The sequence below is a fragment of the Elaeis guineensis genome, chromosome 16, assembly GCF_000442705.2.
Source record: "Elaeis guineensis isolate ETL-2024a chromosome 16, EG11, whole genome shotgun sequence".
Taxonomy (NCBI): Eukaryota; Viridiplantae; Streptophyta; class Magnoliopsida; order Arecales; family Arecaceae; genus Elaeis; species Elaeis guineensis.
In genome coordinates this window covers 46,725,379-47,013,736 of record NC_026008.2, presented here as the reverse complement: position 1 = coordinate 47,013,736, position 288,358 = coordinate 46,725,379, and the positions used below count along the sequence as shown (strand labels likewise).

Below are 288,358 nucleotides of genomic sequence, written 5' to 3'. Positions count from 1 at the left end.
TTATTAGCAACAAAAAATTATTTTCATCATCAAAAATTCTCACCAAAAAAAATTTCACTAAAAAAATTTCTCTCCAAAAAAAAAATATTTGCAATGAAAAATAAATTTCATCGTTAATAATACTATTAGCAACAAAAATTTAATTTTTATCATCAATAATTTTCACCAAAAAAATTTCTCCACTAAAAAATTTTCTCTCTAAAAGAATTTCCTCTTAAAAAAATTTATTTACAATGAAAAAGTAAAATTTCATCATTAATAATGCTGTTAGTAATAAAAATTTAATTTTTGTCACCAATAATTTCCATCAAAAAAAATTTCTCACTAAAAATTTTTTTCTATAAAAAATTTTTTTCCAAAAAAATTATTGGCAATAAAAAATTCATCACTAATAAATTTGTTAGCAATAAAAATTTTATTTTCATTGCCAATAATTTTTGCCAAAAAAAATTTTACTAAAAAAAATTTTTCGCTAAAAAATTTTACAAAAAAAATTATTGGCAATGAAAATAAAAAATTTAGTCATTAATAAATTTATTAGCAACATAAATTTTATTTTATCACCAATAATTTTTGGAAAAAAAAAATTTAAAGAGTATTTGTGAGGAAAATTTATTTTATGTCGCTAATAATTAACTATATTTTTAATTATAATTTCATAAAAAATTAATTTTAGATTTTTCTTACCAAAAAATTTCCATCTAAAAAATTTAACAACAAAAAATGACATTAAAAGAATATTCATGATGAAAAATAAAATTTATTTTTTCTAATCAAAAAAATTTTGATCTAAAATTTGACAGAATAATCAATTTGGCAGAATAATTCAAATCATATTGATCTTATAGAATCAAATCAAAAGGGAAAGAAATGATAAAATCAAGCCAAGATTTCAATGATCAAGGATCAACTATGATTTTAATAATTGAAAAAATCTATCAAGAGAATCAATCATAATCAGTAGTATGAGTTTGGCAATTAAGAAAATCTATCAAGAAAATCGATCACAACCGACGGTACTATTTTTTTGAATATTTTCTTCTGATTTCTCTTCTCTTATTATATATATATTTCTATTATATACCACTATCTACAAAAAAAGTAAGAAAGCAAGAGTTTTAGACTTAAGAGCTTTTCTTTTGTGTGAGATTTAGGTATATTGAGATTTTGGATTTGAGAGATAACCATTATTTTTTATTTATTTTATTATAGTGAAATTCTTTTACTCTGTCCTCGCCCATAGAATAGGCACACTGCCGAACCATAACTTATCAATGTCATTTTTCCTCTCTCTTTACTTCTCATATCTTTCATCACAATATATATTTCACCTTGCATGGGATTTTGTCCCAGGCTCTTTTCAACAAATTGATGGCAAACAATTAAATTGATCGTCTACACTATGATAAGCACATGAAAGCATGAAGTTAGCCATATCACAGCCTCAATATATGTTTGATTTTAACTGGAGCCACTAACAATTGCTAAAGTGAGAATTCATACATATCAAAAGAACTACAATCAAATATATAAATAAAGTTGCTGAACATACTGTCTGATTATTCTGCCAACGTTGGATCCTCCCAACTTTAATTGGACGAGCTGCATTTTTAATTGGACGGTATTGTATAGTGTTGGTATATTTGGTATTTTTTTTCTGATAAACGTGACCAAACTTTTATAAGGAAGACCAAATATAACGATTTTTTTCTTAATTACCTGCATCTTCCATCTGGTTTCTAAATGAATAGTTAAGAAGCCCATGATTACTAATGATCATATTATTTGGATCTGATTGTCTTAGTCATATGATGTAAGATGTATCCATCTGTTCTGACATCCTAGAGCATCAAAACATAAAGGTATGATGAGACATAAAGGTGGAGACGGAGGGGCAGATTTATCCCGTATTGGTTTCTTTCTAACAAAGATCATCAATGACTGCTCAAAAATTTTATTGATAATTATTATTTTTATTTTTTGAGAACTTATTATTGAATAACTTATTTTTATATTCTAACTTTCTGTATGAGATTCTTAAAAAAAATTTTGAACCTGAATTTTATAGAAAATTAGAATCAAAATCAAAAATTTTGTAGAGGATTAGAAGTAAAATTTTTATTTTTTATTTTTGGTTCAATCAAACAAACAAACAAAAAAAAAAATTTGATAAAAGGCGGACTGTTCTTCCCACCATGCCCTCCTTCTCTTTCCACAGCCGTCCGGCAAGCATCGGACCGCAACCGGAACAAGCTGGAGTGCCATCTATAGTGCTCCTTCCTTGTATGCTTAAATCTATATACACACGATGGTTAAACATATTGCAGAATGGATCCACGTACTTTCAGATCTTATATCGTGGGGCACATATGCAGTCACAGGCTTCTCACCACAGATTTATGGTCCTACAGGCTTGTTCCTTTCTTGCTTCTGTTATTATACTTTCCTCCTTTTTTGCTTCACTTTTGAATTGTGCATGACTCCAAGGCTTTCTTTCTTGTACAGACTTTATTTACAATGATGTAGATTATACATTTCTACCAAAAAAATAAAAAAAGAATCACTTTTGACTCACACATCCACTATTCTGCAGCGGAGAGAATCACAAGCAACTGATCTAAAATAACAAATTGCGCACAACAGGAGATTCGGATTAAGAACAATAAATGGCCGCAAGGAATTAACCCTTCAAAACTTGCGTCCCTGAATCAAAATAACGGTACTGAAACAAATTTCCTCAACCTTTTTTTTTTTTTTTTCCCGTAACAATCAAGCCAAGAATCTACATAAGTGATGTAACTAGCCTCATTATTACACAATGGCATTGGCCGCACTCGCAATCCTAGGCCACAAATCAGCACATTCCTTCCCAATAGGACCTGTGATGGCAGAACCTGCAAAGCCACAATACAACCGTTCAGCTAAATATAATTCTGATAAAAAATGATATTTACAGAAGAATCAGTACAGTGACAAACGAGAGATCAGGTTAGCCTTTAGAACAAGGACGCACACACACAACGCACACAAAGCACTATAATTAAATGAGATCAATTTTTCACCTTTCATCTCTCCCTTTGGATTGACAATAACTCCAGCATTATCTACAAGATTGGCAATCAAATAAAATATCAGATATGGGTTGGATTCGGATACTGGTTTCTTGATCAATCAGATCCAGATCCAAATATTTAGTACATAAAGTGTTTTTCTTTAAGGTAAAAAGTTTCTAAATCCAAATATTTAGTATATTAAAGGTGTTTTATTTCTAAGGTAAAAAGTTTGCTAAAATAAATTGTAATATCTAGGATTAGCATCCAACCATCGGAGCATAATGCTTCTATTTAATTTATATGAAATGTTGTTTTTACTTATTGTAAATTATTAAGGTCATTACATGACTATTAGATTAGGTAAAAATATAAGTTTTTTTTTTCCTATCCATTCCAAAAACTCCTCAGCATTTGGGGATATAAATCTAATTCAGATTGATTTTCTTGATTGGACTAGCCCAGTCTATATCTGGTTGGTTTTCTATTTTTAGATTGGTGTGCATCTAAAAGTATAGCTTAAAAGCTAACAGAGGATGTTTGGCTACTGTTTAACTGATACCGCGTTGTTTAAAAGAAAAGAGAGAAAGCTTTAAATGGGATACGGCGTGAGACTACACCCCATGCCCCCCTCCTCCCATCTCTTTTCCTCTCTTTTTTTTAAAATTCATTTTCACAAACCCGTGCCCCTCTCTCCAAACCCACGCCTCCTCTTTTTTTCTCTCCTGTTCTTCTCTATCTTCGGCCATCATCCTCATCTCTTCCAAAACACCATCCATCCTCGTGGCCTCCGTCTTCTGATCACTTTCTACTGATCACCATCCTCGTGGCCTTCGTCTTCTGATCACTTTCTACTTTTTTTAAATGCATGCCTCATCTTTTTTCTCCTTTTTTTTTCCTCTCCGGCCACCATCCTCGTCTCATCTGAACCCTCCCTGCCCCACGAGCGCTGTCTCCTCTCCTCCCAAACCAATGTTCTCTTTTGAGTCCCAAAAACCTCTATCGGCTACCATCCTCGTCTCCTCCCAAACCCTCATTTCGGCCGCCATCCTCCTCTCCTCCCAAACCCAACCCCTCCATCCTCCTCTTTCCCCCAAATTCATGACCGGCCCTCCTCACCTCCCAAGCCCCCTACACATCAGCCCTCTTCCTCCCCTCCCAACCCCATCCATTGGCCCTCCTCTCCTCTCAAAAATCCCATCCGCCCGGCATCATCTTCTTCTTTCTCTCTTTCTCTATCTCTTCTGTTTTACCTGAGGTATGATGGGTTTGCTGCTATCTGATTGTAAATTTAGAACCTCTCCATCTTCAATCTAAGCCTGGGCATGTGTCTGTCACATTTCATGAAGAAAAAAAAAAAGAAGGGAGCAAAACCATTAAGCTACGTTCTGGAATAACTTTTTTGGTTATCTCATTCCTCGAATTCGGCATCAAGATTGTTATTACAAGAACTTTCCAAAAACTTTAACCACTGCATCATCCCGCTCTATAAGTTTTTTTAAGGAAATTAATCGTAACTAAAACCTCTAAATTCACCTTTGCCATCCACAAGCTTCATCGTATCATCTCAAGAAAAGCTTCAATTAGAGGAACTATTTCTATTTGGCTATCATTAAAAAAAACTAGTTCCACTTGTCAACCATTACGAACATCCAACATGATTGAAATCGGATGAAATATCATCATATCCACGTCATATTTATTTTATTTGATGAATACAAATACAGATATAGATATTATTCGGATGTAAAAATTCATATCTTTATTTATTCTAATCGTATACGGATACTAAAAATATAAATATAATTATGAATATTACTTAGATAATTAAATTTTATGATTATATAATCAAAGATATTACTAAATAGGTGATAATTCAAGTTAATAATATGTTTATCTAGTTGTGTATTTTTTTAAAAAAATATTATATAAAATTATATAGGTTATATATAAATTTAAATATTTGGAAATGGATCGGATAGTTGTCTATTCATATTAATATTCATTTTTTTATGGATGCAAATACGGATATGGATATTAAAAATTTATATCCATATCAGAATTGATTCAGATACGAAAATAGATCCAAACAGGTAATAGCCATACCATCTTTTAGTGATTTTTTTCTATATATATATATATATATATATATATATTTTCAATGTAATATTTATAGTTTGATTGTTGTCCTAAAAATAACCTTTTCCGGAGAAAAGGATGCAACTGCGCCACCCTTTTTTTTTTTTTTTTTTTATCGGGATAACGAAGTGGCACCGTGACAGCCATTGCTAAAAAGAGTGAGCTTTACCAATAACCAGGATAACGAGTAGAGAGAAAGGGACAGAGTAGGGAGAAAAAAGAGTGAAGAAGAGAGAGACCAAGAGGCAGAAGAGAGAAAAACACTAATTCTTCTCCCTTAAAACAGGGGAGAGCTCATCTCTCCCTTCTCAAAGGACAAGGCTGGCGACCCACGGCAACCCCTCGATGGTGGAGGCTGTGGCAATGACCCACGGCAATGGTGGTCGGCCGGACGGGAAAAAGAAGAAAATGAAGACAGGGGAGGCCCTGTTCAACCAAATCTGACGGTCAGTCGATCCTGATCCAGGCAGCAATGGCAACCTTAGGATGGTGAGAAAGCTGGGAGGAGAGATGAAGCGTCCATTACCTTTGTTTCGGGCGAGGTCTCACGTGCGAGGCTGGGCGTTTACAGGCCGGTCTGACTGCTTTAAAACCGGTTTCTACATTGGGAACGAAGAACAGAGGAAATCCGAGAGCGCGTAGAAGTTCTACTCAAAACGTAGGGCGGCAATGTTTCCATATATTAGGGTTTTTTTTTTCCTTTTCTGGTAGAACGTCCCCTTTCCTTTTTATGTGAAATTTGTCTTTACAAAAAAAAGAGTCCTACTCCTATCATAACTCGCGTTTCCTTGCTCCTTTACTCTATAAATCACACCCTCTCCTCCATCAACAACCTCCACTTCTCTTTTCGAATCACGCCTTCTCTTTCATCAACAAAAACTCGGTGGAGTTCGTGTCCGTAATTTTTCACATCTAAGCATGGTAAATACTCTCTCTCACGCTCTCTTTTATACATCTAATTTGCGCTCTTCTTCCATCTTTTCATATTAATTTTTCCGAATAAATTTTGATATGACACAGGAGAAGATATTGGTGAAGATTTTAACGCCAAGTGATATGAAAAAATTCCTGATACCGAAAGTTGCCGAGCATGAGTTCCCATGCATGTCAAAAAAAGTCAGATTTTCTGATCGGGATGGCGAAGCATGGGAATTCAATATTTATTCTACCACAATAAATGCATAAAAGGCCAACGTATTTACAATACAACACGTCGTTTGCTTTCTGCAGGATGGCCTAAATTTGTAAAACAAAAGGGCCTGCAGCCAGATGATATGATTGTCTTCTACAAATGCTGGAGCCTGGGAAATACGTATTTTTTGATTGATATTCAATACAAAAATCATATATATAGCATTTACACCTCTTTGACTCAAACCGGAGAGAAGAAGGGGGAGACTAATAGAAATACATCCTCTCTGACTCACATAGAAGAGGAAAAGATGGAGAAAAAAAGGATCAAACTGTTTGGTGTCTGGATTGGTTAGAGAAGTTTTTATTTCCTCTAGTATATTAGTCTTTCTTTCGAGTCATGTTGGTAATGCTAGTTCTTCCATTTTAATATTCATGTTAGAAACTAGTTTCGTATAAATAAAGTGATTTTTTTCATGGATCTCCTCTCTCTTTCTCTCTCTTCTATTTTATCTTTTGAAATACAATGAGATGGCTGCTATCTGGTTTTGAACTGGTTAGAACCTCTCTCCAATGCACGCAATAGGAGAGATTATGAAGCAAGCCTTTATATGTGTGCTACATGGTTATTAGTACAAAACAGCAAGAGAGAATTTGCAGCTTTTTCTCCCTAAATTTTCTTAAATTAAATATTTTAATTTGATGTGTTCGCATGAGTTGCCGTACTATTAATTGCAAATTGAATTAGCATTGCTATAATGCTATGTCTTATATTACCATGCAAACTGTAATAAAGTTTGGGCCAAGGAGAATGCTTTTGGATTGCCTCGTTCGTTCCCTATCAAGTTTCCTAATATAATTTTCAGGGATTCGATCAAGCTAGCACCCCAACCAGGCATGAAACCGTTTCCATCCGTCCATAATTCTACTTCACCTCAACCTTCTCATACGTCTGAAACGCAGGGAAACAAGAGAATCCACCCATGCTTATCGAGCTGGTCCTGTGCAAGCTAGTTCTGGTTCGCTTCGCTTTTGAAGACCTATGGTTTCGTAGGCACATTTTAAAGAACCAAAGATCGAACTAGGCATAGAGATTCTGCAAAAGCCATGATCTTTGACCATTGTCCTGATATGATCAGGCTAAATCCTGAGCCATGCGATGACAACTCTACAGGGTTTGAGCCTCCCATTGCAATCACATGCTGCGAGTCTTGAGAGTGGGTTGGTTCCTTCAAGAGCTTAAAAAAAAAAAGAAAATAAAATTAAATAAGAGCAACCATTCCCATGGTTGCAAAGTATGGTTGGGGTGCATTAAGAGACCTTTGACCATTGAATTATATCATCTAGGCAGATTAGCTGACCCCACCACAAGGCGACACGAAAGGCCATGAGAGTTTGGTTTGTTTTTTTTTTTTTTTTTGGTGTTTTTGGTGGAATGATGTGTTCACACACCGTCACCGTCCAAGACATCAAGGGACAATGGTAATGTTCGATACATACATATACATATACATGTATACATATATATATATATACACACACACATATATATATATATATGTATGTATGTATGTATGTATGTGTGTGTATGTATGTATGTGTATGTATAAATATATATATATATATCTATATATATATATAAATAAATATATATATATATATATATGTGTGTGTGTGTGTGTATGTGTGTATATGTATATATATATCTTTGTGTGTGTGTTACGTGGCTCTAAAATTATGAGCCAAGTTTCTTATTTTAACATATAGTATATTTGTCATGATATTAATCTAACAGAATAATTCAAATCATATTGGTTTTATAAATCAAGTCAAGAAGGGAAAAAATAATAGAATCAAGTCAATATTTCAATAATCAAGGGTCAACTATTATTTTAGCAATTGAAAAAATCTGTCAAGAGAACCAATCATAATTAGCAATAAGATTTTGACAATTAAAGAAATCTATCAAAAGAATCAATCATAACCGACAATCCTATTTTTTTGAATATTTCTTTCTAATTTATCTCTCTTTATTATATATATTCCTATTCTACACCACCATCTGCGAAAAAAAGCAAGAGAGTGAGAGTTTTAGACTTGAGAGCTTCTCTTTTGTGTGAGATTTGGGTGTATTAGGATTTTAGATTTGAGAGAAATTAATATTTTTGTACTCTATTTATTATAGTAATTTTTTTTTGCTCTGTCCTCCTCCATGGAGTAGGCACACTGCCGAACCACGTAAATTACTGTATCAGTATAATTTTTCTTCTCTCTTTACTTCTAATATCTTTCATAACAAATTGGTATCAGAGTCAGTTTCATGAGATCCATCGCTATGGCTTCTTCGTCATTTGATATTAAGAAATTAGATAGTACTGACAGATTTAATTTATGGGAAGTTAAGATGCATACAGTCCTAACATAAAAGGGCTTGAAAAAAGCACTGCTAAAAAAAGAGAAGATGGCCAGTAATTTTATAGAAGAGTAGAAGGAGGAGATGGATGATAAAGCTTTGACAGCGATCCACTTATTTCTGTCTGATGGGATTTTGCAAGAGATGCTTTCAGAGAAGGCAGCTACTAGCTTGTGGTTGAAGTTAGAATCTTTGTACATGACAGTCTCTTACTAACAAGTTATATTTGAAGCACCATTTGCATATGCTATGTATGGCTGAAGGTACACCCATAAAAACTCTTGTTGATGATTTTAATTCCATTATTACAGATTTAAAATCTATTGACGTTAAGATTGAAAAGGAAGATGAGGTCCTATTGTTATTGTGTTTTTACCTCCCTCTTATAAGCATTTTAGAGAAATTTTTTTTTCGATAGAGAAACTATATCCTTAGAAGACGTTAAAGCTGCATTATTTTCTAAAGAGCTACTTAAAAAATATGTCTGGGAGTGTTATCGAAAGACAAGATGATGCTTTAGTTGCCAGGGGAAGCTTTAATGATAGGAGTTCAGGTAACAGTAGCCAGAAGCATAAGTCTAAGACAAGAAATAAAAATATGACTTGTCATTACTGCAAAAAAAAAAGGCATATTAAATCTGAATGTTATAAATTAAAAAATAAAGAACAGAATAACAAATAGGGTCAGGGTCAGAAAAAGATTGAAAAACAAGCAGAAACTAATATTGTGGGAGAAGATTCTGATGGTGCTGACTATGTTCTTACTACAACCAGTGATGCTTATTTCAAAAATAATTGACTCTTGAATTCAGTTTGTTCGTTCCATACGTATCCCAATAGAGACTGATTCTCTATCTATGAGACTATGAGCAGTGAAGTTATCCTAATGGGCAACAATGCAATTTGTAAAATTATAGGGATAGGAACGGTTCAAATTAGGATGCATGATGATGAAGTGAGGATTTTGACAGATGTTCGGTATATCCCTGAGATGAAGAAAATCTAGTTTCTTTAGGTACTCTTGATGTTAAAGGGTATAAATATTCATTTGAAGGTGGAGTCATGAAGGTCAGTAGAGGTGCCTTGGTTGCTATGAAAGCAAAGAGACTGTTTTCAAATTTATATATCTTACAGGGTGCTACTGTTATAGGTTCAGTTACAATTTCTATATCTTTCATGTCTGACTCAGAGCTTACCAAGCTATGGCACATGAGACTTGATCATATGAGTGAGAGAGGACTACTCCTTTTAAGTAAGAGAGATCTTCTTTATGGTCAAAGTATAGGAAAGATCGATTTCTGTGAGCATTATATTTTTGGAAAGCAAAAGAGAGTTAGCTTCAATGCAGGAGTTCACAGAATAAAAGCTACTTTAGACTATATTCATTCTGATCTTTGAGGGCCTTCACGTATTTTTTTCATAGGTGGTGCTCGATATATGCTGACTTTTATTGATGATTACTCTAGGAAGACTTGGGTGTTCATACTGAAGCACAAGGGTGAAATGTTCAAAAACTTCAAGCAGTGAAAGGTGATGATAGAAAAGCAGACTGTTAAGAAGATTAAGTGACGTAAAACTGATAATGGGCTAGAATTCTATTCTTTTGAGTTTGATGAATACTATGAGAATGAAGGTATTATTACACACAAAACTATGAGGTACACACCACAGTAAAATAGAATAGCTGAGCATATGAATAGAACTTTATTGGAGAAAGCATGATACATACTTTTGAATGTTGGCTTGTCTAGGCAGTTCTGGACAGAAGTAGTCTCCACTGCATATTATTTAATGAATAGATCTCCTACTTCAGCTATAGAGTTCAAGACTCATGAAGAAGTATGGTTCGATAATCCTCTTATTTATTCTAATTGAGAGTGTTTGGTTGTCCTGCATATACTCATGTTGATGAAGGAAAGCTAGAGCCTAGAGCTAAAAAATATATTTTCTTGGCTATGCATCTGGGATGAAAGGGTTTAGATTATGGTGTCCTAATCTCAAGTCACCAAAATTTATCATTAGTAGAGATGTTATTTTTGATGAGTATGCTATGATTAATCATAGACAGAAAAATATTATTAACTCTGAATCTACACAAATTAAAGGTAACATCAAGCAGATAGAGCTGGGTGCAGTTGATTCTAATCCTTTGTAGGATTTTACTTCTTAGTTTAATTCAGAATAGATGCTAGAAGTTAATTCAGAGTAGACTTCACAACAAGATGAGCCTTACTGCATTGCCAAGCATAAACAGAGGAGGGAGATAAAGCCATCTATCAGGTATAGCCATGTTGCACAGTCTATTCATACTGATTTTGTTGCTTATACTTTGTCTGTAACTCAAGAGAGATAGGTGACACTGGTGAGCCCTCCACATATTCAGAAGCAATTTTTGATATTGATTCTACTAAGTGGTTTGTGGCCATGCATGAAAAGATTGAGTCTCTGCATAAGAATAATACTTGGGACTTGATAAAAGCTCCTGAAGAAAAGAAGATTGTCGATTGCAAGTGGATTTTCAAGAAGAAAGAAGGTGTCTGGAGTAGAAGATGCTAGATACAAAGCATGTTTGGTAGCTAAAGGCTATAGTCAGGTTGCTGGTATTGATTTTAATGATGTCTTCTCTCTAGTAGTCAAGCATAGCTTTATTCATGTGTTACTCTCTTTAGTTGCCATGTATAATTTAGAATTAGAGCAGCTTGATGTTAAGACAGTTTTCTTACATGGAGAATTTAAAGAAATCATTTACATGCATTAGCCTGAAGTTTTTATTATTGAAGGCATGGAGGATCATGTATGCTTGCTTAAGAAATCGCTATACGGATTAAAACAGTCTCCTCGATAATGGTATAAGCGATTTGATTCTTTCATGATAGGTTATGATTATTTCAAGAGCAAATATGATAATTGTGTATACTTTAAAGAGCTTATTGATGGATTCTTTATTTACTTACTGTTGTATGTGGATGATATGCTTATTGCTGCTAAGGATATATTTGAGATTGACAGGTTAAAATCATAGCTTAGCAGTGAGTTTGAGATAAAACATTTAGGAGCAGCCAAAAAATTTTTGGTATGGAGATTCAGTGAGATCGAAAGGCAGGAATGCTTCATTTAACTTAAAAAATATATTGAGAAAATTTTGGAGTGTTTCAATATGAAAGATGCCAAACCGATTAGTACTCCACTTGTTGCCCACTTTAGACTTCCAGCTAGTTTATCTCCGTAGTCAGATAATGAGAAAAATCAAATGTCTGGCATTCCTTCTCTAGCACTGTTAGCAGTCTTATGTATGCCATGATTTGTACTCGTCCAGATATTTCACATACAGTCAATGTTATTAGTAGATATATATCTAATCCTGATAAAGAGTATTGGCTGGCAGTGAAATGAATATTTAGATATTTGTGAGGTACTTCTGATGTTTGCTTAGAGTTTGTAAAACATGGCAGCAGTATAGTTGGTTTTGTTGATTATGATTTTGCATGAGACCTTGATAAGAGGAGATCCATTACAGGTTATGTATTTGCTCTTAGTAGATATACTATTAGTTGGAAAGCTTCTTTACAGCCTATTGTTGCTTTATCGACAACAAAGGCTAGTACATTGCAGTGACATAAGCTATTAAAGAAGTTATTTGAAGGATAGGCTTATTTTGCTAACTCAGTTTGGTACTGATGTCACTACAACAAAACAGATTATTAACGATAAAAAATTTTTATCGCTAATAATCTATTTTCATCATTAATAATTATTAGCGATAAAATATTCATAAATAATTATTCATCATAAATAATCGCATCGTTGATAATATTTTATGATGAAAAAAATATTTCATCTCTAATAAAAGATATTTACGATGAATAATTTTCATCGTTAAAATATTTTCATCAAAAAATTTTAATTGTAAAAAAAGTATTTGCAATGATTTATAACATTGCTAAAAAATAAAATATTAATAGTGATGAAAATTTTTTCATCGCTGTTGGTGTAGAATTCCCATACCCTAGACTCCTAACATAATAGGGTCTCACATCAAGCATCTGATCCAGATCTCATCATCTATGGGTACGATCGAGCCCTCAGAGATAGGCTGGGATTTCATATCTATCATACGGTCCTGAAAATTAAAGTTATAGCTATCTTAATTTTATAATAAAAATTAGGCTGTAAATAAAAAAATAATTAAAAAAATTTATAAAGAGCTTCTGGCTCCCCATCATCCACTCTCTTGACCATCGTTGGTGGGTCCGCTGGTAGATATCGATCCTACCAGAAAGCTCGCCACTCTCAGCATCTCTCTATAATTTAAGAATTAATTAAAAAAATTTTAAATAACTATAAAATTATATGCTAATTAAAAATTTAAAATTACCTACTATGTGCTCCATGTGACGAGCAAACGATCTTGAACCCCCACAATGCAGTACGGTCAATCTCATCCGATTCACAATATTTTGGGCACATCTTCTCTGTACAGTTACTAGTTAAATTAGTAGATAATAAATTTAATTTAAGAATAAATAATTTAATCATTAAACTTAAAAAAAAAGTTTGGATATATAACTTGATATGCTGTATCCTCGTAATGTCGGCATATGACAGTCCAGTCATCTATAGTGATGCTGTCATAGGGCTGCTGCCGCACTGCATCCTCTCCATGATCCTGCACCACATGGTATCAATGTTGATGCATGTGATGACGATAATCTCTGAAATGCAACGATAAATGACTGTCCACGGCTCACCTCACACGATCCTCAAAATCAATGATGTCGAATACATCCTTCCAATAACAAATATTAGAAGAATACTATATAAATTAAATATTCAAAATATAATTTATTTTACTTGTAAGTGGATGTACAAAATCTCTCTCTGAGCTAGTAGAACGTGACGCCAATCGAAGAGCATCACGGGGGCATAGCTGTGGCATATGATGCCCAGCTCAGTCTGCCACGGCTTGCACCATCCCTTAATGGGCCTGGTGTAGTTAGCTGGTATTTCGATCCAGAGACGCTGTCCCAGATGCTCACATCTCCAACACTCTAGAGCGAGGTTCTTCGATGGACCTCGCCCTCGCTTCACTACAGATAAGGACTGACCTGAAACAACAATAAATAAATTATTAGTATTATAGCAATTCAAATAAAAAAATTAAATTTTATTATAAAAGAAGTATAATAATACCACTCGAGCCCGCTTCATTGGGACCCACCTCACTGAGATCCACCTCATTAGGACCTGCCAGTGCAGGATCCTCTGACAATGGAGCCGGTGCGGCAACGAAGATTGGTAAAGGTGCCTCAACCTCCGAGCTAGACTGTGAACGCGAACATCGTCGTCTGTCTCCTGATGCCATATCTGCAATAATTGATATATAAATAAATATAATATTAAATAATAAAAAAAAAATAAATAATATTCTAATGAATACAATTATATTGCATACCATTATTATAAGAGAAGATTGAACGAAGAATATAGATCTACTCATCAATATTTGTATCTTCCACGATGTGTAGATCTACTCATCAATTATATAGCATACCATCCCCACTGGCCCCGGTCCATGCCGCCAGTTCGGCCTGACCCCATCCCCGCAGGCCCCGACCTCATCCCCATCGGCTCGACCCCATCCCCACCAGCCCGACCCGGCCCCATCCCCATCGGCCCCCCGATGGCCCGAGGAAACACCGAAAAAAAAAAAACTTACCGATGGCGGATGTAGGCACCGCCGGCCAGGCCCGACCTGGCCCCATCCCCATCTGCTCGGCCCCATCCCCACCGGCCTGGCTCGGCCCCATCCCCGTCGGCCCCCTGATGGCCCGAGAAAACACCAAAAAAAAAACTTACCAACGGCTGATGCAGGTGCTGCCGGCTCAGCTCGACCCAGCCACATCCCCGCCGGCCCGGCCCCATCCCCACCGATGGCTCGCAAAAATATCAAAAAAAAGAAAAAAAAATTACCGACAGTGGACGTAGGCACCGCCACCCCAGCCCCATCCCCACTGGCCCCTTGGTGGCCCGAGAAAACACCAAAAAAAATATTTACCGACGACGGATGCAGGCACCATCGGCCCGGCCCCATCCCCATCAGCCCCCCGATGGCTCGGGAAAATACCAAAAAATATTTTACCGATGGCGGATGCAGGCATCGCCAGCTCGGCCCGACCCGGCCCCATCCCTGCCGGCATCTCCTCCATCCCCGACGGCCCACCGGTGGCTCGAGAAAACACCAAAAAAAAAGACCTTACCTTACCGACGGATGGCGATGGTGATGGACGACAATGGCGATGGCAGACGGCGGACGATGACGATGGCTGGACGGCGGGGAGAGCAGAGAGGGGAAGGGGGGACCACTTTCGTGCAAAATCGGAGGGGGAGGGGAAGAAAATGGGTTTCAAGATGGGACTTGACAGAACGTGACCTATTAGCGACGAAAATTTTCGTCGCTAATAATTTATTTTCATCGCTAATACTTGCATGAAAAATATTATTTATGACGAAAGAAAAAATTTGGTCGTTAATAATGTTATTAACGACAAAAAAATTTCATCGCTAACAGTTTCCACCAAAAAAATATTTTTCACTAAAAAAGTTTTTTCACCAAAAAAAAAATATTTGTGATGAAAAGCTTTGCATCGTTAATTATGTTATTAGTGAAGAAAAAATATTTTTGTCGCTAAACATTATTGAAAAAGAAAGTTTATATATATATATATATATATATATATATATATGTATGTATGTATGCATGTATGTATGTATGTATGTAGCCAAGTTTGAATCAGATCGGCAGTATTTGGACTCAGATATGATCATATTAAAATTCTGTAATAGAAGTTCTAAATCAATGATTCAAGCCGTTGAATGTGATCTAATATCTCAAAGCTACTTGCACATAAAAAATCATATGATTTCTAATCTTTAACTTACGTATCTATGAGTCAAAAATTGAATAGTCCAAATAAAATTAAATTAGATATATTTTTTTGATCATTTGATGCATAGGTTAGGGATCTTCAAATCATATAATATTTTTGTATACAAGCAGTTTTGAAATAGTAGATTACATCCAATGATTTGGATTATTGATATAAGATTTTTGTTGTTCAGTTTTGATTTAATCAGATCTAAATATGTATATATTGGTTTGAAAGGATAAATACTTTGTAATCCTTACTGACCTCTAAAGATTTCACGATAAGTACCTCAAGTATTCATGCGTGGTCCTTGCCTCTAAAGATCACATCATAGGTACCTCAACGATTCATACGTCATTTTATCATGTTAGAATTCACTTATATTTTAGACCATGATTATGAAGTTATAATATAAGATGGGCAACCAACATAAACGTAAAAAAAAATTTAGAGATATAAGTTTAGTTTTATTTAGGATTGAATGAACAGTATTGTTTGATATTTATATGAGAATGGGTTTAGAAATGGAATCCAAATCTTCTAATAAAAAATTATTTAAACTAGATCACATTATCTAGGATGCATATTAGGTGACTTTATTTTAATTTTCTTATATAATCTATTATTTTCATCGTAAATACATATTATTTATGATATAATATTTTCATCGCAACTAATCTGTTATTTTTAAATTTTTAAAATTTTTAAAATATTAACGATAAAATATTTTCATAGTAAAAAATTATATTAGTGATGAAAATATATTTTTTCGTTGCTAATAATTGAGTTTTTAAAATTTTAAAATTTTTTATTTTTCACATATTAGCGGTGAAAAATTTTTATCATAAATCATTAAGGATTTTGCGACGGATAAGTGAAATTCTGTCACAAATATGATTATTTACGACATAACCTTTTCGTCGCAACTAATCTTTTATTTTTAAATTTTTAAAACTTTTTAAATATTAGCGATGCAAAAGTTTCATCATAAAAATAGGATTATTAGCAATGGAAAATCTATTTTCTGTCACAAAACTCTTGATTATTTACGATGAAAATATTTTCATCACTAATAGTCTAGTTTTTAAAAATTAAAATTTTTTTATTTTTTACATATTAGCGTAAGAAATATTTCTCATAAATAATCAATAATTTTATGATGAAAAATAAAAATTTTATCATAAATATGGGATTATTTATGATGTAACATTTTCATCGTAAATAATTTATATTTTTTAATTTTTTTATTATTAGTGATGAAATATTTTTATCATCAAAATTTTTGAATTAGTGATGCAATCAAATTATTCATCATAAATATGTAAATTATTTATGATGAAAATTATTTCATCACTAATCATGAAGTTTTTAAATTTTAAATTTTTTTTATTTTTTTAAATATTAGTGATGAAAAAGATTCATCGTAAATGATTAGTATTTGGCGATAGAAAATATATTTTTCATCATAAATATTTTATTATCTACGATAAAAATTTTTAAATTTTTAATTTTTTTTAAATATTGTCGATGAAATTTTTACAGTTAATAATTTTTATTTGCGACATAGAAGATATTTTTCATCACAAATAAGGTAATTATTTGTGATAAAAAATTACATCCTAAATAATTTTTAATATTTAAAATTTAAAATTTTTTATTTTTCTTCAAATATTAGTGATAAAAATTTTTATCATAAATAATAGATATTTACGATGGAAAACCTCTTTTCGTCGTAAACACTTGTATTATTTATGATGAAAAACTTTACATCGATAATATTTGAAAATTTAAAATTAAAATAATATTGTATTATTTATGATAAAAATAATCATCACTAATTATATATATTTATGATAAAAAAAATTTTTATCACTAATATTATTTATTTATGATAAAAATATAATATCATCGTAAATAGTTTTTTATTAGCGATGAAAATTTTGAAATGTCATAAATAATTTTATTTATGATAGAAATTTTTTTTGTTGCAAAAAAATTAGTTGCAAAAACTCTCTTTTCTTATAGTATGTGACTGTTGTTCATTATGATAGTCCGAGCGCTATCTATTTGGCTAGAGATCAAATGTTTCACACTACAACAAAACAAGATATTAACGATGAAAAAAATTCATCGCTAATAACTAATTTTTATCACTAATAGTTATTAATGATAAAATTTTCATTGCTAATATATAGTCATAAATAATCACGTCGTTGATAATATTTTACGATAAAAAAAAATTTCATCGTAAATAATTAATATTACTAATAAAAAAATTTTATTGTTAAAAAAAATTATTTTACAAAAAAACTATTCACGATAAAAAATTTTAGTCATAAAATAGATAATTTATGATGAAATTAATTATATAATATGAATTTTATTTGTTACTATTAGATTTAATTAAAATTTGTTATTAAAATCAAATTTAAAAAAGTATTAGCAATGTAAATTTTTTATCATAAATATCATAATTTTTTATGTAAATTTTTATCACTAATAAATATTAAATTAATAGCAATAAAAATATTTTTATCATTATTAATTTAAATAAAAATTTATATAAAAAAAATTTTAAAAAAAATTAGTGATATAAATTTTTTATCGTAAAAATTATTTATGATGAAAATATTTTCATCATTATTAATTTAATTAAAAAATTTTATTAAAATTAAATTTAAAAAAATATTAGTAATATAAATTTTTCATCATAAATATCATTATTTACGATGAAAATATTTTCATCACTATTAATACGTAAATTTTATGTCATAAATATTTCAATTTTTGATGTAAATTTTCATCGATAATAAATTTTTAATTATTTACAACAAAAATGCTTTCATCATTATTAATTTAATATAAAATTTTAATATTTTTAAATTTATTAATAAAAATTATTTACGATTAATTTTTTATCACTAATATATTTTTTGGCGATCAATATTTTATCAAAAATAATTTCATCACTAATAATTTATAGATATTTTTTTAAAATAATTTATGAATATATATATATTTAATTTATATTTATAATATTTTTTATAAATTAAAAATTAAAATAAAAAATTTATATAAAAAATTTATAAATAAATTTTATTATTTTATTATATTAAATTAAAATTATAAGAGATCTAAAATAAAAATAAAAAACTACACAAATAGATCGTCAAGTGTCGGCATCTGCAGAAGGAGAACGGGTTGGAGAAGGGGAGCGCTCGAGCTTGGACCGATTTGCTGCTACCTCATCAGCTGCATCATCTATTCCATCTACACTATCAGCTTCATTATCTAGATATGGAGCTGTTGGTACTCATCGATACATGCAGTCAACTCATCAGCTTGTTGTTCTGTCTGCTTCTGCACCTCCACCAGTCGAGCATCGCAGGCAGCATGGATATCAGCCCTAGACAAATGTGAGGATGAGAAAGTAGTGATTCCATATCCTAGACTCCTAATATAATAGGATCTCGTACCAAGCACCTGATCACAGATCTCATCCTCTGTGGGTGCGGTCGAGCCCTCAGAAGTAGGCTGGGATCTGATGTCTATCATACAATTCTGAAAATTAAAGTTATAGCTATTTTAATTTCATACTAAAAATCAAATTATAAATAAAAAATAATTAAAAAAATTTATAAAGAGCTCCTGGCTTCTCGTTGTCCACTCCCCCTGACCGTCGCTGGTGGGTCCACTGGTAGATATCAATTCTATCAGAAAGCTCACCACTCTCAATATCTCTCTATAATTTAAGAATAATTAATTAAAAAAATTTTAAATAGTTAGAAAATTATATATTAATTAGATATTACTTAGCATCTCTCCACGTGACGAGCGAACGATCTCGAACTCCTATAATGCGGTACGGTCTGTCTCGTCCGATTCGTGGTATTCTGCGCACATCTTCTCTGTACAGTTAGCAGTCAAATTGATAGGTAACAAACTAAATTTAAAAATAAATGATTCAATTATTAAACTCTAAAAAAAAAGTTTGGATGTGTAATCTGATATGCCAGATTCTTGTAATGTTGGCATATGACAGTCCAATCATCTATAGTGATGCTGTCATAGGGCTGCTGCCATGCTGCCTCCACCCCATGATCCTGCATCACATGGTACCAATGCTGATGGATGTAATGGCGATACTTCTTGAAACATAAAGATAAATGAGTATCCACAGCTTGCCGCATGCGATCCTCCTCAAAATCAATACATCCTGCCAATAACAAATATTAGAAAAATATCATGCTAATTAAATATTCACAGTATAATTTATTTCATCAATAATTGAGTGTAGAAAATCTCTCTCTAAGCCGGTACAACATGACGCCAATCGAAAAGTGTCACGGGGGCATAGCTGCAGCATATGATGTCCAGCTCCATCTAGCATGGCTCACACCATCCCTTAATCGGCCTAGTGTAGCTGGGTGGTATGTCGATATAGAGATACTGTCTCAGGTGCTCGCATCTCCAATGCTCTAGAGTGAGGTTCTTCGATGGACCTCGCCCTCGCCGCACTACTGGTGGAGATTGGCCTGAAACAACAATAAATAAATTATTAGTATGATAGCTATCGAAATAAAAAAATTAAATTTTATTATATATAAAATATAATAATATCACTCTAACTCATCTCATTGGGACCTACCAGTGCAGGACCTTTTGGCGACGAAGCTGGTGCGACAGTAGAAATTAGTGAAGGTGCCTCAGCCTTCAGGGTAGACTGCGAACACGAACATCGTCGTCTGTTTTCTGATGCCAAATCTGTAATTCTCGATATATAAATGAATATAATATTAAATAATAATAATAATAAATAAATTATATTTTAATGAATAGAATTATATCACGCACCATTATTGCAAGAGAAGATTGAACAAAGATTGCAAAATAATAACACGAAACCTAATCCCGAGGATCCGATGGTTGAGGCACCTCCACCGATCTCCGTTGCCGTACCGGCTTCACTGTCAGAGGGTCCTGCACCGGTAGGTCTCAGTGAGGCAAGTCCTAGTGAGGTGGATTCCAGTGGTATTAACTATTACACTTTATATATAATAAAATTTGATTCTTTTATTTGGATCATACTAATGATTTATTTATTGTTGTTTCAGGTGAGTCCTCATTGGTGGTGAGGCGAGGGTGAGGTCCATCGAAGAACCTCGCTCTAGAGCGTTGGAGATGCGAGCACCCGGGATAGCATCTCCGGATCGAGATACCGACCGACTACACCAGACCCATTAGGGGATGGTGTGACCCATGGCAGACTGAGCTGAGCATCATATGCCACAGTTATGCCCCCATGATGCTCTTCGATTGGCGTCACATTCTACCGGCTCAGAGAGAGATTTTCTATACCCACTTACAGATAAAATAAATTATATTATAAATATTTAATTTGCATAGTATTCTTCTAATATTTATTATTGGCAGGGTGTATTTGATATCACTGATTTTGAAGAGGATCGTGTAAGGCGAGCCATCAACATTCAGTTATCATTGCTTTTTAAGGACTATCGCCATCACATGCATCAGCATTGGTATCAGGTGGTGCAGGATCATGGGAAGGAGGCAGCACGGTCGCAGCCCTATGACAGCATCACCATAGATGATTGGACTACTATATGCCGGCAGTACGAGGATCCGGTATATCAAGTTACACATCTAAAATTTTTTTTATAGTTTAATGACTTAATCATTTATTCTTAAATTAAATTTTTTATCTACTAATTTTACTGATAATTTTACAGAGATGATGTGCCCAAAATGCAGTGAACCAGGCGAGACAGATCGTGCCCATTGTGGGGGTTCGAGATCGTTTGCTCGTCATATGGAGCATATGATAGGTAATTTTTAATTTTTAATAAGCATATAATTCTCTAGTTATTTAAAATTTTTTAATTAATTTTTAAATTACAGAGAGATGCTGAGAGTGGCAAGCTTTTTGATAGGATCGATATCTACCAGCGGATCCACCAGCGACAGTCGGAGGAGTGGACGACGGGGAGCCAGGAGCTCTTTGTAAATTTTTTTAATTATTTTTTATTTGTAATCTAATTTTTATTATAAAATTAAAATAACTATAATTTTAATTTTTAAGATCGTATGACAGAGATTAGATCCCAGCTTATCCCTGAGGGCTCGACCGCACCCACATATGATGAGATCTGTGATCGGGTGCTCGGTACGAGACCTTGTTATGTTAGAGGTCTAGGGTATGGAATCACTGCTCCCTCATCCTCACGCACATCTAGAGCGGACATCCATTCTGCGTGCGAGGCTCGACTGATGGAGGTATAGAAGCAGGTTGTCGAGGATCGACAGCGAGCTTAGGAGTTGGCTGCACGCATCGATGACTATCAGCGCTTCCAGATCCAGATGATGGAGCGGATGGCACAGATGTAGTAGACGATACAGTCGATGAGGCAGCAGTAGATCGATCCAAGCTCCATCACCGGTTCGAGCTCCATTGAGCGCTCTCCGTCCCCAGCTCGTTCTCCATATACTGATATTTGATGACTTACTGATGTACTTTTTTTTATTTCAAGCATCTTGTAATTTTAATTTAATATAATAAAATAATAAAATTTATTTATTAATTTATTATATAATTTTTTTAATTTATAAAAAATATTATATATATAAATTTAAAATATATATTCATAAATTTTTTTAAAAATATGACCAAATTATTAGCGACGGAATTATTTTTGATGAAATATTCATCGCTAAAAATATTTTACTAACATAATTTAATTTATCAATAAATATATAATTAATAGCGATGAAAAAATATTCATCATAAATAATTTTATTTATGATAAATTTTTTTCATCACTAATATTATTTAATTTTTTTAAATAATTTTTTATTAAATTAATAGCAATGAATTAATTTCGTTGCAAAAATAATTTTTTACGATGAAAATTTTTGTCGCTAAAACTTTAGCAAATAATAGCGACAAAAAAATTTCATCGTAAATATTTTTTTTTAGATTAAATTTTTTCATCAATTTTTTTAACGACGAAAAATATTCATCGCAAACATCTTTTATTAGCGATGAAATTTTTTTTCATCATAAAATATTATCAACGATGGGATTATTTATGATGAAATATTAACGATCAAAATTTCATCGCTAATATTATTAGCGACTGTTGGGTACAAAATACCCCCCAGCTGAAGTTCATGACAGGAGTGACCCTCCGGGGATCCTACCGACTTCCGACCTCCGACGACATCTCTCCGAGCCTCTCTGGCGGCCGAGCCTCCGCAACGCTCTCAAGTTTTGCCGACGGACAAGCCCCCGCCAGCGTCGATCGGATTCTTCGCGACGTCCGGACTCCTACGGGAGCCGGACTTCGCCCCCAACTCTAGTAGCAGGAAGACTTCGCCCGGATTCCTACGGAAGCCGGATCCCGTCCCCGACTCTGGCTGCAGGGAGACTCCGCCCGGACTCCTACGGGAGCCGGACTTCGCCCCGACTTCACTTATAGGTAGACTTCGTCCGGACTCCTACGAGAGCTGGACTTCGCCCCCAACTTCAATTACAGGTAGACTTCGTCCGGACTCCTACGGGAGCCGGATCTCGTCCCCGACTCCGGCTGCAAGGAGACTCCGCTTGGACTCCTACGGGAGCCGGACTTATCCCCGACTTCACTTACAGGTAGACTTCGTCTGGACTCCTACGGGAGCCGGACTTCGCCCCCAACTTCAATTGCAGGTAGACTTCGCCCGGACTCCTACGGGAGCCGGATCTCGTCCCCAACTCCGGCAGCAGGAAGACTTCGCCCGGACTCCTACGGGAGCCGGATCCCGTCCCCGACTCCGGCTGCAGGGAGACTCCGCCCGGACTCCTACGGGAGTCGGACTTCGCCCCGACTTCACTTACAGGTAGACTTCGTCCGGACTCCTACGGGAGCCGGACTTCGCCCCCAACTTCAATTGCAGGTAGACTTCGCCTGGACTCCTACGGGAGCCGGATCTCGTCCCCGACTCCGGCTGCAGGGAGACTCCGCCCGGACTCCTACGGGAGCCGGACTTCGCCCCGACTTCACTTACAGGTATACTTCGTCTGGACTCCTACGGGAGTCAGACTTCGCCCCCAACTTGAATTGCAGATAGACTTCGCCCGGACTCCTACGGGAGCCGGATCTCGTCCCCGACTCCGGCTACAGGGAGACTCCGCCCGGACTCCTACGGGAGCCGGACTCTGCCCACGACTTCACTTGCAGGCAAACTTCATCCGAACTTCTACGGGAGCCAGACTTCGCCCCCGACTTCAATTCCAGGTAGATTCCGTCCGGACTCCTACGAGAGCCTGACTTCGCCCCCAGCTTCAATTGCAGGTAGACTTCGCCCGGACTCCTACGGGAGCCGGACTTCATCCTCAACTCCGACAGCAGGAAGACTTCGCCCGGACTCCTACGGGAGCCGGATCTCGTCCCTGACTCCGGCTGCAGGGAGACTCCGCCCGGACTCCTACGGGAGCCGGACTTCGCCCCGACTTCACTTACAGGTAGACTTCGTCCGGACTCCTACGGGAGCCGGACTTCGCCCCCAACTTTAATTGCAGGTAGACTTCGTCCGGACTCCTACGAGAGCCAGATCTCGTCCCCGACTTCAACTATAGGAAGACTTCGTCCGGACTCCTACGGGAGCCAGACTCCGAGCTCCTACCGCAAACGACCCACTCCGAGTTTTTGCTGCAAATGATCTACTTCAAATTCCTACCATGAGCGGCCCATGCCAGATTCCCACCGTAAGCCTTCACCCCAGCTTCCATTATGGATGAATTCCGTTTGGATGTCCGTTGTAGACAGGCCTTGGCTGAGACTCCTCGACAAATGATCCCCATCCGGGCTTCTATGGAGATCGGACTCCGATCGAACTTCGGCCGACAGGCCTGGACCCCCTAGCAGGCTACAGTAACGGCCACGACTCTGCTCCACTTCCTGCAATAGATTCCGTGCGGCTCTATCACTCCCTGACAGTACACAGTAACGGCCCCGATTCTGCTCCACTTCCTGCGACGGATTCTGCGTGGTTCCATCACTCTCTGGCAGACCACAATAATGGCCACGATCCTGCTCCACTTCCTGCAATGGATACCGCACGGTTCCTCCACCCTCTGGCAAGTCGCGACAACGGACGCCGCTCCACTCCCCGCAATAAACTCCACGTGGCATGTTCCGGTGATGCCCACGATTTCACTCCACTACTCTGTGCTACAAACTCCTCCTGACCCTGTGCAGCCCACTGCCAGATGGTTATAAACATCGCTATCAGTCTGTTGCCCCCTCCGCCTATAAAAGGGGGACCCCAAATATGTTATTCTCTAAGCTCTAATTTTCTATCCCAAAACTCTGCTAAAATTTTCGTTCGAGCACTCCATTCTTGTTGAGGTAGAGAACTGACTTGAGCATCGGAGGGTCTTGCCGGAGCAACCTCAACTCCGATTTAGACTTCTTTTGCAGGTCCCGGCGGCGACCTCGACTCCAGCTTCTCCGACACAGGTAGATTTTTGCACCAACAGCGATGAAAATCGATTATTAGCAATAAAAATTTTTCATCGCTAATAGTCTATTTTGTTGTAGTGAAGATAAAGTCCTATTATTATTGTATTCTTTACCTCCCTCTTATAAGCATTTTAGAGAAACCTTTATTTTTGATAAAAAAAATATATCTTTAGAAGATATTAAAGTTGTATTATTTTCTAAGAAGCTACTTGAAAAGCATATATCTGAGAATGTTACCAAAGGATAGGATGATACTTTAGTTGCTAGGAGAAGGTCTAATGATAGGGGTTCAGGTAACAGTAGCCAGAAGCATAGATCTAAGTCAAGAAATAAAAATATGACTTGTCATTATTGTAGAAAAAGAGGTATATTAAATCTGAATGTTATAAATTAAAAAAATAAGGAACAGAATAACAAATAGGGTCAGGGTCGAAAAAAGATTAAAAAACAGACAGAAGCTAATGTTGTGGGAGAAGATGATGGTGCTGACTATATTCTTGATATAACCAGTGATGCTTATTTTAGAAATAATTGGCTCATGGATTCGGCTTGTTCATTCTACATGTGTCCCAATAGAGATTGATTCTCTACCTATGAGACTGTAAGCAGCGGAATTGTTCTAATAGGCAACAATATAGTTTGTAAAATTGTAGGTATAGGAACAGTTTGAATTAAGATGCATGATGGTGTAGTAAGAACTTTAATAGATGTTCAGAATGTCTCTAAGATAAAAAAAAAAATCTATTTTTTTTAGGTACTCTTGGTGCTAAATGGCACAAGTATTCATCTGAAGATGGAGTTATGAAAGTCAATAGAGGTGCCTTGGTTGCTATGAAAACAAAGAGTGTTTTCAAATTTATATATCTTGCAGGGTGCTACTGTTATAGATTCAGTTGTAGTTTCTACATCTTCCATGTCTGACTCAGAACTTACCAAGTTGTGGCATATGAGACTTGGTTATATGGTTGAGAGAGGACTATTCCTTTTAAGTAAGAGAGGCCTTCTTTGTGGTCAAAGTGTAGGAAGGATGGATTTCTATGAGCATTGTATTCTTGGAAAGCAAAAGAGAGTTAGCTTCAATGCAGGAGTTCACAGAACAAAAGCTACTTTAAACTATATTTATTCTGATCTCTAAAGGCCTTCACGTGTTCCTTCCATAGATGGTACTCGATATATATTGACTTTTATTGATGATTATTTTAGGAAGACTTAGGTGTTCATACTGAAGCACAAGGATGAAGTATTCAAGAACTTCAAGCAGTGAAAAATGATGAAAGAGAAGCAGACTGATAAGAAGATTAAGCGACTCAAAACTGACAATAAGCTAGAATTCTGTTCTTCTGAGTTTGATGAATATTGTAAGAATGAAAACATTATTAGATACAAGATTGTGAGACATACACCACAGCAGAATGAGATAGCTAAGCGTATGAATAGAACTTTATTAGAGAAAGCATGAAGCATACTTTTGAATGCTGACTTGTCTGGACAGTTCTGGACAGAAGCAGTCTCCACTGCATGTTATTTGATAAATAGATCTTCTATTTCAGCTATCAAGTTCAAGACTCCTGAAGAGGTATGGTTCGATAATCCTCCTAATTATTCTAATTTGAGAGTGTTTGGTTATCCTGCATATACTCATGTTGATGATGGAAAGCTAGAGCCTAGAGCTAAAAAATATATTTTTTTTGGCTACATATCTGGGGTGAAAGGGTTTAGATTATGGTGTCCTGATCCCAAGTCATCAAAATTTATTATTAGTAGAGATGTTACTTTTGATGAGTATGCTATGATTAATCCTAGACAAGAAAATATTATTAGCTTTGAATCTACACAAATTAAAGGTAACATCAAGCAGGTGGAGCTAGGAGCAGTTGATTCTAATCCTTTGCAGGACTTTACTCCTGAGTTTAATTTAGAACAGATGCTAGAAGTTAATTCAGAGGAAACTTTACAACAAAATGAGCCTTATTGCATTGCCAAGCATAAACAGAGAAGGAAGAGAAAGCCACCCGCTAGGTATAGCCATGTTGCACAATCTATTCATGCTGATTTTATTGTTTATGCTTTGTCTGTAGCTCAAGAGATAGGTGAGACTAGTGAGCCCTCTACATATTCAAAAGTAATTTTTGATATTGATTCTGCTAAGTGGTTAGTGGCCATGCATGAAGAAATTGAGTCTCTGCATAAGAATAATACTTGGGACTTAATAAAACCACTTGAAGGAAAGAAGATTGTCAGTTGTAAGTGGATTTTCAAGAAGAAAGAAGATATCCCTGGAGTAAAAGATGCTAAATATAAAGCACATTTGATAGCTAAAAGCTATAGTCAGGTTGCTGGTATTGATTTTAATGATGTCTTCTCTCCAGTAGTCAAGCATAGCTCAATTCGTGTGTTACTCTCCTTAGTTGTCATGCATAATTTGGAGTTAGAGCAGCTTGATATTAAGACAGCTTTCTTACATGAGGAATTTGAAGAAACCATTTACATGCATCAGCCTAAAGATTTTGTTATTGAAGGCATGGAGGATCATGTATGCTTGCTCAAGAAATCGCTATATGGATTAAAACAGTCTCCTTGACAATGGTATAAACAATTTGATTCTTTCATGATAGGTGGTTATTTCAAGAGCAAATATGATAATTATGTGTACTTTAAAGAGCTTGTTGACGGATCTTTTATTTATTTATTATTGTATGTGGATGATATGCTTATTGTTGCTAAGGATATGTCTGAGATTGACAGGTTAAAAATTACAGCTTAGTAGTGAGTTTGAGATGAAAGATTTGGAAGCAGCCAAAAAAATTTTTGGTATGAAGATTCATCGAGATCGGAAGATAGGATTACTTCATTTAACTCAAAAGAAGTATATTAAGAAAATTTTGGAGCGTTTCAATATGAAGGATGTCAAACCGGTTAGTACTCCACTTGCTACCCACTTTAGACTTTCAGCTAGTTTATCTCCACAGTTAGATGATGAGAAAGATCAAATATCTGACATTTCTTACTCTAGTACAGTTGGCAGTCTTATATATGCCATGATTTATACTCACCTGGATATTTCATATGCAGCCAGTGTTGTTAGCAGGTATATGTCTAATCTTAATAAAGAGCATTGGCAGGCAGTGAAATAGATATTTAGATATTTGAGAGGTACCTCTAATGTTTGCTTAGAGTTCGAAAGAAATAGCAGCAGTATGGTTGGTTTTGTTGATTTTGATTTTGCATGAGACCTTGATAGGAGGAGATCTATTACAAGTTAAGTATTTGCTCTTAGTGGATGTACTATTAGTTAGAAAGTTTCTTTACAGCCTATTGTTGCTTTATCGACAATAAAAGCTGAGTACGTTACAGTGACAGAAGCTATTAAAGAAGCTAGTTGACTGAGAGGCTTGTTTTGTTAACTTAGTTTGGTACATGATGTGATTGTTGTTCATTGTGATAGTCAAAGCGCTATCCATCTAACTAGTTATCAAATATTTTATAAGAGGACAAAATATATTGATGTGAGGTATCACTTTATTCGTGATATTATTTCACTGGGTGATGTTACTGTGACTAAAATTGGTACTACAGATAATTCAACTGATATGTTGACAAAGTCTCTTCTAATTGCCAAGTTCAAACATTGCTTGGATTTGGTTAGTATTTGCAGTATTTGAGTTTTTTTTCCTTTCAAAAAGTAGTGGAGAAGATAGAGAAGGTTTCTACTATATTTAGAGTAGCTTGACTCAATTTTAAGGCAAGATGGAGATTTGTTATATGGCTCTAAAATTATGAGCCAAATTTTTTATTTAATCATATGGTATATTTGTCATAGTATCAATTTGACAGAATAATTCAAATCATATTGATCTTATAGAATCAAATCAAAAAGAAAAAAAATGATAGAATCAAGCCAAATTTTGAATAATCAAAGGTCAACTATGATTTCAGCAATTGAGAAAATCTGTAAAGAAAATCAGTCATAATCAGCAGTACGATTTTGGCAATTAAGAAAATTTGTTAAGAGAATCGGTCATAACCAGCAGTAATATTTTTTTGAATATTTCCTTCTGATTTCTCTCCTCTTATTATATATATTTTCATTCTACACCATCATCTGCAAAAAAAATAAGAGAGCGAGAGTTTTAGACTTGAGTGCTTTTCTTTTTTGTGAGATTTGAAAGTATTGAAATTTTGGATTTGAGAGATAATCATTATTTTTATACTCTGTTTTATTATAGTGGAATTCCTTTACTTTGTCCTCGCCCGCGAAGTAGGTACACTGCCGAACCATGTAAATTACTGTATCAATATAATTTTTTTCTCTCTTTACTTCTCATATCTTTCATAACAATATATATTTCACCTTGCATGGATTTTTGTCCCAGGCTCTTTTCAACAAATTGATGGCAAACAAATAGATTGATCGTCTATACTATAATAAGCACATGAAAGCATGAAGTTCGCCATATCACAGCCTCAATATATGTTTGATTTTAACTGGAGCCACTAACAATTGCCAAAGTAAGAATTCATACATATCAAAAGAGCAACAATCAAATATATAAATAAAGTTGCTGAACATACTGTCTGATCATTCTGCCGACGTTGGATGCTCCCAACTTTGGCCAGCTGCCTTACGAGGCATTGTTAACTTTTTTTGTTTCAGCTTTATACTCAACTTCACTGGTGTGAAGTGCAGCTTTTGCACTTTCTAAAGCCTCTGGTGTAATAGTTTGTGTATCCCGCTATGTCGTTGTGCCTATAAATATGAAGTTTATAGTCGTGCAAATCTGTTAAGGTAAAACATGAGACATAATTTCTTCCCAGAGAACCAAAATATGAAACAGATATATAAGATAACAAGTATTAATGGTAATACAGAATCTATCATCCACTGATACTTGTCAAGTATTTACATTGAAGAAAAGCCTGCGACATGATTAGTGAAACTCAAATAGATTCATAGTTGATTTGTAATTACTTATGATTATGTCGAATGCACCAATCATGCCCGTCATCCAGGTCTCATTTATTATACTTCAAAATCAACAAAGCAATGAAACCGGGCCTATGCGAACATGGACAATTTGCATGTTTTACATTTTCTCCCCAAAAATATTGTAAATAGTAATTCGATAATGAAGCCAGGGGTTCGCCAAATTCTATTGACAGGTGAAGCTCTAGGGTCATAATTTTGGTGACTTATTAATCTTATCTTGTGGTTGTACCTCTAGATTGAACAGCACATGGCAACTCTCCAGCTTTAGCTTTATGATCGGATGGACTTACAAGACAAGCTGCATCTTTCTTTTTTTTTTTTCATTTTTTTTCTTTTTTTTTTTTTTGGGTGGGGGGTGGGGAGAGGTGTGGTTAAAGGACAAGCTGCATTTTTAGTTGGACGGTATTGTATAGAGTTGGTACATTTGGTTTTTTTTTTTTTTTTCCTTGTAAACGTGACCAAACTTTCACGAGGAGGACCAAATATAATGATTTTTTCCTTAATTACCTACACCTTCCATCTGATTTCTATTGAAATTCTTATAAGATGAATTTTCATTGATTATATATTAATTTTTTATTCTAATTTATTACAAAAATACGGACTAAATTATCTTCTAAATAAATAGTTAAAAAATTTATAATTATTAATGATCATACTATTTGGATCTAATTATCTTAACCATACAATGTAGCAAATATTGATCTAAACTTGATTTAATTAATGAGCTCTACAATGAATGAAGCCATTATCAATACTAAATAAACTAAATCCCAACACCCTAAAACATCAAAGGCAGAAAGATACATAAAGATGAAGACGGAGAAGAAGAGTTATCCCACATTAATTTCTTCTTCTGATCCGGGCTCTCCGTAGATTTCATTGATGATTATTATTTTTATTCTTTAAGGATTCATTATTAAATAATTTAATTTTATATTCTAATTTTCTACATAAAATTTTTTTAAAAAAATTATTATTAAATAATTTATTTTTATATTCTATCCTTCTACATGAAATTCTTAAAAAAAATTTCTTCAATTGATGTCCGAGCCTGAATTTTATAAAAAACTAGAATCACAATCAAAGATTTTGTATGAGATTAAAATCAAAATTTTTATTTTTTTTTTTTGGTTCAATCAAACAAAAAAATAAAAAAGTTTGGTAAAAGACCGGCTGTCTTTCCTATCATGCCCCCCTCTTTCCAAAACCGTCCGGCAAGCGGCGCAGTCCAACGGCAACCAGAACAAGCTGGAGTGTCATCTATAGTGCTCCTTCCTCCTTTGCAATCTACACACGCACACGCGATGGTTAAACATATTTCAGAATGGATCCACATACTTTCAGATCTTATATCGTGGGGCACATATGCAGTCACAGGCTTCTCACCACAGTTTTATGGTCCTACAGGCTTATTCCTTTCTTGCTTCTGTTATTATACTTTCCTCCTTTTTTGCTTCACTTTTGAATTGTGCATGACTCCAAGGCTTTCTTTCTTGTACAGACTTTATTTACAATGATGTAGATTATACATTTCTACCAAAAAAACAAAAAAGAATCACTTTTGACTCACACATCCACTATTCTGCAACGGAGAGAATCACAAGCAACTGATCTAAAATAACAAATTGCGCACAACAGGAGATTCGGATTAAGAACAATAAATGGCCATGAGGAAACATCCCTGAATTAAAACAATGGTACTGAAACAAATTCCCTCAAGCTTTTTTTTTTTTTTTCAATAACAAGCTAGCCTCATTACTACACAATGGCATTAGCCGCACTCGCAATCCTAGGCCACAAATCAGCACATTCCTTCCCAATAGGTCCTGTGATGGCAGAACCTGCAAAGCCACAATACAACCGTTCAGCTAAATATAATTCTGATAAAAAATGATATTTACAAAGGAATCACTACACCGACAAACGAGAGATCAGGTTAGCCTTTAGAACAAGGACACACACACACAACGCACACAGAGCACCACAACTAAATGAGATCAATTTTTCACCTTTCATCTCCCCCTTTGGATTGACAATAACTCCAGCATTATCTACAAGATTGGCATTCAAATAAAATATCAGAAATTTGCTTGCTTTAATATCACAAGAGCATGCAAAACACAACTGGCGCAAGAGCTTGAATGCGAACAGTATTTGATGGTGTTATTTGAGGTAAGATCAATAAACAAAAAATAACCATAAAGGAGTTGTTTCATCATCATACACCTAGTGCATGATGAGAAGTAGCCATGCCTACATAACCACAATTCTTCTATGGTTTCAATAGATCTACATCTGATAATCTCATGTGCCTATATAATCCTCATCAAAGTTCTCGATCAGTAACAAGTGGGGACAACTAGGTCACAGTGGTTGCAGCCACGTTACTGAAAATATAGCTAATGAAACTAAAAGCATGTACCATGATGAATAAAACAATATCTAGATAAAGCTGCTCATATATGCGTGCACCAGTGGACACAAGACACAAGCATGAAATCTTCAAAGTGCTCTCCATCGAATGTTTAAACAGCCAGCGCTCGCATGCTGCTTTAATTTGACATTTACCAGGAGACAGGTAACACAATGCAACAATAGAAAGCATCATGCTGTTTGATACTGGCATAGTTAAATGTATGCTTCTCACTGAGAAATGGCCCAGTAGAGGCCACTCTTCCAGTAGAAGAAGCAACTTTAAAAACATAAGGGGACAATTGCAGAATGTAATGAATTACAAGACATGCTTTTACTGCAGGCTATAAGCAAGATTTTAGAAGTCAAAGATACCATGGTGAAAACTTGAAAACACCACATGATCCCACTTAAATTGCTTTTCAAGTTCCCATAAAACCCACATGTATATACAAGCTGGGTGGGAAACAACATGCATCTAGTGATGATAAGTTTAAATAATAAACAAAAGAGCAAAAGTGCATGTCTGTCTCATGGCCAGTCCCGAAAGGTAATGGCAGCGATGCTGCTGCTCCAGGCGATGGAATATGAGACCGTCATCAGGTGGAGGAACTTCCTGGAAGGATTGAACTTTCAAGAAAAGCCATCAACACCCAAGGACTTTCTATATGACGTTTACTTAGGAATTTACAAACATGATTGGTTTGCTCCAACAAGTTAAAGAGATTTTCACCCAGAAAAATCTCCTTCGTCACACTTGACACTACCCACTCCTTGTAGCAAGAAGCAGTTGGGTAGAAAACAAAACAATATGCCGAATCTATGTTAGTTTTTTTTTTTTAAAGAAAAGAATAGCAGTGTATGTATGTCTCATGGCCAGTCCTGAAAGGTAAAGGCAGCGATGCTGCTGCTCCAGGCGATGGAATATGAGACCGCCATCAGGTGGAGGAACTTTCTGAAAGGATTGAACTTTCTAGAAGAACCATCAACACCCAAGGACTTTCTATGTGACGTTGTCTTAGGAATTTACAAACATGATTGGTTTGCTCCAACAAGTTAAGGAGATTTTCACCCAGAAAAATCTCCTCCGTCGCACTTGACACCAGCCACTCCTTGTAGCAAGCAGTTGGGTAGAAACGAAACCATTGTCTCCTCTATGCTTAGTTTAATCCTTTTAAAAATAATAATAATAATATAATAGCAGTGTATGTGTGTCTCATGGCCAGTCCTGAAAGGTAACGGCAGCAATGCTGCTGCTCCAGGCGATGGAATATGAGACCGCCATCAGGTGGAGGAACTTCCTGGAAGGATTGAACTTTCAAGAAGAACCATCAACACCCAAGGACTTTCTATATGACATTTACTTAGGAATTTACAAACATGATTGGTTTGCTCCAACAAGTTAAAAGAGATTTCACCCAGAAAAATCTCCTTTGTCACACTTGACACTACCCACTCCTTGTAGCAAGAAGCGGTTGGGTAGAAAACAAAACAATATGCCTACTCTATGTTAGTTTATTTTTTAAAAAAAAAAAATTAGCAGCATATGTATGTGTCATGGCCAGTCCTGAAAGGTAACAGCAGCGATGCTGCTGCTCCAGGCGATGGAATATGAGACTGCCATCAGGTGGAGGAACTTCCTGAAAGGATTAAACTTTCTAGAAGAACCATCAACACCCAAGGACTTTCTATGTGACGTTTACTTAGGAATTTACAAACATGATTGGTTTGCTCCAACAAGTTAAGGAGATTTTCTCCTTCGTCACACTTGACACTGGCCACTCCTTTTGGCAAGAACCAGTTGAGTAGAAATGAAACAATTCTCTACTCTATGCTTAGTTTAGTTTTTTAAAATAAAAAAACAAAAGAACAGCAGTGTATGTGTGCCCCATGGCCAGTCCTGAAAGGTAACGGCAGCGGTGCTGCTGCTTCAGACGATGGAATATGAGACCGTCATCAGGTGGAGGAACTTCCTGGAAGGATTGAACTTTCAAGAAGAACCATCAACGCCCAAGGACTTTCTATATGACGTTTACTTAGGAATTTACAAACATGATTGGTTTGCTCCAACAGGTTAAAAAAATTTTCACCCAGAAAAATCTCCTTCGTCACACTTAACACTAGCCACTCCTTGTAGCAAGAGGCAGTTGTGTAGACAACAAAACAACATGTCTACACTATGCTTAGTTTAAACCAAAAACCAAAATAATAGAGGTATATGTATGCCGCATGGCCAGTCCCAACAGGCAATGGCAGTGATGCTGCAACTCCAGGCAATGGTATATGAGACCGCCATCAAGTGGAGGAATTTCATGGAAGGATTGAACTTTCAAGAAGAATCATCAACACCAAAGGACTTTCTATGTGATGTCTACTTAGGAATTACAAACATGATTGGTTTGCTCCAACAGGTTAAGGATATTTTCACCCAGAAAAATCTCCTTCATCACACCTGACACCACCCACTCCTTGTAGCAAGAGGTTGTTAGGTAGAAAACAACATGTCTACTCCGATTCTTAGTTTAAATGTAGAAAACAAAAGAATAAAGGTATATGTATGTCAAATGTCCAGTCCCAAAAGGTAACAGCAACAACATTGCTTCCCCAGGCAATGGAATATGAGACTATTTCTGGGTGGAAATACTTCCTCTTAAGTATTGCACTTTCAAAAGAAACATCAAACATCCAAAGAACATTCACTTACAAATATACAAAACATGATGGGTTTGCTCCAACAATTTAAGGAGATTTTCACAGAGAAAAAAAATATCTCCCATCACCATCACATGGGTCAAAACTCTCAAAAATGGAAAAGGCAAAAAAGATGTAATACAAATTAAAAAAAAAAAAAAAAAAAAAAAAAGACTTCATTGATGTTTTGATGGACATAATAAATGATTTGGCAATACAAGCTAGAAACATTCAAATCCTCAGACAACCAAAGAATAAATAATGTGACAATATCAGCAAAAAAAAATCAACAATTTAGGTAAATCATACAAGCCAATAGAAAATTGTATTGTGTAGGGAAAAACAAATGGTACCATGCTTGAAGCAGTTACAGATAACCATTTTGAGATAAAAAAGTTCCGACCGCAGTTGTTTAGTGGCATTGCTCAGTTAGCCGCGATTAGTACAGATATCATAATCCACACAATAAAAGAAGCGATAGTGGACTAGGTAACTCAGTCTTGCTTGCCACCAAAACTGAAGTATTAACTATCAGATACAATAATCCATCATAAAAAGATCATAAGAAGAGTTTGTAATGAAAAAGATACCTTCAAAGTACATATAAACACCATCCTTTCTACGCCATGGCTTCCGCTGCCTTACAATGACAGCAGGCATGACCTTCTTTCTGAGGTCAGGCTTCCCCTTTTTGACAGTGGCCATCACCATATCCCCAACACAAGCAGAGGGAAGCCGGTTGAGACGGCCCTTAATCCCCTTAACAGAGATTATATAGAGGTTCTTTGCACCTGTGTTGTCTGCACAGTTGACTGTCGCTGCCACTGGGAGACCCAGCGACATCCGGAACTTATTTCCGGCAGAACCTCCTCGTCCTATGAATCGCAACAAGAGGTAAATCAGAGAAACAATGTTAACTCAATTCTAACATATAACAATAATAAATACAAAGAAAAAAAGTTTTTGTTGTTTGAAAACATAAGAGAAATGCAAGATAACAGCTTTCACTGCATAGAACGATAAAAAAAAAGAAAACATAAATCAATAGACACCTAAACGGTCTTTAAGTCAACTAGCCTCTCACGAGCATCTGATAGAATGGTAAAATCTTAAAGATTGAGAAAGCAAATTAAAAACAAATATCAAAGTGCAGAGTTAAGATTTTTCACTGGGTACTTAGAACAAACTGATAAAAAATCAGGATAGGTCTAATAAAGCGTAAACTTTCCAGAAGAAAAATGGAAGACAAAAACTCAAATGAAAAAATGGAATCCGATTGGTTCGATGAAGGAATCAACCTTACAATCGTCCTAAAATTGGACGCATGCATCCAGCTAAGATTAAACTTGTTAAGGCTTCTTCAGCGGTCTCGAACAAAGACAAGAAGGCACTCATCTGAAGGCATCTTTAAGCAGAATAAAAGGATCTAATGCCATGACTGCGATTCATTCGGCTAGATGGATCGGATCATAAAACCCTAATCGAATCATAAGATGGAAGAAAAGGAAATCAAGAAAACCCCGACATGCGCCCCGGGGGGGAGAGAAAGGGGGACGGAATAGAGAGGGAGGAATGGAGGGAGGGAGAGAGGCGTCACCTCGCTTCGACATGTTGGGGAGGACAGGATCTGCGACGCCGGAAGAGGCCGAGTCCGGAGTTTTATAGAGCGCTCTCTAGGGTTTCTCTGGTTACCCGACCCAAATTTACCGTTTTGACCTTACCGTGGGGGAACTTCTATGCGGACGTTTTCATGATAGTCCTTATGCGTACGTGATAACAAGCAGAAAGCAAGCACTTTGGCTGAGAAAGAAGGCCATTGGGGATTTGGTGTCCGAGGAGCAAGGGGCTTCCGTTTTCTATTCCCAATCATACTATTTTCAATATCATTATCTTAGCTAACGAGGCAATCCATTCATCACGCAAGGCTAAAGGAACTCTGTAGCTGCCATTGAATTACGCATGCAGACGACTAATGATAGAGTAAGCTAGGACCATACGAGGCTGCCTAGAAGTGGATTGCTTGGATTAATGATCGTATGAAGAACCCAATTTTCTCCTATTAATTAATGGCTCTCCCACAAGCACCTTTAAATCATTTATGTGATTGCAAGGATGCTCCTTATCCTTACCTCTTTGTACTATCTTCTAAAATGTTAAACTCAGCTCATAGATTGCATTTGGTGTATCATCAGATAATTTTAAAAAATAATCTATTAAATTATCAGTAATATTGATTATTATGTTTGATATATACAGATAATATTGTAATAAAATTATTAAAATTTTTGATTGATATGTTTGGTAATTGATATGACAATCAGATTATCGATAATATGAAATCAAATTTTTAAAATATCTCTAATAATTTTGTCCGAATATTCTTCTTTTTTTTTATGAGAAGTGGTGTGAGTGGTGTTAGTGTGGTTGTAGCACGGAGAACTGGCGTGCAAGGAGAGTGTGGAGAACCACGTGCACTAGGGAGATGGAGAAAGGGCGGATGCGTGTGAAGCCATAGGGATGGTGAGGATGGGTATAGAAAAATCACTGGAGGTGGTGGGGGACAGATGGAAGAGCTACAGCAAGCAAAAAGAGATGAAGAAGTCGCAGTTCAGGGGTGCATGCGAAGGAGGGTGGGGAAAGAGGGGAGGGTTGGACAATAAGATTTATATGATTTTTTTAGAAGATAATTTTGTCTAAAATTTTTATTATAGTATTGTCAAAGAAATGATAATCTGGAGAGCCATTCCTTCCTAAGGCAATCTAGAGTCAAGACAATCTAGATTACCATCCAAAAAATATATCAAATATAGTAATTCAGATTACTACATTAAATTATCAATAATCTGGATAGATTATCAGCTATCAAACATAATCTTAGATTTTGAAATAAAAGATGAACGCTACCTATTACTTTCCCAGCGCACAAAGAATTACTCTTTAGCTTACAATGCAAGCAGTGCATCAACTTATCTCCATCCTCAGTTCACTTCAATCCACATGTTGGCCCTGCAATGGTTCAGAACATTATTGTTTTGCAATATATTCAAAAGATCGAACTGGTCGGTTGCTTCTTTAGCATCCCTCTCAAAGGCATTAGAACCGCTCTTTAAGATGCTCAAACCATTCGAGACATCTTGGGTCATCATGATTCGTGGAAATGGAAGCTATCTTCGTGATGGGTTGTTTAATTTTGATTAAATTAGTATTATGCTTGTAATGATTTAGGATTGTATTCGCAAAAAAAAAAAAAAAAAAAATCAAAAAATTACTGTTTAAATTTTTTGACTCTATATAAATATTCAAAATCGACTCAATATATAACTAATGTGAAACTAAATATACGTTTGCATGTATGCTCACATACTTGTCATGTTTAAGCCATTACGTTCTAAAGATCCAAATTTATATAAATCCAATCACAAATTCTACAATAAGCTTATGGATAATCAAATTAGATTTGTATTATAATATCCTATAATCCATATGGTTCATGAGCCAGATTTATTTATTTTTTTTTAATTTTATAATGACTCCAGACCTTATCCAATAAGATTAGTTAAGAAAATATTATTTAAAATTTTTAATTTGAATTAATATTTAAGATCTACCCAATGTATAAACAATATGTAACTAAACATATGTCCATATGGAGCCCCATAAAGCTCCTACCCGATTCATTTTGTTTCTACTGCCGTTGTTCCAGCTAGTTTCATCTCTTCGTTGAACAAGACAATTCAATGCCTTCGGTACAGGCATGAGATCGGATCGGTGAGCTCCATATAATTTATTCTGGAACAATATTTGCAGGCCGAAGGAATGGGTGGTTGAGCGACTCCAAGATTTGATGCATGGTGGTGCGCCCTAGCAAGGCTGTTGGCAAGCTTATTCTTCAACTGATAGCTTATTTTCTATTGTTTGAATTTCCATTCCAGGTGTTTGAAACCTTTGGCACAAAAAGAAAAACGAAAAAAATGATCTCATCTTCCCCGTGGCTATTTCAGATCTGAATTTCATGAGGATTATAAAGAGACCCAGAGCCTGAACCTTGATCAAATGTTGTAGTTAACCTACCACACTTCTCTGAACAATTTCAGACATCGGAAGGTCTCTCCACAAAAATTAGCAATCCAAACAGCCATCGCATGTACTAAATGAAATTTACTCACCAATTGTAATATGTCCATAAAATTTGAATTTTGAAAGCCAAATAGCATGAAAACTCCGCTAATTTAGAAATAGTGCATAAAGCCTTTGGATTAGATTACACTCACCCTAAAGAACTGTTCTGGGACATCTATGTCCATCATTACATTGCCTAGACAGTTTTTAAATCACAGCAGTGTACATCACAGGAACTCATTATTGACTTACCCTCTTCCACATTGAATTGCAAAATAAACCAAGAAGTTGATCAGTTGACAACATCAACAATCAGTTTCCTTGACTTAAAAACCGACCACTTCAGACGGCGATAGTATGCAGCTTGGAGGAGGGCAAGCGACAGCAGAAAGATCAATTTGAAACCCATCTGCATAAAAAGAAAAATACGAGCATAATGTTCGCCTTGATTAAATGATGGAAAATGAACATAAGAAATGCAAAAGAGCTACAACAAAACCCGGTTACCAGTTTCCTCTCTTCCATTTCAGGTTCTGCTGCCCATGATAAGAATGTCACAACATCCTTCCCCATCTAATCATGACAACAGAAGTAGTAAGTTCTATAACCTATTTCAACTTGCAGCATTACATTTTAGAGAGGCAACTATAAAGAAATATAAACATGAAAAGTTAGGAATGTTACCTGTGATTCAGTTGCCGGAGTGCCATCTTCATACTCGATTGCACCATCAATAAGCATTTTGGGCATTGCAATTGCACCACCAGGAAAGTAAGGATTGTAGTACAGACCGTCTCGAATCTAAAAGCCCAGATAAGCTGGTTAGCATATTCACTTAATTGACAGGCACTGCAGCATTCATTAGAACATTCGAACATTTGCTGAATACAGTAGAGCGCATGGGTGAACAACCCTTTACCATCCATGACTATGCATGACATAGATATAAATATGACAATAATGGAAATAATATTGTTCAGGAAAGAGATAATGCAACTTAGGCACAACAGAAGAAAACAAACAATCAACATTAGGAAACAAAATCATCATCCAAACATTTTCCCATCAAAATGGGATTCGCAATTGGACCACAACTCTAAGCCAACAAATTGGGAGACTCTGGGAATTTCCACCGAAGCTGTCACTGCCAACCTTACACTAACCCCTAAAAAGGTTGTGCTCTTCTTGGTAAAGACGGCCTAGGACATGAGAAGGGCCAATGATGAAACCTAGCAGTTTAATTGGTAGGCAAATAATAGATCAAGTGTAGCAATGGCAACTTAAGCTTAACCAAACAGGGAGCAATTCTCCAAATTTTCCTAGAACTTGAAATGAGAATTGCTCCTCTCATTATGTTTTAGAGAATTGCTCCTCTCATTATGCTAAAAGACAAGAGTTGCACTGAAACTCGGTCCCATGGAACCTAACACTGAATGTGCAAGGAAAACTTAATTTTTGAGCCATACCACCATTTAATTTATCAGATATGCCAAGAATTATCAAAGTGTGACGAGATCTACAATGGGCATCGAAAAAATGTCACAATAATACTTAAAGAACAGATTAAAAAATATTACCGAAACACCTGCAGGAGGATCACGATATCCTGTGAGTAGGGCAAAAACATAGTTTTGCCCATTGTGCCGTGCCTGAAGGAATATGCAGAAGAACATTAGTAGAAGAAGCAGACAAATATTGATGCAAATCTAGGTCCAAATTTTCAGTAATACTACCTTAGTGATAAGGCTTAAGTCTGGAGGATATGCTCCTCCATTGGCAAATCTTGCTGCTTGCTCATTTGGATATGGCTGAGGAAAACGGTCACTTAATTTACCAGGACGTGTAAACACTTCACCTTCATCATTCGGCCCATCAACCACCTCAACCTCAGCTGCCATAGCCTTTGTCTCCTCTTCAGTGTATGCCACACCAACAAGATCTCGATATGAAATCAGAGACATTGAATGGCAGGAAGCACAAACTTGTTGGTAAACTTGGTGACCACGCCGAATTCTGCTCGAGTTCATTATATTTAGTATTGCAATCATTGTACATCCACATTAAAACTACCTACAGCTTTGCATGTTTCATAGTGGATGGACAAAATGTTAGTCATCTAAAATGGACAACTTTTTTTGCAGCCAAGTTACTTAGGTTAGCCATTAAATGATAGCAAGGGATCTCTTCAAAGTTGGTACAGCAGATCTCAAAGCATTACGTCATTGAATACAGGTAATATGTAATTAAATCAGTATAACGAATATAAGAATGTTATAGAAATGAAAAAAATTTTAGTAAATATAGAGATAGCACTCCACTTACGATGCATGGTCATAGGAACTAAGAATGCCTTTATGAGGCCAAGGATAGTTTGGACATGGTAGGCCATGCTCAGCTTCATCGGCAGCAGATGCTATAGTAGCAAAGCTCAATATACCAGAAACACCTGCTCCAAGGAATGCCAATGCTCTTAGTGATTTCACACCAGCGGATCCAACACTTTCTTGATCTTGCTTAAACACATAAGATGGAAGCAAAAACAGGGCCTGCATATAAATGATAGACAGTTGAATGCACAAAGAATGGAAACAATACAATAAAAGCAGCTTGACTAGAAACCACCACCAAAACTAGAAAATAGAACTCCCTTCAACCAGAAGAATACAATAACTGAAAAGGCCATCGGTAATTTTTGTTCTTCTCCTACTGCTCACAGAACAAGTTTCACCTATTTGTGTAATGAAGATCAAGTAGCTCGGTGGAGGAAGGGAATGGGGGAGGAGATGAGATGATTACAGATGATTGAAATTGAGGTCTCTTCCTCAAAAGCTGGTGGATGGCTCTTCCTGCAGCCATTTTAGTCAACTCCTCAAAGAGTGAAGATCAAATAGCTCTGCATATGCAATAAAAGACTGTAAGACAAAAGGCTATGAATTTCCAGCTTGAGGTAAGATCAAGATTTTTCTCTTACTGAAAGCAGTGCACAAAGCAGAGGAGAAGTTGGAACTATACATTAATCTCCAAAAATAATCAAAATTATGGAAAAGACTTGAATTTTCCAAGGTGAGGTGCGCAGGCAAATCTTACCCTGTACTAGGACTGCTATAATATGTGCATCGTTCTCCATTTAGACTAACATCTGTCAGCTAGTTTGTAATCCAAAGCACATGAAAATCTTAATTTTCATCACATTTACAATAAAAATTTCATCAAATATTGCATGCTGAAAAGTCAATTTTAGGTTTAGATATTGTTCTGTCTCTATGCGTTAACGTCTATCGAATCAATACTCGTAGCTTATACTGATGCCACTTTACAGAAAATAATTACATAGTCCAATATGATCCGCTTCAAACAGTCCACTAATTTTTGATATCATAAAACACTGAACAATGACTTTGGACTGAAGCTTTAGGAATAAGGTATGTAAGGGCTGTCAACTGGTTGAGTTTGGGTTGGGGCAAGTTCCAATATAAGAGATCATCCACAGGCTAGCCATGGAATAAGCACACTACAGATATGCTCCCACATTGCACAGCAAGTTCCAAATTGGGCTGGAACAGTCTGTGCCAAGTGCTAACAGTTTCAATTGAGGCAGAACTTGCTTTATCATTGACCATATATTGATATGTGTTGATTAATTAAATATTAATAATCTCTCCATATCATATTGGACCAGATAGGATAATGCGTGTTCTGTGGTTTCTTGATGGTGCGACAGACTCTACTTTGGTGTTCCATATAGAAACCAAAATTCTAGTTCTTAACCCTATATCAAAATATCAACTTAGTTAACTCATTAACCTAAACCTCAATCAGCCCCTTTATATCTACTCGGGCACCAGTATCTCAGCAACACAACATGAATAAGAAATTTTAACAATATCATTGTTCATTCTCAAATTGATTAAAGCTGCTAAACCAGCTCACTCTTAATTTAAACAAATCTTAGAGCTGAAATACAGCAAAAAGGAACTATTTGAGGACTTTTAAAGAATAGGAATTGAAAAATGAATCAAGTCAAGCATTAGACTTGCTCTCCAAATACAGCAAACTATTTTCTCAAATGGCAAGCCGACAATGCAATAGAGTTTGTGCGAATTAGCACTTCTTCAAAACCATTAGAAATAAAGTCTGGATTTTCGGCATCGGAGTAAACTCGCAGTCTTATCCCATCCACCTTAATCTAAAAATTCGATAAAATTTCATGATCACCTAATAATAACGGCTCAACAAATTACTTTTTTTTTTTTTTTTTTTAAAGTACCTTGAACCAAACTAAGATAAAACATCATAAAATATATAGTGCAGAAAAACCAATTTTACGTGACATTTAAGGTGACTGATCTCAAAGATAACTCTAATGGCATTTGGAGCATATCTCAGGACCATCAAAAATCGGAAGCAAAAGGAAAGCATAAAAAAAAAGAATTGTGCGAGATTACTGGAGTGAATCTAATCGCTAAATATACGGGGGAGGACACAGCTATAGTATGCTTCGAACCTACCTGAGAGAGATCGAACGAAGAGGAGAGGGGACGAGAAAGATCGTGGCTTTCACGCGCCCGAAGCAAGATGCCGGGAATGGAGAGAGAGGGCATCCGGATAGAGTCATGGCTAGGGTTTTTGAGATGAATCAAATGGATCGCCTGTCACGAATTGGAATTAGTTTGCACGATGGAAACGGCGCCACGTACCCCTATTCGGCAACGGCCACAATTCAGGCCTTCGTGAGTCGCGACGGAGACACGACGATCCTGGACTGGGCTGGGCCGGCCTGGGGGTTCGCCAATCATGATTCGTTTAGTCCAGTATTTGGGTTTCCATTTGGTGCTTTATTTTTTTTTCTTTTTTTGCACTAGATTTTTTTTTTTTTGAAAAAGAAAATTCTTTGCTACCATGAGAATACGGCATACTTCTGGCCTAGCCAAAGACCCCTTTTTTTTTTCCTTTTTTTTCTTTTCTTTTTTTTTTTTGTTTTTTGCGTGCGTGCGTGTGTGTGTGATTAAAAGGGAAGTATCACCGGTACTTTATTTATAAGAGAATTTTGCACAGTGGGAGCCATAAGTGGGCTTGAGTGGAGGACATGGGCTTTAGTTCTGTTGCCCTTAACCTTTTTTTCCCCTCGCATAACTTGATTGTTATTGCCATTGAGTCTTCACTTGACTGGTGTGATGCTGCACGCTCTTTTGATGAAAGCCCCAAATTGATTTTCTTTAGCAAAAAAAAATTTCATAACTTCTTTTTGTTAGATTAGCTTCACTTCATTCATAGTGCTGATACCAGCTTGATGGTTTCATATCTTGCACATGCAATAAGCAATAATGCTGCACAGATCAATCTGTCTAGATTTTAAAGAGGTAATCACATAATAATCCTTAGGCATTACCCCAGAGTGTCACTCAAATTTTCTTCTTTCTTAATGTCTTAAACAGTTATTTCAGCCTCTCTGTGATAAACTTAATGATTTGTAGTTTTGCCATCCTTCCCAAATCATATTATTCAATGAAGGTTTAATATTATCAGTCTCTTGATTTATGTTCCCTGATGTTAGCTGTGTCTCCCAAACCATTTTAATTCCTCTGGACATAGACTCCAAGGGATGTTGCCAAGCTTCTTCCCAATTGACGGTAGTCTTATTTCCGTGCTCTTCTAGTTGGCGCATCTTCTCTGTCCTTTCTTCCAGCGGCTCTTCTTTTATCGATTTGAGATTCTGAGGCGACTAAATCTTACATCATAATACGTAAGAGCTGCTTCAATTTCATTTAAGGGATATTTGGTTGGGATAATTAAGATCTGAAATAGGAATCAGAATGGATAACTTCAATTTCAACTGTTTAATTGAAGAGAGTCCCATTTTGATTCCTATTCCAGAAAGGAATGGGAATGATCTATTCCTTCTTTCACCGAATCTGGGCTCAGTTCAACGGAATCAAAATCTCACTTCAGTAGAATGAGAAAAAAAAAATCGTCCATCCAACATCGGAGCTCCCATGCTCATACCTCCTTCCAGATGGGCGCCAACGCCTTCACCTCGTCGATGAGGAAGCAGCATGCCTCGAGCGCATCCGCCCGATGCACCGCCAATAATGCCACGAAGATGCTGGTCTTGCCAACGGGGATGGTGCTGAGGTGCTGGGCGATGGCGAGGTAGCGATGGGGTCGGATGGCACAGGTGTCGGAGCATGATGGGGACGTAGGCCTCGTACCGGAGCTCCAGGATGCATTTTCCCTCGAAGGTGTCGCTGGTGGTGCCCTCGAAGGTGGCAATGGCTCCAGCGGCAGGGTCGCGAATATGGTTCACATACCATGCAAGGTCAATCGGCATCGACGATGCCTCTAGGATCTCGATTAGGTCCTTCGCCACCTCTCCTTCTTCCGCCGCCATTAGACATAAATTAATCTCTGATTCTCGACCAAAAGGCAATAGAAATTGGGGATGCCGAACGCCCTCGGGCCAAAAGGCAAAAGCCAAAGGCCCGGCCCCAGCGAAAATGACGAGATTATCCTCAATCCTGTTATTTTGTAGCACCAGTAATTATCCCAAATTTTTAAGAAGATCATTATAATCTATTTTATTTTTTTAAAAAAATTAATTAAATAGCGATAGACCTAGGGACAAGGTGGTATTATTATATTATATATTTGATCTCAAAATATTTAATTTTTATTTAATATTAATTTTAAAAATAATTAATTTTAAAAAATTTTAATTAAAATAAAAATAAAAATTTGAGTTGACTCTAATTCCTATCTTTATATGAACCAAACAACAATAATAGGAATCATCCATTTCGATTGCGATTCCGATCACAAACCAAATACTTCGGATGATTTGGCCATTCCGATTCCGATTCCAATCCATTCCCATTCCAATTTCGATTTCAATTTTGATTCTAATTGCGATCCTTTGGAGGTGTTTGGTTGGGATAATTAAGATCTGGAATAGGAATCGGAATGGATGACTCCAATTCTAACTGTTTGGTTGGAGAGAGTCCTATTCCAGAAAGGAATGAGAATGATCTATTCCTTCTTTCACCGAATCTGGGCTCAGTCCAACGGAATCAAAATCTCACTCTAATGTAATGAGAGAAAAAAAATTGTCCATCCAACACCTGAGCTCCCATGCTCATACCTCCTTCCAGATGGGTGCCGATGCCTTCACCTCGTCGATGAGGAAGCAGCATGCCTCGAGTGTGTTCGCTCGGTGCACCATCGACGCTGCCACGAAGACACTGGCCTTGCCGATGGGGACGATGCCAAGGTGCTAGGTGATGGCGAGGCAGCAGTGGGGTCGGGCGGTGCGAGCGCTGGAGCAAATGGCCTGCAGGCGCCAGAGCACGATGGGGATGTAGGCCTTGTACCGAAGCTCCAGGATGCATTTCCCCTTGAAGGTGTCGCGGGTGGTGCCCTCAAAGGTGGCGATGGCTTCGACGACGGGGTCATGAATGTGGTTCACATACCGTGCGAGGTCAATCGACATCGACGATGCCTCCAGGATCTCGATTAGGTCCTTCGCCACCTCTCCCTCTTCCACCGTCATTAGACATGAATTAATCTCCGATTCTCAACCAAAAGGAAATAGAAATTGGGGATGCCGAATGCCCTCGGGGCCAAAAGGCAAAAGCCAAAGGCCCAGCCCCAGTGACAATGACGAGATTGTCCTCAATCCTGTTATTTTGTAGTACCAATAATTACTCCAAATTTTTAGGAAGATCATTATAATCTATTTTATTTTTTTTTAAAAAAATAATTAAATAGCGATAGATCTAGGGACAATGGTGGTATTATTATATTATATAACTGATCTCAAAATATTTAATTTTTATTAAATATTAATTTTTAAAATAATTAATTTTAAAAAATTTAATTAAAAATAAAAATAAAAATTTGAGTTGACTCTTATTTCTATCTTTATATGAACCAAACAACAATAATAGGAATCATCCATTCTGATTCCGATTCTGATCACAAACTAAATACTTCGGATGATTTGACCATTCCGATTTCGATTCCAATCCATTCCCATTCTGATTCCAATTTCGATTCTAATTGCAAACCAAACACCCCCTAAAGAGGTGTTTGGTTAAGATAATTAAGACCTGTAATAGAAATCAGAATGGATGACTTCAATTTTAACTGTTTGGTTGGAGAGAGTCTATTTCGATTTCCATTCCAGAAAAGAATGGGAATGATCTATTCCTTCCTTCCCCGAATCTGGGCTCAGTCCAATAGAATCAAAATCTCACTCCAGTGGAATGAGGAAAAAACAATCATCCATCCAATACCTGAGCTCCCATGCTCATTCCTCCTTCCAGATGGGCGCCGACGCCTTCACCTCGTCGATGAGGAAGCAACATGCCTCGAGCGCGTCCGCCCGGTGCACTGCCAATGCTGCCAAGAAGATGCTGGCCTCACCGACGGGGATGGTGCCGAGGTGCTGGGCGATGGTGAGGCAGCGATGGGGTCAGGCGGCGCAAGTGCCAGAGCAAATGGCCTGCAGGCACCGGAGCATGGTGGGGACATAGGCCTCATACCAGAGCTCCAGGACGCATTTCCCCTCAAAGGTGTCACGGGTGGTGCCCTCGAAGGTGGCGATGGCTCCAACAGCGGGGTCGCGAACGTGGTTCACATACCGCGTGAGGTCAATCAGCATCGACGATGCCTCCAGGATCTCGATCAGGTCCTTCGCCACCTCTCCCTCTTTCACCGCCATTAAACATAAATTAATCTCTGATTCTCGGCCAAAAAGCAATAGAAATTGGGGATGCCAAACGCCCTCGAGGCAAAAGGCAAAACCCAAAGGCCTAGCCCCAGCAAAAATGACGAGATTGTCCTCAATCCTGTTATTTTGTAGCACCAGTAATTACCCCAAATTTTTAGGAAGATCATTATAATCCATTTTATTTTTAAAAAAATTTAATTAAATAACGATAGACCTAGGAATAATAGTGGTATTATTATATTATATATTTGATCTCAAAATATTTAATTTTTATTTAATATTAATTTTTAAAATAATTAATTTTAAAAAATTTTAATTAAAAATAAAAATTTGAGTTGACTCGGATTTCTACCTTTATATGAACCAAACAAAAATAATGAGAATTATCCATTCCGATTTTGATTCCAATCACAAACCAAACACTTCGGATGATTTGGCCGTTCTGATTCCGATTCTAATCCATTCTCATTTCGATTCCAATTTCGATTCTAATTGCGAATCAAACACCCCCTTAGATCCAGTAAATGAGATAACTTGATTTGCAAGCTTTGAACAAGTTAGCTGAAATTTAATCTTGCTGAGTTATTCTCTTTCTGCATGTGTTACCAATCCTTTTACTGTATTGCTTAGATAAGTATTGAGATGTACTAGGAGGAGATCATCCAGGTCACTCAAGACAGTTTATAACAGTTTTTTTGGTTAAGCTTCTTAAACATCGTTGGCACATTAATGCATCTGAATTATGCATCCATTATGTTCTTCAATAGCTTTTTTCTATGAAATCAGCAGTAATAAGATCGCGAAGGATTATATAACCATCATAGTGATTCAAACCTTGGCATGAATGCATTTACTTCATAAATGATGATCCTGGTCAAAGCTTGTGCCCTAACTCTGGAACAAATGAGAACTTTCATGACTCTTGAAGCAGCAAGAGAACATTGGTGAATATGAAATATTTCTTTTCAGACCTACAAAAGCACTTGGAAGCAAAGGCAATCAACTAGTTCGCAACCTGAACCTTCGTCTCAAGATACCTTCAATGATGGCCTTTGGATTTCTCCCGATCATTTTGATACCATCAGCATTTCCTACATTATGTGATTGGGAGAAAGCACCAGAGCTTCAGACACCTAAAACTGTCGATGAGATTTGAATGAGATGGCCACCTGAAAGTTTGCGAAGGCCATTATACATGCAGTTCTCTGATCCCGTTGCTGAGATTCTAGGAATGCTTTTGCTTCTCTCTCCCAGAAGCTGAAATTAGGAGATGGCAAATTTAATGTCACCATTTTCTGAGTACTAGGGTAAAGCAAAGGGGAGTTTCACCTCTGTTTCTTAGTAAGAGGTTAGAAGTGTAGATCACTCTAAGGGGTTGCAAGGATGAAATATAGCAGGCTCAGGAGAAGGATTCCTTCCCCAACACCTAAAGCCTGCTTTTAGTAAAAAGTCCTCTACCACTCGTTAACTACTAACTTTCCCAGACCCTAATCATAGAAGGGATGGTGATGAGATAGGACCAGATCCAAACTCCCATTGGACAGAAAACAGGTAGTAATTGATTGCTTGCTTACATCCAAATTCCTATTGAAGCCAGACAACCATATACATTCTGGTCATTTTAAATATTTTTTTTTTAAAAAATCCCAGAAAAAAGTCACAACATTAAGCTTCTTCTCCTGAAAAATGCCATCTTATCCTTTACGCAAGAAAACCAAGCTTTTCTCCATTCTTCTTGGCCAAGCGGATCAACCCTTGCCTCTGTTTATTATCAGCACCTATAGTCTTGCAGAACTCTGTGATCACCTGTACACAATATGCCACATACCATCAAAGCTCTTATTCTTCCCTTCATACACCCACTTCAAACATCTGTAAAGCATGCAGTTCCGATGTGCGAATACCTGTGAATGGAGAGCTATGGCCTTGCCTCTCAGCTGATTGAATCGCTTCCTGCCAATGATGTTGCGGGTGAGAACGACCAACGGTGCAAAGAGTCCTTTGCCTTCATTTATGTTCCCCATCCTCGGCCGAGACCTCAGAGGCCTGCCAACGTGAACACACGTCGGGACCGACTTGGTCAGCATTACTCTGTCTTCACCGGCAAGCGAAGTTGCCCAGCTTCCATGGAAGGTGGAGGGCAGGGAGATGGAGGCAGCCATGAAGTGGGGAGAGCAGTGCAGGTTTGATGGAAGAAGAGATGCAAGGGAGGGTGGAGAAGAAGTGGTGGAAAGTAGGACGCAGGGAGAGCCTTTGGTTTGGAGACATGATACGAGCCACACAATGGAAATCTGGATGGATTATTGCTGGTGAGTTTTAGAGGCGTGTATTGGTTGGCTCTTTGCCTTGGAGGATGGGTTTCGGACTTTTACACACTGAAAATGGTTAGTGATGTTTTTGAGTGGCTGCAGTTCCATGGTGTTGGAGAGGATGGCCTACTGTAGAATAGCAACAAAAATGTCGTCAATTTTAATCCACTACAAAGAAATATATAGGAATCTATGTATCAATCAGTGGCATGACAGATTTCAAATTTAAGTAATGCTCTAGAATACATTGATAAGTTACAAGCTTCAGACTGTGAAAGCATCAGATCAATTTCGAAATCACTGGCTCTGATTGAAGCTAGCAACAGATTGGGGTTTACAAACTCCATGATCCATGCTATCAGACTCCACAGTGGGATGTTCTGAATAGGCAACCAAGCTCCTTTTCTCTCACTCATAACCCTAAAATGGCACTAGATTTGTCAGTCAGACCAAACAGATTATCGTCTATTCGCTCGTTCTAGACTGAAGAAGTGGTAGTACAATGATTGACCCGATATAGACCGTGTTCCGTAGACCTCAACTCCTGGGTAGAAATCCCCTTTATGAGATCCAGGTACCGCAATCCGATTTGATTGGCTCTGCTAAGCTTGCTACGGCTTGCCCAACCCATCCAATTTTGAATCGGGTAAAAAAGAAGTTAAACCATTCGCTGCTGTAGGGGGGTTTGGATTGGACATGGAATCCGCCGAGCACACAAGTGGGAGATAAATAAGGAAAGATGCAGGAGGTATAGCAAGTGCGGTACATAAAATGTGTAATTACATCATAATCGCATCTAACTTTGCAAATTATAATCCATTTTTTCAGAAAAACATGTGCAGAATTACATGACTTTCACTGGATTGAAATTTATATGCAGACAGTTTGCACCGAGATTTTTATTTTTTTGAGCAAATACCACTAAGAATATTTTTTTTTTTAATTAGTCAGTCTTGTGGATAAAAGATCTTTGAAGTAGTTCGCACACTAAATCTTCGTCCATCTCAAACTGGCAATGCATGCACTTTCTTTGAACCAAATGTCAAATTCAGATAACCTATTAATCTATCTGGTGCTGGCTGAAAAGCTCTAATGCTCTCATCACTAACCATTTTCAGTGTGTAAAAGTCCGAAAACCCATCCTCCAAGGGTTTTCAAAGGTCTTTTCAACCAGCATCAGATAGATTAATAGGTTATCTGAATTTGACATTTGGTTCAAAGAGAATGCATGCATTGCCAGTTTTAGATGGATGAAGATTTAGTGTGCTTTCCTCTACTACTTCAAAAGTTTTTTATCCACAAGACTGGCTGATTAAAAAAAAAATAAATAAATAAATAAATAAATATATATATATATATATATATATATATATATATATATATATATATATATATATATATATTCTTAGTGATATTTGCTCAAAAAAATAAAAATCTCAGTGCAAACTGTCTGCACATAAATTTCAATCGAGTGAAAGTCATGTAATTCTGCACATGTTTCTCTGAAAAAATGGATTATAATTTGCAAAGTTAGATGCAATTATGATGTAATTACATATTTTATATATTCTAACACTGTGGAGTCTGGTAGCATGAATCATGGAGTTTGTAAACTCCAACCTGTTACTGGCTTCAACTAGGAGCCAGTGATTCCGAAATTGGTCCGACGCTTCCACAGTCTACAGCTTGTAACTTGCCAATGTGTTCTAGAGCGTCAATTAAACTTGGAACCTATCATGCCACTGATTGGTACATGGAGTCCCATGTGTTTCTTTGTAGTGGACCAAAGTTGGTGACATTTTTGTTACTATTCCGTAGTAGACCATCCTCTCCAACATCATGGAACTGCAGCCACTCAAAAACATCACTAACCATTTTCAGTGCGTAAAAGTCCGAAAACCCATCCTTGATAAAATAAATAAAAAACGATTCACCTTGATAAGAAACATAGTGTTGCTTTATGAGTGAGACCTTGGTCACCCAGGCACCTGAAAATGTGAAAGCCATCGGCAATCGCATGCTCCCCATTCCAAATCGAGGTTCTGTGGCTGGAGCTGTGGTCGCCAGATTATGATGTATATATGTAGGAGATCTACAGCACAGCACAGACACATCCACACTTGTTCTTAGAGATGCTTGAATCACTGTAGACAAGCAAGAAAACATGATGGTTGGGAAAATAATAAGGAGATCAACATTATTTTTTGAAGTTTAATTCATAAATCTCCAGATGGACGGCAAATTTCATAACCTATCTGAAGGAAACAATCCAGCAAAATATAAATTGCTAAAAATATTATGCTTCTTTTGCCATTTGAATAGCCTCCATGCGTGCGGGTGTGTGTGTGTGTGTTTGCCTAACATATCCAGAAACATCAATTCTCAAGCTGTTGACACTTTTAGTAAACGACTCCGCAGGATCTTCTTCTTTTTTTTTTTTCCAGATTGTTTTTCAGCAGAGCATTATAAAAGGCCTGATAAGTATGATTTTCTTTTTTCAGGTGTTGAACAGAAATGGGAAAGCCTCCACCTACATAGATTGCATTGAACTCAAATATTTGATCACCGTCCATGATTGAGTCAAAATATGCTTTTAACTGAAAAGAGCACATCTTATCACGTCATGAGGGTGAAAGGATATTTCCTTATTGAATGTACTAGTTTAGCAATAAAAAGAGCATATCACCAGCATATCAGCATAAAACCAATTTAAAAAGTCAAAGTAAATAGTGAATTAAGAAAATAAACAATAGTCAGGAAAAACTTCTATCACATGCCTCCCATGATAAGAAAACAACATAATAGAACTTAAAAAATAAATAAATAAATAATTCAAATGTTATTCAGGCATGCGCTTTTTATCATCCCAAGGTCTCAGCCCCGCTCTCCCTCTTCCTGCTTTCCCTTTAAATGTAGATTTGGTGCAGGGGAGTAGAAAAAGTGCATCAACTGGAAATAAAATTAAAAGAAGACCATTTCAATTTAATAGTTAGATGAGGCCAATCACTGAGGCATAAGGCTGATATGCCTCTCATATGTTCATATGCCCATCCACCATATTACATTTTTCTTCCTGGCTCTGTACTGGCAGTCACCTCTGAAGTCAGCAGGCTTTGCATCATGCACTAGCATGACACATTCATGACCCACATGGCATGCAGCTTATGTGTGTATATGTTACACAGAGAGAGAGAGAGAGAGAGAGAGAGATTCCTTCAACAAAATGCATCTAACAATTAAACTTGCTACCAGCTAACATCATTATTTAGTGAATAAACCTGTGTGGAATTATTATCAGGTAACACATGGAACTACAAACTCCTTGGAATTCCTTTCGAGATCAAGATATTCTTAAGTTAATACTTTTCTGGCAGGTTTTACTTGCACATGAGAGATCATACACGTGATCACGACCTCAGAAATTGGATAAGCCTTACTTTATCAAGTACTCACATAGTCCAAGAGTTATGTGCATTAAAAGAAGGGAAAAAAAGGCGATTACAGCAAAGAATATCTTTTCATAAATACTTCCAAACCATCTTGATCGACAGAATAGCAAGTTTTTATCTTTAAAAAAAAAAAAAAAAAGCATGTTTTTTGAGAGAAACAGAATAGCAATTCAATTACTCAAACTTTACCATACTCTTGTTCACTAATAAGTAATCAATTTCCACATCAATGACAGGTTTATTTTTTTTATTATTATCATCATGAGATTTAACAAAATTATCTTCCTGGGATAAAACAATGTAAGGCTTGTCGGTAAAGCCTTGTTCTAGCTATTTCATGCCTGCTTAATTCACTGATGTTGCCATCAGATTATGATGCATATACACAAACCTCCCAAGACCATTTCCTTCACCATGACACAAAAGCCTTGTGAATTCTACAACAACCTTGCCATCTTTCATCTCAACTAAGTCATCTGAAGCTTATGGCCTTCTTCAAAGCCTTGGAAAAAAACCTGTTTGGAAGGAAGGCAGAACATGGCAACTATGATTTTACTGATCTAGAAAATTCAAGAAATAAAATAAAGAGTACCCAAAAACATTAGACATATCAAAGAAAATAGACAAGAGTACCAAATACTCCTAAGATTTGGTACATAAGTCGGATTCTATTAGTTGTTCTATAAAATCAAAATTCTTGATTTTGGAGAATCCTGCAAGAGCGTACTCATGGTGAGATAAACTAGTACCCTGTCAGACAGAATGGTCCAAATGATGCAGGTCAGCATACTACACATATATAATAATTATCAGGTCCTTGTAAAAAAAATTAAAAAGTTTGTGAAGTTTTCAAGAAAGAACAACAAACTATGCCCCTTCTCTTAGGAAAAGACACAATATTTACATGCAACTAATTTACAAAACATAAAATCCAGATGCTGAAACAAAAGTCAAGAATCTTTCTTTCTGGTTCACAAGACTTGCCTAATGGAGAAAACCTCTATTAGTATCAGCCAGGTAGTGGCATGAGTAAAATTAAACATCAATATGGACAGGGAGAAGGCATTGCAACAACCATCTAAAAGTAATAAGCAAAAACAGCTTCTTCTTTTTTTTTTCTCCCAAAGAAATTGGCAAGAAAGTATAACACATCAGATGGCTGTTAAGCCATATGAAAACCAATATCAAATTAAATTTTGATAATTTTTCAATTGCTGTGAGATTGAAACCATAAAACCAATCAGACCTTTTCGAAACAAAGATTCTCTATTAAAATATCAAAAACTAGACCTTTTACTAACAAAGATTATCTATCAAAAATATAACAAAAAACAAAACTGAGCAGAGTTAACCTTGGCTGGAATTCCAACTCCTCCACTAGGTTGTTGCCGTTGTGATCGTTCTACTGGACTTTCCTCGAACTCTTCTGCCTCTTCCCTGCCAACTCTCCATTCGTCCCTTCCTCCTCCACCTTATCAACCTCTTCCTCGGGATTCATGAAAACAGAAGGCTTCGTTCCATTACAGTAATTTAACTTCCACTCTACCCGAATCCACCCAATTCTTGTAGGACAGCCTATATTCCTGGGCGTTAATCTAACCACTAAGACAAGGAAAAACCCACCATGGAATCATTTACTTCCAAATTCTCGAGAAACGCTAGTTCAAGAACAGCCTCACAAGTCTCTGACTTTGAAATCCTTCCAGAATTTTGATCTAATTAATTTGTTGGTCAAAAGACCAAAATCTAGTTCAGTTTTATCAATCCGGCGTCAAAACATCAAAAATGGAGACGAGTTGAGGACTTAATAAACACACACACACACACACAAAAAAAAAAAAAAAAAAAAAAATCGAATTTTCGAAAAGAAGTCGCTTAAAAGATTGCTAGAAAGCCACAAGAAATAAAGAAAAAAGATAGAGGGTTGGGAAGGAATAGATCGTACATAAGAAGATCTCCTTACATGCAGTCAAAAGATTCCCATTCTTTAAAAATTAGGAAAAGAGACCAAAAAAGGTCGATCGAGAGAGGGAGAGAGAGACTGGGTCGAGGAGACGAGTGGAGGGGTCCAAATCCTCGAGATTGTTTTTGGATTCATCCTACCTGGACGACCACTATCTTCTCTAAGATATGGGGGTTCTACGGGCTCCTTGGAGGAGCGGGAGGGGATGTGATTGAAACCCCGCCAACCGATGCCGCATGGGCGGCGGATGCGTCTGTGGGACCCACAGTTCCAGGGGTTTTGTGGATTTTGCCGAGTTCAAGGGAATTTATGTTAAAACAGAGATTCCATTTGAATAAATATTCGTTACAACGGTGATGCCGTATCAAATTTATAATAAATAAATAAATTAATAAAAATTAAAAAAATAATATAAAATATTATTATAAAAATTGATAAAATATACAACAATCAATAAAATATAAATATTCATATTGAATTATGATAAATTTGATATGATATCATTGTTGTAATAAAATTTTTTTCGATTTCATGCATAATACAAGGGGTTCAATATTTTTGTCACGATGATATCTCAAAGCTGTTAAATTTTGTAAAGAGTACAAGCAGAGACTAATTTTATAGATATCTTGTGATTATTTTGTTATTATTTTTGAAAATTTACATGCATTCAATTTGTATCATCATTCTAATCTAAGCATCCTTCTATATTATCCATTTAGTTTACAAACAATCCAATTGAATAAGACTTCCCACCATTAGTTACCACAAACCGACATTCTTTCATATTCCTAAGAATCTTATCCCTTTTACTGAACATTTTTTTGATACGATAAATCTCAGTATGCGCAAACTTGTAACGTGCTTGACTTTTACGTATAAGCTGCTTACATGAATTTGTGTTGTAAATCTTGTCACTAATCTTGTATGTTGGAAAATACTTTAATGGAATAGTAAGAAACTTTCCCCTTTACCCTCAAATTTTTGATTGTTTTTTATTCAAAATCTTGGATTAGTAGACTTTATGTCCACTAAAATAACTTTCCCACTGATCTTTGAAATGTAATTCTAGTCTCTTGAATAAATAAATGCTCTCTGGCAATTTGTGCAGAAAGCATCTGCAAGACAAACAGCACAATAGAAACATTTCGTTATCTGGCCAATACAATTTCAGCAGATATAAATCCATTCGTCCACGAGTCCACAATCCGCTTCAGATACAAATCCTAATGACAAATGGCTTTGGTGGCTTCACTGCAGAGAAATATATTCTGTTCATTGTGTTGCAACAACTAAGTAACTTGCTATAATCTGGTGTAAGAACAGAAATACCCCTATATGCGAGTATAACCAGACATTCAGGATTTTAGTGCCACCTAGGCCTGGTGGTTCTCGTGTCCTTTCTATTCCTTCTCAAATTGTCTGCAGGATTGATGTATCTTGACCGCCCACAGCGATCACCATAGGTACTCCCATCATCCCCAACAAGCTTAACATCCCTGCCTTGTGTTTCAGAACTCTTATTAAGAACCAACTCCTTAGCTCTCTCAGCTAGCAGTTCTTCTTCCACATGATCCTGTATCAGCCGAGCTGTTTTCTCATCTGCAGCTCCATGCAAATCATCTTGCATGCAGTTCTCTGATGTAGTCAAATGACTACTATCACCCTCACGAATAGAACTGCTTGTGTCCCCACTTTGAAGCACAATACGTCTATTCTCAGGATAAAGCTCAGTCTCCTTGACATCAACAACTATACCAGTTCCCCCTGAATCACTTAGGTAAGTCATGGGAGAGTTCAACTTACTAGGAACTTCAAGAAGCTTGGTCTGCACTGCTAGATTTTCTAATTCCACAACATCTGTTAGCTTGTCTGTTACAGAATGAGCTGTAACAGTGACACATTCATCCAACTTTCCAACAGGATCCACTTCATCATTTATCATAGAACTATCATCCAGTTTTTCTGTGCCCTCAACCCCCCTTGGTTTGTCAGGCTTAATGAAAGCATTTGTCTCACGTTCATCTTCCATGTTGACATACTGAATGGCAGGACCTATAGAACTCTCGGCATCAGAGTCAACAACACTCTCAGCATTTATAGAACTTCCCAAAGATTTTGATTCAAAAATTTTATTCACAAGTGTCTTGTCACTGTCCTCTTCAGCCAAAACATTGAATTCACCATCCAGCAAGTCTGTGGAGTCCTCAGAGGTTCCTATAGCATCATCCCCATTTTCGTGACATCTAGAGCCCCCACCATCTAAATCAACAGCTCCAGCATCCCTCATAGGTATTTCAAGAGGTTTTAGTTCCAAACTTCGAAGTAAATTTGTGATATGTTCTTCAGCCAACCCATTGAATTCACCATCCAGTAGGTCCACGGCGTCCGATGAGGTTCCTATAGCATCATCCTCGTTTTTGTGACCTCTAGAGCCCTCATCATCTAAATCAACAATTGCAGCATCACTCGTAGGTATTTTAAGAGGTTTTAATACTGAACTTCTATTATGAAGCAACTTTGTGATATCTTCTTCAGCCAAACCATCAAATTCACCATCCTGTACGTCTGCTGAATCCTCTGGGATTCCTATAGCATCATCTTCATCAGATGGGCTTGCATCCTCCCATTTTTGTGTGCTCAAGTCCCCGAGAAAAATTGTGGCAGCTTCTTCCTTTGGCTGCAACTCGGCTTCATGAACTGCCAGCAGCTTTTCAATTGCCAGTTTGGCAGCATTTGAGGCCCATCTGTCATCAGGCACAATGAAGCAAAAGCCGATCAATAAATTAGTTTCATTAAAACTAAATCTGATAAAGTCTATCACTGACAAAAAGGAATACAGACACAATGCAACTATTGTTCAAGTGAAAGGCGTGATTATATTTTCATGATTTTTTAATGCTCACTAATAAGAAAAAAAATTATTCAGCTTCTAATTAAACCAGGCTACTCAAATGCAACAAGTTGGTACTACAGTACTGCTTTCTTATAATGTCTTCTTGTATTGGATAATCCTATGTATGAAAGTTGTCACATAATGAGAGAAATTATGGTTAGTGACGGCACATTAAAATTGGTGAATTGTGTAAGCTATGTCAGAAATGCAACTTGAAATTTTGTAACATGTTTGCTGCATCAAAGCATAAAAGGTTCCTCAGTGATATTAACATGCAGAGGTCAAAGCCAATCCTGCATCATGGATATATTTCAACACATGCAGAGAGATGTGTTTTCTCTCCTTGTTTCTGTCTGAAAATTTTGACTAACAGTAAGACCTAGAAAGAGTTATGAGTGAGCGTGCATTTTTGGCTCCATCATATCCTGGACCTACAGGGTCAGAACTTTCCAATTTCTAGGTCTGCATTTATATAATTATATATTCATTTGGGTAGCTCCCACAGATTGAGGTTATTGAAGATGCGAGATACACCGAAATAGTACTTTTGAACCAAGTTTATTGGGCCTAAACAATCTGATACAGGAGATTGAGATCAGTTATTTCTGTCTATTGTTTAGATGGTCAGGATTTGCCTTGTGAGTCAAGCTTTCACATTGCTATAGAGGTAATTCCTAATTAGCATAACAGTAAGGTCGAGGACCATGAAGATAATTTAGCTAAACTATTCCTTGGGATATTCCCTCCTACGATAAAACTGTTAATTCTTTGTTAGCTAAACTCTTATTCTCTTCCTAATGATGTGATGCCCTTGTGACATTTTCCATGTAACAGTTTGACTCCTGACCCATGTTCACAAACAGAGGTGTCATTCCTCATGTTCTCACCATAATTTATCTACTATGAGTGTTCTTTAAAAAATAATAACAAAGGATACTGCATGTCTATTTTTTGAATTAAACTAAATTATATCTTATATATATAATACTTTAAGATACAGCTTTGTTTGTTAGCATGATAGCATATTGCAATAATATAGTGGGATGGGAAGGTGAAAATAATATTCCTACATGCCAAATCCTACAGAAGATAATAGGAATTGACCTATTACCAACAGTTGTATTCTCTGTGAATCTTCATCCATGAGCTAAGTTAACAGATGGAAAATAAAGAATCAAAAAAAGGAAAGCAAAAGAGTTCTCTAACACATCATTGTCAGTGAATGCTTATTCAACAGGTGTGCACAGTTATAAACATGGAGAACAGATTGTAGTACTACCTATCTGAATTTGATTCGAATTCATCAGAGGTCGCACCAATTTGCACTAGTGTGTTTACTGCTGCAGCCATCAGATCATCTGAACAGTACCCTCTGAACTGTGCGATTTCCACTAAAAAATGAATATCTAAACGGACCTGTAGCAGAAGATGGAGAGCATAAGAACTTGAAGAAGCACGTGGTACAAACAAGGAATGACATATTGAGCAAAAATGATCCCAATACATATGAGACAAAATAGACAACATAAATTTCAAAATTATACAAGTAGGAAAACATGCATGTTCTACATAAGACCATGACTACGCATCTTGCAGAGTCATGCCTGTTAATTGAATAGTCTTATGTGTATGTTCATCAAGTTCTTTCTACTAAAAATATGATCGGAAAAGAGCAACTGAGTTAGCCAGTATGCTAATTGGCTGGAAGATCTAAGTTAATCCTATTGCAAGTCCATTCAAAGGTATCATGCTAAAGTTGTCAGACACAATAAAGGAGAGAAAAAAGGTTATTTTACCTGCTCAACAAAGCTGAGCTTTCGTGCATGAGAGCACATCTCAGTATTTTCCCAAAACTCTTGGTTATCAGAAAGCCAAACAATCACAGCCTTCATTAACTCTTTTAGTAGCTTGTCCACCAACCCATCCTTGTCGATGAAGATAGATTTAGACAAATCTTCTAACTTCCTCAGCTGTAGGAACAGTGCCTGGTAATCATTTCTCAGAGATATTAGCAGCAATATCAACACATGGATCAAAAAAAGCTCTCGCTATTAGTAAAGATTCCACAACAGTTCTCCAATGGCAGAAGCTCCATCTCCTTAAATAACAAAGATGGCAAAAATTTACATTGCCATCACACTGAGATACAATTTAAAGATGCATTTTCTGTTTTCTGTTATTAGAATTATAGACCTCAGATTGATTTAATAAAGGGTATAGGCATATAGCTCTGCTGTTATAAGTTAATGTTAGATACACTGATTTACCGACTGGAGAATGAAAAGATCATTGCAGAGCAGAAAGTTATAATATGGAAACAAAACAAGGTCACTTGAGAATCAAATTTCTATCATGGTAAACTCAGTGAACTACCTCTTCAGATGAAACAGTGGAGAGTTTAGTGATTTCACATTAATTTTAAACAAATTCAAACTCATATTTGAAAGAAATGACAAACCTGAAATGCAAATGAAGGCATCTGATCTTGTGTTGAGGTAGGAATCTGTTGACCATTAGCACATGGCTCCAAACTTGTTGATGATTCACGTTTCCCAGTTGACATGACTTCAGACACAAACTGATGGCAGAAATGGCACCATAGTTGTTCTGCAGCTTCTTGAACTGAAAGGATCAAAGTATCAATTTCCTCCTGTGAAAAATGATCAGCATGCTCTAAGAATACCCCATCGTTTGAAGGTCTGGCATCCTTGGAGACGCTAGCAGCAATGACTGGGAAAAGATCGACAAGAGTCAAGGAATTGACTAAAAGAGGGAGTTGTTGCATTAGTTCTTGAGCAGAACTAATTCTCAGAAAACCATTTTCTCCAGCATGTTCTCTATTTGGAATAGCTCTTTGAAGGGCATGCATATACTCATTGAACAGTTCAGCAAGGCCTTGCAGGATCGAACTTTCCATATGAAGATTTACCAATGAAGAAATATCATCCACAATCTCCTGATTATATTCAACAGAACACCATTATCGTCTCATCCAAAATTTCCCTAATGCAGCAGCAGTGAAGATACCAAAATTTTGCACCTAATTCTTTGATCAAATTTGTGCACCAAAAGGAAATAAATAATAATCTTGTTGACTACATAAAGGGGATCTTTGTTCATATAAATACTAAATGAAAAGCAATATGCAACCATGACTAGAAGCCCACAAAGCAACGTAAACTGAACAAATCTGAATAACTCGCAACCTTGGAACCAAGATTTGGAGTATCAGTGCATACATCCTGTATGGGGTCCAGTACCGAGATTGTGAACTATGCTTGGAACAAATTCTGGAATCTAGATGATCATGGTGGAGTGAATTATGCTTGGAACAAATTCTAGATGATTATTGGGAAGCGAACTATGCTTGGAGTAAATTCTGGACGGCTATGGGGAAAAATATGTGGCACTTCATCTAAAGATAATCTGCTATTGTTGTAGTTCGTGAAATTAACCACAATACAGAAAATACTCAAAATAGTATAGTCTGGCCTCATAAATATTTTAGAGAACCACTACTGGTATACTTGTGCAAAACTCAATTTATCTTGGCAATTATAATATATATAAAAAGCACAAGTCAGCATAAACAACAACCATAACTGTCCATCTTTTTCCCAACTATTTTGGTCGATTTTATGGATCATCATGCATCTGGCATTCATATTTAGAACAATGTCTAATTTTATTGCAAGCTTCTCCATGTCCTTGCAACCTCCACCATATCATCTTAGGTTTTCCTCTACATTTTTTTTTCACAACCTTCAACATGAACTGAAGTACCTTCCTTATTGGAACCCTCTCATGTTTTTATTGTACATGTGCATACCATCTCAATTGGTTTTTCATCACTTTGTCTTAAACTTGTGCATAAGATGATCTTCAATCACTCAATAAGATGATTTTTTAATTAACAGGTTAATAGGTTGATGGAAGATTAGCTATATGACAGCATAACAAAATTTTTATCAGCATCAAAGAGAATATGACATATAGAACAAGCAATAAGCTGATAGCTTACATAAATGATCAATCTATAACAGCAAGAAAAACAATATGTGAACAGAAAAGGAGAGAAATAAAACACTAGGCTGATAATATAGATGATGCATCATCTAGGTTTCAGGCTTCATCACATGAACTTAAATTATTTAACACTGCACATGGAACCCATCATGTCAGAACAGTCCTTAAGCCAATAATGTGCATAATGCATCTAATTCAATCATGACCAACAAAACTCTGTTGTTCTTTCAATATGCTGCAAGCTAAGTTTTAATCAAAGACGGGAACCTATTATAAGCTGCACAAGTTCATGACAAACAATTCAAAAAATCCTAGCGCTGACTGAGAGTGAAGCTCTTATTCAAACTGAAATGGCAAATGGTCCACAAAAACTAGGATAAGACATGTCATGGGGCTATGGTCACTCATTTGATGCATTTCTAATGCACATGGAACCATTAAACAGCAAACATGATTGGATGGTTGGAGCTTGATTGGTCAGCAAAAGTGCTTTTGCCACATGGTCAGAAACTCCTAAGCACTTCTATATGTAAAAAAAGTGAGTTCATTTTTAAATTCAAAATTATGGCTAGTATAGCTAATATTAGCAGCCTGCTTTAATGAGTGGCTAATGTATGATCCACAGGTTAGGAGGCTATATGCAATAACTCTTTTCATTTCTCAAAGGTAGATATTGAAATGTGAAAGGCTCTTTCCATATATGCAAACTAGGCATGGGTAAATATCTAACAGCATAGCTATATTTGTGGAGCTTCACTGCTCCCAATGCTCATCCACCACCATGGGACAGATGATTATCTGCTGAAGTCTACCCGACTAAGAGAGACAAAAGATCAAAAGCAGAAATATCTCAGCTACACTTGATGCATGAAATAACAACATTATATGATTCAACTACATTCTTCATTTCTGCATGTTCAAAGTTCAACAAACTAGATACTAAATAATATATAGTTATGTACCATGGAAATCATAACAGATAACCATCATCAAGGATTCCAGAGGACACTGGAAGGACGGAAAGAAAGCCACAAGTCTTATTCAACACCATTAGAGATTTTAAAGACAAGATTTTAACTTGCATCACCATAATCCATGAACTATTATCTAAGAAAGATCGCGCACCTGCATTAGCGTAACAAACTTCCTTCCACTGCTACTAAGTAGGCGGTATTCAATGCCCGTTTGAGATGTTTTGTTCCTTAACTTTCCAGAAAGGAAAAATTTACCAAGGAGCCAAGTATCAGTGGTTGTCCAAATCCTGACAACTTTTTTAAAGTAGTCCATATGCATCAGCAACACCTCTTCCATGCAAGGCCTGATCAATTTCATCAAGTCTGTCTGCAAAAATAAACTCTGAGTTTTCAATGAAGAGCAATGTAAGAAAGCAGTGTTCACAGCATCAACTACCAGAAATAAGCCCCCAGTCAGTTCTGATATAGATCTGATATACTTATCAAATTTACCACCGAACACTTTGATTTCTTCCTTGGCCCACTGTATGAGTTCTGAAGAATATGGAGATGCTTCACCATGCAACATAATGAAGCTTCCTGCTGCTTGAGATATGACAGAAAATACAATCTTTGCAAGTTCCCTCATATATATTCCATGAAGATCTGGTTTTGAGCACTCCAGTTCTTTCACATAATTTGCAAGGCATGAATGGAAATACTTGAACAGTAAAAAATTTGCCCGCTGCTTTTCACCAAGCCTGCAGAGCCCACAGAGTGCCTTTATCATTTCTGGTTGACATACTCTTGGATGTTTAGCTAAACAAGCAAACTGATCAGCTAACCTGTCCCTCCTATCAGATATTGAATACATATATGACATGACCATTGGGGATAGGTCTTCCTTGTGCATCGTTTGCAAGGTTTTGGTTTCCACTTCCAAAACAACTAGAGCTTCTTCTAATTGGTGTTCAGAAAGAAGAATATCCAATGTATCCAGAGTATCATACATATCAGTCCCAAAGATTTTAGGAGATAATGGATCAAGATATTCAGTTCTTTCAGCCTTATTCCTTGTACTGTCAGATAGTATCTCTAAATTGAGGCTGTTCATAAGATCATTGATGAGCTTGCTTTGGGTTGAAACATGATGTTTGAGTTCCATGAGATCACTTTCCACACTTCCAGCTTCTTCAAGTATTCTGCACAAAAAACCTTATTCGACAAGATACGTTGCCAAACACATAAAATTGTACTTCTTGGTTTCATTATAATCTGTAAAAGATGTCATAGCTATAATAATATGACATAGTAAAAAGGCAACAAATTTGCTCTACAAGCGTGACTTAAGCTCCCCACTGTGCATAAACCTTAATAATGGTCTTACACTCTTACCAAAGTTCTACCACTTCCTAACTCCAAATACTCATTTTCATTAAATTCAATATCTTGCACATCAGCAGGGTTACAAACTATAAATTAGATAGTTTGAGGGAACTGAACGACCACCCATTTTCTAATTTTATTACAATCCACAACCATTCTGTTTCTATTCAAAGCAAAATAAAAGATCTCAGAGGTATCTTCCAAAACAAATTTTATACATGATTCAACTCCAAATTATGATATTCTCACCTATTTTCTCTTGTAACTAAATTACTATATGGAATGAACTGGTAAAGTCATCAAAAACAACTCCTGCAGTTGTATATGCTGCATCAGAAGAGTTCTTCTAAGAACAATACCATATGCTTAGATGCATAGGACCAGGACTTCTATACAGAATATCCCACTTAACTATAAGGAAACATCCATTAATTCTCCAGCTTCCCTTCCTTAAGAAATCCTTCTTCATGGTGTTAAAAAAGTAGAGAAGCGGAAAAATAGCAACATCTGTAGCTCGTTTTGCCACCAAAGGAGAACAAACTGCTTTGAGCTTGCTGGCTTTAACGTGTATAGTACATAACTGAATCATCTCTTCTTTTCTCACTTATACATATATAAATACATGAAAAGTCACGCCATGGCACAGGTGCATGTCAACAAAGAAAAACTGACAACTGACAAACTGCATAGAAGAGGGTAGTTCACTTTAAATACATGCCAAATTTTATTAAACGAATGAAGAGGCAGAAAATACTTGATTATTTATCACAGGATACCATGAAGCATAGAGAATAACAAATTATGTTAAAAGGTCCTTTTTCATTGTACTAAGCAAAGCACGTGCAAATAATCATGGAGCATGGGGGGGGAGTTAAAGGATAGCAATCGAATGTTCTATTTATCCCATAATCATCATAGCAGATGATCAACAATCAACCTTGCTTAAATGCATCCAAGGAACTATACACACTATTTTAAATTTAAATCAAATGGCAGCTTCAGTCAACTTATACACCAAAGAAGGAGAAAATCTATGCATCACCAATCATGATCTAGTGATATCATCAAACAAGCACAATAACCTGTCATTATTTTATCAGATATGTGAAGTCTTCATGGTAATTGAGATCCCTTTGGTGGCACAACACTGTCTGTAGCTTATGTGCCAAGAGAACTTTCTAATTCCAAACAAGGATGTTCGCCAGTTCTCTAGTTGAAAACAGTTCCAAGAGCTCACAATGATTAACAATTCAGGGCAAAACCCTTTACAGTGAATACAAGAACAGCTTTTACTGTTCATTGTTTCCTAAACAAACTGAATTTTTTCAATGGGATTGACAAATCAGATCGGCGTCTCTGAAACTATCAAACATTTAAAAACAATGTGGAAATTTGCACAAAAAGTGTCCTTTTTAGGTGAATATTTATATAGCAAAATGACAATAACGGTATTAATTATAGTTGATTGATAGATTCCGAAAAAAATAAAATTTAAGCAAAAAGTATTACCTGATGAAGGCTGGATAATTTGAGTAAACATTTCGTTGAAAATCTTCATCTGATGATTTCTTTAACTCAAGGAGCTCTGAACAAAGGCGCTTTATACCCTAAAAATCAATTGATTAGATGTAAGTGTCAATATTTGCTAGCATGATGGCTCAACCCATTGTAAGACAGCGGATGTCATACCTTGTCTATTGCACAATAAAATTGTTAGGCAAGCAGTGTGGCCATATGGTAGTGAATCTATAACTGACTTACATTAGCTTTATAACTAACATGCTTGAATCTAGAGATCAGACAGTCATTTAAAAGTGATATCACCAGGGGTGTAACCAAGCTGAGCTTGATCGGGCTGAGGTTTGATCAAGCTTGTTTTGAAATTAACTTCAAGTTGGAACTCCGAGATCAAGCTTGATGTGTTTACCATTATTTCAACCTCAATTCAAGTTTAATTTTGAACCAAGCTGAAGACAAGCATGTTAGATCAGCTTAATAATTCTAAATCAAGCCGAAATCACCTAGAGCTTGAATGAAGTTTAGTTCAAGCTGAAATGAAAACTCCATTTTTGATTTCAAGCTTGATCAAGGTTGTCATTTTGGCCAATATCCCGAGATACCGGTTCATATCAGTAAGTAGTAAATATCAAATACTATCATATTGGTCAATATAGACAACATGCTTCAGGATATAGAGGCCCATACGATATCAATAAATCGACTGATATTTCTCAATCTCTATTTTACCATGATCCTTGCCTTAAAATCTAAGACTTTGGTTATCACCATATTTCAACTAAGCAATATCCATTGATTATTGAATTAAATATGATTATGGATTGCTGATAATGGTTGCCAAAGCCATAGTGGGTGAGCGTAGTGGCTGATCATGGGCTGGATATGCAAAATTCAACAAGGGGTAGAGAAGGAAGGGAAGAGATATAAGAAGAAGATGACAAGGAGTTTTGGTGGCTGGAGGAGTAGTGGTGACAAAAGATGAGAAAAATCTTGACAAATGGGACCTGAACAAGATATGGATTGTTAGCATTGGAAACAATAGGCTAGAGGGTGAAAGAAACTAAACAAGAATATCTATTGGGATTCTTATTTCACTGCATTGAGCTCGTAGAGTTCTGCTGTTAATTTCATTTATTAGTGCCTTACCTCAGTTGATCTAATATGCCAATCAATAAAAACATCTTTCAATCTTAGGATGTTGACTGAGATCTCCAGATATCTCAGTTAATTTGAACTTTTTCCAGTATGCCATCTTGGCCGAGCTAAATCAAGATACTGGTCCATCTTGCCATCAGCCACCCATCAAGATGACAGAAATCTTGACGCGCTTGGTTTGAGGTTTGATTCATCTAAATTAACAGTTAATTGATCCAAAGAATAAAAGATGTACCAATTAAAATCTTAATCTAATGATCTATTATATACTATATATATATATATATATATATATATATATATATATATATATATATATATATATATAGTGCGTATATAGTGCGTATATAGTGCATATATATAGTGCACATATAGTGCATATATATGCATATATATCTATATGTATATATATGTATATGTATATATATGTATATGCATCTATATGTATATGTATATGTATATGTACATCTATGTATATGTATATATATATGTGTGTGTGTGTGTGTGTGTGTACATATATATACATATATGTATGTGTATAGATACATATACGTCGACACACATGTGTATACATACATATACGTATACATACATATATATATATATGTATGTATATATATATATGTATATGTATGTATGTATATATATAGTTTAAATATATCCAAGATTTATTGAACCAAGCCTGATTGAGCTAGGTCAATTTTTGACTCAGCTTGAAATTAATTTCTCGAGCTTGGTTTGTTTAGCTTCAAACCAAGCTTGATTCCAGCTCTTCTTGAACCAAGCCCAAGCCGAGCTCAACCTTCTTGTTTCATTTGATGTAACCCCTAGAAGTTACACACAATTGTGATGTAACCACACTAGTACCAAGCTTGTTTAATGAGTGGTACAAAATCTACCTCACCATTGGTATGTACAGAAGAACAAGCCCTCTGAGATAATTCATACTTCCAACACTCCCTCCAAATTAACTTGGCCCCTTCCTTCTCCTTCTCAAACCTCCAGCCTATAATCAATATTTCCTCCTCTCAGGTTGCTGCTAGCCTAGACCGCACATGTCCCTATCTAGCGCTGCTCCTATTTTCAAAGTTGGAATAAAGAACATCGAAGGGAGGAGGGAAAAAGGGGAAAATCACCTTTGTGGTTGAAGCCCCAAGTCTACATATTGTGCAGTCCTGAAACTTCTTAGAGGCATGTCATATCATTCTTTGACAATTTGCAAACCATACAATTGTAGCTTTACAAAGTGGAAGGTTGATTACAAAATTGCAGAATCCCACGTTGATACAAAGATATACAACTCTTTCTCCAAGTGGTGGAATATGCTAATATCTAGTAGGTAAGGTGCATTTATTTGCAAACCATTCAGATGAACCAAACTAACAGTTTAGAAATCCTAGCCCGGCCTTATTACAACTTCACATGCATGCTTGCAGTGCATGCACCCACTGGTGCCTGCTCCCACAGGAAGACACATGCATAGAGAGGGCAGTAATTTAATGGTATCCATGTCAAAAAAAGCTACGAGAGATGAAACGGTACAGAGTGAATTCACATATGCCATGTGTTGGAAAAAAACTGGAATGGATCCGGCCAGTTTTCCGCTATGAACAAACGAATAGCCAAAATTCTTGATCACCTTCTTTATATATCCTTTCATGGCGTGAGTACCAGATAAAGATCCTCCCTTCGTTTCCTTTTTTTTTTAAAAAATATTGAAATGATCCTCTCCTCATATAAGTTGCCCAACAAACAACCCAAAATCTTGAACAAGACAATCACAGATCAACTGATCATATGAAAGAAAGGAAGAAAAGGGCAAAATCATCATATTCTAAACGTCCAAATTCAAGAAAGAAGGAAAAAAGGGGAACATCTTGGTGGTGTAGGAATAGGAGCCCGAATCCCGGCAAGTAAAGAACGTACCTTTCCTGTCATAGAGTGGAGCTCGGACTCGTAGCCGTGATCAGAGCCCGAACCTGACGACCCCTCGGTTTCGACCTCATCAGCCATCGAATCCCCCTCCGTTTCTTGGTCCCTGAAACGGAACCTCCGAGAAGAAGCCATTGGAGGAACAGGAAGGAACGATTCCGCTGGAGATCCGAATAAAGCCTCTTCCGCGGCCTCCAGGGACGAACCCGAGGAAGAATATGGCAAGGGAGAGGGGGATTTGGAGGTTTCGATCGTCGGTTTCTGCCATCAGGGGATACGGGGAGATCGATCGCCTCGGTCGCTCCGCAGGCGCGGACAAATGGAAGGGAACGGAAAAATCCAAGCCCTGATTGGTCGATGCCCCTTTCTTCCCCAGCCGTCGTGGTTTGGGATCCAAGAGGTTGCTTGCTTTCGCCAGCCAAAATAGAAGAAAGAAATAAAGAAAGCCATAGCCGTTGGGCCGGTGAAAGTCGGTTCTGACGGAGGCGACACATATCTGGCGGGAATCGCGGTGCAGCCGCCCAGTCCAAATCGCTATCGAGTTTCCTGACACGTCCTGTCCGGTATGGACAACCTTTATTCCCATTTATCCATTGATACCATACCTAACTACATTGAGGTTCGAGTAGTACCTTTTTTTTGCGGCATTTTCACATCTCTCAAGATACGACGAATTTGTTCCATCCATCCTCAGCGAAACTCACATCACCTTCAAAATATAGGCGAAATGCGATCGAATGATTCAGGAAACAAAAGAAGATCAATCATTCTTTCACGCTAAAGATACAATTCAAATTCTTACGTACATCGGTACGATGGTATCATGCTCGCTATAATATTATTATTTTATTATTACAATACAATAATATTGTATGATAGTAATATATAAATGATGGCCACCTTTTGACAAAGTACTATACTGTTAGTCTAAGAAAAAATTAAAACATATTTTACCGAGCAATGATTGGGGTGAGATGTTCATATTTACCTAAGTTGATGTTTGTTTTTTTAGTACTAATAGTAATGATTATTTTTAATCCAAAATAATTACAGGCAAAAGAGTCGGTCATGATAATTATTGTAATGGACTATAATGATTTTCATATAAAAATTTATTATTATAAAATTATAATTTATTGAAATATTATAAGTGCTTATTTAAAAAAAAAATCTTGATATGAATACGTTAGCTCACAAAATTATATTTTTTTTCTGAAAAATATGATCAATCCATTATATGCACATCCTTTGCCTGCATAACATATCTATTTTACTATAGATTTTTTATATGAATAAAGATATTGTTACTCGGTAGTTTGACATGTTAATGCTACGTCAAGCATGATTAAAATAAATAAGAAAATAGACAGCATCATAAGCTAGTGGCATATCACAACTTATGTACAAATATTGTTATTTTTAATTGAATATATTTATAGGGATTAGTAAAATCATGATCAGCTTTAATATGAATGGATATGATTTTGGTTAACTTTGTTCAAAATATTAGAAGGATTTTTGGATATAATGTAAGTAAATATAGTTTTTGCACGCTTCTTCGTCCTTATCTTGATTCATGAAAGGGATTAGACATGTGTTTTCTTTCTTGATATTCACATTTTTTCTATTGATCTAATACCATATGTCCCTTTATATATATTCTATAGCACTATATATCTCTTTATATAAAAGTTCAAGAAAAAAATGGAAGGGAAAATAACTTTACTTTGAGTGGAGAGTATATTTATCAAATTTGATTAAAATAAATTTAGCATTCGTATCGCATTTGTTGTTGTCAAAATCCGACCAGATTAGGACTATCAGGAGGGCGTTGTTTGATACGCAATGGTAAAATACAATCTGTCTTAGAGTCATGGATATGCACACCAAAAGATGAAAAAGCTCATCAGATTGACTTCGATCGAACTCTCCGATGCTTAAGTCAGATCGAATTTTGAAAAAATAAAAATAATGAGATTATAATAAAGAATTATAGTATAAAATAATATCTTATTCTGATTAGCCTAGTTTTGGATGGCTTTATCTTTTTTCATTTTCGTCTTCTCAATTTCTTATGAGATCAACTTACTCGACCTTCTAATGAGATCAAACTTTTTCGGCCTGCTGATAAGATCGAACTTATTCGATTTTCTGATGAGATCAATTTACTCGGCCTTCTGATGAGGTCGGACTTTTTTGACCTTCTGATGAGGTTGACTTACTCGATTTTTTAATGAGATCGAACTTATTCGATCTTTTGATGAGGTCGACTTACTCGGTCTTCTAATGAAGTCGAACTTACTCAGTCTTCTAATGAGATCGACTTACTTAGTCTTCTGATGAGATTGATTTACTCGACTTTTTGATGAGGTCGAACTTATTTGGCCTTCTAATAAGGTTGACTTACTTGATCTTCTGATGAGCTAGGCTTGTTCGGTCTTCTCGAATTTGTCAGCCTTCTCAGTCTTCTCGATCTTCTCAGCTTCTTCAGCTTTCTCGGCCTTCTCAGTTTTCTCAAATTTGTCAGCTTTCTTGGTCTTCTCAACCTTCTCAGCTTTCTCAGTCTTCTCAGTTTTCTTGGCCTTCTCAGTCTTCTCGAATTTTTGATGACCTGTGGACCTATACCAAGAAAAAAAAAGGATATGATTGATGAGGACTTATGAGCCTCTTATCATGAGAGTTTTGAGGTATGGTAGTCTTTCCCTCTTAGAGTCTATCTTTTTTGAAATCCTTTGGCTCTGTTTATATAGGCATGGAGCAAGAATCAATTATGGTTGGAGGTGAAAATCAAGAGATGAGGTATAACTTCCTTATTATGAGCCATCACCTCTTCTTTTTATTTAGATGTAAATCTGCTATAATCATCCTTCCATTTTTAGATTTTTTTAATAATAAATATGTAACTATTCAGAATTCAAATCTTTATAAAATTACTTTCCATATGTCTATTTATGATAGAGAGGCTGCTTTATATGCCATATCATATACCCCCACTTTCGAGTATGAGCTATTTTCTTTGGCTTAGGTGAAGGAAGTAGTCAATGAGAAGTCAAAATATTTGAAATATCCAAAGTAGAATAAAAATTGAAGTATCCGAAGTAGATCGAAAGTTAAAATATCTGAAGTAGATCAAAAATTAAAGTATCTAAAGTCGACCGAAAGTTGAACCTCGATAGTAAATCTTATCAAGTCAATATTGTCGTCATCGGCCTCTATTCGAATCACTATGGATGAGGAGTACTAGATGGCCATGTGGGGTTTCCAGAGGGTTAGCCTCATCGTTGTTGTTTTTAGCCCACTATGCAGCCATACGAGGTCTTCAGAGGTGTTGGGCATAAAATACCCTCGGCCGAAGTTCTTGGCAGGGTCGACCCTCGCGAGTCTCTTCCGACTTCCGACAACTGTTGGGAAGACTCCGTCCGGGCTCCTACGGGAGCCGGACTCCGTCTACAACTTCTGCAGTAAGGAGGACTTTGTCCGGACTCCTACGGGAGCCGGGCTCCGTCCACGACTCCAAGAAAGACTCCGCCTGGGCTCCTACGGGAGCCGGACTCCGCCCACGACTTCTACCGCAAGGAAGGCTCCATCCGGACTCCTACGGGAGCCGGACTTCGTCACCAACTTCTACTGCAGTTCTTGGCAGGGTCGACCCTCGCGAGTCTCTTCCGACTTTCGACCGACAACTGTTGGGAAGACTCTGCCCGGGCTCCTACGGGAGCCGGACTCCGTCTACGACTTCTGCAGCAAGGAGGACTTCGCCCGGACTCCTACGGGAGCCGGACTCCATCCACGACTCCAAGGAAGACTCCGCTCGGACTCCTACAGGAGCCGGACTCCGTCCACGACTCCAAGGAAGACTCCGCCCGGGCTCCTACGGGAGCCGGACTCCGTCCACGATTCCAAGGAAGACTCCGTCCGGGCTCCTACGGGAGCCGGACTCCGTCCACGACTTCAACCGCAAGGAGGACTCCGCCCGGACTCCTACGGGAGCCGGGATCCGTCGCCAACTTCAACTGCTGGTAAGCTCCGTCCGAACTCCTACGGGACTTCGCATCCGACTTTAATTGCAGGAGGATTTCGCCCGGACTCCTACGGGAGTCAGGCTCTGTCCACGACTCCAAGGAAGACTCCGCCCGGGCTCCTACGGGAGCCGGACTCCGCCCACGACTTCTACCGCAAGGAAGGCTCCGTCCGGACTCCTACGGGAGCCAGACTTCGTCACCAACTTCTACTGCAGTTCTTGGCAGGGTCGACCCTCACGAGTCTCTTCCGACTTCCAACCGACAACTGTTGGGAAGACTCCGCCCGGGCTCCTACGGGAGCCGGACTCCGTCTACGACTTCTGCAGCAAGGAGGACTTCGCCCGGACTCCTACGGAAGCCGGGCTCCGTCCACGACTCCAAAGAAGACTCCGTCCGGACTCCTACGGGAGTCGGACTCCGTCCACGACTCCAAGGAAGACTCCGCCCGGACTCCTATGGGAGCCGGACTCCGTCCACGACTCCAAGGAAGACTCTACCCGGACTCCTACGGGAGTCAGACTCCGTCCACGACTCCAAGGAAGACTCCGCCCGGGCTCCTACGGGAGCCGGACTCCGTCCACGACTTCAACCGCAAGGAGGACTCCGCCCGGACTCCTACGGGAGCTGGGCTCCGTCGCCAACTTCAACTGCTGGTAAGCTCCGTCCGGACTCCTACGGGACTTCGCATCTGACTTTAATTGCAGGAGGACTTCGCCCGGACTCCTACGGGAGCCGGGCTCCGTCCACGACTTCAAGGAAGACTCCGCCCGGGCTCCTACGGGAGCCGGACTCCGTCCACGACTTCAACCGCAAGGAGGACTCCGCCTGGACTCCTACGGGAGCCAGGCTCCGTCGCCAACTTCAACTACTGGTAAGCTCCGTCCGGACTCCTACGGGAGCCGGACTTCACACCTGACTTTAATTGCAGGAGAAATTCGCCCGGACTCCTACGGGAGCCGGGCTCCGTCCACGACTCCAAGGAAGACTCCGCCCGGACTCCTACGGGAGCTGGACTCCTCCTACGACCCCAACTGCAAGTAGACTGCATCCGGACCTCTGCGGGAGTCGGACTCCGTCTTCTATTCTGACTGCAAGAAGACCTCGCTATCAACTCCAACCGAACTTCGGCCGATAAGTCTGGACCCCCTGACAGGGCGTATTAACGGCCACAATTCTGCTCCACTCCCTGCGGTGGATCCTGCGTAGCTCCATTATCCCCTGACAAGCCGTATTAACGGTCACGATTCTGCTCCACTCCCTGCGGCGGATTCTGTACGATTCCACCACTCCCTGACAAGTCACGACAGCGGACGCCGCTTCACTCCCCGTAACTGATTCCACATGGCGAGCCACAGCGATAGCCACGATCCCGCTCCACTACCCTCCGCAATAAATTTTTCCTGACTCTTGGCGGCCCATGACTGGATGATTACAGGCATCACTGTCGATTTGTTGCCCCCTCCGTCTATAAAAGGGGAACTCGAGATACGTTATTCTATAAGCTCTCGTTTTTACCTAAAAATTCTGCTAAAATTTCCGTTTGAGCACTCCATTCTTGTTGAGGCAGAGAACTGACTTGAGCGTCGGAGGATCTTGCCGGAGCAACCCCACCTCCGGTTTAGACTTCTTTTGCAGGTCCCGACGGTGACCGCGACTCCCTCGACTCCAGCTTCTCCGGCGCAAGCGGATTTTTGCACCAACAGGATTGGCGCTAGAGGAAGGAGTTGAACCTTCGCAGTACCCTTGTTCTTAAAGGAGTACTCAACGGGGCCGCCTCCGGCCATCTTCTCCGACACCCGCTCCTCCTTTCCCCCCCCGCTGGGTCCTCGCCCGGTTTCTTCTCACGAAGCATCCTCACAGCTACCCACGGTCTCCGCAGCCATGTCTCGGGCCCCAGTCCCGCCTCTGGTTTCCCGGGTCCTGCATCCTCCGGCAATGGTCGCCGGCATGGAATGGCCGGACAATCGGCCTCTGATGGATCTCGCCAACACCATCTCGGGGGAATCCCGACAGGAAGCAATCAACGTACCACCCGTATCCCCCAAGCGACGGAAGACTGAAGAGCCCATAACCTTCGCTGAAGAAGACGCCCAGGGAGTCCAATTCCCTCATAACGACGCGGTCGTAGTTTCTCTGAATATAGCAAATTACGACGTCCGTCGCATTCTCGTCGACAATGGAAGCTCGGCCGACATCTTGTTCTACGATGCCTTTTCAAGAATGTCCATCCTCGACGGCCATTTGAGATCGATTAGCTCCCCTCTGGTAGGGTTTACCGGTGACGCTGTTCCGACGGAAGGAATGATAGCTTTGACTGTGATCGCAGGTCGACATCCAAGGCAATCCAGGGCTCTGGTGAATTTCTTGGTGGTGAGGGCACCATCAGCCTACAATGCAATTCTCAGCCGACCTGACCTCAATGTTCTCCGAGCCGTCGTGTCAACCTACCATTTAAAGTTAAAATTCCCCACCAGCCAGGGGATCGAAGAGGTCCGGGGAGACCAAGCCCTGGCCAGGCACTGCTACAGCATAGCCTTGCAAGGAGGCGACCAATCTGGCCCCTGTCCTGTTGATGGGTTGGATGCGCGCGACGACCTCGCCGAAGAGAGGGGCACCCCGATTGAGGATCTGATACCAATCCCTTTGAACGACGGAAACGCGGAGCATGTAGCGATGATCGGCTCCAACCTGGAGGGGGAGGTGCGGACGCGTCTCATCGATTTTCTACGAAGGAATGCGGACGTTTTTGCTTGGGTTCCGGCAGATATGCCAGGGATTGACGCGGAAGTCATGGAGCATCGCCTGGCCGTCGATCCAAAGCATCGACCGACGAAAGAAAAAATCCGAAGTCATGTACCGGAGAGGCAGAAGGCGATAGCCGAAGAAGTGGACAAGCTCCTTAAAGCCGGATTCATTAAGGAAGTCAATTATCCTGATTGGATTTCCAACGTTGTCCTGGTCAAAAAAGCAAACGGCAAGTGGAGGATGTGCATAGACTTCAAAAAGCTGAATAAGGCCTGTCCAAAAGACAACTACCCCTTTCCCAGAATCGATCAACTGGTAGACGCGACCTCGGGCCATGAGCTCCTCACCTTCATGGATGCGTTCTCCGGCTACAATCAAATCAGAATGGCACCGGAAGACGAAGAAAAGACCGCTTTCATTACTAATCGTGGCCTTTACTGTTACAGGGTCATGCCTTTCGGCCTAAAAAATGCGGGCGCAACTTACCAACGGTTGGTGAACAAAATCTTCAAGGAGTAGATCAGCCGTAACATGGAGGTCTACGTGGACGATATGCTTGTAAAAAGCAAATCTTTCAGAGATCACGTCACCAACCTCGAGGAGACCTTCGACGCTCTCCGAAAATATAGAATGAAGCTGAACCCAACTAAGTGTGCTTTCGGGGTAACCTCGGGAAGGTTCCTAGGTTTCATGGTGTCGGGGTGTGGGATCGAGGCCAATCCAGAGAAAATTCATGCCATCCAGGAGATGGCCGCCCCAAAGTCGATAAAAGAGGTTCAACGCCTCACGGGGAGGATAGCGGCCCTGAATCGCTTCGTCGCAAGGTCGGCCGAGCGGTGTTTACCCTTCTTTCAAACCCTCAAGCAGCCCAAGAACTTTTGTTGGACCTCTGAGTGCCAACAGGTGTTCGAGGAGCTAAGGAGCTACCTCGTCTCACCCCCGCTGCTGGCAAAGCTGGAGCCTGAGGAAGAACTATTTTTATACCTGGCGGTCTCTCCCATGGCTCTCGCGGTCGTCCTTGTCAAAGAAGAGGCGAAGGTCCAGCGGCCGATCTACTACGTCAGCCGCGCTTTGAGGGACGCCGAGATCAGGTACACCAAATTAAAAAAACTGACTTACGCCTTGTTGATCGCAGTCCGGAGGCTCCAGCCCTATTTTCAAGGACACACCGTGACGCTGCTCACTGATCAACCGATCAAGGCGATCTTGCACCGGACGGACGCCTCTGGGAGGATGGCAAAATGGGCGATCGAGCTCACAGAATTCGACATCAACTATCGACCCAGGCCAGTAGTGAAGGCCCAAATACTGGCAGATTTCATAGTGGAATGTACTATTTCAGAGGAGGCTGAACCTGAACAAAGCGAAATTGACGACTTGAAGTCCCGACCGGACTCCCCCAAAGAAGAAGCGGATTCCTCTGATCACTTTTGGACCCTCTATGTGGACGGGTCTTCCAACATGTCAGGCGCGGGTGCAGGCTTAATCTTGGTTAGTCCGGAGGGAATCATCGCAGAGTACGCTTTGCGTTTTGGGTTCCCCGCGACAAATAATGGAGCAGAATATGAAGCTCTGATTGCAGGATTAAGGGTCGCCAAAGAGCTGGGAATAGACCAGCTCCGGGTCCGCAGCGACTCTCAACTAGTTGTGGGACAGGTCAGCGAAAGTTACGAAGCGCGGGAGGACAGTATGGCCAAATACCTTGAAAGGGTAAAGGAGCTCGTCCCCGCCTTTAGCAGCTTCAACATCAAATAGATCCCAAGGTTGGAAAATACCAGGGCTAACCTTCTCTCCAAGCTGGCAATGCTGGCTCCGGCCGAACTGCCCAAGGGCATCTTTTTTGAAGTTCTAGAGCGTCCGAGTACAGAAGAGTCGCGACCCGTGATGGAGATTGACTACGAGCCCAGCTGGGTCGACCCCCTGATAATCTATCTCAGAGATGGAGTTCTCCCCCAGGATGCGAAAGAAGCTCGGAAGCTCCGGAACCAAGCCTCCCGGTACATCCTTTATGGGGGCAAATTGTACAAGAGATCATACTCCTTGCCCCTCTTAAAATGCCTCCGGCCTTCGGAGACTGACTACGCCTTGTGGGAAGTGCATGAAGGAATCTGCGGAAACCATTTGGGAGCTAGATCTTTATCCCACAAGTTGCTCCGCCAAGGATATTATTGGCCGACAATGCATCATGATTCGATCGATTATGTCAAAAAGTATGATCGATGCCAGAGGTATGCTAACGTCCAGAGACAGCCCGCCACCGAGCTCACGCCCTTGAGTGCCCCATGGCCTTTTGCACAGTGGAGGATGGACATCCTTGGCCCCTTTCCCATGGCGTCTGGGCAAAGGAAGTTCCTCCTTGTAGCGATCGACTACTTCACCAAATGGGTTGAAGCCGAACCACTAGCGAAAATCACAGAAGCAAAAATGCAAGATTTCATCTGGAAGTCGATCGTGTGTAGGTTCGGTCTGTCTAGAACCCTAATCACTGACAATGGACGGCAATTCACGAGAGCAAAATTCATCGAATTCTGTGAAGATCTAAACATCTCCCACAACTTCACATCAGTAGCCCATCCTCAGACGAATGGCGAAGCTGAGGTGACTAATCGAACCCTTTTGCAGGAGATTAAGACAAAGCTCGAAAAAGCGAAGGGAACTTGGACGGACGAACTTTATCATGTGTTGTGGGCGTATCGAACTACCCAGAGGCTACCTACGGGGGAGACTCCCTTTGCTTTAGCCTTCGGTACGGAAGCCGTCATCCCAATCGAGCTTAAACTCCCGTCGGCACGAGTCGTGGCATTCGACGAACACCAAAATTCGCAGAGTCTTAGAGCCAACCTCGACCTGTTGGAAGAAAGACGGGAGATAGCTCAGGTTCGAATGGCAGCCTACAGATAGAAAGTCGCTCGATATTACAACGCCCGGGTCAAAAACAAAGCTTTTAAAGCAGGAGATCTAGTGCTTCGACGAGCCGCTATCTCGCAACCTCAGGATCGGAGGAAACTCGCCCCAAACTGGGAAGGACCGTATGAAGTCAAAGAAGTGGTCCGGTCCGGAACTTATTATCTTAAGGAACTCGGGGGAGCCGACCTTCCGCGACCGTGGAGCTCGAAAAACTTACGGATGTACTACCAATAACTTCATTTTAATTGAAAGTTGCATACCTGTATGTCCTTGGACAATTCAAACAAACTGTATCAGAAACGAAAGGGAAACCTCGTCCTGACAAAATCGAAGGCCCGGTTCCATTTAGATCGGATGGGGGGAGAGGCCCTGCAACGCCCATCTGCGCCCCCACAGCCCTGTTAGGGACAAGAAGAAAACCTCGTCCTAACTTGAGCAAAGTCGAAGACCCGGTTCCATTTAGATCGGATGGGGGGAGAGGCCCTGCAACGCCCATCTGCGCCTCCACAGCCCTGTTAGGGACAGGAGGAAAACCTCGCCCTAACTTGAGCAAAGTCGAAGGCCCGGTTTCATTTAGACCGGATGGGGGGAGAGGCCCTGCAACGCCCATCTGCGCCCCACGCCCTGTTAGGGACAGGAGAAAAACCTCGTCCTAACTTGAGCAAAGTCGAAGGCCCGGTTTCATTTAGACCGGATGGGGGAGAGGTCCTGCAACGCCCATATGCGCCCCCACAGCCCTGTTAGGGACAGGAAGAAAATCTCGCCCTAACTTGAGCAAAGTCGAAGGCCCGATTCCATTTAGACCGGATGGGGGGAGAGGCCCTGCAACGCCTATATGCGCCCCCACAGCCCTGTTAGGGACAGGAGAAAAATCTCGCCCTAACCTGAGCAAAGTCGAAGGCCCGGTTCCATTTAGACCGGATGGGGGGAGAGGCCCTGCAACGCCCATACGCGCCCCCACAGCCCTGCTAAGGACAGGAGGAGAACCTCATCCTAGCTTGAGCAAAGTCGAAGGCCCGGACTCCTACGGGAGCTGAGCTCCGTCTGCGACTTCAACCGCAAGAAGGACTCCGCCCGGACTCCTACGGGAGCCGGACTCCATCGCCAACTTCAACTGCTGGTAAGCTCCGTCCGGACTCCTACGGGACTTCGCATCTGACTTTAATTGCAGGAGGACTTCGCCCGGACTCCTACGGGAGCCGGACTCCATCCACGACTCCAAAGAAGACTCCGCCCTGGCTCCTACGGGAGCCGGACTCTGCCCACGACTTCTACCGCAAGGAAGGCTCCGTCCGGACTCCTACGGGAGCCGGACTTCGTCACCAACTTCAACCGCTGGTAATCTTCGTCCAGACTCCCACAGGAGTCGAACTTTGCCCCGACTTCACCTACGAGAGCCGAACTCCCGTAGCCTCTCTGAGAGCAGAGAAAAAATTCCAAGCAAAAAAGAAAAAGGAAGGCGATGGACCACATCAGCGACGATTGGAAAACAAACAACGCCCAAGGTGCAGAGAACCCTGTCACAGCAGGGATTGGGGCTTTCTTCAGGAATCCCAGCTTTCAAGAAAACTTTCGACGCAAATCCAAGATAGGACAACTTCCTCAGGGTGACAGGAGCTCAGGCCTCCGAGCTCATGCCCTGAGGGGGACACCAAGCCCGAATGGCCCCCAAGCAAGTCTGTGGCAGCTGACGGAAAGAATGGGTCGATACGATGGTAACCGGGCATCTTCGAACGATGCAAAAACCGAAAAGGAGCTCGACAAGCGATAATTCGACACGAATAAAAGAGCCACCGGTGACCTAAGGACGACGTCAAAAAAAAAAAAAAGAGAGAGAGAGAGAAGAAAGAAGAAGAAAAGATGAAGGAAGTTCGGCAGACAACAAGTCGATGCAAAGTGCGGACGAGGTAACAAAATCTTCTTCTCATTTTTCAATTAACAAGACGTACGTTACAAGACCCGGAGGGCCAGAAAAGAATACATTATTACAAGGCTCGAGAACACGGCTTGGAAAGGATACACTGGAGGCCGCTTCAAGCTGCAAACTTCTCTTTCCGTTTCTATCCTTCTCAACCGTATTTTTCGGTGCGTGTGGCGGGCCAATCGTCTCTCGCCCCACCTTGTTTCGCTCCACCTTCGAAGTCCCAACCCCAGGGGGAAAAGGATGGGATAGATTTCAGGGGGCAGTAAGGGCAACGACAGCGGCGACGAAGACCTGTTTCAAGAAGAACCGGAGTCACCTCGGAGGCAGCGGTGGCGCCAGAGATATACGCCGTCACCGAATGCTCCGTAGCAACCACCGTCCAAAGTGTTCCGACAAGGTCGGCATGCGCTACTTCCACCATCCCCGCAACAAGTTTTACTGCCCCACCGTCGACGCCGACCACTTCTGATCCCTCGGCCCCGACGACATCAAGGATCCTGCCACAGCTTGTGATGACAGCTTTGCCCTCCTGACCGGTGCCACCCCGTCTTGCTACTCCGAAATTCTCAGGCAGAACGCCTTTACCGGCGGTCCCCGTTATTAAATCCCTGTTGTTGAAGGAATTCTTCCTCGAGCCCCCTTTGAAGCGACGGGGACCTTCAGCGGCTGCTCGATGACCGGAGAACTCGCAGACCGCTGTTCTCCTCCTTGCCTTCCTCCAAGCCCTTGGCATTCTCTTAAGGATGGCCTCCGGGGTGGAGGACCTGGTGGGGAAACCCCTTAGAGAGGAATCGGGGGGCTGAAGATGGCAGAGAGACGGCAAAGGCCGGCGCGGAGGATGCTCGGAGTTGACAGGGGCACCAGGGGAGTGGCTGAGTAGCTAGGCTCTCAGACGAAGAAAAGGTGCCGTCCTTTAAGAAGAGTAAAGCCCCGAAGAAAGGGTAGGGGTTTAAATAGGCAGCGGATCTTAGCGCAATTATGGTGGCGGGTGTCCCTAGACCAACCGGTGCTTACCACGTGTCCCGCGTATCCCACTCGCCGCTATCGAGGATTGACTGTTCGTAAATTTCTATTACACGATGCTTGGGATCACATCTCGGTGGGAGTTCCGAAAAGACCCTTCGGGTCGCCCTAATCGAAAAAAGGGCTCTAGCATGCGCGCATTAAATGCCGACATATCCAAGGACGGTTGCACCCGGACGCCAGGGGGAGAACTTCGGCTGCGACAACCTCTCTGTACTTCCTTCATTCGAAATTCAAACTCGAAAGTGGGGGGACTGGTGTTGGGCATAAAATACCCTCGGTCGAAGTTCTTGGCAAGGTCGACCCTCGCGAGTCTCTTCCGACTTCCGACAACTGTTGGGAAGACTCCGTCCGGGCTCCTACGGGAGCCGAACTCCGTCTACGACTTCTGCAGCAAGGAGGACTTCGCCCGGACTCCTACGGGAGCCGGGCTCCATCCACGACTCCAAGGAAGACTCCACCCAGGCTCCTACGGGAGCCGGACTCCACCCACGATTTCTACCGCAAGGAAGGCTCCGTCCGGACTCCTACGGGAGCCGGACTTCGTCACTAACTTCTACTGCAGTTCTTGGCAGGGTCGACCCTCGCGAGTCTCTTCCGACTTCCGACCGACAACTGTTGGGAAGACTCCGCCCGGGCTCCTACGGGAGTCGGACTCCGTCTACGACTTCTGCAGCAAGGAGGACTTCGTCTGGACTCCTACGGGAGCTGGGCTCCATCCACGACTCCAAGGAAGACTCCGTCCGGACTCCTACGGGAGCCGGACTCCGTCCACGACTCCAAGGAAGACTCCGCCCGAACTCCTACGGGAGTCGAACTCCATCCACGACTCCAAGGAAGACTCCGTCCGGACTCCTACGGGAGCCGGACTCCGTCCACGACTCCAATGAAGACTCCGCCCGAGCTCCTACGGGAGCCGGACTCCGTCCACGACTTCAACCGCAAGGAGGACTTCGCCCGGACTCCTACAGGAGCCGGGCTTCGTCGCCAACTTCAACTGCTGGTAAGCTCCGTCCGGACTCCTACGGGACTTCGCATCTGACTTTAATTGCAGGAGGACTTCGCCCGGACTCCTACGGGAGCCGGGCTCCGTCCACGACTCTAAGGAAGACTCCGCCCGAGCTCCTACGGGAGTCGGACTCCGCCCACGACTTCTACCGCAAGGAAGGCTCCGTCCGGACTCCTACGAGAGCCGGACTTCATCACCAACTTCTACTGCAGTTCTTGGCAGGGTCGACCCTCGCGAGTCTCTTCCGACTTCCGACCGACAACTGTTGGGAAGACTCCGCTCGGGCTCCTACGGGAGTCGGACTCCATCTATGACTTCTGCAGCAAGGAGGACTTCGCCCGGACTCCTACGAGAGCCGGGCTCCATCCACGACTCCAAGGAAGACTCCGCCCGGACTCCTACGGAAGCCGGACTCCGTCCACAACTCCAAGGAAGACTCCGCCCGGACTCCTACGGGAGCCAGACTCCGTCCACGACTCCAAAGAAGACTCCGCCCGGGCTCCTACGGGAGCCAGACTCCATCCACGACTTCAACCGCAAGGAGGACTCCGCCCGGACTCCTACGGGAGCCGGGCTCCGTCGCCAACTTCAACTGCTGGTAAGCTCCGTCCGGACTCCTACGGGACTTCGCATCTGACTTTAATTGCAGGAGGACTTCGCCCGGACTCCTACGGGCCGGGCTCCGTCCACGACTCCAAGGAAGACTCTGCCCGGGCTCCTACGGGAGCCGGACTCCGTCCACGACTTCAACCGCAAGGAGGACTCTGCCCGGACTCCTACGGGAGCCGGGCTCCGTCGCCAACTTCAACTGCTGGTAAGCTCCGTCCGGACTCCTACGGGAGCCGAACTTCACACCTGACTTTAATTGCAGGAGGAATTCGCCCAGACTCCTACGGGAGCCGGGCTCCATCCACGACTCCAAGGAAGACTCCGCCCGGACTCCTACGGGAGCCGGACTCCTCCTACGACCCCAACTGCAAGTAGACTGCGTCCGGACCTCTGCGGGAGTCGGACTCCATCTTCTATTCCGACCGCAAGAAGACCTCGCTATCAACTCCAACCGAACTTCGGCCGACAAGTCTGGACCCCCTGACAGGACGTATTAACGGCCACGATTCTGCTCCACTCCCTGCGGCGGATCCTGCGTAGCTCCATTATCCCCTGACAAGCCGTATTAACAGCCACGATTCTGCTCCACTCCCTACGGCGGATTCTGTGCGATTCCACCACTCCCTGACAAGTCACGACAGCGGACGCCGCTCCACTCTCCGTAACTGATTCCACGTGGCGAGCCACAGCGATAGCCATGATCCCGCTCCACTACCCTCCGCAATAAATTTTTTCTGACTCTGGACGGCCCATGACCGGACGATTACAGGCGTCACTGTCGATTTGTTGCCCCCTCCGTCTATAAAAGGGGAACCCGAGATACGTTATTCTATAAGCTCTCATTTTTACCTAAAAATTCTGCTAAAATTTTCGTTCGAGCACTCCATTCTTGTTGAGGCAGAGAACTGACTTGAGCGTCGGAGGGTCTTGCCGGAGCAACCCCACCTCCGGTTTAGACTTCTTTTGCAGGTCCCGGCGGCGACCGCGACTCCCTCGACTCCAGTTTCTCCGGCGCAAGCGGATTTTTGCACCAACAAGAGGGTTAGCCCCTTTATAGTCGGTTAGCTAGAGCCAGAGTTCATATCTTTCATTAGGTCGAGTCTCATTGGACTAGATTGAATCATCTCGAGCTGGAGCTTGTATCTTTCATTATGTCGGTGTTCAACTAATCAAGTCAAATCATCCCGAACCAGAGCTCATATCTTTCATCAAGTCAGTGTTCAGCCAAATAAGTCGAATCATCCTGAGTTGAAGCTCGTATCGATCATTAGGTCGGTTCTCATCCAACCAAGTCGAATCATCTCGAGTCAGAGCTCACAGTTGTCGTTAGGTCGGTGCTTAGCTGACTTAGTCAAATAGCAAGTCATAAAGGTCTTTCTCAGTTATCCGAGATCAGCTTCAATTGGATAGCTCTAAGTTCGTTGTAGCTTGATGTGGTTCGGGGTGGATCTTTTGTTACTTTACATTGAATATCATTTCAGTAATAGGAAGATATAAAAGAAATGAAAAATATATCAAAAGTTGGAGAGCCAAAGGTTCAACCCTTGAAAATTCAATTGGGCTAGGACCAGCAGGAGGGCATTGTTTGATCCATGATGGTGAAATACAATCTGTCTTACAGTCACGGATCTACACACCAAAAGATGAAAAAGCTCATCCGATTGACTCTGATCAGGCCCTCGGAAGCTTAAGTCAGATTGGGCTTTGGAAGAACATAAATAATGAGATTATAATAAAGAATTATAGTATAAAATATTACTTTATTTTGGTTGGCCTGATTTTGGATGGTCTTATCTCTTTTCATTTTAGTCTTCTCAGATTTCTGATGAGATCGACTTACTCAACTTTCTGATGAGATCGAATTTTTTCGATCTTTTGATGAGATCAACTTATTAGGTCTTTTAATAAGGTCGCTTACTCGATCTTTTGATGAGGTCGGCTTACTCGATCTTTTGATGAGGTCGACTTACTGGATCTTTTGATAAGATCGAATTTTTTCGACCTTCTGATGAGATTGACTTACTTGACTTTCTGATAAAGTTGACTTACTCAGCCTTCTAATGAGATCAAACTTATTCGGCCTTCGGATAAGGTCGGTTTACTCGATCTTCTGATGAGATTGACTTACTTAGCCTTCTGATGAAGTCAAACTTATTTAGTCTTCTGATGAGGTCGACTTACTCGGCCTTTTGATGAGCTAGCTTGTTTGGCCTTCTCGGACTTGTCGGCCTTTTCGATCTTTTCAGCTTCTTCGATCTTCTCAGCTTTCTCGATCTTCTCAGTTTTCTCAGCCTTTTCAGCTTCCTTAACCTTCTTAGCTTTCTCAGCTTTCTCGTTCTTCTCAGCCTTCTCGAATATTTGATGATCTATGAATCTGTATTAAGAAAAAAAAAGAATATGATGGATGAGAGCTTATTAGCCTCTCACTATGAGAACTTATGAGCCTCTCACTATGAGAGCTTTGAGTTATAGAAGTCTTTTCCTCCTAGAGTCTATTTTTTTCGGAGTCTTTTGGCTTTGTTTATATAGGTGTGAAGCAAGGATCGATTATGGTTGGAGGTAAAAATTAAAGGATGAGATATAACTCCCTCATTAAGAGCCATCATCTCCTCTCTTTATTTAGATGTAAATTTGTCATAATCATCCTTCTATTTTTGGATTCTCTTAATAGCAAATATGTAACTATCCAAAATTCAAATCTTTATAAAATTGCTTATCACGTACCTATTGATATGATCGCGATGCTGTCGTTAGGACATCGTGATTATCAATCAAATTTCGACTTCAATAAAAATTAAAAATATGTAAAAAGTAGTGAGTCGGATCGAATCCACAGAGAAGATAAGATTTTGACTTGAAATCTTTGATTTTATAAAAAAAAAATAAAATTAAAAAAAAAATAATTTAAGTCAAAAAATAAAAATTAAAAGTGCAAAAAATAAATCAGATACTAAGATCTACTAACTAGATCCTAATATTTACTTGCAATAAAAATAAATAATAAAAATTTAAAAAATATAAAAAAAATGATACTAAGATCTACTAATTAGATCCTAGCATCTACATGCAAAAAATAAAAGATAAAAATTTAAAGTATAGAAAAATAAATTTTACATTAATTGAAATTAAAATTCAAGTCTAAAAAATTTAAAATAAATAATAAAATAAAATAAAACTGTAACAAGGATCTGAAGTTGATCAGTCCAGCCTCATCAGAAAGATGGTTGATGACCTCTCCGTCTTCCGTCGTACTTCGTAGAGCGAACTGGCTTTTCTCCTTCTTTTTTTTGGATCCCTAAAGCTATTTATTTTTTTTTCTATTTTTTTCTACACTTTCTACTCAATTTTTCTGCTCTCAAAACTTATCCCGGATCTCCTATTTATAGATGAATTTTTCATAATTTTTTGATAGGAAAAGGAGTCCTAAAATCTTTAAAAATCATATTAATTTCCTTAGAAATATTTCTGACCGTCGGATGGAGCTTGGACAGCTCAAATCTGATAAAAAATCATAGTTTTAATCCTTATCAAAGTCGGATCGAATGTCAGCCGTTGGATCTGGGTTCTGATGAAATTCTGACCGTCGGATCGTGTAATTTAAATCTTTAACACAGTCGGGAGCATTCTCAGCCATCCGATCACTTGATGGATCGCTTCTGGACCGTCGGATCACGCAAAAACCCCTCTTTATAAATCGACAATGGATGCTGATCGTCGGATCTAGTCGGGATAAATTTCAGCCGTTGGATTGCATCCAGAATCCTTATCTCGCTGTGAGCCACGCCTGTGGACCGCGTGAAATTTTTGGTGGACCGCATCCTGGCTCTGTGGACCGACCGACCGGTCCACCGTACACCAAAGGCTATTTTCTTTATTTTTTAAGATATTTTAGCTCCATTTTTGCTTCAATTTTCACCTAAAAAATTAGAAAAAATATGCATTAAATTCTTCAAAAATTTTTCTTCATTTTAGTGCTTAAATTACTCAATTAAATTAACATCTATTTTTTTATAAATATATCTAATTTCATATTTTTTTAAAATCACTTATTTTTTAAGAAAATTCAATAAATTCATGAAATTAAGATTTTTAAGAAGATGTTAGCACCATAAATTATCAAAAATATCTACAATAAATATAAAAATATACTACTTATCACCTATTCATAATAGAGATGCTGATTTATATGCCGTATCAGCATCTATTTATGTAACAATCCTTCTTTGGATAAATCACATGTATATAGCAAATACTAATTACTTATTTGTTGCAAACATCTTTGAACTAATATATAACATAAATACCACACCAAGACTTTATTTGGTGTGGCAACAAGACATGCATGGCCTTTTTTAAAAATAAATAAAAAATATATAAACTAAAAATGGCTATGCATGCCAAATGCCAAGCTAGTTTATGCCATGCGTAACTATTCCAAGGAGAGTACGTAAGCAATTTATGTTTGTTTCTTTTTTGTGAAAAACAAAAATAAAAATTTAAACCCTCAATCCCTCGATCTAAATTTATTCTAGAAACCATGATCAAATGAAAATAAGAATAAGTTGTGGATAAATTTTTAAGCAGATATTTTTGATATTTCAAATTTCTTATTGCTAAACCAAAGACGGTCCAAGAGTATATATCTTGTGAAGATAATCAAACTTATATATGAATCCAAGCAAAGGTCATCTATAATATACAAGTGACTCATTTAACTAAGATAACATATAGGGCGTGTTTGGTTCGCATTTGAATTGGAACCAGAATCAAAATAAGTTGAAATGGGGATAGGATTGGCCATCACCTAAAGTATTTGGTTCATGATTAAAATCAAAATTAAAATTAGAATGAGTTTTAAATATTAAAAGGAAGTAGGAATTGAATTTGGAGTAGATTGAGGCAATCTCATTTCCTCTAGAATGGGAACGAGAATGGAACTTCTTTCAATCAAACGATTGAAATAAAAATAATTTATTTTTATTTTTATTTTAAAATCTAATTTTTCTCAACTAAATATGTCTATAATTATTGTCTCATGCAATTTGCCTTTATTTGCACATGAATATATTGATATTATCTCTACTATGGAAATGCAAACCATCTGGTAGCTTGTCGAATATGATTCCATCGTCAAAAAATTTAAAATTTGGAGCATCTCTCTAGTTCTCCTCCATTGTTCCTTTTCCAATCACATAAAGGCTGCTAAGGGTTGCAAGGGAAACAGGTTTGAAGGGTTTGGACTCAACAATCTCTTAATTTCAAAAAATTATTAGTCGGACCAGATCAACCGTCGAGCAGGTGGATCAGTCCAACCAGAAAGTCAAACACGGACAAAGATGGACGGGGAGGAAAGCCGGGGCGTGTTGCCCTCTGATGAGTGGACTTTGTCCATGTGAAAACTGGCCCTAGCCTGATGGTCCAACACTAATTAATCATCGGGTCCCCAAATCATCAGCAGCGCCTGAGCCGTTGGGAATTTTGGAACGCCGTCCGTCGGATGAGATCTCTCCATCCCTCCCTCCTTCCCTCTCCTCCGATTTCTGAGTTTCGATTCGCCGAACCTCTCATTCTCTATTTCCGCTGCGTTCCCACTCCGAGCGCGTGGTCGGCGGCTGACCAGTCTTTCTTCCCCCACCAAGGAAGGCCGGGAGGCCTCCATACTTGTCTCTCTCCCTCGCCTTCTTCTCGGGGATGGCGGTCGGAGGAGGAGCCCAAAGGCTTCGGACGCGGCGCCTCTCTTTGCTTCTCGTATCGGTTCTCCTCGTCGGCAGCGTCGTTGTTGGAGAGGATCCTTCGTCGTCATCAGGAAGAGGGGAGCGGGACCTCTACGCGTCGAAGCTCTCGGGGATCATCATACCGGGGTTCGCGTCGACGCAGCTGAGGGCTTGGTCGGTTCTTGACTGCCCCTACTCCCCCCTCGACTTCAACCCTCTCGACTCCGTCTGGCTCGACACCACTCGAGTAATTAATTATTAACCCCTCCCTCACTAAAATCATCTTCTTTTTTACCGTTGCTTTCTTTCTACTTGGATTATTGTCTGTTTACTACGCCAGATTGCTGCGGATGCTCGATGGATGCCTTCTTTCTGATAGGGTTTTGATCAAGATCGTTTTTTGGTGGGATGTTTTTTGTTGACTCCCACTCTCTAGTGATTTTTCGTAATTTTTTGTTCTCGTCGAATTCTTATCTGTTTTCTACACTGAGTTTAACTTTTACGCGCGAGATTGTTTCTTTGTCAGGATGTTGTACCCTGCTCCCATTCGGTACCATTATCCTTTTGAGTTGAGTAAACTCCGAGTAAAAAATTCAAAAACAATTATGGATAATCCAAGTGCCAGTTAAACTTGGTCTATACTATAGAAAGTGGTTAGAAACTAAAATTTATAAAATTTTGGTATTTTCTGACTTAATCATCAAGTACAGATCAAAATAGATGATCTTAATAGGATGATTTTATGCTTAACTATGAACCAACAATTAAAACTTAGTATCATATTTTAAGATATATAGATCATGATCCTATGTGTCATATTTTTCCCAACTTGATGCATAATTAGAGACCACCAAAATACATAAATTTTGGTTTCTAGATTCAATGATTTGAATCTTTAGTTTGAATAGCCTACCATTGATTTTAAAATTATTAACTCAAATTTCAAAGAGTTAACTTGAAGTGTGTCGCCCAACTTTTTCCTTTTTCCATTCTTTCTTATGCATACATATATACATACATCTCTTATAGAGAGAGAGCCAAGGTATAATCAGATCAATCAGATTTGGACTTAGATCCGTTCAAATCAAAACTCTATAATAGGTGCCCTACGTCAATGATCCAAGTAGTTGAATGTGATCTACTATTTGAAAACTGCTTGTAAACAAAAAATTATATAATTTGGAGAACCCTTAGTTTATGCATCGAGTAGTCAAAAATTGGACAGCCTAAATAAAATTGAATTAGATATATTTTTTGATCACTTGATACATAGATTAGGGGTTTTCAAATCATATGATTTTTGGTATGCAAGCAGTTTTGAGGTAATAAATCACATCCAACAGCTTGGATCATCGATGTAGGATCCCCATTGTTCAGTTTTGAGTTGACCGGATTTGAGCCCAAATCCGATCAACATTATCCAAGTTTGTCCATATATATATATATATATATATATATATATATATATATATATATATATATATATATATATTAGTTATTGAATTTTTTTTTTCTTTTTATTATGCTGAATCTGGGAATACGGTGGTGTCAATGCTTGACTGATGCATTTCTCATTGTAGGGGTTTGCTCAAGATCATGTCTTGCTACGTGCTAGGTTCCTTTTCTTTTCTTTTCTTTTTTTTGTTTATATAACAGACTGTTTTGTCATTCAGCTTCCTCTTGGTGGCTTTTAGGTCCACCTCCCCTTTCTACTTCGATTCTCATCTTGTTAAGATGTTTTCTTTGCTGCCAATTCCCATCAAATTTTCTTTGTATTTTCTTATAGTCTTCTCTTTTTTTATTTTTATTTTTATTTTTATACCCTTAAATAGGTACTGGCTTTCGAGCTTGGTTTGCTTAAGGTTTTAGTAAGGTATCGTGATCTTTAGTCCCACAACCACCAAATTTTCTTTTAGTTTCATTATGATCTCTCTTTTATTTCTTGTATTGTAGGTGTGCTTGGTGGTGCTTCTGCTTTTCAAAAGCCCTTTTTTACAAAATCTAGATTAATAGAAAACCACTTCCTAATATATTTAACATTTGGCAATCACTTTTTTGTAACTACCTTTATAGATGGACTTACCATATTTGAAAGATATGGAGCAATCTCACTAAAAAAGAAGCTAAAAGTTAACTGTTCTAATTTCTAATGATGTCTTTTTGATTTCTGCTTCTCCTGGAAGCACTTCTTAGACAATTTTTCTGAATGCTTAACTTTTTCAGAAAATACGTTTTTAACTTTAAAAGCTGCAAATGGACTTTCTTAAAGCGATACAAATGTGCCCTGTATTTGGACTGGATTAACTTAAATACTTCATTGGTTTGTCAATGCAGTTGCTCGGTAGTCACACACAACCACATGTCACATGTCAAGAAAGTTTAGCGTCACTATTTTCTCAATACATAAATTCAATCTTTTACATAAGTGACATGTATGAGTTTTTTTTCGCTATCTGTGTTAACCTATCATATAGCTTCAAGTGTTTAGTTCTTATACTTGTAAATTAACTTTTCAGAGGTATTTGTTTCTTATGTAGTCAAGATGATTTTTAGGCCTGTTTATGAGCTGATGATATCATAGAACATGTCAAGATCTGTACCTTAATCATGACTTCTGCAGGTTCTTTCTGCTGTAAATTGTTGGCTTAAGTGCATGTTGCTGGATCCTTACAATCAAACTGATCACCCTGAATGCAAATCAAGGCCTGACAGTGGTCTTTCTGCTATCACTGAACTGGATCCAGGATATATAACAGGTGAATGCTTGCTTTTTTTAGTTGTTGAGCTACTGCTGAAATAGTATTTCTTCAGCTTGCATTTCCTTCACTAAATATGAGGCAGCTCATGCTTCTTTGTGCTTGGTCAACTTTTTGGCTTTCACATTGTTACATGAACGTGTCTCATAATGGATGTTGGTATATCCCTCAGTTCTTTTATTTTTATTTACATTTTTTTTTGTCTTGATAATCTAGGACCTCTTTCTTCCGTTTGGAAAGAATGGCTTAAATGGTGCATTGAATTTGGAATCGAGGCTAATGCAATTATTGCTGTTCCATATGATTGGAGGTTATCAGCATCAAAGCTTGAGGAGCGAGACCTTTACTTTCACAAACTAAAGTTTGTATATTTCAGTTATATTCTTTTGTTTATTTTCCAAAAGAGTTCCTTGCCACTTGCTGCAGTAGTGTTTTCGCTATGTCTATTTGCTTTCAGTAGCACCTCTAATATAAATTTGATTGATGCCTCTATTTCATTTAGACTTTTGCATATCTTACCTTTGGCTCTGGCTGTGTACTAATTTTTAAGGGAAACTTCATTGTTGCGGCCTGCCAATTCAGGCTAGCAAATTTATGTTGGTAGCTCATAATGACCACTGGTTGTGCACTGGCATGGTATGTATTAGACCATGCCAACTGACAGCCAAATCCATAATTAAGAGGAAACTGGAAGATTTTAATTTTAAGGCATGGATTTGAATTAGAATTTGATGATGGATTCTCATATTTGCTTCTGAATTAGTGTATATAATGAAGACTGGAGAGTGATGGCTTGCATTTTTTCCCTTTCCAGTTCATTTTGCATGCTTTTTAGTTTTCCTCCTATCTTGCCTCATATTCTGTTTGAGACAGTTGATTATTTGTACTTTTTAACAGTTCAATTATAATTAGATGTTTCTAATAACCACTTTAATTTTTTATGCTCTTCAACTTGCAGGTTAACTTTTGAAACTGCACTTAAACTTCGTGGGGGCCCCTCTTTGGTGTTTGCTCATTCAATGGGAAACAATGTTTTCCGCTACTTCTTAGAATGGTTAAAACTTGAAATTGCACCAAAGCAGTACATCCAATGGCTTGATGCACACATTCATGCCTATTTTGCTGTTGGTGCGCTCACTTTCCTTTCTTATGTGTTTTCTGCTTGGACACTTGGCTGTCAACCTTATGCTTCTGGTTTGGTGATTTAATTTCAGGAGCTCCTCTTCTTGGTTCTACTGAATCGGTCAAGGCCACTCTATTTGGATTTACATTTGGTCTTCCAGTTGCTGAGGTACATTCATTTGCTCTCCTTAATGCATACCTCAGCTATGTGCCTTTTTCTCCATTTCCTGTGCTAGTAGAATTCCTAGTTGGTGTGCTAGTAGAATTCCTAGACCCTTCATGAGATTGCTCCAGGAGCACTGTGTGTAAAAGGCACAAATGTCAATAGTTGATAATGTTGGCCCAAATAGCTTTCTGGTATTGCTAATGAGTTATAATTTAGCTTTCTGTGGTGGTCTTGCTTCTTGGTGTGGACCTTTCTTTCTTTTCGCTTTTCCTTTCAAAATTAATTGAACTTTTTCAACTTATGCTTGTGCAGACGCACATTATTATAGATTGAATTTCTTTTTTACTTAGCTAATTTCAGAAGCACAAAATTTTAGCAACTCACTTTTTTGACATTTGGTATATGGAGGGGGAAGCTCTCCACTCTCACATAGTATTGAATTTTATCTGTCTGCTATATGCACATGCACAAACACATACTACAGATCTAACATCCTGAATTTGCCGGCCAGTGTTCCATACGACAGGCTTATGTTTCCTTGAGAATGGCACCATACTGTGTGTTATATTCAAATGTTTCATGTGGCACATTAAATGCCCGTTTTTAGTGAACAAGCTAGAGGATAGGGGATCATATCATAACTTTAGCTTTTTGTTAGAAAACAACATCTTATATTTTACTCATTGGGGCAAGCGATTTCTCTGCCATGCCCTTTTGTTGTTCAATGAATGTGCGGAATCGACTTCCTTGTTGGGGATATATGTTGCTTTTACTATTAAAAAATCATCAATTCATGAATTTCAAAATTTCCATAAAAGAAATTTATCAATAAATAATGGACTATGGTGAGGTTGATGGAATTGAAGCATTAAGCTATAATGATTTTATGACTTTGCAATTAGAAGTTTCACTTAATGCCAATATGCCACTCAAATCCATGTCCATATGGTTGATTCTAGGAATGAAGGGAATTCCTTGTTGGCTTGATTAATATCGGACTCAAGTAGGAATGAGGATCCATAAAGCTGACTCTAAAGACTCGTTTGGTTCACAAGAAGAGGAGGGGGGAAGTGTGGTCAACAGGAAAATGATAAAGTGGCTTATGTTTGGTTGAAGGTTTCAAATGAGAGAGATAGGAAACTAGCATTGCCGTGGGAATAAGTTTCCCACCTCCCATAAAAAAATAGAAACCCATGTGGGACATGGGAAACCCACTTTCCCATGGGCTTGGAACTAAGGTAAAATCCTTTATTTTTAGAAATGCCCTTAATCCTAGTGGCTTATGTCCTCTTCTTCTCCATATAGTTAGTTTATTAAGGGCATAAAAAATATTTTATATAACTTTCCCAGTAAAGTTGATGCTCAACCAAACATAAGTTCCTTTGGAAAGTGCACTTCCTATGCTACTTTCTGGTAGTCAATCAAACATGCCAAAACCACTTTCTCAAATACAATGTACCCAGGCATCAGCTTCCCAAAAAACACATTCTAGTGAGGTGAATTCTTTCCATGAACCAAACAAGTCCTAAACAGTTGGGGAAGGGTATGACGGTTAAGGTCATGATTGTTATTGTGAATACATTTATAATGTAGTATTACTTAGAGTTTGCCTGCTCTTACCATGAACTTTGCTGGATGATTGTTCTTGTGAATACATTTATAATGTAATATTACTTAGAGTACGCCTGCTTTTACCAGGAACTTTGCTGGATGATTGTTCTAACATTTTCTCTTTTCTTTCCAAATGCAACAGCCATGTCTTTTACATTTACAGGCACCAAATAGTGCTTAGGCATGTTCATTTTCATATGCTCCATATACTTTTTTTCTCCTTTCTCCCTAATGAAAATTAACAACTTAATTAGTTCTTCTCCCACATTCTTACATAATTCTTATGGAGTCATGTCTGATTGTTGGACCCATATATGTTTTGGTCCTAGGCGAAGGTGCCTGAGTGGCTTCAGAACAACTAGAATAGGGTGCCGAATTGAAGGACATTAGCAGCCTTAGAATCCCAACTGCCAAATTTTTCGAAACAAAGTGTAATCCATTCCCTTGTTACCATAATTTGGACTATTTTGAGGCTTCCACTTTGCACAATGCCTTATTAGCGAGAGGTTCAGCTAATCAATGGGCAGTAGCTAACCTATTGATTTTGCAAGTATACGATCCTGCTATTAAATGACCATTCTGTCCATTCCTCTTCCATTGCATGGTGTGTTTTGATTTGGACGCAACAGGTCATCTTCTAACACTTTCTTCTGGAGTACAACTCCTCTGTTGTTGATGCTCTTCTAAATGGCTACAGTCTTCTACGCACATACTATTGACTTGATCTTAAGGCATTTTGGTCACGCTGCCCTTATTCACAAGTATTTGATAAACCTGTTTTATGTTTTAACTAGTTGTACATTTCATCAGGGAACAGCACGATTGATGTATAATTCATTTGGTTCTTCTTTATGGCTGATGCCATTCTCAAAGCACTGTAAAGCAGATGATGTATACTGGAAACATTTTTTTGGAGAAAGGGAAGGTCATCATCATACTTACCATTGTGATGAAATAGAATTTCAAACAAACTACTCTGGTTGGCCCACAGAGATTATAAATATTGAGCTTCCTTCTATTCGAGGTGTTTTTTTTGATCTCTCTCTTTGTAAGAAGTAATATTAAGCTTTATGTGTAGTCAATTTACTGTTTCAATCTGCAGGCTCAGATGCTTTCCCATCAATCTTGGATGTAGCTCAGGATATGACTTCTAACATGGAATGTGGAAGACCTATTCAATTATCTTTTTCTGCTAGAGAAGTTTCCGACGGCACCTTCTTCAAAGCAATAGAGGACTATGATCCAGATAGCAAAAGACTCCTGTACCAGCTGCAGAAGTGAGTTTGTCATTTTTCATATACCCATTTTATGAACTCATGGGCATGTTGAAATGTTTGTATCTCATGTGCATGGTGATATTATGTTTTGTATCATCTTACTGTGGCAAGTTTTGCTTAGGTCTAGTTCCGCACCTTTGCTCAACCCACTATAGCTAATGCAAAGTTGCTCTTCTCTTTCCTTTTCCGCACACAATCTTGTTCGTGTCTGTTTCTGCTCTTGCAAATGCTAGTGAAGCAGAATTTTTTCACCCTTCATATTGTTGGATGACCATCAAATTGGCTATTGCTGGATTCAGCTGCCACTCTGACCTGCTAGAGTTCTGATATCACTTGTTTGGATCCCAGGTAATGAATGATGATAAAATTAGGTTTGGCATTGCTCTTCAAAATTCTTATATGTCTGAGGCATGTAATGAAAAACCCAAACAATCTTTACATGGTGGACAATCCAAGTATAAGAGCCTTGATAGTTCAAGGCCGTGGATAGATGCCCCAGTTCCCATCTCAAATATTGACGAATTTAACTCTAAATTTTAAGAGAAACATATTATTGAAATTCTGTACAAAGACTACATACCGCAGCTTGAATGTCTGTACCTAGGCCTGAGTTTTGATTGGGAGGAGGCAGTGGTAAAGTCAATTTTGACTGACTGGCATCCCTTACTGCCTTCTTTTGGTGGCTTGTGTCAACACCATATGCCTGCACGCAAATCTTAAATGAGCCAATGTGCCTTTATTCTTCTTCTTTCTTTTCGTTTCTGACGGTTATATTTGAATGATTATGAGAGCTATTTTCCATGAAAAAATTATTGTGTGATTTTCAAACATGTCTGAAAGGCTTTATGTTGAAATTTGTAAACCTCAGGTACTACCAGGATGACCCAGTGCTGAATCCTCTAACACCTTGGGAGAGACCTCCACTAAAGAACATCTTTTGCATATATGGGATTGATTTAAAGACTGAGGTATCACTAGTTTTGTCTGAACAAAGTAGAAGTACTTATTTTCTCCAAGTAAAATTATTATGGACACCTTTCCAGGCTTCCAATTTGATCATCATTATTTTACTGCTAACTCGATGTATTTATAGTGCACACTAATCTTTAACTTTTTGCCTATACAAATAATTCTTTACTTTTATGATTCATTTAAATGCTTATGCATGTGCTGCTATTTCCTTTTTATCTGTCTTGTTATCATTTCCTTTGTACTGGATATCTGCAACTTGCTGCTGGAAAACTGTTGCACTTGATATATCCTGGATTCACTTGCTTTATCTTTATCATTCCAAAGTTAACATAGACTGTCCGCCAGTTACATGTGGTTTCAATTTTATGATGGTGTTTATTGCTGTTACACACTATTATTATGCCCTTAAAACAGATCATGACATCAAATGATACAGTACTTTTATCCTTGATCAATTCAAGATCTCACAAAATAGCTGCAATCTCTAGTTGTCTACTACTTTACAAATGTTTATGTAAGTGTCAAAATTACAGTAGAACTGTACATTCTTTACAGAAAATAATGTCTAGACAATGTGCTCTCACCAAGGATTTCAATACTGTCAGTTCGATGAAGTAGCACTGGTGTTATGTTCTGGTAGAAAAATTGGTACCATTATGGATGCGGGAGACCTGTTCGCTCTTGAACCTGTCTGTACTCACCATGTCGGTTGCCTACTGACAGATTCATACCGACTGTACCTATTGCTTTTTACTCTTCTTGATACTTTCTCAGTTCATCCAGCCTGTACCAATAGCATATCATTCTGGGACAAAACTGGTAGGCTCCATACCATGTTTAAGATTTTGGCTCTCAGCTTCCCTTCGAAAATTGAAAAAGGTTTGCATGGGTTGATGGTAATGCTAGAACATTACTGCAGTCAAAGATACTTTATGGTATAATGAAGAAAAGGACCAGTGAATAACTTGCACAAGGACTTGATTGTTAAGTTCTATATTTGCACTTTTTCAGAATTTGTGATAACCAAGAAAAGTTGCTAATGTAATATATTCGGGTCAGTTTCAATTTATCTGCTTACATCAAAGGATTTAGTGTTTTTTTTTTGTCATCGGCCATTCTTTTATTGATGTTTAAAATTCTGCAGCTATTCAGGATTATTAGTTGATGGATACTCTGTTGTTATATTTTTTGAAACAGGTCGGATACTATTTTGCACCCAGTGGCAAACCATATCCTGATAACTGGATCATAACTGATGTTATTTATGAACATGAAGGAGCCCTGTTTTCAAGGCAAGTGTCAACCTAGATACAACTTATATTTATCTAATAGTAACAGAAATAACATAAATGTAGTACAGTAGTACTAGTTGTAATAGTAAGAACATTACCAGTACTCATCATCTTGACATTTGTGTGCATTGATGTGATACCCATGCTTCTAAATTACTAGGAAATTGGGTCTTTTTATTTGTAAAGTTTGAACTCCTCAATAGAAGGATATATGTTTCTCTATCTCATTTGCTCTTGATGCGAGCTAGGAGGCCTAGCACGATTTTAAAGCGACACAGCAGAACATTGAACTAGTTATGCAAGAAATGAATCTAGGTCTAGAAGCAAGAAAGCTAATATAAATTTTAAAATCTAAAGGTAGTAGAGTAAAGAAGGAATTAAGGGTTAACTGGGGATAATTAATAGCTTACCTGGCTACCTAAGACCCTTGCTATTGCCCGGAATCCATCTCACATTATCGAACTGGACGTCAATCTGCCAAAATCTACCAAGCTCGTCACCATGGATCTCCAGAATAAACCAAGGCACCCCAGAATCCGCTAGAGTTGCATAGAATCCACCATGCAAAAAATTTAAAGAGAAAACCATGAGTTAACATGTACTAAAGAAAATTTTGATGGAGCTGATATGTAAAACTGGGGTACATGGAGGGAGGGGCATTTATAGGCTCTAGGGTCCATTAAATTTTAGGAATGAGTGGATACCATTAGAGCCCGATCAAGAAATCCAAAAACAAGTCCTAAGACCACTAGAACAATTAATCTTACTGAAGGGGCAATTTTTAGAAAAATATTCATTCTGTTGCTGAACACAGTGCCACCAAATTGGGTCAGATGGCAGTTAGTTTGCCATCAGATGGGATTTGATGGTGAATAGGGTGTCATCAGATCCTAGGCTTCAAGTCTGACTTAATTTTGGACACCGGAATTTTGAAGTTGACGCCATCTTAATTCTTCGGACAATGTATGGACTGTCATTGGATCAAGCTGAGTTGCTGGACTGGGTTACTTCAAAGGCCTTCTGGAAGGTTTTTTGCCATCAGATCCTTCTAACTGTAGACTTGCTTCTGACAGCAAACTTTGTGCTGTCACATGACCATTTTTTCCCTGCCTGGGCCTCGGGTGATTCCCAGCTGCATCAGCCTTTTTCTGGTTGGACTTGTCTTTTTGAGGTAGGCTAGAGGATTCCATTGTTAAACAATGAGCCAAGGGATGGAAAAGGAAGTTCCTTGCAGCCGTCAAGTTATTTTAGTTTGTGCAAAGTTCATATTAAGAAGGATTCAAGTCTTTGTTGGACATCCCATGGTACATTGGGACGGGACACCATCCCATGTGTTGGGACAGGACCATCCCGCTATTGTCCTAGTGTCTCTATCGGGACTTGGAACATCCCCTGACCCAAGTGTCAGGATGGATTGGGATAGCATAGCGGTATGTCCCATTTCATGAGGAAATCAAGACAGTCTTGTCCCACGGAATTTAAAACCTTGCATATTAATGATTCGGTTTCTTTTGCTTTATCATCTGCATTGCACTATTAGGGGGTTTTGAATTAAAGGGTGGATTGTTGTATGTCTCATTTTTTGCTAACCAATATAGGTTGTTTTTTGATGGTCATTGAGGAACATGTTTATTTAATACAAACCAAGAAATCTTATTCCAACTGAGTGGAGATCTAGGTAACCTTGTTGATACACTGTCACTAGAATGACACAGTGTTTTGGTGCTTGGACTTCTTTGTTGGTAAGATCAATATCATCCTGTATGTTAGAAGTACCATGATGCTTCAACATGAAGTATAGACCATTTCAACTACTAGATCAACTTATTCTCTTGGACATATTAGTGAAGCTGAGAATCTTTCAGGGTCTTCAACTTGATTATTTTGCATTACAATGTCTGCATAATTCCATTGGAGAGTCTGGTATGGATCGGAAATGATGATAGGTCAGGAGAACATGAAGAATATGATGAATAAGAGACGTGAATACATAAAAAGGTATAAGCAGGATGTTTTAGAATAAGTCAAGGGTTGGACTTAAGCCAATTACATTATAAGCCAGCAACGCAAGTTCAATAAAAAAAGAAAAAAAGGCTTCCAGGTGACAATAACCACAGGTTGTCTTCCCAGTGTAGGGAAGAATGATGTTACGGTACCTGGTATAAGTATTTGCTGAGAATTGTGCTAAGAATGTATGACTATTTCATATGCTCCTTATGCATCTGTGTGTTTTATCAAAAATTATATCCAGTCAGTCTGTGCATATCTTCTATCAGTTATGATGGTACAATCACTTCATTTGAGAGAGAGAGAGAATGGGAGGAAAACCCATCCTTACCGTATTACCCAAGTCCAAATTTTTGAGGATGCACCACCCCATACTCGAATCTAGAACCTCAATTTCCAAGCAGAGGGGTGTGACCATTGGGATAAATGATTAAACCCCAACTCACAAGTGATACTACCATCTTGATTCTTGACTTAATTGTTGCCCAGATATGGAGCCCAAGAGGGAGGGTGAATTGGGTCTTTTTAAAATTTTAAAGATTAGTGTACTAAAATAATGTGCTAAAGTGTTTAAGTGGAGAGGGTTGATTTTCAATAAAAATAAATTGAAACAAATGATAAGATTGCAAGTATAAGGCATAAAGAACAAGTAAAGAGAGGCAAGCACAACAAACACAAAGAATTTATAGTGGTTTGGTGCCAACCTTGCACCTACATCTACTCTCTAAGTCCCTACTTGGAAAATCAATCCACTAAATGGATTCAAAGGATTACACCACGTCGGACACCTCCGACCCTTGCTATCCAAGCAAGAACACTTGTTTTTCGGGTATAAGCCAATCCTCAACAATCCGATTCAAGGTTCGGATCAACCCAATCGAGTTTTGGAACCCCCCAAAACTCAAAAACCCAAATATAATTTCAAAAAAATAGGGTACAGAAAATTCAGCACACAATCCCCTTTAATAGATACAATAAATGCAATGAAAATACAATACTCAAAGGGAAGAAACTTTTGCTGAACACCCTCAAAGAATATCACACTTGATTGCTGCTGGAGAGTGGTTGGTGAAGTGATTAAATGCTTCTTTTCTCTTTTTTAGGGTTGAATGAGCTTTTCTCGGATTTAAAATTGAATGCTTGCAAAACTTTGTGATTTTCCACTTCAAGAGGGCATTTATAGTCATCATTTACCCTTGAGAATGTCTTAGAGTTGGTTTAGAGCCGTTGGAGAGTGTTTAATGCGTATTAAATGCACCAAAAACTGACTGAAAACTAGTCGTTACGAACTCATCCAGAATGGGTCGTCTCAGATGGGTCATCCCACTGTGACTGGGAAGTTCCATAAGACGTCTCATTTGGCCAGACAGAAAGTTCAGCTTCTGTTTTGATCTCAGGGTCTCGGGGGTCATTCCACTACATGCCATAAGCCAAAATGAAACGTGCCGGCTACCCATTGAAAGGGGATGACCCAGATGGGTCGCCTCATTTTGTGCCAACCTAGTTTTTCATGCATTTAAAGTCTAAAACTTACTAGAACACTTCCAAACATTTTCAAATGATTTGAACACTCTCAAAAGTCTTCGAAAACCTCTCCATCTTGCAGAAACTTCAACTTTGGCATGCTAGATGAGGCTTTTTAAACTCAATTTCTTGGACTATCTGAAATATCACAAAAATAATCTCCAAGGACAAGAAACACATTAGTAGTCCCTTCAAATGGTTTGTGATTATCAAAATCAATTCTTAGAGAAACAATCTCTCTTTTTGATGATGATAAAATATTTGAGTGTTCATAAAATATATCTTTAAAGCTCAAAGAATTTGGATTTATGAATTACTAGTAGAATTATGCCAAAGATTCAACATAGAGGATCATGATATACATATTTTCAGCAAACTTTAATGATTTAATTCATTTTGCTGAAACCATTTGTGAAGGTATCAGAATATTTCAAAAAATCATTGTTATTCAATCAAAATCCTCCCCTTTTTTGTATGAATTAGATTATTTTGATCATTTTGAAAAAGATCTCTCTCTTTCTTATATAAAGAGTGTTCAATTTGAAAAATTTTCTTATTGAAGCACAAATGATTCATAAAAGAATTTGTTCTTTTCTTCCTTGTTTTTAGTTATCAGAGCACTAAGTATGAAAGAATGTTTCTTTCTCTTTTTCTTGTTTTGATCTTAAAGCAAGAATGACACCATTTGAACAAAAATCAAAAGAGAAGAAATTGGAGCATTTTGTAAAATCAAAAATGAATGTGTCGAGGCATTTTGGCATTCATGCAAAAATAAAATTATCAGAAATACCAGAATATTCAAGAAAAATAGACGTATCAGAGCAATTTTTCAAATAGTATCAAAGTGAGGATAAAAACAGATGTATCAGAGTAAAAAAAATATGGGCGTATCAGAAGCGTATCAGTGCCAAATACTGTATCAGAGCAAAAAATTTAAAAGAGCATGTAAATGTAAAAAAAATTTAGATAGACGATACACTACTTTCTCCATTATAATATCATTCTCCCTCTTTTTGACATCATCAAAAAAATAGACTAAAGGGAGTAAGATTTTTCATGATTGCATATCAGATATCAATATAATAGTGCATTCATTCAAGTATAATAGGTATTCATCCATTCATTCATCCAAAAAAGAAATGAGCTAAATAAAATGATAAAAACCTCATTCATTAACATCAAAAAGAGAGGTTACAAGGGACATAAAGAGCATAAAGCTTTCATACATCCAATCTACAAGATATAACTAAGTAATCTAATACAAAATGATGAAATCAGTGAGATTGGGCATCGAGCATGAGATCAAGAAAGGTGAGACATGATCAATCTCGTCCTCGATCGAAGGATCTGGATCGAGAGGACGATGTCGGAGGATGGAAAGCAATAGGCTGAACAAAGGCTAGCTCACTAGATGCAGAGGGTCTAGACTGAAGCTGAGTCCTGATAGCAAGCTGGGATAAAATCTCCCTCATAGTAAGTCGGAGCCCATCTAGATCAGCAGATACGAAGTCTCTGGAGTCTCTGATGTCTGTTCGAAGCAGCTCACAAGAGGAACGAAGCTGGCTGTAGAGTCTCTCTATCTCTCGAACCAGGTCATCCATTTACGGTGTAGAAGAAGTCGATGTGCCCACTCCAGCAGAGAGAGAGACTACAACCCGTCTGACCTCCCTCTCTATATTGAAAATCCTACCACTGAATGTGAGAAGGGAACTCTCCACACCCTCCAGTCTAGTACTCAAGTCAGACAAGAGCTCCATCAAAGAGGAAATGTATGGCACAATAGAAGAGTCCAAGGAAGGACCAGAGAAGGCACTTGATGGAGCTTGGTGAAACTACTGTGGCTGCTGCTGTGCCTGCTGTTGGAGAACCTGCTGTAGAATCTGCTGCTGAAACTGATGAGACTCCTGAAGAAGCTGATTCTGAAACCACTGCAGCTGAACAGATAAAATCTCTGTCACTCTCCCAGCAAGCTGTCCCATATCAACATCCTCCAAGCTAAAAGTAGGCACGGTACGGCTCAATGGGGGTACTCTAACCGAGGGTCCTACCTTAGGCTCTGAAACATAGTGAACGACTGGACTCGGTCTGGGCACAGGAGAAGATGGACCCTCCCCCTCAGCATGCTCCTCTCATCATCCTCAATTGCTGCAGCTCGTCCCTTGGTCCAATGGCTATCAACTGTTACAAAACCCATACGTCTAAGAGAGTGGTTGTTGTAGGTGTCAGTATATGACAATCTACAGACAATTTCTTTCTCAAAACTCACTCCAGACTCTCTAAAAATCACAGTGAGAGCTATGCCATATGGCAAGAGAGCCTTGGATCTGTTCAAGGCTTCCCTCATGGCATCGATCATCAAGAAAGGTAGGTTCAGGAGAGTCTCAGAAACTACATGGTGCATCAGATAAATATCTCTATCAGTCATCAAATCATATCTTCCTCCTTTGGAAAAAAAAATCCTAGACACCATGTGGTGGAGCAACCTTATTTTCACACTAAGATCTTTAGCCTCCATCTTCAGGAACCGTTCCACATTACTCTTTCAAGAATAGTTTTAAGTCCAATTTTCTTTTTGGGTAGCTCATCTAGGCAACTACCCTTACAAGGCATCTGAAAGAATCTTCCTAGCCTAGTTGCATTTAAGATAATTTGGATTTCCTTCACAGTAGATCTCAAAACACCATCAGAGAAAACCAAATTTGAATAAAATTTTTTGACCAAATCAATATACACTGGCTCAGACAAACTTAAGAAAGACTTCCACCCTTGCTTAATTAGTTTTTCTTTAATAGAAAAATCATCATGTCTCAAAAATTTAAAGTCTACGTTTCTATCCAAAGCAACCTTCCTTATAGATAGGGAAATCTTACTTGGAGTGATCGGTGGAGATGCTTGGGTCGGCTCATGTGTTGTCTTCTTCCTCCTTTCCTCTGCCGCTAAGGATCTAACCGACTTCTTTGTGGCATTCTCATTTTGGGGGCCATGTCCCAAGAAGAGGATGGATAATGGTCAAGAAGGTGGAGAAAGATGTGGATTGAAGTGAAACTAAGAGAAGAAGATTTTGGAGAGTTTCTCACGGATTTTGTGGGTTAGGGTTTGGAATTTAGGGAAAACAAGAGAGTGAGCCATGAGATCAAAAAATTTGAGGAGAGTGATCCACGGTTTTGTGGGATTTTGGGATTTTTGGGAGATCTAGAATGAGATTCCTAGATTTGGGACGACAGGGAGAGGAAGGGTTTTGGGGTTTGAGACGCTCCAAAAGCCTATTTAATAGAATAGAAAATGGATCGGCTCTTAAGAAATCCGTTTGCCCGATCAATGGGGACGTCCCACATGGGTTGTCCCATCCAGAAAAAGTTCAGGCGATGAGAAAAAGATTTAAAAATGAGAAAAAATTAAAAAAAAAATTTGAAATTGATCATATCGAGTTGAGATGATCATTGGTAGTCCAGATAAATTTTGATATAATTTTTTATTGAGTATTTCAATAAAAAAAAATCCGAGAAAGTATCTGAATAGCACTGATGGATTTTTAATTGACTTGAAAAATTCTCCAAAAATGATAGATGGCTCCCAAGATTAGGATAATGATGTCAAAAAATTTTAGAAGAATTTTGGGAGTGAAATTATGATTGAAATTCAAGCAGAAGGATATAGGATGCCTAATTTTCTTCTAATATCATAAAATTTATTTTTATTTAATGCTTTGGTGAAAATATCAGCTAGTTGTTTTTCAATGTTTATGTATTCAAGTGTTATATCATTATTTTAAACATGTTCTCTTATGAAATGATGTCTAATTTCAATGTATTTTGATCTAGAGTGTTGAATTGGATTTTTGATCGAATTGATGGCACTAGTATTATCACATTTTATGGAGATGTTTTTAAGTTCAATACTAAAATCTATGAGTTGTTGCTCAATCCACAGGATTTGAGCACAGCAACTTTTAGCTGCAAAGTATTCGGCTTCGACCGTAGACAATGCCACTGAATTTTGCTTTTTGCTGAACCAAGAGATTAAGTTTACTCCTAGAAATTGGCAAGTTCCACTAGTATTTTTTCTATCTAGTTTATATCCAGTAAAGTCTGAATCTGAGTAACCTATTAAGTCCATAGAAGATTGTTTTAAAAATCAAAGACCTAGGTTTTGTGTTCTTTTTAAATATTTAAAAATTCTCTTAATAGTATTTAAGTGAGATTCCTTAAGATTAGATTGATATCTAGCACACATGCATACACTGAACATTATATCAGATCTACTAGCAGTCAGATACAATAGAAAGTCTATCATGCCTCTATAGAGCTTTGAATCAATATTTTTACCATGCTCATCTTTATCTAATTTACAAGAATGGGTCATAGGTGAACTTACAATTTTTGAGCTCTCCATTCCAAATTTCTTTAATAATTCTCTTGTGTACTTACTTTGGGTGATGGAGATCCCTTTGTTTGTTTAATCTGGAGTCCGAAGAAGAAATTGAGTTCTCCCATCATGCTCATCTCCAACTCCCCCTGCATGAGCTTGACAAACGCTTGGCACAAATTTTTATTAGTAGATCCAAATATAATGTCATCAACATATATCTGTATAACTAGAACTTCTTTGTCTTTTCTTTTTATACAAAGAGTAGTATCAACTTTTTCTCTTGAAAAATCATTTTCTAATAGAAACTTAATCTTTCATACTATTCCCTAGGAGCCTGTTTTAATCCATATAAAGCTTTGTTTAACTTAAACACATGATCTGAAAATTTATAATTTTCAAAATCAGGAGGTTGTTCTATATATACTTCTTCAGCGATATAACCATTAAGAAAAGCACTCTTAACATCTATTTAAAACAATTTAAAGTTCATAAAACAAGCAAAAGCAAGTAGCATTCTTATTGCTTCTAGTCTAGCAACAGGAGCAAATATTTCATCAAAATCAATTCCTTCTCGTTGATTGTATCCTTTAGCAACTAATCTTGCTTTGTTTCTTATTACATTTACATCTTCATTTAATTTGTTCCTATAAACCCATTTAGTTTCTATTATGGGGTGATTTTTAGGTCTAGCAACTAGTGTCCATACATTGTTTCTTTCAAATTGGTTTAACTCTTTTTGCATGGCAATTATCTAGTTATGGTCTTTTTCAGCTTCATCTATTGTTTTAGATTCTAAATGGGAAACAAAAGCTACATAATTACAAACATCTCTAAGTGAAGATCTAGTTCTTACTCCTTGTACCGGATCACCAATTATTAATTCTTTAGGGTGATTGTGGATATACCTCCATTCTCTTGAAAGATTACCTGTCTTGAGGTTGTTCTTGAATGTTCTGATCATTGATGCTTTCATCCAATTGATCTTTGTTTTGCTCATTTGAGTCATTGAGGGTGAGTTCTTTCATCCCATCTTCTATGATACCTGCATCATCAGCATCCTCTCTTTTTCTTGATGAAAGATCATTAGTTTCATCAAAAACAATATGAATTGACTTTTTAACTACTAGTATTCTTTTATTGAATACTCTAAAGGCTTTGCTAGAAGTGGAATAGCCAAGAAAGATAACTTTATCAGATTTAGCATCAAATTTGCCTAAGCTATCTTTGTCATTATTCAAAACAAAATACCGACAATCAAAAACATAAAAATAACCTATATTAGGTTTTCTACCTTTCTATAATTTATAAAATATTTTCTTTAAAATAGGTCTTATTAAAGCATAGTTTAAAATGTAATATGCTGTGTTAATTGCCTCTGTCCAAAAATATTTTGGGAGTTTGCTTTCATATTGCATGGTACGGGCCATTTCTTCTAGGGTTCTATTTTTTTTTCAACAACTTCATTTTGTTGTGATGTTTTAGGTGCTGAGAAGTTATGATCTATGTCCTTTTCATTACAAAATTTTTCAAAATTTTTGTTTTCAAATTCAGTGCCATAGTCACTTCGAATAGAAATAATTGGTAAACCTTTTTCATTCAAAATCTTTCGGTAAAACTTAGAGAATGCTGAAAATGCTTCATCCTTAGAAGCTAAAAACAAAACCCAAGTGAAATGCGAAAATCATCAATAATTATAAAATCATATCTCTTTCCTCCTAGACTAGTTATCCTTGTAGGACCAAATAAATCCATAGCAAGAGTTCTAAAGGTTTAGAAGTTGAAATAATATTTTTAGATTTAAAGGAAACTCTTGTTTGCTTACCTAATTAAGATGCATCACAAGTTTTGTCTTTGTCAAAATTAATTTTTGGCAAACCAAAAACTAATTTTTTTTAATGATTTTAGAAAGTGTGTGCATACTAATATGTGCAAGCCTACGGTGCCAAAGCCAACTAGTCTCATTAATTTTAGCATTCATGGCCACAAGACATTGCATATTTCGTAAGGATAGATCATCCAAATCAACTATATATACATTGCCATGCCTATATCCAATAAATCTAATGCTAACATCAGTGGGACTAGTTACTATGTATATAGATGATTCAAAAACTACTTTATAACCTTTATCACATTATTGGCTAATACTTAAAAGATTATGCTTAAGATCATCTACAAGTAATACATTTTCAATATAAGTGGAGGGAGTGATACCAATACTACCAATACCGATGATCTTTCCTTTGCCATTATCTTCAAAGGTGACCATCCCTCCATTTTTGGCTTCCAATATGATAAATTGAGATTCATCACCAGTCATGTGTCTTGAGCATCCACTATTGAGATACCACTTTCGTTTTGTTGCTTGGGATGCAAGACAAACCTGCACACATGAAATCAACTTTTAACCTTAGGTACCCAAGCTAACTTGGGTCCTTTGGAGTTAGTCACAATGATTCTTTTTGGAACCCATATTTTCTTAATATTTCTAGTATCAAATTTATTTGATAAACATGAATAAGCTTTATGTCCTACCTTGTCATATCTAAAACAAGTAATATTTGGCAGTTTTCTTGTAGATGCATTGATAAAAATATTTTTCAAAAATTTTTGCTTTCTTAGAGTGTTATAGCCAAGTCCGACTTTATCATATACAGCTTTTTGACTGTTAATGATCATCTGAAGTTTGTTTAAACTTAATGTAAATCTGTCAACTATAGGTTTTAACTTGGTTACCTCTTTCTTTAGTTTTTTATTTTCTTTCACAAGAGTTTTATTTTGACTAAAAAGTTCATCTTTTTCTTTTATTAGAGACTGATTCTTTAGTTGAAATTCTTCATTTTTCTTATCAATTTCTTCTTTTTCCTTAGCTAATGCATGGTTTTTTGATTTCAGATTTTTATTTTTTGTTCTTAATTTTTTTAGGTCATTCAAAAGTTTATGAAAAGTTTCTAATAGTTCATCATAAGTAAATTCACTTTGAGTTTCGAGTGATACCTCATTTTCATGTGCCATAAGGCACACGTTGGCTTCTTCATGAGTTTCTTCATCGGTGGTGGAGTCATCACTGTCACTCCATGTAGCCATCATGGTCTTCTTCTTCTTAAACTTCTTTTGGCTTTTCTTGAGCTGGGGGCATTCTGATCTGAAGTGGTCCGACTTCTTGCATTCATAGTAGATGATGGGCTGTTTCTTTTCTTTTTCTCTGCTCGGCTCCCCCTTGACTGGTGGTCTTTTCTTAGTCCCTTGTCTTTTTCTCCTCATGAAGCGTCTAAATTTTTTAGTAATCAGGGCTAAGTCCTCATCTTCCTCACTATTGTCTGATTTTTCTGTATCTTCTTCTTCCTGAGCTGTCGATTTGAGAGCTATGGTCCTCTTTCTTTTGGTTTCCTCCTCAGTGTGTTGCTTCATGATCAGTTCGTGAGTCACGAGGGATCCAAGCAGCTCCTCCAATGGTAGAGTATTCAAATCCTTGGCCTCTTGGATTGCAGTGACTTTTGCCTCCCATGATCTTGGTAAGGATTTGAGCACTTTTCTCACAAGATCACTATTAGAATAACATTTGCCAAGATTTTTTAAACCATTTATGATGTCAGTGAAACGGGTGAACATTTGAGTTATTGTTTCTTCAGGTTCTATTTTAAACAGTTCATAGTTATGCACAAGCATATTGATCTTAGATTCTTTTACTTGGTTTGTGCCTTCGTGTGTGACTTCCAATCTATCTCAAATCTCTTTAGCTGAGTTGCATGTGGAAATGCGATTAAATTCATTAGCATCCAAAGCACAATATAAAATATTCATGGCTTTAGCATTGAGCTAAGCCATTTTCTTATTAAGTTCATTCCATTCACCTTCTAACTTAGGGAGAGACACACCATCAATCAATTTAGTGGGTGTATGTGGTTCATTTACTATGACACTCCACACGTCATAGTCAAGTGCTTGAATGAAAATTCTCATCCGAGCTTTCCAATAGGTGTAGTTTGACCCATTGAAAAGTGGAGATCGGTTTGTGGATTGCCCCTCAGCTAGGGATGTACCAAATTGGACTGCCATTGATCTTTAGCTCTTGATGGTTAAATCAAGCAAGAACTAGAGCATCGGGCTCTGATACCACTTATTGTCCAAATATGGAGCCCAAGAGGGGGTGAATTGGATTTTTTTAAAATTTTAAAGATTAGTGTACTAAAACAATGTGCTAAAGTGTTTGAGTGGAGAGGGTTGATTTTCAATAAAAATAAATTCAAACACAAATGATAAGATTGCAAGTATAAGGCACAAAGAACAAGTAAAAAGAGGCAAGCACAACAAATACAAAGAATTTATAGTGGTTCGGTGCCAACCTTGCATCTATATCCACTCTCCAAGTCTCTACTTGAAAAATCAATCCACTAAATAGATTCAAAGGATTATACCACGTCGGACACCTCCGACCCTTGCTATCCAAGCAAGAACACTTATTTTTCGGGTACAAACCAACCCTCAATAATCCGATTCAGAGTTCGGATCAACGCAATCGAGTTTTGGAACCCCCCAAAACTCAAAAATCCAAATACAATTTTAGAAAAACAGGGTACAGAAAATTCAGCACACAATCTCTTTTAATAGATACAATAAATGCAATGGAAATACAATACTCGAGGAAAAGAAGCTTTTGCTGAACACCCTCAAAGAATTCCACACTTGATTGCTGCTGGAGAGTGATTGGTGAAGTGATTAAATACTCCTTTTCTCTCTTTTAGGGCTGAATGAGTTTTTCTCGAATTTGAAATTGAATGCTTGCAAAACTTTGTGATTTTTCATTTCAAGAGAGCATTTATAGTCACCATTTATTCTTGAGAATATCTTAGAATTGGTTTAGAGCCGTTGGAGAGTGTTTAATGCGCATTAAATGCACCAAAAATGGACTGAAAACTAGTCGTTACGAACTCGCCCAGAATGGGTCGTCCCACTGTGATTAGGAAGTCCCATGGGATGCCTCATTTAGCCAGACAGAAAGTTTAGCTTTCTGTTTTAGTCTCAGGGTCTCAGGGGTCGCCCCAGGTGGGTCGTCCCACTGCATGAGTCATCCCAAGTGGGTCGTCCCACTGCGTGCCATGAGCTAAAATGAAGCGTGCCGGCTAACCAATGAAAGGGGATGACCCAGATGGGCCATTCCATTTTGTGCCAACCCAATTTTTCATGCATTTAAAATCCGACGAAACTTACCAAAACACTTCTAAACGCTTTCAAATGACTTGGACACTTTCAAAAGCCTTCGAAAACCTCTCCATCTTGCAGAAACTTTAACTTTGACACGCTAAATGAGGTTTTTTAAACTCAATTTCTTAGACTACCTGAAATATCACAAAAATAATCTCCAAGGATAAAAAATACATTAGTAGTCCCCTCAAATAGTTTGTAATCATCAAAATCAATTCTTAGAGCAACATTAATTATTTGTGTCTAATATAGAATAGTTTGTCTTATCAAACTTAATTTTTATACAATATTCTTCATTCTTATTTCTGCCTATCTACCTAGTAGTTTTGAAATTTTTTGGAACTTATCATTTGGATGTAGTGCTTTTATTTTTATTCTTGGTTTAATTTTTTTATATATTCTTATCAGATCTGGTAATTCAGTTAGCGGGAATCCTGGAGCTGTGAGTGGGGATGGAACCGTATGTATGATAACTAATCTACATCCTGTAGCATATGGACGAATTAGGATTTCAGTATAGAAATAGAATATTATCTATGTGGTGCCCAATATTCCCAAATTAGTTGGTGTATATTTATCTGTTATTGAAGGTCTATTTGACAGGTTCCATATAACTCCCTCTCGTGGTGCAAGACCTGGCTTGGTTCCAAGGTAAACATAACAAGAGCTCCACAGGTATGCTAATGATTTCTTAAGCCACATTGAGAAGGTGCACTTGTATCTCGCCATTGCTCTTCTATTTTTAAATGTAGGCTTTGTAAAGCTTTTGCTGACTGGCACTAAACCCCAACAGAGGAATGAATGAGAAGAGGATAGAAAAATTGTAGTTATATAGACGGGGGAAGTGGGATATGGACTTTTCTATATTGATTCAGTTTTTGCTTTTGTTATACTAATGCTTCAAGCCTTCAACAATGCTTGCTAGTTGTAATTTATGATTATTGTTATAACATTCTTGTTGTATGTTGAACACTTCTGTGCATGCATATGGCTGGAAGGCCGATCCAGTTTATTTTATAGTAATTTGAAGGTAGTAAATTCACCCATCAATGAATTAATCAACTGAATAATGAACTTGGAATGAACAGAGGACATTGGTTGAATACACCATTGTCAAATGATTTGGATTTTTGAGGATTCAATCCTTGAGTTTCTACATTCAACATTCCACTGCTTTAACTAAAACATTTGAATTTTTGGACTTTCGAACTTGTGAGGTGAAATATGGAATAAGCTAGTTTATGTCCAAACTCAGGCTAAAACTTTCTAGGAGAAATGTTTGTTTCAGACAAGTATATAAAACATGGCCTAGAATGCTGGAGATGCCCATATCACAGAGTATGGAGCTTGAATTCAACATCACACCTAACTTCTGAAGATGACGGCAAAGTTTTTAAGGCATGCCACTTATACTATGTGAGGCACATATGCATTTAGAATCTTGTGACCTCTACACATTTTATCCTTTAATTTTCCTTCTTGCTTTCATGTTTTCTTATTACCCTATTTCAAGTTTTAAGTATTAGTAACTTATTTGGATTGAAATGAAGTTTCGATTCAAAAGTACAGCTTGGTTTTTTAAAACTCTTTATACTTTTGATAATTTCTTGACAGCATGTTCTTTACCAATGCAATATGCTGTGCTGTTGTGTGAACTTATGCCTGCTATTGGTAGTGCAGGCTGAGCATGATGGATCGGATGTTCAGATAAGCCTGAACGTAGAGCACCATCAGGGTGAAGACATACTCCCAAACATGACAAGGACTCCTCGTGTCAAGTATATAACCTACTATGAAGATTCTGAAAGCATTCCGGGAAGGAGGACAGCAGTTTGGGAACTGGATAAGGGTATACTGGTTGATCTGATCTTTAACTTTGAGGATAAATTGATTGTTTTTATTTTTAGAATTTTATTTTTGGCACCCTGAGGATTTAGAGCCTTCTTAGCATCGTTTGAAGCCCTTATCAGCTGGCCATAAGTTTTAAGTGTCATTAATACAACCTGTTTTGCACCAAAACAATATCGACTCAAATACAGTTACAATATTTGAAATATGTCATTGCTTTCCATATGATTTTTAGTTTGCTTTCTAATCAAAGTGACACATGGACTCTCCTAACCTGGCTATGTTCACATTGTGACTTTCTTATGCTGACATCTCTTTAAAAAAAAAATTCTGAAGGAATTATTACTCTAGTTTACTGGTGAGAAAGAGTTACTGTGAACCCATATTTATTCTGTATGAGATTTACTCTCTAAAATGCCAAAAGTATGAATAATGGAATATAAAATAATTAAATATCCCAGGATTGCTGTTAAGGTGCATCACTTTAGAAGCAAGTTGCTTTGTGTATATTATTTGCCCATGGAAATAAGATTAATAAGGATTCATGACAATCCTGAAAAATGTGTAGACATGTTAATGGCTTGCACTATTTATTACGACACTGCTTTCCAATTAGCATGGATAGGATTAGTGATTCTCAATTATTCCAGAGGTATGATATGTGTATGAAGTTGAATTTACATTATACTCCTTGGTAGAAACTGTTTTGGATGGTGAGGCTACTACTAGAGAGACAACCTTCTGCCAGAAGATGCAAGTTGTGTGTGTTGCCCTGCTTTTGTTCAAATTTTCCTGGTGTGATTTTATGCTTGTATAACCTTATTATGGTTAAATTTTGTTCTTAAAATCTTCAATGTAAATTGGGTCCCTGATTATCATCTTTTTTTTTATAGCAAATCACAGAAATCTTGTTAGATCTCAAGTTTTAATGCGTGAGTTATGGCTTGAAATGTGGCATGATATACATCCTGACGCAACATCAAAATTTGTTAAAAAAGGTATTATTATCCCCATCATGTGTTTTCTGTAATCTTTTTCTCCATTTGGAAATTCTGGAGTTCCTAAAATGGGCATGTGAGCAGCCAGGCGTGGTCCATTGAGGGATGCAGACTGCTACTGGGATTATGGGAAAGCTCGGTGTGCCTGGCCTGAATATTGTGAATACAGGTTATTTTTTTGACTCTTAGTCATTTTTTTGCTATCTGACTTCACTTTCTGTATCAAACATCTCATTCTAGATGCTAATCCACATGGTTATTCAGGTATGCATTTGGTGATGTTCACCTTGGGCAGAGCTGCAGGCTGAAGAATTCTTCTACGGACCTCCTCTTGAATTATCTATAGAGTAAGCTGCTCATTCTTTCAGTTAATTATTGTTGTCAGAAATGCTTCAAAAAAGATCAACTCTTTTAAGGCCTTGCACACTGCAATCATTTTTGCATGCTAATATCCCGTTTCTAATGCATTAACATTGTTGCAACTCATTTTTGCAAGCATCTTGTTCAGTGAGATTAAAATTTTCCGCCCTAATCAATATCTGGTTATGATTGAGCAGGGCAAGATCTTCTCAGGATGGACAGGTTTTTCGGCTTTTCCATTTTTTTTTGCACGTGACTGTTTAACAACACCAGAATAATCACTGAAGAGCAATTGATTCTACTTGGGTCAGAAAAGGAGAAAAATGGGATGTACATTACACAAATTGGCAGCTCACAAATGTATCGGTTGATCTTTTTCATCTCTGAGAACTCTCTTGGCCAATTCTTGGAACTTTAAAGACGTCCCTGCTGGTCTGTTCTTCGGAACTTGAAAGACATCATTGGTTCGCCTCAGCAGCAGGATGGCTAGAGTGAGAATTGCAATATGTTGTACCTGTGGTATAATTGAGCATATTTAAGCATCCACATGTACCATTATTTTCTAACCATAAAATTGTAAGTTTGCTTCATTAAGTGAGCTACTAGTTCGCTACAAACTACCATCTTCTGTATTCTTGTTTTAGTTCTTGCGAGATTCATTTCTGTAGCAGCAGGGAAACTTCTGATGGATTCTTCACCTGGATATCATATGGCTTGGATAATGATGATAGATTAGCCAAGATTAGGTCTCGTAGTGGGTTGCCAAAGTCGCTATGATTTTGAGGAGGCTTTGTTGGGTTGTCTAATTATTACTTTTTAAACCTAAAGCTTTTGACCACCTACCATGGACTAAACATTGGCCTACGTAACTTTTTATCTTTGTGAACTCGACAGTGTAAAGTTTTGGAGTGGCTCTTCGCTAATGGAAAGTGGTGGGAAATGATGTAGATATATAGGAGTTTCCAGCACTGCTGGTGTCTGCAATTTTGCATCAGGGGTATATATTGCATCGATTTGTTGTTTACTCAAGGGAAAGGTGGGGTTGGATTACAAATTGTTGGTGAATTATTTCTTCGAGGCTGTTCGGCAAATTACCTGCTAGAAATTTTTACTGCATCTTGACTCTTGCGTGCCGGCTGATTGCTATTTGACCTCCTTGGCTGACCCAATTTCCAAAGATTTTAGGTCGTCAACCATGCAATCACGGCGTAGCTATGTGCCCGCTACTATTACACGCATGCGCTATTTGCCACGCTGTCCTTGCAACGCGTTCCGGGTTTGTCCACGTCAGGAGCGGTCCAACGTTCTTCCCTTATCTTCTTTGAGCTCGTCTCGATCTCTCTCGTTCTCTCTTATTTCGGAGACAGGAAAAATGGCGGCAGCTCTTGGGGGGCACTCGGCGTTCTTCTTCGCGAGGACCAAGGGATTTAATTCTTCTTCTCCTAAGGTTGGGGTTAGGGTTAGAGTTTGGAGCCCCAGGGCGTTGATACCTGCCAATCAGTGCTCGACGCTAGGGTTCGGGAGGTCCCTGTTGGGCGGTGGCAGGATCGGCATCTCCCAAGCCCCGCTGCCCAATCCCATCCTTCCTACGGCTCCCGTCCAGCCCATCGTTGCCCGTGAGTCTCTCAATCTCTTCCCCATCTTGTGCTGATTTTTTTTTCCTCTCCTTTCTTCAACTCTTTATTGTCCGTGATTAGTTTTTTTTACCCAGTTCTGGGTATTGGAAAATTATAGAATGCTGTATTTTTGCTACTTCTAGCGAACCCAAAATATTTCTCCGAAGAAGACAGGTAAATACTTTTCTCATATTTAGGGAGAAGCATGGGAAACTGAAGGCCATGCTACATGTAATATCCGGTCCATGGGCCTTAAGCTCAACGAAAAAAAAAAAAAATCGGAAGAAGACTCCCGATAGGAGTCTTTTTCTCCGACGAGGCCGCTCGGATTAGGAGTCCTAGCTCCACCGGAGCTCCTAGGGCACTCTATAAATTGGCCTTCCCCCTCCCTAAGATCCTCCACCGGCCTTCCTCGCTCTTCTTCTCCTCGATTTTTTCGATTGAAGCCGCGGCCTCCCCTCTCTTCCCGCCAGTCGCCGGATTTTGTCGGGGAAGAAGTACCCTGTTCCGCCCCTCTCTTTTTTTCGATTTTCCGGCGTCGGCGGTCACCAGCGACCGCCGGCCTTGGTCCCTTCGAGCCTCGGGTGGGTCGCCCTCTGGCCGCCGGCCACTGCCGTGCCGGCTGCGGCCCCTGATCGGCCGACCAAAGGGGGGAGCACACGGTCCCCTGTTTTTGCCCTGAGCCACGGGAAGAAGGAAGAAAAAGAAAAGAAAAAGAAAGAAAAAAAAAAAAAAGGGAGAAGAAGAAGAAGAAGAAGAGAGAGGATTTTTCTCTCTACTCTCTCCCTCCCTCTTTTCCTCCCTCTCCCCTCTTTCTCCCTCTTCTCTCTCCACTTTCTCTCTCTACTTTCTCTCTCTAAAAATTTTCTCTCTCCTCTTTTCTCTCTCTAAGAAAGACTTGTAGATCATGTATTGGGCCATCTTTTTCTCTTCTAGGTATCTATGATCTCGAATCAATTTAGTGCCCGAGTGATCTATCAGACGGGTTACCTAATCAATCATTTTTTTATTATTATTTAATTTTATTAAATTTATAGAATAAAAATTGATCATAATTTAATATTTTAAATATGATTATCTGATTCATTGAAGAAAAACTAAAGATCTAGGACGGTTGATGTAAGTGGATCTTACGCTCTTTATTTATTTTTAAATTTTCATAGTTTTTATGCATATGATCTTTTATTAATGAAATCATATTTTTCATAAAATAAGGATCAGCATATGTGGTATGAAAAAGCATGTTTTATTATGAGCATTGATTTCATAAATATATCTTATGAAAATAGTATGGTTATAAAACATGAATTTTATTATTTTTTTATCTATATATATATGTATGTTTTAAGAAAAATATATAAGGATTTCAAAGGCTCTCAGATAGCTACGAACGAATTTCTTCGGAAAGGTCGACATCCGGAGCTAGCATCCACACGAAACATGACCCTGTCAGTGGGTATAAAGTTGACGCATGAAACAAGAACTTTGTCGATTAAGAAACATGACCTTGTTACGGATATAATAATGACCTTAGCACGAATATCTGGGAGCAATGTTTCAAAATTTGACATGAATACATGATAAGAATGATTTATGATTCATGATTGTGAAATATACATGATTTTATGCATGCATGATTGGTTTATGACTTGTTTTATTATATACTCTATGAAATACTTTATTTTATATTATCTATTATTTTTTAAATATTGCATTATCATGAAAAATTTATGCTGGATCTGATAAGGAAGCGTAAGTTATACTCACTGGACTAGTGTAGCTCATATTCTTTTTATTTTTTTTTTTATACAGAGAAATAGGACTAGGATCGATGAAGAAAATTCAGATTTTGGAGATCTGCGATGCAAGCTTGAAAATTTTGTAGATGAAGTTTAGTTATATGATGATCACGAACTTATAGTAAATAATTATGAATTTTGAGATATGAATTTATATTTATTTTCGAATTTAGAAATAGTCCTATTTATAAATAGTCCTATTTCTCTGTATAAGAAAAGAAGAAAATAAAAAGAATATGTTCTACACTAGTCCAGTAAGTAGAACTTGCGCTTCCTTATCAGATCCAGCATAAATTTTTCATGATAATGCAATATTTAGAAAATAACAGATAATAAAAAATAAAGTATTTCATAAAGTATATAATAAAACAAATCATAAACCAATCATGCATGCATAAAATCAATTATATTTCATAATCATGAATCATAAATCATTCTTATCATGTATTTATGTCAAATTTCGAAATATTGCTCCCAGATATTCGTACTAAGGTCACTATTATACCCGTAACAGGATCATGTTTCTTAATCGATAAAATTCTTGTTTCATGCGCCAACTTTATACCCACTAGCATGGTCATGTTTCGTATGGATACTAGCTTCGGATGTCAACCTCTCCGAAGGGATTCGTTCGTAACTATCCGAGAGCCTTTGAAATTCTTATATATTTTTCTTAAAACATACATGTACATAGATAAAAAAATAATAAAATTCATGTTTCATAATCATGCTATTTTCATAAGATATATTTATGAAATCAATACTCATAATAAAACATGCTTTTTCATACCACATATGCTGATCCTTATTTTATGAAAAATATGATTTCATTAATAAAAGATTGTATGTATGAAAATCATAAAAATTTAAAAATAAATAAGGAGCGTAAGATTCACTTACCTCAATCGTCTTAGATCTTTAGTCTTCCTTAAATGAATCAGATAATCCTATTTAAAATATTAAATAATGATCAATTTTTATTCTATAAATTTAATAAAATTAAATAATAACAGAAAGTGATTGATTGGGTATTAGTCCGATAGATCATTCGGGCACTAAATAGATTCGGGATCATAGGTCTCTAGAAGAGAAAAAGATGGCCCAATACATGATCTACAAGTCTTTCTTAGAGAGAGAAAGGAGGAGAGAGAAAAATTTTAGAGAGAGAAAGTGGAGAGAGAAGAGGGAGAAAGAGGGGAGAGAGAAAAATCATCTTTCTTCTTCTTCTTTTTCTTTTCCCTTTTGTTTTTCTTTTTCTTTTCTTTTTTCTTCCCGTGGCTCACTTGGGCAAAAACAGGGGACGGTGTGGTCCCCCCTTTGGTCGGCCGATCAGGGGCCGCAGCCGGCACGGCGGTGGCCGGCGGCAAGAGGGTGACCCATTCGAGGCTCGGAGGGATCAAGGCCGGCGGTCGGTGGTGACCGCTGATGCTAGAAAATCGAAGAAAAGAGGGGCGAAACAGGGGACTTCTTCCCCGACAAAATTCGGCGACACCAGTCACCGGCAATTGTGCTCACAGGTACGGGAAGAGAGGGAGAGAAGAGAGGAAGAGGAATCGCGCTTACCTCGAGCTCCGATGACCTCTCCGATGAGAAATCGAGACGAACACGATAAAAAGAGGCCGCGGCTTCAATCGAAAAAATCGAGGAGAAGAAGAGCGAGGAAGGCCCGTGGAGGATCTTAGGGAGGGGGAAGGCCAATTTATAGAGTACCCTAGGACCTCCGGTGGTCCTAGGACTCCTACCTAATCCGAGTGGCCTCGTCGGAGAAGAAGACTCCAATCGGGAGTCTTCTTCCTTTTTTTTTTTTTTTTTTTCCGTTGGGCTTCTAGTTGGGCTTAAGGCCCATGGACCGGGTATTACACTACAAGCCAAGACCATGCCATTGGAATTGTTCCCACAATCATATCATTTTAATAGCATAAAGCATAGAGTAGAGGAAGCTAAATCGTTTTATCGTACCCCTTGTCGAAGGCAAAGGCTTGTTCTCAAGATTGAAACTTGTTAAATACTACTGATTGGCCCTCTACCTCGTCTTTCCTACTAAAGACTGTATCTTTATCCAAGAAAAAGGGCATCTTGACTCTCCCTCTTGTATTGTAATAGAAGTTCTTGTTTCTCAATCATTTATTCATCTCCATCGCGATTCAGTTTTGAATTCCGGTGTAATAGAGCTAGTTTTTCTTCCTTTGAAGCAACATCAACTTATAACCTCATGATCTTGACACAACAAACGAGTCATACCATTTGATGAATCCAATACGTCCATTTATCCTCTGGAGGATCTGAACAACAATTTGTTTTTGAGAACGAGGAAGTGAACCATATCATAATCATTTGTATGAATTCCTAGTTACCTGTAATATCTCGACTAGCTAGGACAGGATTTGCTCCTTTTTCTCCTCAAATGTGTTGGTTGAATGTTAAAAGTTCAAAGAGTTTCTGGTGCACTTGAATTGTGGAATGTGAATTCAAAAGCCGCGGACAGTTGTCAATCCTGAAGCAAAAGATTTTTTTTTTCTTCATTCATCTGAACTGAACATAAAAAATCGTGGATCACAAAGGGACTCTGCTCTTTCTCCTCTTAGCCCTTTTTTTTGATGGTCCTATTTTTGTGTCTTCTCTTTTGCTTTTCATTGCGTTGCTGGATATTTTGAATCTTTAAACTAATAGTATTCTACCATTATTTTTCGAAATTTCGCTTGTTATGATTAATACATTCCTGTGCCAATGCAGTTTAAAAGTCTGGAGTTTTTGTGATATTTCCTCAAAATTTTTTTTTAAAAAAGTTTTGTGATATATCAAATATGGAGCCCCGGTTCGTTGGAGCATTGTGACGTATATTTTATTTTTATTGCTTATGGGACAAGTAGAACGGTGTTATGCTAAGAGATAGTGCCCCCTAAGATCACATCAAAATATTATTTTGCTGGTAAGATTTAGTTTTATGTTACTGATATGGTGTCTTATTCACAGATAGAACATATAATTATGTCAGATGTTAGTACTTGTTACCAGGTTAGCTATGGCCAGCTCTCAATCAAACTGCATGCTGGATGCCTTCACTAAGACTTTTCTCGTTCGGATCTCCCAGTTAAATGACTCAAAAAATAGCAGTCAGTTTCAACTAGTCTGATGAGCTTATTTACTAGTATCATAAAAACCTTCATCCAAGTTAGCAACAAATTGACTGTACAATCTGCACCACTTGTGTTTGAGGATTTAACTCGAGACCTTGTGGATTCAGGTCGGGTATGTCCTTTTACTGGAAAGAAGGCGAACAGGGCCAACAAGGTCTCCTTCTCAAACCACAAGACGAAGAAGCTGCAGTTTGTCAATTTACAGTACAAGAGGGTGTGGTGGGAAGCAGGGAAACGCTACCTCAAGCTGCGCCTCTCCACCAAAGCACTCAAGACCATCGAGAAGAACGGGTTGGATGCAGTTGCTAAGAAGGCTGGAATTGACCTCCGAAAAAAGTAAAGCTCATCAGGCCATTTTGGAATTTCCCCTTGTCTGTAACTTTTTTTTTTTTCTTGGGGGGTCTGTGTTTGTTTGGACAAACCTTGGATTTGCATTACAAGGAAAGTTTCCTCCACCTCCTTTTTTTAGTTCCTCTGTAATGGCACAGAATTCATTATCGGCCACAAAAAATGGCAATTCTTACCATGTAAAGATTGCTAGCATATGTCCCAATTGCAATTGAGGAAGCCTCTGCTGCATATGGATCCACCTGATGTTTAGCAAGACAGGATGAATATAACAGCACAAAACAAGCATAAAACAACACCACAGGTTGCACAGGAGCTTTTGTGCCTGTGGGTTCGATCGGCTTTTTAGAACAGAGAAATTTTAATGGATGCACAGGTGGAGATCTTCATTTTATTTCTTTTTAGTTTTTTGTAAGGTGTGGTCCCCTTAAAACAAGTTTCTGCGGTTTAAAACATTGTGCAGCTTTAAGTACATGTGCATTGCACAGCCTCTTTTATTAAGTTTTAATTTTGTTTGATCTTGAGAAATATATTATCAACGGTTCTTGATTTCAAAGGAGTAGCCGAGTTCCAGGTGGCATCTCTTGTCATCATCTTCAAACTGCAATAAAGCCAGAAACCAAAATCAGTCTTATGTAGGTATATTTTGTTCTCAATTACCACAAAGAAGATTTCAGATAATTAACAAAGAAACTAAAACTGAAAGAAGCCAGCAAAGAAGTTAATAATTTTGACAGTTTTATCTGGATACCATTTGATCATATGTACCTTAAGTATCGCTGAGTAGACTCCACGAGCGAGTGAACCAGAGGGAGTAGTCTCATCTTCCAGCGAATGTTCGTAGGGCTCAAGCTGAGGAGCAAAAGTACCAAGCATTCCCTTGCTTTGATCGACTGAAATTTGAAAGGAGAAGGAGCGAGTGTAAGTGAAAAACAAGTGTACACAATTATGGTGAAGCACATGAAGCCATTCTCTAGCTAAGATAAATCAATGTCAGATATCTGGAAGTAATTATAAGTTGCACCCAAAATCATCAACAGATAGGCCAAGGACCAAAAGTTTGTTAGGAGAGGGAACTGCCCATGGTCTGGCCAGCAGTCTTTTGTTTGCCTTTCATATTTGCCAGAATCCTTGAGATTTTCAGGTTTCGACTGTAACATTCAACCAGTTCTATAGCACAGGTGATATCCCTATATAATTAACCCAAAAAGGTGAATGATATACCAATATTGCTGCAGGAAATCAGCAGTTAAATTACCCACATAACATAGAAGGTTATTCTGCACTCCTTATAAGCAACAAGGTTTTTTCCCTTGATCCTTTTTTGTTCTTTTTTTTAGTGAAAGACACGAAAACATAAAAGGCATAATTGAATCTCCTTTCGTGAAATGTTCATCAGATCTCCCTAAAATGGAAAATGAAAAAAAAAAAAAAGCAAACTAAAATGCCAAACAGATAGTAATGGATTAATAATTATTTAGAACTTAAGAATCGAACAGAATGAACTAGGTAATGAACTAATTTGCAGCAAGTTTAGTTGTCAGTCAAGCTTGAACTTTTTCATCAATTACCACCTTTATCCGGTTTTGATAAAAAGTTAGACAACACTTCATGCAAACAGAAAATTACTTGAGTATATATTCATGCTGACAAGTCAAGACTGGTCTGGAAAGTGTATATGTGCTAAATGAAATTAGGGTGCCCAAGTAAGGTCATAGAAGCCAGTTGTTTTTCCACAGCTGCCACTTAGTGGAGGTAAAATTCTAGCATCTTCAAATACATTCTTGTCATGAGCTACTTGCATACTACCAATAGCTCTCATTGAAGAAACTAGTCACGATGCTATAGAAAGAGTGAAAACTCTTCCACTTGCCTCTTGTTTCTCAAACCTTTTGCATTAAATAACAAGGGAATGCAGAATGCCCTGACTTATATAAGACTATAGGGAAATCCTCCTTTGTGACCTTAATTCAGGGCCATAGCTCTCTGCTCTGAGTATGCAACTATAGGAAAACAGATAAGAACTTAAATGACAAGCAAATGTCATGCTAGTCAACATATACTCCTATAATTGGATGGTTGAACCGGATCTTAAAAATAAAAGCAGGTAAGGAAATCAGAAAAAATAAAAACAGTGTTAAAGAGGAAGACTTGAGGAATTTACCCCAATGCAAAGAAACACTTTGGAGCCCGCCACATACAACTAATATTTGACTGATTCATCATGGTAAAAGGTAATTCATAAGTCTCGGTGAACTATTTAAGCAACAAACACAAGAAGGCTAAGCTCTAAGGTGGCAGAGTTGCATCAAACCTGGACTTAATCTCTATATCTGATGTTCATTGCATTTCCTTAATTCTCCAAAAGCCAGACTTCATTAAGTGTTAACCATATGATGGCATATATTTTCAGCTGAATGAATACGAATGTCAAACTTGCTATAAATATGGAGCAGGAAATTTCCAGGTTCTTTCATCGGTTTTTTTTTTTCTCACGAAAAAAAAGGAAAAAATCAATGTAACATACCTTGTCGACCTTTCTTCCACACAGTGTTCAAGTAATTTAAGCCAGAAACAATGTTATGCTTAACACTGAAAGTCAGTTTGAGATGATATTGTGATCCTTCCTTGAGAGTAAATAAAACATGGCTTTGATCCTCTGCTACTGGTAAGGGTATTACAATTTCAGCACAGCCCTCAGACACAATTCCTATGGAGTGGAATGTAACTTCAGGTTCCATTTGGCCTGCAGAAAGGTGACAGTTTTGAATGCAGGGTCATAGCAAAAGTTCAAATTAGCAACTAAAGAAAACAGCTAGACTGACCATTTAATTCTCCCTCAAGACAACCAAGCAGCTTTTCTTTCCACCTCCTCAGACTTTCATCATCCTGCAGGATTCATAGGATTTTAATTGAAGCTAAGATGACACTAAAATTTGTCCTGTAAAAGCAAAAGTCCACTTCATAAAGAAAGGAGGGAAAAGAATCTAAGAGATGCATTAAATATTGATAAATCGGTAACTTTGTTACTCCCTGGTATCATTTGTTCTACTGCCGAGGGACATAAAAGTACAATGATGCAAGAATCTTGGAACCCTCCCCCCCACCCCCCCCCCCCCAACCCAAAAAACAGAGAGAGAATCATACAATATGTGAAAAATTCTACTTCAGCAAGAATAGATTTAAGCCTTTTTTGGTCAATATCAAATCTGCGAATTATGTGATGTAAGGCCAATTGCAAAGCACACTTCAATCATAACAATGTTGAATGCAGGCTCACCCTAACTTGAGAACAACCCTTTTTATCACCACTAATGCTTGATGGAAACTAGGCAAATGAATTTACAGTGACGCACTAGATATATGTGGTAAGATTTTCCTATAGCATTTGAAATAAGCCTGTAGATCTCGTTTTTAATGCACATCTGACAGCGAGTTCATCAAACTGTCCAGATAAAGGTGGTAATATCATAATGCCTGTATTAATTATAACTTCTATGTTAGGAAGATTTAGCTTCATATGATTGTAAAGAGGAATGGTATATCCCTGTTGTCCCATCAAAACAACCATAACATGTTGAGAGACAATACGAGGGAAAAGAAAGAGAGGATGGGAAGGAGGGGTGCAGGAGAAGAACAGATATTAGAGGCTGAAGAAAGGAAAAAACCCTCACATGGCCCTCTCTCACAACATCCTTCATGCATGAGCCTTCTCCCACAACATCTTTCACGTGTATGCTCTCTAATGCAATTCACTTGCAAACTCTCTTAATAATAAATTTTTGTTGGTGCAAATTTCTTAGGTGTTCCCTTTAAAATCTTTAACTAAAATGATTGTTTGAACATGTAAATATCCCTAGATTTGTAACCTGATGGATCCATGGATTGCATCAGCATTCAAAGAATCTAGAACATAAAAGATTACCACTATCAGAGTGTTGGGAAGCTATGGGATCTAATACTAAAAATCTTTTGTTTCTCTATCAGGCATATGCATGCTATCAAACTATGTACATTTAAAATTTTTATGGATTTTTTCCTTTTTTTATTGTTTCGGTAGATATACATTACTAGATTTGCAACCCAAGGGATCCATGGATAGGAATAGGGTTCTAAGACCCTAAATGGCAAGCAACCACTTCTATTTGACATTTTAGGTCATGGTATCAGAGGTGCTTAGCAAAGTGTCAAAAACTGCCAGACCATTCAAAAATGGAGATGCTTGACATACACAACAACCTTGACTTTTGATACTTAAGAATAAAGAAATATTAGTACAGCATAGATCATTCAAGGCAGTTAAGGAAGTATCCAAGAACAACAACAAAAATTGATGATGTCAAGTGGAAGGACCTAAATTTAGAGGCAATGACAATTAAAGTTCGCCGTCTTGGTATGGGACCCTATACCTGTCACATCCCAAATCCGAAACATAATACGGTCATGCTACCGAAGAATGGAGCCCACGATAACATGAAACCAATCAATCATAATCAACTAAAATCCACAAATAAAAAATTCAATTCCATTATTCATCAAATAATTAAAGCAATATTGATTCGGAGCATCTAAATCCAAAAGCAAGTACCAACCCAAATCTCAACATTCGTAAATAAATAAATATAAATCCATGATTATAAAATAAACTAAACTTCTGCTACCAAATTTTCAAGCTTGCTATGCAAATCCCCAAGTTTAAATCTTTCATCGGTCCTAACTTTTTTTCTCTATAAAAGAAAAAAAAATAAAAAGAATATGAGCTACACTAGCCCGATAAGTAGAATCGGTGCTTCCTTATCAGATCAAACATAAGTTTTTCCACAATAATGCAATATTTAGAAAATAACAGATATTATAAAAATAAATATTTCATAAAGCATATAATAAAACAAGTTATAAACCAAATCATGCTTGCATAAATCATGATTATTTCATAAACATGAATCATAAATCATTCTTGTCAGATATTCGTAGCATGTTTCAAAATATTGCTCACAGATATTCATGCTAAGGTCACTATTATACCCGTGATAGAATCATGTTTCTTAATCGACAGAGTTCTTGTTTCATATGTCAACTTTATACCCATTAGCCGGACCATGTTTCGTGTGGATGCTAGCTCCGGATGTCGACCTTTCGAAGGAATTCGTTCATAGCTATCTGAGAGTCTTTGAAATCTGTCTTTTTCTTGAAACATACATATATATAGATGGAAAAACAATAAAATTCATACTTCATAATCATACTATTTTCATGAAACATATTCATAGAATCAATGCTCATAATAAAACATGCTCTTTCATATCACATATGCTGATCCTTATTTTATGAAAAATACGATTTCATCAATAATAATTCTTTGCATAGAAAATATGGTTATTTAAAAATATATAAGAAGTGTAAGATCCACTTAACTTGATTATTTTAGATCTTCAGATTTTTTTAGAAGAATCAGCTAATCCTATTTAAAATATCAAATCATCATCAATTTCTATTCGATGAATATAATAAGATTAAATCATAAGGAAAGAGGACTGTTGATCGGACGTGTCGGACCATACAGACACCAGGGCGATTCAGGATCTCCAAGCTAAGGGTCAGATTTAAGATCAATCAATAAGGCTCATTAATAATGGATTTAAAAGAGACTTGATATGGCCAGATAAGGTTCACACGCAGCACGGATATCAAAGCGACTTCGGATCATCTTGTTGGAGTCAACATGAGTCCCTAGAAGATGAAGGCATGACTTAGTACAGGATTCATAGATCTTCTTAAAGAGAGAAAGTCGGTCATGAGAGAAAAAGTACAGAGAGAAAGTGGAGAGAGAATCTTCTTATCCTTCAGAAGAGGCAATCATGATTGAGATCATCAATGGTTATATCAAGATGACTCAATATGGATTAACTATGATCAGATGCTATCAATTTCGAATAAGGACCGAGCTGGGATCCAACCTATTGCACGATTCTAGATCATCTTATTTTCATCTCAAGTTTGTCCTAGAATCCATGATGCAGTTAGAGAGCGAAAGAAAGAGAGTAGAAAGATCCTAGAAAGAGAAGGAGAGAGAGAAAAAAAAATTTCTCTCTTTTTTTTTCTTTTCTTCTTCTTTCTTTTCTTTTCTTCTTTCTTTTCCTGGTCGAACAGAGGGACAAGAAGGGGGGCTTGGTGGCTCGTGCTCCAACGAGGTGCGGCGGCACGGTCGGAGGTCAGGCAACAGTGATCAACGGTCACAGGACAAGGCGACGATGCACGGGTGGCCGGTGGCAAGGACCAATCAACAGAAAATCATGGAAAAAAAATATCCAAAATCAGGAGATTATTCTTTATGATGTTTTCCGACCAAATCGGTGGCCAACGGTGAGCCCTGGGTTAAGGGGAGAAAGGGAAGAGGGAGAGGAAGAAGGAGAGGGGCTTTACCTCTGCTTCAGTGGCATCTTTGGCATCGATTTCTGACAGGCACAAGCAAAGGGGGTTGCAGCTTCAAAGGAAGGACTGAGGGAGAAGGAAGAGGGAGGAGACCGGTGTTCACCGTAGGTGGCTTTGGAGGAGGGAGGGAAGGTTTTATAGAGTGGAGGGGAGGCCGAATCCTTCTCGGATTCGACTTCCTCTCTGATGAGGTCGCGCGGAAGAAGACTCCCAGCGGGAGTCTTCAATGTTTTCTTTTTTTTTTTTGTTTAGAGCGGGATATCACAATACCGGTATCCTGCTGGTATAGTGTTGATACACCCGGTATAGGCATTGGTTTAGCATATCAAGACTTGGTACATCTCTTGTATTGAGTCTTGGTTCGGTACCAATATGGTACACTAATGCCTAGCATGGGGCTGTATGCACCGATATGCCAAACCTTGATGAGAATACTCTTAGACTTTTTTGGTAGGCTACATAATATATGCCATCAATGATGAACTAAAACTAAAGTTATATGAAAGTAATAAAAAATTTTAAATGGGTTAAAAGTAAAGAACATCGTACCAAAGCAAAATTCTAACAACCACCTTTTAAAACTTATTGACTCACCAAATCTACCTTACTTTCCAATGTAGTACTAAAATCTGATGATATTTAACTTCTACAAATTTGCATGCTGTTCATGACTAACAAAAAGAAAAGGAAGGAATATAAAAACCAAGGGGGTTTTACCTGATCCTTTTTTCACCTTATGTTTGTGGTGATGATCTCTCTTTCTTCCCTTTATAGGCATTGCCTCCAAGTCTCCAATCTTACTAAACTGAGACATGAGGGCAGTCAAGTAAACCATACAATTCTTGTTTATAGATACTGATCCTCCCTATCCATAAAATGAAAAAAAAAAAAAGCTACCAATCTAATTGTTGCAGAAAGTCTTGCCTTTGCTGCATCTTCTCACCCTAAAGATCCATTAGTATAATCCTAAATTCCATCACCACCTTCATGATTTTCGCAAGTTGACAATTGTGAGCTGTCATACAGTGCCTCATGACTGCTTGTTGGATTGTCAAATCAATTACTTCGAGTCATCAAAGTATCATTCTCTATTGATCGCTCAAGAAACCGACAAACTAATCCAGTATACTTATGAAATCAGGGACAAATGGATGCAAATATGATAGACAGTCTTGCTACATGTTCAACAATCCAGTATTATGATGGTTGCGCTCTGTGAATTGCATTGGCAACCATTAAGGGATCTTAAAGAACCTTGGTTGTTACTTCCACATCTTCAGGATGCCCTTCCTGCAAGTTTCGATAGTAAGAAATATTGGATTCAGCTCTCAAAAATATTCAAGAGGATCATTGGTAAAAAATTTCCACTCTCTAGATTAGTCATATTTCAATCCTTTGCATAAAATCTTGGATCAAATTTAATTGTCACTCTATCAGGATATTCCAAATAATGCATGTCCTTTCTTGCTATCTCAATGTGCATCTTGGTAGCATAGTTGCCAGCAAAGGTTCATGATTCTTTACTCTCATAGCTTTAATGTCAATCCAATTTTGATGCACATTTGGAAAGATATAAATTTGCTTCTCAATCCAATATTTGGATGAATCAGGGAGATGGGAAAGATGCTCTAGATATTAACCAAAGGCGAACCGTCAACCCTGATCTCGAATGTAGAGCACACAAGATACACCGGGGAAACAAGATTATTATTATCAAAGCACACTACCTTTAGCCATGTTAAAACATGAAATTGTCTCAGTCCTTGACTATTTTAAAGCCTACTGAGCAACCAAATCTATCTTATTTGGAATGCCTACTATAGTACCTTCTATAAGAACAAAGATCTATTTAGATTTATTAAGAGATGTGTTTAACAACAAAGCCAACCTACCATAAGTGGTACTTTAGCCACATAAAATGATTCAGGTAAAAGCCAGCCAGCAGGTGTTGAACTCTTAAATAAATGACGTGGAATTCCTGTAAGTGAGATCTTGTCAACCCCTAATTGTCTGCCATAAGATCTCATTTCCTATGAATGGCTTCTGAAAGTAAAGAAAAAAGCACCATCTAATATTTATGATCATATGCAGCTTCGATATTTAGAAATTGTTATCATGTCAGTACACATTAATTCAACTCGTCATCATGTGCGGAAAAATAAATAAGCAGAGCTGTTGGAACTTGGATCTCTGTGTATTCTATACCCAAGGACTTCAATCTCAGGGATCAGTACCATGTTGATGGACACCCAGTAGCATATGATCCTCGATATGGGGTGGTGATCCTCAATAAGCCTATGTGTCAATACAAATGAGGAGAAAAAAAGGGAAAAAGGTGTACAGAGCAGTATAGAGTCGGTCCAGCTTAATATGGGCAATATGGGTCTAATTCACCCAATATCGGTGAATACTAACACATGTATGCAAGCTCATGGCTCACGTTGTATGTACTCGCTGATACAAGTGCAGTACATGCATGAGATATCAACCTAACTAGGGTGAACATATCGAAAAACTAATATCAGTCAATGCATTAGATATCCAGAGATTGTTGCTTAACAAGAATTGGAGTTATTAGGGTGACATGTAGAATAAGATAAGGGAAAACATATCAGGTGATTGGAAGCACCTTCATAGGTATGCTCATATTCAATATAACCAAGTAGTCAAAGAAGTATCTCCCAAGGTCATCTTTGCAATGTTAGCAAAAGCACAATTATACCGATTTGTTTACTACAAGATCTATTTAAACAAAGAAAAGGTAAATTTCATTAATGCATAAAATGGCATCATGTGAAGATTTATGCTATTAAGAACCCTAGGTGGCATGAGAGAGAATGATGGTCAAAAGCTATGGCTTTTTTTATCAAGCATGTTGTATATATGTACGTCAAGGAATCTCCCTGAAACTTCTACTCCTCAATGCTGGCTCTGTTTTGAGCTGCTTCCTTTTTGAAGCTGGATGATGTTTGAGGGGAAAAGAATTTTTTTAAACCATAAGAAAAATTTAATACATGTTCTAGATTATATCATTTTTTGGTAGGTAATAAAAAAAGCATCAGGCTTTCAAACTAAGAATATGCCCAAAAGACAATCGCACAGAAGCGGAGATAAATTTCTGCTAGCATTTTCGTTTATTATTAAAAAAAAATCATTTACTAATTAATGCAACATACTAGTTCTTTATGGATTTAAAAACATTGATGAAAGGAAGAACAGTGAAGAAGTGATATATGGAATCTTGACAACCAATATAACTGATCATCAAGACCCTTTTATACCACTCAGACGTGAACTTCTAAGAAGAGAAGTACCATCTGGATGGCATATTGCTACAGCAACAGAAGATATCAGAAATTGCCATCGCCATTTTTTTTTACTTTAACAATAATTATATTCTTTGGTAGGCCAGTCAGCCAGGTCTGTGGCCTTTCTTTCCTAATGTGGTTGGCTCACAGCTAATGTGATATAGCGATTGGGACCACTCAACTTGTATTATCGTGCCACTGTTTATCTAAATAAATTTAGGAAGACTCTGTTGCTCTGTTGACCAATACTCTTCAAAGTAGACACACACACACACACATAAAAAGCCTTCCACAACTCAAGGCATTAAAATCTTTAGTGCATAAAAAAATTTAAAAAAAAAACAAAAAAAAAAAAACAAGCATCAAAGCTAAATAGTTAAAAACACAGTCCTACAGTATCAAATATTAAGTCATTACTTCGAGAAAGAATAAGATATTGAAAAATAACGACTGGGTAATTAGCGGCCACAGGAACCATAGAAGAAAGAAGGAGCCATTTAACAACTAGCATTTCTATCTAAAATATAGAAAGAATAAACTGCAGTAGATCAAATAGTAATGCAACGAAGGCAATTGAGCATACAATTCAAATCAGGCTACACTCAAATAACACATTTCATCATAACCACAATTAGACCACAAGACACAAGAACACCATCTAAGGCCACAATTAAATTTCCAATATAAGAGAACAAATCTTTAGAAATGTACAAAGAGATGGAGACCCACGGGACCAAGATACCGGACATCTCCAAGATTAAACCAACCCAAAATAACCCACCACGTCGCGACCCACAACATCAAAAGCAAACAATGATTCAAAAAAACCAAAAAGATAGATAAAACAAAAATCTAAAATACATCATATATCAAGTTGATTGCAAAAAAGGATCGCATCTTTAGCAGAAAACCCACATCCCAGATCTTCAAGGAGAAAGGGAAGAAATCAAGAATAAAAGAGACAAGATCGCTAGAGAAAGAGAGAGGGAAAAGAAGAGGCCGAAATCAAGACCTTGTCTTTCTCCAGCTGTTCCTTGAGGGAGATCAGAGGCCCGGGAACGAACCCATCGGCTCCAACCTCCTCGTCCTCCTCTCCATCAACTTCCTCCTCATCGATTTCGGCCTTCTTCTCACCAACCAAGGCATCATCGCCGCTCTCCGGCGGAGCTTCAAGGGCGTCCCTAAGAGTTATCGAGGCGGAGGAACTCCCCGCCTCCGCTCTCCTCTCTCCATCCATCGTCGCTAAAACCCTCCTTTCCGATCGAAACCTCGAAGGTCCACGAAACCAAAAGCGAGAGCGAGAGCGAAAGAAAGGAAAGAGTAAGAGTGAAAGTGAGAGAGAGAAAGGAGGTTATTTATAGGTCTTAATGGATTGATAGCGTACATTTTGACAATGGTTTATCGCGGGCGCTTCCATTTGAGTCATGCACAAAGAAAAAGAAAAAAAAGGTTCCGTGGCTAGAGATAGTAGGAAGTTCGTCAAACCGTCCCTTTGACTTAGGAATGCACGTGTCGGATCAGGTGATGGATTATTTTGACCCGCCCTGAATTTGGTCGAACGCGCGCGCTGGCACAAATCTAGCCTTGACGATGATGCCCAGCGCCAGGTCCTGTTAAGATTTGTGCGTAGTTGGAGGACGGCTGGAATCCAGAAGGAAAAGGATATTTTGTGAAATTTACCATTTCATCCGTTCATGACGTACTCCTCGTCACTTAATCTTAGAATATAAGTAGGAATGTGGGAGTAAGATAAGAATCCATGATGTACATGAAACAAAATATAGAACGTAAGAACAACTTAAGAGAGAAGAAAGGGTGAGGAACATAAAAAGTCTCACGGCTCCTACCTGCCATCCACCGTTGCCTACCATCATTATAATCTCCATAACCATCATCGTTGGCCTCCATTATCTTCCACCATTGTAGATTTCTACAACTAATCATCATTAATCTCTGCTACCATCATTATTATCGAAGATCTCCATCATCATCTACTACCATTATTATCAATCTCCATCATGAACTATCATCAATGAAGATCTCCATTATAATTCATTATCATCCATCATTGCCATTGTTAATCTCCATAACCACTCATTATCATGGAGATCTTCATCTCTATCAACCTTAGTACTAATGTTATCGATCTACATTACCATCAAAGATTTTTACCACCATGCTAATGATTTTCATCTACTCATCACTATCAATAATCTCTAATATCATCCACCAACATTGGTCTCCACCACAACTCCCAATCATCAAAAAAATCATCAATGATCTTAAGCACTATATATATGATTAATAGTAGCAACGGATCATCCACTATTGTCCATCATCATTGTCATCAATTTTTAGCACTACGTGGCGCCGTCAAAAATTTTCATCACCATCCATCACTTTAGTTTCCAATCTTCACCCTCTGTCATCATCATCAAAGAACTTCCTTAATGCCCAACACCGCAATCTCCACTATACCATCAATCGCTGTCAATAATATTGGTGGAGATTGCTGTTACACTGGTTTTAAAAGGATAAGTAATGCACATACCAGATCATAGCAGACGTGCATATTTCAAATTAATGACATAAGCATTTTAAAGAGATGATGCATAGGAATCTCATGCCCACATTTTAAAAAGGCAATGTATATATTACAAAATATTAATACAAGTACTTGATAAGATGATTTGCACCTGTTCAATTGCCGGTTTTATAATAGGTGATAAAATTAATTGATGCACAAGTTTCAAATTGATAAGGCATATATCTTAAATAGCTAATGCATAGAAAGTTGATGCACGTCTTAAAAGGCAATGCGTAGGTTACAAACTTTTGACGCATACATTTGAAACAAATGTTCAATTACTGGTGTATACATTTTAAATATAAGATGCACTTATTAGATGACAATTGATGCATACTATGAAATAAGATGAGTTAAAAGCACATTTTAAATAGTTGATGCACATATTTCAAATTGATGACATCTATATCTCAGGTGGTTGGTGCACATGAATGTAACATACATGTTCCAAAAAAAACTGCACATATTATAAAATTTTAATGCACGTATTTGAAATAAGCAGTTTACGCATGCTTAATTGTTGGTGGAGATATCTTGATTCATATATTTTAAACAAGCAATGCACTCATTAGATAAAAGGTAATAGATAAGTTCCAAATTGGTAATGCACATATTTTAAAGGAACAATGCATACATTAAGTAGACAATCTATATACACTTGATTGTTGGTTTTCATGCTTTAGTAGAGAACAAGGGGCACTCGAAAGATTTTAAATACAAGAAGTAAATTTTATAGCAAAATTAAGAATACATGGATCACTGGTTTTGACTGCATCCATCAACATTTATAACGTGTGCATTGCCTTTTTAAAAGTTGGCATTGATTCTCCCGTGTAAGGTGCTTAATATATTTGTGTCATCAATTGAAAGCTCGTGCATCAGCTATAGCCTAATGCATGCATGATGCATCATCTTTTTAAAATATATCTCCATTATTGTCGGATGATTATAGGCAATGGTGAAGACAGCCAGTGATGGTGGATGGTGATGAAGTTAGTAGGTGGTGGAGGGTAGTAGTAGAGACCGTCAATTGTAGAGGTAATGGTGGAAATTTTAAGACCATTCTTATTGACCTGCCATCCTTCACAGGTGCTCTAAATAGAAGTTTATATATAGTAATATTGGAAAGTGCAACTACGAACTCGGCTGCTTTCTCTCGTCTACAGACTACTGCATATGCTCAACGCTTGATGCATTTCTTTATCTTGAAAGTATATCTAAGCCCACTGCTGCAACTTGAATCTAATCTTGCTAGCATATTATTCAAATAAGATTTATAATTTTAAAAAGATCTCTTGAAATTAGATCATTGTTTTCTTTTCCTCTTTCTTTGATTGTTGTTGTTGTTGCTATTATTGTTGTTGTTGTTTTCTTTTCTTTTCTTCTTTTTTTTCAGACTTAGGTAATTGGCTTCGAATGTTACTAGCAACATACTCAAAACTAGTTTTTGGCAAATACCTCTCTAACCATGCACGTTTAAAATCCTGGAAAGAGATGAAAGGAGAATTTGGAAGGACGGAAACAGCTTCTACAGTTCTTTCATCCTTTTTTACCGCCGCACAAGCCATTCATTAGTCACAGGGTAAAAGTTTACCTAAAAACATAGGTCAAGGCACAATAGAAAACAACAGTTAGAAGAACACAAAGTAAAACATAAAAGAGAACTAATTATTAGTTTATTTATTGTTTCATAGATGAAAAACCCAAGGCGCTAATTGATATTTTTCAAATCATTGATGGGAGAATACACATGTACCAAATGTTCCTTTCCACAGGCAAAGTCACACTAGATGTGCCGAGTGCTACCTGTAGTCATTTTGGCAAGTTACATGGTGCCAGGTGCTGATGGTCGTCATGCAACCACATGGTGTCACAGTACCTCTCGAGCCTTACGTCCAGCGGATATACAAATTTAAATTGAGGAGGGAGAAAAAGCATAAGCCTCTGATTCAAATCCGAACCTCATACTTATGATCCAATAACTTCCACTGCATCAACGATTATAGTTACCATGGGTAAAAACCTCTTACACCAGATTGATACCATGCCAAGAGTAAAATGCCAACACCGACCAAAGGAGAGTCAGATATCACGGTAAAAACCAAACAAGCAGCACACATGGTTTAATCACGCCCACCCGGACCTTTTAGAAAAGAGAAAGAGACAAACTTTTGAGCAATGGCAAACTCATTGCACAGTAAAAATGTTGCTGAGATGGAAGACAAGGGGTAAATGGGGCCATATTATTTCTAAAAAGACATCCAGTTTCAACAGTTCCTGTATGCACATGATACAAATGAAGGCACAATCCCCTATGTACCCCACGAAACCAGAAGAGTCTGATACATATCTGGTGTTATCAGAAAAACTGAAAAGTTGATGGAGCCCTGTCAGCCCCTAAATGTTATGTTAGAAAGGTTTTGGATTTATCTGTATTTTTTTCTTTTTTCCATTTTGGTCCCCTTCTAGTTCTAGCACATAAATTTCATCTGTTACAGAAATTAAGACTAAGAACTATTCTCCTTGCACTTCGTTTCTTCTTCACATCTGCCTTTGAAAGTTCCAGGCATGGATGAAAGGGAAGTTGAAGACAAAGGATCAGCGTCCACGTCCATTAGTCCAGTTTCATCCATTCATATCGGCCAGGGAGTGGCTGATCAGTCACTGGATCATAATTATACCTGATGACACATGAAACAAAAACAGAAGTCAAGGAATGTGAACTAAACCAACAGGAACCCAACTTAATGAACCATATCAACTTGCAACTCTAAGATTCTGATCCTCTTCTTAAAACTTCACAACATTGTATTCTATGTTGACATGTTTCATTCAACATTTCACAGAAAGTTGCTTTACTGTATTAGAAAACTAAATATTACTGGATTCAGTAACATGTATCTAACCAAATAAGCTTTACACACAAATCTGCTCTTTTCCACAGTCCTATTGGCTCCTTGAACATGACAGACTTGAGAACTGGAGCTATATGATTTGTAAATTAACATTTCAAAAAGAGTGAATAATGGGAATTATATACTTCTCTGCAAATTGTCTTTGTTGGGGTTGCTCAGCTCCAGCAAAAAATTCTTCCATTTCAAGGGCAGCCAGGGTGTCTCTGCCCGTTGAGTTCCTTGCCCTCCTGCTGTTGGCGGTTGATTTGGTTGGTTTGTTTGTAGAACTGGGGGTCTCTATAGATTCAGGTTCCCTTATCAAATTGCAAGGTGTGGTCTCTCTGGCGTTCCTGCAGCCAAGCATTAGCAGATAAAAAAATCCTCTATATGATTTTTCTTGGAAAAAAAAAAGAATTCTTTCAGAAAAAAATATAAGAATGTCAAAGACAATATTTATATAAACACGCTCTAAAGGCCATCTAAAATTTGGAAACCAGCACAAAATGGTGCAACTCATAGAGACTCGAATACAGCCATATTAGCTGTAGCGATTGGGTTTGATAATACCTGTCAGACAGAGATAAAATTCCAGAATTTATTATTCCAAAAAATGAAAAAGAAAGAACTTCAAATCTTCATTTTTCTCCTACATTGGGAAGCACTCATTTCCCAAACTTTTTCCTTGTTCATACATAACCCGAGAAACCAACCAGGTAATCACCACATATTATAGCCGCATCAACCTTGTGGATAAAAAAATGCACCAATCAACAATTTTTTAATAGAAAAAAATAATAATAATAATAACTATAGTGCAACTATATGAGGTTGACTTCACAATTCTTCTTTGCCATTCAATCCTATTAAGGGCCATGGCCATGTCAAATATATAGTTTAAAAGCACAAACTGATTACTTGTGTCTCTAACCACATCAAACAACCAGATATGGGCCCAACATCAAATGCCCCATTATCCTGATGAATGGCTGTCTGCCAAGTGTGAATGCTATGCTTGACAGCCCAATGATCATGATTAGATGGCTTCAAGGAGAATCTGAATAAAATTTAACGCATGTTGCTGGCACCTGAGAGTTCAGCAATAACTTCACATGATTCAAGTGTCAAAATGGTTGGGCAATAGACACTACAAGTATCACCATCCGCAACACTCAAAAGAGTGTCATAAATCTAAAAGTAGCTCCAGCACTCAGCAAGGACTTCATGATGAAGTTCATCCACTTCTTGTTACTCTTTTCGGGCTCCCTATCACTAGCCATAATTTGTGTATCCACACAAGTTTGTGGCCAGGAATGGTCCCAAGATCACCTTTTTCCTATAGGAAATATAGGAATCCAAAAGGTACACAAAAAAGTAAGCAAAATGCATATCACTTTCAGCTTTGTATACTCAAATTCTAATAAACTTCAAGCAACCTTCTTGCGTCAAGAAACATAACAGAAAAGTAGGAAACACAAAATGACAAAGTGACCCCCACCGTCTAAGGCAGTTCCTCACAACTCAAAATGGTCCTGCTTCAACTATTCATAAGGGAATTCCAAGTCAGTGAAATCATATAAAACCAGTTAAGTTTGTGCATTGAAAAAAAGGGGGAAAGGACGACGAATTCCAAAGTCCAAGAAAAATGATTTGATATAAATAGCTAGCATGAATTTGAGAAAGAGAAAAGACACTGAATTCAGGTGTTGTCATATACGACGAACCCACTTGCAGGAAAAAATGACAATCAAAGAAAGAGATCCCTTCAAAACCCATTTCAAAAGCAGGACAGAGTCTCCCGCATTATTGCAATATTTTCTATTAAGATATGCTTAAAAGAAAATGACTTGGAAACTTTGATTTTAGAAAGAAATTTTTAACATTAAGAAGTCACGGAGGAGAACCACATGTGGAGCCATTTTGAGCATAAAACTAAACTGATCATAAGAATGGCAAAAAGGAAGCGGAAGAAAAGGGGCTTTTAGAGAACCAAAAAGTGATTTGCTTAATAGTCTATTATTTTTTTAAATGCCTTAAAAGAATCAAATAGAGAAAAGACCCAAGAAAAAATAAAATTTGAACTTGCGTAAGAACCCTCTATAAATTCAAGTGGCAATTTAAAAACCCGAATAATAATGATGACTTAAAAATCAAAGAAACGAATCGCTAAAACAGAAAAAATAAACATTTCCACAGCATCTGGCCTTCTCCACTAGAAAAACAACCATCCAAAAGGCCCCGAAAATACGATTTTGAATCGCAATTATCTCACAGAAACGACCCAAAAGACGATAAAATTAGAACGAAGACCAAACCCTAGCGGGAGAAATTTGGAAAGGTTAGAACAAAACCCACCTTCCAGATTCGGGCTCGAGAAAATTATCCCTAGAGGACACTTCGATCTCCGGCGAGGCATCTCCCTTCTTCGAGCAGCAGCTCCTCACCGAGACCGACCCCGCCGAGCCCGAATTCACCGGGCCCTCCGCCAGCTGGCCGCCAGGGGTGGTGCTTCCTTTGGAGCTAGCGTTAGGGCTGGATTTCGGGTTAGCATTCGGTTTCTCCTTGCAGGCCTCCTTAGCCCTAGCGGCGGTGGCGACGAAGGGCTTCTCGAGGCGGCGGCTTCGGAGTTCGAGGTAGGAGGCTGGGTCCGCCGTCGGCTGGAGGCGCTGGAGGGCTAGGGTTTTGGCCCGGGTGCGGACCCCCACAGAAGACTGGTTGGGAACCTCCATGACCGCCACCTCTCCAGTGATCTTGGCCTTTCTCGTGTCCTTCCCCATCACTCAATCTACTCCTCCAGCTACTGAGATGATCCAGCACGGAAAGATGAAGAATGAGAGGAAAGATTGGATTTTGGAGAGGAAACAGCAGCAGAGAAAGAACGAAAAGAAGCGATCTTGGAGAAAAAATGGAGAAGGAACCAAAAAGGGTTTTGGAAGAAGAGATAGAGAGTCGCAGATGGGGGGAAAGAAGACAGGCCGCGAAGAGATGTACAGCGAGCGAGCGAGAGCGAGAGAGAGAGAGAGAGAGAGGTCGAGAGCGACACCCACACGAGGGGGTGGAAAGGGGGAGAATTTATGAGAAAGAGGTCCCTCGGAGAGAGAGATAAGAGGGAAATCTTATGAGAGAGAGAGAGAGAGAGAGAGGAGAATGGTGTTTTATTTGCAGAGGGAGAAAGAACATGGGCTATGAGTGGGTTGTACTTTCCACATGTGAACGATATTTTGGAAAAAGAGAGGCTGAGCTGAGAAATTCACCATTCGTTTGAAAAAACAATGTCCAATTTTTTATTTTTTTAAAGTATGATATAATTTTCAAAAAAAATATAGTAACATGCATCTCGTGACGTATACATGCATACAATTTTTCTTCTTTGTAATTCTTTATTTTTTTAATTTTTAAAAGAGAATACGGGAGTTGAATGGATTTACATACGGACCAAGGATAGCCCACAGTTTCATCTCTAAAAATCAGATATTGCAAACCAAATATAAACCGAAACTCCCGTTAATCATGTATCACAATAAGAATATCCAGCATCTCCATGATATACCAGCGGTGGTTGAGCAGGCAATAGAGTATGAGGGTATAAAATTGGTCCACTCATGTAAACTTTCATGGAACATACATTTCCTTTTTCTATTTTGTATATCAGTATATATCCTCAAAAATTATAGCTATATTATGTAGCCTTTATTTTCAAAGATAATTGCTTTTTATTATGTGATGTCGGGGCTATGTATAGCTTTGCTAAGTGGTATTTTAGAATGAAACATTTGATAAGTCTAGCTCAGCTGTCCACAATGTCCTTTTTAATAGAAATCTTGCTTATAAGCATTGATATGTAATTTCTAATATTTCACCTAATTTCAAACTAAAGTATTTGTAGAAGTTGATCATGTAAGTCAAGATATATTGTGCTTCTAGAGTCTCTCATCAAATATTTGTGAAGACAACATTATCAACTTGAGTTCACAAAGTCTAGTGGCATCATCAATTATAAAGTGATCTTGTTATTCTGGTTTAGCTTATAATTTGAACTGCCAATATATCCTATATATCCATTGCTGAAGTCTCTCCTTATGAAGCTATGCATAGGATTCAATATTGCTATATGAAGATCCAATATCTTCTTAATAATCAACTATTTATAGGTTACTTTTGTCCGTGGAAACATCGCAATCTAACATACATTAATTCCAAATTAATAACACCTATGAATCCTTTTATCATTCCTTGCTTGAATTGCCAAAAATATCTTAGTTAGAGAATGGCAGCATTTGGTGTAGTTTCATGGCATTGGTAGCAAGTGTGAAAAGCATGTGATTTATGGAGTAAATTATAGCTACTGTCTTCATACACAATTTACTTGCATATTTCATGAGTATTCTAATTTTTTAAAAAATAACTTATTTCTTAATCTCAAGTAATTCCAACATGTTTTCATGTTAGATTTGGAGATCATCCTAATCTATATGGCTTTAAGTAGTTTTGACATTGATGAATGAGATTATTTTTTATCCTAGATTCAAGCTACCATGAACTAATGTCACTAGGATGGCCATATCTCACTATAAGTGATCCACATAACAATATGGTGATTATTTTTATAGGTGGGTTCTTCAGATGTTGTACATGTTTTACTTAATCTTCTTCTTTTACTATTCCCTATGCGTATTATAGAAGTTTGAGTCATTTGATTTGAAATGTGTTAACTCATTTAGAGTAGAGTGTACAATAAACAATATAGCATATAAAAAATATTCTAAGTGTTGATCATAAGAGGATGGTGAACACAAATTAAGAGGATGATGCAATATTCAAATATTTTATTAAATTGATTGAAGCTTTACTAATGTCAAACATTTGAGGTAATATTTTTCAACTTTCAAATATTGGATTTCCTTTTGATAGGAGGATGCAACAAATCACAACAATGCGTGAATTGATACAATTTGAATTTCTAGGATCATTCAATTTTATAAATACTTTGGCCTTTCTAATGGTTAGGAGAATATTATGATTTTTTAGTTAAATTATTTGAATAATGTTATCTTCAAAATTTCTAATAACAAAGCTTTTTTCTCTAATTTTTTTTGGAATAAATAACATACAAGGTCTATGTGCCCAAATGCCTAAGAAATCTTTGCCCCTCGAGACTGTCTTAGCCCCCACTTTCTTTCCCAAGAGGCCAAATGTCATGCAGAGAACTTTGTCTCCCCCAAATTAAAAATATCAGACGTATCCAATCATCATACTGAACCCAAATATATTGGATAACACCTAATGCTTACGCTAATGGTAAACTTGCTTATTGGTTGATAATAGCCCGTCTAAGAGTGCGTGCACGTGGAAGTGGGAATAAAATTTTGCCGGGAAAAAAAAAAAAATCATCCACTTTGATGTGGAAGAAAAGAATATATAATTTAGTAGGAGGAAAAAAAAAAAATGACGTGATTCGAGAGGCAAAATAGTCATTTTCCCTCAGAAAGCGTGGAACGTGGATATTCCCTTTGGATTCTTTTCCCAAGCTTCCCGCTAAAATTTGACCGCACCATTCATCCTCCCAACGGGTAGAATTCCCGCCGAGTTTGAAACGGTCCAACAACGGCTCTCCATTAAACTCGCGTAAATCTCGGCTTCGTTTATTTGGAGGACTCGATCAAATAAAATGAAAATATCAAACAACAACCATCAATATTATTGCGGCCAATCGCCTCGTCGTCCGATCACCGAGAAACGTGCACCTGCAAAAAAAAATCCGCACTGATCGGAGGCGGCTCCGGCGGGGACCCTCCGACGGTCAAGTCAGAGAGGTGACTGGGCAACAGATTGGCGCGCCAGGAAGGGGGGAGCATGACAAAGACAAGAGCTCAACGATCGAGAGTCACTGGGTCGGCCAGGCGCTCTTCCCGCCGGGAAGAAGCCTCCCCGCCCCCACCGGCAGCGGAGCCTAGCTCTCCGCGCCCAGCAGTGACCACGGAGGCCCAGATTGCGGCCATTGTGCGGCAGATGACCGTACTAACCGACGCAGTCAAGAGCCTCCAGCAACAACCGGCGGCCCGACCTATGCCTTCCAGGAGCAGCCGCCGACGGCCGCGCCGACCCCTGTCGCCTCCATGCGAGCGCTCCCACGGAGAGGAGGAGGGACGATCACGGCGCGACGACCGACGGTCCCAGCGGCCCTCTCCTTCCCCGTTGGAACGGGCAAGGAAGGAGAAGCGGCCGCGCACACCGTCGGCTTCTCTTTCAGAATCTTCCGGAGGCTCCACCCCTGGGGTCTCCTAGCATCGACGAGCGGACGACTACGAGCGACGGTTCGAGGAAATCGACCGCCGACTCGCCCAATTGCAGACGGACGGCCAGAAGTCTTTGAACGACGTCGACTTCCAGACCGCCCAACCTCTCTCCCGACTGGTCCTCGACGAGCCGATTCCCAGTCGGTTCAAAATGCCGAACGTGGAGCCATACGACGGCTCCACCGACCCAATCGACCATCTGAAAAGCTACAAAGCTCTCATGGCGATTCAAGGGGCAACCGACGCTCTCCTTTGCATCGGCTTCCCCGCCACACTCCGCAAGGCTGCCAGGGCTTGGTACTCCGGTCTTCGATCGGGCAGTATCCATTCCTTTGCGCAGCTCGAGCACTCGTTCGTGGTCCATTTCAGCACTAGCCGAAAGCCACCGCGAACGTCGGACAGCCTTTTCTCCCTTAAGCAAGGGAAAAACGAGACGCTCCGACACTTCGTGGCGCGGTTCAACGCGGCCACGTTCGAGGTTCGGGACCTCAACGAAGACATGGCAGTTTCAGCCATGAAGCGGGGCCTGAGGTCGTCCCGATTTACTTATTCTCTGGACAAGACCCTCCCCCGAACATATGCGGAGCTACTGGAGCGCGCATACAAGTATATGCGCGCGGACGAAGGAGCGTCCGACCGACGCTTGGTCGAGCCCAGAGGCCCGAAGGAGAAGCGGAGGAAAGGTCGGGAACCCGCCGAACCAAGCAGGCTCCCGACAGATAGTCGGGTCTCGCCACCCCGATGAATCCAAAAGTCACCCTGACGATGGAGTCCGAGACTGACGCATCGCAGGTATGACTCCTACAGCCCTCTCCCCGCTCCTCGTGCGCAGATCCTGATAGAGATCAAAGGAGCGGAGAATCTACGATGGCCTCGGCCTCTGAAGGCAAAAGGCTCCGACCAACATAGCCGATCGTCGATCGCCGAATCAACGGCTCGATCATCGATCGCCGAAACCGACGGCCTCGACCTCTGAAGGCAAAAGGCTCCGACCAACATGGCCGATCGTCGATCGCCGAATCAACGGCTCGATCATCGATCGCCGAAATCGACGGCCTCGGCCTCTGAAGGCAAAAGGCTCCGACCAACATGGCCGATCGTCGATCGCCGAATCAACGGCTCGATCATCGATCGCCGAAATCGACGGCCTCGACCTCTGAAGGCAAAAGGCTCCGACCAACATGGCCGACCGACCGACTGGCCGACCCCGACGGCCGACCCCGACTGGCCGACCCTGACTGGCCGACCCCGACTGGCCGACCCTGACTGGCCGACCGACCGACTGGCCGACCCTGACTGGCCGACCGACCGACTGGCCGACCCCGACGGACGACTGGCCGACTCCGACTGGCCGACCGACCGACTGGCCGACTCCGACTGGCCGACCGACCGACTGGCCGACTCCGACCGACCGACTGGCCGACTCCGGCCAGGAAGTCTGATGGCCGACCCCGACGGCCGACCCCGACTGGCCGACCCTGACTGGCCGACCGACCGACTGGCCGACCCCGACGGCCGACCCTGACTGGCCGACCGACTGGCCGACCCTGACTGGCCGACCGACCGACTGGCCGACCCCGACGGACGACTGGCCGACTCCGACTGGCCGACCGACCGACTGGCCGACTCCGACTGGCCGACCGACCGACTGGCCGACCGACCGACTGGCCGACTCCGACCGACCGACTGGCCGACTCCGGCCAGGAAGTCTGATGGCCGACTCTCGCAACATGATGCTCGCCGACCAATGGGGGGGCCCGACACCACTCAGCTGGCTACCGACTTTGGGTAGGTCGGCTCCTCCAACCACCGTACAGCCGCCAGACGTTGTCAGCTCTGACACGGACATGCGGCGCAGTTACCTAGGGACATGGTCCCGCCGAGAGCCGGGTCAACCCTGGTGATTGGACGACCACACGGCGACATGACGTTTTTACGGCGGCTCTGATAGTCCACAGTGAGTTGACAGTTCCTCACTTGTCCGCGCCATTAATGATGGCGCCATACCTAGCTCCACTATATATACCGGGGAAGGCAACAGTGCAAAGGATCGATCCGCCCGTCTCTCCCACATACGCAGGCTCGCTCCTCTCCCCCTCTCTCTCTTTCTCAGAGCTCTCTGTCTGCATTTCACTGTTGCCCAGTCACCTCTCTGACTTGACCGTCGGAGGGTCCCCGCCGGAGCCGCCTCCGGTCAGTGCGGACTTTCTTTTGCAGGTGCACGCTTCCCGGCGATCGGGCGATGAGGCGATTGGCCGCAACAAATATACGAAACGAAAACATAGAATAAATCCTCTAATCTATGAATGTTGGAACCTCAATATTGGAGGGCTAAGTCAGTATAAATTGGTTCAATTAAGCACAGAATAACCGTTACTAGGAAACAATTTATCTCAGCGTACAAACAAAATATTCACTTGATATGTATTTTATCATTGTTTATCATGATTTTATATTCCTGTAACTTTTTTCATGTTATGAAAATTTAGAATACATTCGAGATCTTAATGATATGCTAAACCAAAAACACTTGATATATTTAAATAGCTTAATATGTACAATTCTTTTTAGCAATAGTTTCACTGATATGCTTGAGGCTTTTGTTAACTGGAAATAAACAACAGGGATATACGGCTGAGCTTAGCTTGTCATTTGCCGGTCTTAACACAAAGTTCGTGATTTGCTTTCTTTTCTTTCCAGACAAGTTTAAATGTGCTTAGTATGAGCCAAACTTGATCTCTTGACCAACAAGAAATCCTGACTTATAAAATAATAAAAATAAATTATAATTTTTTTTTTGAGATTTACGTCTATTATATTTATATCCAATAATTTGTAAAATTTATATTTATATCTATATAAATTAACAGTATTAATTAATCTATCTATATAATATAAAAATATGAAAATACTCCAGAGGTCCCTCTCATCCTTTTTAAAATATTTTCAACAAAGCTTGTCTATCAAATCCGAAAAAACTCATCATCTTCTTGTAATTTATATGCATTTATATAGGCTATGTTTTTTTCTATCTCTCTTCTTCCTCTCTTCTCTCAACGTCTAACATTGTGTAGCAACTGATAATATCTCTTCATCACTGATAGAGCTCTATCCTACCTTTGGCCTATAGCAACAAGGAATCCATCCTCAGGTCCTGCACCACGTACACCTGCTTTGAAGCCCAAGTAAGCACCATACGAATCCCTACTGTGCGAGTTCCTCATGTTGAGGGTGATGTAACACAAGAGGATCAATGCCTCAGTCTAGACCAGATCTCCCAAAATACACCAGCTGGACAAGGTGCTTGGCCCCTCCGACTTCAATGATGATCTTGGAATGCTCGATGCAAAGAAAATTTTCCTTGATGCAAACTTGGTCAGGGCAATTACCGCATTCCTTGACATGATAGTTTTCCTCTCATCCAGTAGCCACACCAACGGCCTGATGATCCTCATCTCCATTGTCCGAATGGTTCTAGACAGGCATCCGACAGTCGTGATACTGGGAATCAGAAGCTCATGATGCCTTTGTCAGTGATCTGGAGGAGTTGGTCGACAACTACCTTGACGACCGATGAGGTGGTCCTTGAAGGTGGAGCGATGGAGGTCAGGGTTGTGCTCGACAATGCGAGTGATCTCTATGAGGGCCATGACAGAGTGGTAGTGCATGTCATCGGAGCCCTTCTTGAGAAGGATGGCGAAGCAGAGGAGGACATGGGACTCGATAATGCTTTTACAGATAGCCGAGTTGTTCTTGTCCAACTGCCACAATGCCTTTGCCGCCATGGCCTTCATCTCGGCCTTGGTGGCTGGGTCCTCTGCCTCCCTCTTCTTTGTCCCGAATCCGGAGGACAAGTGGAGCTTCCAGGAAGAGACGATGCTATTCGTAGCTGCGGTGACATGTTTGGAGGATTTGGAAGAGCCTATGGTGGATTAACCCTCCTCAACCTCTATATCCTCGGTCAGAGGATGGTAAGGGCTTGCTGGCAATGGCATAGTCGATGATGAGGGTCAAGTGAAAATAGTGGTGTGGCGTAATAGCATTTGAGGTGAGGAGGAAGGGTTGGCAGAAAAAGAGAGAAAAGAGGCAGAGCCATTCGAGGACGTCAGAGATGGAGCGAGCGCAGGAGAAGAGATGGAAGATGGCAGGTAGGTGACGTGGGAGTAATGATAGTCGGGATAGCGATCGGACTAGTTCAAAAAATAGAGGTGGAGGAATAAAGTAGAGGGCGGGGCGACGGTGGGGTTGGGGCGGTGGTGAAGGGTTTGCAGCACGAAGGGTTCAGCGTGGAGAGGTTAGATTTGATGGAAGAAATATATTTTTTTTAATCATTTATCCAACATTAGTTTGGTTATTTTAAAAAATTATAATAATGTGACAATAAGACTTTCGTTAATATTAACAAATTATTTAACGACATAGATTAGACCGTAGGATTGATCATGAAGATAAAAATATAAGTTTTAAAAATTATTGGATGTATCTATAATTTTGATTTATTTTAAAAAAAATTATAATTTATTTAAATAATTATAAATATTTTATGTGGTATATGGTTTAGGATATAACTGTGGATAAAGTTAAGAAACAGTAAAAGCAAACAAGAGGGCACGGGCTTCGTAGCCGTCCTCGATTCCCTCATGATGAGCCGGACGGCCTGTGTACTTGCGGCCAAGGCGCCATTTTTCTAATTTAAACGGCTACCTAGCTTCTAGGTGTGATACAACTGGGATCCATTGTTTCAAACGTTTCCAAATAGGTTTTTTTAACCTATCTGCCGAAGGATTACCGTCTATGTTAATGAGTGGATGGCAGAGACAGCCACAAAAGAAAAGTAGGAATGGAGTTTGAACCATATGGATCTTTGAGTAAATTACAGCAAATCAAATGTATGATACAAGCTATGCTGATTTATGCCTCTTTATCTGCAATAAAGTGTTATTGGAACAAAACTTCAAACACGGCTCTTCATCGCAGTACGGATGCTACTACCTAGTTGTTACCTATATGTACTCGAGCTTTTAGCTAAAGTTGCTAGGGACTTCTATAGCAATTTGGGCAAGCCCCATGCATAAGAGAGAGAGAGAGAGAGAGAGAGGACCACATGAGTTGTGAGAATCATGCAAACGTGTATTTAATTTTGAATAAATTATAAATATTTTTATTATTATATAAAATTAAATAATTTATATAATATCTTTTGATCAATTTGAGATGTTGGATCGTAACTAGTATATTTTTTTAAAAAATAATTAAAAAATTATAAACATATAAAATAAAAGATGATCTTTCAAATTTATCTAAAAAAATTAGCAATCAATGGCATGGAACAACATTAACAAGTCATGTAATGTAAGTCGTATAATAATGTCATGGCAAGAAGCAATTATAAGTTGATAAAATAAAAGATATTAATTATAATTATCATCGCAGAAAAAAAAATATCCATCACAATTCTGACTGTATGGAAGAAAGTGAAAGATTTTGATATAGAATTACTATAGTACGGCTAATGAACATAAGACACCAAAAAGCATCAAAGAGTTACTAAAAAATACTTCCTGTATAATATCCTCGACATGGGCAGTGTATTATTGCCAAATTATCTAGTTTCTATCATGCTCTTAAAACACTTAAGAAACCAAAAGACTGGTGTCCAAATATTCTATTTTAAATCACAACCCTTGCTTCTAAATATAAAAAGATTTCAACTTGACCAAAAACATGGCTAGAAATAATTTGATTTATTTGTTTTCACATATCCATGATTTAACTTATGTGAAATTTGAACCTCTTATCCTTCAAGGCAAATTCTATAACAATAATCCCATTCAAAAACTCTTTTCCTTTTCCTTTTCCAAAAAGAATTCTCACCCAATTTCATCTATATTTTTTTTTTTGTAAAAAAAAAAAAGGTAGAAGATGCGGGCGACATAAAAAGAGAAAAAGGAACAAGTAGAAAGAGTGATTTTGAAAATGAATGAAGAGATTACCTCCTCAATCTCCAAATTCTGAAGAAAAAGATAAGAAAAGAAAAAGAAAATGAATGCATGGATTTAGAGGAAAGAGCAAGATATTAGAAGGAAGAGAGTGAGGAAGGGGTCTCAAGGGCTTTATACCCATTAAATTTACTGAGAAAGAAGTGCCTATGGTGAGCTTCTTGTTGAGAAGGAAGAAGCACTAATAATCTATAGACTTGCTATAAACAAATAATACATAGGACGAGTCCAATGTCATCGGTAAAATAAAATGTCTTGGAAGAAGCTCTCATACTACTTTAGGGCACAAAATAATGGCCATTAAAGATGGACACATTCGCTACTGGTTACACATATATAGTAATTTTTAGGGTTGAAAAAATGGATAGCATACTGATTGGATAGATACAAATTACATTTGTTGATATCCACAAAAGATTTTCAAATAGAATAGTTGCTAAGTTCATTGAACAAGCCTCAACTCATATAACTAACCTAATTAATAACAAAAAAAAAAAAAATTCATTGGCACTTCTTTGGTGAATATATATATATATATATATATATATATATATATATATATATATATATATATATATATATATATATATATATGAAGAGAGAGATCAATAAAGAACGGGATCCTTTGTAGTACTCAAAAAGTACCGCAAGATGCTGTACATATTTTGGGACGTCCATTAAAAAAGAGACGGTTATATAATATTTATCTAAATTGTTCAAATACTTCTAAGATTTATCCATCTATCTTTTGATAAATGTCTTCGAAGTATATACAGTATTCTGCAGTATTTTTTAAATACCGCAGAGGATCTGTTCCTGATCAGTAGACAGATAGATGGATGGATATACACATACATATATATACAATTCGATGAAACTTCAAAGTTTATTACATTAATTTGCATTGATTACTGTGTCAATAGCTTTTTTCTTCAACAACAAAATTTTTGATGAAGCATGGAGCATAACTCTTGTATCTGAAATATGAAAAATTGTGTTGGACAAACTGAAAATAAAAAAAACATATAAATTCATAGGACAAATCATGAACAAGCTAGTTTCTCTTTCTCCGCTTCTTTTGTTTCTTTTTCTTCCTCTTGTAACAATGATAATCTCAGCAAGAGATGTTGTGAAACAGAGTTTTTCTTCAACTAATTATTCACGAAGTTTATGAATTGTTGTGCAGCCATGGAAAGGTACTGCTGGTATTGAAAGCAAGAGTTGAGCCTTTGATTGCTCATACACCGCACCTCATATTATTTTTTACTGACAATTTAAAAAATCTCACAACTTAAATACTATTTTCATCTTTATAAGGAGACCATATTGCCAAACTATTCATATATCGAGGGATAAAAATATTTTTATATATGATTTAGTTTGGTATCCTGACTTGCAAATGCTCAATATGCACAGTGCTACACAATTTATGGTCATTAGTTTTCAATGTTTATCAAACATTATCATTTTCCTTCATTTCTATTTATGATCATAAGCATATTGGTTGATGCTTTTAAATTATGTAATCTGAATCCTTTTGAATGTCAAGAGATATGCAACATTTAAATCCACAATCTCATGAAGCAACTGAATCATGCCACTTTGTGGATTCCAGCATCTCTTTCCAAGGAACATCATTTTTGTGTCATACGCGGTTGTTTCATTCTTGCCATTCTCCATATAGAGATGCACGAAGTCTGGGTATAACAAAAGGTTGGTCAATTTGTTAGACTCTTGATCCAAATCTGCCCTACCACACTTCTCCGGGTTATAAGAATAATGGTCTGCACTATAATCGCAACCCTAAATTTGGTCCTTTTTTTCAAAAAAGAGCTTATTTTCCGGATCTGCTGTGTCCCTTGGATCTAAAATTTTGATTCAAGCTGGTCTAAAACGTTTCGGACTTAAGCGGGCCGGGTGGGCTCCGTGAACAAATCGATAGAGAATTCTTTGTGCACCGCGGGCGACCAGTCCACCGTCGGCGAAAAACCAAGATCTGTCCGGACACGTCTCTGAGGCTGACTTGTACGTCGCTTCTAGAAGATTCTCCCCCTCTCTGGATCCCGTGACGCGCCTCTTTTATTAACGGCTCCAAGAACCGCGGCCGGGCCTCTATCTCGTTCCCGGTGGACAACCCAAAAAGGCAAAAAAAAAAAAAAAAAAGAGCTCTCCTTTTTCGTTCCTAATTTATTCGCGTTCTTCTGTTTTTCTCTGGCGTAATCGAAGGTAATCCCGTCCGCAGCTCCGCCCCTCCTTTTCTTCTATCGAAGTAATTCGAAAATTTTCCCTTCACCCGTATTAATTCTAAACCCAATGTAGATCGGGTTGTTTTCAGGTATTTTGTTGATCCAAAGGGACATTTTAGGGCTGAGAATTTATGTTTCTGTTTGACGATGTATGATTCTGATTAGCTTCTTCTGTAGAAAAGGATTCTTCGCCACGAAGGGAAATTTCATACGTTTCACTGTAAAATAATCGGTTTTTTTTTTAATCCAATCTCTGGTCTCCACTACTGCAAAATAAGTTTTTATTTTTCTGCTAAAAAAATGAAATTTTGAATCAAATTTTAGGGGATCTGTTGAAACATCTCGCCGCGCGCCGCATTCTAGTTGAAATATGGAAAGGTTTCGTTCGGGTGATTTCTTTTGTCTTTTTTTAGCAATGCTGTTGTGCATATAATTTTTGTTGTTGCCGTGAATAAAAGGATGGCAGGTTGCCAAAGGATTAGCCTTAGATTTTCTTGAAGATTAATTCCTAATCAGAGTTTTTCCCCGGTAAAAGGTGTCTTTTTGAGGTGTTTCTTCCTCTTTGTATTGCTTTTCTCCTTCTTAACGTTTCCCGCTTCAACATATATATACATTTTTTTTTCGTTAAAAAAAAAAAACTTTTATCTTCGAAGTCTCAATCTCATGAATGGTCAATGCTGTTAATAGGCCGTGGTATATCTATTTCTCCAGCGGAAGAGTTGAAAGAGTCGGGTAATTGCGACGATGGCCGAGGTAGATATATTTTATTTTTTTTAGACAAAATTTCCTGATTTTGAAGTTTGTGATGATCGTCCATGTGGGACTGATCGGATGTACCGTTTTGTCTTCTTAGGATGGTCACAGAGTCACCCTGAATGTGTATGATCTCAGCCAAGGACTAGCTCGCCAGCTTTCGGTGACATTGCTAGGCAAGGCCATTGAGGCCATATGGTAAGCTCCTTTCCCTGCAGATACCATCATACTCTTTTGCTCCATCTACAAATTTAGATGTAACTGTAGAATGGTCAATCGCAGTTTGTGAATTTTTCATGTGTTGCCATTATAGCATTCTGGGTTTTCATGATAATTGCAAAGAGTTCATAGAACCTACAAATTCTCAGAATCTACCACTACAAATTTCCATTATGGTAAAACTGCTTATCCAAAGACAGAGAGCTCTCTCTTGCTTTGCGTCATCATAATTTATACATACAAATTACAATGCTTTTTTAAACATTTTTTTTTAACGCACAACAATGACGGTGCTCTGGAGTAATCAAGGGAGAACATTAATTATGACGACTTTAGCCCACTCTTAGAACATAACCGTAGGATGTATTTCACCCCAAAAGTTTATCAAGGAGGTAATAACACCACATGTGTTAGCTTCTATTACCCATTAGCTTGTCATTGTTCACTTCATGCTGATTTTCTTAAACTTCTGAGAAACACACTTCAGGGATTTAGTAATTTTCATGATATTGTAATTATCTTGAAATGATCACATGAAATTCTCTAAATCCTGTCAAACCAATGCTAACATCCATGGTTAGGTCATATGATCTCCAAAATTGCTTATTTGAATGAAGTCTAGATATCTTGTTCATTCTCCTCCTTCCTTCCCTGCTCCAAATACTTGTCATTGCAAGTATTTGATTATCCATTCACATCCTCGGTACTTGCATTATTAGAAGCTAACACATCATCCGGTTTGATTTTTTTTTTTTTTAATGTGCAAACCATGTGGCTGAAGGGCCACATTAGGATACTCAACATGACTTTCCCTCTTTCTTTTTCTCTCTTCTCTGTGGTTTTGGGTGTTTGAGAAGGTGTTGTTTCCTGTAGATTGGACCACTTCATCAACAGTTGTGAGGACATGAATTTTATTTGAACTATAAACATATCTTGTATTTCCCATGATTTGTACAGCATTGACCACAAACTATTTTCTCAAAGGTCACATTGTGTGTATTATCAGTTTATATATTATGTTCCATATGATGTACTCTTTTCATCTATGTATATATGAACTGAAATAAGAGTTAACTGATGATTATACCACTGAATGGCTAGGAAGATGGTTAGTGAGCTGTTAGTTTAGGCAAGCTAGATATTGTTTCTGTATAGTTAGTGCCCTTCTCGTAGCAGTTCACAATTTGGTGGAAGAAAGCCAGCTTGTCTGAAGTCTGACAGACTAGGCAATTTTTCTGATTCCATGTCATAGTCTAGCTGTCATGTCACTGCCTTGATCCAGGCCAATTGCAATAAGAGACATCTATTTGGTTAGCCTCTGATTGGTTATTGTTTCCAATGCTGCATGGATTTGCTAGTGTGGGTTTTGCTGCTTTGGTATGGGGGAACAGATGCTTCATACTCATAACATAGTTCCATGACATGACTTTGTAAAGTTGGTTATGATTCCTATGCATAATATTGGCTAGCAAACAAATCAAGTATTTGCTATATATTTGCCTATGCATAATTTCAATAAGCTAACAAAGCAGGTTATATAGTTTTAAAGACATGTTCATAAAGATTTTTGGGGGAAGAACTTTGCCCCTTTCAACATACCAAGTCTGTGTTCTATTTTTTTTTGCAATTAAGTTGTTCCTTCATTCTCACCAAAAATTTATTATATTTTGTTTGATTTAAGGGTGCAGCCTCTTGCATTGCAAAGAAAAAGTAATGAGTCAGAAGGAGCCTCTGTAATATAATGTCTTGCAAGTACTATCATATTGTAGCCTACTTTCTGCTGTTCTCTACTTGTGCTGTTCCTTCAGATAGCCATCAAGTCTATAAATGTCGAATGATGCATGCCATGTGCTATTGCTCTTGCATTTGTAAATTATGTTGTATATGCATAAGGGACTTGACTTTAATCTTGAGTGTATGAGGAGCGGAGTGAAACTTATCTTCTTCAATGTGTAAGATGACTGTCAGAATTGCAAGTACAAATCTGTGTTTCCAGGAAGTTAGACTGCCAAACTTCTAATGATATCCCGATCATAAGGGAATAAACTTGAACTTTTGTGCATTTTAGTTGTATCGACTTTTCTTTTTCATCATTCACTGGTGTCTGTTTTTATTTTTTATTATTTTTTTTAAATTATCCTTCCTCTTTATAATCCCTCTCCAATGAATTTAAATTTACCTGATTGCTGTCTCTGGAAAAGAACCTTTTCTCAATTTTCTATATACATAGATCTGAATGGGCAATTCTCATCCCTGATTGCTTTTACAACTTGTGAACAACAACAGGCATACAGGAGTGGTGGTATACGGAAATGAATATTATTTCGGGGGAGGTATTCAGTGTGATCCTGCTGGAATGACGCCTTATGGTACACCCCTCCGGGTGATTGAGCTTGGGGTAACTCATGTGCCTAAGGAAGTATTTGAGGAATATTTGCGAGAGATCGGCCCACGTTACACTGCTGAGACCTATAAACTTCTCAGCCACAACTGCAACAATTTCAGCAATGAGGTTGCTCAGTTTCTGGTTGGGACTACCATCCCAGACTATATCCTCAATCTTCCAAATGAAGTTATGAACAGTCCAATGGGTCCTCTAATATGTAAGAGCATTTCTTTGGCTTCACAGAAATCCATTGCCTTAGGATGGTTTCTCATTATTCTCAGTGCTTTATTGTCCATGTGCAGTACCCATGATTCAACAGTTGGAATCGACATTGAGAGCTGGTGCAGTTCCTCAAGCTCCTCAGTTCACACCTGCTGCTGCCATGGCTCAGCCTTCTGGACCTAAGATTGTCATTTCAAGCCCAGGCAGTTGTGCAAACCCTGTGAAGTTGGAGGACCAGATGGCAGATTCCAAGGGCACATCAGTTACCACTTCTCCTGAACCAAGGGAAGTCCCTCCTGCACAACAGGAGAAGAAACCTTCTGCCAGTGACCTCCTTGGGGATGCTCGGAGTAAGGTGCAGGAAGAGATTACCAAAGAGTTTGCAGCGATCATGGCTACTGGAACACTCCGGGCAAGTGAAGCAGCGGCACTTGCCACAAGGAGAGTGATGGAGAGGCATGGACGCTTAAATATGCCTATGCAACAGAGTTGAAGAGAAGATGCGTAGATTGGATATGTCTCTCATAGGATAAACTAATATCTGACCATTCTTATGGGGCCATCTGCCTTTTTGCTTGTATAACTGCAAACTGTATCCAACAACAGAATCAATTCAATACTGTGATAAAAGTACTGCCAATGTTCAATGAAGACTTCAGTTAATTAAATCACATATAGCTTCTCTAAGCATTTCTTTTCTTCACCTCTCTTCCAAGAATTAACATCCTTTCATGTGTAGGCCTATAATCATTTCAAAATCTTACACTTGCTATGCTGGTACATTGATCTTGTAAATGATGTTTCTAAACTTGTATTAGGGAACTTAGCTTGCTTGCTTGAGCAGCAAATCAGCACCATAACATGTATCTTCTTACCAATTGCTTTGTAGAGTTTATCTTTGATGGACCATCTATTCTTAATTTCTTATATATTTTTTTCATCCATGTCCGTAGTTCATGTAGCTTATTTGTTTCATTACTAGGGTTAGTTCTGACTTGATATGCACTATGGTCTTTTTGTCACATTGTGATTCCATAGGTGGAATACTATAGAAAATAGTGCTTTCTCTGAAAGGATGTCAAAATAATAATGTTAAGGAACCAAGAGTTGATATGGAATTTAGAGATGAGAATGTGGCATATGCCTTCTATAAGAGGTATGCATATAAATATCAGATTAGTATTCGGAGAAGGAATAAAGCAGGTGTTGTTGTATTCAGAAGCTTTTCTTGCTATAAAGAAGGTCAATGTAGAAGAAGAAAATCCATACATATTCCACTAAAGTACCAATGCCTGGATGAAAGAACTGGTTGCTTAGGTCAATGACAATAGAACTTTATAACAAGTGTGTCATTTGGGTGTCTCCTTTCGAGTCTGAACAAAATCATCAGACTGCTACACCATGGAAGCGTCATCAGCTGAGATCAAGAGGGCATTATCAGATGCACAAAAATCTATAGGTGACTAGGCAGATACAGTAGGTATAGAATCAAAAGAAATATTTGATTTCATGGCTAAAAATGTTTGAGGGCGTCCACAATTTTGTTTTCTTCCGGATGACTATATGAACCATCCGAGGGCCAGGTATATGCATGGATTTGGCGTTAGGAGATGCTGGGACTGTTTTGCACTAACGTCCACAGTCCACACCATGTAATCAAACAGGAAGATGTCTGTTTTCCAGCAGGACGGTGTCCGAGCCCATTGGACCATGCGATCATCTAGCGGCCCGCGGGACATCGGACCTTCCCTGCGCCCCCAGCGTCCGCAGTCCACCCCACGTCTCTCTATCATCCGTACATCGAAATCACCACCGTTCGTTCGTGGGTCGCAATCTCCGAGCGGCACACCGATTCAACGATCACAATCCCACAATGCTTTACCGTCGGCTTGTACGAACGCAACGTTAAAAGGCCGATTGCTTTACTTCGATCCTCACCAAATCGCAGCCGTCGGATAGGGCCTTCCGTTACCCCCACACTTTCTCGACGTTTAAGCAGTAGTGTGAAAGCAGTTCTCCGCGAGTCAAAGCCGAGACGTCGATCGTCCTGCATTGCGCGGGCTACATCCAACAAGAAAATGACACGTGGGCAACATGATTGATGGTGCTCCCAGAAATTGACTTGGACAATCAGGTTTCCCTTAAAAAAAAAAAGAAAAACGATCAGGTTTTTCATACGCGCCATTTTATGATTGGCTTTGGTACGATGTTTGGTGTTCGGCATGATATTTTAAAATTATAAGATCAAAGGCCATACCAGAGCTCCATCGCCCCAGGCTCGACGCTTCCGAGCCTCCCAGCTTCGGCTCCGAACAAAAACTTCGATCTCCGGCGTCCCCACGTAACGGAACACACTCGAAACCATCATTCCGTTATCATGTCAACAAACGTCGTTGTCAGACGGCGTTTGTTTAATGATTAATTAAATATAATGAAATTTTATGAAAGGAGGACAAAGAAATATGTCCTTTAAAATCATCTTCCAAATAAAAAAATAAGGCTAAAACAAGTATAATTCTCTAAAAACTGAATCTGTAACGGACGTTAGTCATGTAGACTGCTACCTAAGTGTTCGATAACGGATGGCTCTGCAGACGTTATGACGGCTGTTATGTTGGACGTAGGTTTTGTCCGGAGGCACCGGATGTTCTCGAACCTGGAGATTTGGTGCTCACGCCGAAGGTTCGAAACCCGAGCCAGAGATCTGGACGCCCATTTCTTGTTTCTCTCTGCACGGAGGCGGTGAGAGAAACAGAGAGAGAAGGAGAACGTTACCCTTCTGTCCGTTGTCCCGTTAAAGATCGAGCTGTTCGGCCTCTCTGGGGCTTGCTTCTCGTCTCCTTTCTCGCCCACGTCGGGAATTCCTCCAGGGTTTTAATTTAGTTCTTCTTCTTTCTCGTTTATGTTCTCGGTCTTGGAGGGAATCACGCAAGAACGTTTGAGATTTGGGGAATTTTGGATTGATTTCGAGCAAAGGTACGTCTTTTGAGCTCGATTTCATGGGAAAAATTCTTTCTTTTCGCTTTAATTCGAAGTGAATTGCTCCCTCGGAATTGGGACGGGTTTTGAGATATGGCGATCAGGCCGCGGAGGATACCAAGATCGATAATGTAGGCAGTGATCGTCTCGTGTCTGGTTGATCCGAGGGTCTTTATTTGGATCCAATCACTTCTTTTAATTTTCTTCGGAATGTTTTAGTTTTCTTTTGAATCTTTGGACGGACTTTCATGTTTCTCTTCCAGTTTTCATCATTTCTAGACTTCCTTGCAGTCTGCTGAGGAATGATGCTGTAACGGGAGTGGACTTGCGCGTTTTGCTTTGATAGTGGATCGGAGTTTGACATGGCGCAGAGTAACTGGGAAGCGGATAAGATGTCAGTATATAATAATAGATTTTTTTTCTTATTTTTTCTCTTAGATTTCATTTAGTTTTCGTACTGGAGCTATTGCACAGCTTATTCTTCATCTTTTCTCCATGCCGTCGCAGGCTTGATGTTTATATTTATGATTATCTGGTGAAACGAAATCTACAAACGACAGCGAAAGCTTTTATGGCCGAGGGAAAGGTTGCTGCTGATCCAGTAGGTAAGAGAGCCCCTATTTCTAGTGATTTTCTTGTTATTCCATGTATTCCTATCCTTTTATTACTAAAATTGGGAAAAGGGACATAGGATAGATGCATGTATATTTCCTGTCAATGAACAGATTATTTGTTTCTACATTCTCTTTTACTAAGGTAGGTTGCTTCAATCTTTTATTATTATTATTATTATTATTAATGTATTGTTATATACTAAGCATTTCTTTCTTTTCTTTTCTTTTGTGACATAAAAGATGGATTGGAACCACCAGACATTTCATTAAGGAATTTGTTATGTGATGAGCAACAAGTGTGAGCAGCATCCAGTAATTCTATGCCTAAACATACTGTATGAGAAGAAAAGGATTAACCACTAGTGACAAGCATGTTTCCCCCTGACTCCTCGAGCAAATTTATGACTAAGCTACATGAAAAGAAAGTGTCTAATGACTAGCGACAAAAAGGAATTTTTGATGTACAGAATAAATCTATTGCTATATCTATGGTGCAAAAAGAAAGGGATTAGTTTCTAGTGACAAACACTTTTCTTTCTGCCAACATCTAGAGTGGTTCCATGACTAAAACTACAGCATTAATAGAAAGGGATTAAGCATCAGTGGCAAATAGATTTTTCCCTAACATTTGGAGAAAATCCATGGCTAAAGCTACAATATTTAAAAAAAAGAAATTAATCACTAGCGACAAATAGTTATTTTTTTTCTAATATTCAGAACAATTCTATGACCAAAACTGCCGAATGAAAGAAAAGGGGTTAATCACCAGAAACAAATAGTGCCCCCCCTCCCCCCCCCCACAAAAAAAAGAAAGAAATGTCCTGCGTATGAAAGGAAAGAAATTAATCACAAGTAATGAAGTAAGCATTAGTGGCAAATAGATTTTTCCCTAACATTTTGGAGAAAATCTATGGCTAAAGCTACAATTTTTGAAAAAAAGAAATTAATCACTAACGACAAATAGTTATTTTATTTTTTTTTCTAATATTCAGAACAATTCTATGACCAAAACTGCCATATGCAAGAAAAGGGGTTAATCACCAAAAACAAATAGCGCCGCCACGCCCTCGCCCCCCCCCCCCCCCCCCCCCACCCCACACACAAACAACTACAGGATGGGAAAAAGGATTAATCACAAACGACAGTTGTGTTATTTCCTTTTTCCATTTTTTATTTCACTTTTATGTCTTCTGTATTAAGAAGAAAATCCTTGCACTTGTGATAAATGTCCCTGTTTGCCACATTTATCAAACTACTATTTGATGCAAAAAAAATTATACCACATGCTCATATTTTGGAAGATTTTTATTAATTTGGGTCCAAATTATTCATCCATGCGGCTGTCATCTGTTCATTTCCTAAATGCAATCAAAATGTGATTCTGAAATTTTTGGTTCTGGGTATTCAGTGTCAAAATGTAATTTACTTTGATTTGTTATGAGCAATATCCACCCCCCACCCAGCCACCCACCCACAAAAAAAAAAAAAAAAAAAAAGGAAAAAAAAAGAAAAAAGAATTCTCCATGTTTCTTTATTAAGAATGAGGTACTGGCATTAAATGCTGCATGTGATGAATGTCTAAATGCGACACATATTTATTGATGTATAACACATCCATATTTTGTTCAGAACTTTACCAACGTGGGTCCAAAAATTGAAGTTAATCCATCCATAGAATTATTATCTGTTCTTCTCCTAAATCCACTCAACATGTGATTCTGACATTTCTGGTTCTAAGGTCTCATTGTCCTTGTCTTCACAATTTTTTTGATGATAGTTTCTTCTAATGCAACAATTCATTCATGTTTGTTGATTTTGATGAGAAATTCTTATACCTTCATTAAAAAAAAAAAAAAAAAAAATCTTAAGGCGGCCATGTGACCTATAATTTGACTGACAGCAATTGATGCTCCGGGAGGTTTTCTCTTTGAATGGTGGTCTGTTTTTTGGGATATCTTCATTGCAAGGACTAATGAAAAGCATTCTGAGGTTGCTGCAGCTTATATAGAGGTGGGGTTGCAGAGACAAAACCTTAATTATTTCTCATTAAGTCATTATATTTCTTCTTGTGATTGTAATGTAGTCTTTCCAATTAAACCTGTCTTCTCTTTTTGGCTGACAGGCGCAACAAATAAAGGCGAGAGAACACCAACAACAGTTACAGATGCAGCAATTGCAACTCATGCAGCAGCGACATGCTCATATGCAGAGAAATAATGCTAATCACCCTTCTCTTAGTGGTCCCATAAATGCGATAAATTCTGATGGAATTCTCGGTTCCCCAACTGCCAGTGTCTTAGCTGCAAGGATGTATGAAGAACGTTTAAAGAATCCACATTCAATGGAGTCTGAGGTGTCCCCTCAGCTTCTCGATGCTAGCAGGATGGCCCTTCTTAAGTCAGCAGGGAACCATCCAGGGTAATATCTTCTCTTAGAAACTCCTTTTGTTCAGGAACTCCTCTTGGCTACCTGGATAAACATTCTATTGCTCTTTAACCACAACAGGCAGTTAATCCAAAGCAATCCAGGCAATGTATCTGCAACGCTGCAGCAAATTCAGGCACGAACCCAACAGACAAGTGTAAGTGGTCACTCTCTTTCATTACTTTGTTCTTCCTCCATCTCTTTTGATGCAAACACATATTGCAATTTTGGTTGATTATGGAACTTTGCCTCCTATGTTTCTAACTATATCAGGACATTAAAAGTGAGGCTAACTTGGGTATGGCTCAAAGATCTTTGCCGATGGATCCATCCTCAGTATATGGACAGGGTATTATCCAGTCAAAATCTGGATTAAGTGGGGCCGGTAAGTATAGATATGGAGATTGAATCAGATCTCATTTTTGGTGATTTTTTCTATTAAGGGTGGTGGTTGCTTGTTTTTGGAGTTCACTATGAAAACAATTGCTTGAAGAATTTAGCTTATGTTGTCTGAGTTATTCTCTACCAGATAATGGTCATCGTTTCAGCAGATGCAGAGTAGGTGCTTAAAAATTTTTGTTAACGCTTCAATATTGCGAAGCTTTTATGCCAAGAAATCAGAAGATCATTTGTGTTTTTTTTTTTTTTTATGCTGTTGTAGCTTCTTGCGAGATACTTTTGCTCTAATTTAAGACTGACAGTTGATGTAACCACTTTTTGATGTTTTCGGTTCTGTGAGGCCTTGATATTCTTTTACTGCCTTTTGCTTAATTTTCTTATCTTTTCTTTGAGCCAACGATACATCGATGGACTGTAAATTGCCTTACGAAGAAACATGACTTCTAGATAAGTTTGGGGAGCTTGTTTGTTGTTTGCTCACGCTAAAGTTCCAACATATATCGTCTCTTTACTATAAGCAGCACTCTTTTGGGGCAAGAAAAGTCTAATACAGATTGTTGACTCAAGCGGAAGATGATTCGGTTGTTTCTTATGGAGGATAGCTTGAATCTTTATTATGCTAGGAAGGAGGGGGGGGGGGGTTGTTGACAGTGTTTTTTCAATTAATAAATTCCAAATATTAAATACAAAGTGAGATATTCTGTAATATTTCCGTTTATGGAGATCACATCAGTCTTACATGGATAGTTCTAGTACTTAAGAATTGTTAATGATATATAGGCATCTTGCCCTATTCTAACTATATACTAAGTTTTCTTAACACCAAAGCAACCTGAAGTTGATACATGACTTAAAACTTCTTTCTGGTCCAGTGCTTAAACTTGAGCTAATTTATGTTGCCTATGAATGGTTAATTTAGGGGAAACTTAAGACCTGGAATTATTTAGTCTAAGTAGACAGTTTTTTGTTTTACCAGAAATATGCTTTTTGGTTCTTATGTTGCTGACTTTATATTTCATATTGTGGTCTGTGCATGACATGGTAAAATATTGTGTATATTAGGCTTATTTTTTCTAATTTTTCTGTGTCACTGGTGGTGGTAAATTCTTCCTATAGAAGTGGATTCAAATGCAGGTTTGGGTGGTTTGGATGCTTATAGTGCGAACTGTAACAAACTGATAATTCCATGATTCAACCAATCCTTGTTTTTCTTCTTCGCTTTGATATATTGCTTTGTCAAAAATAGTGGAATATAAATGGTGTAAAAAATTTTCGGAAGATTATATAGGCTTTAACTCCGTTGATCCTGTTGACTGTTCATCTCTTCAGGATTGAACCAAGGCGTCAGTGGTCTTCCATTGAAGGGCTGGCCTTTGACTGTAAGCTTCATATAGAAAATTACTTATCTTTCACAATTGGTTGGATATAGTTCTGTTAACGTTATGTGATTTTTTTTTTTTTTTTAATTTCAGGGGCTTGATCAACTACGTCCAAACATAGGCCCACAAATGCAGAAGCCTTTTTTATCTACACAATCTCAGTTTCAGCTTATGTCACAGCAGCAACAACAACAATTCTTGGCACAAGCCCAGGCTCAAGGAAATCTTGGTAGCTCTCCCAACTATGGAGATTTGGATCCTAGAAGATTTAGGGCCTTACCTAGGGGTGGCTTGAATGTGAAAGATGTTCAACCCACTGGAACTGATGGATCAATAGGTTCCCCACTTCAGTCAAATTCACCAAAGGTTAGACAGGATCAAGCTGAATATGTTATGAAGGTCGGTTTCTTTATGGCTGCATTCTTGATGAACTGCTCTTTTTTTTTTTTTTTTCCTGATGCAAATCATCTGGTTATATATTTAAAAATTGTTGGAATCATCAGTTGCTCGAAGAAATTAAGAACTTGTTCATCAATGCAAATAGAAAACAATTTTGTCCATGCAACTTAAAAACAACTGGATAATTTCAGAGATGTCTTAAATGTTCATTATGCTGCAGTGTACTGGTAGCTCTTTTAGTTATGCTTTTCTTTGAGCTTTTCCTAATTTCTGTCTTTATACTTATGCATATAACAATTTGTAACATTTCAACTCTGATGTACCTAATGTCATGGTCAATGCACACCCACAACAGAAGCTTGAGGCTAGAAAATCTGTGGGATCTGATAGTGGGCCTGGTGGTTTTGTTCCAAGGAATTTAATCTGTTGTAACTAGAAGAGGGACAAAAGGTGTGATCATGGTACACCACTGGAAGATGTGACAGCATACCTTAGGATTGATGGTGATAACTAGTTCATTTAAAAAGAGCTCTCAGATTGAGTTAGAGGAAAAGATAACATTGTTTTTTTCTCATCAAATTGTGTTTTCTCGTCATCAATGGTTTTCAAGAAACTTGATAACCATCAAAGTATTGTTGGTTATGTGGGAGGATGTGACTTTAATGCAAGTCTTGGTATAATACAGTGCTTTAAAGGCTAGCTGCGGTCAAGGGTCTGTATGCCATATATGTGGTATGATGGCACTTATAGAGTTGGGTATTTTTTAAAAAATTGGAAATAAATAAAATGTATCAAAAAGTACCAACATTTGATAATAATAACAGTGGTTAGCACTCAACACGTAATAACCTACATTAGTCCACATGAGAGTTGGCTGCATATGTGGCTGTCCAGGGGTAATTGACTGCTTTCGACCTATATATGGCTTGATTGCATTGAATAACTGCACATAAGGAATCCAGCATGCTTACCGGACCACATCCACATATCTGGCTGCAAATTACCGATTTTTCATATAGAAGTGTTTTCTCATATGACTTTAAATCGCACATCCTTTGCATGGCTGCAGGACTGAAATCCTCATGTATCACATTATCGTAGATCAAATATTGGTTTGATATTTGTTGACTAGGTTAAAGGGGTCTCTCATGTTCTGCAAGGGATATTGAAAGAAATTCCAACTATATCTGTCAGTGTTAAAATAAACTCTTCTTTGTATGGTCCATATTCCTCCCCCCAATTGATGCTACAAATGGCTACTCGCTAGACCAGGTGATGAGACTCATAATATGGGTTTTGGTAACTTGTCCAACCTTTAACTGCTACTAATACATGCTGCTAGTTAAGTTCATACATGGCGGGACAACAAAAGTTCAAAATGATATAGCAGATATGTTGCAAATAGTGATGCAAAAACTATCTAAACCAATGGCCCAAGCACCAGAAACAACATCAAATTTATGGTTATCTGAAAGATGGAATTTCAACTAAAGGATTGGTCAATTGAAGCTGCCCATACCATGTGGAAATGTGTGAATCATGTTTTGAATACAAGGGGTCTCAGATTGGACTATTTTTCTGTGAATACTTAAGTTAAACCTGTAGTTAAATAATATTTATTTATTTTATTTATTTGATTTAGTTTTCATTATTTGTTGTTTGCTTTTTTTTTTTTTGGAGGTTTTCCCTCATGCCAACCTAACCTCCATAATAGTTACACCCCAAGATTAAGGCCAACTGAGTGCATCCATGGAGTGATATATCAATTTAAATAGCTATGTATTGGGAAGTCTCTCTCTCTCTCTCTCCCCCCCTTTCTCTCTCCTCCCCCCTCTCTTTCTCACGCACACACTCACAGACACATGCACACACACTTGTTCTTAGCGCACATGGCACCCTGAATAACGAGCTTGATTGAGGACGTTACCCCTGCAATTAAGTGGTATAGAAATGTGTAATGTGGCTTCATTACTTTCCATTGGAAGAGTCATGCACTGCCTTTCATCCTGTGGAATTTTCTAGAAAATGCTGGTTATTACCCTTGTATGATCTTTTAGATGGTGTCAACATCCTGTTTTCTTGATAATTGCTTGCATCTCTGATTTGATTTTAATGTAGTTGAAGGCAGCCCAGATGCAGCACTCCTCTGCTCAACAATCACAGGAACAACTCCAGCAGCAGCAACAGTTGCAACAGGTACTACGAGGAAATTTACTTTGCCAGCTTCCTGCTGGTTTTTGTTTTTCCAATTTCTGAATTAATCATTGATGAGAAGTATCTTTTCCGTCCGAACCAACTTAGTGGGTTTTCAGTTCTGACAGTTGTTTATTAAGAATATCCAGAGTAATAGGAAAAGGAAACAGCCTTCTTCATCAGGAGCTGCGAACAGTACTGGAACAGGCAACACGGTTGGCCCTTCTCCCAACTCCCCTCCATCAACTCCCTCAACCCATAATACTGGTGAAGGAGTGGCAATGGCTGGAAATATACATCATGTCAACAATATGCCAAAAAGTTTGATGATGTATGGTACAGATGGAACAGGACTTGCCTCAGCTTCAAATCAGATGGTATTATAGTAACTTTTCTTCTTCAGGCTTTTTAATGTGAAATGGAGTGGTGGTGCTCAAAATTCCATGTGGCTTGATATTACTTGTACACTAAATAACAGGATGATCTGGAACATTTTGGAGATGTTGCTTCTTTGGATGATAATGTAGAATCGTTTTTATCGCATGATGATGGAGATGCTAGAGATATATTTGCTGCACTAAAAAGAAGTCCTGCAGAGCCCAATCCGGGGTCTTCAAAGGGTAATTATGGTACTTGCATTCCACTAGGAATTTGTGTAGAAAATCTATAAACATGGGTGAACTTTCTGTCTAGGTTTTACATTCAGTGAGGTTAGCTCTATCCGCATAAGCAACAACAAAGTTGTCTGCTGCCACTTTTCTTCAGATGGGAAGTTGCTGGCAAGTGCTGGGCATGAAAAGAAGGTATTCTGTATGGTTTTTTTGTAATGGTGTTTCTGGAAGTGTCAATTTTGACATGAGTACTGACCATCTGATTCGAGAATGCCTAAACCATGGTTTTCATCTTGGCAGATGTAGCAGTTCATATTGGTTATAGAAGTCCGCTGATATGATATATGTGCCATATATAATAACGTACACACATGTAGATGTATGATCAATCGATCGATCTCTGACCTTGTTATCTTGGCAGATCCTGAGATATTGGCTTGTACCTTGTTGATATATCAAGAGAAAACTTCCAATCCTTTTTTTACTATCTCGAACAAACACACAACATATATGTATGTATATGATCTCTAACCTTATTATATTGGCAGATCCTGAGATTTTAGCTGGTGCACTATCAATATATTAAATGAAATCTCCAAATCTTTATATCTCAAGCACTAGCACTCCCCATCCCCCAAAATACACACAAAAGAAAAAAGCCAAATGAAAAACACATGCATGCACGTGCAAGATATCTAATCGTATTATGTTGACTGATCCTGAGATTTTCATTGGTACAATGTCAATAACTCTAGATATCAAGTTAAACTGTCTGATCTGTCTTTATTAATCTTGAATAAGTTTTGTGATTCAGAAATATCAAAAACAATGTCTTGAAACAGTTATTTATTTTGGCTGCGAATTCATAATATCAAGGTGGTTTTTTAAATTTCCCTCCCTTCTTATCTGAGATGAACTGAGATCTTGGTTCACTCAAGCATGAGCCACCTTCCTGAGTAGCCAATATTTCATCTTTCAACAACCTTGGCCTTCATTTAAGGTTCAAGAACAATTGGTAGCAAATAAATGGAAGTAACATGTTTTATCACTGTAAAGCTTGTATTACTATCATAATACTTAGTAGTTAATCATTGACTGTGATATGAAACTTGTAAATAAGGATGTATTAATGGAATGTACCATGTTTTAATTGTAAGTTATGGAAGGGCATTCAGGGAATAGAAATGGGAAATAAAGTGCTTTTGGCTCTTTAAACGACAGTACAAATAAATCATTTTTGTCACGTATTTATAATGATGACAATAATATATGATTGAAGAGGCTTGGTAACTCAGATGTAAAAATGTTCTATAATTTTATACTCTGATTTTCATTATTTTGATGGCATATGCTTGTGCCAGGTGATGATTGACCTGCCAGTTGCCTAGTTGCATGAATATTTTCCTGTGGAATATCCTGCCTGAAGCTTGTACTGTTTTTCATTATCAATCTGGTAGGTTTGTGTTTGCTTATCAATTTGTATTTTATTCTGCAGGCTATTCTCTGGAACATGGATACTTATCAGACTGAGAGCACTCCTGAAGAACACACTTCAATTATTACAGATGTTCGTTTTAGGCCAAACTCATCTCAGCTGGCAACATCTTCTTTTGATAGGACTGTGCGACTGTGGAATGCAGAAGATGTATGATCTCAACTTTTGCAACTTTAGAAGAAATGCATTTAATAATCAAGTGTAGCTTGTTATATCTGCATTCATTTCTCTATTTTTTTTTCTTTTGTTTTAATACATTGAAGCCAACCCACATGCTATGTCTTTTGTCCTAAACTTTACAGATCGCTGTTATTGTCTTGTTTTATTTCCAGATATAACCTTCAATTCACCAGCATGAGTAATAGGCGAGTAGTCCTAATTGTCTTGTAGAATTCACCTTTGTTAGTTGTTTCTTCTAATTATTTAGCTTGTATGTGCAGTAATCTAATTGTATCGGTTGGTTTTGCTCACCATAATCATGCAGCTTTGGTAGGGAATGATATGAATGTCCTATCTCGTGAATACCCCTCATGAATACCCCTTCTTTTAACCCTTTCGGAGCAAGAATTTACTATAGCTCGAGCATTTGTCTGATGTTACCAACCACAGAAGAGGCTCTTTCAATACTCAAGCTTAAAAACATTTGAAAGTATATTATCATCTAAGTATTGGAACAGGTTTTGTGAAAATGAGCTAATAAAGAAGCAATCAGATATTTCTGTACAAAAAGGACAGAAGATTATTTCCTAGCCAAAAAGTCACTATAATTGTGGCTTTTCAGATAGTGGACCAATGAACTTCTTTCCAAATGCTGGCCTGTACTTTCTCTGTCTATTTATCTCTCTCTCTCTCTCTTTCCATGGTTGATGCAAAATCAATCTTTACAGATTTCAGCAAGAGCTGTGAGAAGAACTGGTCCGACTATTTTTAAGATGATAGGTAATATTGACTGATAACAAGTAGACAAATGTATTCATATGTGTGGATGCATGAGTATAAATGAAGCATTGAAGTTGGCAGTGTGAATTGGACAGTGCATTTCGAACAATACTTAAGGGATCTAGATGGTACATTTCCTACAATATTTAAGCTGATAATAATTATGAAGCATTCAAGTTACAAATCAAGGATGCACAGAAGATGCATGAGTATAAATGAAGCATTGAAGTTATCAGTGTGAATTGGACAGTGCATTTCCTACAATACTAAAGTGATATAGATGGTACATCTCCTGCAATACTTAAGCTGATAATAATTATGAAGCATTCAAGTTAAAAATCAAGGGTGCAGAGAAGATCCACTCAATTTTTTTAAAAATATAAAATAGGCTTTCTAGATCTGAAATATGACGTGCAAACTTTGTTTAAGAGTGCATTATAGAGGCTAAGTTAGGCAACTATGAAATACACTGATCCATTGGACAGGTGACTTCTATGAACGGGCTGATTAGCAAGATGGTTCATAGGCTGGTTGCTCTAATGGACAAATGCAGGATACAAACATGGGTACTTGATGATATCATTTGCTTCACTTTAATTCGTGTGCGGAGAAGCCTTTTAGTGAGACCATTGTGTTGAGGATGTTGAAGAACTCTCATCATTAATTAGTCAATTGTTGTAATAATTACGTATCTAGCTTAAAATAGTCTTGGCTCAAATTATGCACTGCTCATTTCCCTTTCTCATCCGTAAGCTTTAATGTTGTTCTCTAATCTTGCTATTGTGGCTTTGATTCTTTCTGTGCTTTGTTTGAGATGGCAAATAAAAATGGCATCGCGATCATCAGCTGGTCCCTTTTGTCTTTCATTTGAGCCACCTATAATTGTTTCTTCCATCCGAGGGAACCTTATCAACAACCTGTCTGACTGCCTGCTTGGTAAATCTTGATCAGATAACTGCACTGAAAACCCAAACTTTATTTACTGCAGACGGGTACCTTGTGCTTTTGACTGTAAAGTTCTGGGTTTCTCTCTAAGCCACTTTTTTTTTACATGATATCATATTAGAGGTCTTAATGTTATTGATCTCTGCAGATTGATAATTGGAGGTTTTATTAAAAGATATCTCTTATTTCTTATGACTTTCCCTGCTAGTTTGAAATGCTTGTTGGGTATCCAACTTTCTGATAATGACATGCTTACAACACAATTTTGTGGCTTGTTTTGCAGCCTAGTTATTGTTTGCATACATTCAGTGGACACAACTCCCAAGTGACGTCTCTTGATTTTCATCCAAAGAAGACAGATCTCCTGTGCTCTTGTGATAGCAATGGTGAAATTCGATTCTGGAGTGTCGACCAGTTTTCATGCTCACGTGTTTCTAAGGTTACTTTTCATGATGATGCTCTCATCTATTCACCTTTGGTTGTATTTAATTGTGCTCATGTCTTAATTCTTTATTGTTGGTCAAACAGGGTGGTACAGTGCAAGTTAGGTTTCAGCCTAACATCGGACAGTATTTAGCAGCAGCAGCGGAGAATGTGGTGTCTATTTTTGATGTTGAGACAGACAGAAAGATATACACATTGCAGGTTGTTCAGTATACATCAATAACATCTATCACAAGCTTTTCCTCTTTTGGGGAAAAAAACGAGTGAATTAATTAAAAGTTTGCCATTCAGTAAAATTCACAAATCATTTTTTTAAAAATCCCCTTTCATTTTATATATCCAGAGACATACCAAGGAGGTACAATCTATTTGCTGTGACAATAGTGGGGAGCTTCTAGCATCTGTTAGTCAGGATTGTGTGAAGGTGTGGTCATTATCAAGAGGAGACTGCATTCATGAGCTAAACTCAAATGGAAACAAGTTTCATTCATGTGTTTTTCATCCAAACTATCCAGATATTTTGGTTATCGGGGGGTATCAGGTAATTGTGATTTATTTTTAACTTCATTGATAAAGATAAGGTGATATGCACTTCTCTTATGTATGTCTAAAATAGAGGTTCTACTTATGCTGAGCTGTCTATTCGCTATGTCGACGCTTGTATTAATAATGTCATTAATGCAGTTCTTTATTTTGGATAATAAGTAGTGCTTTTGTATCTATTCTATTTATCTATTTATACCTCCATTAGCCATGCGGGTGCCCATATTGATGATGTCATTAGTATGGTTCATTATTTTGGATAATAAATAGGCCTCTTAGAGTTGATACAAGATGAAGATAGACTTATAATTATCGCTTATTAACATATATCTGGTATAAGTGAATATTATATTGTCTCTTCCTTCAATGATAAGTGAGTATAAATCATTGATAGACAATAGAGTATCTTACTATTGTCAAACTTAAGTATCAATTATACTTCTATATATATTTTTTTATTATCAATTATACTTATGTAGTTGATATGAGTATAATTGATCCTTGAGAATATTATTTAGCCAAAATATGTAAGTATTGTACTTGTTTAAATTGACATTACTATATTGATTTTGTGAGGACTCGCGCATGTATTTAGTCTCACATCCATTATTTACTGGAAAGATTTTGGGTATTTATACAAAGTCAAGAAATCAAAATAACATTTTTCAACTAGTGTTTTTGGGTGAGGTCACAGATTGTTACTAATGGTATCTGAGCCAACCTCACCCATAGCCCATGCGGACTAGAAGATATTGTAGCACGGGTTTATAGGGGCTAGCCATGAGCCAATCGTAGTGTTCATGAATACATTTGCATTAATTTGGACCCTCAGTTTAGCAAGGACACTAAGGCTTAAATAGGGGGAGTATGTGAGGATCCGTGCGGGTGTGTATTTAGTCTTACATCGGTTATTTGCTGGAAAGATCTTAGGTATTTATACAAAGCCAAAGAACCAAAATAATAACTTCCGGCTAGTCTTTTTGGATAAGGTCCTAGATTGTTATAAAGTGAGATATTCGATGGGAGTCTTTTTGCTCAGTTATCATCAAACTTCATTGCTTAATATGCAACCAAGTCTGAAACCGGATTAGATACGGTTCGGATACTAGTATATATCTTTATCCATATTTGTTTTATTTGATGAATACATATATGGATATTAGTCGGATGTAAAAATTCATATCCATATTTATTTTAAACGGATGTGGATACAAATTGGATGCTAGAGGTATGGATATAAATATGGATATAAGTTAGATAACAAAATTTTACGACCATAGAATTGAGGATGTTACTAAATGGATGGTAAATCAAATTAATAGCACGTTATGAGATTATATATTTCTCTTAAAATTTCAAAAGTGCGATATAAAATTAAATAAGATTATAAATAGAATTAGATATTCGGATACAGATCATATAATTGTCTATCCATATCCATATCTATTTTTCTTTGATGGATATGGTATGAATATGGATATTAATCGGATGCTTAAATTTTTAGCCATATCTAAATAGATTCGGATATGAAAATGGATCTGGATGGATATTGTTTGCTCCACTTTCACCCCTATGTGCAACAAAAATTTGACTATCAAAACCTTCTATTTATTATAATTTGCTATGTTATTATTATTGCATTTCAAGAAGAACGGGAAAAAGGGAAAAAATCCTGCGGATCATGTAGGGTTGGTATTAGCAACGTCAGTGTTAATAACGAGAGTTTTCCCATGAAGACTGAGTTATGCAGACTTTTCATTTTGCTGTGTAGATATTGGTATTAATGAAGTGGGTATTAATGACGGGAGCTACTGCTTAGCCATCATTAAAGTTAATTGTCTAATGTGCAATAGAATTCTATTGAAGTCTTTTATTTATCATAATTATATATTGCTATACTGGATTTCAAGAATAGTTGGAAGGAGAAAAAATCATTCGTTATGCATAATGCAGGTTATGTACAAGTATTATCTATAACTGCCATGTATGTATAAATTAATCATGATAGGAATGCTCTAATTGCTTTAAAATATAGCCTCCATCCGGTGATTTTGGCTGCTCCATTGTGCTCTTCTTGTGGGTGACAAGCTTATGACTTCTGCCAACCTAAAGAAAATAAGGACCATTTATTTTGTTCCTCCTGTTGGAATTTGATCTGATCTTTTATTCTTCTAATTCTATTTTTGTATAATTGGTTTAGAAGTGTCAGATAATATTTAGAATAAAAAAAGACTATCAATATATTTGGTTATTTTGATACTTGTATGTATTGAAGATTTCTTCTCTCTTCCATTATGAAACATTTTTATTTTGCTGCTGTCCAGTGCCATGACATTTTGCTTTTTCATCTAGAACTAAGGCAAATCTTGGAAGCTCATGAAGCAGCCAACTTTGTTTTTCCTTTTCCTCTTGTTCTTTGATGGTTAGCAGTGCTACCTGTCATACTTGAGAAATCTGATAAATCATTTTTGTGGTTCTATTTTGCTGGTTGGCAATCTACTTTGTTTGAATTTTACTTGATTATGTGCTTTTGCTAATTTTTGTTATGTATTCTTTCAATTCTTGCAGTCCTTGTTGCTGTGGAATGTGATGGAGAACCAAACCTTGTCGGTCGCGGCACACGAAGGTCTGATTGCAGCATTGGCACAGTCACAAGCCACAGGAATGGTGGCCTCTGCTAGCCATGACAACTCTGTTAAGCTGTGGAAGTAAGCAGGGGCATGTTTTGGCCTCACAATGCAGCTGTTCTCTTACAAATTTTCAATAAAAGGAAGAAATAATGTCCTATGCTTGGTTGGTTCGTTGGTTGGTTGTTTGAAATCAATAAAAGTCGAGGTGTCTCTGAAAGTGAGTTGTGGAGGATGTATGTATGTGAAAGGATGGGTTATCGTGTTTTGGTGGGTGTGGCTGGTATTGGACAGTGGATTAAGGTCTTAGTTGTTTTTTTTTTTTTTTTTTGACATTTTCCATCTTTAATTTATATAATATATAAAAACTATGAACCATGTAATTTATGTTGATTTGGAGAAATAGTGCGGTCTGATGAGGGTGGTAAAACTATCTTCACTCGTTTGTGCAAATCATCTCATAGCAGGTATGAACTTGACAAAATCTATTTGTGGATATGCTCGTCGACAATGTCTGTGCGTGAGGTTCTGTGCCAGAATATTTTTCATCAACGATAAGAACGTATTAAACGTATGTGCAAACGGCATCCACGGTAAGGGACGGTGGTGGGTAATGTTGACTATTAGTATGAAAACAGATGATGGAAAGAAGATGTGTGGGCAGGGAGCCCTTACCGCTAACAATTACGATTTTTTGGAGGCTTAATCATTGAAGCTGATTAGTTTACCTTAATAAATATTATCGTTTGGATGATTATATCTTTAGTACAGGATGTAATGCAGTTCCTCCAACATTTGCTGTACAGGTTGATTTATATGCCGCTGAGACAAATTGGAGTGTTGGAAACTGTTGTTGTTGTTGCAAATTATGCAGTTCCTCCAACATCTGTACAGGTTGATTTATATGCCGCTGAGGCGGATTGGAGTTTTGGACACTGTTGAAGTTTTTCAAATGATGCTCGGAGATATCCTGTTAATGGCTCATGAGCAAGCGGTTGCAATAACTATTTATACAAATAAAATGTAATATTCGTTCAGGACAAATTTTTGTTTAATACCTGTAAAAGTAATTTCCATGAAAGTCAAGATAAAAACTAAGTTGTTAAAATTGTTTATAGGATGGTCTCCTCAGATTTTATCATTTGTCAACTTCAGGTGTTTTTTTGTTTTTAGTCTTTTGTTAGCGTCATTCTAACGTAAATTGTTCGTGAGGCGCTGGGAAAGAACTAGTCTTTGAGTTTTTCGTTTTTTTTTTAAAATCAATGAAACAATAATTTTACCTTCTTTTTCAGTCAGTTTTCATTGATTTTTCGATCTATATCTAAAAAATGAAAATTAAAAAAAATACTGATGACTCCCATAAGGAGCCTACGTTTGCTGTATGTACCCCGGAAATTGCAACGAAGAGACGTTGAAATTGATTGCTCTCTCCTCTTAAAATTTCGTTTTGTTAGAGCTTGATTCTCTTAGTCAAGTCACGACTAAATCCTTGATTTGATTTTTAGATATAAGATATTATTCTTTTTTTTTTCTGTTACAATGATGTTATTCTTTTAAAGATGCCAGTTTATCTTGTTACCCGAGTTCTTGATGGTTAGATTTGGTTTCTTAGGACCGGTTCGGTGTTATTGGTGTTACTTATGCCGATACTTTATTAAAAAAAAAAGAAAAAAAAAAAAAGAAGCGAAAGCTAAAAACTAGAGTTTCTAATATCATGTGAAAGGTCTTCTTTGACTTTCTCATCTCGTAAAAAGCTTCTTCTAAAAGGTTTTTTTTTTTCTCTATCTTTATTTATTTATTTATTTTTTTTCTTGTAGCAGACTAGAAATGCTTTTCAAACAATATTATTAAAAAATTATTTTTAAGAATTTTTTTTTAAATTTATAAAAGCAAATTTTTAAGCAACTGCAATATGATATACCTTCGCTGGACTCCAAAGGCTTAGGGATATTTTGGTAAAAATTGTTAGACAATTTTAATCTGTTATGTTTGGATCATACTTCTATGTTTATGCAAAATTCAATTATAAATAAATCATACATTATATCATCGTGTATCCAATACGATGATCCCATAGCTCGCAGGATGTCTTACCTTCTTCCGTGAGACATCTGGTCTTTTCTTTCCTCATCCTCTTTAACGTAGGTGATCAATGAAATATCGCACACATCTTTTTTAGAGTTGGAGAAAAAGATCAGAGCACCTCTATATTTATATCTACACTTATCTTGTCCCATCAAAGGACTAACTCTAATTAAAGTTAACTTCCAATTTAGATTTGATTAGGAATAGAACTCTTTAATTAATTGAGCTTACTATAATTGATTCAGTACATATGACCAATCCAATAAATTACACCTGATTGAGGAATAATTAGGCCACATTAAGAGTCAAATCCAATATTCTTCCACTTGACCTATATTATCACTTAAAATAACTCATTAATTTTTTTAAATATTTTACTTTAAAAAATAAAATATTTTAATTTTTAAAAAATAATAGTCTTGAATCAAAATTTTAAAAATGATTTGACGAGTACGCACTTATTTTTAAAAATTTACCTAATTATCTATTCCTTGAATGATTCTTTATATTTTGATTAAGCAAAAATTATTAATGCAGATCATGATGATTATATATCTCAGTTAATATACTCTCTTCCATATATCATGACATCAATAATTCTCATTTAATCCAGTTTTATATACTGGAGTATATAGGTTATAAAAAACCATAATACCTATGATCATGATCTTTCTATTATATCATATGAATGACACTTCTGTTTACTTTAATTTTGATAAAAGTCAATTATAATGTATGCAAATAATAATTAAACAGAAGCAATAGCAGTCATTAAGCTATTAAAAGATCTCAAAATAAGTGTCTATTATAAATTAAATATCCTAATGACAAATGTCCATAATTTTTACATGTTCTTTGAAAATTTTGGGCACCAAACTTTTAGTCAAAGAATTAGCTATCATACAAGCAGCACTAATAAAATCAATAGATATTTGATGACTACTAATTCTCTCATTCACAGTAAGATACTAACATCAATGTGCTTGTTTGCATTAGACATCTTGTTACTATGAGAGAAAAAACTACAGCAGAATTGTCACAATAAATTTTCAGCGACTTAAAATAGAATCTATAATCTCGAGTCATGAGACAAATTTTTTCAACCATAAAGCATGTGAGGAAGTCCCATAGCAACTTATATATTTAGCTTCTATAGTAAAGTAGGCAACAATACATTGTTTTGTGCTCTTTCATGAAATTGCTCCACCAACCAACAGGAAGATGAAATTTGTAGTGGACTTCCTACTATCGAAGCAATTAACATAATCTGCAATCGAGTAACTGATTACCTTTAATTGATCAGTCATCCTATAAGTGAGCATATAGTCCTTAGTCTCCTGAAGATAGCGCATCACCTTTTTGATAGCTTTTTATTGGTCCATATCTGGATCACTCTGATATCTACCAAGTATTTTCAAAATAAAACTAATATCAGAACGAGTACATACTTGAGCATATATTAAACTACCCACTATAAATGCATAACGTATATCTCTCATCTAATTTCTCTCAATTTTGTTCTTAGGATACTAAAATTTACTAAATTTATCATCCTTAATAATTGGCATTTCACTTGATGAGCAGCTCGTCATTCTAAACCTTTCTAGGATCCTAGTAATATAAGTCCTTCGAGATAAACCAAGTAACCTTTTACTCCTATTATGATGGATTTTTATACCAAGAATATAAAAAGGATCTTTTATATTTTTCATGTTAAAATAATCAGAAAAAAATCTTTAGTGTCATGCAGGAGACCCAAATCATTGTTGGCTAGTAAAATATTATCCACATATAGAATCAAAAAATATAAACTTACTCTCACTCACCTTCAGATATATATATTGATCAGCAATATTTTTTTAAATCCGAAGAAAGTAATGATATAATTAAACTTTAAGTATCATTGTCTGAAAGCTTGTTTAAGATCATATATGAATTTTTTTAATTTACATATTAGCCTTTTATTTTCTTGCACTGAAAATCCTTCAGGCTGTTTCATATACACGTCTTTCTTTAAATCTTCATTCAAGAATGTAGTCTTGACATCTATTTGGTGTAGCTCTAAATCAAAATAAGCTACTAATATCTGAATGAATCTTTTTTTAAAAAAAAAATATTTTATGATAATCAATATCTTCTTTTTGAGTGAATCCCGTTGCTATAAGTCTAGCCTTTTATCTTTCAATGTTGTCTTTGGAGTTTCGTTTGGTTTTAAAAATCTACTTACAACCAACAGATTTAGATCCTTCAAACAATTCGATAAGTTTTCAGATTTAATTTTTACTCATGAATTTCATCTCATCTTTCATGGCATCTAACTAGAGTTTAGAATTCTTGCTATTCATGATATTTTGAAATGAGACTGGATCATCCTTCATCCCAATATCATAATCACATTCTTGTAGGTAAATAATATAATCATCTGGAATGGCTGATCTTCTAATTCTAGTAGATCTCTATAATACTCCAAATTCAATATCATTATTATGATCATTTTTAATCGGATCAGGTTCATTGAGTGTCTGTTTGAGAAGTAGTATATCAACTATCGTTGATGTTCCATAATCGATCTCAGGTTGAATTGGTTCATGCGGAACATCTTTAGGTGTTACTGTAATAGGAAAAGAGTCTCTTATTTTTTTTAACGCTACATTACATAGTTCACCACTCAGTATTTTCACCATCCCCAATAAACCTAGCTATTATAGTTTCAATAATTCTAGTGGTGTGCGATAGACAATAAAATTTAAAATCTTTTGACCTTTTTGGATACCCTATAAAATAACAATTAACAGTTCTGAAATCTATTTTTTTTTTCTTATGGATTATATAATCGAGCCTCTGTAGGGCAATCCCAAAACATGTAAATGCGCTAAACTTAGTTTTCTACTCATCCATAACTCAAAAGGAGTTTTAGGAATGGCCTTATTAGGTACTCGATTTAGGATATACGTAGTGATTTTCAAGGTTTCTTTCCATAAATTCAAAGATAATGAGGAATTAATAATCATACTCCTCACCATATCTATTAGGGTGTGATTACGCTTTTCAACGACATCATTTTGTTAAAAATTTCATGGCAGAGTATACTACGCTACAATGTTACGCTGTTCAAGAAATTTTACAAAAGATTCAAAATTACGATCAGATTTATCTTATCTACCATAGTATTCACCACCCTTATCAGATCTTACAAACTTAATTTTTCTATCCAATTAATTTTTTACTTTAATTTTGTACACCTTAAATGCTTCCAAAGCTTCAGACTTTTTATGTTACAGAAAAATATAACCATAATATGAGAAATCATCAATAAACATGATGAAATATCTTTGTCCTCCAAAATAAGATAAAAAATAGCTACAAATATCAGTATGTATCAATTCTAAGAGTCTTTAACTTTTAGTGGCATATTTTTTATGATTTTTAATTTATTTTTCTTTAATACAATCTATGCATATACCAAAATCACTAAAATTTAGATTCGATAAAATATTTTTCTTAACCAATCTAATCATCCTTTTTTTTGAAGAACTCTCATTTACAATATCACATTTCATTCCAACATTGATATTCAAAATAAGTAAAAATTATGTAAAAGAAGAATTCAAATTCATTTTATATAATCCATTACATAATGTTTCAGTACCAACCAAAATAATTTTTTTTTATTAATTTAAAACTTGAATTCACAAAAATAAATAAAAAACCTTCTAAGTTAAGCTTTGATAAAGAAATTAAATTTTTAGATACTGAAAAAAATATAAAAGACATCATGTAGATCTAATTAGAATCCAGTATCGATAATAAATCTATAGGTCTTAACTGAAATGATCTTGAATTTTATTTAATTTTTCAAAAAGATTCACTGCTCTCTATCATTTGGCTTCCGATTTGAAAGAAATCTCTGTAATAAATTAGAAATATGAATTACAGTATCTGAATCAATCCACTAGATATTAGAAAGAATATCAATAAAATTGATTTTGAAATAAATAAGTGATAAGAAAATATCTTTTTTTTTGAACCATTTCCTTCTTTTCTCACAATCCTTCTTGATATGTCCCTCCTTGTTATAGAAGAAATATTTTAATTTATGAGAATTTTTTTTTGATGGTTTGTTGGATCCTTTATTTTCTTTCTTCGACTTCTTTTTTTTAGGATGCTCCTATGAAACTACATGAATAACTGGGATCCCTTTCTATTTCAATCTCTCTTCCTCTTGCACACATTAGGAGATGAGTTCATTTATTGACCATGATTCTTTATGTATGTTGTAATAAATTTTAAATTAGATAAACTGAGATGGAAAAGAATTAAGAATAAATTGGATAAGAAAGTTTTCAGATACTATCATTCTTAAATCATTCAATTTTCCAACTATATCACATATTTTCATAATGTACTTTCATACTTCAAAAATTTCATTATATTTCATAGAAATTAATTTGTTCATTAGGATACTAGCTAAGGCTTTATTTAATTTGATAAATTATTATTTCATAGAGAAAAGGTACATAAAGATCAATTCATTATCAAGAACATATCTCCTAATGTCTCTTGCTATACAGCTTTTAATAATCATGAGAGATAATCTATTAGAATACTTTCACTTTTCATATAATTTTTTCTGATCAGAAGAACTAGTGAGAGTAAGTGGATCAGACTGAGGCTTATGAAGAATCAAATCTAAGTTTAGATATTCTAAGACAATAAGAAGTTGCACGTACCAATCAAGATAATTAGATACATTCAGTGTGAGAATGTTAAATAGATGCGACAAGAGTGAAGCATGGATCATAGCTGTAAATAAAAAAATATGCTCATAATTATGATCATAATGTAGATTTCATAACACAATTTTGCTAATAATACTTATTATACAACTATAAAATATTTTTGGACAAAAATCATAGCATATAATAAGTTTTGCAACTAATTTAATCATAAATCTAAACATAATAATCAATGCCAAAACATGCATCACATAAATCATAAATATGAAAATTTTTTTAATCAACAATAATATGAAATATGTAAGCAAGAACAATAATTATGATATAGACATATAAGTTATATTTAAACTATGATTCATCATATTAGTTATACGTTCAGTGGTTTAACTAACTACGATTATAAGAATCCAAGGTTATTCCCACCTTTGGGTATAAAACTCTCTGTCTTTAATTATGCAATTCAAGTTAGTCAACCTATTTCTGTCAATTTTGTATCTAATTATAGTCATCTTTAGGTCAACTGTAATAGATATACCCTTATGTAATTTCAAAATATAATGAGAGAGAAAATCATTAGTCTTCAACGACTCAGTTATCCAAGATCTATAAAGTGCTCTGGACTCTTTGAGACTATGCGAAAACACACTTGAATAATATAATAATGAGTAAAATTATCAAATAAATAATATATAAATTATTTAAATATTCTATCATGCATAGAGAATTGAACCGAAATGTTCTTCAAGTCATTACGAGTCTAATGATTCAAAAATCACTTAAATTGGATGTAAAATAAATAAGTTACAATGATTTTATCAAAATTTTTAATATTAGAGGACTTAACCGTAAATAACAGAAAGAAAAAGGGTTTTTTTTGTAAAATAGCTGCTTCAAAATAAGGTCTGTCAGAAAGCTACAGGGATCTTTCAGTAATAAAGTATTCTTTAGGGGGTTATTTACAAAATAGTTTAAATAAACTACGTTCGGCTCTGATCCGAAATTTAATGAGTTAAATCCAAAATCCGAAAATCTAAGAGGCCATTATGGGATCGGATCCTAATAGATTTGGATCTAGATCCATTTAGGATCAGAAACCCGAATCCCAGCTCTCCCTTCTAGCCTGATTGGAAGAGGAATTTCTCCCTCACCGCATGGGCGGCTGAGAGGCCGCCCCTTGCCACTTCGACTACAAGAGGTGCAAGCAGGGAGGACGATGGACTGGTACCTTTGCCAGAGGGTAGTGGAAGAGCCGCCGCCTCCCACCGCTATAGTAGAAATGCAATTCTCTCATTCGATCCAAAATATCGCGTGCGGCGATGGATCCCCGCTGCCACCACCACTGGAAAGCCATAGTCTCCCCCCTTTGATGCGATCCACTACTATCGCTGACACTACAACAGAACAGGATACTAGCGATACAAAAAATTCATCGCTAATACTAGATTTTCATCGATAATAGTTATTAGTGATGAAATTATTATCGCTGATACTTCATCGCAAATAATAGCATCGTTGATAATTTTTTACGATAAAAATTTTTTTTCATCGCCAATAATTGATATTATCGATCAAAAATTTTTATCGTTACAAAAATTTTTTTTTCGAAAACTATTCGCGATGAAAAATTTTTATCATAAAAAAATAATTTACGATCAATTATTATGTTGCTAATAAAAAAATAATTAAAAAAAATATTTACGATGAAATACTTTCATCGCTATTAATTTAATTAAAATTTTTTATGAAATTCAGATTTATAGAAAAAATATTGATGACATAAAAGCTTCATCGCAAATACAATAATTATCGATGAAATTTTTTGTCACTACTAAATTAGTAATTATTTATGATAAAAATATTTTTATTAATAATAATTTAATATAAAATTTTAATATTTTTTAAATTTATTAAAAAAATTATTTACTATCAATTATTTTCATCGCTAATAAATTTTTTGGTGGCCAAAATTTTATCAAAAATAATTCTGTCGCAAAAAATTTACACATAATCTTTTTAAAATAATTTATGAATATATATTTTTAATTTATATTTATAATATTTTTTATTTATAATTTATAAAATTAAAATAAAAAATTCACACAATAAATTTATAAATAAATTTTATTATTTTATTATATTAAATTAAAATTATAAAAGATCTGAAATAAAAATAAAAAGTAACATAAACAGGCCATCAAGTGTTGGCATCTACAAAAGGAGAACGAGCTGAGAAAGGAGAGCACTTGAAAGAGCTCGAATCGACCTGCTGCTCCCTTATCAGTTGCATCATCCACTCTATCTGTGTCATCCGCTCCATCATTTGGGTTTGGAGCAGCTGGTACTCATCGATGTGTGCAGCTCACTCATCAGCTCGTTGCTCAGTCCACTGTCGATCCTCAGTAGCCTGCCTCTGCATCTTCGCTAGCCGAGCATCATAAGTAGTATGGATGTCAGTCCTGAATGAGCGTGAGGATGAGGGAGCACTGATCCCATGCCCTAGATCCATAACATAATAGGATCTCGTACCAAGCACCTGATCCTAGATCTCGTCATCTATGAGTGCGGTCGAGCCCTCAGGGATAGACTGGGATCTGATGCCTATCATACGATCCTGAAAATTAAATTTATAGCTATTCTAATTTTGTATTAAAAATCAAATTACGAATGAAAAAAATAACTGAAAAAACTTATAAAAAGCTCTTAGCTTCCCATCGTCCACTCTCTTGACCGTCGCTAGTGGGTCTGTTGGTAGATGTCAATCCTATCAAGAAGCTCGTCACTCTCTGCATCTCTCTATAATTTGAGAATAATTAATTAATTTTTTTTAAATAGTTAGAGAGTTAAAATATGCTAATTAAAAATTATTTACCATCTACTCCATATGACGAGCAAACGACCTCGAACCTCCACAATGCGACATGATCTGTCTCACCCGATTGGTGGTATTCTGGGCACATTATCTTTGTACAGTTAGCAGTCAAATTAGTAGGTAACAAACTGAATTTAAGAATAAATGATTCAATCATTAAACTCTAAAAAAAAAAGTTTGGATGTGTAACCTAATATGCCGGATCTTCGTAATGCCAGCATACGAGAGTCCAATCATCCATAGTGATGCTGTCATACGGCCATTGCTGTGCTGCCTCCACCCCATGATCCTGCATCATATGGTATCAGTGCCGATGAATGCGGTGGCGATGCTCTTTGAAATGCAAGCATAAATGAGCATCCACAGCTTGCCACACGCGATCCTCCTCAAAATCAACAATATCAAATACACCCTGCCAATAATAAATTTTAGAAGAATATCGTGCTAATTAAATATTCATAGTATAATTTATTTTATTAGTAACTGGATATAGAAAACTTTTCTTTGAGCCCGTATAATGTGATGCCAATCGAAAAGTGTCATAGAGGCATAGCTACGGCATATGATGCCCAGCTCGATTTGCCACGGCTTGCACTATCTCCTAATAGGTCTGGTGTAGTTGAGTGGTATCTCAATACAGAGATACTGTTCCGGGTGCTCGCATCTCCAACACTCTAGAGTGAGGTTCTTCGATGAATCTCGCCCTTGCCTCACCACCAATAGAGACTAGCCTAAAATAATAATAAATAAATCATTAGTATGATAGCTATCTAAATAAAAAAAAATAAATTTTATTATATAAAAAATATAATAATATCACTCAGATTTGCCTCACTCGGATCTGCCTCACTGGGACCTGTCAGTGCAGAACCCTCTGGCGACTCTACTGGTGTGGCAGTGAAAATAGGTGAAGGCGCCTCAATCTTAGGGGTAGGTTGTGAACGCGAACGTCACCGTCTGTCTTCTAGTGCCATACCTACAATTTTTGATATATAAATGAATATAATATTGAATAATAATAGTAAAAAATAAATTATATTTTAATAAATAAAATTATATCGCATACCATTATTGCAAGAGAAGATTCAACAAAGAATATAGATCTACTCATCAATATTCATATCTTCCTCGATGTGTAAGTCATCCTCCAAATCACAATAATCGACTAATGTATCGTCTTCTATCTCATCATTATTTATGAACTAATCGTCACCCTCTGACTCATCAAGATTAAATACAAAATCAGTTTCAACTTCGTTGGGTGGTAGATCAGCCCTATTCAAAAGAGCTGTTACAAGTTCTTCATCAACAAGAAGCTCGGCTAAAATTTGTTCTTTCTCTTAAAAAGTTTCCTCTTCATGTAAATCTGAATTTTCATCCATCTCTAGTTGGGTTGGTATGTTATATACGCCTCTAGGTATTATTCTTTGTATGACATGCCAATTACCTCAATACTTTAGATCCTTCAAATATATTACTTATTTCGCTTGAGTTGCTAATATGTACGACTCATTCTGGTACCATATTCATGCAAAGTTTACACTGATAAAGTGTAGATCGATATGAATATTGATCTTTTTATTACTAATATCCCACTATTCACACTGAAACAAGAATACAAAATTACTGGACCCATACTTCAGTTTTATGATATCTATCAGTACACCATAATATCAATCTCTTCTTTTCCTTCATATTCTATCATAGCAATTCCACTATTCTGGATCCGTTGTTGCATCTCAAGCTCTCTTGAATGAAATCTCATTCCTCTAATGATACAGAATGCGTAGTGCGTAACCCTTCGATTGGGGTTATATGCTAAATCATACAACTCATTGGTTGCACTTTCTTCTTTATTGAAATACTTATACTTTATCTACACCATAACATAAAAATTATATTGGTTCAAATAATTATTTTTATATGTATTAAAAATAATATATTACTAGTGCAACTTACAAGATCTCCAAATCATTTTGTAAATTTTCTCTTTTGTCGATCATTAGCATCCATATTATTCTCTCTGGATAGTATATTCTTGTGCTCACTGCAACAAGTCATGATTTTTAATTTTACATCGATATAAAAAAATTACTTAGAATATTAAACAGTATGCTAAGATGGTACTTACTCAATAAAATTTTCAATTTTTTCACAATTATTTAGAACGTAAAAGTGTATCTTGGATAGCTTATTCATGTCCATAAATTCATATCTTCTTCCACCAATAGGTCGAACCGTTGGTTTAAATATAGACAGTGTTTGTTCATTGTCACCTTATTCACAGTCTGTGTTACGATTTGTACGATTGAATCTTATTTTGATATCGTCAAGATATATCAAGCAGAACGTGACACAGTCCGTAGCTATATATATTTCCACTATAGACTCTTCAGGTCATATTTTATTGCACACATATTTTTTTAAGATATGTAAGAATCTATAAATAAAAATAAATTTAAATTTTAAAAATATATTTATATTTTGTAACTGATATGACAAAATACATATAATTTCTTTACCTTTTAATAGGATATATCCACCGATAATATACCGGTCCGGCCAAAAGAGCTTCCTTTGGAAGATGAATAGCCAGGTATACCATAATATCAAAAATAATGATGAAATTTTTTTTTCTAACTTATAAAGAATGAGTACGATATCCTTCTCAAACTTCTCAAATAAGTTAATCTTTAATTTTTGATAACACAGTTCTCGATAGAACACTCCCAACTCAATCAATGCAGTTTGAACATCACCATCCAAATAGTCATGCATGACCACAGAAAGTCAGCATTGCATCATCACATGAGAATCATGACTTTTCATACTAGAGATATTACTGTCGTTGTTGCCAACACACCACGATACATTTGAAGCATAAGCATCAAAAAATTTTATAGTTTTGAACCATCCACAAAAACTCTTCTTTTTCTCGCCAAACAGCGAATAATATGCAGGTGACATAAAAAATCTATCACCTTGATGAATTAAATGTAACTCTGATTGAATTTTTATTTTCTGCAAATCAAGATGAGCTTTTGTACTATTTTTTATTTTTTCTGTCGCGGCACTGCTGCCCTCACCCACCTGCACCCCCTCTGTCAGTTCCCCCCACTACCCTCACCGACCCCCCACCGCCCTCATCGATCCCTCGCGACCCCCGCTCCTGCAGTGCCGCCGCTCTCACTTATCCCTCGCGATATAGATGGATCATATTTTTACTGCATCTAATATGTACCTAAAGAATAAATGAGATAATTGTGATGGAATTTTTCACAATAGAATAAAGAACACTATGACAATAATAAAAAAATTAATCCATTTTTGAACTACCCAAACAGGACATTCAAGAGCCGTTCACAGAGTCCATTTTGAGGATCCTATATCGACTCTTAAATGAAAGTCTAAAGTTACATCAATGCACACATTAAATCACTACCATGCATCTCTCTATGGAAATAGAGAGATGTAACCGGATTTGACCCAGATCTCAACTCAGATCTTGATTAGATCCTGATCTGGATCTCAATCCGGATTGAGATCTCGATCTGGATCCCGACCTCGATCCAATTCAAATCATGATCCAGATTCAAACCGAATCTCGATCTGAATTTCGGATCCGACAGTTCATATGCATTAAAAATTTCCTAAAGGATTCAGATAATCCTAGTTAAAACATTAAATCATAATCATAATATTTTATGTGCATTAAATTATCAAAAAATATGTATTAAATTATAACAAGTAAAAAAAATATGTATTAAATTATAACAAAAAATATTTTATTATTAATCAAATAATAAAATATTTGATTAATATTTGATTATTTTATTATTTTTTTTCTCCCTCATTTCTCCCTTCCATTCCTCCCTTCTTGCCCCGACCTACCTTCCTCCATCGATGGCTGACCCACACCCACCCCCCTCCAGTGCGCCACCCACGGCCTCGCCCCACCAGTCGTGCCACCCCCTTCGCCCTCCGACCCCTCGGCCTCGTGTCGGCCCCGACCACCCACCCCCACCCCACGAAACCCCCTCCACCCTCTGTCCCCCCAACACCCTGCAGCCTCCTTCGCCCTTCAGGCACTCGATCCTCCGTGCCATCATCCCCCGAACCCCATAGCACTCGAACCTCCTCTGAGACGCTGCCGTCTCCCCAACCCTCAGCTCCTGCACCCGCACCCATCATCATCGGACGGACCCCTGTGACCCCCCCACTCCTCCCTGCCCCGATGAACCCCATGGCTCCCTCCCAACCCCATCGGCATTGCTCCTTCGCACCCCATGGCCACCCCTTCCCCACGACCGGACCCCCTCCCCGCCCCCTCCACCTTCCCCCCCAACTGGTGGCTCCGTGCTATGGCGGCCATCGGCATGTGCTGGTGGGGGCATCGGATGTCGCTTGCTGGTGGCTTGATCAACCAAAAAAAAAAGGCCGGTGGTGGGCGGAAAGTCAGATAATCCTTATTAAAACATTAAATCATAATCACAATATTTTATATGCATTAAATTATCAAAAAATATGTATTAAATTATAACAAGTAAAAAAAATATGCATTAAATTATAATAAAAAATAATTTATTATTAATCAAATAATAAAATATTTGATTAATATATTATTATATTTTTATTTTTTCATTATTTTTTTTCTCCCTCATTTCTCCCTTTCCTTCCTCCCTTCCTACCCCGACCGACCTTCCTCCATCGATGGCTGACCCACACCCACCCCCCTCCAGTGCGCCACCCACGGCCTCGCCCCATCAGTCGTGACACCCCCTTCGCCCTCTGACCCCCCGGCCTCGTGTCGGCCCCGGCCGCCCACCCCTACCCCACGAAACCCCCTCCACCCTTTGTCCCCCCAGCCCCCTGCAACCCCCTTCACTCTCCAGGCACTCGATCCTCCGTGCCATCGTCCCCTGAACCCCACAGCACCCGAACCTTCTCTGAGACACCGCCGTCCCCCCAACCCTCGGCTCCTGCACTCGCACCCATCATCGTCGGATGGACCCCTGTGAACCCCCCACTCCTCCCTGCCCCGATGAACCCCACGGCTCCCCCCAACCCCATCGGCGTCGCTCCTTCGCACCCCACGGCCCCCGCTTCCCCACGATCGGACCCCCTCCCCGCCCCCTCCATCCTTCCCCCAACTGGTGGCTCCGTGCTATGGCGGCCATCGGCATGTGCTGGTGGGGGCACCGGATGTCGCTCGCCGGTGGCCTGATCAACCAAAAAAAAAAAGCCGGTGGTGGGCGGAAAGCGATGGCAGATTGTACCTGAGGGGGAAGAGGAGTCGTCTGTGACAGTCGGTGGAAGCGACGGTGGAGCCGATCGGTGGAAGCTCGGGAGTGGAGAAAGTCGGGGGGAAATGCGGGAACCCAAAATGCATGCAGAAGGAAGTGACAGCAGAGGGGGGGCTCACTTGCCGGTGGAGAGGGTTTCATGGGAGAGGGAGAGGGTTTCGGGAGAGTGTTTCATGGGAGAACGAGTGGCAGATAGAAGTGACCGGTGGCACATTTATTTTTATGTACTTTTAACGATGCAAATTTTTCATCATCAATAAGATCCGTCAAAAAATTTTCACTAATTTTTTTTTTTAAAAAAATTTTATCCAAAAAATTTATAAAATAAATTATTGACGATGAAAATAAAAATATACGTCATTAATAAGTATATTATTGATGAAAATATGGTTTTCGTCGCTAATAAATATCGTCCAAATTTTTTTTCTCTAACAATTTTTTCTTCAAAAAAATAAAAAAAATTATTTTTAAAATGATTTTGCTGATGAAAATTTTTTCATCATAAAATAATTTTTTTTTCATTAAATTTTTTTTTCATAAAAATTGATGAAAATAATATTTTTAAAATATGGTGGCCAATGAAAAATAAATTTACATCACAAATAAATTTTTTTAAAAAAATTAAAGACTATTTGCAATGAAAATTTGATTTACGATGCTAATAATTTTTTTTTTCAAAATTTTTTAGTCTAAAAAAATCTTCCCAATAATAATTTCATAAAAAAATTAATTTTAAATTTTTCATGCAAAAAAATTTTTCATCCAAAAAATTTAACAAAAAAATGATATTAAAAAAATATTCATGATGAAAAATAAAATTAATTTTTTTTAATCTAATAAATTTATTCTAAAAAAATTTTTCAAGAGAATTTCATCAAAAAAATTAATTTTTTATTAGTCAAAAAAATTTTATATAAATTGTTAATTTATAATTTTTTCTTAAATTTTTTTAAAAAATATATAAAAAATATAATTACGATGAAAAGTTTAATTTATGTCGCTAATAATTGTTATAAGAACAGCTCTTCGACTTCCGCAATGGAATGGACACTATGGGAGATCGATAGCTTTGAGGTCTTTAATCCTCAAGAAGCTCGTCTTCTTCTTGGAGTCCTTGTTCCGAAAATCAGAGTACGAGAATATCGTGGTGATTTTGAAATCATTAAAAAAATTCATCAAGATTGAGATTTAGAGGATAGAACATGGACAGGAAGTTAGAGGTCCAGAAGCTCATATATTGCATGTGACGATCAAGCTTGAGAAATCCAAGAGGAATTGTGTGGACATCAAAAAGTAATTAACCAGAATCAAAGCAGACCTACGGATAGTGTAAGTTATGTTCTAACGCATAAGCTTATAGTTATGCTTTATATTGCTAGGAAGATGAGTGCTTGTATTATTTATTTTCTCATGATTGGAATTTCTATAGAGATATATTTGAGCATCGATCGATGCAAAAAGTATGGTATCTTTCGAGATTGTAGAAGACATGTTAGAATGCGCTATTTAACTATATGATTTCTATATAAAATGAGGCTCCTTTCATACAGTTTAAGACAGACACTCCATCAGAAAGATTCATTAATATCACTAGTAATAGTGATAGCGATGAACAATTAAATTTTACGTCGCAAATAAATATATAGCTCATTTCATTCAAAAGACTTAAATATTTACGATGTAAATTTTTTTCATCATAAAGACTTAATTATTTACGGTGAAAAATTTTCATCACAACTAATAAGCAACTTTTAATTTTTTTAATTTTTAATTTTTTTAAATATTGATGATAAATATCTTTTCATCGTAAATAATTAGGTATTGATGATAATTTTTTTTTCATCAAAATACTTGATTATTTATGATAAAAAAATTTTGTTATAAATAATAAGTAATTTTTGATTTTTTTAAATTTTTAATTTTTTTAAATATTGACGATGAAAATATTTTCATTGTAAATAATTAGTATTTATGATGAAATTTAATTATTTATGATGAAAAATTTTTATTGCACATAATCAGTAATTTTTAAATTTTTTATTTTTTTTCAAATATTGGTGACGATAATATTTGCATTGCAAATAAACTTATTGGCAATGAAAAGAAGATTTTCATTGCTAATATTTAAAATTTAAAATTTAAATAAATAATATATTATTTATGACAAAAATATTCATCGCAAATAATAAGTATTTAAGATTGAAATTTTTTTCATCGCTGATACGCGACTATTTGTGATGAAATTTTTTTTATCATAAATAGTAAATTATTTATGTCGCATATTTTTTTCATCGTAAATAGTATTATTGATGATGAAAATATTTTTGTTGTAAATAATTTCGTCGCAAAAAGGCCATTTTCTTATAGTGCGACATGGCCATTGTTCTATTCACCAGATGGTGCGGATAGATCTTCGCTGTTGATCCCAAAAAATCCTTCTTTTTTATTTTTAAAAAATTAAAAAATTTTAATTTAATTTCTTTGAGCCTTGATTTATTTCAAAAAAATTAAAAATATTATTTTAGTATTTTGAAAATAAACCATAAATTTTTACATGAACATGAAGCATGAAAACGATACTCTAATACCACATATTAGATAATTTTAATTTGTTATGCCTGGATCATGCTCCTATGTTCATGCAAAAATCAAATCATAAATAAATCATATCTTGCGTTATCATGTATCCAATACGATGATCCTGCAGCCCACATGATATTTGGCCTTCTTCCATTGGATGTGTGGTCTTCTCTCACCTCACCTTCTTTCTTAATGTGGACGATTGAAGGAAAATTATACACATCTTTTTTAGAGTTAGAGGAAAAGACTAGAGCACCTCTATATTTAGATCTAGACTTGTGTCGTTCCATCAAAAGATCAACTACACTTAAAGTTAACTTTTAATCTAGATCTGATTAGGAATAGAACTCTTTAATTAATTGGGCTTACTGTAATTGATTCAGCACATGCGACTAACCCAATAAGTTACACCGGACTAAGAAATAATTGGGCCATATTAACAGTCAAATGCAATAGAGACAACTCATGTTGTGTTAATTTCTACCAAAAAAGAGAATAAGGGGGCTAAATGGACATGATTGTGAGATAGTGCTGTGTTAGATCAGTGATCCACGTTGAAGTGAATAATGCGGTGAAAAATTGATGCTTCGAACAGCCATAAGCCTGGTAAATGAGATAGAATCCTGATACTTTTGAGGTTCAACTATTTAATATGATCAGAGGTATATGATGTTCGAAGATAAGTATAATGAACATAAGTATATGATGTTCTAAGGTATATGATCTTGGATATTAATTTATATGGGACCATGAAATCCAAATAATACCTTGCTAACTCTAAAAGATAAGATGGTTGGTTTGAAACCTACAAAAACTAGGAAATTAAGTGGCAATTCAGCTTGTGAGGATATGACTGGTGATTGTGATATGGGCAACAATTAGTTCAAGATTGTTCCAAGTTTGAAAGTTTCAAATCAATAGTGATGAAAGCTGTTAAGGTCCAAATTATGTTAGTGCAGAAGGTCAGCCACAGCAATCATACAGTTTTTTTATGCATGACTTCTCACCCAATAGTAATCATTGCTGCACGTATAGACTGAGTAGTTCGAGCTCTAAAATAATCAAAATTCGCTCCAACTAATAACGATGGTTCTTCTAAAAGCTTTTAGTTTAAAGTCTGAAAATGATCTTTGAATTAGTTTTTGAATTGTGAGAACATGTCCATCATTTACGTAGGACGTGAGCTATCCGATCGAATTATGTCCCCATCAAATAAACACAATCCCAACTTGGTTTAATCTCAAGCCCACCTAGAACTTTGGATAAGATCATAGGACTCAAAAGTGTAATTTTCTTTGGCATGGGTGATCCAAGTTTTCTGAGACAATTTCATGTCACAACAGTCCGGTAAGTCACCATACCATTCCAGGTATTTCCCCAAACGTCACAGAAACCTTTCAAGTAATTTCCATTATAAGCTGCCAACAATCCATAGACCTAACTGACGCTTCTCGAGGAGAATCTATCCAGATTACAACCCAAAATCTCAGCTCTCTTGCGTCCGTTATCCGCTCACGACTCTAATGCTCACCAACTTTTCTAGTCTAATACAATTGACTTGACTTGGTATCAGCTGTCGGAGTTGTTTTTAAGGACCAAAATAATGGAGGTTCATAATGCTTTATTCTCATGGACCCACCTGAACATTTGAGCGGATCAATCCTCCAATTTTTTTTTTTTCCTGCTCTCTGGCTCCCTACAGCTGATCTGATCTCTGATAGCAAACAAGTCTATGAAATGGTCAGTAGATGTCCTTGACAAGTTAGTACTTGGGGAGAAATGTGATATTGCCCAAGTATTTATATATACGAGCCTTCAACGACCCAACAATTGTGTTGGGGTCGCACTCAAGGCCAGTTGCATAATTTTCTGTAGTTCCTGGAGTTCTGGATCGTGTCATGAAGTATGATATCAATCATATATACTATATCATATAAAAGATGGATGGCCGTCTAATAAGATGGTCCATAAGTCATACCATATTATACACGATGTATGTTGTTTGATGGCCATCTATCTTCTAATAGTAGCCATGAAAATTTGTCCACCACTTTATGGTGTAAGAACAATAGTTTAGGTAGAACCTAATATGATTATTTTATGGGCAATTCTTAGTTGACTCCTAGTGATTATAATAAACATTGGCAAGCCACTTGCTCTTAGTTGTTGGGAAAGTAATTTCCTATCAAAAATTTATAAGAGGGTCACCTATGCTGTCCTTTTCATACCGGAGGGAATATGAATGAATAACTTGGCAGAAATTAGCGGAAGACAATGGCTTGCACCACACTAGTTGAAACATTCAAAGAAAGCTATACCAGGCATATCAACAGTGTAATGTTCATCCTAATTTCGCCTCCAAAGTTTCAATTTTTATTTTCTTCTTTTTTGTTGATAGGATGGTGCTCTCAAATTTTAATATGCTTTCTGTAACCATCTTGTTTTGGTGCCTTGCACGGAGCGCACAGTCACCACAAGTAGTGATGGATAACCTGCTTTCCTTTAAGACACGGGAAGCATAGATGCAAAAGCGTTTACTGGATGACAACATCACTTCTGCCAATAAAAACACAAAAAATTAGGATGCTTTGCAACCTCTTAACCATGTATGATGTAGAACTTACAGATTTTTTTTATTGCAATGATACATCTGCCTCCAAAGAGAATGATATTTACAATAAGTACAAATTAACAAGGAGAAAATATGGTTGTTGCACCCTTCTTTTATTGGAAGGAAGTTTTGTGTCTGACTACTGGGAGATATTTTATGCAGTATTTGACTGAATAAACTTTTATGAAATAATGGCCGGCACTTGAATCATTATTTTCCAAGAAAACATATTGAAGATGAGCTATTTCAATCCCATGAATAGCGCTATGAGGTTTCTGTTATGTGTATATGAACAGTTTTTTTGCCACATGGTACAAGGGGATTAGTGCGACTCCTAAATTTTATTGTCAGAAGAATTGATTATCAATCAGCATTATGGGTCCTTTTCCCTTTTTTTTTTTTTTTTTTTTTTTTTTTTTTGGGTAGAACTGCATTATGGGTCCTATGACTGTTGCCTCGAAGCATATTTTTTTTTTTCATATAGTATTGAGTACTTGCTCGAATAGTACCATCACTCATTTGCTGTTTGTACAAAAGAGTGGGTGTTCCGATTCAAGTCAACCTTTGAGATAAGATCAATATGGACTAGAAAAAGGTGAGAATTAGCCTCTTTAATTTTTGAAAAGAAAATAAACAAAATGATATGAATAGAAAAATGGTAAGAATTAGCCACTTTAATTTTCTTAAAAAATTAACAAAATACATTACTTCTGCAGCTTGGCAAGCTTTTGATGTTGTGATCCCTAGAAGACAACACAAAAAAATCTTGACCTCCAACCACTCGGGATGGATGGGTCCCATTAATTTTAGAAAAGGGGTATGAACTCCTAAGGCACCAACCCATGAGTAAGACATCACCATGTTATACCCAATTACCGTTCTTGGTCTTGACCGTTCCTTCTTCCCCTCTGCTTCCTCTCACGCTTCAAATTGTCACCTAACCCCTCTCTCTCTCTCAACTCTCCCCCTCCCATTCTATTCTACTTCTTCTTATTCCTCTTCTTCTCACCTTCTGACCCACCCTCCTGCGGTCCTGTTCCTCTTCTCCTCTTCCCCAGACCCCAAAACCCTTCTCCAGAACCCCAGAAGAAGAGAGGGTGCTCTGCGCCTCCGCTACGGTAGCCATGTCGGAGATCGTGTCAGACGCATGGAAGCGCTACCTCGGGCAGCTTCAAGAACACCCTCTTAGAACAAAGGTCGGATCTTTTTCCCCTTTCCTCCGTAAAGTTTGGTTTTTTCCCTCTTATTTCCTTCTGTTTCCTTCTGAATCTTCACCCTGACTGTTGTTTTTTTAGTTACTATGGGTGGTGAATTCATGAGTTCCTCTGTTATCTTCCTCTTTGATTTGTAGGCAATCACTTCTGGCGTTTTGGCGGGATGCAGCGATGCGATTGCTCAAAAGATCGCTGGGAACAAGAAGCTCCAATTGAGAAGGTTGCTTCTTGTCATGGTATGATGTTCTGATTTTTCAATTTCTTCTTGTGTTCTGGTTCTCTGGGCTTTGATGTTTTGTTAATTGGGGGTAAAGATTGTGCAGATTAGTGATATTAAGTGTCTCAGGTGATTCGATAGAAAGTGTTTAGGATGATCCTTACATGTCGGGAAGGAGCTTGATTAGATCAATTTGGTTACTTGCATTTCGAATGGTTGCGACTTTGTCATTGTTTTCATCCAAGGCCAAGTCCTTAAAATTGGAAGCGCTTTTAGATAATGTTTCAAAGCTTCCATATCTAGTTCTTTCAATCTCCTCCCTCCTTCATTTTGATCCTTCACCTAGATTTCGAAATGACTCCTCACTGCGTTCATCTTTGGTGATCCATGCTGCATTTTCCCGTTGTTTCATACTGTTTTCTTTATCTTACAAATATGAGTTATATTTTGTAGTTTCAAGTTCAGGAAGATTCAAAAGTCATACTTGAGCGTAAAATTCCATAGGAACTCAAATTTTCGAGTTTGTTACTTGGAATCTTTTAGTAATATTAGAATCAAATTCAAGTAATTTCGCATCTAGGGGATGCCTTGATTCATTGGCGCATGTAAAGTGATAGTTTTTGAAAGTGGATCGTTAGATTAAGACTGAAAAAACACTGATATTTAATATGGAGTCTTGTTTTTCTTTAAATATGTTGAATTGTGTTGTTTTTCTTTTAGTTTTTAAAGTACTTGATTTTTTCAACCTCTAGTCATGTACTTAATCAATATGCTGTTCATGTTTCTCCCAAATATTTGATGTTATTAAAAGAGTGAGGTGCATTAGAATTGTTCGAGTATTGCTAGGTTATGCTAAGGCATTCCCCTTTTCTTTCACCTTTTCTTTCATGCTAGAAGGTAGACTTGCCATAGAGAAGTCTCAGGTAAAATAATAATCTGAGGAAGATACAGTCACAAAGTGAAGAGGAACGAGAAAGAGGAATAATGGGTTTTATCATTGCATAAGTTGTTTGAAACAAAAATGTTAGGATCTCATCCAATTTAATATAAAGGTTTTAATGTTTTAGAGCTCCATGCATATGGCCTAACCAAGCAAGAGTTGACCATTATGGTGGACTGGATTAGGTCCAGTGTTTCAGTGGTTTCCCATTGCCTTGAGGTTCATGTGGTATGGCAAAGTCCTTCAGCATTGAAAAGGAAGATCTTATTACTGCAATAGATCATTTGTTTCCTTATAGCGTTTATGTTTTGTCCTTTCCATGAAAGACTTGATTTAACCTATGTGATCTCACTGAATAGATATTTTCTGTCTTTGGTTTCGGGCACAATTCAAGGAGTATTTCTTCTCATAACCAGTGCGAAAATATTTTCAGTGTTGAATATAAAAAGGGCATACTCTGTTCTTATAAAACTAACCCATTCAATGCCTTGCAGCTCTATGGTTTTGCCTATGCTGGACCTTTTGGTCACTTTCTGCACAAGCTTATGGAGATTATTTTCAAGGGCAAGAAAGGAAAGGAGACTGTTGCTAAGAAGGTAACTTTCTGAATGCGCTAATTTTATTTAGCCAGCTAGTTCGCACCAAAAGTTGCATTTCTATTTTGCATATGTTAGTTGTTTGTTTCTAATAATTCTTACATATTTTTATTGTTTGATGGTGATCAACTTGGGCTGATGAATGATCATGATAAACTCGGTCCTTTATAGGTAATATTGGAACAATTGACTGCTTCACCGTGGAACAACATGTTTTTTATGATGTACTATGGTCTCGTCATTGAAGGTATGGACTAATTTGAGTCGCTCTATGTTTAACATTCCATCTTAATTTCTCTTGGTTTTAGTAATTGTTAATTCAATCATATATGGATGCAGAATGGCTATTATAAGTAGTTATATAAATGGCATTAGAAACTGTCCTTTTCATGCCATGTTTGTTTGTATTCCTCCAGTCAACATACAGTTCCACTTCTTTTAGTTTTCTCATTAGATTTTTTTTTCCTATCTTTTAAACTAGATGAAGTTCTAGCATCACTTCTAGACTAGATGAAGTTTTCTCATTAGCATCCTCGCGAGGGAGTAGGCTGCGATACTTATCTGCAGGGATAGGGTAGTGCATAAAGTTCTAGCATCACGGTTTTTTTGTTTTTCCAAAATTAATATAAATAAACTTGAATGATCTAGATTCCATATTGTCAAAATACCATTTTAGGCAGTTCTATGGAGGGATTTTATTGTTGTGGAAAAAAGAAAAGAGCCATTATACCTGGAGAGCTTTCAAGGTACTTAAATCTAAAGATGATCTTTAAAGAATGCGTGTCCTTAGTGGAATATTGATAAATATGCATTCATACTTTTGTTGCTGTCATCTGAGACAGTCCATAACATCCAATATAATGCTAAACTCTTTGCAAACAATTAATATTTGGTTACAACATATATCTGGACATACATGTAGAGGTACTGGATTGTATCAATCAATATACCAGGGATGTAAGTTCCTGAATGTTAATTTCGAGTATCATGTGTTCCAGGATTTCTGGTTGGTCCAAATGCCCTATGTACCTTTCATTCATTTCTGGTGGTAGGCACATTGGTTGAACATAATTATGACTGCACTTACATTTGCTTATTAGAGGGTGGACTGATTATATTGCTTTGTTGTCAAAGCTTCCGAAGTTGATTATATTGAGTAGTTTACATCTGCTTCTGAAAAACTTGCATCATTACTTTTGTCCATTGTAAATGCAGGAAGACCATTTAGTTTAGTGAGGGGCAAGGTCAGGAAGGATTACCCATCTGTTCAGTTGACTGCATGGAAGGTACTACTTAATCTATTCTATGGAACCTTATTTGGGTTTCAACCATGCTCACTGGACCTCTAGTATTCACTGAACTTTATGGACTTTGATTTGCAGTTTTGGCCTATAGTTGCTTGGGTGAACTACCAATATATGCCTCTGCAGTTCCGTGTTCTTTTCCACAGCTTTGTTGCTTCATGCTGGTCTGTTCTTCTTATTCATCTTAAAATACTTGATTTATAATGCATTTTCCAGTTCATCCCCTTTCAGTTATTTTGACATAAATAAATCAATACATAAACGTGTTACATGGTGTTCTGTTTAGCCATACAAATTGTGCTTACTGTACATGCATACATGCACATATGTGCATGAGAGCTTGCGCTTACATGTAACTTTTTACATATGTAAATATATAGGTGGATAGATGCTTTTTGAGTAGAAGATAGACATATTCACAAGTGACATTTTAAGACACAAGCAAATTATCCATATAGGCATGGTCGTGATGACTTCCATGCTTTTTCCTCGTATTCTATTGTTTGTCATGTGTTTGCATATGCCGTGGGACATCTGATTAGTAACTTGATTGTCTCGTTGTTTTTGGTCTTGCATCCATGCTTAACTGAGGTATTGTCAGTAGAATTTTGTGTTTATTGCTTTGTATGTGCCCTTTTTTCTTTTTTGGGTAAACTGAGCTGTACTTTATGAATGTCGATTTTTACTTATGTTCTGCAAATTCATGATTTTAATTGTTAATCTCAAAGAGGTGCTAGGCATATTGATGTTTAATATTTAATCTCGTGTGCTATTTACATTTAGTTTTGATGGTTTGTGATGGAAAGCTGGTGAGATATTAAGAAAAATTTGTAGCTCTAACCAAAGAGCAATCCACCATGTTGAAGGGCATGTGTTGGTCTGAGATAAAAATAAGAGGGAAATCTTCTCAACTTGAAACATATAGACATAAGGCGACATCCTGAATTTGATCAAACAGTCCAATCTAGGGTTTTTAATTGTAACATGTAACTTCATCTGGATACATGTAATGCCAATGGAATTCCTCACATGATCTCAGACTTGTAATTTTCTGATTGGATTCAATGTTGGTTCAATTAATTATGTATATCTATGCTGAACAATGTTATTTCTGTTGGAATTTCAGGGCGGTATTCCTAAATCTAAAAGCACGATCAATTGCTGCTAAGAGGGAATAGTGACCTTATGAGAGAATTGCTATCGGTTGTGTGCTTGCAACCAGCTTCCCTCACCATGCTTCGACCGGTTCCTCAACCCGGGTTAGTGAGAAGTTGAGAACCCTATCATTCACTTATCAGTAAGTTTAGTGGGCTTGTCTTGTTGCTTTGTCCAAATAAAAAAATAGAAAAAAAAAGAAAAAGAAAATCCATGGTCATTTCTGTGCTTTATAGACAATGAAAACAAGTATTGCTTGTTCTGTTGCAGTGTGATATTTGGTTTGTGTATACATATCCGCTTATGACATATGAGCGTATCGCTTTGTTCTGCATTTGACATTTAAATAATCATACATTAATTAAGCGTTGGGCTTGTTTCAAGCGATTTCCTTTTCAATACATTTTCTATAGACATGAATGTTACCAAAGTTTCCACTGTCAAAAATGAGAAAATCAATATGGTGGCACGCAATTATGATACACGGCAAGAATATGAATGTCATGTTCAAAGTACTCAGTCTTAATCTCTCAAGTCTGTATTATTGACTTTGACATCCAGTATTTTCCCTATATTTTTTCCTTTTATAGATAATTTTAAATTATTGAGTGTTTCTATATGATTCTGGTTGAAACAAATTAAAGTTTCTTGAACCATGCTTATTGCATTTTGGCTGTAAATGAGAATAAATGTTTTTTCAAAAAAGAAAAATCTTATTGATTCCCTACCTCGACTATAATTTGATGCTTAAAGAGATACATGCAGCATTAAAATCTGTGCTGGGCAAAGCTTGAACTCGTAGTGCAGTAAAGTTGGTCTGGCTCTCGCTTATCTATCTCTTAGGCATAAAGACTTGCTAATTCACTTAAACTGTGCGTGTTTAAACCCACTTGAAGGGTGCATAGAAGGAGCCAGTCAGCATTCAAGAGCTGCCAAATACTTTCCTTAAAGCGAATCTCACCAACCCACCCGCTTCTATGTCTTCCAGTGTTTATGCTGGAAGAATACCAAAATCAAAGCCCTAAGGCTTGTGTATTGGAACTCTTCTCTAAACCCCTCACCAACGGTGGCATGTCCAATGGTGATTATCTCCAAGTGAACCTTGTCCACAGGATTTCAGATCGGACGGGTGGTGTTACAAACTTAGGGTGGTTTTCGGATCATTGTAGAGCCACAAACTTAGATAGCTTGAAGCATTCTTCCAGACTTTACTGGAGAAATTTTTGACAGGCTATTCGATCCCTCTAATATGCCATGCTATCTCTATGGAAGTCTTCTTGCCCTATCAAGTTTGAATCAGTCTTTCAATGACCATGTCCGATGCCTTCATTAAGAACAGAATCTTGATAGTTTAGTTAATAGGAGTCTAGCATTTTTCTCTGCTTGTCTATGCTGAAACTGTACAAAATTCTGTTGTTAAGCTAAGATTGTAAAAAGGCTACGAATTAAAACTGGTCCTAGTAATCACACGCTTTGACTTAGCAACCAGAGGTTTCTGGTTGAATTAATGTATCATTCTGGTTGAATTAATGTATCATAAAAAATTTGAATCTTGGTGATTACATATAACTTGGATCCCCTTCTCTCTTATTAAGAAGAAAAATGTAGAAAGACTTATTTAAAACCAGGAGACATGAAGATTGGCCTGCAATCAGTATATGATCATTAAGGGCAACGTTTTGAAACCCGCATCATGCCCTTGAAAACCAAAAAGTTTGTACTCCATAAAACTCGTTTCAGTTGCAAAACCAATGTTTTTTCGATGAAAGGAAAACCAATGCTAAAATGTACGTAAGTGCTACTGCCTAACACTGTCATGGTGGTGCTTTTTTGATGAGCCAACGAAGTCTGAGAGTCCTCAAGATCGGTTAAAATAAGGTCAGAGGAATTAAAGTGGAAAAGTTGCACCTTGTCTGGATCTCTGTCTTGCAAGCCTACAGTATTAAAGACGACAAAACAAGTGCTCCTTGTGTATGTAGTCTACGATGCTGGAGGGCTGTTGCCTAATTAAACTACACCTCCCCTTGAAATCTCATCAGGAGCTTCTCTTTTTTCGATACTTTCCAACGTATTCACTACCAATTGACCCAATTGGAAAAAAATATCCTCTCTAGCTTAATCATCACACAAGTCCACGGAATCATCGCTCTCCTGCATCCTTTAAACAGATAAAAACATGCCTCATGTTTCTCTAACCTGGTTCCTTGTCAAGCCATTTGATCCTCACTCTTTCTCCCTAACAAAGACCGACTCCACACCCCACCCCCTCCTCTCCCCCCCCCGAGTAGATCACACTTACATCATGAACAGTTTTTCCACCAAAATAGAAAAAGTTGAATAAAAGAATATATATATATATATATATATATATATAATCCGACATCACATCTTTTTCTATAAATCTCCAAGTTACGGAATGCTTGGAGATCACTCACATGCATCAACGTCTACTCATGAGGACGTGCATGTGCATGGGAGGAACAAACACTCCCTCACCCTTGTCTGTCTGTTTGTCTTCTCTTTTCTTCTGCTCATTTTTCCTCTCTATTTGATTATCTCACAATGAAAAGCCAGAATGTAGGAGGCAAGATGAAACGTGAGAAACACACACAGACACACACCACTCATAGATATATATATATATATATATATATGCTTAACAACAGCCCAAAAAAAAAAAAACAACATGAACTCATCAATTCATCTTACATCAAAAGTGATTGATCTAGTTTCCAAATAAACAAAAAAAAGAAAAGCAAAAAAGAAATCCACTTTCTTCCCTGATTTTTAGGCCCCCCAAGATCTTTTGCTTTTCTTTGGTGCCCTCACGACTCATGCACGCAGGCACAAAGAGAGATGGGGAACTGGGGAGGGAGGGGAGGAAGAGGATTTCCCTTCCACCTTTTCTTCTCTTCCATTCTCTTCTTTTGATAACAATGACAACAAAGAAGAAACGGAGGGACGGTTGGCCTCCACCCGCTCACTCACATCTGGAGCCATCGAGCCAGCTGGGTTGGATTGACGACTCCCGGGACATGGGCCCCCTCCGCCTTCAGCAGGCACGCCACCTCCGCGTACGCCTTCACCGGACCCGGCTCGCCCGCTCGGGCCGGGTCTGGCTTCTTGGTGTCCGCCGGGTCCCACCGCTGTCCGAACAGCGTCCCCTGGGTGAGGAACTCGTGGGCCAGGTACCCGGCTAGGAGCCGGTTCCCGGCCGACGGCGCGCCGCTCTCGACCGGCTCGGCTTTAGCCGCCGGCGGCGCGTCGGAGCCGTCCCGCTCCTTCCGCTTCCTGGACGTCGCCATCACCTGACACGCGTGGCTCGACATCGCGACCCTGGCTCCCGCCACGTCAGATACCGTAACCCAGGGGCACAATGGGCAGAGAAAAAAAATTACGAGGTCAATAATAGATGGATGGAGGATCGAGAGATCGGCCGGATTCCGCCGATCTCGCCGGAAAATAGGTGTACGGACGGGACCGTTGGTCGGAATCCGGCGAGGGGGTAGGAGGGATTTGAGAGGATTAGAAAGAGAAGACGAACGGAATAGAGGAAAGAAAGGGGTGGGGCGGAGGGAAGAGTGGGAAAAAAAGATGAAGGCGTGGGATTTAGGATTTGGGTTTTGGTGGGGAGAGCAGCAGGAGAGACGGTGGAGATATTTATAGTGGGTTGCGTTGGAAGAATGCCCTTCGAATCTCCAGAAATATCTAGATTGCCATAGTGGGAGTGAAGCGAAAATACCGGAACGGGCTTTCCTTGATGGAGTGGGGGTAGTTTCGTATGGTTTTGGAGCAACTGTCATCCGCTTGTTTTATATGCAAAAGATAAAGAAAAAGAAAACAAAAACAAAAAAAATACGAAACGAATATCTTTGAAATTCTTTTCCCCACGGAATTGGCGACAGGGTATTATGGAGGGTATTCCCGTTATTTTAGTCAGGAACCTGTTTGGGTCCAGCGCGATCCAATTTGGACCTGAGTTATTTCGGTCCAGTGCTGCAAAAGTGGGTCCGGTCGGGTTGGGTCTGCAGACTTGTCTCGGATCGTTTCTCTAACATCGCATTTTGGCTGCATCAGCTCAAATGCATGGTTGATTTGGGCGCACGGCGAAACACTTGCTGCAGAACTTTGACTTGCAGTGAAACATACAGCATATATGGTGAGCTGCTACCTTGAGACCTTCAGATTGCTCTAAATGCATGGCTCTCGGTGGATCGATCATAGGACAAGTGATTTCCTCGTTGCATTTATTCTCGTTGGACCTGGCCAGGAATGTGCTATGGGTACAAAATCTAGGATCAATGGATGGATGGTGCATAAATTTAGAAGCATTGGATCCTTTTCATCATCAAACATAGTATTGTTTGCTTATTATCATGGAAAGTCCATAGATGCATTATGTTTTCTTCTTGATGAATTACAATGCTAGTGCTGTAGTGCACGTATTAGGCTTCTTCATCTCGGACATATCTTCTACATCGAAATATAAAAAATGTGATACCTGCAGTATCTATTTCTGTTTGTCCAATAATGAATTTATTTTGAAATTTAGAATCAAATAGTACAAACTCTGCTTACCATGAGGCTACGTGGAAGGGATTGTTTATGTGTTGTACAGCACCAAATCTTTTAAACTAATCAGCATTATTTTGGACATTATACACATGAATCAAAAAAATTAGTTGGTTCATGGAAGTGATCTTCTGTTTGCCATTCGACCTCTTATTAAGGATAACCTAAAGCGTTCCAGATCATCCATATGGATTAGAAAATAAAATATATAAAAATCTAAAAAAATATCCGATGCAAAAGTTGGATGCTTCTATATGATTAATTTATATATTGCCATTCAATCGACCATATTAATAGTCTCTAGCAAATTTTGTAGCAATGGATGGAAATTAGTCTAATAGTTTTTGAAAGCCATCTAACCATTATCAATGAATCGTTTTTGAGTATAATGCAAGTCGCCTTCAAATGTATCGCCACAAGCTACAATCTTTCCAAAACATCATCAGCTCAGTGTAAGGCTAGTTTCGTAATTCCAATTGAAAAAAAAATGGAAAGTCTTAACAAAGAAAGATAAATAACTAAAGCTATCTGCATTAGGAAAGGACCCCACGAGGGAAAGTTACACCATGTAGGTCAAGTGCGGGGCAAAGCAGTAATTTTTGACCCAAAGTTGAAGGCGATGTGGAGGCTGGAGAGGGACGATGGAGAATCTTTGGACGGTTGTGGGCACATCGGATCACGATGTGCCTTCGACGATCTTGAGATCGCCACGTGTATGTATTGATCTAGATGTGGAGTTGGCTCGTGCGCTCTCCCCAACTCGTCGATACAACTTTTTATGCGGGACAATCTTTACCACCCATTAGGATCACATGAATCCATCGCCTTCGCTCGTTCACGCAGTCGCCGTATAACGGTCACTTTCGTGGAAGCCTTCACCGACATACCCATGCAGGCGTTCGGACGATTGGTTTTCCCACGGAATTTCTATCCACGGTCGTTTGATGTTTTCATTAAAAGATAATAACTAAAAGCTAGAAAAATAACCGGAAAAAAGCGTTTGCATAAATTATTTAGATTGAAATACCCAAAGATGCTATCGTCATCATTTTTTTCTATGAAAATTTATTGATTGGACCTGATTTATAATGGACCATGAAAAATTTTAAATGAGATAAAATTACTAAAAAAAAAATCAAAAAACCGTCAAGAATATGGCCTTCTAGAAAACAAGGACCACCAAAATCGTGTTCAATTCTATCAGAATATAATTATCTTTAAATGAACACAATTATTTATACGGAAGTGTTAGTGTAATGCAAAAATCTCAAAAAAAAAAAAAAATCAGCAGATGTTGACTCTTCTACTGTCCTTGTTACCCAAGATTTGTATCAATACAAACTATTAATAAATGAAACATAAGGTTTCTCTTAAAATGGGCGCATGAGATTTTCGTCCAACTTACCATTATTCATATTAATACCATTTTTTGGGTATATATATATATATATATATATATATATATATATATATATATATATATATATATATATATATATATATATATATATTGAGAATAGGTGGAGGAAGTAAGATACCCATTATTTATTTATAAAGGTATAAATGTCTACATTGCCGATGGTTGTGGGTTTCCAAAGGAGCATTTACAGATTCTGGGTTGACTTGCTTTAGGTTTTGTGGTGTAGTGTAACATCATTTAGGTTTTGAGTCGGAAGGCCATGTCATGTGATGGCTAATTGGTGCCAGAGAGTATGACCACTAATGTGATCATTCAACTAGTGTTCCTATGGTAGTCCGTAAATACATACAGAATTTAAATTGATAAGCAATACTTTCCATTAACATAAGAATTTAAATTTACTTGATTGTTGTTGCAGCCAATCCCCCGTCGCTCGATCACCGGAGTCGCACACCTGCAAGAAAAGTTCTCACTGACCGGAGATGCCTCCGATGGAGACCCTCCGACGGTCAAGTCAGAGAGGAGACTAGCAACAGTGAAAAATCAATGGCTCAGCGAGGGAGAGAGAGAGAGAGAGAGAGCTCGAGAGCTTTTCGAGAGCTTGAGAAAGCTTATCCATGCCTGTTGCCTTACCCCATTTTATCGTAGAATGCGGTATGGTCCCGCCATTAATGGTGCAGATAACTGGGGAGTTGTCAAATCATCGGAGGCTGTCAAATCGACATGGGTTGTCAAGTCATTAACTCATGTTCTTAACAGGACAACGTCCCACGACGGTTGTACAACATGTCCTTGGCAGGAGAACAGCCCATAGCGGTTGTACGGCATTTAGACGGGCTGGCCGACTGTATGTCGGTATTCGACTGCCGGATCGTCGGGTGGTGATTCGGAGATACCGTCGGCTGATCTGGTATTTTGTGAAAGTCGGACGTCGGCTGCCACCCCCGACAGTGAGTCGGTGATATGGGTTCGGTCGCTTGGTCAGTCGGGAACAGTATGGGTCTGTTCGACCGGCATACCTTCGGTCGGATATTGTCGGCAGCCATAGTCGACAGTCATTATCGGAGTCGTTGTTGGAGTCATCCGTCGGTGCGGTGGGTAGAGTCGGGCGTCGGTCGGACCGGTCCGAGGGTGAGTCAACGTATAGGGGTCAGTCGGTATATCCCAACAGTTGGCCCCCCACTCCTGAGTCCGATGTCGTGTTGGCCCGCATGAACACGTGGGCGATGGCCTCGGGCGAAAGGAGTGATTTTCCATCACGTCATGCCCCGACTCTTGCAACCATACCAATGGATGATTCGATGTCAGACGTCTCATTGGGAATGCAAACTGCCGTCTCATTGGGAATGCAAACTGCTGTCGGTTAATTAATTATGAGATGCAATTTTTCTACCACGTGTCAGGGGGCTATTGGGCCGGAACCGCTCGCACGGATGGAGGCGATGTGGCTCGATCTGGGGCAGGTGCGTCGAACCGTCGGACCGAAGAAGGGCCCAAGTGCTGCCACGTGTCGACATCCGAAAAATCCTCGTTCGGCGTGCTTTCATCTCGACCGTCGAAGGGCCTTATATATATGCGGCTACTTACATTCAAAACTTTACTTTTTGCTGCAAATCTGTTCCTGACGCTGAGGCCCTGTCGAGTTGTCCCCCAGTTTTTAGGTAGTTGTTTCCATCCTCTTCCTTTGAAAGCTCTTCTCGAAGTTTTTTCCAATCTTGTCTCCTTGCATCCTTTCTCCTTTGGTATTTTTCTTTGTGTTCTCCTTTTTGGGGCTAACGTTATGGCTAGAACCTCTACACGAGGAAGTCAGTCGGGGAACCCGACCGACGATTCCCGATCGATCCCAGAGGTGGAGGTTTTTTCACTTTCAGGAGCAAACGTCGAACGGCTCAGGGAGCAGTACGGTATCCCGAAGCAATTCGAACTCTTCGCCCCTGAGGCTGAGGGTCGGGTTAACAACTTGCCTCTGGGCCAGATGGCCTTTTATGTCGAGGATCTTCGGGCAGGTCTTCGCTTCCTGATTCCGGAGTTCGTCCGAAATATCTTGGATTATTACGGGCTTTGCTCGGCGCAACTGACGTCGAACTCGGTCCGGTTAATAATCAGCTTTGCTCTGTTGTGTCGGTTTTTGTCGATCTTTCTCCGTATCTCTCTCTTTCGGATGTTCTTCATCCTCCGACCCCATCCGAAAGTTCAAGGGTGATGGTTCTTCAATCTCCGGAAGGATCTTTCGTTCATTACCGATCTTCCATCGTCAATCTATGGGTGGAAGAATCAATTTTTCTTTGCTTCTTCTTCACTACCTTGGGGGTTCCCTTCTCGCTGGGGCGACCCTCGGACTCCGCCGAACGAAAATAATCGGGTGAAGGTTGGAGACCGAGAGAACTTTCACTGACTGAAGGATGTGTCGGTGCCGAAGCAGAGGGAGCTCGTCACTGAGCAAGCTCTGTACGATGCCTACCTGAGTTCGGTTTTTTGTCTAGGTACAGTTCGATCTATCGATCGTCTTTTGGTCTTTTCATCCATCTTCGGATTTGTGCTAATCCTTTGTTGAAATTGCAGGCATGCCGTCGAAGTGAGACTGACAGATGCCGACATCCGACAGCATGCGGCGAGGAAGAGACCGGTGCCTGGGGCCGGACCTTCGCGGCCCCCCAAGAGGCCTCAGACATCATCCCCAGCCGACGTTGCGACAGCGACAGCGCAGCCCGACACCGAACGGGCGTCGGGCTTCGAGCCGGTCATCGCCCTGTCGGCACCGGTGGTGCCATCCGAGGCATCGATCGAGGAAGGGGTGGCAGAAGGGGCAGCCGAAGGAGTGTCGGCTCCCCCGCTTATGGAAGAGGTTCGGGCTGAAGCACGTGAGCCTGAACGACCTGCGGTGGCTCCCATCGCACCCTTGGGAGGGACTTAGTCGAGTTCAAATTTTTCGTCCCTCTCCGATCTTCGGGCTTGAGCGACTAATCGGGGGAAGGCTCCGATGGTGCTGGCGGATGACACAAGGTCGGTGGACCGCATCGCATCATCCGACGTTCGGATTCCTGAAGGAGCGTCAGCCCTGGCCAACCACAATTTGGCTAGGAGGTTGTGTCAGGCAACCATTCTCCCGACCAACCGGGAGCTCTTGAAGGGTCGGTCGGTGTCCGACATGCTTTCTTTCTTTTACCCGACCATGATCCAAGTGAGCTCTTCTTCTTTTTCTTTCCTCTTCATTGTTATTTTTATCATTTCATTTTTTTGACGATCGGCCTTTTACTTGCAGCTGATCTACAACATGTTTGAGTTGGAGGTCGGGTACCAGAAGTTCGACGACGTCCGAGCGGCCTGAAAGAATAGGGCTGAAACCGTCAAAGCCGAGAAGGCGACGCTAGTGGACCAGCTGAAGCTGTCGGTCGACCGTGAGGCTAGGCTCGAGGAGGAGATCTTTCGACTCACCAACGGCCTAGCCACCTCGAAGGTCGAGATTCAGTCAACCCGCGAGCAGGTCCAACGCAAGACCCGTTCCGTTCACCGACTGCGGCGTGAGCGGGATGGCTGCATCAGAGAGCTTGAGGCCGAGCGTGAGCAACTTCGGGTTAGTCTGGAGAACCTGGCTAAGGCCGAGGAGAACTTGTCCTCCGCCCAAGCCGACGCCGACATAGCGAAGGCGGAAGTGGAGTCGACCAAAGAGGCGCTGAGCCAGGCGGTGGAGGACTTCCGTGGCTCGGACGAGTACCGGGAGGAGCTTCTCGAGAGCGGCTTCACCTTCTATCGGGTGGGGTATGAGGATGCCTGGGATGCGATTCAAAGTCTGCATCCGGAGCTCGACCTGAGTAGCATCATCCCTCCGGGGTCAGAGGACCAAGCCGCAGAGGAGGAGGCCGACCCAATGCCGGAGGATCCGATGGCTGCGGAGGAGGCCGACCCTGGGCCGGTGGGACAAGCAGCTGAAGGTGAGGTGGCTCTAACCTTCGGTCCCACTCCAACCCGAGTGGGTACGTCGGTCGCTCCCGAACTATCCCTGGTGCAGGAAGTCGATTCCGACAAATAGTTGGAGTGTCCGCCCCGTTATCTTTGTATTCTTTTGTTTTTGTTTTGTCTTTGATATTTGTGATCGGGCTTCGGCCCAATTTTGTAATCGGACTTCGGCCCAATTTTGTAAGTCACTTCAATAAAATCAAAGACTTTTCAAACTTTTTTCCGCAAATGATTCAAAGTGTATGCCTCGTCGAGCCATCCCCGAGAGTATAGGTCGTAGCTCCGACATACCTCGTTAGGACATTCGGTAGGATCTAGCGTAGCCGATCAAAGTAGTCAGTGGGGTGCGCCCCGCTAAGGGCAGAACAAGCCCCGATCGAAGGTCGGCATCCCGACCGTCATACAGATAGCGTAGGATCCGATGGTCGAGAGCCGTATCGATTGTAGGTCGAGTGTCCGCCACCCGAACCTTGGTCGGGCGTGCACGTCGGGTCGGGTGTCAGCCAATCCCCGAACGTAGCTTGTCGACACGATCATCCCGTAGAATCTGATAGTCGAATAGTGTCTGACGTATTCGGATAGGATAACGATGACTGGTCGAATATCCATTGTCCGACCCTTGGTCGGGCATAGCATGTCGACACGATCATTTCGTAGAGTCTGATAGTCGAGTCGTGTCCGACGTATTCGGATAGGATAACGATGACAAATCGAATATTCATTGTCCAACCTTTGGTCAGGCGGATACATCGCGATGCATGATAAATGGTGGCAAGCCGAATATCCTTCGACCGGTCGAGACCAAGTCGGTATGTCGCAAGTCGAATATCCATTGCCCGGACCTTGGTCGGGTGGATACGTCGCGATGCATGATAAATGGTGGCAAACTGAATATCCTTCGATCGGTCGAGACCAGGTCGGTATGTCACAAGTGCGACTGCGATCGTTTTAGTATTTTGCCCTTCTTAATCGAAGCTAAGTCGGCAAGTTAGCCAGTCACGTTGCTCGAGAGTCGACTGTGGAAGGAGTGCGGCTTCAACTTAGAAAGATTTCATCGTCAGCGCTGGCCTTCCATTAGTGTAGACAGAGCGGTTCTCGTAAGAGTCATGTGTCATCGACAATCGAGACGTAGATTCGGCGATCGAGATGTAGATTCGACGTAGATTCGACGATCGAGACGTAGATTTGGAGATCAAGACGTAGATTCCCAATGAGACGTTGGGCCTTTGGTCGGGGCATCGAGGCTCGTACTTCTAGCGAGGGCTGACTCTCGACGGAGAGCTGAACTTTGTAAACTCTGGAGTTTTGAAATTAAATTGTATTCTGAGCAAGGGCATACAGAATTCATTGATGATATAATTTCAAGTTGTCGGCATTCCAAGTCCGAGGAATGGCCGTCCCTTCCAGAGTCTCAAGTCGGTAGGCGTCTGACCTGCAGGTGTCTGCTATCTTGTAGGGTCCTTCCCAGTTTGGGGATAGTTTTTCTTGATCCTGAGGCTTCGAGACTTCCGCCTTCCTTAAAACCAGGTCTCCAGGTCTGAAAGACTTTGGCCTAACTTTAGCGTTGTAGTATCGGGCCACTCTTTATCGGTAGGAAGCCATGCGGAGTTGAGCCTCATGTCGGAGCTCGGGTAGGAGGTCCAAATCAGCTCTCCGACACTCGGAGTTGCCCGATTCATAGTATTTCTCAACTCTAGTCGATGGTAGCCCAATCTCTAGTGGGATCATTGCCTCTGTCTCATAGGCCAAATTGAAAGGAGATTCTCCGGTCGGGACACGGGGTGTCGTTCGGTATGCCCACAGGATCGAGTACAACTCTTTGACCCAGAGGCCTCTGGCTTCATTCAGTCGAGTCTTCAACCCATGCAGAATGGTCTGATTGGTTACTTCGACTTTTTCGTTGGACTGTAGATGCCCGACCGAGGTCAGCTTGTACGTGATATGAAATCTCACACAGAACTCTTTGAAATCATGGTTGTCGAACTGTCGCCTATTGTCGGTGATGATAGTGTGTGGCAGCCCGAATCTAGAGATGATAGACTTCTGGATAAAGTCTTCCATCTTATGCTCTGTGATTTGCGCCAGGGGTTCGACCTCCACCCACTTGGTGAAGTAGTCGATCGCGACAACTATGAACTTTCTTTGGCCAGACGCTGGAGGGAAAGGGCCGAGTATGTCGATCCTCCATTGGTCGAAGGACCATGGGGCGATAATGGAAGTCAGTTGGTTGGCGGGCCGGTGTTGTAAGTTGGCGTACTTTTGATATGGCTCACACCTCCGAACCAAGTCAGCCGCATCTTTCTTCATGGTGGGCCAGTAGTAATCTTACCGTAGGACTTTATAAGCCAAGGATTTGCCCCCCAGGTGACTCCCGCAGATCCCTTCATGCATCTCTCTGAGTGCGTAGTCCGCGTCCGTCGATCCCAGGCACCTTAGCAAGGGAAGGGAGGACGACCTTTTGTAGAGTCATCCGTCCATCATTACATATTGGGAGGCTGTCCACCGAAGTCGCTTGGCTTCCGTGGGATCTTCAGAGCTAGTTCCGTTAGTCAGATATTGAACGATCGGGTCCATCCAGCTGGCTCGATCGTCAGTTGTAGCACCTCCTCAGCCCTGTCGATGCTCGATTGCTCGAGACTCTCCACAAGTGTCCAGCCCAAGGCACCGTAGGCGGACGTCGCAAGCCTGGAGAGTGCGTCGGCTCGAGCATTCTCTGACCTGAGAATGTGGGAGATCTCGAAATACTTGAGGTGTGCCACGAGATCTCTCACCTTCTGAAAATATTTCGCCATGGTCGGATTTCGTACTTCAAATTTGCCTTTGATTTGCCCCACAATTAGCTGGGAGTCGGAGAAGACTCTGAGGCTGTCGATCTCGAGCTCCTTCACCACTCTCAAGCCAGCGAGAAGCATTTCATACTCGGTTTGATTATTGGAAGCTTTGAAGTTGAATCGAAGGGCGTACTCGGTAACTACTCCCTCTGAGTTGGTGAGCAGGAACCCGACCCCACTCCCTTGGGCATTGGAAGCTCCATCTATGTGTAACACCCAGATCGACCCGGGGTCATATTCAGAGGTCGCAGCTTCTTTGGAGCTCCCATCTCTCGATATTTGGTCGGCTATCGGGCATTCCGCGATAAAGTCGGTCAGGACTTGGGCTTTCAAAGCAGGTCGCAGTTGGTACTAGATGTCGAACTCACTCAGCTTCACCGCCCATTTCGTCAGTCATCCTGATGTGTCGGGGCGATGCAGGATCGCCCTCAGGGGCTGGTCGGTGAGGACCACGATGGTGTGCGCTTGAAAATACGGACGGAGTTGTTGTGCTGATATGACCAAGGCAAATATCATCTTCTCCGCTCTTGAGTACCAAGTTTTGGCTCCGCAGAGCACTTTGCTGGTATAATATATGGGCTGGTGAGTTCGGCTCTCATTCTCCCGGATGAGCACGGAACTAACCGCCTCCGAGGCAGTAGCCAAGTAAAGATACAATGTTTCTCCGATCCCTGGCTTTATAAGCAGGGGTGGAAAAGTTAGGTACTTCTTCAAATCTTTGAAGACTTGCCGGCACTCATTCGGCCAAGAGAAGTCCTTTGTCTGCCTCAAGATTTTGAAGAACGGAAGGCATCTCTCAGCCGACTGAGAAATGAATCGGCTGAGCGCGATAATCCTTCCGTTGAGCTGCTGCACTTCCTTTTTGGTGTTCGGGTGTCGCATGTCGATGATCGTCTTTATCTTCTTGGGGTTGGCCTTGATTCTGCGTTGAGAAATGAGAAACCTGAGGAACTTCTCCGAAGTCACCCCGAAGGCGCACTTGGTTGGATTTAACTTCATCCGATGTCATCGAAGAGTGTGAAAGGTTTCCTCCAAGTCTTGGACATGGTTTGAAGCTTGCGCGCTCTTCACCAGCATGTCATCCACGTACACCTCCATGTTGCACCTGATTTGAAATTTGAAGACCTTATTGATGAGGCGTTGGTAGGTAGCTCCGGCATTCTTCAGACCGAAGGGCATCACTCTGTAGCAGTAAAGGCCCTTAGCGGTCACGAAGGCCATATGCTCTTCGTCCTCGGGCACCATCCGAATTTGGTTATATCCGACGAAGGCATCCATGAAGCTGAGCAATCGATGACCAGATGTCGCATTCACCAGTTGGTCGATCTTCGATAGTGGGAAGCTGTCCTTTGGGCAGGTCCAATTCAGATCGGTGTAGTTGATACAGATCTTCCATTTTTTGTTGGCTTTCTTCACCATGATGACGTTGGTGAGCTAGTCGGGATATGTGGTTTCTCTGATGAAGCCCGCCTCGAGTAGCTTGTCCACTTCCTCGTCGATGGCCTTCTGTCTTTCGGAGGCGAAAGACCGTTTCTTCTGTCTCACCGGCTTCGTGCCATGGACGATGTTGAGTCGGTGAGTTATTATTTTCAGAGGGATGCCAGACATATCCGCTGCCGACCAAGCGAATACGTCGGTATTGGCTTTCAGCTGCTTTGTCAGCTACTGTCGCTATGGGTCAGACAACTGCGACCCGACCCAGACGACCTGTTCAGGATTCTTTATCATTAGGATGGAAATCAGTGGTTCAGCCAGCTCACCCTACTCCTCCTCTTCCCGTTGGTCCAGCTTGTCAACCGACAGGGAGTCCTTCAATTCATTGCTTTGAGTAGAGATTTGGAAGCATCGTCGAGTGAGCTGTTGATCCCCATGCATTTTCTCAGCTCCATTTTTAGTCGGGAGTAGACCAGCAAGTGGTATGTCGAGACTATCACTCTGAGAGCATTTAATTCGGGTCTTCCAAGTATGGCGTTGTAGGCCGAAGGTACTTGGATGATCGTGAAGATCATGTGGACGGTGCTTTGTCGTGGTTCGGTCCCAGCTGTCACGGGAAGAGTAATTTCTCCTTCCACTGCGACGGCCTCCCCAGCAAAATCCACTATGGGCGTAGAGACTCTCCTGAGTCGGTCGGTCGCCAGTCGCATTCGGAAGAAGGTCGAGTAAAACAAAATATTAGTGGAGCTTCCATTATCAACAAGAATCCTTTTATATCATAGTTCGTTATTATCGCTGAGACAACAACAGCATCATCATGGGGAGTTTGGATTCTCCGAGCATCCTCATCTATAAAGATGATTACATCGTTCTGGCACGACCTCTTCGTCGACTCTCCTTCAGCAGTCATTCCTCGATCTAGTCATCTGAAGATCATGTTGATGACTCCAGCAGTAGGCTGGTTATTCACTGCCTCTTCAGTCGGTTGGGGTCGTTGGTCGGGAAGGGGCTGAGCCAACGGGTCCCTTCGGTACTTCTCGAGATATCCTCATCGTATGAGGGCCTCTATTTCATCCTTGAGTTGGATGCATTGCTCGATGTTGTGACCGTGGCCCCGATGGAACCGGTAGTATTTTCTCCGATCGAGGCCTTTTGCCTTCAGAGGCGGAGGCCGTCGCAGATATTCCGCTCCTTCGATCTTCATCAGGATCTGCACACGAGGAGCAGAGAGAGGAGTGTAGGAGTCATACCTACGATGCATCGGTCTCGAACTCCACCATCGAGGTGATCTCAGACTCCGTCATCGAGGTGAGATCCGTTTATCAGTGAGGGGCCTGCTGGGTTCAGCAGGAGCCCGATTTTTCTTCCACTTCTCCTTCTGATCCGCGCCCTCGGTCAGGTGTCAGTCGGAAGCTTCTTCGTCCGTGCGCATGTATTTGTACGCGCACTCCAGCAATTCGGCATACGTCCGGGGGAGGGTATTGTCCAAGGAATATATGAATCGGGACCCCCTTAGCCCCCTCTTCATGGCCGAGATAGCCATATCTTCGTTGAGATCCCGGACCTCAAGTGTGGCCGCATTGAATCGGGCCACAAAGTGTCGGAGTATATCATTTTCTCCCTACTTGAGGAAGAAAAGATTGTCCGAGGTTCGTGGTGGCTTCCGACTGGTGCTGAAATGGGTCACGAAAGAATACTCAAGCTGTCCGAAGGAGTGGATACATCCTGAGCGGAGGTCGGAATACCAGGCCCTGGCAGCTTTACAAAGTGTGGCGGGGAAGTCGATGCAGAGGAGGGCATCAGTTGCCCCTTGAATTATCATGAGAGCCTTGTAGCTCTCCAGATGGTCAACTGGGTCGGTGGAGCCGTCGTAAGGCTCCACATGAGGCATCTTGAACCGACTAGGGATCGGTTCGTCGAGGATAAATCGAGAGAGAGGTTGGGTGGTCTGAAAGTCGACGTCGTTCGAAGACTTCTGACCATCTGCTTGGAGCTGGATAAGCCGACGGTCGATTTCTTCGAACTTACATTCGTAGTCATCCAACCGTCGGTGTTGCGAGATCCTAGGGGTCGAACCTCCCGACGAATTTGAAAGTGAGGCGGACGGTGTCCGCGATCGCTTCTCTTTCCTCGCTCGCTCTAGCTGGGATGGAGAGGGACGTCGAGACCGACAGGTGTCATGCTGTGGCCGTCTTCCCCTTTCTCGATGGGAGTGCTGAGATGGCTGCTCTTGAGGAGGAGACGAAAGTTGACGCGGGCGTCGGCGGTTGCTTCTGGATGGTATAGGGTGCGCTGCCGGTTGTTCTGCCGACGGTTGCGACAACTGAGTCGGTTGTTGCTGGAGGTTTTTGACCGCGTCCGTCAGAACGATCATTTACCGCACGATCGCCGTGATCTGCACCTCCATGATTACCATCGAGTGCGGAGAGCTGGGTTTCGCTATGGAAGGTGAAGGAGGGGCCTTTTTTCGACGAAAAGAGTGCCTCACCGATCTGGTAGCTCTCGATCGTTGAGCCCTGATTTTCATCATCTCGAGAGATTTTTTCAAGCTCTATGGAGCTCGCTGTTTTATCTCCGTCGAAAGACCCCCTACCTGGCGTGCCAAATCTGTTGCAGCCAATCCTCACGTCGTCCGATCGTCGGGGTCGCGCACCTGCAAGAAAAGTCCTCACTGACCGGAGATACCTCCAGCGGGGATCCTTCGAGGGTCAAGTCAGAGAGGAGACTAGGCAACAGTGAAAAATCAGTGGCTCAACGGGGGGGAGAGAGAGAGAGCTAGAGAGCTCAAGAGCTTTCGAGAGCTTGAGAAAGCTTACTCATGCCTGTTGCCTTACCCCATTTTATCGTAGAATGCGGTATGGTCCCGTCATTAATGGTGCAGACAACTGGAGAGTTATCAAATCGTCGGAGGCTGTCAAATCGGCGTGGGTTATCCGGTCATTAACCCATGTCTTTAGCAGGATAACGCCCCACGACGGTCGTACAGCATGTCCTTGGCAGGAGAACAGCCCATAGCAGTTGTACGATATTTGGATGGGCTGGCCGACTGTATGTCGGTATTCAGCTGCCAGATCGTCGGGTGGTGACTCGAAGACACCGTCGGCTGATCTGATGCCTTATGAAAGTCGGACGTCGGCTGCCACCCCCGACAGTGAGTCGGTGATATAGGTTCGGCCGCTCGACCAGTCGGAAACAGTATGGGTCTGTTCGATCGGTATATCTTTGATCGGATATTGTTGACAGCCATAGTCGGTAGTCATTATCGGAGTCGTTGTCGGAGTCGTCCGTCGGTGAGGTGGGTAGAGTCGGGCATCGATCGGACCGGTCCGAGGATGAGTCGGCGTACAGGGGTCAGTCGGTATATCCCAACAATTGTTAATCTTTAAAATTATTCTAATTTATTTATTATGACATCATCAAATAAAAAACATCACTAAATAAGGAACAATTATGACGCCTTTGACATGTTTTGCTATCACGCGATAGTGGATTCCTAATGGAGATGGACGGCGGGCTACATTGATACGAAGCACCATTGTTGGGGAAGAGCTCTGATGTGCTAAAGCAAGCTGTAAGACAGGCTGCGTTTTCTTGTGCTGCTGTGAGGATTGGACCACCTCATATTTAGTCTATACCCTAAATTTAAGTAGTTGATTAAGAACTCATCTTCTTTCATTGAAAAGTCATCAGATTCTTCAGTGAAAATTATGTAGTAATAGTGATACAAGCTAATGCCTGGAAATCACATTGAAATAGTTCTCTGCATATTTCATTTGGGCAATTGTTTCTGGCACTATAGAACACTGTATCTCACACCTCATACCAAGTGATATTAGAAGCAAGGTTGTGTTGGGATATACCGACCGGCCCCTTTCACACCGACTCACCTTCGGACCTGCCTGACCGGCGCTCGACTTTACCGACCGCATCAATCGACGACTGCCGACACTGTCCGACCGAGGATATGTCGGTCAGGCGGATCCATTCTGTTTTTGACTAGCCGAACGGCGGAGCCCGACTCTACCGACTCACTGTCGGGCAGGGATGGTGGTCGATATCCGATCCCCGCGATGCGCCGATCTAGCCGACGGTATCCCTGGGTCTTCACCTGACATCCCATGATCAAATACCGACGTATGGTCGGTCGGCTCCTCCAAATACCGTACGACTGCTGAGGGCCACCGTCCTGACAAAGACATGCGGCATAGCCGCCCTGGGACATCGTCCCACCCTGGACATGGGTCAACCCTAGTGATTTGACAGTCCCACGATGATTTGACAGCCCCACGATGATTCTGACAGCCTCCGACGATTTGACAACTCTCCAATTGTCTGCGCCATTAATGATAGGACCACGCCGTGCCCTACTATAAAGTGGGGAAGGTAACAGTGCTGGAGGAGATTCTTTCGAAATCCCTGGACTCTCTCTCTCTCTCGCTGAGTTCTCCTGATTCCTTTTCTATTGTTGCCTAGTCTCCTCTCTGACTTGACCGTCGGAGGGTCTCCGTCGGAGGCACTCCGATCAGTGTGAACTTCTTTTACAGGCGCTCATTTTTCGATGACTAGGTGACGAGGGGATTGGCCGCAACAGGTTTGGCACGCTAGGAAGGGGTCGGAGCGATCACGACCTCCACAGAGTTTGAAAATCCTTTCGAAATGACAAGAACCAGGGCTCAGCGATCGAAGACCATCGGATCGACAAGGCACTCTTCCCGTCGGGAAGAGGCCTCTCCTCCACCTTCCATGGTGGAACCTAGCTCTCCGCATCCCATAGTGACCACGGAGGTGCAGATCACGGCGATCATGCGGCAGATGACCATGCTAACAGATGCAGTCAAGAGCCTTCAACAACAACCGATCCGGTTGCCGCAACCACCGACGGGGCAACCGGTGGCACACCTGATGCCCTCCAGGAGCAGCCACCGACGCCCGCGTTGGTCTCCGTCTCCTCCCCAGGAGCAGCTGTCACAGCACTCTTATCGAGAGGAGGAGAGGCGGTCACGGCATGGTACCCATCTATCCCGACGACCCTCTCCTTCCCAACTGGAATGAGCGAGGAGGGAGAAGCGGCCGCAGACACCGTCTGCCTCCCCCTCAGATTCGTCGGGAGACTCGACCCTCGGGGTCTCTCAGCACCGACGGGCCGACGACTACGAGCGCAGGTTCGAAGAAATCGATCATCGGTTTGCCCAGCTTCAGGTGGACGGACAGAAGTCCTCGAACGACGTCGACTTCCAGACCGCCCAACCTCTCTTTCGACTCATCCTCGACGAGCCGATCCCTAGTCAATTCAAGATGCCCCATGTGGAGCCCAACGACGGCTCCACCGACCCAGTTGACCATTTGGAGAGCTACAAGGCTCTCATGACGATCCAAGGGGCGATCGATGCCCTCCTCTACATCGGCTTCCCCACCACACTTCGCAAAGCTGCCAGGGCCTGGTACTCTGACCTCCGCTCAGGAAGTATTCACTCCTTCGGACAGCTCGAGTACTCTTTCGTGGCCCATTTCAGCACCAGTCGGAAGCCGTTATGAACCTCGGACTGCCTTTTTTCCCTCAAACAGGGAGAAAATGAGATGCTCCGATACTTCATGATGAGATTCAACGTGGCCACGCTTGAGGTTTGGGACCTCAACGAAGACATGACTATCTCAGCCATGAAGAGGGGGCTAAGGGGGTCCCGATTTACGTACTCTTTGGACAAGACCCTCCCCCGAACGTACGTCGAACTGCTGGAGCACGCGTATAAATACATGCACGCAGATGAAGGAGCCTCCGATCGGTGCCTGACCGAGACCAAGGGCTCGAAGGAGAAACGAAGGAAAGGTCGGGCTCTTGCCGAGCTTAGCGGGCCCTCAACCGACAAGCAAGCTTCACCCCAACGACGGAGCCCGAGATCGCCCCGACGATGGAGCCCAAGATCGCCCCGACGATGGAGTTCGAGGCCGATGCGTCGCAGGTATGTCTCCTATACTTTTCTCACTGCTCCTCGTGCACAGATTTTGATAGAGATCGAAGGAGAAGAATATCTGCGATGGCCTCCATCTTTGAAGGCAAAGGGCCTCGACCGGCAAAAATACTGTCGGTTTTATCGGGGCCATGGCCACAACATCGAACAGTGCATCCAACTCAAGGACGAAATCGAGGCCCTCATACGTCGAGGGTATCTCAGAAAATTCCAAAGGAACCCATCGACTCAACCCATCCCCGACTGACGACCCCAACCGACTGAAGAGGCAACGACCAACCAGCCCACGACCGTGGTCATCAACATGATCTCCAAACGACTGGATCCAGGGATGACTGCTGGAGGGGGGTCGATGAAAAAGCTATGCCAAGATGATGTAATTACTTTTACAGATGAAGATGCTCGGAGAATCCAAACTCTCCATGATGACGCTGTTGTTGTCTCGACAAGAATAGCAAATTATGATGTAAGAAGGATCTTTGTTGATAATGAAAGTTTGACTAATATTTTGTTTTACTCGACCTTCTCCCGAATGTGACTGTCGGCTGATCGGCTCAAGAGAGTCCCTACACCCCTGGTAGGTTTTGCTGGAGATGCTGTCACGGTGGAAGGGAAAGTTACTCTTTCCGTGACAGCTGAAATCGAACCACGATAAAGCACAGTCCACTTAACCTTTGCGGTCGTCCAAGTACCTTCGGCCTACAACGCCATGCTTGGAAGGTCCGGACTAAACGCCCTCAGGGCGATAGTCTCGACGTACCACCTGCTGGTTCGGTTCCCGACCAAAAATGGAGTCGGAGAGATGCGCGGGGATCAACAGCTCGCTCGACGATGCTTCCAAATCTCTGTTCAAAGCAATGAATCGAAGGGCTCCCTGACGGTCGACAAGTTGGACTAACGAGAAGAGGAAGAACGGGGTGAACCGGCCGAACGGCTGGTTTCCATCCCGATAGCAGAGAATCCCGAACGAGTGGTCTGGGTTGGATCTCGATTATCCGACCCTGAGCAACGACAGCTAGTAGAGCTGCTGAAGGTCAACGCCGACATGTTTGCTTGGTCGGCAGTGGATATGTCTGGCATCCTCTCGGAGACGATGACTCACTGACTCAACATCGACCCAGGAATGAGGCCGGTGAGGCAGAAGAAGCGGTCTTTTACTTTCGAAAGATAGAAGGCCATCGATGAGGAAGTGGACAAGCTACTCGAGGCGGGCTTCATCAGAGAAACCACGTACCCCGATTGGCTCGCCAATATTGTCATGGTGAAAAAAGCCAATGGGAGGTGGAGGATCTGTATCGACTATACCGACCTAAATCGCACCTGCCCGAAGGACAGCTTTCCACTTCCAAAAATCGACCAGCTGGTAGACGCGACGTTCGGCCATCGACTGCTCAGCTTCATGGATGCCTTTGTCGGATACAATCAGATCCGGATGGCGCCCGAAGATGAGGAGCACACAGCCTTTGTGACCGTCAAGGGCCTTTACTGTTACAGGATAATGCCCTTCGGACTGAAGAATGTCGGAGCCACCTACCAGCGACTTGTCAATAAGGTCTTCAAAGATCAAATCGGGCGCAACATGGAGGTGTACGTGGACGACATGCTGGTGAAGAGCGCACAGACTACTGATCATGTTCGAGATCTTGAAGAAACTTTTTGCACTCTGAGACAACACCAGATGAGACTGAATCCGACTAAGTGTGCCTTCGGGGTGACTTCGGGAAAGTTCCTCGGGTTCCTCATTTCTCAACGAGGAATTGAGGCTAACCCTGAGAAAATAAAGGCAATCATCGACATGCGGCATCCAGGCATCAAAAAAGAGGTACAACAGCTTAACAGAAGGATCATCGCGCTCAGTCGATTCATCTCTCGGTCGGTTGAGAGATGCCTCCCGTTCTTCAAAATCCTGAAGCAGATGAAAGACTTCTCTTGGCCGGACAAATGCCGGCAGGCCTTCGAAGATCTGAAAAGGTACTTGGCCTCCCCGCCACTGCTTGTAAAGCCAGAAGTCAGAGAAATGCTGTACCTCTACTTGGCCACTTCCTTTGAGGCGGTTAGCTCGGTGCTCGTCCGGGAGAATGAGAGCCGAATCCATCAACCCATATACTACACCAGCAAAGTGCTCCACGGTGCTGAAGCTCGGTACTCAAAGATGGAGAAAATGATATTCGCCTTGATCGTGTCCGCATAACAATCCTGTTCGTATTTCTAAGCACACACTGTCGTGGTCCTCACCGACCAGCCCTTGAGGGCGATCTTGCGCCACCCCGACACATCAGGATGATTGGCAAAATGGGTGATGAAGCTGAGTGAGTTCGACATTCAGTACCGACCACGATCAGCCTTGAAAGCCCAGGTTTTGGCCAACTTTATTGTGGAGTGCCCGACAGCTGACCAAGGATCGAAAGCCGGGAGCTCCAAGGAGGCTGCGATTTTCGAACCTGACCCCGGGTGTACCTGGGTGCTGCACATCGACGGAGCTTCCCACGCTCGAGGGAGCGGGGCCGGGTTCCTGTTCACCAACTCGAAGGGAGTGGTCACCGAGTACGTCCTCCGATTCGACTTTAAAGCTTCCAATAATCAAGCCGAGTATGAAGCGCTCCTTGCTGGCTTAAGAATGGCAAAGGAGCTTGGGATCGACAGTCTCAGAGTCTTCTCTGACTCCCAGCTGATCGTAGGGCAAGTTAAAGGCGAATTTGAGGTGCGAGACCCAAACATGGCAAAATATCTCCAGAAGGTGAGAGATCTCATGGCGCACCTCAAGTATTTCGAGATCTCCCACATTTTCAGATCGGAGAATGCTCGGGTCGATGCGCTCTCCAGGCTTGCGACTTCAGCTTACGACGCCTTGGGTCGGATGTTTATGGAGAGCCTCGAGCAGTCGAGCATCGACAGAGCTGAGGAGGTGCTGCAATTGGCGACCGAACCAAGCTGGATGGACCCAATCGTACGGTATCTGGCCAATGAAACCAGCCCTGAAGACCCCGCGGAAGCTAAACGACTCCGATGGGTGGCCTCCCAATACGTGATAATGGATGGCCGACTCTATAAAAGGTCATTCTCCCTTCCCTTGCTCAGGTGCTTGGGACCGACTGATGCGGACTACGCGCTCAGAGAGATACATGAAGGAATTTGCAGAAATCACTTGAGGGGCAAATCCTTGGCCTACAAAGTCCTACAGCAGGGTTACTACTGGCCCACCATGAGAAAGGACGCGACTGAGTTGGTTCGGAGGTGTGAGCCATGCCAGAGTTACGCCAACATACAACACCGACCAGCCAGCCAAATCGCTCCTATTGTCGCCCCGTGGCCCTTCGTCCAGTGGAGAATCGACATACTCGATCCTTTTCCTCTGACATCTGGCCAGAGGAAGTTCATAGTCATCGCAATCAACTACTTCACTAAATGGGTAGAAGCCAAACCTCTAGCGCAGATCACCGAGCGGAAGATGAAAGACTTCGTCCAGAAGTCTATCATCTTCAGGTTCGGGCTACCGCACACCATTATCACCGACAATGGATGATAATTCGACAATCGAGACTTTCGAGAGTTCTATGCGAGATTTTATATCACGCACCGACTGACCTCGATCGGGCACCCACAGTCCAATGACGAGGTCGAGGTGACCAACCGGACTATTCTGCATGGACTAAAGACTCGACCGAATGAAGCCAAAGGCCTCTAGGTCGAGGAGTTGAATTTCGTCCTATGGATGTACCGAACGACACCCCGTATCCCGATCGGAGAATCTCCTTTCAGCTTGGCCTATGGAACGGAGGCGATGATCCCGCTCAAGATCGGGCTACCATCGACTAGAGTCGAGCAGTACCAAGAGCCGGGCAACTCCGAGTGTCGGAGAGCCGACCTGGACCTCCTACCCGAACTTCGGTGCGAGGCTCAACTCCGCATGGCTTCCTACCGACAGAGAGTGGCCCGATACTATAACACTAAGGTTAAGCCGAAGCTTTTCAGGCCCGGGGATCTGGTCTTAAGAAAGGCAGAAGTTTCGAAGCCTCTAGACCAAAGAAAGTTGGCTCCGAACTGGGAAGGACCCTACAAGATAGCGGACACCTACAGGCCGAGAGCTTACCGACTGGAGACCTTAGAAGGAAGCACCATTCTCCAGACTTGAAATGCCGACAATCTGAGATTGTACTATCAGTAAACTCTGTGTGCCCTTGTTCGGAATACAAACTCAGCTTCAAAATTTCGGAGTCTAGAATCTCAGCTCTCCAACTGTGCGTCGGTGCTCGCTAGTAGTACGAGCCCCGACGCCATGACTTGGGTCCAGCATTCTATTGGAAATCTACGGCCCAACCGCCGATGATGCGTTGGACTCTTGCGACGACCGACATATCTACGTTGGTGGAAGGCCGGTGATGGCAATGAAACCCTCCTAAGTTGAAGCCACGCCCCTTTCGCAGCTAGCTCCTGAGCAAGGTGACTGGCTAACTTGCCGACTTGGCTTCGGCCAAGAAAGGCAAAACGCCAACGCGACCAAAGTCGCGTTCGCGACATACCGACTAGGTCACGATCGGTCGAAGGGTATTCGGCTTGCCACCATTTATCGCACGTCGTGACGCATACGCCCGACTAAGAATCGAGCAATAGATGACCGACCTGTCGTCAACTAAATGCGTCAGACACTATTCAACTGTCGGACTCTACAAGATGATCGGGTCAAAGAGCTACGCCCGAAGGACGGACGATGCCTGACTCGACGAATATGCCCGACTTAGGTCTGAGCAACAAGCGCTCGACTTAAGCTCTCGACTGTCAGGTCATACGATAGTCGGGAGGCCGATCTAAAATCAGAGCTCGCTCTGCCTTTACCATGGCGCACGCTGCCGACTATCCCGGCTAGCTATCTGGGATCTTACCGAACATCCTAGCTAGTACGACGGGCCTACGACTTATATGTTCGAAAGTATTTTGGCGAGACATACAAGACACATTCCAGGATACATAAAGACAGAGAAAAAGTTGAAAAGATTTCGATTTCATTCAAACTTGAACTGAGTTTACAAAATTGGGCCGAAGCCCGATTACAAGTACACTAAACAAAAATAAAAATAAAGGATGCTCCGACTACTCGCCGGAGTCGGCTTCCTCTATCGGGAGAAGTCCGGGGGCGATCGGTGTATCCACTCGGGCCGAGGTATCGTCGGGGGTCGGAGCCGCCTCGCCTTCGGCAGCCTGGTCTGCGTCGGCCTCCTCAACGGTAGTGCGATCTCCCGATGATGGGTCGGCCACCTCTCCCGCGGCTTGGCCCTCCGACTTGGGGGGGACGACGCTGCTGAGATCGAGCTCCGGATACAGGCTCTGGACCGCTTTCCGGGCGTCCTCATACCCCACTCGGTACGAGAGAAAGCCGCTCTCCAAAAGTTCCTCCCGGTATTTGTCAGAGCCGCGGAAGTCCTCCACGGCCCGACCTATGGCCTCTCTTGTCGACTCTGCCTCCGCCCTCGCTATGTCTGCATCGGCTTGAGCGGAGGATAAATTTTCTTCGGCCTTGGCAAGGTTCCCCAAACTTATCCGAAGCTGCTTGCGTTCGGCTTTAAGTTCCCTGACAGAGTCGTCCCGCTCGTGATGCAGCCGACGAACAGTGTGGGACTTCCGCTTGGCTTCCTCGCGAGCCGACTGCAGCTCGATCCCCGAGGCGACTAGGGCACCGATAAGGTGGGAGACCTCCTCGGTAAGGTGGGAGATCTCCTCTTCAAGCCGGGCCTCACGGTCGACCGACTACTTCAGCTGGTCGGCCATTACCGCCTTATCGGCCTCGGCAGCTATGGCCTTATCTTTTCAGACCTCCCGGAGATCGTCGAACCTCTGATATCCGACCTCCAGCTCGGACATGTTGTAAATCAGCTGCAAACAACAAGACCGACTGTCAGAAGAGCGAACTTATAGAAAACGACGACGAAAATGAAAAGTAAAGGAGAAAGGCTTACTCGGATCATGGTCGGGTAGAACGAAGAAAGCATGTCGGATACCCACTGATTCTTCATGACCTCATGATCGGCCGGAAGGATAATCGCTTGGCACAACCTCCTGGCCAAGTTGTGGTTGGCCAGGGCCAACGCTCCTTCGGGAAGGGGGCATCGGACGATGCGCCGCGACCGACCGACCCCCTATCATCGCCTGGCACCATCGGGGCCTTCCCTCGTTCGGACACCCAGGCCCTGACATCAAAGATGGAGGGGAGGCTCGAGCCCGATTGGGTCCCCTCGAGGCCACGACAGTAGCCAAAGCAGATTGTTCAGGCTCGCGTGTCTCTACCCGAACCTCGCCAGTCGGCTGTGCGGCTGGCACATCTTCGGCCGCTTCCTCAGCCGCCTGTCCCTCGGATGGGGCCGCTTCCTCGGCCGCCCGTTCCTCGGATGGGGCTTCAGTGGGCACTGTCGGCACTGACAGTGCGATGATCGGCTCCCGATCCGACGCCCGTTCGGAGTCGGGCTCCGCTCCCGCCGCCGTCGGCTTGCTCGGTGGTGTTACCTGAGGCCTCTTGGGAGGCCAAGATGATTCGGCACCGTATGCCGGCCTCTTCTGCGCTGTGTGCTGCCAGACGTCGGCTTCCGTCAACCTCACCCTCGGTAGCATGTCTGCAATTTCAACAAAGGATCAGCACCAAAAAAGAAAGAAAGAAGAGAGAAAAGAAAAACAGACCTAGGCGAGGAACCGAGCTTAGACCGACGTCATACAGGGCTTGCTCGGTGACGAGCTCCCTCTGCTTCGGCACCGAGATGTCCTTCAAACGGTGAAATTCCTCTCAGTCCTCGTCCTCCACCCGACTGTTCTCATTTGGTTGAGTTCGGGGGTCCCCCCAGTGGGAAGGGAACCTCCAAGGAACAAGAGAAGAGACGAAGAAGAACTGGTTCTTCCATTCATGAATTGACGATGGAAGACCAGTGATGAAGGAAAGACCCTTCCGAGGGTTGAAAAACCACCACCCTCGGGCTTTAGGGTGGGGTCAGAGAACAAAGAAGGCTCGAAAGAGGAAAATACGAGGATTGGTCGGCAAAAGCCGACACAGCAAGGCAAAGCTGACTACCAATCGGACCGAGTTCGGCGCCAGCTGCGCCGGACAAAGTCTGTAGTAGTCCAGCACATTCCGGACAAACTCCAGAACCGAAAAGCGAAGACGGCCCGGAGGTCTTCGACGTAGAAAGCCACCTGGCCCGCGGGCGGGTTGTTAACCCGACCATCGGCTCCAGGGGCGAATAACCGAAACTGCTCCGGGATGCAGTACTGCTCCGGGATGTAGTACTACTCCCGGAGCCGATCGACGTTCGGCTCCGAAAGTGAAGAGATCTCCACCTCTGGGGTCGATCGAGAATCGTTAGTCGGGTTCCCCGACCGACTTTCTCGTGGAGAGGTTCTGGCCATGACGCTAGAACCGAAGTCAAAGAATGAGAAGAAGAAGGAAGAACTTTTCAAAGAAGCAAGGAGAAAATGAAAGACAACGACAAAGGCTTCTAAAAAACTTTCTAAGGAAGCGGGGGCAACTACCTGAGACAAGAGACTGCTCGGCCAGGGTCTCAGCAACAGGTTTGCAAAGTAGAATTTGGGATGCAGGTGACCCTGTATATATAGTGCCCCTCGACGGCCGAGATGAGAGCACGTCCAACAAGGATCTCCCAGATTGTGACACGTGGCAGCATCTGGGCCCTCCCTCGGTCCGATGATTCGACGCACCTACCCCAGATCAGGCCACGTCACCTCCATCCGCCCGAACGGATTCGGCCCAATGGCCCCCTGCCACGTGGCGGAGAAACTATGGCAGTTTGCGTTCCCGAAAAGATGGCGAAAACGACGGTTTCTGCTCCCGATGGGACGTCCGACACCGGTGGGATGCCTGACACCCCATAAGACGTCTGGCGTCGGACCAATCATTGGTACGATCGCCAGGGTCGGAGCATGATACGATGGATGTCCACTCCTTTCGCCCGAAGCCGTCGCCCACGCGAAGACGCTGGCCAGCACGACATCCGATTCAGGAGTGGGGGGGGACAACTGTTGGGATATACTGACCGACCCCTTTCACGCTGACTCACCCTCGGGCCTGCCTGACCGGCGCCCGACTTTACCGACCGCACCAATCGACGACTGCCGACACTGTCCGACCGAGGACATGTCAGTCGGGCGGATCCATTCTGTTCTCGACTAGCTGAACGACGAAGCCAGACTCTATCGACTCACTGTCGGGCGGGGATGGTGGCCGATGTTCGATCCCCGCGATACGCCGATCCAGCCGACGGTATCCCTGGGTCTTCACCCGACATCCCACGATCAAATATCGACGTATGGTCGGTTGGCTCCCCCAAATACCGTACAACTGCTGAGGGCCGCCGTCCTGACAAAGGCATGCGGCATAGCCGTCCTGGGATATCGTCCCACCCTGGACATGGGTCAACCCTAGTGATTTGACAGCGCCACAGTGATTTGACATCCCCACGGTGATTCTGATAGCCTCCAACGATTTGACAACTCTCCAATTGTCTGTGCCATTAATGACAGGACCACGCCGTGCCCTACTATAAAGTGAGGAAGGCAACAGTGCTGGAGGAGGTTCTTTCGAAACCCCTGAACTCTCTCTCTCGCTGAGTTCCCCTGATTCCTTTTCTACTGTTGCCTAGTCTCCTCTCTGACTTGACCGTCGGAGGGTCCCCGCCGGAGGCATCTCCGGTCAGTGTGGACTTCTTTTGCAGGCGCTCGTTTTCCGGCGACCAGGCGATGAGGAGATTGGCCGCAACAGGTTGTATCGCAAATAATAAAATTTCAAGTTTTGGATCAAAATTTTTCCTGATTACCACATAGCTTGTTGTTACTCTTGTCAAATTTGACACATATCGCACATTGCCATGAACTTTGATAATTGCCAGCATTTTCTCAACCCTTAATCTAGATTTCAGAGAATCACGAAAGTTTGTGCTTGCTCAGTATCTCCAAAATTGTGACCTTATGACTCTATTTCAGAAATGTGTGCTTATGTGAAAAAGGATTATTCATTTTCACCTTCAATTCAGGAAGTTTTATTTTTCTGAGAGGCTACTATCAATTGCAAACTATAACCCAAAAGCAGATATGAGTGCTGATTTCCATCCTTTCAGTGTCACAGAAGTTAGGATGACAAGACTGAGTCCAACACTACTCTGAAGCATGCAGTGCTTCCAATTTAATGAGTTCCTGCAAGATGAGTCAATATTTCTTAATAATCAGTCAAGTACATAGGTTCCAACCAAACAGAATAATCTCTAACCCTTTTAATGCTCTTCATTCATGGGGTATGCCTTATGTTCCACCAAGTAGGATAGATTACGAGGGTGTCTCAGCACTCTAAGCCAGGATCAAGACTGTATTACATTCGCCAAGAAATCCTCCAATAATAGCACACCATGGAGATTGGCATGTCTTTTCTAGTTGCACCCCTGTGATTGAGATCACCTTAAGCTTTTGACATTCTGCAACCTCAACAACCCGATAGGCCTAATAACATCCTCAAATCATATGACGTCCATCTTGCTTCTCTCATCTTGATAACATTTTCTAAAAATAGTCTAGCAAAGATTCATTCGAAGAAAAATTCTAAACCATATGTTCAAAATTGTGCCAGCAAGCGATGAGATTTGACTTCGAGTTGGATATGACATGGCCTTCATAATTGATCAAGTAAATTTCATCTTGACACTAATCACACATTTTTACCTCAGACATGATCTTCACAATTTTTCATCAAATAAAGGACCTTCATAATTGATCAAGCTTCATGACTTAGAATCCTAACTATGCAATAACAACAGAATTCCTTTTACTGTATTATGTTGATGCATACAATGAATATGATCAAACTTGTCACAGAAAATTTCACAATAAATAAACAAATACAAAACTAGTTTGAACAATGTAGAGATACTTGTCACCAAATTATTTTTTTTTAGAATTTTATTTGAGTAAATTGAAATTCTCTACAATATATCAATGCAAGTTAGAACACCCATCTGGTAAGTATCAGAAATAAAGTGTCATGCCTGGGGTTCAACATGTCAGCCAATGGCAGTCTAAAACTGTGCTTCAAGATTGCAAATATTATTATATCATGTACTTTCCTTTCATCACCGATGAGCAAGACAAATTCACAATGAGAAGAAAGATTATCTGATGCAAATATCAGAAAGTAATCACATACATAACCAATCATGGACAAATGATTATGCTAAAAGATACTTCAGTTGGAGCGAACTTATGGTCGTATAAGCTGAGATTTCTTGAAGAGGGTCTTGATGGATTTTGGCTTCCACCCCACCTAGATCGGCTAGATTGTGGCTTGCGTCCGAAGCCTTTTCTCATATTGCTCAATGGTACGCCGTTGGACTTTTCTACTCCAGAGTCAGACTGTGCTAGGGTTATCCTTTGTCCCTTTATCTTTTCATTATATATGCTGACACTCTATCGTGAGCTATTCTTGTTGCGGTCTGGGGTCCGGTCTTAGATCCCTATCTATCAGCACTTAGAGCTCAACCGATCTCGCATTTTCTTTTCACAGATGATTGTTTGTTGCTAGGCCGGGCTTGTGCTCGGAATGTGATTAGCATCCGAAGGATTTTAGAGGAGCATTGTGCGGCATCGGGCCAAAGAGTCAATCTCCTCAAATCGGCGATGATTTTTAGTTGGAGGACCCCAGCTCAGATGCGGGTCACGATCCAGGATATTTTGGGGACCAGCGAGTATAGCGGGACCCTACTGTATCTTGGAGTTCTGATTATCGGCCGCCGGCTGAGGAAGGCGGAGTGTGTGGATATGGACCCGACAATCAGGGAGTAGCTAGAGGGATGGCAGGGTGGAGCACTGTCTATGTAGGGCATGTCATTTTGGTGAGGTCTGTTTTGACTTCCATTCCTGTGTACTTACTTTCTCATGCGGTTCTCCAGAAAGTCATAGTGACGAGACTGGAGCAGTACTTTCAGAGCTTTCTCTGAGGTTCTCATCCGAGAGGAGGGGGTGGAGTCCACCTGCTTGCTTGGGATATGGTTTGTCAACCCCAATGGAAGGATGGCCTTGACATCCAGTCCTTAGCTGTAAGGAAGGAAGTTTTGCTTGCAAGGCATGCGGCCCGACTTCTACTGGCACCAGACTCCTTATGGTGCTCCATCATGTTGGCCAGGTATGGTCCTCTGACTATTAGGGGTAAGATCTACCCACGACAGACCGCCTGCTTCATTGGCATGAGATCTGTGCTCGTGCCCCTGATGTTTTCCCCCAGACGAGATGGTTGGTGGGAGACGAGCGTACTGTGGGTATACTTCATGATCGTTGGATTGGAGATCTATTGCTCAGCCAGTGGCCGACTTTCATTAGTGTTGAGGTGACAGATGCTATGAGAGTGGTTGATCTTCGCCGCTCAGATGATAGGGGGTGGGATCTGGTGACTGTGCATCAACTATTTGGTGGGCAGTTGGAGATTGGATGCTATCCCTTACGTCTCTTATTTTTGACAGCTTAGACGTTAGGGTTTGGGGCCATTCCTATATTTCGAGGTCGTGACGGCTAATCTCTGCTAGATCTATAGGAGCAAAATGAGGAGACACGGAGAGCTTGGATGGATTTGAAGGATGGGAGTGCATCCGAGGGTGAGTCTGTTTCTCTGTAAAGTGGCCTGGCGTCGGATTCTGACCAGAATCCTCTTACGGGGCCAAGGTATGGATATTCAGCTGGAGTGTCCCAGTTGTCTGACTTAAGAGGAGATCATGGAGCATACTCTCTTCAGTTGCCTAAGGACGACAGCGGTCTGATCTTTGGTTGGGATGAACTTGCGGGTTGCCCAGGTGGAGGACCCCACTTAGGTGTTTTTGAAATTTCTACAGAGCAGCACTGAAGGTGACTAGACCAGGGTGACGAGGGTTCATGTGGCCTATCTGGCTCTTCATATTTGGCTGGCCAAGAACAGCTTTATCTTCGACTCTAGATAGTTTTCGACGAGGATAATCTTTGAGAGAGTATCAATTATGGCAGCAGAGATCATCGATGTGACAGCTAGATCTTCGAAGATCTAGAGTTCCCATCTTGCTCGTGCAGCAACCCATAGGGTGCTTATTTCTTGGGAACCCCCTCCTCTGGTGTACCTGAAAATCAACTTCGATGGGAGTGTCAGAGATAAGTATGGTGGGCCTGGTTTTGTCATTTGTGGGTCTGGCTTTATTTTTATGGCAGTTAGGGGTCACCAACTTCGAGGACCCTCAGTCTCCAAGGCGGAGCTCCGTGCTACTTGGGCAGAGATTATCTATGCCAGGTGATTCTTAGGGATGACTCAGCTTATGGTGGAGGATGATTTGGCCATGGTAGTTGCTTGGCTGCAAAGATGTATTTCTGCTGGAGGCTCCCACCCCCTTTTGCACAATGCCGCGAGATTGCTAGAAGGGTGCAATGCGCTGATAATCAGACATGTCTTCCGTGAGGCAAATTCGACAGCTGACTAGGTGGCGTCTTTTGTAGCAGAGCATACAGAAGAAACTCTCTAGACTGCATTTGGGGTTATCCCAGGACAGTTTTGAGATATTTTATTTTTTGACTCTCTTAGTTATATTCATACAAAATTTGTTTGAATGAACCGTCTTACCCCCCAAAAAAAAGATACTTCAGCCAGAAACAGGAATCCAACTAAAGACTACTTTAGGATACTACAATATCCATTAACAAGTATTCGAACAATTAAATCAGGAGAATTATAGTCAAATGCAAAGATTAGATAAACTTCTAAGAAGAAATACAACCAAGGTAGTTGCCTTCCCTCAGCTAAGCAGCCAAATCAATAACTAAAAATCAATGAAAGAAACGAACAGAGAATCTTTGCTTTTTCAGCCTTATGGATACATGAAAAACCTGAAACAGTAAAAAAATGAACCTACCAGGTGATCGTATATGACATGATCAAGTATAATTCTTTCTCTTGATGACTCATCTTTTTCCTGTTGCATGTAAACATTGGGTCTGCTCCTAAAAGAAGGGGTATAGTTTGTTGTTCTTTATCGAAAGCTTCACAAACTTATGTATTTCTTTCTTTTTCCTCTTTTTTCTACAAGGACCTGATAGAAATTGTATATATGTATAGTGTCTTGACCTGGATCACTTGGACTATTCTACCTGCATAAAGGCACAGGGTGCTAGTTTATCTTAGCACGAGCAGTGTTCTTGTAGGATTCTCCAAAATCAGGAATTTTGATTTTACAGAACAAGTGTTAGAATGCTATATATGTACCAAATCTTAAGAGTATATGGTATTCTCGTCTATTTCCTTTGATATGTTTAAATTTTTTGTGTACTATCTATTTTATATCTTGAATTTTTTAGATCAGTAAAATCGTAGTTGCTTTGTTCTGCCTTCCCTACGAACAGCTTTTTCTTCAAGGCAGTGAAGAGGGCCAAAAGCTTTAGATGACTTAGCTGAGATGAAAGATGGCATTTTTTCATTTGTAGAATTGATTAGGCTTTTGTGTCATAGTGAAGGAGGTTTGTCTATATACATCTGATGGTAACATTGGTGAAACAGTATGACTTAAACATTGCTCAAACAGTATCTCAAGTCACCTCAGTATCACAAATCACTTTGTTTGTAGTCACCTCAGTATCTCAAGTAACATTTGTTACATTGAACAGTCTTGATGTCAGTTATGACTTCTGCCATATGACTGGTGGACGTCTTTCTCTGCTTTGATCCGAAAATGATTTTGGCACCTTCCACATACCACCAGGAAACATTTGGCATGGGCCTGCGGAAAAAAAAAAAAAAAAAAAGTCAAACATTATCTACTGCTTGAAGATTCAAGTCTCTTTTAGCTAATTAATGTTTGATTTTCACATCCAATTGTTAGCTATATAGAACCTAGCCTCTAAATGAATTTACTCCTTTGTCTTCTTTTGTATTTTCACAATCTCTATGCCTATTTACGTAAGGTAAGATTCAACTTAATATTTCACCCATATTCTATTAGCTCTAAGCATTTTCCCACGTCATTTGATGAATAGTATCATTAGTGAAGGAAGTGTTGTGGCTAAAGCCCTCTAAACCCTATCACCCAATAAACGTTCTTCCGCATTATAATTGCTATGCGATGTCAATGTACTTGAGCAGGAACCTTGACCTCAAAGTCAATGTTATAGCTTTCAAAAGTCAAACACAAGATCAACCGCACTATAGAAATCTCATCTCAAGCCAATTCCAAGTACATGAACTGAAAATTTCTTTCCCCTAAATTGAGCAAAATCAACTCCATCAAAATCCAAATCTGTATCTGCTATAAGCCTATATAAAAATGAGAAATAAAAAACCCCAAGAAGCCAATTAAACTAGTTTCAAGAATCAATGCATTATTAAAACATATAAAAAAAAATTCAAAAAAAAAACCCAAAAGGAAATCTGACAATATATTTTTTTTTTTGAGGATAGAATGGAGGAGTAAGATATTCCCCACAATGATTCGTTACTTCATTGATTTAAGTAACTTTAAAAGTGTTTTGCATGAAAAATGAAATCCAACAAGTCCATGATCCACCCGGTGCTCTACTATGACATAGAAAGTCCATGATCCATCTGGCAACCCAGCCCTACCCGCGGCCCTACTACTACGACACCAAGCCCAATCCCTTCTCTCTCGCAGCTACCGTTGTCATCGAGTTCTCCGCTTTTCCCCAGCCCTACTACCTCCACCCCTGCCCCACCTATGGCTGTGCCTGGGGTAGCTCCGGGCTCCCCGACGACGACGTCAAGCCTCGAGAGACCTCTTTCGCTGTTGCCACATTTTTGATTCTTGATGACCAGGTTGCCTCTCTTCCTGTTAGGGTTCTTGTTTTGGTGTTTTAAGATTCTTGATTTCTTGATGTTATTTTAGAATTGAATGGAGACTGATGATTTGATTCTTTCGCATAGTTGATGTTGATGGGAATTATGAGAATTATTATGCTAGAACTTCTGTTGGATCCATGACATTGTGTTTTTTAGCCATCCATTTTATTTTTGGGTTTGGACTAGATCTGGTTGGATGTTGGTCGGATTGATTTGCATTTTTGGGAATTGATGATCAATCATTTGATGTTGTTGATAAAAAAAATAGAAAAAATCAAAAAAATATTAAAGAATTCAAAATGGCTAAAAGATCAAATAATCAAAAAATTCAGCAAAAATAACAGATTAACATTATAAATCTATAAAAAAATGAAATGAAAATCTAAAACTTACCTTTTTACAATGTTTTTCAAGACGTCCCGATCTCTAGTCTTCGCGCAAGCTAGGCAAATGTTTCCAGTTGGAAGGATGGTGGAAGAAGGTATAATTGGGGTAAATTTGAAACGTTTTGGAAAACATTACAAGAGGGTAAGTTTTAGATTGTCATTTCATTTTTTTTATATAGATTTTTTATGTTAATCCATTCTTTTTCCTGAATTTCTTGATTATTTATTCTTTTATTTGTTTTGGATTCTTTAATATTTCTTTGATTTCTTGTCTGGTTGAGTTGTGCAAGTTTGTATAAAAAAAAATGGGAGAGTTTTGAAGTTGGGTGCGTCGTTCCATTAGCCGCGAAGTCTTTAAATAGGACATACCTGTCGGCTGGATGGGCCCGCGGGTATAGCTTGGAGAGCGCACAATCGGAAATCGGTAAAATACAAGAGATAGCGTTGCGTATTATCCACCATAGAATTTGCTCGGTCCAATTGCACTTGGTGCATGCAATACGGAGACGGTCGGTGGCTGCGGACGACTCTTGCCGTACGGCAGATTGCTCATTGTCCCGACGTGTTACCGACTCCTATCACGCTTCCCCACACCGCCTAACCGCCGTCACCTAACCCTCCATCGGTTCTACCCACTCCTATCACGCTTCGCCACACCGCCTAACCGCCGTCGCCTAACCCTCCATCGTTTCTTCGAATGATCTTATTCTGTAGACCGTCCATTTGATTTCCTCTCTGATCTGAACTCCCGGACATGCTCGAGGATTAAGCGAGCCTGTCCTTTTTCCGACTCGCAATCGTTCTGCCGCAATCCGTATGGAGTCAGAAAAAAAAGAAATATTTTTTTGACTGAGTAAAATACTCTTGAGAAACATTTTCAAGCCAACGACGAAGATTAAAAAATCATCTTAGGACGGCCCGGATTTAAAATCACAGTGTTGAGACTACTAGCGACAAAATTAAATAGGGATAGCTTAGTCGGCAGAGCCGGTTGGAGATTAGAGATGGCGCGAGTAGAGCTTGGAGAAAATTCTGATTGGGCTCCTTCAAAAGAGAAGTGCGAGAAATGCGTATCAAATGCTATCATTTGATATATTTTTTTTATAATAAAAATTTAGCTGTTGGCTTTATTCTTTTTTTTTATATTTTTTATAAATAAAAATTTTTTCAAACTCCAACAAGCAAATATTTTTTTCAAACAAAGAATATTTTATTTTATTTATTTTTTTTATAATAATAATCAAATGGAAAAAATTACAGCCAAATATAGGTCTTTTAAGAATAGAGGGCTACGAAGCCGCCTTTGCCGAACTTTGACATCTTTGTTGACAATCATAACCGACAGAATGTTCTGTTGTGGAGTGGGGGGTGGATCGAGGAGAATGAGGTTGTTGTGAGGACATGGTCTTCTAGATCGGCAGAGGATGGTAACAAACTCTATAATTAAAGTGATTCATGGATTAAAAATATAAATTAACATATATTTCTTATGCTTCTTGGACTTCATCGGACGTAAAGAGTGCTAGTATGCTATTTTGTGCATTGTGACGCAGACTGAACCGTTTCACCAACCTTCTCCTGCCAGAAGGAAGAATAACAAGAAAAATAGTCAATTATTAAAGGATGAATAACAAAGCATTTTTCTTATCAAATAGGAGGAATTGGGAGTTCCAAGTCTCCAAGATCATTTCCATCATGAGGCATTCTTTTTTCAAATATCAATATTACGTGTACATATTTTTTTAGACTGCCGATCAAAACCACTCACACACATCTCTGTTCCATGAACACAATTTTTTAAAGCCTTAAATCCATAAAAGAATAGGAATACAGACTTCTCACAGCATCCAAAATCTTTCTGAACCCTCAGATCACGACCGGCACTGCTTCAGACCGTTGGATCGCAACATGGTCCATGAAAAACCTCCGTAGACTGTGAGAAATCGAGGGAAAATGACTGTCAATCCATGGTGGATCGTGAGAAACTGAAGAGAAATGCTCTCTCAGTTCATGTGGATCCCTATGGACCGTCGGTCCATGTGCTACGCATGGACCATGTGGGAAAAATTCATGCGGGCCATGCAGCACGTGCTTATGTGGGCTTGGGCCGCACTCCACGCACGAGCACGCCCGTGCTTCCTCGCGCTCTCGACCCAACCCACCACCGGCCTCTGTCATTTCGAATTTCGTGTCACTTTCAATTGAGTGTATCTTCTTCATTCGGACTCTGTTTGGGATGATATTGGGCTCGTTGGACTCCGTTCGTCATCACAGACCTCGCTGTAGGCTCAGTGTGGATCGAATCTCAAGACATCAAATCCTAACAATTTTCACTCGACATTCGGCCTTCTCCTAACTTTGAGAGCTTCTGGATCTTCTTGCCCCATGTCCTGGGGCAATCACCTGCTGATTATGAACGTACAGACATAGGAGTCGAGCCAGGTCGCTCGATCCCATCTCTTTTGTATGCTGTACTTCTCCTGATCTGAGATCTGCTCGGGATATTATCCTGCAACAATAGGAATCTCACATTGTGATATTATTTCTCATCCTCCTGAGTCTCGCATCTCGTGCCCGATCCACCTCTATCTAGAGCTTTACCTCGCTCTGGACTCCTCCTGGCTCCTGAATCTCCACCTCGCACTGAGCTCTCCGTCAGATAGTAATGTTCTCTCGTCCTCTTTTTTTCCTCCAGAATAACCTTATTGCCGCGCAACATTCTCAGGATTCCTCTACCAGCTATCGTCTTGTAGCTTCTTGAATCCAGTTTATTCAGTAAGATAAGATTCTGTTTGAAATTGGGTATGCGTCGGATCTCCCCCAATTTCTTCACTACATCATCATGTGTCCTCTAGCTGACCGTTCTGATGCCTCTGATTGTATAGCTCGATCCATCCGATAGATAAACAGTGCCCTCATTCTCTAGAGAGTCAAGCCGCTTCTCTTTGTAATATATGTGATAAGTGCATGCAGAATCTAAAATCCATTGTTGGAAAAAAAATAAATACCTTGTCAGATATCTCCAGGACATCACCCTCTGACTCGCTACTGACTGTCGTTGCAGTAGCCATCGTTCGATCCCTGAGTTGAGAGCAATCTCTAACTAGATGCCCCAACTCATCACATCGATAATATCTGGTCTTGCTCAAGTCCCTCATCCTGGACTTAGACCGTCCTCATCGCGATCTCCTATCACTCTATCTATCGCCTTCTACTCCTCTAGAAACCATCAAAGTTGAGTTGCCACCTGAGCTCAAAGCTGAATTTTTTCTCCTGAGAATCTCGTTTTGAAAAATCACCGTAGTAACCTCGTCCATCTTGATGGTGCTTTTTTTCACTAGAAGAGTAGTCATCAAGGACTTATACGAAGGGAGAAGCGATGCTAGCAAGACCAGCGCTCTGGTCTTCTCCTCAACTTTTTTGCCAATATTGAGGAGGTCGGTGAGAATCTTCTGAAAGTAGCTGAGATGCTCCGACACGCTCTGTCTCTCAGTCATCCACAACTGGTAGAACTATCTTCAGACGAAAAGGGTGTTGGTGAGAGACTTCATCATGTACAACTCTTCGAACTTCAACCATAGTATTGTTGGAGAAGTCTCGCTAAGCACATGGATCACCACCTCATCCGCTAGGTACATATGGATGGTACTCACCATCTGTATTTAGAGCCGCCTCCAATCCTGCACCTTTATGGTGATCGACTTCTTCTCGCACAAGAGAACATCGATCAACCATTGTTGGATGAGCACGTCCTTCATTCTTGACTGCCACAAGAAGAAATTGCTCTTTCCATCAAACTTGTTGATCTCAATCTTGATTGATCCTGTCTTCTCTGTCTTCAATCTTGCTCACCACTGCCGCAATCTACGTCTTGGTACCGTCTCATTTTGATATCATTTGTTAGGGATGTCTGGTCAGGATACCACCTCCATAGAATCTTTTTGATACTGCACGTCATAGCAAAAAGAAAAAAGAAATAAAACAGAAATAAGTAAATATGTAGATCAGCTAAAAAAAGTTCATCTCCACGGGGCATGCAAGCTTCACTATAAGAAAAAATAAAAATTATAAGAGGAGATAATATCCTCAATCCTCGTACACCCAATCTTCCTCACAAAAAGCTCTCCCTTATAAAAGTTCTATCTTTAGGAAGATCCTCCTGAACTTCTGAAGCGATCGCTATCCACTATTTGACAGTCTGCTTGGAGCCCTCTGCTCTTGCTCCAGTTGGCACCTCGTCTCTACTGTTGGTTTGAGTCCTCTACCGATCAAAACCACTCATGCACCTTTTTATTCCATGAATAGGGCTTTTTAAAACTTTAAATCCGTGAAAGAATAAAAGCACAGACTCCTCACAGCATCCAAAATCTTCGTGAATCCTCAGATCACGATCGGTACTGCTCCAGACTGTCGGATCATGATATGGTCCAGGAAAAATCCTCATAGACCATGAGAAATAAAAAAAAAAAGCTGTCGGTCCATGATGGACCACGAGAAATAGAGGGAGAATGCCCACTCGGTCCATGCGGGTCCTTGTGGACCGTCGGTCCATACACTATGCATGGACCGCATGAGAAAAATTCACGCAGGCCGCGCAGCACGCGCCCGCATGAGCTTGGGCTGCGCTCGCACACGTGCACCTAGGCCTAAGCCACACTTCGTACACGCGCACGCTCGCATATCTGCATGCTGGGCCGCACGCTCGCAGCCAGGCCATGCGTTGCCGCATATGGCCACGCCACCGTGACCTCCGCCGGCCCGCTGCCAGCTTTCACCGCTTTGGATTTCATACCATTTTTAATTGAGCTTATTTTCTTCGTCCGGATTTCGTTTAGGATGATCTTGGACTCGTTATATTCCGTTCGTCATCGCAGATCTCGCTGTGGGCTCAATATAGACCGAATCTCGAGACATCAAATCCTAACAATTAATATATAACTGTGGCATAATGGCTTCTGAACAAAAGTCGTGAGTAACAAATGATTGAATGAATTGAAGTGATCGATGTGATGCCTCGTTAACACCTGGTTCCTTTTCTCCAAAGTTCGGTTTCCCTCCTTGCTTGTCCATCATACAATGATTTGCGTATCTTGTGGTTAATGTATAACTGCGGCATGATGGCTTCTGAACAGAAGTTGCAAGGAACAAATGATTGAATGAATTGAGGTGCTGCTCTCTGGTGATCGATGTGGTGCATTGCTAACACCTAGATCCTTTTCTCTGAAAAATAAGAAGATAACCGAGCTTGCCTACATATATCTCAAATCCAGGTATACTTGGATCTCCTATATACAGAAACGAGAAACCACTTTATTTTAGATAAATAGCGCACAGCTTGTAATTACTGGCAATAGATTACCAATAGCCTTGATAAAGCAAAGTTGAAAGCACATGTGCCGTAATCTTTTGAGACCCTGACAAGTAATCTGGAAGGAGTTTGAACTGCTTTCAGGTGATCAGATCCAATAAGATCCAATAAGATCTCAAAGATGGAACCGTAAATCAAGAGGTGATAAGCACTACTGTTTCTTATCCAAGCAGCAAGCAGCATCTCATTGAATTTTCTATGACTTGAGAATGAGATGAACCCCTTTGTTCCCTGAAAGATGAAGCAAACTGTTCATGATTAAGCATAATGCACTAATACGAAAGTGTTCAACTGCCTGTCTTGGTACTAAACACCAGAGTGTTAACACATTATATATTACCACTTATATAAAATTACACATGATTCATGTAAATAGTTTGTTTTCTTCAAAAAATATCAAACGCATGGACAATTAACAAAAACTGATGGTCATTGCTTAAAAAAAGCCAAAAGTGCTCTCTGTCTCTCTCTTTCTCTCTCATGGATGCACACACTCACTCGTGAATCAAGTAAAAAACAGCTAGGAGCTGCAACTAGAGATAAAACTTTCAGGAGTACTGCTGAAGATCATCAGTTCCAATCATCTTTCAGTTCACCAGTCCTATGTGGAAACTACAGGCTGGCACAGTGCTCCGTGGGGTGGTGTCAATCAGGGCCCTGGGCATCATTCAGCCAATCAATGACTTCCACATAGGACCCACGAACTGGGTGGTGCCTGGACAGGGCGTTTTGTGTGTGTGGTTTGGGTGGGGGAGGGGGTGTAGGTGGATGAAGAAATGAATTACTGTTAGGATTTGACGCCTCGAGATTCAGCCCACAGCGAGGTTCGCGGCGAAAAATGGAGTCCAACGAGATCAAGATCACCTGAAACGGAGCTCGAATGGAGGAGATACGAACTTTTGAAGTCGGTACAAGACCCGAGGCGGTAGAGGACCGCCGGCGGCCGGCGGCAGCGGCACGGCCGCAGGCGGTGGTGTGCGGGACGCGCGACCCAGGCCCGCGGTCCAGGCAGGTAGATGGCCCAGGCGGGCGTGCGGGCCCGCGCGTGGGTGCGTGCCGGCCCAGGCCCAGGCGCCCTGCCTGGGCCCTTTATCCTGGTCCACCATGGATCGGGCGGTCCACGACTGGACCTGTGGACCGCGTGGACATTTTCCACGCGTTTCTTGCAGTCCACGATACTATTCCATGGACCGGTCACGATCGGAGGGCGTGGGTTGATCTGGTTTTCGATCCAACGGTCCAAAAGATTTTTTGGGTTGATTAAGGAGTCCTAATCATGATCTAAGTCGTGATTAAGGCCTATAAAAGGCCCTGTACATGGAACAGAGGCAGTGTGGTTCAGATTTTACACCGTACGGAGCCGTACGGAACCCAAGAGAAGAGCGAGAGGCATGAGGCCGTCGAGAGAGAAGGAGCAGGGCTCCTGGACAGCAATCAGGGGTTCAGGGGGTCTTTCAAGAGAGAGAGAGCTTTTGTGAGGGAAACTTCTAGTGAGAGAAAATTGGGTGTACAAGGGTTGAGGGTGAGGTCTCCTCTTGTAAAGTTTCTTTTTCATAGTGAAGTTTGCATGCCCCATGGAGGCGAGCCCTTTTGTGGCTGATCCACGTATTTTGATTATTTTTTGTTTTGTTTTCTTCTTTCTTCCTGCTGCATCGCGTGGTACTGAAAAGATCTTGGGAGGTGGTGTCCTGGCCAGACATCCACCCAACAAGTGGTATCAGAGCAAGGTTGGTACAAGGACGTAGATTGCAGTGGTGGTGAGCAAGACTGAAGATGGAGAAGACAGGAACAATCAAAATAGAGATCAACAAGTTTGATGGTAAGAGCAATTTCTCCTTATGGCAGGTAAGGGTGAAGGACGTGCTCATCCAACAGGGGTTGATCGATGCTCTCTTGTGCGATGAGAAGCCGACCACCATGGAGGTGCGGGATTGAAAACTGCTACAGATGCAGGCGGTGAGTACCATCCGCATGTACTTGACGGATGAGGTGGTGATCCATGTGTTGAGCGAGATTTCTCCGATGGTGCTGTGGTCGAAGCTCGAGGAGTTGTACATGGCGAAGTCTCTCACCAACACTCTTTTCCTCTGGGGTTAGTTCTACCAACTGCGGATGACTGAGGGACAGAGCGTGCAGGAGTATCTAAGCCACTTCCAGAAGATCCTCACCGACCTCCTCAGCGTTGGTGAGAATGTTGAGGAGAAGACTAGGGCGCCGATTTTGCTGGCGTCGCTTCCTCCTTCGTACGAGTCCTTGGTGACTGCTCTTCTAGTGGGGAAGAGCACCATCAAGATGGACGAGGTCACCGTGGCGATACTCCAGAACGAGATTCTCAGGAGGGAGAACCCAGCTTCGAGCTCAGGTGACGGTAGCTCAGCTTTGGTGGCTTCTGGAGGAGCAGGAGGCGGTAGACGGAGTGACAGGAGATCGCAACGAGGGCGGTCCAAGTCCAGGAGGGACTTGAGCAAAATCAGGTGTTACCGGTGTGAAAAATTGGGGCATCTAGCCAAAGATTGCCCTCAACTCAAAAATCGAACGGTGGCTGCTATAGCGACGACCGGCAGCGATTCAGATGGAGATGTCCTGGAGATATCTGACGAGGTATCTACTTCTTCCCAGCAGTGGATATTAGATTCTGCATGCCCCTATCATGTATATTGCAAAGAGGAGCAGTTTGACTCCCTGGAGAATAGTGTGGGCACTGTATATCTGCTGGATGGATCGAGCTATGCGATCAGAGATATTGGGACGATCAGTTGGAGGACACATGACGGTGTAGTGAGGAGATTGGGGGAGGTCCAATACATACCCGATTTCAGGCGAAATCTTATTTCACTTAGCAGACTGAATTCAAGAGGCTACAGGACGGTAGCTGGTGGAGGAATCCTGAAGGTGTTACGCGGTGATAGGATTGTGCTGGAGGAGAATAAGGAGAGCAGAGGACATTATTACCTGTCAGGGAGCCCAGTGCGAGGTGGAGCTTCGGGAGCCAGGCGGAGTCCAGAGCGAGGTGGAGCTCAGGAGGCAGATCGGACACGAGACAAGAGACTCAAGAGGATGAGAGGCGATATCGCAAGGTGAGATTCCTATTACCGCAGGACGATGCCCTGAGCAGGTCTCAGGTCAGGAGGAGCACCACATACGATAGAGATGGGATCGAGCAGCCTGGCTCGACTCCCATGTTTGCCCATCCATGATCAGTAGACGATTGCCCCAGGGCATGGGGACGAGGAGATCCAGAAGCTCTCGAAGTTTGGAGGAGGCTGAATATCGAGTTGAGGTGGAGATTGTTAGGATTTGATGCCTTGAGATTCAGCCCACATTGAGCCTACAACGAGGTTTGCGGTGAAAAATGGAGTCCAACGAGATCAAGATCATCCGAAATAAAGCTCGGATGGACGAGATACGAGCTTTTGAAGTCGGCACAAGACCCGAGGTGGTGGAGGACCGTCGGTGGTGGGCTGCAGCGGTGCGGCTGCAGGCGGCGGTGCACGGGATGCGCGATCCAGGTGCGCGGGACGTGCGACCCAGGCCCGCAGCCCAGGCGGGCGGATGGCCCAGTCGGGCGTGCGGCCCAGTCGGGCGTGGGCACGGGCCGGCCCAGGCCCAGGCGCCCTACCTGGGCCCTTTAGCCCGGTCCACCGTGGACCGGGCGGTCCACCGTGGATCGAGTGGTCCACGGCTAGACCTGTGAACCATATGGGCGTTTCCCACCTATTTCTCACGGTCCACGGTACTATTCCGTCGATCGATCGCGATCGGAGGACGTGGGTTGATTTGGTTTTCGATGCAACGATCCAAGGAGTTTTTTGGGTTGATCAAGGAGTCCTAATCATGGTCTAAGTCGTAATTAAGGCCTACAAAAGGCCCTGTACATGGAATAGAGGCATTGTGGTTCGGATTTTATGCTGTACGGAGCCGTACGAAACCTAAGAGAAGAGCGAGAGGCATGAGGCCGCCGAGAGAGAAGGAGCAAGGCTCCTGGACAGCGATCGCCAGTCACTTCAGGGTTCAGGGGGTCTTCTAAGAGAGAGCTTTTGTGAGGGGATTTTCTAGTGAGAGAGAATTGGATGTACAAGGGTTGAGGGTGAGGTCTCCTCTTGTAAATTTTTTTTTTCATAGTGAAGTTTGCATGCCCCGTGGAGACGAGCCCTTTTGTGGCTGATCCACATGTTTTGATTGTTTTTTGTTTTGTTTCTTCTTTCTTTCTACTGCATCGTATGGTACTGAAAAGATCTTGAAAGGTGGTGTCCTGGCCAGACATCCATCCAATAATTACAAAACCTTGCATGACGTAGTTAGGATGGAATGACATGTATCATCAGAGTACCATCGCATATGGATCTTTCTTTGATGGTTTAAAGATATGATAATGAATAACTAGCCAAGAGACTACAATGATGTGACTTTCAGACAAAACAATATATGAAAAATGTCAATCTCAAAGTAAATTTCTTGCAATCAAGGAGAACACGCCTGCAAGAGACCCATTAATATGACCCAATATTTGGAATTGTGAACCAGTACATATTTGGATCAATTGACTTGCAATTCTGCAGCATAATTTTCTTAAAAAAAAAAAAATAGATAAGGACATAACTGAATAACAAATTGTGATAAAATTTAGAGCACATAATTGTGGTTTTGATTTTATTCAGATTATTCGGTTCGTATTTTGACATAAAATCAGCTGTTAATGGTAATTAGATGAAACTCAAGCATGATAACATAAAAGCTATGTCAAATTGTCAAGTGTCACTTAAAGAACATACAAGAAACACCCAAATTAAATGCAACCAAGATGCATGCAACAATATAAGTCCTGATACATCATTGGTCCATCATACTCTGGTCCATACAACTCAATTTTTTTTATATATATATATATATAAAAGTTTGATGCGTGAATAAGATTAGATAAACATCCTTCATCAAAACAAAAACCTAGGGAGCTCTTCTCTCTTCCTCTTTGGCTCCCTCCCTTTCACCCATTTGCTGCTGTGTCTTTTCTCTTATTCTTTCTTCATCAGCATTGCTCTTCTACTCCTTTTCCTTCAAAACATCAGCCAGTGCTCCCAACACTCCTGGAACTCCTCTTTGTCAATGATGTTTGGTGTGTGGATTCCAAGCACACATTTGTGACTGAGTTCTCCCCTTTTCCTTCCCTTCTTTATCGTTCCTGCCTGAATCTTGTCCTCTATTTCTTCCATCACCACAACACAGTTGCATCCCTGCCCACCTATCCATACATCTTGTAATCATTGTTTAGAGGGTTGGAAGGCATGATCTTTGACCTTATTAGAAATCATACGCTGCAATTTCATTTAGATCATTTTATCTAATTAAAGATTTATATAATAATAGTAAAGTAATATACTAATATTAGGAATGGCATTCCGTATTGATATATAAGATTATAGAACAATCTTCCTCAATGTCACATGTCAAATTTTATTTTTTAAATTATATAAATAAAATATAAAAATACAAATAGTATCATAAAAAATAAAAAATATTTTAAATTATTATCTATTTATATAATAATAGTATAGCGATACATGGATATTAGGAGTGGTATTTCGTATTGACATGTAAGATTATAAGATAATCTCCCATAACACCACATGTCAAATTTTATTTTTTATTTTTTAAATAAAAAATAAAAATAAAAATAGTATGATAAAAAATATTTTAAATTATTATAACTCAATTTTATTCTAAAAAAGAGAATCACGGATATTAGAGGTGGTATTCTGCGTTAACACGTAAGATTATAGGATAATCTATATAATAATAATAAAATGATATATGGATATTAGGAGTAACATTCCGTATTGATACATAGGATTATAGATAATCTCCCGCAATATCATATGTCAAATTTTATTTTTTTATTTTTTATATTTTTAAATAAAAATAAAATCATAAATAATATTATAAAAAATAAAGAATATTTTAAATTATTATAACTCAGTTTTATTCTAACAAAAAATCATGGGTATTAGAAGTGATATTTCTATTGACATGTAAGATTATATGATAATCTCTCACAATGCCACGTATCAAATTTTATTTTTTTTATTTTTAAATTTATCTATCTATCTATCTATATCTATATAATCTATATGTATAATAATAGTAAAATGATACACAGATATTAATAGTGGCATTTCGTATTGACACATAAAATTATAGGATAATCTCCTACAATGCCATATGTCAGTTTTATTTTTTATATATTTTTTAAATAAAAATAAAAGCATAAATATTAGATAAAAAATAAAAATATTTTAATTAAAGCGATACATGGATATTAGGGTCAGCATTCCATGTTGACATTATAGGATAATCTTCCACAGTGCCATGTATCAAGTTTTATTTTTTTATTTTTTTATTTTTAAATAAAAAATAAAAGTATAAATGGTATGATAAAAAAATATATTTTTTTTAAAATTATTATAATTTAATTTTATTGTAAAAAGGAAAAGAAAATAAGAAGCAGACAGAGTCACGGTCATTAAAAGCCAGAGCCCTTTGCCCTCCTCCTATCCTATCGCCAACGCTGTTTCTAAAGCTTATGTTCTCCGTATACCCTCTTCAAAAAAATTGAATCTTAGTGATGTCGACCATGGTAGAAAGGTAGAGGAAACTCCTTAGAAGCAAATGACACAATCATCTGGACCTGACACCATAATGCCTGAGTCTGCACCCAAAGATGTCGATGATATTTTCAAGAAGATGAAGAAGACGGGACTTATCCCTAATGTAGTTACCATGCTTGATGAGCTCTATAAAGATAGATTGGTTCAAGAAGCAATGAAGCTATTAGGATTAATGTGTGAGAAAAAAACAATCTCTAAGGTTGTGATTTACACAGCGGTTGTGGAAGGCTTCTGCAAGGCAGTAAAATTTGATGATGCAAAAAGGATTTTCATGAAAGATGTAGAAAAATGGGATATGCCGAATGCTTTTAGTTATGTAGTTTTTATTCAAAGTTTGTGCAAAGGAAAAAAATTAGAGGATTCTATTGGATACCGGGTATTTACCAAACACAACAATCTTCACTAGTTTGGAAGGTCATCTTTGGAAAGAAGAACTCTCAGGGACCCATTTTATCCCATTATGAGATTAATTGGTGAGAGCAACTTTTAATGTAAAAGATCGAGTGCTAGTTTATATGCTATTCTAGAATCAGTTTTATAGCAAGAATCAAAGTAGGCCTAGTGTGCTTCTCGCCCACCTCAACCTTGACCACCTGAATGCCCTGGAGGCATCCAGTCAATCATAGTGCCCCTACCAAGTTGGTGCTTGGGTTAAAGTAGTATTGACACTTGAGACTTGGTTCGGTTACCACCTACACCCGATAAAAGATGTTCAGCCTCAGCATCCAACCCCACCCCCTTTTCTCTCTCCAAGAATCTTGATAGGGCCTGTTATTTGCTGACTTCTAAGTCATGAAATGCAATCCTAAACCTATTATTGGCATTAATTTGCTGTCTTCTTGACTTTGCATGCTTTTATTGGCCACCTCTATTCAAAAAATGTTGTAGTGACATTAATTGGGTTAAACACAAAAACTTCCAGTGCAGCTGATATCTCGAAAGCAGGTCCTGTTGAAGACTCTGGATTTGAATAGCAGGCAGAAGATCATAGGAAACCGAAATTAGAAGTATTTTTTGAATTAAGATTATAAGATAAGGATTCATGCCATGAGAAAAAAAATCACCTGGTGTACATTAAATGACAGCAACAAAGTTTGACTGGCTCTGTAATCTAGAATTTAGCCATTTGAGGATCTATGGCAAATTTGCTTGTTGGGGTAAGTCAATCGACCTCCGATTCAAGTCAACCAACCCCCGACATCCGACTCAACAAAGATCGACCGATTGAACATACAACTCCGACTATGCATCGGCTGACACCGACTCATGGTCGACAAACTGATTGACATTCGGCTACTACCGATCAACAGCAGAACAATTTTCGATCTGAGACCGTCGGCATATCAGAACTACTAATCGGTGATCACTTGGACGTTCTATCGACATACTAATATTGCCGACATATAGTCGGCCAGTCTGCTCAACATGTGGTAATCATTATGAATGGTTATAGAACACGTGTCACGGCAATTAGTGGGAATTAATAACCCACTAACTCTACAATTATGGCTCGATAATTTAGTGTCATAAAAAGTGGATCACGTACTCGACAGTTACATCAGGTTTACTTATAAAAGGAAGATAAGAGAACAGTACTGGTAAGACACTTCTGGCCAGAGCTTTGTTACTCTCGCTACTCAAATCACTACTATTCACCAATTTCCGTTCTGACTTAAGCATCGGAGGATCCTCGTCGGACACAACTCCGATCTGTGAGGATGCTGTTTTGCAGATGCTCATTACTGGCGACAGGCGATAGGGAGTTGACTGCAACAGATTGGCGCGCCAGATAGGGGAGAAAAAATCTGCAATCAATCATGTTGAAAATCAGAGCCCAACATTCGATTGGATCTGCGAGGCACTCTTTCCGTCGGGAAGATGCTCTTTCCCCACCTCTGATAGTAGAGCCCAGCTCTTTGCATCCTGTGGTCACCACGGACGCTCAAATCGCTGCACTCGTGCAGCAGATGAATGTTCTGATGGAGGCTGTCAGAAGCCTCCAACAACAGCAAACTCAGCAGCAAAGCAGCCACCGGCAGAGCAGCCAGTGGCACAGTCGGTGCCATCTAGGCACAACCGCCGCTCTCCACGGTAGTCACCTTCTTCCTCTCTGGAGCGGCCGTCTTGACGCTCCCACCGAGACGGACGACCACATTCCCGACACTCTCACCATGTCACCCACCACTCGCAGCGTTCCCCCTCTCTTTCCCACTTTCACAGTGTTAGGAAGGAGAAACGACTGCGGATGCTTTCTGTTTCTCTCTTAAACTCATCATGAGGTTCCACTCTCGGAGTCTCCCGGCAATGACGGTTAGACAACTATGAATGCAAGTTCCGAGAAATCGAATGCCGACTTGCCCGGCTTCAGGTAGAAGATCAAAAATCTTCTAGCAATTACGACTTCCACACTGCCCAACCGCTCTCTCGGCACATCTTGGACGAGCCGATCCCAACTCGGTTCAAGATGCTGTAAGTGAAGTCATACGATAGCTCCATCGACCTAATCGACCAATTGAAGAGCTATAAAGCTCTCATGATGATTCAGGGGGCAACCGATGCCCTCTTATGCATTGGCTTCCCGACAACTCTTCAAAAAGTTGCTTGGGCCTGGTATTCCGGACTTCAATCGAGAAGCATTGATTTCTTTGAGCAGCTCGAACATTCTTTCATGGCTCACTTCAGCATTAATTGAAGGCCACCACGAACATCTGACAGTCTCTTCTCAGTCAAACAAGGAGAGACTGAAACTTTAAGAGACTTTGTTGCTAGTTTCAACATAGCCACACTTGAGGTCAGAGACCTCAATGAGGACATGACTATATCGGTCATGAAAAGGAGTCTAAGAGGATCTCGGTTCTCTTACTCTTTGGACAAAACTCTCCCCCAAACCTAAGATGAACTTCTCGAACGCACGTATAAGTATATCCACATGGACGAGGCTGCTTCTGACTGATACCAGACAGAAGGTAAAAGTCAGAAAAAGAAACAGAAGAAAGGTGGAGCTCTGATTGAATCAATTCAGCTACCCTTTGATAAGCGAGCTTCATCTCAACGACAGAGTCTGAAGCCAAACTACAGTAGATATGACTCTTATACTCCACTCTCTGCTCTCCATGCACAGATACTCATAGAGATCGAAGGAGCAGAATACCTACGGCACCCTCCACCGATGAAAGCACCTTTGAGGAACCATGATCTGAGGAAGTACTATCGGTTCCATCGTGACCACGATCACGATACCGAACAATGCATCCAGCTCAGGGATGAGATAGAAGCCTTGATTCGATGAGGCTACCTCAAAAAGTACCGAAGGGATCAGTCGACTCAACCTCCTGCTGATCGACGACCTCAGTCGCAAACTGAGGAGGCTATCAATAATCAGCCAACTACAGGGGTGATCAACATGATCTCTAAGCGATCAAATTGGGGGGCAACTTCTGAAGAAGAGTCGGCGAAGAGACGATGACTTAATGATGTAATAACTTTTTTGGAAGAAGATGTTCAGAGAATTCAAACTCTCCATGACGATGCTGTTGTTGTTTCGACAACAATAGCAAATTATGATGTAAAAAAAATCCTTGTAGATAATGAAAGTTTGATTGATATCTTTTTTTACTCGATTTTGTTTCAAATGCGACTACCAACTGATCGACTCAAAAAAATCTCGACGTCATTGTTCCAAATGTGATTGTGGAAGGAGAAATTTCTCTCTCCTTAACCACAGGAACTGAACCACCACAGAGAACTATTTATGTGACATTCATGGTTGTCCAAGTCCCTTCGGCCTATAATGCCATACTCGGATGACCTAGCCTTAATGCACTGAGAGCGGTGGTCTCAACATATCATTTATTGGTCTGATTTTCGACAAGGAATGAAGTCGGAGAAATACGTGGAGACCAACAGTTAGCCCGACGCTGCTTTTTAGTCTTGTTGCTCCTAGATTGATTTTGATGACTATAAAACAGTTTGAAGGGATACAAATATTTTTTATTTGAAAAAGACCTTATGCTCTACAGGGGCAAAATCGTAATTTCATCAAAACTCTGATTTGATAGCATCATCGTGTAGAACAAATGATATGTAATCTATTGGTGAAAGTTTCATGGTTTTTGGACTTATATTTTTGGAGTTATGAAGGTTTGAAGTTCATGAGTCGACTCATGAGTCAACTCATGAAACTATGAGCTGATTGGCACGCAAAGATTAGCCATGGCACGCTGGTTTTCTGGCTTGGCACGACCTGTGAGTCGACTCATGAGTCGACCCACAAGGCATGAGTCGACTCATGAGTCGACTTCTGCTGTTTTGGGCCAAGAAAATCCAGAAACCAAATCTCTGGACTTTGCAACAGAGGTCGACTCATGAGTCGACCCCTGAGGCATGAGTCGACTCATGAGTTGACTCATATGACGGGATTTGCCTGTAACGGCTAGTTTTTGGCCAGTTTTGGTTGCTTTTTAATGCTGCTTTTTGTGCTCTAACGGCTCTTTTTCTGCCTAGTTTGTTTTCCCTTGTCTCTTAAGGCTATAAAAGATTTCAAAAGGTGGAAAATAAAAAGAAGAGAGATCCAAATATCCAAGAGGCATTCAAGTGATTTGAAAAGAGAAAATCAAGAGCATTCAAGAGGGCATTCAAGTGCATTCAAGAGAAGATTTCTCAAGCCAACTTCTCAATCTCATTCAAGAGCTCATTTAAAGCCTTTAAGAAGCCTTCAATCAAAGCTCACCAACTCCTCAAGCTTTTATTCCTTTTCTCATCCATTTTGAGGAAATCAAAGAAGGGCTTCTTCATTTGAGTAAAGCGTATTTATTGTTATATTCGCTCACTTAAGGAGCTATTCTTGTACTTATTTGTGCTCTAAACTGATTTTATCTTGTGAGTAATTATTTTTGTTTTGGAGGGTTTCCAAAACAAGGAAAGGTTGATCCGAACCTGAAATCGGAGTGTATTGGGTCGGCTTGTACCCGAGAAATAAGTGGACTAGCTTGGGATAGCTAGTGTCGGAGTTTTCGACGGTTGTATTCGGGTTGAATACAAAGTATAGTGGATTGGAATTCCCAAGTAGGAGCTTGGAGAGTGGATGTAGGTGCAAGGTTGGCACCGAACCACTATAAATCATTGTGTCTGTGGCATGCTTTATTGTTTCTCTTTAATTCTCCATTATATCCTTGCATTCTTGTTTTAAGTAATTAATCTCAAACTAAAGTCTCTCTCCTCATTCATCAAGCTTTTGATATATAATTTTTACAAGTAATTAGTTAAGCCTAAAATTTTTAAAACCCAATTCACCCCCCCTCTTGGGTTGCATAGCTGGGCAACAAGTGGTATCAGAGCCCGGTGCTCTAGCCCTTCTTTGATCTAACAATCAAAGAGCCAAAGATCTATGGCAACCCACGTCGGCACTTCTCTAGCCGAGGGGCAATCTACCAACCGACCTTCACTTTTCAATGGGTCTAATTACACCTATTGGAAAGCTCGGATGAAGATTTTCATACAAGCACTAGACTATGATATGTGGAGTATCATAGTGAACGGTCCACACACACCCACCAAGATAATAGATGGTGAGGAGTCAACCAAACCCGAAAGAGAATGGGATGAGGTTGATAAGAAATTGGCACAGTTAAATGCTAAAGCTATGAATGTTCTTTATTGTTCACTTGATGCAAATGAATTTAATCGCATTTCTACCTGTGCATCTGCTAAAGAAATATGGGATAGGTTAGAAGTAACCTATGAGGGAACAAATCAAGTAAAGGAGTCTAAAATAAACATGCTTGTACATAAATATGAGTTATTTAAAATGGAGCATGATGAGTCCATAACTGCTATGTTTACTCACTTTACTGACATAATTAATGGTTTGAAGAGTCTTGGCAAATCTTATACTAACAGTGAGCTTGTAAGGAAGATTCTCAGGTCATTGCCAAGAACCTGGGAAGCCAAGGTGACTGCTATCCAAGAAGCAAAGGACTTGAACACTCTACCTCTAGAAGAGCTTCTTGGATCCTTGATGACTCACGAGCTTAGCATGAAGCAACATCAAGAGGATGAAGTCAAAAAGAAGAGAATCATTGCCCTCAAATCCACAGCCTCTCCTGATGAAGAAACTGACGACACAGAAGATGAAGAACAGGATGAAGAAATGGCACTCATCACCCGAAGATTCAAGAAGTTCCTAAGAAAGAGGAAACAGGGGATGAGAAAGAGACCTTTCACAAAAGGGGAACAAAGCAAAGAGAAAGAAAAAGATCAACCCCTTATATGCTATGAGTGCAAGAAGCCGGGGCATTTCAAATCCGAATGTCCACAATTGAAGAAAGGTCCCAAAAAGTTCAAAAAGAAGGCAATGATGGCCACATGGAGTGCGAGCGACGAGTCAAGCTCCGATGAGGAGACCTCAACAGAACAAGCCAACCTGTGCCTTATGGCACACGATAATGAGGTAATTTCTGAAACCCCTAGTGAATTTACTTTTGAAGAATTGCATGAAGCCTTCAATGATTTAATTGATGAATTGAAGAAACTAGGAATGAAAAACAAAGAACTAAAATTGAAAAATCAGTCTTTAGTAAAACAAGCAGAAAATCTTTCAATTGAAAAATCTACTTTGCTTCAAGAGAACCAAAGCCTAAAGAATGATATTAATAAGCTGAAACCTATAGTAGATAAATTCACCTTAAGTTCAAACAAACTAAATATGATTCTTGAAAATCAAAAGGCCGTATATGATAAGGCCGGACTTGGCTATAACCCCTTAAAGAAACAAAAATTTCTGAAAAATATTTATGAAAATTATTCAAGTAACAAGCCTACCAATACTACTTGTTTTAAATGTGGTAGAATAGGACATAAATCTTACACTTGTGCAAACATAACTGTAAAGAAAATATGGGTTCCAAAAGGAACCATCTTGACTAACCAAAAAGGACCCAAGAAAGCTTGGGTACCTAAAACAAAAACTTGATATTTGTTTGCAGGTGTGTCTAGCATCCCATGGAGAAAACAGGAAATGGTATCTGGACAGTGGATGCTTGAGACACATGACTGGTGATGAATCACAATTCATCACGCTTGATGCTAAGGATGGAGGGATGGTCACCTTTGGAGATAATGGCAAAGAAAAGATCATCGGGATAGGTAACATTGGTATCACTCCCTCCAAATATATTGAAAATGTTTTGTTAGTTAAAGGTTTAAAGCATAACTTACTTAGCATTAGTCAATTTTGTGATAAAGGGTATAAAGTAGTTTTTGAATCATCTGTTTGTATTGTGACTAGTCCTATTAATGATGGCATCAAATTTATAGGACATAGACATGGCAATGTTTATATGGTAGATCTAAATGATTTAGCCAAATTAGACATGCAATGCCTAGTATCCTTAAATGCTAAAGTTAATGAGACTAGTTGGCTTTGGCATCGTAGACTTGCTCACATTAGCATGCATTTTCTTTCAAAATTAATTAAGAAAGAATTAGTTCATGGCTTGCCTAAACTGAATTTTGAAAAAGATAGGATTTGTGATGCATGTCAACTAGGTAAGCAAACTAGAGTTTCATTTAAATCCAAAAATATTGTTTCAACTTCTAGACCATTAGAGCTTTTGCATATGGATTTATTTGGACCAACTAGAACCACAAGTCTAGGAGGAAAACGATATGGTTTTGTAATAATAGATGATTATTCACGTTTTACTTGGGTTTTCTTTTTGGCACACAAAGATGAAACTTTTCATATTTTCACTAAATTTCATCGAAAAGTCACTAATGAAAAAGGATTTTCAATTCAAAATATTAGAAGTGACCATGGAACTGAATTTGAAAATCAAGACTTTGAAAAATTTTGTGATGAGAATGGAATCGGCCATAACTTCTCTGCTCCTAGAACACCCCAACAAAATGGGGTAGTTGAAAGGAAAAACAGAACCTTAGAAGAAATGGCCTGTACCATGCTTTGTGAAAGCAACCTTCCAAGATATTTTTGGGCGGAAGCTATTAACACAGCATGTTACATTTTAAATCGTGCTTTGATCAGACAATTTTTAAAGAAAACCCCCTATGAACTTTGGAAAGGAAGAAAACCAAATATTGCATATTTTCATATTTTTGGCTGCCGATGTTTTGTATTAAATAATAGCAAAGAAAGACTTGGTAAATTTGATGCAAAATCAGATGAAGCAATCTTTCTGGGTTACTCCTCTACTAGTAAAGCTTTTAGAGTTTTTAATAAAAGAACTTTAGTAGTTGAGGAATCCATTCATGTTGTCTTTGATGAATCTAACGATCTTCCTTCAAGGAAGAATGAGGGTGTTGATGATGCAGATCCATTAATAGAAGGTATGAAGGAGATCACTCTGAAAGATTCAGCCACTCCAGAGGACAAGGAACAAGAAGACAAACAAGATGAGATAGGTGAGGAAATTCAAGAACAACCTCAAGGTACAAATGACCTACCCAAGGAATGGAGGTATGTTCACAACCACCCTAAGGAGTTAATTATTGGTGATCCTATGCATGGTGTAAAAACTCGCTCTTCACTTAGAGATGTGTTTAATCATTGTGCTTTTGTATCTCATTTTGAACCTAAAACTATTGAAGAAGCTGAAAAAGATCATAATTGAATGCAATGCAAGAGGAACTTAATCAATTTGAAAGAAATAATGTTTGGACTTTGGTTTCAAGACCTAAAAACTGTTCAATAATTGGCACAAAATGGGTCTTTAGAAACAAATTAGATGAGCATGGTAATGTAATTAGAAATAAAGCAAGATTGGTTGCTAAAAGATATAATCAAGAAGAAGGGATTGATTTTGATGAAACCTTTGCACCAGTAGCTAGATTGGAAGCCATTAGACTTCTACTTGCATATGCTTGCTTTATGAAATTCAAATTATTTCAAATGGATGTTAAAAGTGCATGTTTAAATGGATTTATTGCTGAAGAAGTTTATGTAGAACAACCCCCTGGATTTGAAAATCATGCCTTTCCTAATCATGTTTTTAAATTAAATAAGGCTTTATATGGATTAAAACAAGCACCTAGAGCATGGTATGATAGACTAAGCAAATTTTTACTAAATAATGGTTTTTCAAGAGGTAATGTAGATACAACCCTCTTTATCAAAATAAATCAAAATGATATGTTAGTTATACAAATTTATGTTGATGACATAATTTTTGGGTCTACTAATGAATCCCTTTGTCAAGACTTTGCTAAGCTTATGCAGGGGGAGTTCGAGATGAGCATGATGGGAGAACTCACCTTCTTCCTCGGACTCCAGATCAAACAATCAAAAGAGGGAATCTCCATCACCCAAAGCAAGTACACCAAGGAACTACTCAAAAGATTTGGAATGGAGAACTCCAAACCCATTGGCACACCAATGAGTCCCTCATGTAAGCTTGACAAGGACGATGAAGGTAAATGTGTAGACTTAAAATACTATAGAGGTATGATTGGATCATTATTATATTTAACTGCAAGTAGGCCTGATATCATGTTTAGTGTTTGTTTATGTGCTAGATATCAATCTAATCCTAAAGAATCTCATTTGAATGCTGTTAAAAGAATCCTTAGATACTTAAATGGTACTCAAACTTTAGGGTTATGGTACTCTAAGGACTCACAAATAGATTTATTAGGATATTCTGATGCTGACTTTGCTGGATGTAAACTAGATAGAAAAAGCACAAGTGGAACTTGTCAATTTCTTGGAGTTAACCTAATCTCATGGTTTAGCAAGAAACAAAATTCGGTAGCACTGTCTACGGTTGAGGCCGAATACATTGCAGCCGGAAGTTGTTGTGCTCAAATCTTGTGGATTAAGCAACAACTCGAAGACTTTGGAATTAAACTTAATGAAACACCAATAAGATGTGACAACACAAGTGCCATAAATCTATCTAAAAATCCTATTCAACACTCAAGATCCAAACATATTGAAATAAGACATCACTTCATAAGAGAACATGTTCAAAACAAAAATATAATTCTTGAATATGTTTGCACCGAAAATCAATTAGCTGATATCTTTACAAAGGCCCTTAGTAAGGATAGATTCTGTGAAATTAGGAGAAATCTAGGAATTCTTGATCCATTTGCCTGAATTAATTTTCAAATTCCAATGATTTATGGTCAAAATTTCCTAAGAGCTCAATTTCCAACACCTTTCTTGGTTCCAAAAGCTCAAGTTTTTCATTCTAAAAACTCATCTTAGAGCTAAACTCCTTCTCCCCAAATTTCAAATTTTTTTGGAATTTATTCACATTTTTCCTGATTTTCTGAACTTCATGAGTCGACTCATGAGTCGACTCAATGGCAAACTTGTAATTCCCAGCAACTTCCAACGGGCTGAAGGGTTTATATTTTGAATTACTGTTCGTGAGCCGACCCTCACGCTCGTCTTCCTCCTTTCGAAATCCATCCTCCCATCTTCCTTTTGCTCCATTTCCAAGGCTTAAGCTTGTGGAACTCCTCCCGCCTCCTCTCCACCGCAAATCGCCACTCGGGGAAAGGTTCTTTTGTGACCTCTTCCCTTGTTCTTCACGGTTGGAGCGTGCCCTAGCACTCCACCGTCCCTCTCAAATCCACTCATTCTCTCCTCCAAAACCTCAAATCACTCTCTTGTGATCCTTCCTCCACTCTCTCACTTGCTCCTCAAGTCTCCTCGCTTGGTATTGAAGAGGTTATGGCACCAAAAATGAAACCTCCCCAAAGGAGAAAGTCTGTCCGGGAACTTGAAGAAAGTGTCAGAAGGAAAAGGCAAGCGGCACAGTCCTCCTCTGCTCCCGCTCCAGCTTCAGTTCAAGGTCCTTCACAGTCCTCTCAAACTCCCAGTAAGAACCTTCTTTCAGATAGAAAAGTAGAAACCGGGAAAAACATTGACTTCCGGTTCTTTGAAAGTGAGGGATTTTCTTTAGCAAGTAAGATCAAAAATCAGGGATGGAGCTTTTACTGTTCACTCAAAGAAGTCACCTTTGTTGACCTTGTTAGGGAGTTTTATCAGAATCTTATTTATGGAAATGGGTCAGTAACTTCAACTGTGAAAGGGATTGATATCTGTCTGGATCCTGTCATTTTAGGGGAGATTTTACACTTACCTAGTGAAGGTTATGCATACATGGAACTCCCCGTGAAAGAAGAAGGTATAAGTGTTATACTTGGAGGAACCTACCAAGGGAATTTGAATAAACTAGAGGCCAAGATTTTACCTATAGAAATGAGAATCTTACATCAAATGGTCACAAAACTTTTCTTCCCTAGGAGTGGTAGGCACGATCTTCTGTCAGGCAGGGACATATGCATTATGTTTCACATTATCACAGAAACCCCCCTAAACCTCCCAGCACTTATGATAGAGGCCATGAGAGAGACTCTGAACAGATCTAAGGCACATTTGCCTTATGGTATGGCCCTGACTAGAGTTTTCAGGAGGTTTGGAGTTAGTTGTGAGGGGGAGGCTCCCACCAAAATGTCTCATGTTGATACCTTCAACCTACACACCTTGCATCGAATGGGGTTCACAAAAAGTGGTGGTGGTTGGATCAGGGGAGCTGAGGAAAGAACAGAAGAAAGAGCAGAAGAGAGAGCAGAAGAAAGAGCTGAGGATACAGCAGGAGTCAGAGCTGAAGAAGAAGAAGGTCCATCATCTCCTGTTCATGACTTCAGGGCAGCTTCACCAGATATACAGTTCTTTCCGGATCCAGAGGCTGACCCTTCTGAGTTTACCAGGATACCCACACCTGTGCATCAGCCAGAGAGCAGAGCACCTCCGCCAGAGTTCACACTGTCCGATTATCAGATTGAGCGGATTGCACAGCGTATGGTCTCTTTGATGTCGAGTCAGATGAGCAGTACTTCATTTGTACCAGGGGCTACTTCTACTGATCAGACTTTGACTCCCCACATCTCCACAGTATATCAGATGATGGCAGATCAGTCCATGAGGATTCAGCAGCTTGAGGACACTGTACTGAGACTGACTGGCAGAGTTCTCGAGTTACAGGGGCAGGTCTTCGATTTGGCACACCCTCAGCCTCAGGAGTCTACGATTGAGGTCACTGATCTCACTGCAGAGGCCGGCAGACTCAGAGGAGCTCTTGAGGGCGGTTATGAGTTACTGAGGAAGGAGATCAGAGGATCAAGTGAGCAAGCTACTACTCAGTTCACTGCACTTCTCCAGGCTGTCTCCAGGGCACTGACTGTACTTGACTCCATCAGACTTACCCTTTCAGTTCAGTCCCTAGCTTCTCAGCGTTCTCAGCCACCCAGTTCCTCCCGTTCGCCTGCTCGTGCCAGTTCTTCCTCTCGTGCCAGAGGCAGACGGGGTCGAGGACGCATCTCAGATCCAGATCCATCTGCTCCTCATCACATTTCTGATGATTCCGATCATTGACTTATCTTGATCATTTCTAGATCCTAGGTGTTAGTGTTTTGTCCTTTCTAGGATCTGTATTTTTGGGGCCATGTATTGACATGAGCTAGTTGACTTTGTATGATACTTTTTTATGTTACAATCTATGTACTGAAACAATTATGGCTTTACCTTTGGAATGATGATTATCTTACTTTGGTTATATATTCTCTTTTGTGAAATATTGTCTTCTCTTTATGGTATTATCATTTTATGATTGCTGTTAATAGTTGCTTCATTAAGGGGGAGCAAACCCTACAAGAGGAGAAATTAAAGAATGCTTCAGAAAAAGGACTTAACCTTGTTTGATGATGTCAAAAAGGGGGAGAAATTAAACACAAAGAAATCCATCAAAAGCAAACACTACAAATTATGAGAAATTAATACATTGACAATTTTAAGTACAAATGCTAAATATACTGCAAATAAGTACCTTTTAAAATTACTCATACTCTGATTTGCTGTAAACCATTGAATATGCTTTGATAGGCTTTCAAATTCCAAACCCACTCTGATATATTGAATACATTGCTCTAATACTTTGACAATTTTTTTTTACTACTCCGATACATTACTCAATTTTACTCTGATACATTGAAAAACTGTTTTTATTACTCTGATACTTTGCAAAATTTTTCTCTGATATTTTGTAAAATTGTTTTCCCTACACTGATACATTGCAGGATTTTCATTTCTCTTGCTCTGATACATCTTAAACTTAAATGATCTAATACTCTTTCCAAATCAACTATTAAATATGCTTTGGCACACATGACTAGTTTTGAGAATTGAGAAAATTTTTCAAAATACAGTTTGCTCTGATAATAAAATCAAATTTTCTGCTCTAACACCAAAACAATAATTCAATGAGCATATCTTCCAATCTTTAAGCAAATGGACAAACCATTTATGCATACAACCATTTGTATCACATGCCAAAAGAATCATACTCTTTTCAAGCATATGCACCTAAAATACAATCTGTTGAAATTCATGATTCAGAAAAATGCTTTTGTTCAAATGTTTTGTCATCATCAAAAAGGGGAAGATTGTTGCTCCTAGATTGATTTTGATGACTACAAAACAGTTTGAAGGGATACAAATATTTTTTATTTGAAAAAGACCTTATGCTCTACAGGGGCAAAATCATAATTTCATCAAAACTCTGATTTGATAGCATCATCGTGTAGAACAAATGATATGTAATCTATTGGTGAAAGTTTCATGGTTTTTGGACTTATATTTTTGGAGTTATGAAGGTTTGAAGTTCATGAGTCGACTCATGAGTCAACTCATGAAACTATGAGCTGATTGGCACGCAAAGATTAGCCATGGCACGCTGGTTTTCTGGCTTGGCACGACCTGTGAGTCGACTCATGAGTCGACCCACAAGGCATGAGTCGACTCATGAGTCGACTTCTGCTGTTTTGGGCCAAGAAAATCCAGAAACCAAATCTCTGGACTTTGCAACAGAGGTCGACTCATGAGTCGACCCCTGAGGCATGAGTCGACTCATGAGTCGACTCATATGACGGGATTTGCCTGTAACGGCTAGTTTTTGGCCAGTTTTGGTTGCTTTTTAATGCTGCTTTTTGTGCTCTAACGGCTCTTTTTCTGCCTAGTTTGTTTTCCCTTGTCTCTTAAGGCTATAAAAGGTTTCAAAAGGTGGAAAACAAAAAGAAGAGAGATCCAAATATCCAAGAGGCATTCAAGTGATTTGAAAAGAGAAAATCAAGAGCATTCAAGAGGGCATTCAAGTGCATTCAAGAGAAGGTTTCTCAAGCCAACTTCTCAATCTCATTCAAGAGCTCATTTAAAGCCTTCAAGAAGCCTTCAATCAAAGCTCACCAACTCCTCAAGCTTTTATTCCTTTTCTCATCCATTTTGAGGAAATCAAAGAAGGGCTTCTTCATTTGAGTAAAGCGTATTTATTGTTATATTCGCTCATTTAAGGAGCTATTCTTGTACTTATTTGTGCTCTAAACTGATTTTATCTTGTGAGTAATTATTTTTATTTTGGAGGATTTCCAAAACAAGGAAAGGTTGATCCGAACCTGAAATCGGAGTGTATTGGGTCGGCTTGTACCCGAAAAACAAGTGGACTAGCTTGGGATAGCTAGTGTCGGAGTTTTCGACGGTTGTATTCGGGTTGAATACAAAGTATAGTGGATTGGAATTCCCAAGTAGGAGCTTGGGGAGTGGATGTAGGTGCAAGGTTGGCACCGAACCACTATAAATCATTGTGTCTGTGGCATGCTTTATTGTTTCTCTTTAATTCTCCATTATATCCTTGCATTCTTGTTTTAAGTAATTAATCTCAAACTAAAGTCTCTCTCCTCATTCATCAAGCTTTTGATATATAATTTTTACAAGTAATTAGTTAAGCCTAAAATTTTTAAAACCCAATTCACCCCCCTCTTGAGTTGCATAGTTGGGCAACAAGTCTTCACTCAAAATAATAAACCTGAAGACTCTCTATCCGTCGACAAGTTAGATCAAAGAGAGAATCAGGAGAGGGGTGAACCAGCTGAACAACTGGTTTCCACCCCACTGAAAGAAGAAGATCCAAAAAAGACGGTCCAAATTGAATCGCAGATATCTGATCTGGAGCGACAGCAATTAAAATATCTACTAAGAACAAACACCGACATCTTCGCTTGATCGGCCACCGACATGTCAGGCATCTCTTCGGATGTAATAACTCACCGACTCAACATCAATCCAAATATCAAATCGGTGAGACAGAAGAAATGACCTTTTGCCTTTGAAAGATAGATGCTAGGTCATTGACGAAGAGGTCGACAAGCTCCTCGCAGCAGGCTTCATCATAGAAGCTACTTATCCCGACTGGCTTACCAACGTAGTAATGGTGAGAAAAGCCAATAGAAAATGGAGGATCTGCATCAACTACATAGATTTGAATGAAGCTTGTCCAACGGATAGCTTTTCATTACTGAAGATTGACCAACTGGTTGATGCAACTTCAGGCCATCGACTTTTAAGCTTCATGGATGCTTTTATCAGATATAATCAAATCGGATGGCACCTGAAGATGAGAAGCATACAGCCTTCATAACCGATAAAGACATATACTGTTATAAAGTGATACCTTTTGGTTTGAAAAATACTGGATCCACCTACCAACACTACAAGGAAAGAGAGTTTTAGCGATGAATTTATTTACAACAAAAAATATTAACATCGTAAATAATCATGTTAACGATGCAAAAAAAATTTCATCAATAATAAAAAAATATTTACGATGATTATAAATTTTCATCATAAATAAAAACTATTAGCGATGAAAAAAAGTTTCATCATAATAAAGACCTTATTTATGATGAATATTTTTATCATAAATAATTTTTTTTAAAATTATAAATATCTAAATATTAGCGATGATAAATCTTTCATCGATAATAGTTAATTTTTTTACGATGAAAAGTTTAATTTCGTTGCCAACTATTCTTATTTACGACTAAAAATTTTCATCACTAATATTTAAAGAAAAATAAAAAATTAAATATTTTTGATTATTTACAATGTAAGTCTCAGTCACAAATAATTTAATTATTTATGATAAAAATATATGTTATGTGGTAAATAATGATTATTAATGATAAAAATTTTCATCATTAATACTTTAAAATGTTAGATAATTTAAAAATTTAAAATATATAGATTATTTATGATGAAAAAAGTAACATTGTAGATAATTAAAATATTTACGATGAAAAGTTTTTTTTTCATCATAAATTATCAACCATTTATGATGAAACTTTTCATCTCTAATACCTGAGAAATGAAAAAAAAATTAAAAATTCAAAAAGTAAGGTATTTGTGACTTAGAGAACATTTTTGTCACCAATAAGTGATTTTTTCATAAATAATTAAAAAAATTAAAAATTTTAAAATTACAAAATATTTGCAACGAAACATGTTTCATTGCTAATATTACTTATTTATGATGGAAACATATATTCCATCGTAAATAAATATATTTTACAAATTTAAAAATAAAAGATAATTTATAATAAAACTTATTCATCATAAATAATCAACTATTTACGATAATAAATTGAATTACCATCATAAAATAGTTACTTATTTATGACGTATATCTTTCATCATGAATATTTAAAAAATAAAAAAATTTAAATTTCATAAACTAAACTATTAGCGATGGTAAAAAATTTTTCTATCGTTAAAATAGTTTTTAACGATGAAAAATTTCATCGCTAATGCTTTAAAAATTAAAAAAAACTTTTTTTATTGAAGGATATATATTATAGTAAATTTTTCTATATTTATAAAAGATATAAGATAGTTTTAAAAAATAATATGTGTAAAATAAAAGTATGTAAAATATTAAGATGAATATGTAGCAATATAAAAAAATTATTAGAATCATACTTAAAATGCCAGATGTAATTTGAAAAAAAAATAATAAAAATTTTTATCATAAAAAAATTATAAATAACTTATAAAAATAAAAAATATTAAAATTAAAAATTTATAAGAATGATGGATAGAGGGGGCCAAGATATTTTAGAATATGTGACTGTATTTTATCTAATTTTATCATTAGTTAGTTCATAATTATCATATATACTAAATTTTATATTTATTTATATTTATAATGACATATTTAAAGAAAAATCTTGATTTTGTTGCTTGTGATCTTTGAAAATCTCATTTTATTTTACTTCTTAGTTATACACATATGTAATGAATAAAAATTTAGAAAGATTGATGAGCTGATATAGATGAAGAAAAAATATATGTGGGTTATAGGTCGAACCTACTTCAACCTGTATATAAACCAAACACAATTTGACCCATTGACACTCCTAGTTTGAATCATGCTTCTACCTGATTTTGGTTGGTCTTTCATCCATTTTAGTTAATAAACAAAAAAAAAATAGTGACATGACAGTAGATCAAGAAAAAATTTTGCACCCCATATTTGGGCTCTGGTGCTAAAGAGGTCTGGTTCTATTTGCCAATGGCTCCATTGAGTCTCTTAGATAGGATCAAGCCCAAATTTAGCTCATTTTTTATGCAGTTCACATTAAACCTAAACATAATATGAGTTCTACAAAATCTAAATAAGCAGGACAAAATATATGATGCTTGAGAAACAGGATACGGAAGTATTAACATTCTATAAAAATTTAAAGATAGATATAGTCCCAACCATGTGGGTCATGAAAGAGGGCCGGATGAACTTGGTCACATACTTCCTAAACAACAACATCAGAGAAAAAAGAAAAGCAAGGTACTTTTTTGACTCCTCAAATATCATCATTTTTCGAATGAAGCCCTGAGTTAAAAAGTTTGTAGTCAAATCCTTGAACTCACTTTTAGTGAATCAATATGGTCCTGTTGTCTATCTTGTCAGTTGGATCTGAAAAAATTTTATCATGCGAGCATCATATAATTACTTATAAAAAACTTATAAATGAAAAATTCTTTTATAGTAATTATTAGCGATGGAAGGAAATTTTTATCGCTAATAACGTAATTAGCAATGAAAATAATCATCATAAATAAAAGTTTTTTATCAAAAAATTTTTGGCGGGGACTATTAGCGATGAAATCTTATATTTTCATCATAAATAATATTTTTCAGAGAGAATTTTTTTCAGCAGGGAATTTTTTCTTTTTTGGTAGGAACTATTAGCGACAAAAATTTTATTAGTCGCTAATAATCTTATCAGCGATGAAAAATTTGATTTGTATTGTAAATTATTTTTTTTGTTTAAATTATTTACGATAAAAATTAATTATTAGCGATGAAAATTTTTATCGCTAATATCCCGCGTCCCATCATGTCCCATCTGAAACTCATTTTCTTCCTCGTTGCCCCCCACCCTCACTCGACATTCTCTCGCGCTCCCCCCTGACGTCCCGCGTCTCTCCCCCTATCCGGCCGCTGTCGCCATTCGCTCCGCCGTCACCGTCCACAAAGCCATCGTCAGCACCACCGTCGAGGTGAGTTTTATTAATTTTTTTTATGGGGGGGTTCGGGCTGGGGACGGGGCCGAGGATGGGGACGGGGACAGTGACGGGGCCGGCGGGCCGGGGCTGGCGAGTCGGGGACTGTGTGCCTGGGTCGGGGGTGGCAGACCGGGCCTGTGGGACCTGTCGGCTGGGGCTGCGAGGCCTGTGGCCCGGGTCCGACGGCCCGGGGCCTAGGACGGGTCGGCGGGTCGGGGTCGGGGATGGGGATGGTGGGCCGGGGTTGGGGATGGCGGTCCGAGGCCATCGGGTCTGCGGGTGGGGGCCGCGCGGTGTGCGGGGTGGGTCCGGCAGGCCGGTGCAAGGGATGAGGAGGGCGGGCCGGGCCGATGGGTCGTGGTCGGGGACGGGGATGGCGGTCCGGCACCGGCGGGCCAGAGATGGGGGCCTGTGGGGCTGGGCCGTGGCCGGGCCCGGGGCCAGGGGCTTGGGTCGGGTTCGGGCCGGGCCGGATCGAGTCCGTGATGGGGCTAGGACGGGCCTGGTCATTTTCGGGTTGGGCTGGGCTGGTCCGGGTTGTGACTGGGCCGGGTCGGGTCCGTGATGGGGTCGGGCCGGGCCTGGTCATTTTTGGGTCGGGCTGGGCTGGGCTGGGTTGGTGCGGGTCGGGCTGGGCCAGGTCAGGTGGAGTTGAGGTGGGTCGGGTCGGGTCAGTTTCGGTTCGGGCCAGGCTGGGGCGGGTCGGGCCGGGATGGGGCGGGTCGGGTCTGGTAGGGTTCGGACTGGGTCGGTTCCGAATTGGGCCAGGGCCTTCGGGGAAGGGTTCGGGGATGGGGCTGGGATGGGGCAGGTCAGGTTGGGGCCGGGCTGGAGCGGGGCGGGCCGGGTCGGGTCGGTTTCGGGCCGGGTCGGGTTCGGGTCGGGTCGTTTTTGGGTCGGGCCAGGGTCGGGTCCTGGTCGGGTCCGTTCTGGGTCGGGTCGGGGCCTTCGAGGATGGAGCCGGGGCGGTCCAGTAGGTCGGGTGGGCTCGGGACTGGTCGAGGTTGGGACGGGTTGGGGTCAGGGTTGGGTCGGGTCGGTTTCGAGTTGGGCTTGATTGGATCAGGCTGAAATTATTATAATTGATGCATATTATTTTTTAGTATTACTGCTGAAATTATTTAATTATTTGACTAATTATTTTTTAGTAACATAATGCATATTGCTGTTATTTGTTACAATTAAATTATTTTATGTGCTGTTTTGTATGCTACTAAAATTATAAATAAAAAAATATTTTTATTTTAAAAAAAACTCTATTGAAATTTTTGATGAAGATATTTCAATACAAAATTATTTTTTTTGATAAATTAGAAATTTATTTTTGAATGCACGTTCAAAGATGGTACTTAAATTATATTGAGCCATAGATTTTCGTTCAAGTTTCGATCTTCATTGAGATCGAAACTTGGATGTTTCGTATTTGATCTTTTTAAAAAAATAATAATAATATTATTATTAATAGTTGATATTTTATTTCATTATATGGTATTCAGTAGTTAACTGTCCATTGTTCTCTGGGTATATGGTGGATAGGGTGCGTAGGCACCATATCCACATCATATACTTGGAGAACCATGGGGAGATGCTGTCGAAATTTCTACAAAAATAAGATGAAATATCCACTAATAATAATAATGAATGTTGGGTATAAAATACACCCGGCTGAAGTTCGTAAAAGGCCGACCCCCCCTGGGCTCTTCTGGTTTCCGACCTTATGCGGTGTCTCTCTCTGAACTCCTCCGACCGTCCGAGCTTCTACAAGAGTTGGATCCCAACCGAACTTCTTTCGGACTTCGTCAATGTTCGAGCTTCTCCAACAGCAGGACTTCTACAGTAACTAGACTCCATCCAAGTTTCTACGACGGTCGACCGCCTTTCGGATTCCATCCAAGCTCCTATAAGAGTCGGACTCCATCCGAACTTCTACAGTGGATGGATCACAGATGAACTCTTACAACGGATGGGCTCCACCAGTCGGATCTCTACTTCGAGCCTCTTTCGGACTTCGTCAATGATCGAGCTTCTCCAGCAGCAGGACTTCTACAAAAAGAAGTCTCCATCTGAGCTTCCACGACAACCGATCTTCGTCCGAGCTTCTATAATAAGTGGACTCCTTTCAGACTCCTATAAAAGTAGTAGTACAGCAGAATTGAATTTCGGACTCCTCCAACGTTTGACCTTCTATAGTGTCCTCAAGACTCCTCCAGTGGACAAACCTCCACAATACCATCCGAACTCTATTATCGGACGACCCCCTGCCAGATTTCTCATGAAATCGGATCTCTCCGACGGATAATCTACAGACAAGCTTCCACATCAGATAAATCCTAGACGGGCTCTCCTAGCAATTGGACTCTTATCGGACTTCTTCAATAGAAAGTTTTCGTCTGAGCTTCTACAGCAGATGACTTTCGCCTACAGCATCAGTGCCCAATCAGTGCCCAAGGCATCCGACAACAATAGACTCGTCAGCAACTTCGAAAATATCCAAGCTTCTCTTGGATTGCTGAGACAAAGAGCCATTCCGCTCTATCAGACGTCCCAACCGAGCTTCAGCCATCAGGCCCGAACTCTCTGGCAAGTCACGATAATGGCAACTACCTTACTCTACTCTCTGTAACAGATTTCACGCGGCCCCACTACTCACTGGCAAGTCACGACAACGGACACCACTCCACTCTTCATAACAAACCCCACGTGGCCCTGAATGGCCCCTGACGTCACTACTCTCTGTAACAAACCCTGCGTGGCCCTGGACAGCCCACTACCAGACGGTTACAGACGTCGCTGTTAATCAGTTACGCTCTCCATCTATAAAAAGGGACCCCCAGATACGTTTTTCTCTAAGCTCTAAACTCTATCTCGAAACTCTGCTAAAATCCCATTCAAGTGCTCTATTTCTATTGAGGCAGAGTACTGACTTGAGCATCGGAGGGTCTTGCCGGAGCACCCCCAACTCTGGTTTAGACTTTTCTTGCAGGTCCCGACGGAGGACGCGATCCCCTCGACTCCAGCTTCTTCGACGTCAGCAGAATTTTGCACCAACAGAATTGACGCTAGAGGAAGGAGCCTGTATCTTCACAATACCCTTGTTCTTAAAGGAGTGCTCAATGGGACTGTCTCCGGTCATCTTCTCCGATATCTTCTTCTCCTTCTCCTGCCAGATCTCCACCTGATGCCTCTCCGAAAGGTATCCACCAGGCGATCCACGGCCTCCGCGGTCAGATCTCAGCGAGCTCCGCAAGCTCCGACCTCATCTCCAATTTTTCAGGCTCCTCCTCCTCCGGCAATGACAGTCGGCATGGAGCAGTTTGACTTGCTGGTTCAGCAGGTCAGGGGCCTCACTGAAGTGGTGCAGGCCATGCAGCAGCAGCCACAGCAGCCACAGGCATCAGTGCGGCTGGAAAGAGCATCATCGGAGTTTCAGAATTTGACGATCGGGCGGGCCACTTGGGCAAGTCGCCCTGTCTTCCCTGGAAAGGGGAAGCAGAAGGTGGAGAGCCCACCGTCCGATCACGATTCAACCCCCGAAAAGTCCCTATCTTCGTTCCACCAGAAGACTCTCGAGACTCGCAGTCGAGAGGACCTCCTGGATCAAAGATTCTTAGAGATGAACCGATGGATCAAAGAGTTCCGCCATGCTCCCACTGCTTATGATGAGGACATCTACATTGACCCTCCTTTCTCTCAAATGATCATGCAGGAACTAATCCCGCCGAACTTCAAGCTCCCCCAATTTGAGAGCTACGACGGGACCTCAGATCCGATTGACCACCTGGAGGCCTTCCGGACAATGATGCTGCTCCATGGCGCACCAGACGCCATCCTGTGCCAAGCTTTCCTATCTACCTTGACGGGAGCAGCAAGAAATTGGTACTTGACACTGAAGCTGGGTACTATCTTCTCCTTTGATCTGATGAGCCACCAGTTCGTTGCTCATTTCGTCAGTAGCCGACGTCCCCGAAGAGGTTCGGAGTCCCTCATCAACATCAAGTAAAAGGAGGAAGAATCCATCTAAGCTTACGTCAACCATTTTAACATCGCCGCATTAGAGGTCCGAAACTTGGACCAATCGGTTGTGATGGCCGCCCTGAAGGGAGGTCTTCAAAAGAACGATCTTCTATTTTTTCTAAAAAAGAAGTATCCCAGGGACTTCGCTGATTTGCTGGCTCAGGCCGAAGGATATGCCTGAGCAGAAGAAGCCTTCAAGATGAAGGATGAGGAGGCCGCGAAGGAGCGGCAGGTGGGAGACTCCAGCAAGCCCACAGTTGAAAAAGGGCCGAGTGAAGCTCGGCCACGTTCTCGAACTCTCTTCGGACACAAGCGTGTCCAGACTCCTCCCCGGGCTCGTAGGCAGAGAAGCCCAGACCGCAGAGTTTGACGGGGCTCTCCCCTAGGAAGATTTTACAGCTACGCCCCTCTTAATGCATCAAAAATCCAAGTGCTGATGGAGGTCAGGAAGTAGCTGTCGAGGTCGGAAAGGATGCGCACACATCTCGAAAAATGCAACCCCAACAAGTTCTGCCTCTATCATTGTGACCACGGCCACGACACGGAGGAGTGCATCCAGCTCCGAGATGAGATCGAGGAGCTTATCAGATGAGGTCGGCTCGATAGATTCATTCGACGCCGACCTGAAGGTAGGAAAGATCGGCCGAGGGTCTTGCCACAACCGAAACCGCCAAAGAGGGAGGAGCAGCCTGCAGATCGGCCTCCAATTGGGATCATCAACTCCATCTCTGGAGTACCCCGATGGGGAGCAGACCTTCCGCGACTATGGGATTCAAAAAATCTATGAATGTATTACCAATAACTTTGCCTTAAATAAAAGTTTCTTTCATATTTGCATATCTTTTCTTTTGGCATGAGCTCAGAATGATAGGGAGTAGCTCCTTCCGACGATCGAAACTAAACGTGTTAGGAACAGGAGGAGAACCTCATCCTAACATGAGCAAAGTCGAAGGTCCGATTATTTAAAGATCGGATCGGGGGAGAGGCCCTTACAACGGCCCTTATGTGCCCCCACAGCCATATTAGGAACAGGAGGAGAACTTCATTTTAACATGAGCAAAGTTGAAGGCCCGATTATTTAAAGATCGGATGGAGGGAGAGGCCCTTACAACGGTCCTTATGTGCCCCCACAGCTATGTTAGGAATAGGAGGAGAACTTCATCCTAACATGAGCAAAATCGAAGGTCCGATTATTTAAAGATCGGATGGGGGGAGAGGCCCTTACAACGGTCCTTATGTGCCCCCACAGCAATGTTAGGAACAGGAGGAGAACCTCATCCTAACATGAGCAAAGTTGAAGGCCCGATTATTTAAAGACCGGATGAGGGGAGAGGCCCTTACAACGGCCCTTATGTGCCCCCACAGTCATATTAGGAACAGGAGGAGAACCTCATTCTAACATGAGCAAAGTCGAAGGCCCGATTATTTAAAGATCGGATGGGAGGAGAGGCCCTTACAACGGCCTTTATGTGTCCCCACAGCCATGTTAGGAACAGGAGGAGAACCTCGTCCAAACATGAGCAAAGTCGAAGGTCCGGTTATTTAAAGATCGGATGGAGGGAGAGACCCTTACAACGGCCCTTATGTGCCCCCACAGTCATATTAGGAATAGGAGGAGAACCTCGTCCTAACATGAGCAAAGTCAAAGGCCGGTTATTTAGAGATCAGATGGGGGGAGAGGCCCTTACAACGGCCCTTACGTGCCCCCACAGCCGACCTCGTCTTAACATAGGCTGAAATTGACTGTGTCAGAAATAGGAGAACCTCATCCTGACACAAACGAAGACCCGATCGTTCAAGATCGAACGAGGAGGAAAGCCTCCTCAACGGCTCCTCTACACCCCTTTGACCCCATTAAGAGCAAAGGGAAAACTCTCACTCGAACATAAAAAAAAAGGAGAGAGAAAAAAGAAAAGCGACGAGCCATGCCAGTGACAAGGGAAAAATAAACTACATCGAAGACACAAGGAACCTCGTCTCAACGAGGAAGGAGACTCTTGTCAAAAACCCTCAGTCTCTAAGAGGGAACCCAGCACTGGCAGGAGAAAATTGACTTCCTCAAAGTAACGAGAAGTTCGGACCCCCAAACTCGAGCACCGAGAGGAAGTATCAAACTCGAGTGGCCTCGAAAAGACCTTCGATCATGAACAAAAGGGGCAAATCAACATGGCGACGACCAAGAATCTTCAAACGACGTCGATATTGAACAAGACAAAAGACAAAAGAAGTTCGATAAACGATAACTTAATGCAAGAATGGACAAGGTAACGAAATTTTTTTTTTTCATTTCATTAGTAAAGTGTGCATTACAAAGCCTTTGAAGGTCAAAAAAGAAAAATGATAAGAAAAGAAAGGAATACATGGAAGAATAAAAGATAAAAGAAGCTCTAAGGAAGCCTGACTTCTTCCGACTTTGAACTCTCGATTCCAGCCATCGTCAGGGATTGCTTTAAATTTTTGACTTCTTCTTCCAGTTCTTTCTTTCTTAACAGCATCTCCCGATATATTTGGTGGAACCGTCAACTCTCGCCCTCCGACTCCCAAAGCCTCTTCCTTAGAACTTCGGACTCTGTCTCAGCATCTTTGACCGTTTATCGCTCGTAGACCAGCTGAATCTTCAGTCGCTGCAGTTCGATCTTCTCCTGCCCAAGGGCCACGGACAGTTCTTCCATGGTCCCCCTCAAGGAGCGAGGCTCGTCAGAGCCTTGTGCAGAGATGGCCTGGACTCTCTCAGATAACTGCCTCTGAAGGCGGGTAACCTCTACGGTCGCCGTCTTGAGCTTCCTTCGGTAGTCATCTATTTGCCCGCACCAGCCGACTCGATAGGCATTGTAGTTTACCTCGACGTTTTGCAGCTGCTTTTGAAGGTCGGAGAATTTTTTTGACCAGTCTCGATCACGGTCGGTCTGAGTTGTGAGCCAGGATGAGCTCCCTTCCAACTGGTCGATCTTCTCCCATGCAACCGCCAGCTCAATCTCAAGGGAGCTGATCTTGGAAGCCTGAGTCCAAGATCGATCGCTGACGTATTTTTGGAGTTCCTCAAGCTCCTTCACGAAGTCAGCCATCCTTCGGGTGCAATCCATGATGCCCTTTTTATGGAGGTCCCGAAAGTGAGCAGCCTCCGCAGTGACTTCTGAATGGCTCTTCCTCAGTCGGTGAAGTTCGTCATCCAGCTTCTTTGATCTCTTCATCAGGTGATGAACTTTTTTTCTGAGGTCCCGGACCATCGACTTCAGAGAAATCTCCTATGGTAGGGGAAGAGCTTCGGTGGGGCACTGTCATTGGAAGATAAGAGTTCCACAACGCAAATCAGTACCAGAAAATAAAAGGGAAGAAAAAGATTACAGAGTAAAAAGGAGGAGCCCTCTGTAAAGAAGAGTCTGATTTCATTGACTAAATGGTTCTTAAGTACAAGAGAACGAGAAAAAATCGCAGCAAAAAAAAGAAAAGAGAGAAGAGAGAATACAAAATTAGAGGTTTCGGACCTCTGGGTAGAAGTGGGGGAGCTCGACACCCCCGGAAGGTCGGCCACGGCAGCCACGGCAGTCGAGGAAGTCTCAGCTAGAGGAAGACCGGCAGCAGCTTCAGAAGGCCCGACTTCGTCATCGGACGCCTCATCCAGGAAGCCGAGGTCCAGCTTGGAAAACTTCTTAACCACCTTCTCTTGGCAGAGCTCAAAGCCCTTGATGAAAGTGGCCTGGCCGGACTCGACTTTCAGATCCCTCATCTCTGAGGAGGTTTTGAACTCCTCCACTGCCCGGACTATTGCTTTTGAGACCAGGGTCGAGATCTGTGCCTTCAACTCGGAGACCTCGGCCTCTGCTTTCTTTCTCTCCTCCAAGGTGGCTCTTAAGTCTATCGAGGTCTGCTCCTCCTTCTGCAGTACCTCTTGGAGACTCGCGACTTCAACGATCTTCTCCTTGAGGTGGGCGACCTCGGCCAGGCGACCTTCCTCCGCCTGGGCAGCCTCCTTCCTAGCATTGTTCATCGCCTCGATGTTGGCGATGAGCTGGTGTCCAATCTACAGGAGTAGCTAGGGAGTCAATATAAAAATTGAGGAATAAGCTAAGCAAAGAGGCAAGAAGAAGAAAGGAGTAAATTGATCTACCTCGAGAAAGGACCCCAGAGAGTCCCAGACCCACTGCTCAGGATCGACGTGAACGGTCCTGTGGATGACCTCGAGCAGGATGCACCCGTCGACTAATTTTTTTATTATATCCCTATTGTTGAAGAAATTTTTCTCCAGATCTTCTTCGGAGCCATCGGCCTCCTCGATGGCAGCCCTGCTGCTGCGGCTCTTGCAGGCTAATATCTTCTTTCTCTTTCTTCGTTCGACCCCCGGTGCCTCCTCGGACCGGGCCTCTGGAGCAGGAACCTCGATTGGGGGGCTCTTTAAAGAGGCCCGAGGGACTGCGAGCTCGATGTTAGAGGGAGAGTCGACGGCAATGGCCGCCTGGGCAGGCACGGTTGAGCTGGTCTCTTCTGCCCTTGTCCTCTTCGCCGCCCCCGAAGATGCTGCACCTTTTTTTTTGTGGATCTTGAGACCCTGGGCTAGCATTCGAGCTGCATCAGCATCATATCTACAGCGAATAAGGATCGACACAGCTTAACAAAAGAACAAGAAGAAAGGGGAAGCAGCGAATGACAAAGAAATATATATATATATATCAATACCGACGGGGTTGAGAGGGCTTAGGCCGATGTTGAACAAGAGTTGTTCTTTCAGGAGGTTGGAGAGAAGAGGGGCTGGATAAGCCTCGAGTTTATTTGAGGCTTCAAGGTCGTCCTGTCCCAGGCTAGAAGCCCGACGGACGAAATCCCTCAGGGAGCCCCAGGGAGGCAACCCCAACTCTAAGGTTGGAAATCGAACGTAGAAGAACCTCTCCTTCCAGTTGTGAATAGAAGAGGGGGCACCTTTCAGCAATCCCTTTCTACTGAACTGAGGAGAGAAGTACCACCAGTCTTTTGCCGAGGGATGACATTTGAAGGTATAAATATTCCTAAACAAAAAAAAGGTTGGTCGAACTTCAGCTAAACTACAGAGAAAAAGAAATCCTATCAGAAATCTAAAAGAGTTCGGCGCTACAGAAACTAAAGAAATGTTTAAGAAGCAAAAGAGAGAAATAACAAAAGGTGGAAGCAGAAGTCGAAGCCTGATGCGAAAAGCTTCTTGGTATAAACAGAAGCAATCGGGGGGAGGGACGCTAGCCCAGCCAGTCGACCCAGGAAGCTCTAGCTCGTACTCCGGAAGAATCCCGTACTGAATCCTAATCAGTGAGAGTTCTTCTGGAGTTAGAGAGCTAGGGATGGTGTCTGGTATAAAGATCGAATGAGGTTTATCTACAGAACTAAGATTCTGGGGGGCTGAAACCGACGAACTCCTAGAACTGCTAGAGGAGAAAGTATTGGAGGATATTTTGAATCAAGTGAAAACCCTAAAAATCTCGAAAAAATTGGAAAAAATAAGAAACGGGGCGCTCGCAGAAAACCAAACAGGCGAAATGTAAAGGAAGAAAAATGGAAGAAGAACAGCAAGAAAAAATATAGGAGGAGAGTTCTAGAACTAACCTAGGTTGGTCTGAAGGATGCAGAGATGGGGACGACTCGAAGAACGCCTAAGACTGAGAAGGATGCTGGGGAAGAACGAAACTCTCAGGAAGAAAGAGGGACCGAAGAAGCTTCCAGGCAAAGGGAAGCCCCTGAAGGAGGAGGACGGGTTTAAATAGGCAACGAGGTTCGGCAGAATAATGATCGCGGATCTCCTCTGGCCGATCTATAACTGCCACATATCCCACTCATCATGGCAGGCGATTGAAGGTGGCCGACAACTGACAGAACCATTATTGCACCGTACCTAGAGCAACGCTCCAGCAGAAATCTCAAAAAAATCTTTTCGAATCGTCTTGATTCAAAAAGGCTCTAGCACCAGCATGCCAAATGCCAAAATATCTGAAAACAACCAAGTACAGAAATTGAGGGAGGCAACTTCGATTGTGAAAATTTTTTTGTACTTCCTTCATTCAGAACCCGAACTCGAAAGTAGGAAGACTGGTGTTGGGTATAAAATACCTCCGGTCAAACTTCGTAAAAGGCCGAGCCTCCCTGGGCTCTTCTGGTTTCCGACCTTATGCGGTGTCTCTCTCTGAACTCCTCCGACCGTCCTCGACAAGAGCTGGATCCCAACCGAACTTCTTTCGAACTTCGTCAATGTCCGAGCTTCTCCAACAACAGGACTTCTACAGTAACCAAACTCCATCCAAGTTTCTACGGTGGTCGACCACCTTTCGAATTCCATTCGAGCTCCTATAAGAGTCAGACTCCATCCAAACTTCTATAGTGGATGGATCACAGACGAACTCCTACAACGGATAGGCTCCACCAGTCGGATCTCTACTCTGAATCTCTTCCAGATTTCATCAATGATCGAGCTTCTCCAGCAGCGGGACTTTTACAAAAAGAAATCTCCATCTGAGCTTCCACGACAACCGATCTTCGTCCGAGCTTCTACAATAAGCGGACTCCTTTCAGACTCCTACAAAAGCCAGAGTACAGCAGAATTGAATTTCGAACTCCTCCAACGTTCGACCTTCTACAATGTCCTTAAGACTCTTCCAGCAGACAAACCTCCACAACACCATCCGAACTCCATTGTCGGACGACCTCTTGTCGAATTTCTCATGAAATCGGACCTCTCCGACGGACAATCTACAGACAAGCTTCCACATCAGACAAATCTCAGATGGGCTCTCCTAGCAACTAGACTCTTACCGAACTTCTTCAACAGAAAGTCTCCGTCTGAGCTTCTACAGCAGATGACTTCCACCTACAGCATCAGCGCCCAAGGCATCCGACAATAATAGGCTCGTCAGCAACCTCGAAAACATCCGAGCTTCTCCTGGATTGCTGAGATAGAGAGTCATTCCACTCCATCAGATGTCCCAGCCGAGCTTCAGCCGTCAGGCTCGAACTCTCTGGCAAGTCATGACAATGGCCACTATCTTACTCCACTCTCTGTAACAGATTTTACGCGGCCTCACTACTCACTGGCAAGTCACGACAGCAGACACCACTCCACTCTTCATAACAAACCTCACGTGGCCCTGAATGGCCCCTGACGCCATTACTCTCCGTAACAAACTCTGCGTGGCCCTGGATAGCCCACTACCAGGTAGTTACAGACATCGCTGTCAATCAGTTACGCTCTTAGTCTATAAAAAAGGACCCCCAGATATATTTTTCTCTAAGCTCTAAACTCTATTTCAAAATTTTGCTAAAATCCCATTCGAGTGCTCCATTTCTATTAAGGCAGGGTACTGACTTGAGCATCGGAGGGTTTTGCCGGAGCACTCCCAACTTTGGTTTAGACTTTCCTTGCAGGTCCCGATGGCGGATGCGATCTCCTCGACTCCAGCTTCTCCGACGTTGGCAAAATTCTGCACCAACAATGAGATTATTACTTTTCTGAAAGGGATAGGGTCATATCTGTTAGTAATGATTTGAAAAGGATAGGATTATGTATTTTTACTTTATTAAGTTGATGTAACATATTTTTTGTGTTAATATTCAGTCTGTATGTATTTTTTAATATATATTATTTTATATCAAGTGATCCGGATCTGGATTCGGATAGAAATTTTGGCTGGAATTCGGAACGCGATTCAGTTCGAAATTCGGATCGGGATCCAAAATACCACTGAACTTTTTTTTGGTTGTTAATAATTTTGTGTTTGTTGTTAGATGAATATCAACAAAAGTTGGATGAATGCTAGAGATATTTTTTTATCTGAATATCGAAAAGAAGTTCGAGATTTCATTGACTTTGCACGACATAAGGCTGACAGTGCTAGTCGGATAAAATATCCATGTAAGAGATGTGTCAATATGGTATATTATTACATAACACTTATTGAGGAGCATCTACTATAATATAGTATGGATAAAAAGTATACTTGTTGGATATGGCATGGAGAGGGTGATCCAAATGAAGTGGTGCATGACGATGATGATACTGAAGATGATAGTGATGCTGCTAGACCTATCGAACATAGTGGTATTGGAGAATTGTTGGATGATTTACATCAAGATGTTTGTTTAAATGTACGTATGAATACTGCTGCATGTGAAAGTAATTCTGATCATGAACATAATATCTGGCTTGAGATAGAAGGGACTTTTGAATAGTTTGTAAAGCTTGCAAGGGATTCATGAGAGCCACTCTATCCAAATTATACAAAATTTTTCAAGTTAGAGTTTTTGATAAAATTACTTCATATTAAAATTGTGAATCGATGGAGTCAGAAGTCATTTGATCAAATTTTAACATTGATTAAAGCAGCTCTGCCCGATGGAGAGAGACTTCTGAAATCACATTCTAAAGCAAAAATATACATGCAAAAAATAAAACTTGACTATACTCCTATACATGCCTGCAAAAATGACTAAATATTATTTTATAAGGATAACGAACAAGCAACTGAATGTCTGAAATGAGGTGAGCCTAGATACAAGATCGATATTAAAAAAGTAAAGAAGATACCTCAAAAAATTTTGAGATATTTTTCATTGATTTTAAGACTTCAAAGGTTGTATATGTCTACAAAGACAGCTGAAGAAATGAGATGGCATTATAAGCAACGAGTTTCGGAGGAGAACATATTTAGCCATCCGACCGACTCTTTAGTGTGGAAAGACTTCGATACAAAGCATCCGTACTTTATGAGTGACCCACGCAATATCTAGTTTGGTCTAGCGACAAATGAATTTAATCCATTTGACAATCTGAGTACCTCTTATAGTATGTGGCCTGTGATGCTAGTTGTATATAATGTGTCATCTTGGAAGTGCATGAAAGAACCATTTATTTTTATGTCACTATTGATTCTGGATCTGAAAGCATCAGGTAATAAAATTGATGTATATCTATGACCTTTAATTGATGATCTGAAGGAGTTATGGAAAAATGAGGTACAGACATATGATTCTATAAGTCGAAGTAATTTTAAGTTGCATGCTTCGATTCCATGGACCATAAATGATTTTTCGGCATATGAAAATTTATCTGAATGGAACATCAAAGGATATCTTGCATGTTCAATATGCAATAGGGATGCATCCTCCTTACATTTAAAGCACAGATAAAAAATATGTTTCATAGGTCATCAACAATTTCTTCCTGCTAATCATTCTTGGAGGATCCGTTATAATCAATATTTTGATGGTAAGTCCGATCAGCATCCGCCACCAAAGGAGTTAATTGGAGTAGAAATTTTAGAATAACTTGAAGTCATTGGAAACATTCAATTTGAAAAAATATCGGGTACTCGCAAGCGGAAAGCGTACTGAAGCTGAGCTGAATTGGACGAAATGAAGTATCTTTTTCAAACTACTGTATTGAAAGCAGCTATTATTTCATCATAATCTAGATGTAATGCATATTGAAAAGAATATTTGTGATAATATCATCGGTACTGTATTGAATATTCCAAAAAAAATAAAAAATGGTACAAAAATTTGCCTTGATTTGCAGGAAATGGGAATCCGACCGGCGTTGCATTTAGTTCATCGAGGTGAAAATTTTTTTATGCTATCCGCATGTTATTCGCTGTTTGGAGAGAAAAAGAAGAATTTCTGTGGATGGTTTAAAACTGTAAAGTTTTCTTATACATACGCTTCAAACGTATCATTGTGTGTTAGAAACAACGATGGTAATATCTCTGGTATGAAAAATCATGACTCCCATATGATGATGTAATGTTTGCTTCCTGTGGTCATGCATGGCTATTTGGGTGGTGATGGTCAAACTGCATTGATTGAGCTGGGAGTGTTCTTCCGAGAACTGTGTTGTCGAAAATTAAAGATTAACTTACTTGAGAGATCAGAGAAGGATATCGTTCTTTGTAAGTTAGAAAAAAATTTTTCACCATTATTTTTTGATGTTATAGTGCATCTGACTGTTCATCTTCCAAAGAAAGCTTTTTCGGCCGGACTGGTATATTATCGATGGATGTATCCTATTGAAAGATAAATAAATTATACGTACTTTATCATATCAATTATAAGATATAAATATATTTTTAAAATTTAAATTTATTTTTGTTTGCAGATTCTTATGCACCTTAAAAAAGTATGTACACAATAAAGCAAGGTCTGAAGGGTCTATAGCGAAAGCATATGTAGTTACCGAGTGTGTCACATTCTGCTCGATATATCTTGATGATATCGAAATAAAATTTAATCGTGCAGATCATAACGTAGATCGTGAATGGGGTGACAATGAACCGATGTTGTCTATATTTAAACAAATGGTTCAACTTGCTGGTGCAAGGAGATATGAATTTATGGATGTGAACAAACTATCCAAAGTATATTTTTATGTTCTAAATAATTATGAAGAAATTGAAGATTTTATTAAGTATCATCTTACCATACTATTTAATGATTAAGAAAATTTTTTATATCGATATAAAATTAAAAATCATAATTTTTTGCAGTGAGCACAAGAGTATACTATGTAGAGAAAATAATATAGATGTCGATGATCGACATAGTAGAAAATTTATAAAATAATTTGATGATCTTGTAAGTTGCATTAGTGATACATTATTTATTTACTTATAAATAATATTATTTGAACCAATATAATTTTTTATTTTATATTATTGATGAAACATAAGTATTTCAATAAAAAAGTAGGTGCGACCGATGAGTTGCACGATTTAGCATGTGGTCTCGATTGAAGAGTTAATCACTACACATCCTGTATCATTGGAGGAATGAGATTTCACATAAGGAAACTTGAGATGCAACAATGGACCCAGAATAGTGGAATTGCTATAACAGGATATGAATGAGAAGAAGAGATTGATTATTATGGTGTACTGGTAGATATCATAGAACTGAAGTATGGGTTCAGTAATTCTGTATTTTTGTTTCAGTGTGAATGGTGGGATATTAGTAATAAAAAGATCGGTATTCATATTGATTCACAATTTATCAGTGTAAATCTTGCACGAACATGGTACCAAAATGAGCCGTATATATTAGCAACTCAAGTAAAACAAGTAATATATTTGAAGGATCTAAAGTATTGAAGTAGTTGACATGTTGTACAAAAAATAATACCTAGAGATGTATATGACATATCAACTCGATTAGAGATGGATGAAAATTTAAATTTATATGAAGAGGAAGTTTTTCGACAAGAAGAACAAACATGAGCCGAGATTTTGGTTGATGAAAAACTTGTAACGGCACCTTTGAATAGGGATGATCTCCTGTCCAATGAAGTTAAAGTTGATTTTGTATTTAATCTTGATGAGTTGGAGGGCGACGATCAGTTCATAAATGATGATGAGATAGAAGACGACACATATATCGGTTATTGTGATTCGGACGAGGATCTACACATCGAGGAAGATATGAATATTGATGAGTAGATCTATATTCTTCATTCAATTTTATCTTTTAATAATGATATATGATATAATTATATTTATTAGAATATTATTTAATTATTATTATTATTTAATATTATATTTATTTATATCTCAATTTCTGTAGATATGGCATTATGAGATAGACGATGATGTTCGCATTCACAGCTCACTGCAAATAACTTGAAGGTTGAGGTACCTCCACCAATCTCCATTGTCACACCGGCTCTACTGTCAGAGGGTCCTGCACCAGCAGATCCCAGTGAGGTGGGTCCCAATGGTATTAATTATTATATTTTATATATAATAAAATTTGATTATTTTATTTGGATCATACTAATGATTTATTTATTATTGTTTCAAGTGAGTCCTCATCGAAGGTGAGATGAGGACAAGGTCCATCGAAGAACCTCGCTCTGGAGTGTTGGAGATGCGAGCACCCAGGATAGCATCTCCAGATCAAAATATCGACCGGCTACACCAGACCCACTAGGAGATGGTGTGAACCATGGTAGACTGAGCTGGACATCATATGCGGCAGTTATGCCCTCGTGATGTTCTTCGATTGACGTCACATTCTACTAACTCAAAGAAAGATTTTCTACACTCAATTACAAATAAAATAAATTATATTATGAATATTTAATTTGCATAGTATTCTTCTAATATTTGTTATTGACAGAGTGTATTTGACATTGCTGATTTTAAGAAGGATCGTATGAGGCGAGCCATCGACACTCAGTTATTGTTATGTTTTAAGGACTATCGCCATCACATGCATTAGTATTGGTATCAAATGGTGCAGGATCATGGGGAGGAGGCAGCGCGACAGCAGCCCTATGACAGCATCACCATAGTCGATTAGACTACCATGTACCGGCATTACGAGGATCCGACATATCAGGTTACACATTTAAATTTTTTTTTAGAGTTTAATGATTTAATTATTTATTTTAAAATTAAATTTTTTATCTACTAATTTTATTGATAATTTTACAGAGACGATGTACCCAAAATACAGCGAACCGGATGAGACAAACCGTATCGCATTGTGGGGGTTCAAGATCGTTTGCTCGTCATATGGAGCATATGGTAGGTAATTTTTAATTTCTAATTAGTATATAATTTTTTAGTTATTTAAAATTTTTTTAATTAATTCTCAAATTATAGAGAGATACTGAGAGTGGCGAGCTTCCTGGTAGGATCGATATCTACCAATAGACCCACCAGCGACAGTCGAGGGAGTGGACGACGGAGAGCCAGGAGCTCTTTGTAAGTTTTTTCAATTATTTTTCATTCACAATCTGATTTTTGTTGTAAAATTAAAATAATTTTAATTTTAATTTTCAAGATCGTATGATAGATACGAGATCCCAGTCTATCCTTGAGGGCTCGACCGCACCCACAAATGATGAGATCTGTGATCGGATGCTCGGTACGAGATCTTGTTATGTTAGGGGTCTAGGGTATGGGATCACTGCTCCCTTATCCTCATGCTCATCTAGGATGGACATCCATTCTGCGTACGAGGCTCGATTGATGAAGGTGCAGAGGTAGGCTGTCGAGGATCGACAGCAGGCTACTGAAGATCGATAATGAGCTCAAGAGTTGGCTACACGCATCGATAATTATCAGCACTTTTAGTTTCAGATGATGAAGTGGATGACGCAGATGGAACAGACGATACAGCTGATGAGGCAGCAGTAGGTCGATCCGAGCTCCGTCGAGTGCTCTCCATCCCCAGCTCATTCTCCAGATATCGATATTTGATGGCTTATTGATGTACTTTTTTTATTTTAAATATTTTATAATTTTAATTTAATATAATAAAATAATAAAATTTATTTATCAATTTATTATATAAATATTTTATTTTAATTTTTTTAATTTATAAAAAATATTATATATATAAATTTAAAATATATATTCATAAATTTTTTTTAAAAAAATATGACTAAATTATTAGCGATAAAATTATTCTCGATAAAATATTCATCATCAAAAATATTTTACTAACATAATTTAATTTATCAATAAATATATAATTAATAGTGATAAAAAAATATTCATCGTAAATACTTATTAGTGATGTAAATTTTCATCATAAATTATCTTATTTGTGATGAAACTTTTCATCGCTAATATTATTTAATTTTATTAATTTTTATTAAATTAATAATGATGAATTATTTTTGTTGTAAAAAATACTTTTTACGATGTAAATTTTTTATCGCTAAAACTTTTGAAAATAATAGTGATGAAAATATTTTTATCGCTATTAATTTTTTATTTATCATCGATGGTTTCTTTCATTGCAAATATCTTTTTTTAGATTAAATTTTTTCATCTTTTTTTTTAACGATAAAAAATATTCATCATAAATATCTTTTATTAGTGATGAAATTTTTTTTTATCGTAAAATATTATCAACGATGGGATTATTTGTGAAATAATATTAGCGATCAAAATTTTGTTGCTAATATGTATTAACGACGAAAATCAGTTATTAGCGACGAAAAGTTTTCATCGCTAATAACCAGTTTTGTTGTAGTGCAACGACTTCTCAATAAGATCTTCAAAGCACAGATCGGGCGAAATATGGAGATATATATGGATGATATGCTAGTGAAAAGTCCCTAAGCTTCAAAGTATGTTTGGGATCTGGAAGAAATTTTTAGCACACTTCGACAATATCAGATGAAGTTGAATCCGACTAAGTGTGCGTTTGGGATGATTTCTAAAAAATTTTTCAGATTTTTTTTGTCATAATGAGGAATTGAGGCTAATTTCGAGAAGATAAAAGCTATCATCAACATGAAGCATCCGAGCTTCAAAAAGGAGATACGGCAATTTAATGGAAGAGTCGCCGTGCTTAGTCGATTCATTTCTAGGTCGGCTAAAAGTTGTTTGCTTTTCTTCAAAACTCTGTGACAAACGAAGGACTTCTCATGATCGGATGAATGCCGACAGTCTTTTGAAGACTTGAAAAAGTACTTGGCCTCTCTGTCTCTACTCACAAAACCAAAGGTCGGAGAAACACTGTATCTCTATGTGGCAACTTTAATTGAAGCAGTTAGTTCGGTGCTCGTTTAAGAAGATAAAAATCGAATCCAGCGACCAATCTATTACACCAACAAGGTGCTACATAATGCCAAAGTGAGGTATTCAAGAGCGGAGAAGATGATATATGCTCTGATCATATCATCGCTACGACTTCGTCCATACTTCCAAGCGCATCCGATTGTGGTCTTGACTGACCAGCCGTTGAAGGTAATCTTACATCGATCTGATTCTTCGAGTCAAATGGCAAAGTAGGCAGTAAAACTTGATGAATTCGACATACAATATCACCTTGAAATATCTTCAGATCAAGGGCGAATTTGAAGCCCAAGACCCAGTCATGATAAAGTATCTTCAGAAGGTGAAGGATCTTATATCAACCTTGAAATACTTTGAGATCTTTCATATTTTGAGAACTAAAAATGCTCGGGCTGACATACTCTCCCGATTAGCAACTACTTCTTTCAACTCGCTCGGTCAGACATTCGTTGAATGTCTTGAACAGCCGAGTATCGACAAAGTTTTAGACATATCAAAAATGAATGGTCATCTATTTCCTTTGATATGTCTAAAGCTTTTGTTGTACTCTCTATTTTATATTTTGAATTTTCTAGACCAGCAAAATCATAGTTGCTATGTCTACCTTCCCTCCCAACAGTTATTTCTTCAAGGTAAGTTTTAGATTTTAATTTCATTTTTTTATAGATTTTTGATGTTAATGTTGCTATTTTTTCTTTCTTTTGATGAAATTTCTTGATTATTTGCTCTTCTATTCATTTTGGGTTCTTCAATATTTTTTTGATTTTCTCTACTTGATCAACAACATCAAGCAATTGTTCATCAATTCCCAAAATACAAAGCAGTCATGACAATAAACAAACAGCCAACCAGCTATCAGATAGATCTAGTCCAAACCCTAAAATAAAATGGACAATTAAGAAACACAAGATCAAGAATCCAACAAAAGTTCTAGCATAATAATTCCCATAATTCCTATAAACATCAACTCCATGAAAGAACCCTAGAAACACCAAAACAAAAATCCTAACAGGAAGAGAGGCAATCTGGTCACCGAGGTTGGCGTAATTGAGCTGGCAAGAATCGAAGCCGTGCCAGCATTGGAAGAGCTTGGTTGTAGATCTCTGATGGCTTGATATAGTCGGGGTGGGGAGGTTGGAGATGATCTTTTGCTGCTGCTCAGGGTTGGGGTGGATCCCAAGCATGGCTGCAGGTGGGATAGGGGGTGGAGGTAGAAGGCCTGAGAAAAGATGAAGAACTCATCACAACGGTAGTCAGAGGTGGGTGCATGGCAATGGCCATCAGGCAGCAGGAGGCAGGGCTTGGTGTCATAGTAAGACTGTGGGTGTAGGGCTAGGTTGCCGAATGGATAATGGACTTCCTATCAGTGGGGTCGTCGGATGGATTATGTACTTTTTGAATTTTATTTTTCATGTAAAATACTCTTAATGCTATGTAAATCAATTAAGTAATGAGAATATCTTACTCCATTCTATCCTCAAAAAAAAAAATCTATTTTGATAATGCATTGGTTCTTGAAACTAATTTGATATACTAGTGTCTTGATCTAGTAAATCGAAAGGTTATGATAGGACAAAATTATTTTTTGATTCTTTTTCTAATTGGCTAGATATTATAACCGATAGATCTCATCTTTATATAGGTTGATAGCAGATGCAAATTTGGAGCCCATAATCTTCCCTATTTTTTTATACAAACGGACGGTCATATCAGTCTGATGCGAAAGCACCTCAAAAGATTAAGATACATAAAATTTCACAGAGTTGGCAGATAGTTTTTATTCTGTCCCCAGATCCAATCATCGAAGTACTCCACAACATATGCCGCCATCCAATCCACAGCAGTGTTTGCCTCTCGATAAACATATCTAACTCTGATCGCATCAGCTTGACGAAGAGAGGTCTAGACATCTCGAATAAGTAGACGAACATCGAGCTACCTTTCACTTCCTTGGATCCAAGCAATAACAATAGCAAAATCACCCTCAAGGCAGATTCTCTCCGTATAAAGCTGCTGCCTAGCAAAGGTGATACCGATCTAGACGGCATGAAGCTCTGCACCTGGTATAGAAGACTTAAAGAGGTGGCAAGCACCCCGTCAGAAGTCTAGTATTGGGACTCCGGATGACGAAGCCTGCACCGCCTCAACCTTCCCTTCAATATGTCAATAATGCTCATTTTTTTTTATATGGAGTTGGTTTTGCTCAATTTAAGGGACAGAAATTCTCGGTTCATGTATTTGGAGTCGGACCTCATGCAACAATTATAATACTTAGGAACTAGAGTGTTTATTGGGTGATAGGGTTCAGAGGGCTTTGGTCACAAGAGTTTCTTAGCTAGTTTTGATTAACTACGGTAGCAGTTAATCTTGTTTGGAATATTGGTACGTTGACCAATAAATTTGAGTGCATTCTTTATAGAATATGTGATAGTAGGATACTATTAATCAAATGATGTAAAAAAATGCTAATAGAATATGGGGGAAGTGTTAGTTAAACCTTACCTTGGGTAAATAGACACAGAGATTATGGAAACCATGAGACAAAAGAGTAAATTCTTTTAGAGGCTAGGTTCTATATGATGTACTAAACCTATGAAGATAGTGTCCTTTTTGTTGAGATGGATTTGGAAATTTGAAATTATCTGCATAGGGGTAATAAGTTATGCAACAAGTTAGGGATATACAAGTCTTTAATAGTATTTACAAGGGAATTAGATTTAGTTCAAGTTAAATATGACACGCGAATGGCAAATGGAAGAAGAAATATGCATGATAGCATAGTGATATAGTGAAGAGAGCCGAAGTTTTAACTATTAGGAGATTTTAGGAGTTTAGTGGTTTCCAATTTGTGCAATATATATGCACATATGTGTATGTATATAAAAATAAATATGTGTATGTATGTGACCTCAAAAGCTTTGCAATAGAAATCAATGATGGAGCTATCAAAATAAAAATTAATATAGTTGATCATGATCTATGATGTATAAAATACTCAAAGAATAACAATAATTTTTTTTGGAGGTTTTTTATCTGTACATCAAGCGAACACAAAATGAACAATAACTATATAACTAGTAAGCTACAGTATATCACACATAATATATTTTGCAAATCCAAACGATTAATGTCGATCTATAGGTTAGAGCATATATAGATCAACATCAACGGCTTGGATTTGCAAAATATATGGTGTGTGATATACTTACTAGTTATATAGTTATTGTTCAATTTGTGTTCGCTTGATGTATAGGTAAGAGACCTCCAAAAAAAAATCATTGTTAGTCTATGAGCATTTTATACATCATAGATCATGATCAATCATGTTAATTTTCATTTTGATAGCTCCATCATTGATTTTCATTGTAAAGCTTTTGTGGTTACATACATACACACGTATATATTTACATAGGTGCATATATATTGCACAGATTGGAAACCACTAAACTCCCAAAACCTCTTAATAGTTAAAACTTCGGCTCTCTTCACTGCATCACCTTGCTATAATGCTTACTTCTTCCTCCATTTGCCATTTGTGTGTCACGTTTGACTTGAAATAAATCATAATACAATTCCCTTGCAAATACTATTAAAAACTTGTATATCCCTCTACCTTGCTATATAACTTATTACCACTAAACAGATCATTTCAAAATTTCAAATCCATCACAACAAGAAGGGCACTATCTTTATAGGTTTACCATATATTAGAACCTAGCCTCTAAAATAATTTACTCTTTTGTCTCCTGGTTTCCACAATCTTTGTGCCTATTTAGCTTAGGTAAGGTTCAACTTAACACCTCATCCATATTCTATTGGCATTTTTCCATATCATTTGATCAATAGTATCCTACAATCACATATTCCATTAAGAATCCACTCAAATTTGCTGGTTAACTTATCAGGATTCCAAACAAGATTAACTGCTACTGTAGTCAATCAAAACTAGTTAAGGAACTCTTGTGACCAAAGCCCTTTAAACCATATCACCCAATAAATGATCTAGTTCTTAAGTATTATAATAGTTGCATAAGGTCTAATTCTAAATGCATGAACTGAAAATTTTTTTTATTTAAATTAAGCAAAACCAACTCCATACAAAAAAAAATATTAGCATTGTTGTCGTATTAAAGGGAGGTCGTGGGCACCAAATCTGTATATGCTATATAAAGATGAGAAAGAAGGGCTGCTGGTTATAATCTCTAGCCAATTAGAAATAAAGCCAGAAAAATAATTTTGCCTTCGAATTTACTAGAGCAAGACACCAGTACATCAAACTATTTTCAACAACCATTGCATCATCAGAACATATATATATATATATATATATATATATATATATATATATATATATATATATATATATATATATATATATATATATATATATATATATATAAACACTTCAAGGAAGTCTAGAAGAAATCCAACAATATTTTTTTTTGGATAGAATGGAGGAGTAAGATATTCTCCATTATGATTCATTAGCTAATTGATTTACATAGCTAAGAGTGTTTCATATGAAAAATAAAATTCAAGAAGTCCACGATCCACCCAGCGACCCCATTACTACACAGAAAGTCCATAATCCACCCGACGATGCAGCGTTACCCCATGACCCTACTATGACACCAATCCTTCCCTCCTGCCACCCCAACCTAATCCCTTCTCTCCCTCCCGGTGCCCACTGCTAACATGCATCCACTTCTAATTATCGTCGTCGAGTTTCTCATCTTTCCTCAGCCCTACTACCTCCACCCCCTTCCTCGCTTGTGGCTGTGGTTGCGGCTGCACCTATCTGCTGCTGGCATGGCTTGCCAGCTCAAAAGTACATCGACCATGGTAATTAGGTTATATGATTTTCTTTCCAGCTCAAGTACACCAGCCACAGTGAACATGTTGCCTCTATTCTCTATTCTTGTTAGGATTATTGTTTTGGTGTTTTTAGGATTTTTGATTTC

General features: G+C 39.6%; 12 protein-coding genes, 1 non-coding gene and 3 pseudogenes across 30 annotated transcripts; 5 read left to right on the top strand and 11 right to left on the bottom strand.

Annotated features, from left to right (window-relative positions):
- Positions 1–31,791: 31,791 nt before the first annotated feature.
- On the bottom strand, positions 31,792–37,017 carry LOC105059181 (large ribosomal subunit protein uL14). 2 transcript variants are annotated; one of them, XM_010942413.3, is made up of 4 exons: positions 36,867–37,017; positions 35,860–36,144; positions 32,176–32,217; positions 31,792–32,007 (listed from the first exon to the last, which is right to left on the bottom strand). In XM_010942413.3, the coding sequence occupies exons 1-4, from the start codon at positions 36,877–36,879 to the stop codon at positions 31,925–31,927; spliced, it is 423 nt and encodes a 140-aa protein (XP_010940715.1). In that variant the 5' UTR covers positions 36,880–37,017; the 3' UTR covers positions 31,792–31,924. The 2 variants fall into 2 exon arrangements, with proteins under 2 accessions (XP_010940715.1, XP_029124479.1); XM_029268646.2 differs by lacking the exon at positions 36,867–37,017 and adding an exon at positions 36,568–36,591.
- On the bottom strand, positions 32,727–32,859 carry LOC114912670 (small nucleolar RNA snoR137). Its single transcript, XR_003798376.1, has one exon. It is a non-coding gene; the product is annotated as a small nucleolar RNA snoR137 (small nucleolar RNA).
- A 2,480-nt stretch (positions 37,018–39,497) lies between the features above and the next one.
- On the bottom strand, positions 39,498–44,036 carry LOC105059182 (cytochrome c1-2, heme protein, mitochondrial). Its single transcript, XM_010942415.4, has 8 exons — positions 43,897–44,036; positions 42,185–42,281; positions 41,711–41,934; positions 41,122–41,401; positions 40,966–41,037; positions 40,073–40,189; positions 39,896–39,961; positions 39,498–39,797 (listed from the first exon to the last, which is right to left on the bottom strand). The coding sequence occupies exons 2-8, from the start codon at positions 42,242–42,244 to the stop codon at positions 39,681–39,683; spliced, it is 936 nt and encodes a 311-aa protein (XP_010940717.1). The 5' UTR covers positions 42,245–42,281; positions 43,897–44,036; the 3' UTR covers positions 39,498–39,680.
- A 3,591-nt stretch (positions 44,037–47,627) lies between these two features.
- Positions 47,628–48,104, bottom strand: LOC105059184 (molybdopterin synthase catalytic subunit-like; annotated as a pseudogene).
- Positions 48,105–49,649: 1,545 nt separating this feature from the next.
- On the bottom strand, positions 49,650–52,386 carry LOC105059185 (protein PROTON GRADIENT REGULATION 5, chloroplastic). Its single transcript, XM_010942416.4, has 3 exons — positions 52,357–52,386; positions 50,018–50,404; positions 49,650–49,919 (listed from the first exon to the last, which is right to left on the bottom strand). Exons 1-3 carry the CDS (start codon positions 52,369–52,371, stop codon positions 49,815–49,817), a joined length of 507 nt encoding a protein of 168 aa, XP_010940718.2. The 5' UTR covers positions 52,372–52,386; the 3' UTR covers positions 49,650–49,814.
- Positions 52,387–56,861: 4,475 nt separating this feature from the next.
- LOC105059186 (exocyst complex component EXO84B) lies at positions 56,862–70,195 on the bottom strand. 4 transcript variants are annotated; one of them, XM_029268644.2, is made up of 8 exons: positions 69,695–70,195; positions 66,605–66,702; positions 64,167–64,911; positions 63,882–64,097; positions 61,189–61,686; positions 60,527–60,715; positions 60,010–60,146; positions 56,862–58,581 (listed from the first exon to the last, which is right to left on the bottom strand). In XM_029268644.2, exons 1-8 carry the CDS (start codon positions 69,833–69,835, stop codon positions 57,201–57,203), a joined length of 3,405 nt encoding a protein of 1,134 aa, XP_029124477.1. In that variant the 5' UTR covers positions 69,836–70,195; the 3' UTR covers positions 56,862–57,200. The 4 variants fall into 4 exon arrangements, with proteins under 4 accessions (XP_029124477.1, XP_019710836.1, XP_010940719.1 ...); XM_019855277.2 differs by having other exon boundaries at positions 63,882–64,470; positions 64,555–64,911; positions 69,695–70,194; XM_010942417.3 differs by having other exon boundaries at positions 63,882–64,911; positions 69,695–70,194.
- A 19,183-nt stretch (positions 70,196–89,378) lies between these two features.
- Positions 89,379–115,832, top strand: LOC105059187 (phospholipid--sterol O-acyltransferase). Of its 8 annotated transcripts, none has more exons than XR_834244.4 (16): positions 89,380–89,900; positions 92,274–92,409; positions 92,626–92,770; positions 93,368–93,537; positions 93,624–93,700; positions 96,119–96,332; positions 96,411–96,585; positions 97,454–97,553; positions 98,755–98,849; positions 112,362–112,413; positions 112,557–112,628; positions 113,634–113,802; positions 114,705–114,799; positions 114,884–114,968; positions 115,064–115,146; positions 115,357–115,832. XR_834244.4 is itself a non-coding variant. In XM_010942419.4 (16 exons), exons 1-15 carry the CDS (start codon positions 89,631–89,633, stop codon positions 115,143–115,145), a joined length of 1,923 nt encoding a protein of 640 aa, XP_010940721.1. In that variant the 5' UTR covers positions 89,381–89,630; the 3' UTR covers position 115,146; positions 115,357–115,832. The 8 variants fall into 8 exon arrangements, 3 of the variants coding, with proteins under 3 accessions (XP_010940724.1, XP_010940721.1, XP_010940720.1); XM_010942419.4 differs by having other exon boundaries at positions 89,381–89,900; positions 112,557–112,604; positions 114,695–114,799; XM_010942418.4 differs by having other exon boundaries at positions 89,382–89,900; positions 114,695–114,799.
- On the bottom strand, positions 109,137–110,807 carry LOC140854307 (uncharacterized; annotated as a pseudogene).
- Positions 115,833–116,380: 548 nt separating the features above from the next.
- Positions 116,381–122,254, top strand: LOC105059189 (large ribosomal subunit protein bL28c). The gene is made up of 2 exons (XM_010942423.4): positions 116,381–116,775; positions 121,819–122,254. Exons 1-2 carry the CDS (start codon positions 116,397–116,399, stop codon positions 122,049–122,051), a joined length of 612 nt encoding a protein of 203 aa, XP_010940725.2. The 5' UTR covers positions 116,381–116,396; the 3' UTR covers positions 122,052–122,254.
- Positions 122,255–122,418: 164 nt separating this feature from the next.
- On the bottom strand, positions 122,419–133,208 carry LOC105059190 (rho GDP-dissociation inhibitor 1). The gene is made up of 5 exons (XM_010942425.4): positions 132,812–133,208; positions 124,885–124,948; positions 124,587–124,805; positions 122,828–122,952; positions 122,419–122,660 (listed from the first exon to the last, which is right to left on the bottom strand). The coding sequence occupies exons 1-5, from the start codon at positions 133,034–133,036 to the stop codon at positions 122,595–122,597; spliced, it is 699 nt and encodes a 232-aa protein (XP_010940727.1). The 5' UTR covers positions 133,037–133,208; the 3' UTR covers positions 122,419–122,594.
- A 3,575-nt stretch (positions 133,209–136,783) lies between these two features.
- LOC105059191 (cyclin-dependent kinase inhibitor 5) lies at positions 136,784–140,230 on the bottom strand. The gene is made up of 3 exons (XM_010942426.2): positions 139,633–140,230; positions 137,427–137,630; positions 136,784–137,067 (listed from the first exon to the last, which is right to left on the bottom strand). The coding sequence occupies exons 1-3, from the start codon at positions 140,052–140,054 to the stop codon at positions 137,001–137,003; spliced, it is 693 nt and encodes a 230-aa protein (XP_010940728.1). The 5' UTR covers positions 140,055–140,230; the 3' UTR covers positions 136,784–137,000.
- Positions 140,231–146,667: 6,437 nt separating this feature from the next.
- LOC140854289 (uncharacterized) lies at positions 146,668–147,358 on the bottom strand (annotated as a pseudogene).
- A 4,318-nt stretch (positions 147,359–151,676) lies between these two features.
- LOC105059192 (uncharacterized) lies at positions 151,677–156,085 on the top strand. 2 transcript variants are annotated; one of them, XM_010942427.4, is made up of 5 exons: positions 151,677–151,798; positions 152,506–152,571; positions 152,672–152,769; positions 155,077–155,393; positions 155,479–156,085. In XM_010942427.4, exons 2-5 carry the CDS (start codon positions 152,563–152,565, stop codon positions 155,889–155,891), a joined length of 837 nt encoding a protein of 278 aa, XP_010940729.1. In that variant the 5' UTR covers positions 151,677–151,798; positions 152,506–152,562; the 3' UTR covers positions 155,892–156,085. The 2 variants fall into 2 exon arrangements, with proteins under 2 accessions (XP_010940729.1, XP_010940730.1); XM_010942428.4 differs by lacking the exon at positions 151,677–151,798 and adding an exon at positions 151,810–151,907.
- A 2,053-nt stretch (positions 156,086–158,138) lies between these two features.
- Positions 158,139–173,819, top strand: LOC105059193 (transcriptional corepressor LEUNIG_HOMOLOG). 6 transcript variants are annotated; one of them, XM_010942434.4, is made up of 18 exons: positions 158,139–158,374; positions 158,669–158,771; positions 158,885–158,982; positions 160,892–161,001; positions 161,114–161,409; positions 161,497–161,572; positions 161,689–161,800; positions 163,144–163,193; positions 163,287–163,559; positions 165,711–165,788; positions 165,935–166,162; positions 166,264–166,405; positions 166,479–166,588; positions 167,892–168,041; positions 170,059–170,214; positions 170,304–170,420; positions 170,563–170,760; positions 173,331–173,819. In XM_010942434.4, exons 2-18 carry the CDS (start codon positions 158,740–158,742, stop codon positions 173,472–173,474), a joined length of 2,370 nt encoding a protein of 789 aa, XP_010940736.1. In that variant the 5' UTR covers positions 158,139–158,374; positions 158,669–158,739; the 3' UTR covers positions 173,475–173,819. The 6 variants fall into 6 exon arrangements, with proteins under 6 accessions (XP_010940736.1, XP_019711039.1, XP_010940735.1 ...); XM_019855480.3 differs by having other exon boundaries at positions 165,926–166,162; XM_010942433.4 differs by having other exon boundaries at positions 165,914–166,162.
- Positions 173,820–194,489: 20,670 nt separating this feature from the next.
- On the top strand, positions 194,490–199,398 carry LOC105059195 (peroxisomal membrane protein PMP22). The gene is made up of 7 exons (XM_010942435.4): positions 194,490–194,769; positions 194,925–195,023; positions 196,439–196,540; positions 196,712–196,787; positions 197,756–197,826; positions 197,923–198,008; positions 198,971–199,398. Exons 1-7 carry the CDS (start codon positions 194,698–194,700, stop codon positions 199,020–199,022), a joined length of 558 nt encoding a protein of 185 aa, XP_010940737.1. The 5' UTR covers positions 194,490–194,697; the 3' UTR covers positions 199,023–199,398.
- Positions 199,399–201,639: 2,241 nt separating this feature from the next.
- On the bottom strand, positions 201,640–202,646 carry LOC105059196 (uncharacterized). The gene has a single exon (XM_010942436.4). The coding sequence runs from the start codon at positions 202,326–202,328 to the stop codon at positions 201,984–201,986; it is 345 nt and encodes a 114-aa protein (XP_010940738.3). The 5' UTR covers positions 202,329–202,646; the 3' UTR covers positions 201,640–201,983.
- Between the last annotated feature and the right edge of the window lie 85,712 nt (positions 202,647–288,358).

Coding starts and splice junctions, on each gene's coding strand:
- LOC105059195 (XM_010942435.4), top strand. CDS start 194,698: ATGTCGGAGATCGTGTCAGACGCATGGAAGCGCTACCTCGGGCAGCTT. Junction 197,827..197,922: donor TTCAGTTGACTGCATGGAAG/GTACTACTTAAT, acceptor TTTGATTTGCAG/TTTTGGCCTATAGTTGCTTG. Junction 198,009..198,970: donor AGCTTTGTTGCTTCATGCTG/GTCTGTTCTTCT, acceptor TTGGAATTTCAG/GGCGGTATTCCTAAATCTAA.
- LOC105059192 (XM_010942427.4), top strand. Junction 152,770..155,076: donor AAGGCCATTGAGGCCATATG/GTAAGCTCCTTT, acceptor GAACAACAACAG/GCATACAGGAGTGGTGGTAT. Junction 155,394..155,478: donor TCCAATGGGTCCTCTAATAT/GTAAGAGCATTT, acceptor GTCCATGTGCAG/TACCCATGATTCAACAGTTG.
- LOC105059190 (XM_010942425.4), bottom strand. CDS start 133,036: ATGGATGGAGAGAGGAGAGCGGAGGCGGGGAGTTCCTCCGCCTCGATA. Junction 124,949..132,811: donor AACAGCTGGAGAAAGACAAG/GTCTTGATTTCG, acceptor TGAATCCTGCAG/GATGATGAAAGTCTGAGGAG. Junction 122,661..122,827: donor TCTACTCAGCGATACTTAAG/GTACATATGATC, acceptor GCTTTATTGCAG/TTTGAAGATGATGACAAGAG.
- LOC105059186 (XM_010942417.3), bottom strand. CDS start 69,835: ATGGCTTCTTCTCGGAGGTTCCGTTTCAGGGACCAAGAAACGGAGGGG. Junction 64,912..66,604: donor AATTATCCAGCCTTCATCAG/GTAATACTTTTT, acceptor TTTTTTGTGCAG/AATACTTGAAGAAGCTGGAA. Junction 60,147..60,526: donor AGCTCAGCTTTGTTGAGCAG/GTAAAATAACCT, acceptor CTTCTGCTACAG/GTCCGTTTAGATATTCATTT.
- LOC105059189 (XM_010942423.4), top strand. CDS start 116,397: ATGCGCTATTTGCCACGCTGTCCTTGCAACGCGTTCCGGGTTTGTCCA. Junction 116,776..121,818: donor CGTCCAGCCCATCGTTGCCC/GTGAGTCTCTCA, acceptor TTGTGGATTCAG/GTCGGGTATGTCCTTTTACT.
- LOC105059196 (XM_010942436.4), bottom strand. CDS start 202,328: ATGTCGAGCCACGCGTGTCAGGTGATGGCGACGTCCAGGAAGCGGAAG.
- LOC105059191 (XM_010942426.2), bottom strand. CDS start 140,054: ATGGGGAAGGACACGAGAAAGGCCAAGATCACTGGAGAGGTGGCGGTC. Junction 137,631..139,632: donor CTCGAGCCCGAATCTGGAAG/GTGGGTTTTGTT, acceptor GCTTGGCTGCAG/GAACGCCAGAGAGACCACAC. Junction 137,068..137,426: donor CAAAGACAATTTGCAGAGAA/GTATATAATTCC, acceptor ATGTGTCATCAG/GTATAATTATGATCCAGTGA.
- LOC105059182 (XM_010942415.4), bottom strand. CDS start 42,244: ATGGCTGCAGGAAGAGCCATCCACCAGCTTTTGAGGAAGAGACCTCAA. Junction 41,935..42,184: donor GACCTCAATTTCAATCATCT/GTAATCATCTCA, acceptor ATTTATATGCAG/GCCCTGTTTTTGCTTCCATC. Junction 40,190..40,965: donor ATCCTCCTGCAGGTGTTTCG/GTAATATTTTTT, acceptor CTGGGCTTTTAG/ATTCGAGACGGTCTGTACTA.
- LOC105059187 (XM_010942418.4), top strand. CDS start 89,631: ATGGCGGTCGGAGGAGGAGCCCAAAGGCTTCGGACGCGGCGCCTCTCT. Junction 92,771..93,367: donor CTTTACTTTCACAAACTAAA/GTTTGTATATTT, acceptor TTCAACTTGCAG/GTTAACTTTTGAAACTGCAC. Junction 114,969..115,063: donor CCTGAATATTGTGAATACAG/GTTATTTTTTTG, acceptor ATGGTTATTCAG/GTATGCATTTGGTGATGTTC.
- LOC105059185 (XM_010942416.4), bottom strand. Junction 49,920..50,017: donor CCATAGCTCTCCATTCACAG/GTATTCGCACAT, acceptor TATTGTGTACAG/GTGATCACAGAGTTCTGCAA.
- LOC105059193 (XM_010942430.4), top strand. CDS start 158,740: ATGGCGCAGAGTAACTGGGAAGCGGATAAGAT. Junction 161,002..161,113: donor TTGCTGCAGCTTATATAGAG/GTGGGGTTGCAG, acceptor TTTGGCTGACAG/GCGCAACAAATAAAGGCGAG. Junction 170,421..170,562: donor GAAAGATATACACATTGCAG/GTTGTTCAGTAT, acceptor TTATATATCCAG/AGACATACCAAGGAGGTACA.
- LOC105059181 (XM_010942413.3), bottom strand. Junction 32,218..35,859: donor TGTTTATATGTACTTTGAAG/GTATCTTTTTCA, acceptor CCAATCTTGTAG/ATAATGCTGGAGTTATTGTC. Junction 32,008..32,175: donor TCCAAAGGGGGAGATGAAAG/GTGAAAAATTGA, acceptor GTGGCTTTGCAG/GTTCTGCCATCACAGGACCT.